This window comes from Pavona decussata, unplaced genomic scaffold (genome assembly GCF_977016875.1).
Source record: "Pavona decussata unplaced genomic scaffold, jaPavDecu1.1 SCAFFOLD_9, whole genome shotgun sequence".
Classification (NCBI taxonomy): domain Eukaryota; kingdom Metazoa; phylum Cnidaria; class Anthozoa; order Scleractinia; family Agariciidae; genus Pavona; species Pavona decussata.
Genome location: NW_028145432.1, coordinates 2,891,023 through 3,179,380, shown reverse-complemented (window position 1 = coordinate 3,179,380; position 288,358 = coordinate 2,891,023). Strand labels below are relative to the sequence as shown.

The window sequence follows — 288,358 nt, the reverse complement described above, 5'->3', positions numbered from 1 at the left end:
CTGAATGTTAACGTCCTAGAATCTGAAGACTTGTATGACGATTTTGAATCTCTAGTAACAAAAGTCAAATCACAACTGGCATAGTTGTATGTTACCGTTTTGTCATTCCTTTCCTTCCTACCCTATTACATGATTTCCTTGTCTTTTCTCCGGTGTTGCCTTTAAAGAAGCTCAAAAAAGTTCTTCATTATTTTAGTCCTCCCATAAACCTTTCCTTATTCTTGTGTCTTTGATATTATAGCTCAGTCTGCCTTCTTAATTAGCAGTTAAAGTCATTCTTTCTTTTTGTCATCCTTGGCCCGCCTATATTAACTTTGCTACCTGCGGCGCCAAGAAATTGTACATGTAAATTTATACAAACACTCATAAAGTTGAAGTCTTGAAGTCATTAATACATTTTATCTACTCCTGATTGTATTCCGTGATAATGTAAACGGGAAAAGCTATTTATATTCACAAAATTTAAAGACAAACGTCTTTGACGTGATTTTTTCAGTCTTGTAGGGGCTAAGACGCCCTTAAACTAAATAGGAATCCGAATACATTCTTATAGGCCCAGTTCAAACAAGCAAATGTCAAATAAAATTGGAAGTTATTAAAACATATAGCGCTATATATGGCAAATCCCTTTTGAAATTTGTACTTCATTTTTTCAGTACTATTCAAACTCATTCACAGTAATGAATTCCTTAACTGTGATCCGTATTTCATTTCTCAACGCTTTGTGAAAGGGATGACAGCTTCTTGCAGCACCGAACGTGGACTCAAACACCTTGCTTTTTGTGTGGAAAACTCTCCAGCCTATCCAATCACAAATTACAGTGGAAATGTGATGACAAGGACACCATCTGGAAGATTAAAGGTAATTGACCTTACATAGGAAAATGACTGCATATTTATTAAATCAGGCGGGGTTTCGCTGTACCTTAAAAATGCTTATTGAGAGCAGGGGACGACTGATCAAACAATTTTTAGTGCAAACTACACCCACTTTCTTTTATAAGTTCAATTAACGCTGTACACCAAATACCTCTGTGATTACTGAGCTTGAAAGCCGCACAGAAACTCGAACATTCTCGTATTGGCTGTTTTGAACCGATCAATTCTTAGTTCTTATTAACCGAGCGGGAGGTCTGTATGGGAGAATCTTGACCGAGGTCACCAGTACAGACCGAACGCAGTGAGGTCTGTACCAGCGACCGAGGTCAAGATTCTCCCATACAGACCGACCTAGCTCGGTTAATAAGATGTTTATTATATGGCCAAACAGGAAATCAAAAGGAAAAAAATACTTGTTCCCCTGCGAGGGCTCAAGCAGTTAGCTGGCTTACTTCTGTCACTAGTCTCCAGTTCAAATGAGACAAAAATAACTGTTCAAAGTACAGCTTTGTACAAACTTCGTCAATGAATGAAGACAAAATAACCGTTTTTTTCCTACAGGCTCAATGAAAATTTTCTAAAAAGCGACCTTTGTAATGATTTACGATCCTGAACACCGAACTGGCCATTTCCAAACAGTGCATCTTCTTCAGCTTCAGTTAGCTCTCTTGTTGAATTTGGACGGTTATCTTTTCCTTGGCGAAGCAGGTTCTTTTGTTTAGTAACAAGAACCTCTCTGGACTTGGAGAACTCGTTATCCTTAAGAATGTTGATCAGGCTTCCTTTTTCATACAGGTGACGTTGAAAACTTCGCTGGAAGCCGCTCAATGTACACGGTTCGTACTCGGTGCCATCTTGTTTACGAACGGAGATAAAAAATTTGGAAGAAGGTCGAGCTCATTCGGGTAGGTATAAGGACTTTTTCAATTGCTCTAGACTCTTTCGGTGACTCACAAAGTTTCTTCCATGCGTTTAAGTCGCTCTCAGTCTTGTATTGAGTGTTTTTGGATTGCTGCGCTTGCAAAAACTTCTCAATTTCGACTTCATCTTTGCTCGTAGCTTGCTCGGCTGGACTCAAATTTGCCAACGTTTGCTCTCATTCGCTTTACCTGCTTCCACGTTTAGCGTTACTGGTTCTTCAATGTAGTATTATTAACAGGAACAAGCCAATTTTTCTTTCTTTTTTCTTTTTTTGTTTGTATCATTTTGAGGACAAAAGATCGGTCTAGATGGGAAAATCTAGACCGCGGTCAATATCGATTTTAGCCAATCAAGTTCTTGAATTTGATCGTTTCCAGTCCTTTTGAGACACGGCCATATAATAACAACCTTTAACAACCCCCGGACTGGGCATACGCCGGGCATTTGACCACGTACCGTGCCCTGGGGTTGAGGAATTTGATCGGGGTGGACAATTTGAATCCGATTTATCAGCTTTTGGTCCAACGGAATTCCCGCGTGCATATCCTCGTTTTCTGGGAGTTGACAAGAGTTTTTCAACTGAGGACATGATTTTGCCTTTTTGATCAAAAGGTTCCAAAGGAGCCTTAACAGTTTTTAAAGGTGTCATCAATACATCTCTGCCTGCATAGCATGAATTAATGGCACCTTACTGTTGTTAGTTTTACTTTGGCTCTGCCAATCATTTTTACAATTTTAATGTTGCGCCTGGCTTCAACCAATAAATCGAAAGCCAAACCAGACGTGGCTCTATGCCTCACTCTCGCGCCGCTTTCTCGAAATTCCAACCAGTTGAATATTCTTGTTTCCTTGTCCTGACTTTTTTTGTATCGCTTGAGATTATTTTATAGTTATTAGTCCTTTTAAAAGAAACACAATCATTTCCTGATCAGTAACAGGATGCTCCATTTCCAAAATGACGCCATCATTTAACTTCTTCCTTCCCAAGAGACATACAGATGGGCACTAAAGGAGAACTATACGCAGGCAAAACCACTTTCTTTACTTGTAGCATTCCTTCAGCTTTGTTTTTAGAGGGGATATATACAACTCCTCGTTGGTTGTAATCAAAAATTTCATCTTCACTGTAACTGGAATAATCATCTTCATCTGTGAGGAACAAAATAGTGTCTGCCTCTGACGGGAGGGTTTCTTCGCCTCCTGATGGTTGGATCATCACAAACAACAAACACGTCAAGACACTGACAAGACCAAAAAGACGAAACGCAACGTTAGTAGAGAAGCCCTGGATTAAAATGCCACCGACTATCCCTCCTATGCTACCACCGACCCCTAAATATAGCCCCTGGAGTAGAAATATTCCCGTGGGGAAGGAAAAGGTCGGAGTGTAGCTGGAGATGTACAACAGGAATGCTGACCAAGCCGTAGAGTGTGAGATACCTTGCAGAAGCTCAACGGGTGGGGTGACCCACGCAGAATCTGGGGTGCTAAGCCACGAGTAAATAAGGAATCGAAGAGCATAAGAGGCGAGGCCAAGATATACCATGCCGATATATCCCATGTACGTCATCAGGATTGGAGCCGAGAAGGACATGATTGTGTCTGAAAGATACTGGCTCACCAAAGTAATCCCCACAACTAGATTCGAGCCTCCAATGTCCACGATGTTCCAGTAAACAAAGTTGAACAAGACCCCTCGTAGAATACCCATGATGAGCACGATGAACAAGAAAGTTAGGTTTCCTAAAGATATCAGCCTCTGCAACGATTCTTTAATTTCGAAGCTGCGACGACGTCTTCTGTAACTGAAATCAAATTTTGTGGAGATTGCCACGGCAACAACCATAAGCAATGAGAAAATTAGGAAGGCGATTTTGTAATTTGCATATTCTTCGTCACAGATTGTTATTTTAGGTGCAAAACGGAGAATTAGACCAGTGGCGAATGCTACAAATCCAATACCAATAGAGCTGTAAATGTTGTTGTTGACCACGTTTTGATACAAAACTCCTAAATGTTCCAGGAATGTTCCATCAAAATGAGTGTTTATATCATCTGTAGGCGACTGAAACACTTCTCCAGCGAAAACAATAAAAAACAGTTCAGTAAATATTACATCAGAATACGGGTTTTTCCTTCTGTTATAGTATGGAGCACCACGGGATTTAAAGTCAAACGGTTGTCGTTGCCCAGGCTCATCTTCGTTGTCAGTCGAGTCCTTTAATTTAATTCCTGAAGTCATGTCAAAACTATTCATGAACGGCTTTTTCAAAGACGCGAATCCATTTGGGCTCGAATGGGCTGTTTTTGTCGTGTATGACTGAGCATTTCTTTTTACACCCACTATTCCTTTCTGCCCTCGGGATTCGCTAGGGGAAAACGAATTCAAAAGATCTTCCTTAAGTGAAATATTCTCAGGGGGACGAAAATCAGTCTGTTCAAGTTCGCTCACAGAGTCTTCACTTGTCCCAAGGCCAAGTTCTGTAGAATTTTCCTTTGTTGAGCACTGTTTGCTTGCAGTCGAATGCGTCACATACGCAAGTGGAATAGTGAAAGCAATCCAGCTCATTAGCGATGCAACAAGTATGATTTTTCTTATTTTATATTTATTGGCCACAAAACTCCACACTGGAGCGCAAAGCAGTGCAATTAGAGGGCGAATTCCTCCGAGAATGCCGATTTGCCACGGATCCATTCCAACCGCTCGATAATACAAGTTTAGGAAGGGAAAAAGAGAACCCAACGCGCCGTAAAAAACGTAATAGTATGAGGTCGGCAGCCATGTTTTAAGCTGTTCCTTGTTTACCTTCCAGTATCCACCTTTTAGGATTTTTCCCATCTTGAAAGTATTTAAGAGAAAAATAATAACAGCAGCGTGAAATATTTTTTCGTTCTAAGTTTTCTTGTGACCCAAAACGTTCGCATCTTCTTGTTTGAAGCTTTTCACTATGACTTGAATATTTTTAGAAAGCCCCCATTCGATTATTCTAATTCCACGGCGTTATCGTTTAGTGCTTTGCCGGGTACGAATCACACCAATGAAGGCTTTAGACCTCACAATAACCAGCGCTGACCAGTGCCACAGATTCTCCCAGTCTTCATGAGAACTAAAATTTAAATGTAATTTCGGGAATTTGAAAGATCTTGCCCCGTGCTAAAACTAAATCGTCCAGGTGTAAAAAGAACGAAAATCATATTTTTCAGGCGCATGTAATTAGTTTTCTCACCGCCAATGACCACAGAAATTTTTCTAGGCTACTTCTGTTGCTACGTTTTTGACATTAGCATAACAATGAGTCGAAATGGGTGATAGGAAGAGTATTCGCATGAACAACAACATTTCTTTAGATTTTCTGAAATTATTCTCATCCTTGAAAACCGTAATACTTAGTATCTTTAGATTACAGGTATAAGAATTTCGTATTTTATAAACTAGACAAATTTCTAACTTTTTAAAATTACTTAAACACACGCGAGACAAATATTAAATCAAAATATGGCTCTCGCAAATATTTCACATCTGAACAAATAACAGGCAGAAAAAAAACAGTCCAATTGTTTTGCATAGGATTTGTTTAATAATAAAACCGTATTTAACGCACGAATAGGGCTTGTTCTTCTAGTCGTATGAAAAACTAAATCAATTTTCAAGCAGAATTCTTTTTTTATTTAAGACAATCGGGCACAAACTGTAAATCTCCTGGCGCCAGAAAATAAACGCTTTTTTTCTTGGGGTGGGGAGGATAGTAATGAGTTAGATGGATAAAAATTACATAAGCTCCCTTCCCTCCCCTGTAATAAATAAATGGTACCTAAACGACCAACAAGCTTCCTTAATACGTTTCCCTACTGTTTTTACACACGAGCAGGCTTTCGTTGACAACCTCCTTGCTGAAAACTGACAGCTGGCACGGCAGTTTTCAACAAATAGAATTGTCAAGAAAAACTTGCCAAAACTGTCAGTTTTCATTTACTTTTAATCTCAACAATTTTCGGCACAATAAACTTTCAACCAAAAAAATACCTGATAATTTTTCCGTCCAAGCGAAAACTCAAACACTCTTCATTTACTGCCCGAACACTTATTTAGGCACTGTACAAATTTATGTGATTTAAAGCATTTTACAAAAAGCAAGATTCAACAAAACGCTAGAAAGACAATTCAAGTGTGGTCCATTAAGCGATCTTGATCCTTCATTGCCAAATTTTATTGAAATTTGTTGGAGCAACAACGACAACTGCAACATCGAAGATTAAGTTTATAGCCCTATCCGGAACAACGTTAGGCCCTGTTTATATGGCTAACCTTTTACTCGTTTCTTCAAACAGTTCTACCAACCGTTTACAAGAGGATCTGAACTCGTTTCGTTTGGGGAGTTGTCTCGCCTCGGAAGGTAGGGTAACCCTCGCAGGCGGGATAACTTTTCCTCACATAAACACTCATATAAAAACAGTGTGACTCACCTACCCCAGACGAGACGAGGCAAAATAAAATTGCGCGTATTTATTTGAATCCAGTTTTGTGGTTTACAAGCGCAGAAGCTTATTTCTGATATTCTCACAGTTATAAATAAAGGAAACTCAAAGATATATGAAGACATAGTGATAGCACAACTCTATTCAGAGTGACACGAATGTTTAACTATTGTTTACTTTTAAATTCCGATCCTGGCCGTCGTTGGTTCTCTAAAAACAGTTACTGAAAAAATGAATCATAGGAGGCAAGTTTCAATAAATTTTGACCGTAGTCAATCGATTTAAACAAATCTATACAAAGAAGAAGGTGAAATGAGGATTTTCATAATCATTATGAATTAATAACCAGGGCCCAGTTGCTCGAAAGCCGATTAACGCTAATCCACGATTAAAAGTTAATCAAGGTTTTCAGCTCACTCGTTTAAAATGGTTTAAAAGGCTAATTTCAAGCTAAAGGTTAAGAAAAGTCTAAGGCAAAACTGACGGAGAACTGACTGACGGAGAATCTTTATGAATTATTAATTGAACTCGCATCAAAGTTCACGTTAATCCGGGGATCAGCTTAGCCGGGCTTTGAACAACTGGGCCCAGGTTCAACTTGGTCTCGGTAACGCAATTTTCATATCAACGCTCGCTAAAGTTGTCTCTAGTGTTCATGTGCCCTTTTCGCTTTGTCTTTTTAGTTTTGCTTAAGTTAAAGTCTATGTCGCTTAGTTTTGTTGCGCAAAAACTGGACCATCTAAAGGAAATTTCAAGCCGAAAAAACGCCCAAAATTTGCCGAAAGTGTTTTCTCCGAAGTTTATTGTCGGAACATTTTCTAAAAGTATTTCGAATATTTTCCCTTCTTTTCATAACACGACAATCGCAGTTATGTACACAATTTAACTGCAAGAAAGGGATTGAAATGGGATTCAAACCAATAAAGCTAACTGATGGCTGGTCATTTTGTGAATTTGTAATATACCCGTAGGAGTGAAGAGATGGAAGTGGACTTCAACACTTCCAGAAAGCCAACCTGTGGTTCAAAATCGAAAAGCCTACTGGCAGATAGGAATACAAACCAAACTGAAACGATTGCTTCAGTTAGAAGAAGCTTTCTCCAAGCATCCGCACTGCATGCAGTGGTATTTTGCCCTGGGTTCTGGCTATTTCTCCTTTGTTTGCAAAAAAGCAGCTCGTGAACACCTTTTCATTTACTCTGGCATCTTTTAATTGATAATTCAAAAAAGCAAGGCTGAGTTAACGATAAGGCTTAACATAGGCTTAACAAAAAACAAAAACGTCACAATTTGAAATTTGAAAATGTAACTTGCAAATAGTCATAGCAAAATAGCTAACTTTATAACGAAGACTGAAAGGAAAACAAAAAACGTTACAATATGAGAAGGCAACAAAGCAATGGAAGATGAAATAAATGTTTATACATTAAGCGGCCAGGTCCAACCAGAAAGTGTTTTGAACTACCATAAAGTTAATTTTAGTTCGTTGTTAAGTCCAACAAGGTTATTTCTTTTGCCAAGCCTTGTGTGTTTTAATTCTAAACTCTATGTGGAGCAACTGAACAACTCTTGGTATTTAATTTGGTTGATTTTTGTTTCTGAGTTTATTTTATCGTTTTTTATTTTATCTTATTTTATTTTATTTTATTAGCTTCGCCTATTACATGATACAGAAATATAAAGAATATGTATACAAATGCTAAATTAGGCAGGGAACCACAACAGCGGTAAGCCAATTTCATTGGTCCCAGAGGTAAAAAAAATATAAAAACAAAAAAACAGTGACGCTTCATATGGCGATTAAAAGCAACAACGAAGATGAACAGACACATTACATGAAACGTTTCATGACGGACAAATAGTTTTCCAGGATCGTGGGTCCTCTGGGTCTTAGTTATCTTCCAAGGCGTCTACATATTACTGATGGATTTAAATTGACTGATCTGAAGGTTGTAGATTCACAGTTAATATTTCTCTGTTACGTCTTCTTTTTACATTCAGACATTGATAAGCTCAGAGCAGTTGATACAACCAAACATTCTTGTGTGCGCTCACCTGATCGAGGCCCCGCTTAGACGTTGCACCTTTCATGCGTCGTACCTATACAATTAGGTTTGACCGCTTTGGTACGGCAAGTTGATTCAGACAGCATACTCAACCGATATTGATTAGTACTGTTTTTTGGTCTCGATGACTGGTGCTCGCGATCGTCCCCGGGCGCTCACGTGCCAAAGAGATTTTGTATTTTACATTTTCTGCGACATCAGCTTATGAACAGATTTACCTCGACAGTAATCTGCCAAGAGAGGCTATTCAAATACTTCACAAAACAACCTTAAAGACCCTTAAAAGAAGTATTCAATGAACAGATATCCATCCAACAAATGCACTTTTAGAAGAAACCATTTCTTTTCCTCGACACAGTTGTGAAACTCTCCTCCCCTAGAGGATGCACTACATGGCGTTAGCAAGCGAGTGAGCTTGACAACAACCCAAGACAGCAGCCGTGGAGTCCAAGTCAGTAAATGAGAAACTTCAGTTTATTGATTGAATAAAATAATTCTGTTCTCTCAAGAAGTCACCCCATGCACACTCTATCACTTATCATCGTGGGATTTTCTTTGTAATTAAGTTGATTAAAATTCAACTCTTACAAGAAGCAGCGTTTCTGCCGTTGTAACCATATTGGGGCGGCTTATTTATCGGTCGTTTGTCTGAACTCTCAAATGCCTAACAGTGTTTTTGTTTATTACAATTAAAAATTTCCAGAAGGATTGCTATTCCCTGGTTTGACATTTCGAGGAAAGGAGGGAAAATAGCAATAGGCTTTAGAAATCACCCCTAACTCAAAATCCTTTTTATTACTCAATTTAACAGCATGATTTGCAAATTGATACTGGTGGATTTGATCAATTGACTTTTAATCCGACCACAGTAAATGCAATCCTGCACAGAGGAAGGAACTCAGACAGTCAAGAAATATGCTGGTGGGCCGAATTCAAAGAATCAAGGCTCACTTATATGAGCATGTACAGTGTTATTTTCAAATCACAAATACTTTTAAACAGTCTTGGTACGCTCTGGATAGCCAGTCACAAAATGCGTTGGCATTTGCCCTTTCGAGAGAGTAAAAAGTCAAAGAAATAATGAACATCACGACGTAAAATGGATGAGATGTCAAAAAACATATGCCTATAGATCTTGATCTTTCCACAAAAGGAAATTGGTTCTTTATTATTACTAGATATTATATTAAATAATAAATAAATTTAAAAATATTACGCTCAGTCTTAAAATCAAAGCACTTTGGCAAGATGCGGATTAGTTTTCTTCAAGTCGTGCTTATTTATAATTCTCCTTTCTATCTGTAGTTGATAATCATTGCACCTGTCCCCTCCCTGGGTCAGTACCAAAGCTCTCTGGCTACCTTGTGCCAGTACAAGGTCGTTTGTCACCAGAGGTAAAAGCTTCTCAGCAGATCTCGTGGCAGACGTGGGATGTGGGATGGGAGACCCACGAGGAGCCCCGGAAGATACACGAGGCGTCCCGGAAGGACCACGAGGCGTTCCGGAAGACCCACGAGGCGTCCTGAGTGGTAGAGAGGAATGTTTCCTTTGCGAAAAGCTACTTTGGTTGGATGTCGTCCTTGTATTGCTATCCTTAGCGAAATTTCCTCGTGAATTTCCAGCTAAAAAACAATTCACTCATATTAACAAAACACAAGCAGTCCATAGTCGTTCTTTGATCATGTTTGTCGTTGGCATATCACCTGTATCACCAGCACAAGGAAAAACTTTCTCTCATCAAATCGGAAAGAATCAATGTAGCCTCGTACAAAGCTGCAGTATGCCCCAAATACCATAAGAACAATAATATTTCTAGACTAACGATCCAAGGGTTTAATTGATTTAACACGGGTTGGTTATAATGGCCGGTGTTCAGTGTGTTCATCGTGCCCAAAATTACGATCAAGGTAACTCATAATGGTCAAGGTAACTCATAATGGTCGAAATGTATTAAGGCTGATTCGGTAATTTTACACTGTAACAGATCTTTTGAATTTAAAAGTGTACTTACCTTCAATAGCTGGTCGCGTTAGTTGTCCCGACACCCACCCCGCGTCTGGAAAATACTCCCACTTGGAGTTAGATGGTGGCCACATCTTCATCGAACACATTGGCGAGGGGACTGGTGATGATCTAACGCTATGCAAACGCACGGATCCTTTTGCTGCTTCTGAGCGCACGATGTGCCTAGCAACGACATTGTCAACAATCTTCTCCCTGTAAGTCCGCCAATCACTCTGCTGAAGGTATGTTTGACAGAGAATGCTGTCTCGTGGATATGTACCAGTCAATTTTCGGAGTTTTTCAAGAGTTGCATCATCAGAATATTTGAAGAAAACTTCTTTTGCCACTTTGATCACCTCGCAACCTCCGCTGACCAAAGTGAATTGTCTTTCTCTGGGTTTTTTGTTTTTCTTGGGCCGCCTGTTAGTGATGTTTATTTTACTTTCCGCTTTGTCTGCACGTGGCAGGGAACTATCTTCCTGCTCCAATAAGGACCACGCACCCTGTTAGAAAGAGAGAGAAAAAACGTAATAACTAAACTTGGCAATGAAAACTTCCACACGTTTTTTCTATTTAATTTTTGCTTAAAAACATAGATATGGACTGGTAAGATACCAAATATTATCGGTGGCAATACAAAATAAAGTCAGTTAGTGATCAGTTTCACAGGATAATATGTAATACTTTATTTAAACTGAAAGGCCAATCAGCATACCGTAACTTAAAAAGATTAACTGGTATAAACCCGTGCTCAGTATAAAAAGTTCCAAAAGCGCGAAGAAAATTAGTTATAAGCTGACTTGAGTGAAAAAATAAAAAGGAAAAGGGAAGCTGCAAGGATAGTGCTAAAAGATATGCTAGAATATCCTAGATTACAATACATAAAAATGATAATACATAATGAATATTTCAGAGGAAGAGTATCCTACTATCCAAACTCCTCTGCATCATTTAACATTGAGCTTCTTAGAGCGGAGGATATCAAGGTGAAGACAGCGACGTCAGGAATTTTAGAAAGTTTAATGTATTAACGTAAGAGCCCATTTTAACGTGTACGCGATCGTACACAAAGCTGACGAAGTTTAAATCCACCTTAGACGATTGCTCATGCAATTGATATCTCATTTCTCGCTGAAACTGCGCTATCAAAAATACTCTCCTAAATCACCCTGGCAACCGGATAATACCAAGATGGGGGAGGAATTACGGCATATGTGAGATCTAACGTAACAGTGATAAGAAGACGCAAGTTTGAACCAGTTAATGCAGAATCACTGTGTTTTGATGTCAAGGGAAATAATGGTGCTTTTTTATGGTCTGTGCATGTTACAGTTGACCTGGTAAATGTAAGCGTGTAAATTTTCTAAACTCACTGGCTACTGCTCTTGAGCTGATGTACAATCCCCCAAGACAGAAGGTAGTTGTGATTGGTGATTTAAATTCTACCTGAAGACGGATAACAACGACGTCGGAAAATTTAAGGAAGTGTGTTTCCAGTTCCAGATGACAAACTCGATTAAAAACCCTACCAGAGTTACCAGGTCTACAACTACATAATCTGACCATATGCTCTCCAGCCATCCTAACCATTATACCATAAGTGGTTCTCTCCATCTGGGCAGAAGTGCTCGATTCACATGCGCCAGTAAAAAGGATTCACGTACGGGGATTATGGATTGTTTAGAGGACATTCGTGTTGTACGATCCTGTTAAAGATTACTGAGGACTGGAGACAAGCACTAGATGACAGAGAAACAGTCTCTGCAGTGTCCATAGACCTGAGTAAAGCGTTCGACGCGCCATGTCACCGTCTCTGATTAGGGAAGTTGAAGGCATATAGGGTCTCGGGATATTCCCTGGATATAATCCACTCGTACCTTATCTATCGCAACCAACGAGTAAAAATAGACGTCTTCTCAATCTGGCGTACAGTCCAGTGCGGTGTTCCCCAAGGTTCTCTTTCGGGATCGCTCTTGTTTAGTACATATATATTAACGACATTACCCGTACTACCAAAACTGCAGAAATGAGGTTGTACGCAAAAGATAGTTAACAATTATTCCAGCCAACGAGGCGCGTAGGGCCAAGTTAGCTATAATCATCTCATATCCAACAAGCACGAGTGGAATAATTGTTTAAGAAATATTGCTAGATCGCGCTGATTTCACTTTGCAAAAACAACCAGAAGACAATGTAATGATCGCTATTTCTCTGGCATGGTATAATGGATCATGGCCGCTTAGCTAATCAAATCCCTGGAATTACATTATACAATGATCCATTTTAATGCCACTAAGACTCAGGCTATGACTGATAGCAAACCATCACATAACTACGAGCTCACATCAGGGTCAAGTAATATACGGAGTTAACATTGACAATAACCTAACATTAATCAAATCCCTGGAATTACATTATACAATGATCCATTATACAATGATCCACTCGGCAATAGAGGTGGGGGTAACACCCATTTTGGATCATCATTACGGTCTATGCAGGAAACTTTTTGATAACATTGTTAGTGATCCAAACCATAAATTGAAAGCGCTCCTTCCTCCAGGTTATGACAATTCACGCTATAACCTAAGACGACAGCGCCATTTTAATATACCGAAGCTTTTTACAAACAGAACCAAAAACACTTTTATATATGCGATGTCGAGGCTGTAGTTTTACCCCATATACCTTATAAGTTAACATATTTTAATATAAATACTTTATATAGAATTTTTAACACTGTAATCAGTTTTTTATTTATTATCAAGGATTCATCTGTAATTTTTTTAAAGTATCACAAAACATTTGTAAATAATTGCGCAATTCAGCCTTTGGCTGCGATGCATTTTTAATAAACTATCTATCTATCTATCTATCTATCTATCCATTCCTCCCTCCCCCCCTACATTAAACTAATTCTCGGTAAAATTCATGCAAAGTTAGCCGCCCTGCACAGAATCACGAACTTAATTACTGACAGTGACACTGCGCTGAAACTACATAGCCCTCACACAGCCCTCTTTTAATGTGGCTTAATAATGCCTTATTCGATAAGTTAGGAAACGCCACTTACTATGTATTCAGAACTCTTTTTAATCTACCTAATTCTATCAGTTATGAACATATCCTGTCACAGTATAATTTAGTTTCTTTTAAGCAAAGGCGTTGTGTGCAAGCTCTCACACTTAACGCTATCCAAACTATGTAGGTGATATGTTTAGTATTGAAAACTGTGCTTGCAATCTTCGTGGAAATGGAAGGACACTCAACCAGCCGGCCCTCAACTCTAGCTTATTGCGCAGATGCCTTAGTGGCCCGGTTCACAACTAAGGAATTTTCTTAAGGGAAACTTGTATTCACTTAGTTTATCATCAACTTAATTGGGCATATACAACCAATGGTATTTTCCAAGTTGATGATAGGTAAGTCAACAACAAGTTTGCAAGATGGAAATTTCTACTGATTATTTAAGAACCAGAAGTGAATATGCCTTTCCTATCTTTTAGCGTAATTAAGAGACCGATATTGCATTGGAATGTTTTATTTCCCGTTATGTTTTGAGTTTGGGCGTTCGGTTGCTTTCTAACTGAGGTAATCTATGGGGGAGGAGACGCTGTGGGGGAAAGAAAATCATACGTAAATTTTTTCAGAATCATTTTGTTTTCACAACGAATGTTGCGTGCGCAAAAACGAAGAAGAAATATAGAAGACATGTAGGTACCTTATTAGGTGATTAATACTTACAAAGCACTGCCCTGGTCTCAGCCTATCCACCATCATGAACACGCCAACACCAACATCGCCACTCACTCGTTCCTCAATCAATCCCTCATCACCGTGCGTCTCCGCGTCTTTGTCAACAATATTGTAAGACCGTAATGGTTCTGAAAGAGAGCGATGCTCTCGCTCGGGACACGAGTTATTTTCTTCTTCAAAGCGGAAACTCACGTGGCCTTTTGTCTTTACCTTGGTATTTTCTGAATGTAAGATTCCTTTAGCTGAAGCGTGCTGAAGCACGGCTGGTGCGGAGTTTTTCTTTTTTTGAGTGACTAACGTTTTTTCCGAATTTGTTGTCTGTTCAGCGGTGGAGCTCTCCATTACTGCCGATGGAAATCCTCTTAACACGATTGAGCTTAAAGGGATCTCTCCGGTATTTAGACGATAAGTGGGTGTTGTATCGTCCTGTATTCTGTCCATTCTGTATCTTGCCGCGTGTTCTACGTAGTTTTTGCAGTTACTCAGGTCTAAAAGTCTCAGGACGTCGCATTGACCCTTCGCAACAAAGCAAAAACCAAACATAAATAAATAAACAAACAATAAGCAATTTCACGTTAAAAATAAATATTAAATGTTATAAACGATGCTACATTTGCGGGTAATAACACTTCACGAAGAAGGGCTGAAATAAAAATTCGGACCCAATCTAGAACAGGTTGTTCATCTCATCCTACTTTTTTCCCAAAAACATTGTTGAAGAGTTACCGTTCGAAGTCAGAATACAGCACATGGATAGATTGACGAAGATTATAGAAGAAGGACTTTGATATCATAATATCCTACTATCTGGTATGAAATAGTCAAAATATTATTGAAATATTTTGTGTGTGAGTGATCCAGAGTTTTGATTTCGCCTTTACTAGTTTAGCTGATTTACCGTAAAGTGGTTTACCAATGGTTGACATTATCTTTTAACAAATCAATTCCAAAACACTTCTATAGGCTAGAAGGACTATAGCATGCTGAACTCGCACAATTCGCATTGCAGACACATTTTTCAGCGAACGCAAACAAAACAAAACAAAACACAATTTGTTTGAATAGACAATGCAACCAAAAGGCGTACCACTACTTTCCACTCAAGATTAATGGTCCGATTTCCAGCAGCAGAAAATTATCGGTTATCAACGATCATCGATCATCAGTTCTAAGACTAAAGTTAAATTTGCATCGCATATCTCGAGAATCCTCTCTTGGAGTACGAAATCATAATGCTCAGTTAATAATTGTAAGATCACAGGTTCAGATTTTTAAAATAACAATAAGTACCCACAGGATATTTTATAGTGCCAAGAGATCAATGGCCCGCCCTTTTGTAATAGGCTCAACTGACACATGTGTTTAGTTCCTAGCACAGAGCATTTGCCTCAGCCAGCGTAGAAGGCGTAATCGGGGAGGGGGATGGGAGCGAGAAAAGGTAAGAGAAGAAAGGGGGGACTGGGGAGAGGAGATAGGGAACCTCTCCCCTCTCCCTAGTTCTCCCTTGGGTCCCTCACTTTTTCTCGCTCGCTCCTCTCCCTCTCCGATTACGCCTGCTAGGCAGGCTATATTTACCTTGGTAATAAATATGATCCAATGCAGGTTAGAGGAATCGCGTACAATAACTTCATCGCTGTTATAGTCCTGCAATCTGCTTTCCTCGGCAATTTTCTTAACCACATTTTCAGGCCATGTGCTAAACAGGTCATGTTTTCTGATACAAGGAAATAAGCCTAGATTATTATACTAAGGAGCGAAAAAGGTTTATATTGTGGATTTATCGGAGTTTAGCAGATAGGTTGGGGTTGTACGCGTAACTGAAGGCATTGTTACTTCAATTTATTTCTAGGGTGAAAAGCAAAAACAAACAAAACAAAAAACAACAACAAACAAACATCACCAGTGGGACACAAGAGCCCAGGTGGGTTACTCAGGTATAAACGTGACGGGGGGGTCCGACGGAGCCTAATATTTTGCACCCAAAAAAATACATGTACCTTATATTGTGCACACCAAAAAATACAAGACTGGACATTTTAGACCCCAAAATTACACGATTGGCTTGAATTGCGTAAGAACTATTAGCCTGGCGGAAATTTGAACCCAAAAAAATACGCGCAGATTTTGCAGACCCAAAAAAAATACAGGAGGTTAAAATTGTAGACCCAAAAAATTACGTCGGACCCCCCGTCACGTTTATACCCGAGTAACCCACCTGGGCACAAGAGCATCCCGAATAGACCATTTTACAGTTGTGTGCTAAGTGACCTAGCCTTGGATTGTAAGCAAGGCTCAGGCTGACCTTGTTTTGATACAAATCTCATTGGTTTCCGTATGTAGATCATGTTGTTCTTATGCTAACTAGTTGCATCTACATATGAAAAGCAGTGAGGTTTGTATCAAAACAAGGTCACCCCAGCCTCGCTTCCAATCTGAGGCCAGGTCACTAAGCACTCAAAAAAGACGTCAAATGACATCACTTTCCCTTGACCTCAAGTTTCAATATCGATGGACCATATATGTCAACTGAAAACAAGTAATTTTTAGGTTGTGGGTCTAGGCTATCCGAAAACACTGGTCTGTCCTTCGTAGCAATTGATCTATTACCTACATGTTCCCTTCACATGTGAGAAGCTGACCGGAAATCTTTTAATTAATATTCAAATCCCTTGTGTCTATTCTTATTGATGAATTAAAAAAATCACTGAATGTTTTCTTACTGAAGAAAGTCCACCCGTCTTTGCATGTCCGCGTTAAAACACAGGTCAATCTTGGCGGAGAAGAAATCCTCTTTCTCCACTGATAGTAACTCAGTTCTTTCTAAGCAAACCACAGTTGCAGATCTTTTCAGACCTCTAATAAAAGCCAGTTCCTGTGAAAGTAAACGGTATAGCGATAAGCATCAATAAGCACGATACAACCAACAGGCAAACAAGGAGAGTATGTATGGATAAACAAAGGATCATGATTTGTACGAAATATCATTTGTTCAACACATAGCTTCCCATGGTCAACGACAATAAAAACATTACATTTTTTCCAAGCACAACAGTTTTAAGCTAACCAAGGAACACTTTTCTTTTTCTCTACACAAGTTCGTATATGCTGTGTCTCAGCATTACTTAGTTTGTTGTTCCAGTTTTAACGTTGCATGGTATTTCCTGGTCTAAGATTGGATTAAGAAGGGAAGACAATTGGAGATATGGAGTGGGGTCGAGTGGAGGGGGGGATGGTTTTCAGTTTCTTTAATTTTCACTCTGTCACTCTGTACATACCCCAAAATGGTCACCCCTCCTGAGCACGGAGTTTTCCGTAGGTTTAGCGAATGCGCTGTGTTCATCATCGTCTGCTGTTACACAAACTGAACCACTGAAAATAAAGTAGAATCGCTGGGCCACGTGACCTTTCCGTATCACCACTCGCCGCCGACCAAAACTGTGCACAGCAAAAACAAAGAAAACGAAAATCAATTTGTGACGCTCGGCAAACTATTTAGATCCATTCCAATGCATTTTTTCCTTGCACCTGTTAGTATGTTAATCAGAAACTTACCAGTCGTATTTTAGCGCTTTACAGACCGCTTCTTGTATTTTGGAACTGTATCTGCGAAAGCCCTTAAGCTGTTTCATGAGTTTCACAATTGAGTGAATTTCTTGCGGTGTCCTGGACTCGGGTTCCTTGTTTGCGATCTCTTTGGCCCAACGTGGCATTAAAAACTGAAAGAGTGACAACGATTTAAGATGGCCATAAGCAGCATAAAGGAAACCGGAAGGAAACCTAGTTCACTTGTCTCTTTTTTCACTGCTGAGATTTACCAGAAAGGATACCACCATAATGTACATTATGAAAGTGAAATATATGAAAAATCATACATATGAACTGCGGATGAAATATTTAACGGAGGAAAGATGATTGCAGTTGTAAATGCAACTTAAATAGCTGCGAAAAGAAAGTCCAATAAAATTCAGACTTTTAGATACGGGATTCGAGCCCAGGAACCCTCTGCACCGGTGTACTGTGTTGGTGCAGTGGTTTGACAACTGACCCAATGAAGCATCTTAAATATTCTGAGTTTTCGTCGGTTCAATAATTTTTTTTTCATCTTGTGAAAATGGTTTTGACTTACAGCTACTAGAGTCATTCGGATGGTTTTGTTTAATATTGTTTGATTGCCAATTTCTTATAGAAAATCTTTGCGACATCAAAGTTTTTCTTTTCTCGTAGTTTTTTCTTTGAAACTGTAAAAAGTTCATTTCGCCTCAAAATAATGTTACTTATTTGTCAGAATTAAAAACGCGCGATGTGACCGGGAATAACTTCCTGCAATAAAATAATGTTTTACCTCGTGATGGCATTTGTAATGCTCTGGATCAAACATTAAATTCTCCATAGTCCCCTTAGCTTCGGCGGACTTCAAACTCAGGGTAGCATCAGAAGTGACCTGTTCATGTTGACCTTTCTCAACCGCGTAATGTACGATGCTTCGAAATGCCGTGTTACATGTCTGGATCTACAGGAAATAATTCGAATGAAGTGAGTCAGCATAACTGAATTTGCACGTCTTGAAATAAATGCTGGAGTCATTGAACGGGAAATCCGGTGGCTTGACTGCTGCAAACAAAATAACATTGTTGCACGAATAGTTCTCTATTTGAGCACAAACGTAGGATCACTACAGAAAGCAGAAATTATAACTTTTAATTATTATACATTAGTACTGTGTAATGTTATGTTCTTTATGTAAATACATACATAAGTTAAGAAGTTACTTCTGCGGAGCAAGTGAATTTTTCAGAAACATTTTGCCTTCCCAACACATGCTGCTTGTATGCGTGAAAAACAGGGGGACATTTTGGAAAGCAATCATTCCGCGCCCTGTAAGAATGACAGAATCCATCGGAGTGGTCGTGAATCAAGGACGTGTGTACGGGAAGATGTTCTGATCTGAACATTTCCCGTCTGTCCAATCACTGCTGTTGCTGTAGACAGTATTCTTGTTAAACTGATTTTGGGCGATTTGAGTAACGAAATAAATTACACAACGAGTCCGTCCTGCTTTCTGAAGAGATTTCAATATTGCGAGACGAACGTACATGGATAGCTATGGATCGCAGATGTAGCCGGCAGTGATAATAGCAGTATTAGGGAGTAGTCATGCTTTGTTACCCGCGACAAAACCTTGAGGAAATTTAAATCAGATCATGAGAAACGTGTACTTACCAGTCTTACAGCGCGCCTGAATCTCTCCAGAGGCTGCAATAAACAAAAACGACAAACTTTGAAAACACGAAAACAAATATAGCAGTCACAGAAGTCTCATCACAGTCCTCTCTCCCTCTGGCTGAAAATTTTATCAAGGTACTAAAAAGCGTTTGTTACTAGTGATTATTTGACGGACCAGTTGCGCTTGCGAACTGATTCAATAAACAACCAGATACAGTAAACAAAATAACTCTCACCACCACAGAATAAATGGGTCTATTCCCAGAATCGTGAGAAAATAATTTACGTGATACCGTAAAGCTTAACAGAGAGAATGAACGAACGAACGAAGGAACGAAGGAACGAAGGAACGAAGGAACGAAGGAACGAAGGAGCAAAGGAGCGAAGGAACGAATGAACGAATGAATGAATGAATGAATGAATGAATGAATGAATGAATGAATGAATGAATGAATGAATGAATGAATGAATGAATGAATGAATGAATGAATGAATGAATGAATGAAAAGGCAAAGAGAGGGAATGTCATCCCGTAACATTTAAGAACTGCTCACAGTCTCTCTGCTTTTGAAAAACAAATTAATAGCCTCGCCGTCATTTAAAAACTGTATATAGTCATTAGTCCATTTTAACTGATGAATAACTCGTATTATTATATAACCGGCTGAACTGTTCTGCACGGAAAAGGAGCATTCCAGGTCTCGCCGTTAGACTCCATACTACGTTACAGTAATCAAAGAGGTGTTTATTAAGCGCGTTCTATATTGTTAGTATAGAGTGTCTTGGATAATATATCGACGAGCCTGTTTTAACGCAGCTAGTCCTGAAGAGACACGTTTGCATAGTCTTTGGACATGCTCGTCCCATATAAGACGTTCGTGATCAAATACAACCTCAACTGACTTAGTGGAGTGAACTCTGGTTATAGGTTGGTCACTAATTTTCAATGGATCTGCCACACAGATTCCAAAATTACATAGGTTATAATCGGAGGCAAAGTACATGTACTTCGTTTTAGCTTATACATATACTTCGTTTTGCATCAGTTTAAGCTAAGCTGATTAGATAGTGGCCAATTTTGTAAGGTATTCAAATGATGATTAACTTCCCGGTGAAGGCGAACCTGAGATTTATGAGAATTTGTCATGTTCGTCTGCAAACATACAAGCTGTCGCATACTTTAACATGCGAGAAGATCATTGATGTAAATAAGAAATAGCAGTGGTCCAAGAATGGATCCTTGTGGAACACTACAACTATAATTATTTGAGGTTGAGACGTGTATCCCTGAACCAAAACATTGAAACCAATCCAAAGCCAGTCCACTTATCCCGTACAGCTCAAGTGTTTTCAAAAGAATCTCATCAGTGCGATAAAGTATCGAAGGCTTTGGCCAAATCAAGAGAAAAACCACCGCGTTTATGTTACCTTGGTCAATGTTGAAACACCAGTCGTTCGTTGCATTTAACAGTACAGTTAGTGTGGAGTGCAAAGAACGAAACCAGACTGACGTTTAGTTAAGAAATTGTTTCTTAAAATACAAGAATACAGTTGTTTTTATATTTTTTTCAAAAACTTTATCATTTATTTACAGCCGGTAAAACAGAAATTGGTCTTCTGTCAGGGAAAACGTTAGCACTTTTCCACTGCGATGGAAGAGTACCAGTTTCCGCAGATTTGTTGAGAATTTTACAGTGAGATTCCGCGGGGACAGACGCTGCAACTTTCAAACATTTTGAAGAAATATGGTCAAGCCCGACCCCGTTCTTTGTTAAGAAAGAAAGAGTTTCAGGTGTTTCAAGAACGGGTTTTACGGAAAACCTTTCCTATAGAAAACATGTCTGTTTTTAACAAATAGTGTTTAAAATCACAGTTGTTCTGCGGTAAAGCAGAGGCGAGTTTCGATCCCACGTCAGTCGCACTTATTGTGTTTTTAGTGGGGCATGCTTACTAGCAACACTTGTAAAAAAATGCTTAGAAACATCCCACTTTTCAAGAGAGAGAGAAAAAGACAGGGGGTGGGGGGTTCAAATCTTAAATCTTTTAAAAAAAATCTTCATACAAACCCAAATAAACTTTCTACAAACCTGAAGTTTCTTTTTTCGTTCCTTACGAAGACCTGCCTGTAAAAACGAGAAAAAAAAATTAAATTAAGGGTTATTCCACCGTTTTGCACTGTACAACTCTACTGTACATGGTGGCAAATATCATCTTACTCGCACTCAGCAAGAAAAAGTCTTACTTTTTAGTCAGCATAGACCCAAGGGTGTCTTACATAAAACTTGCACCAAACTCTTCTCGGAAAAAAACAGTTGTGAAAACCAGTATGGGGACCTGATTTTCTTTTCAGATGTTTTTAAACGTTTGGAAGTCCTAATACAGATGACCAATTTCACGATTTGATACGGGTTAGGAATAGTCTTAAAACAGACTAAACATTCAATATGAGAGCAATAGAAGACTTTTAGCTATTACTGTTAGCTTTTCTATTTGAACTGAATAGTTGATGGTGTTTTCAAATAATATCCGCGCTCAATTTCTTTAGAAATGCTTTAAGAACCAGGTCGACGATCCCGGCACCCCTCTTTTTAGTTTCAATTTTTGAGCACAGAATCCTCCTGCAACTTTTCAGAGGAAACGTTTATTAAAGATTTCCCGACAGGGAAGGCACATTTAAGAATGACACAAAGTTTGCTCTTTCTTTGACGCACCTATTTGGCTTGCACGTGATCTTCGGTGAAATTTTACCACAAGTTACCGCTATTTTGCTTATAACTGTCACCTTTTTAAAACAAGTCCGTTATAATGACATTTGTGGTTATAAGAGGAAATTGATATGTTTTCTGTATTTTCTCATCAAACCAGTTGACAATGAATTTTTATTATGTTTATTACAGGAAAACATCTTTCACCGAATCACCGAATAAAGCAAAGAAAACGCAAAAATTCTTAACGATTGGATTGTTTTTCATGTTTTGGGTAAGCCGGTATTGTTTGAGCTGTCTCATATGACCACAGCAATCAATATCAAACAGTTATTTCAAGAATCTCATTATGGTTGATTTCTTTGTGCTTCTCGTGACCTTTAGTAAATTGTATTGAAAACAACCGAAGCATTGCATTCGGAGACGTGATATAATACTAAAATTCCTTTTCATTCAGTACAGCGCTTCGAAAAGAGCCTGTAAAAATAGATGAATGTTTGTTACTTTGGCAAAAATTGTTACTGGACGGACGAATATTTGCCATGTGAGACTCCTGAGCATAGAACTGAATTATTTACGTTTTAGGCAACTTTAACTACCTTCGACGATAGAAAAACTATTCAGATTTTCTCACTGATTATAAGCTAATCTGTGGAGACTCCCAAATTTTAGATGATGTATTCTCGCTTTTTTCTGTAATCGAACTATAATTGCTACATAAATTATTAATGAACTCAAAGACCTCCCATCACCAATTTGTTGCTGTGCGGTGCTATGTTGTTGTTAGATACTGTGCGTGTTCACGGGCACGCTGAATTTCCGATCATCATGCTTCTAAAATTATCAAATGAATAAAACTCACCTGCTTTTTATCATATTCTTTAAGCCATCTTCTGGGCACAATTGTCTTCATATCCCATGGCACTTGTTTGTGACCCTCAAACTGATACCCATTAGAGCTCCTGGCACCGTGCGACGGGCGACGATCACGACTTTCAAATACAGTCAAAGTTCCCTTTTCTGCGTGTACAGAGCTCCTTCTTGTCGACCCAGAAGCCCATGACTTGTTTCGTAGCCTTTTCATAAGTTTTGTAAGTTCCTCACCGGATGGGGACAGACTTTCTTGACTTTGCATCTCATAATCAAAACTTGATCGTCGATTGAATAAAGAAGTTGCATCAATGCTTTTTCTTCGTAATCTCTGTTGCGCGTCAGTGGTTTTTGGACGTTCCATATCAACCAGTGTTATTCTCGGCTAGTGGACCATAACTCAAATTTGTCGTGTAAGCCTATTATCACGTGTTCCCTCTTGTTCCGGCTTAAAACAAACAAATGGTTTGCACGCGAACTTCGTTCGTGTTTTTTTTCTATTGTTTGCGTAAGCGATTTCAAAACTCGCGTGGTTTCTACGCAACCGTTACACTCGCGCGTGCTATGCGTGTGACGTTCCCCCATTGATAATTAGTGATGACTTGCGCATATTACGACATTTGTGATTCCAAGAGGGAAATAGGCCCTGTCGCACCTGAAGGTTTTTCGTGTAGCTACTCAGCGAAAAGAATTGTTATAAGTTGCAGGCACACATACATTTGTCTTGCAAATAATAATAATAATAATAATAATAATAATAATAATAATAATAATAATAATAATAATAATGATAGCAGGTTTCCGAAATAACCCATCCGTCAGCCTAAAAAAATGTCAGCTGATTGCACGTAAAAATCGTGCGTTAAACTTGCAAGACTAGTTGCGCTAACAATTATTTTCATGTTACAGAGCTTCTTTCGAACGGATGCTCGCAGATTTGTTGAACGTGGAGCGCTGAATACCGTTTTGGTGCAGAATTACTGTTTCATATATATATTTTTTCGTGGAGCTAGAAGGCAGGAAATACTTTTTATGAAGGTTGCAACTTTTTTATAACCAACTTGTTTCGAATGAAATTTCATGTATCTTTAGTACAGAACCGGCCAGTAAGTACAAGAAAGATACAATATATAGCTAATATACAACGTGGCAATAAATATAATGCATATAACTAATTACAAGAGTAAAAATATAGCTAATTACGGCGTAACGATGATAAAGGAACCGAACAGAAATATATACTGAGTAGAAAAACATAACTAAATAGTTAGTGAAAGATTTACATGAAAAATTTGTCTGTTCAGTGTGGGTTTTTCCCAATTAATATGTAACGCTTCCTTGATTTTGAGGGAAACGGGTGGAGGCAGTGTCTAAGACAAAAAGGCAATCTTCAGAACATGAAGCTCGGCAGTTTTCCGAGCTTTTAAGGTGATGTTAAACGCGGGAATTATTCTTGTCAGTGGAAAGATGCTTCCGGATTCGTGTAGTGAGGCGCAAGTTGACATAGACTAGAGACTACATAAAGGCCGATTTAGATGGTACAACTTTTGCTTACGACTGTCGCATGCGATTTCTAGAACGCTCACTTGCTCGCGTCATGCAAACTCTCGTCTCTCAACATTGCCTATACCTACGATTGTTGTACGATTTTAAGGACGGTGCCTACTATTGTTACTGGGCATACGTTCTGCGCATCGCGAGATACTCGGGTTTCCTATACGTGGTGCCTAGTAATACAGGAATATTTTTGCGCGGTTTAAAACTATACGGAGAAAGCAGATGGTATCTCAAAAGAAATTTGGGGCTAACCATGCATTTTTCAGAGATAATTAGGCTTTAATTTAAGAAAAAATCCCATACATTGCTTTATATTTTGGCGTTTTTTAAAGATAATGTTTAATTAACCCTGAAAAATGCGTGATTACCCCCAATTTTCTTTTTGGATTCCAATGGGCCTTGCTATGATCTGCTTTTCCCGCATAGTAATAAACCACACAAAAATACTTCGGTATTAATGGGCACCGTCCTTAAAACATATTTTAAAAGCCTACGACATTTTTTGTGACGTACACGACAGTCGTAAACAAGTTGTAAGGCCTGTCGTAAGGGATGGACCATTTTTTTTTTTGAGGGGGTGGTTGGGCAATTTTGTCCTGTTAAGAATTTTTTTTTCGCCTTTGGGCTGTGCAAGAATTTTTTTTAGCACCTTAAGGTTGTGCACGAATTTTTTTTCCCGTCAATTTTCAGTTTTCCTATTTATTAAAGTATCACCAAAAATGAGCATTTTTTAAATAGTGACAGGCCTGCGCGACTCTGACGTGCGTGTTTTAGCCGTTTTTAGAGTTTTGTTCTCACGAGTATATCCTTGATAGACCTACCTCTTTTGTATGAAATTAGAGGAGGTTCCTTGTAAATTTCTCTGAGCAATGGATGTCGTTCTATTAAATGCCAGTTTTCCATTAGTGTTTGTTTCAAGTTAGTAACTGATAATTGGTATTGCGTGACAAAAGGCAAGATTCTCTTGTTTGTGCAAGGTTTTTGTTGAAGGGCCTGTTTTCTATTCTTAAAAATCACTTCTGAGAGAGTTCTCTGCACTAGATTTTTTGGATAGCCCCTCTCGATAAGTCCTGATTCGAAATGTTTGATTTTTTCTTCAAATGCTGCTTTTGTTGAGTTTGTCCGGAGAAGTCTGAGGGCCTCTCCGTTGATAGCCTGCATGAGTTGCCATGCAGTCTACTCCTTTGATGAAACCTCTTTTTACTCCTGGTGGGTGACACAAGGAGAAATGTGTGCACTGGAATGTCTCAGATTAGTTTTTCATTTGCTCTAACAGGATCCTACAAGTGGAAAGGCTCGCTTAATTTTGAAGATAGTGTTTAATGGGTTTAAGTACAATCGCTCTACCAATAATTGGTAGAGTGGTTGCACTTAAACCCATTAAACGCTAAAGGACAATTTTGAAAGTCCTATAAAGGACATTTATCGTCCTTTATAGTTGTATACAGTTAAAGACTGTGAACACTATTTAACTACAGTTATTGTTTATTTAATTAAAAGATATCAGATATGTTGAAGTTAAATTTTAATACAAGAGATGGAAAGTGATATTTTATGAAATGAATTTTATATTATACCAGATTCAGTGATATGGTTCAAATTTATGTTTTAATACAAGAGATAGATGGAAATGATGTATACATGATATTTATGATATGAAACGCAAAGAGGTGAAAAATAATTAGACTAGTTTGTCTGTTGAAAATAAATTATGACAAAAATTACATATCAATTTTTCATTTGGTCTAACAGGGTCCTACGCGAGTAGAAAGGCTCGCTCGATTTTTTTTTTGCCTTGGCCCACTGTGCATGATTTTTTTTCTCTACTTTTGCTGTGGAAGAATTTTTTTTTTGGTAATTGCCCAACCCTCCCCTCAAAAATAAAATGGTCCATCCCTAAGCTTGTCGCATGTGACAAAGTCGTACCGTGTATCAATGCACAAGCGCGGGAAAACTGGCTCTAGTTCTATGGAATGCACCATATCGAGGCAATAGTTTTAGCGCGTTTTTCAGCCGATGAGATGTTGTGAATTTCGTTCCTGTGAAAATTTTGTCACATTTTGCCCCATTTTATGGTCCTGATGTTGCTTATTTTGCGCTTTATATGGTGATCGGTTGATTTTAGAAGAAGTTAGTCAAATACTTTTGGTAAGTTTGCTTACTTTGTCTTTCAACTTTGCTCGAAACGATACCGAGCAATGCGCGCTGTATCACGATCGATCCCAGTGCTATCTCGCCTATTTCTCATCCAAAGTAAAAGCATTCGCTAATGAACAATATCATGTTTATTATGATGCCATTACGTCGTTTTCAGTGCAGTTCTACATGCTGTTATACCATGTATTTATTCTGCAGGTATGGAAAATCTAAATGATTTAGGCGATTACCTAAACACGGAGATTGTTTGCACCCTTGCTGGTCTCGGGTACTCCGAGGGGAGCGACTACTACAAGAGTCCGGATTGTGTTGGTAAGTTGGATGAGGCAAGAATGTTGTAAAAAGAAAGCTTATATTTAAGCTTAAAAAATAATATGTTTTATATTCTAAGCTTATTTATTTTATTCTTGGTGAATTGATGGGAATTGAAAAGCAGCAAATGTATTTGCCCGGCCAATCGATGAAAATCGATCATCGGAAACCAATCAATAAGCTTAAGCTTATATTAATCAATATAATCGATAAAAATTAAATGATTAATATGGATTGGTTTCACCAATCAATGAAAATTGATACTCACAAGGCAAGTCCTCTTAATTGTATTGATTTTTATTGATTGTTATCAATTTTAATAAATGAACGATTTCTGAATTCTTACAACATTTTGTAAGCCTGGGGTGTGAGCGGATACATTACGCATCCCCTCGCTTGGACTCAAGTCAATCTTGCTGAAGTCTTGAGAGTCTTCAAATGATGGCGGAAATGAACGTTTTATTAATAGAGGCTGTAGTGAAGAGCTACCATGAGTGCCCATTTACAGTAAGGATGGGTGAATCTTTAGAATATTTAGAGGGCATTGTCCATGTATCACGGGTTTCAACTGACCAGACTTTTTGAAGAGAGTTTTCAACACATGTTCTATCAAGTTTTTTGTATTTTTGACACATTTACATCCCACGCATCAGAAGAATTTACTTTGAACGATTGTCACCTCCAGCAAGAAACCCAACTGCTACATTGTTATAATGAGTATGGTGTATTGTTCAGTGAGTGACAGAGGCATACTCGGAAAAAAGAAATCCAAGTGCTCCTTTCAGGAGTCAAACCTATGATCTTCCGATTACTGGTTTAGATGCTCTACCAGTGAGCTACAGGAGACTCATGGGAGCATACTGCAAGGATTTGAATGTCGATGTGTGGCATATGTGCCATGGAATAAACGTGATGGTAGATTTTAAGCCTGGTGAATGAATAAGTCTGGTGTATTATTCAGTGAGTAACACAGGCATACTCAGAAAAAAGTATAAAACTATACATTATTGTGTTACATTTAAGAAACTGATAACACTTTCTATGGTCTGTACTCTTACAGACCATAAAATGACATTGAAATCATGAGCCACAGGCAAGTGGCTCTACTTGAGTTTTGAACATTTTATAGCATCATATTATGGTCTATAATATTATAGACCATAGAAAACTGCTTCAATTTTTTTTTTCAATAACACAGGAAAAGTATGAACCGGATTGGCTCTATTTTCCGTTGAGAAAGCATGAGTGTTACATCTGATTTCATTTTTTATTATCTGTACTCTTGAAGTAATAGACAATAGCTACGAGCCAATCAGCGCGCAGGAATTTTGATGATTATTGTAAAATGATTAATATTTGAATGATGTCTGTAGAGAGCCTCAAGGACTTGGTCAGATTTTTACGCCGTGACGACACCACCTGTGAGATAAGACGCCAGCTAGGATATTCTGAAGTGCTGCAAAATGTAAGCAACATTAAAGTAATGCTCTTTAAAATTTAACACGATTTGCAAAAATTTTTGTACATATTTCAGTCAAAGATCTTCTTGCGACCACTCTCGTAAGCGACCAGCTCCAGTTACAACCACCATTGTGAAACCCTGTTTGAATTATCACTTATTAACTCTATAATTAAAGCTTTGGTAAGCGACCATGACCACTTTTGGGAATAACCAACTGGTCTTTTCCTTTGTTTTTAAGCTCTCGTAAGCGACCACTCATAGATTCTGATAGGTATTACGGCAACTCTTTCATAAAAGCATACACTTTGTGATCACATTTACAGTAATATTGCACTGCCTAATAATCTTCGTAGATTAAGATCTTAAATCTAAAATTCAAGATGATTTACCGCTGGATCAAGAGTGTTACCCTGAGACCGAGGTAGAAAGCTTTTAATTATGCTAAAAGCTCTCACTGGTAATTGACCAGCTTCTATTGTTTCAGCTTTTGTTCGCTTTTTTAGATTGCATTCTCGTAAACGACCAGCTCTAGTTACGACCACTTTTCCCAATCCCTGAGGTCGTTGCTTATGAGAGCTTTGACGGTAATAATATATTGGAGTGTCAGCATCCATGAACTAAAAAGTGGAATGTTAATTTCTGCAATGATAATTTCCATCATTTTTACTCCAAATGCTAAAACTTTTCAGGCAGTTGGAAAATTGAACAACAGCTGCTTTGAACATGTGAACGCACACTACAGTGGTTGTAAACATGTTGGAAGTCATATCTTAAGGTTGGTGGTTTGGGGCCTACTCACTGCTGTTGCATTTTCTTAGACTATAAACTTTTCTCTACATTGTCTCTTTTCACCCAGGTGTATAAATGACCACTGGCAGCATACTGTTGGGGTTAAACCCTGCAATGGGCTAGCATCCCACCCATGGGAGAGTTGCAATACTCCTATTCACTTCATGCTGTAGAAATTGGGTTGAGCTCTGGCTGTGTGGCAACATGTGGTTCATCTGCTACTTTTTAACTCGTGAATGCGCGTAGCGCAATGAACGAGTTATAGCGATAGCTGGCTTTTGACTTGGTTGGTTGGTTCGTCGGTCGGTTGGTCGGTTTTGTCGTTAAGTTTCGGGCGTGCGCAGTGAGTGAGTTTTAAATTCAATTAGTGGGAAAAACATGCGAACATTTATTGTTCACGACGCATCAGGAAATGCTTATTCAATATGTAGAGAATAATTTGACGATCATTTAGTGCAAGAATGGAGATTTTTCGTTCAATCTGAGCAAAGTTACAAGTTTTTTCAGTTTTTCAGAAAGTCCGGGGTCGTAAACTCAATTAGTGAAAAAAAAAACGTGAAAATTTTTTTTTCACGACGCGTCAGAATTCTCTCATTCATTCTGTAGAGAATAATTTGACAATCATTTCAGTGTAAGAATGGAGATTTTTCGTTGAATATGAGCAAAGTTATCTGTTTTTTTCGTTTTTTTCTACAAAGTGCGGTTTCTTTTAAGAATTAAAAATAATTTAATTTAGAAATAATTTAATTAAAAAATAATTTAATTTGCCAGTTTTAATGTGAAAGCGGAACGTGCCATGTCACGCATCATTGACGTCATAAACAAAATTATGCAAATTTCTGGTAAAAGGAACACTTTAAGATCTTGTCAGCTTTCATCGAGGTTTCACAGGGAAAAAATGTTTCATTTTCGAAATTTACAACTGGAAATTTATGGGAAAGCAAAAGGACGTGATCGATAAATAATTCTTATTTAGCAAGAGCTTGTCATAGTTCATTATTTTTACTTGAGGATTGCGTGGACTGAACTCGAAAGGAAAAATTTCACGCATTTATGTGGGGCATGAAATGTAATGCAATACTTTGTTGAACAGATTTCCCTTTGCGAGATCGGCTTGCCCTACAGTAATTTTGTAATTTTAATTCCCAAAAAAACTTCACTTGCCCATCGTGCAAGTGATGGTTAGAATCCACTAGCCCGATCGCAAAATCCAGTAGCCCTGGACTATCGGACACGAATTTGCATGACGTAGCTGCACATGGCGTGCTTCTATGAACTTTGAATAAAAAAACACATGATTGTTTTTAATCGGCGCATCAGAATAATCTTATTCAATCTGTAGAGAATAATTTGACAATCATTTTTATAGTACAAGAATGGTTATTTTTCGTTACATAATCGGGCAAAGATATAATTTCTTTTAGCTTTCAAGGAAGTTTCCGTAGCCGTCTAAATTTCAATTACTATGTGTCATCTGCATTCACGAGTTGGCTCATAGGAGCCTTTGATTTTTTATTCTTTGATTGGCCTATAGCCAAGGGGGCTTACATGTACAACTGGGATTTTACAGGACATGATTTATTTATATTTCCACACTCATACCTCATTTACAGGTAACCCTTTAACCCCTAACATCAAAGAACAAATTCTCCAATCTTTTCCCTATACATTTCTTATAAAAGTACTGGGGAGAAGTTGTTAAAATATCAAGAAAATTCACTTTCAGTGATCATATCCTTAATTTTCATGACATCAGGGGTTGAATAAGCATTGATATTACAGGGAGAAATTTGATGCTGATCACTGTTAGGGCTTAAAGGGTTAAGGAACACGAAAGTCTCTCAAAATAAGAAAGTGTTTTGACTTGTCTTTCAGGATCTTGTGGCAATCCTTAAAAGCTGTTCTTCCAAAGAGAAAGAGATTTTTGATATGGTTATAAGGTACAGTACCGTAATAGAGTCAGATTAGATGGCCATAGTTTGTAGGTTGGCTGCATTATTATGTCATGAGCTTTTAGATTATATTCTAGGCAGGGTATTCAACAAGCTCTGATCTATTGAGCTTTTATGAAGATCCACTATGAAAACATCACAATGATTAATTGTAATAACAGGAAGCATAATTCTGGATAAAATTGATTATTATAAATAAACATCTATTGATACAGTATTGACATAAATTAGTCCACATTTTACAAGGTACATGTATTTTGTTGATTTTTGTTTTGTTTTATTATCAAATGTTTGTTCTTAGGCTTATGGTAAACTTAACTCAGCCAGCAGTGCTATGCTTTGGAAACAGCATTCCAGATGATAGGACAGGTCAGCATTATTACCTGGACCTGGTTACCCAGTTACAGTCATACAAAGAGGTATGAACAACTCTGAGCTAACTTAATTACTGTCTGAAGATTATTTTAAATGTTCCATGTCTTTCCACATATAAGGTACATATTGTGTACCTCTGGTGCAATTGGTTCCAGGTTGGATTTTGTGTTGTGTTTACAGGGAAAAGGATTAATTTTTCTTTTCTAACTTTTGTATGTCTTTACTCATATTGCATGCAAGTTGAAATAAAATTCATTTGAGGAGAAGGGGAGCGGTGGCTGACAAAGTCAGTGCTCGAAATTAACTTTGTGCAGTATTGGCCCTCTGGCCACCTCAATCAGATTTTAACTTGTCAAACTGTAAGTTTCACTGGCCATGTACAGGAGCAACTCAATCTTAATGACAAACATGTCTATTAAAATAACTAGTTAAGTACACTGTCTTCTAAACAGTTCTTGCAAGCCTTATCGTCGCGATAAGTATTCCCTAATATTTCCACACCGTGTTTTGCTGAAGATTGGCATAGGTAGAGAATGGTAGCTTAGATTTAGCTACAAAATAAGCAATCTCAAATAACTTTTTTAGTTTGTTTTGAACCTCTTCTGACACAATCTGCAAGGCTCTTGCCAAAGGGGCAGCTGCTGGCTGTTTTTTGACAAAGCAAGCTTTGAGTACATCGTGATGAGAAGTGGATACATGTATATCATGTGATCGAAGTGCACCAATCTTAAAGTTTGTGCATCCCATGGTAGCAAATAAAGATGAAGAGTTTAACAGCTTCATGTTGTCACTGTCGCTACACCACAAACCAAACATTTTACGGTCTTTATATTCTAACCATGAATACAACTACGTGTACTTCCATTCTGGTCAGAATTTCCGAACTGTGGTCAGAACAGAGGCCTGCTTTCTTTCTCTTCCTCGTATGATTTTAACTTTTCTTTCTTGTTTTCTTCGTCTTTCTGTTGTTCAGATTCTTTGAGCGTTTCTGCTTCATCTACAGTTTTACCTCCTTGATCTCCTTGATTTTATTGGTCTGCGACAGTGCAAAAAAATCTGACATTTGTTCCCTGGCCATGGCAAACAGTTACAAAATGGCGATTCAACAATTGTCACATGTTGGATTCATCTAGTCAAGATGGATTGGGCACAGCTTGATCCAGAACTTGGAAAATGTTTTTGTTGTAAAGCTAAGAAATTAGTATTTGAAGTTTACTTAGTAAGGTACGCAAATCATTTAAAATTAATTGAATCATTTTTTTTTTTTTTTTTTAATTTCTCCTGGCCAAAATGGCCAGTTGTTCCAAATTTCTGCCGGCCAGAGTGTTACTTCTACAGGCCAATGGCCAGCAGACCACCGTTAGTATGGAGCCCTGAAAATGTTGCATGGTAATTGTAGTTAACATGAACAAGTTGGGCACTTTTGTGCTGAGCCAATATACAGTACTCAGAAAAGGTCACTGTTGTGTTGTTCTTTAAAGCCTTCACGTGAGCGCAAACAATGGAATAATTCAACAATTAGTTTTAATCATGAGACTACAAAAAAGCATGTCATACAATGTAGTGAGTGAAACATCAACAGAATGTTTTTGTGTGAGCCTGCTCTCAAATGTGTTGGCGTCACATTGATGAACAAGTGATTATTTTGTGCATACTGTCACAACTGTGTTTAAAATGCTGAGACTACAAATGATAAATATAAATTTAATGTTAACTGTTGTTTTTGTTTCTTAATACAGGCATTCACAGAAAAGGAAGTGATGTCAGTGATTGGAAGAGAATTTGGAAGGTTACTTCAAATGGTACAGATTTTTATTGTTTTCTTGTAACTTCTACGTTTGAGGCATGTTGTACTTACTGCTTTCAAGTTTTGACCAGACTTCACACTATTTTCAAATCTTTGTGATACATGTAGCTTCCATTTCCAAATGCAGGAACCATATGAAGTGGTGTGTGGGTTTTTTTAAAGTAAACATAGTACTTGCACAATCATTCCAGAGCCAGTTGAAACAGAAAAGAAACATAGTTAACTTTTCTAAAGTGACATGTACACATTATGGTACATTGTTCCATAATTATACTAGTCAGATGGATCAGATATTAATTTAGTTTCTTATTATGAGTAGGCAATCATCTACATGTAGCTTGAAAATGCCTTTACCAGTTGTTTGGTAACACATGCTAAATACATTGATGTGCTTGTTGGCCATGGTTGTCCTAGCTGTTTCTTCATCAAGGCATTTTGCTGGAGAGAGGGTTGTCGTGTGAGATTTCCTTTTGATTGTCTAATTTTTTTTAAATTTCATTTTCAGTGAGTATCTGTGTTATTAATATTAATTTTCTCAGGAATGGGATGACAGACTAGAAGAAGACTCACTGTTGATTGAGAGAATTCTGTTGCTCATAAGAAATATTCTTCACGTACCAGCAAACAAACAAGTAGAGAAGGTATAATATATTGTAGTTGTTGTTGTTGCTGTTTTTTTTTTTTTTTCAGTTTCAATATCCATAATTTATTAGTCTTTATAAAAAACATTACAATAAAATTTATTATACTTGAATTGGAGAACCCAAAGGAACTGGTAAAAGAGTAAGTCAATTTGAGGCACAGACTTCCTTGAGGTTAAGCTGTGATATTTTTGTGACCCGGTTAGAGGCTTGTGTTGTTATAGAAACAACAGACAATCAAATCGAGTCAAAAGAAAAGCAATTTATTAAGCCAATGCCATAAATAGAAATACAGGGAGAAAAGGATGAAAGAAACAAATCTACCCTTGGATTCAAAGAGACCCAGTCCCTGTGGGATCTAGTGTGCAACTGAGCAATGTTATACTGATGTCATTTCCTGTAACTGAAGTAAACTATGTAAATAATACCACATCACTATGTACAGTACACGCGAGACTGAATATTTGCATGTCCCTAAAATAAGAGAGTGAGTGAGAATTCACCCATCCTAAGGTAATGTTTACTTAGGTAGAATAGTTCCAAGCCACAGCTTACTAATAAGAGCTGAAACACATGACTTATTACAGCTTTTGGCATAAAAGCATGAATTCTAGGACATACGACGTTGCTTGTTCATGACAAAATGTATGCCAGTAAAACAGGTTGAATACCACAGTATAATGTTGTGAACTTGGCCATATTTTATTTGTCAAAGGTGTATTCTTTTCTGAAGACCATGTGAAAGGTTTTGAACTTTTTTGTGCTGTAAATGGTGTAGCCATAAGTAGGTTAAGTGCCGCTGATGTTCTGGCAATGAAGAAGTATTGTCTGGCTTTAAATTTGATGGTGATGAAGACTCCAATGACTGGAAAAACTTTCATGAAAATGTTTCCACACAGGAGTGTAAAATGTCCCACAGCAAAAAGGGCTTAAGCTAGTGTTAACTATTTTGCAAGTTATCTTTTTTTGATTAACCAGACCACCTCAGTAAGCTTGATTGTAGCTTCACCTAGAGGTGAATGATTTGGTTAGGTAGTTTATTCAAGTGTAGCACCAGATATCTGGATTTACCATGCCAACACATCATTCAAGCCTATAAATCACACTTGTTGGTTCATATCTTAAGATTGTTTACAGCAGTGGGAATGGGGTGGTTTGGGATGTCATGTGTAATAAGTAAGTTTGTGTGAGCAGCATACAAACAACTCTTCATTTGACCACAGGTCAGCCAAATTTGCAGGTGTTTAGCTGGCATGCCTTAAGGGTGAGCTTAGGTTACAGATAGTTTAGTTCATGCTGATCTTGCATATTATGGTCATTCTCATTGTTATCTGTTTTTGTTGTTTATTCAGAGAACGGATGATGATGCCAGCATTCATGACCAGGTCATATGGTAGGTCCAACACGCAATTCTTTGTTGACTTTAGACATTACTGAGTTTATCGTTTATTTGTTTCATTTATTTACTTACCAGAAAAACAATTTGTTCACTCTAACCACTCATTTTTGTTGGTAAATTAAACCAGCTCATAACCTCTATTTTTTGGACTCAAACAGTTGAATTGTATTCTCCGTGATGGTTGTTAATGATTGGGATTGGTTCTGTGCTACCAGTCAACACTTTCGTTGTTTGATCATGGACCTATGCTTAGGGGGCTCAGTTCCACTATCCCTATTGATTGTGTTATATTGTGGGATAGAGTTTTTTGTGAATGGCCTCTTTTTAACTCTGTGGATGCACCATTGTGGGTTGTGACCAATAAACTTAACCTTGTGCCATAACAGATAGTGTCTGGTCTCATTAGCATGTTCTGAAACTGCTGAGGTCTGAGTGCAAGCAAGTCGTACGTCTTTGTGTTCCTTGATCCATTCATGCATCAACCTGACCCTGCAATCTAGATCTGAACTTTATCTGTCCCTGCTACCTGTTCCTGTGTGAGAAAAGATATTAATGATCCTTTTCTTTGCCATGGATGCATAGGAACCTACATGCTAATGGGATAGATGATCTTTTGCTCTTCATAGCAAGCTCTCCAGATGAGGTGAATTAATATTGATTTACAGTTGCTATAGCCAGTGAGGCGCTGAGAATATGACTGTGTCTTCATACATTCTGATAAAAAATCTCCAACAGCATTGTTTGACAGGAGGCGGCAGGAGACATGATTGTACTGATCTTGTTTCAACAAAATGTCCATGATCCTAGGATAAATAAATGCTTGTATGAGGGAAGGTCTTTAAACAGTACAGTGTATAAATACCTGACAAGCTTGGAATAAGCCAATCCTCTCAATGCAGAAAATCTCTTTTAATATGAAGAATATTTCTATATTTATCAAATGTATTTTATATTTTAAGCCTCTTTTTCTTGTAGTCTATTTCTACAAATTACTTGGGCTGCCAGTTAAGGACTGTGTGATCTTTAAGATCTTGGTATTGACTTTTAAAGTATTGAATCACTTGTCATCTACCTATATGAAGGAGCTGACATTAATGGTTGCAATCCAGTCAGATGTTTAAGATCGGTATTGCAAAAGATGCTGACTGGGCCAAGTTACAATCTTGACATTTTGACATTTTTTACGATTTTGAAATTGTAGGCCTTGGAAATGCATTTTCCAGCATTCTGGGGAGCAAACCAAAGGGTTTTCATTACTAAAATTTAAGCGAACTTTTGCGTCAAAAGAAAAAAAAAGTTGATAAAAAGATCAACAGTTGTTGAGGAGTGTTTCAGTTAATATAAACAAATCGATGCATGTCGAGGGAGTTAAATTCATGCTGAGCTTTGCAAACTTGTTTGCAACTGAATGCAAAGAAAAGAATATGACAGGAAATGTGGCTAGACAATATATGTCACTTGTTGCATTGCTGAACAGCGGCAAAAAAGTAAATGTGAATAAACTTGAATCACAAATAACATTTCCAATCAGTAAAATAAATGGAAAAGGCTTTATTGTACTGTTTTACTTAATTAATTATTTTGTAATTTTTACTAAGTTTTTTTAGTAAGTTTGACCGAACCCCTTGAACGTCCCCAGATCCGCCCCAGTTACCTTAGTTTGTACTATTTGAATGCCACCCTCTGAAAGTGGTTACTTACCCACTTACTGATGGACAGACCGACTCACCCACCCATGCACTTACTTACTTACAGGTGCTGTCATTCATGGTTTGAATATCATTAGGGTCATACACCAATTGAAAACAGGTCTGCTATGGCTGAGTAAACTTGGCGGCACCCTGATGTTATAGGTGATCTTGACTGTTTTAGATCAGACACTTTACTCTGTCTCACAAAACAACATTTAAGGTTACGATATACCTTTAGAGGTGTCTCACATCCAAGCGTTGTAGTGCATCTGGTTTAAACTGTAGATACCTAAACTCCTATATCAAATTAAAGCTTATAGAGCTGGCTATCAAACTGTACCAAGAATTTTGAAATAAAATGAATTGTCGACATTTTCACGACCTCTAAATGGGAGTGTCCGAATCACCTTTTGAAAGCTACAAGTCAAAGTGAATTTTGTTTTTTGCTTATTTAATTTGCTCCTCAGTTTCTGGGCCCAAAGCGCCGAAAAATTGTGTCTGCGTTTTGCCATATCCAATGATTGGAGTGAAAAGTTACAGATTAGAACATTTTTTTAAATAGGATTAAAAAAGTGTGGAGTGATTGTACAAAAAAGAAAACATTCGCAGACATAGTTTTGTTGTGTATATGTTAAACTAGCTACTGTCCAAATTTGAAGGCAAACGAACAAATTCCCTTTGAGTGTTAGCTCTTTAAAGTGTCCCCTTCAGGTGAAAAAATTGATTCAAGAAAACAGCACTAAAAATTGACAAATCAATTTATTTCAAAATTATTGGTATAGTTTAATAGCCAGCTTTATAAGCTTTAATTTTATATGTGGGTTTAGGTATGTACAGTTTAAACTGGACGCGCTACATTGCTTGGATGCAAGTCACCTATAAAGGTATATGGTAACCTTAAGTTTATTACAGTTGTGTATCTCAACACAACATGTGGCTCAAAACTTCTTAATGTCATAGCCCTGCCCTTTATAGTCAAGTACATTACTTTAGTGAAATGCATCTTACTATTTCCAGTTTTTCTTTTTGATTGGTGGCAGAGGTGCAGTAATTGAACTTGTTTAATAGGTATGATTAGTTGCATCTGGAATTTGTAAATTGATGGCAAGATCATTGTAACTCATTGCAACTCTTATGGTTTTGTAGAGACGATGGAGTATGCACATACTGGAGATTGTTTCATTGATGCTCAGGGAACAGGTTGGTTCAAAATAACCGTATGAAATGCAGCTGATAAAGCCAGATTTAAACTAAGTTATATCAAGTTAGCTGTGTATGAGTATCTAAGAAACTAAAAGGGATTTTGAGCTACATGTAAAAAAGTGCCATTCTAGAGGCATGTCCCGCTACAAGTATAAAAAAATCATTCTAACAGTTTAAAAGCATCAATGTATCATGTGTTAATAATTAGTTTTACAACATAATTGAATGGCTGGTTGGCTTTATCCAGTACGTGCCAGCCGAGTCGGCTTGTAGCACTGTGGAAAAAGTAGGCTTGAGCTGGTTGGAAAAATGTCAAAACACCTTTGACAGCGCTGAGGAGATAAAGCTTTATGGTGACATTGTGGGAGTTGTCTAGCTGTCATATCAATCGCTGAGCAGTGTTCCCCTCTTTACACCAAAACCTTGTTCTCATTTGGGTCTTTCGAGATCTCTATCTAAGTTAATGGTCATAGGTACTGCAACATTACATGAAATTGTTAATAATAGACAATTTTAACTGTTTTTTTTTTTTTTTAGAATCCTGAAAGTTTAGCTAAAGCAGGTGAAGGGAGATCCAGGAGTGAAAAGAAAGATGACGAAAAGTAAGGAAAAACACCAACAAACATAATAATTCTGTTTCAGCAAGTCTTGATATCCAAGCACAAAGCAATGTGATAATAATATAGGTTCTACAGTTGTAAATAACAACGTGTAAAATCCTTACAGCTCTTGAAAACCTGTCCATTCATTTCCACATTACATTGGGGAGTGGGAGAGTAAGGAGAGAGACCAAGGAACTGTCCCTTATATACTTAATAACTTAACTTAATAACTTGTGATCGCAACTTACTAACTTGCGATTGCAACTTACTAACTTGCGATCGCAACATAATAACTTGTGATCACAAGTTACTAACTTGCGAACTTGCCGAGTTATATGTATGGTAATGTATGGTCACTTCGCGACCGTTGTGCTTCAAACCGGTACACGTATATGCAATGGTCGCGAAGCATTGATTGGCTGAATTAAAATGGACCGCATGTTTAGAATTCCTTTGGTCGCCGACTTTGCTACAGATCATAGTTTGAAACCTAGCTGGAGGACTTGAGCTTCGCTTTTCTTAGAGGAAATTTGACGCATGAAGCCCAAACTCGGCCATGACATGGCAAAAATATGTAGTTAATTGGAGGCTGGTGAAAAAAAGGCTAGAAGTTTTCAAATTTTGCGACAATTCCGGTTTGAAGTAGCACCCCATAGCGGTTGCTGGCGGCGACTTGCCTGCCTTGTCTCCTTCTTTCTAGTACCGGCCTTCGGCCAGTAACAGTAAACTCACCAGAGAAAGGTTTCTACGACTCAGAATGGCAGAAAAACACCAAGCGTGACTCAATCAACATTTCCTTGAAACTTTATTTTAGCATAAAGGTAAAGGCGACTTTAATATCTCCACTAAAATTTCAACCGATTGTGTCGCGTAAATATGTTCACTTAAGAAACTGTCCCTATCAAGTACTTTCAGTTTGTTAATTTGCTGTGGAACATTTGTTTATAAAATCAGAAAGGCCTTAATTCTCTAAGCACTGTCTTCCACTGCCTATACATGCAATTATGATAAGTTTATGGAGCCTGTCATCCACTAGACAGTATAGTTTATAAAACCCCCTTGCAATCAATCAATCTTTATGTTTTACCACTTTTTTAGGCCGACATACCAGGTCGACATCACAAGCTTGTTAGTTCCTAGTCTCTCAACTGCTCTTTTTTGTATTCAATATTGCGGAAATTGGCATATTTTTGGGGATTTTGTCATCTAATAAAACAAAACGAAGTGTGGAATACGATTTATTTCTTCGCAGAGCATCTTCGACATGCATAAATTTTTGAAATTCATTTAAACTGTGTACATAAGGGTGATAGGCACTTTAAATGGTTTCAACATTTGCTTCAACATGTGTTCAACACAGTTGTTGAACCAAATGTCGGGGGCATTTGAACAGGTTGTTCAACGTTGTTTGAAAGCTTAAAAAATGTTGAAAGCTTGTTAAAAATGTGTTGAATAAAATTTAAATTAGTTTAAACTTTCATTTAACAATGATTCAACATTTTCATTGTACTTGGAAATGTTGAATGCTGTTGAAACCGTTTGAACACTCCGTTCATCCAACAGTTGTCCAACATACGTTCAACTTTTGTTGAACGAATGTTGGACAAATGTTGAAACCGTTATGTTGAGACATAAATACACAAGAAGACATGAAGCAGTGCAATACAAGAGATTGAAAGTAATAAATAAAATGTATATATATGTATGCACTAGCAGCCATGAGTATGCAGTAAAACATTTTGATACCCACCACCCCCTTTTCTGTATTAAATGAGCAGCAGTTTGACAAACTGTTCTTGTCTCCTCACTTTTTGTGTATTCTTTTCTCTATCTCATTACCAGGCAACTTGAGATCCTTCGTCAACAAGAGCTTGCAGATAAACTGAATATTGCAAGAAAGTTTTCTGGCAGGTAGGTGATGTTTAGTGTGCAGATCTAGATTGAATTTGTTGTGCATGTCCAGGCTGAGATATCAGTACGTCTGCTCATCTACCGCCTGTTGTGCTCCACCCGTGTGCTCCCCATTTCAAAGGTGACCACTCTGGCAGGTGGAGCTGTCATCCTTACTGGTGATCAAATTTTCGCTTGGGCTAACCAACGATTCTCCACCCAAGTAAGGTTCTTACAACATAAGGATCATTGTCATTTTCAAGGATCACTACTTGTGACCTCAGCGCTCTTTGGACTGTTACGTCCTATTAGAATTCCTACTTCTATGTCAGTCCCATTTTGCAGCTGTCTCAGATGATGGGATTTGATTTCTTCTAGGTGTGAAATCTCTTGATTACACTTTCTGGAGGTTGATGGATGCTGTTTTGTTGAATTTCTGTACCACTAATCCTTCAGTTTCTGCACTGGAATCTTGGTTTTTCCATAAATCGTGTTTAGGATTAACGATATCGAAGGGCTTTGCATGCCTATAAGTGTTCAAGCGTTGAATTCATAATGATTGTGGAGTAACAAACATCATGAAGTAACATTGACTTCCACATCTGGATTGTTCTTGTGTTGTAGAACTGCTGGAACAGTACTATCATAAAAGTTGTCACTCCGTCTGCTTGACCTGTTGAACCTAGTCCCGTTTGGTTTAGCATTCGCCAATTCGTTTCCGCTAGTTTTGTGTGCATAGTTTTTTGGTTTCCTTGCAGATGCATTGATGTTGTGTTAGTTACTTACTATTTTTGTTACTTCTCGGGTTAGCTTGGAATAATGTAGAAGGCTAATTTTGACTGACAGCTTCAGGACAGGTGGCCCTTTCCTAGACAGCCAAATCAGAAGTGAGAAGTGCTGCAAACCAAGCTTAGTTCCTTTTTTTTTCCTTGCAGTGTTATTAATTCCTCGAGTGTCACATTGTTTTCAACATAACACTGTTTTCACTTTCTGCATTGAGAAGGCACTTGAAAACTGGGAAGGAATAGCCTGCGTAGCAGTCGTTTCCGTTTCCTTCAAGCCGAGCGCGAGGGCATTGGGCAAAAAGGAGCAAAAACAGTGGGAGCGGGGGGGAGGGGCGGGGAAGGAAAGGAAACGCCTGCCGCTGAGCCCAGACATTTTACCGAACGCCCCCAAATGGGTTCGCTCCCTTGGGACCTACACTGTCACGTCAAATGTCACATGAGAACCAATCATTTTCACCTTCTGGTAAATCTCAGCGAAAACAGAATCGCGGCGGGCAACTTGTTTACTCCGATCCAAGATGCAGTATTTTTTGAAGATTTTGTCGAACTTTACGTGGCTCGAACAAAGCGTAGATAAAATTAGCCAAGACAAATTTTACTTATGTTTTAGAATATTAATTCATTTGCTTACAGCTGGACTTACAGACAGAATGAGCTTGTCCCACATGGCTAAATACTTCCTCGCGTTTCCAGGATAAAAATGTATTTCGCGTAGCGGGAAATACAAAGTCGTTCTTCCAGCTTTTCGTGTCTTTGAGGCCGCCGACAGCCAGAACAAAAATTTTCTTCAATTTTTAAAAATTCCGGCGGGATTTCGAAAAACAAACTACACCATGTTTGATGAGACGATAATACCTACCAACAAACCAAAGCGCAATGAAAACTATATTTTGAGCGTGACCGAGAATTCTTGATTAAGCAGTCCTTTGCACCGGTTCCAACTGAATTAACGTATCTTCCTACGAAAGTAGTTTAGTCGTTTTCAAACTCCAAAGCAAAATAAACTCGAAATCGAAAGGACACTCGAAAGACTTCTGTTCGGCCTCGGTCATATGTTTACCTTTGATATATAAACGGGAACCGGATGTCGTTTTGGTCTATGAGTTTGATTGACAGAGGATTGACCAATAGCAATACATCATTGCCTCCCGTTCGCTGACGAACGGCGTTCGGTAAAATGTCTGGGCTCAGCGGCAGGCGTTTCCTTTCCTTCCCCGCCCCTCCCCCCCGCTCCTACTTTTTTTGCTCCTTTTTGCCCAATGCCCTAGCGCGCTTGCCCCGCTTGGCTTGAAGGAAACGGAAACGACTGCTACGCAGGCTAGGGAAGGAATGGTGTGGTATAAGAATCCATTTTTATTTTTGATTCCAGGTTGTTACTTTCCAATTTGACTGCTTTTCCTTTATTGAGGATTTCTTTTTCTTTTGATTTCCTTGGTGTTGGCAATCGCAATCATTTCTCGCATCAACTGTGGTTATTTGTCGTTTCACAAACTAAAATTTATCTATACGACAGCCACTTTCATTCCATGTGCCTTTTTTTAATAGCCCATAATAGTCTACATCCAGTCTAGGTCCCACGCGGCCACGATCACCTGGGACTTCACAACAATAACCAGAAAATGTCACAAATCAGATCAGTTCGTCTCTCCATTCTTCCTTGCATGGGAATCTTGACCTCAGCGTCTGCATCATACATTCAGTGGGCACAGCCGGGTAACTGGACGGATGAAGTTGTGACCTTTGACAATTACTCCAACAACGCGCACTTGCCCATCTTTGCCTGGGAACACCTCGGCAACTCGTCCCAGATCCCACTTTGCACACGGTGCATTCTGGTCAGCAACCAGCACTACATCTCCTGTTTCCAGGTTGTCACGTATCTCTCTCCACTTCTTTCATGTGTTCAGCGTCACAAGAAATTCATCCCTCCAGCGCTTCCAGAACAACTTCACAAGACTCTGGATTAGTCTCCATCGGTTTCTAGGGTTGAATGCTACTTCATCAGCGACTCGAGGCGCTAACTGTCCTCCCAACTGCCCAGCAAGGAAATGGCTCAGCGTCAGCACGGGTTCATCATGGGCGTCGGCCCCCTCATACGTCAGTGGTCTCGAGTTCATTAGTGCTTCTACTTCTTTAATGGCAGTTTGGAGTTCATCATCGTTCAGCCCTGCATTTCCAACAATTGACTTCAAGGTTTCATTGGCTACTTTAATCAGGGACTCAAACACTCCTCCAAAGTGCGAACCAAGGGGCGGATTCCAGTTCCACTTGATCCCCTTGTTAGCAGCGTCGTCTGCAATGCCCTTATGATCCATTGACTGAACAAGCTCTCGCAGCTCCCTCTCGGCTCCCACAAAGTTAGTACTGTTGTCACTTGTGACTTCTTCTGGTCTCCCCCTGGTAGCTACCATCCGACTGAATGCATTCAAGAAATCTGCGGTACTCAGAGAAAATGCCATCTCAAGACGCATGGTTCTGGTGGCTGCACATGTAAACAAGCACAAGTACCTCTTGGCGGGAACTCTTCCTGTTATCTTGGTAACAAACGACCCAGCATAATCAACACGAACGAACGCGAACGCCCTCATGGTTGCTCCAAGTCTGGATTCCGGGAGAGGTGCCATTATCTGCACTGCTGGTTCTGCTCGCCGCTTTTCGCACACCTTACAGTCTCTGTCCCAATTCTTCACTTCCTGACGACCATCCACAACCCATTAGTGATGTCGCACTTGTGATAAGACGTGATTTACCCCTGCATGGTGACACCGATTGTGTACATCTGCTACAATTAGGCGAGTAATGTGATGCTTTTTTTGGTAGTATCATTGGGTGAATGGCATCATAAGGGAGAGTTGCTCTAGTTAGTCGTCCGCCAACTCATAACACGCCCACTCCATCCATGGTTGGGGTTAGCGCTTTTAGATGGCTCTGCTTCCTCACTTCCTTCCCTCTGTTCAAGTCTTGCATCTCCTCTGGGAATCGCTCACTCTGTGCTTGTTTCACCTAGAACTTTCTAGCTTCATCTAACTCAGCAGGTGTCAATGACTCTTTCATCTGTGCTTCTGGAAGGTTGTCCCTCTTCTTAACCTTGGTAGACAGCTTGGCAACAAATCTCATCACCCACGCATTGACTCCTATCAGTCTGGTCCAACTGGAGTACTTCAATGGATCCATCAACGGTTCAGAAACATCAGTTGCGAACGTCATCTTCGGCTTGGCTGTTTCCACTTGGCAGTCTTCAGAAGTCTCTTCTTCTCGGATGCGTTTCTTCTGGGGCCAGCATTCTGGGGTGTGGTACAAGAACTCAGGTCCGCGAAACCAGCGGTGGTTCACAGTCAACTGACTTGCATGAAGACCTCGGGTCGCGTCGTCAGCACAGTTAAAGTCAGTGGGAACATGACGCTACTGTTGAGGATTTGACTTCTGATTAATCTCTGAGATTCTGTTTCCGACAAAAGTCTTGTACCTCCTGGACTGTCCCGGAATTCAACAAACAACATCCTCACTGTCCGTCCATACTGTCCATATTGTACAAGCCTCAAATGGGATCTGTAACAGCTCTTCTACCTTCCTCGACAATCTGACTCCCAACACTGCAGCCATCAACTCTAAACGAGGGAGGCTTGTTGCCTTCGTGGGGGCAACCTTAGCTTTCACTGCAACAAATCACACCGTTACTTCTCCACTCTCATATTCATGCCGGACATAACTGACTACTGCATATGCCAACTGTGAAGCGTCGGCCATTGTGTGAATCCAGCTGTCAACAACACGCTTTCCCTCTGCACGATAACACCTCAGAACCTGAACTCCAGTAAGCTCTGGCAACTCATGAAACCACCCTTGACATCTCTTCTTCAAATCAGTTGGGAACTCATCATCCCAACCCAGTCCCAGCAGCCAAGTTTCTTGCATTGCCATCCTTGCACTGATTGTAAATGGTGCTAGCATTCGAAGGGGATCAAACAGAGTTGCAAGTTTCTTCAGGAATCCTCGCTTTGTGTAGTCAATGGGTTCAACTTGAAGGTAAACATGTCCGTTTCAGCGTTCCACTGGACTCCAATGCCTTCATGCATGGCAGTTCTGACTCCTCAATGTTAACATTCGATACGCAATCTACTAGTGGCACATCCTCCAGAACCTTAGGCCGTTTGCTACACCATCGCCATATTTTGAAACCCGCTTAACCAAGCAGCTTCGAGTTGATCACAAGTCTTTATTGCTTCATCGTTGGTCTCAAGCGATGCCATGATGTCGTCCATGTACATCTGAAGAAGGAGGATAGCAACTGCTACTGGGTAGTCATCTTTATGGTCTTCAGCATGTTGTCGTACAATGTATTGCGCCAGGTACGGTGAAGCTCGATCACCAAACAACAGTCTCATCGCTTCATACACTTCAGGGAGTCTGGTGAGATCTAGCCCTCGCCACAGGAAGCCATGATATCGCCTGTCTTGTTTCGCCATAACAACTTGCGAAAACATTTCTGTGAGGTCAGCTACAAGGGTAACAGGGTTCTTACGAAATCGCAGTAACACATCGAAGATGTCTTGTTGCAGCTTGGGACCCGGCAACATGGTGTCATTCAAGCTGATTCCCCCATATCTCGCCGCTGAATCGTAGATAATCCTCATTTTGGTTGTCTGTTTGTCTTCTCTCACCACCGGGAAGTGCGGTAGATACCAACTCACTCCATCATCAACCTCACTTGGCTCGACCTTCCTAACATAACTCTTCACCACATTTGCCTCCATCACTTGGCAATACTTCTCAGCAACATCTGGCCTTCTTTTAAGCTGCTTTTCGAGCGAAAGGAGTCGGCCCTCAGCACCTGCTCAATTAGAATACAATGGTGGTTGATCATCCACCCAGGGAATCCCCACTTCATAACGCCCATCAAGGTACCGTCTTGACCTGCTTGCTTTTTCTGCGGCCAGCATTTCCTTTGCGGTCAGCGGTTCACTCTTGTCATCAGCGAGTCCTACAAGTTCATTATCCCACATCTTCCGCATCAATTCATCAGCTTTCAACTCTGGAGTAGGGATAGCCTGAAACGTGTAAGTGTGATTTGCTGCACGACACTCACTAACTCCACCTGACACCTGTCCAACAACTGTCCATCCCAGCTGTGTCTTAACACCCACAGGGTTCCCTGGTTTGCCTACACGATGCTCAACTGGCAGAAGCAGTTCCTCATAGTAATCACTGCCAATAAGTAGATCGACTTCTCCACGTCCAACCGACTTTGGAATCTCTAAATCCTGAAGATGGTTCGATCTTTTCTGACTCTGGGACCAATCCATTGCTTTCATTTCACATATGCTTGGAGTTGTCCACAAAAGAACTTCCCTCTTGGTTGCACCATCCATACTTTCTAGACGCACAGTCACAGTTTTGCTGTTTGTCACAATAGACTTTGCTCCGAACACTGAAACACGGAGTGGCCGACGTTCCGCTTCTAGGCCTAAAGTATCAGCTACCTGTTCTCTGAGATAAGATGAACCTGAACCTCCATCTAGGAATGCATTTGCTATAATTCTGATACCATTTCTCCCTTCTAGAATAACTGGTACCATCTGAAGAGCCACTTTTCCTGTGCGTCTCACAGTGTCAGGTTGCTCAATCGCTCCGCAGGTTGCATACATTAGGTTGTGGGCATTCCTGTCTGTTGTGCATTCTCTTCAGCAGCTTGTGCAGGGCGTTAGCATTTCCTCTGTTTTGTGCAACTGTGGGTGATGTCTCCGACCGCACCCTTCTACTGTACAGGAATCTTTATGAGCAACGCCATGTTCGATGGTTCCTCTTGAGGCACAGAAAGCATAAATTGTGTTTCTTCGCTAACTCCCATCAGTCTTTCACAGTCGCTCTTTTCCAGGTCTCACACGCGGTAATCTGATGATCTCCTTTGCAGACAGCACATTCCACTTTTCCTCCTGAAGTTGAGAATGTGTTAGCTCGCCCATTTTGCCGTCTTGCCAGCCACCTTGAGCTACTTGCATTTGCTTTGGACTTTCCTCCTTCATGTTTAGGCTTCTCTGGTTCACTGGTGCCTCCATAGGCCATTTCTTTGACTTGCACCTCTGTCTCCAGCCATCTGTCCAGGTCACTGAGATTAACTTTCTTTGGTTCCAACTCTATCTTCCGTCGGCTCCACCTCTCAGCAATTTTAGGTGGCAATCTTTCCATAACTTGTTGCATGTTGGCGGCTACCACGACCATAAGTTTTCAATGTCCTGACAATATTGTTCAGGTTGTCAACAAAATTAATGACCTGAGACTTGAAACATCTTCATCTCTCAGTGTTGGCAAGTCCAAAAGTTTTCTAATTAAAGACTTGGAGATAAGCTCTGGATCTCCAAACCGATGTTTCAACTCTTTGATAGCTTCTTCATACATTGTTCCACCAAAGAACATTCCTGCAATAGCCTTCTCTGCCGACCCTTTTACTGATGCCTTTAAATAAATCATCTTTTGTGTTTTGGAGAGCTTTAAGTCATGAACAAGTGCTTTGAACATTCCATACCAGTTCGGCCAATGACATGGATCTCCATCAAACACAGGCAAATTAATCTTAGGAAGCGAAGATAAGAAAGGTGGCTTACCAAAAGCTGTCCATTCTCCAACCATTCCCTTTTCCTTTGCAGACTCACGAATTTTGTTCCTCGGTTCATCATCGGCTGATTCCTGTTTAGGATTTATCTTCTCCAACCACTCCTTTACTCTGAACTTTGTACCCTGTTCGGGGGCATCTTCTTTGGCATCTTCTTTCTTGATATCTTCCATCTTCGGCTCGGTTTTTGCTTTGTTTTCGGCGCCAGCTGCATTCTTGACAAGTTCTTCAAAATCTTTCAAGCAATCAACAATCTCATCTTCACTTGCTTCATCTTGTAGGAGCAATGCCTCCTTTTCTTTCCAGTCGGCTTCCAGTTGTGCTTCTTTGATTTTCAGTTGCGCGTCAAGTTCAGCTTTTTGAGCAACAATTTCCACTTCCAGGCGAGCTTTTTCTTTGAGCTGTTCAACTTTCAGTTTTGCGAGATTTGCCTCCCTCGCTGCCTGTCTGGCTCGTTCTCTCGACATGGTCGAAGCGTTCTTGCTCGTCTCACTGCCTTGTTTGCTACTGTGTCTACTGCTGGAAGTGACCGAAGTGCTCTCGGTTTTGTCCCTGTTTTGTCCTGGCACTCCCACATAGTCGCTTAAATATTTCGGTAGATTGCGTTTCCGCTTCGTATTTTCCTCATCTCCCATCGCCGTTTCTTTTCATCCGGCTCGAAGGACCACTATGGTTGTTTGTCGTTTCACAAACTAAAATTCATCTATACGATAGCCATTTTCATTCCATGTGCCTTTTTTTAATAGCCCATAATAGTCTGCATCTGGTCTAGGTCCCACGCGGCCACGAATGCTTGGGACTTCACAACAATAACTAGAAAATGTCACAAATCAGATCAGTTCGTCTCTCCAAACTGAATATGTCTGATTTTGTCTTCATGCTCTAAAAGCTGCATTTTTGCCTTTAATCTCGCAGACTTCCCCACGGCATCTATCTTTCTAGGTCGACCCAAGCTGGCCCTTGATACTCTTAAGGTCAAACTGTGTTTAGGCAGATTGGAATGGCTAGATTTTACAGAACTTGCCTTGAATAAATTTCTTTTCAAAGTCTGAATTCATTCGGTAATCTTTATTAAACATTCCAGGCATTCCTTGTCCGGTATACCTTTCTTACATTACACTTGTGCATTCTGATCAAGAAACAGGCTGGATAACTGTTGAAGCTGGGCTTCAGACCTGCACTGGTGTCCATAAGCACACTGTGCTCATTGTTATTACTCAGGTTGAAAAAATTTCATTAAAATGAATTAAACTTGCTTCAGTAGTAAAATAACCAAGTCAGTTCCTCTGCAAAACTGTGCATTTTTCTACTCGTACCATTTCAAAAGTGATAGCAATTTTTATTTACAATCTGTTGATGCAGTTTGCACATGTACATATTTCATTGTCGAGAGTCCTCAGCTAATGCCTCTAACACTGATTTCCTATACCTACTGCAGGCATTCCAGATTTGGAGGAACATTTTATGTACAGAATATGAAATCTATAAATGATAAAAATCAACTCATATATCACAGACCCCTTCCTGGTAAGTAAATTTATGCTGTGTTCATTAGAAACATCCAATAATGTAAGCCAAGACAAACTTAAAGTTAAAGTGTGGAAAAATCCTAATCCAGCGAGGGTGCCTTCTGAAAACATTGAAGAAGCTTTAATTGTTGATAGTCCACACAAAAGTGAGTACAGGAGAGGTCCACAGTCCAGATAATGACTCACTATAAATTAAGTAGAGTATAGAGTACAGGAGAACTCCACTGTCTAGATAATGACTCATTAATCCTCACCTAACAAGACATCTCTGATATTAGAGACATTTCAAATGATGAAATTCAATTGCTAAAGACACACAAACATTGTGTGCACAGGAGTGTGCCAGTCTTGATATCTGTGTTACATGTAGTATAGAAACTTCCATCCGTTGTATCCCATACCTCACATACTTAGTCTTTACCTAATCTACAAGATCGAGGTAGCATAATATTCCACCAGAAGGCTTGCAATCCTATATCTTTGTAAACCTATATAATATAACTCATTACTTTTAAATGCTTAATAAGGTGTGTTAATGATGGTTTCTTTGCTACTCAGAGGCGAAAAACATGTCGTTTGATCATGATAAGACAGCACCAAAGAAAAGAAAAAAACAGTTGCCTGCAAGAGAGATGGTAGAAGAGAGGCGATCCACGCTGAGTATAAGGTTTCCTTTTTTTCATGTAATTCCATTGTGTTCTAGAGAAACATGTCTTGAAGAATAAGATGTCCACAATACAGAAAATTATTGTTCTTTGTTTAGGTTGTTTCTGAAGAATTTTTGTAAGGGATTTTTGCAAAACTGCTACAATCCACTGATGCATGTTGTTAAGGTGAGTAATTATTCAAATATGTTCATAGATACTTGATTGCAAACTAATGGGTTTTTTTACTTGGCAGGAAGTCTTGTTTTGCTAAATTCATTCTGACAATGTTGCATTTTCCCTTAGGATAACCTTAAGCATGGAAGATCTCAAGAGAATGATGAAACCTATTTCCTTTGGGCTATGAGGTATTTTCCCAGCTTTGAAAGGCTACTGTACCTGTAGGCAGCTATGATCTGCACTGTAGTTACTCTTATTTTATGTAATCCACTGGCTGCAGTGTCACCTTGAAAGAAAAATTCCCCGTAGGCCCATATTCCCAAACCACATACAGTGTAAATCACCTCTTCTCTTTCTTCTTTTCTCACTTTTTCTTAAAATCACCAAAAGTTAAGAACTGTGAATTCTCATCAAGTAAGTTTTTTTTTCTCATCAAGTAAGTGATTAACTAGACGAATACCAGACAAAAATCAATTTCTGTAGAAAATGGTTTTATTGTTAAATTATTCATTGAAGAGAGTTATACCAGATTGTCCAACCAGACTTCTGCTGGAAGGCCATCTGTCCCATTGGATTTACCCATTTCCATTGTCTTTAGACTCTCCAAGCATTCCATTTCTGACAGCAGTGCTTCACAGGATATTTTGCAATTGTGTATCAATTTTGAAAGAGTTGTTGTGTAAAGTGGAGGTGTAGAGGGATTAATAATTATTATTTTTTACCTCATGCAAGATCTCTGTATCTGAAGAGATTCTTCAATTATTCTCTGTTTTACTGTGGAAATAAATTATATTGAATTCCTCTTGCCATCATTGTACCATCTCGCTTTTGATCTTGTAATAGTCCCTTTCATTTTATAACTAATTACTTCTTCTAACTGTTGTTTCTGTAATCTCAGTTCAATCTGTAAGATTTCTTTCTATGCCTCTTATAGATTACTTTCATCAAGTTTCTTTTCCATTGTTAGGATTTCTTCCTCTAAAATGCATTCCTTTAATTTGAATCAATTGATTTTTTTTCATAAAAGCCGCTCTGAGTTTGCATCTTGATTATGTCCCACAGCAAGATTTCATCTACTTTGCTCTGACCGTTGTGCTGCTTTGAAAAGTCTTCAATAATATTCTTAATTAAATTTACCTAATCAGTTTCAGTTGATAGGTGTGCATTTAATTTCCAAAAGCATAGTCCCCTGGGATTGGTAGTAGTGCTGCATATTTTAAGTTTTGAATTGGAATTTAAATGACACAACTTTTATTGTTCAGGTTTTTCATGGAATTCAGCAGGCACCATGACTTTAGAGTGGACTACATCAGGTACATACAATGATTATCATGAGTTAACCAATGCCTCCTTCCTACATATCTTGTCATTTGTCTAATGTGTTGCTAACTTTGTTTTCATGCAGTGAGACACTCAGCGTAGTGAGCTTCACTGATCTGTTAAACATCATTGTCAAATTCTACGACAGTTATGAATCAAACAAAGCCGAAGTACTCATCTGGGGTCGCAGGTAAAAATTATATTCAGTAAGCTGTCTTGCCTAAGAAGCATGCCATGTATTGTATATTTGGCTTCTGGTACTTAACAAATGTAACTGTATAAAATATTTTCTTATTCCTCTGAATCCTTTTAATATTAATCCTAAAAATTAATGTAAGCCTTGGTGTCAGCAGTAGCTCCATTTGACGTGCCAAAATAAACACACACAATAAACCTCTCAGCTGGATAAATATTTGGCTAGGAGCGAAGAACCCATAGCTGCTTTAATATTCAAAAATGTTTTATAAAAATCAGGTAGCAATAATAAGTGTTATGCTCATCAAAGGTGAGGGCAGTGAACTGCCAATGAACCATAATAACAATGTAATAATGAAGCATAGAGAGGAAAAAACAAGGGTGGAAGGTGGGTAAAAGACTTGAGCGAATCCTACCACCCCGATACTTGAGGCTACATCAGTGAAAGCACATGGTGAAAAAGCCTAGAGGGGATGCTTGTTACTCCCACTAGCAATTACCCAGGTCTCAGTTATTTTCCTTTCCGCATGTGATAAAAAATATGGCTAAACATTAACAGCGAGGAATAACATAAAATTTTTATTGACAGATCAATAATTCCTCTGATTTAATTACTTGTTTCCTCCCTAGGCTTCACCTTGCAATCCAAGCTTACAAGGAGTTACTTTTGAATGTTATGTGTATGGACAAGTCTGATGAGACAGGTCTGAGAGAGAGTGCCAAGATTATCAAAGGTAAAGTCCTCTCAGTTCACTTGCCGGCTTATGGGTCCCTTCAGGAAAAGATTCACATAAAATGTGCACATATACTGTACAAACACTCATGTGTACTTCAGCCCGGCCCAGGACATCTACCCAAATGCTCTTCTCTCCTTTTCTACCATTTGTCATTTGCCATCTTGAGTGCTCCAATTGTTCAACTGTAGTGACAGTTTCTCACTACCCCTGGTATTGGTCAGCAATTTGGATTTATTCCTTTGTCTGGGAAAAAGCAAACCATTCAATTCCACAACACACTAAATGTGCCAAAATTTTAAGCCAGTGGTTATTTCTGCTTGCTCTCATTGGATGAAACTTTTGACAGGGTACAAAATAGGATGGCGGTTACCAGACAATAAACATCGTCTAATTTGATAGAAAAAGGTAAAATAAATATTGTGGGCAAGTAGGATTTTATGGAATGTCTTTGTAATGGTGTACAGTGATGCGAGCTGCATGCTGTTCTTAACTTTCTCCCTTTGTTAAACTTGGTAAACTAGGCAAAAGTTAATTTGCAAAAATTACCACGATCCAGGTTCTACCAACAATAGTGTTTTATTATGATCAGTAAGTACCTTGATTTGTTTCTGATCCAACAGGCAACATTTTCTACACAGCAGAGTACAGAGATACATTTTTACTGCTGCTCAGGAAGTTTGATATGTCAAAACAAACAATGTATGTATTCTTTTGTAGGAAATATTATTGTCTTATGTGCATTTGCCTTAGAGTTAATCCAGTCCCTAAGACATTATTTTCATGCATTTTGTTAGGAATGATCGGGTTATCATGAGCAAAACTGCTGTTGATAGAGTAATTTTAACTTTAACTTTAACTTTACAGAGAAAGCAATGTTTATTTAAGGTAATGAACGGACAAATTCCAAAGTGTCTGTTTTTCCATTTTGTTCCTTTCTTTTTGACATGAAATGACGCTGACTTGGTATTTTGGCATTGTTTTTCTCAAAAACTAAGCCCAAACCAGTCTGGGGAAAAGCTACAGAGAAATGTTCTTTGATTAAATTGAATGTCTCATGCAAAACTTTAGCCACTTTTGAACAAAACTAAAAATGGCCTAAAACTCAACAGAAGGGGCCAGTTATTTAAACAGATATGAGATGGTGACAAAATTGAAAATGGTTTAGAACATGGTTTTGTTAAACACCGTCTAAACTATCTTTTAATAACAGACCCAAAATGGTTATGCACTCAGCCCTTTATTGTAACCAAGTAGGAGTTTTTGGAATGCCTCTGTAATAGTATGCCAGAAGTTACAAGTAATGCATTAATTTTTTTTAGGGGTTACCTAAGAGACTTGATTGAAGCGTTCCACTTTTTTCTGAAAATGCTAGAAAAGTACTGTTCTGGGACAACACACATTGTAGTACGGGTAAGCTTGGAATTTGACTTGTGCAATAAACAAGGCATTATGTGTGGTTTGGTAGCTCAATCTTTCAAGCCATATTATTATCAGATTATGCTAGGAGTTGTTTAAACTGACGCAGAACCTGAGGCATGATATCTTGTTAGAGAGATACCTGTAAATAAACTATTTCCCATCAGGAGAAATTTCAATGCCAAGGCCAAAGCATCACTTACGTCTGTTTAACAAATCGACGGCAGTTTCGTATGGTCTATACTCTTATAGACCATAAAATGACGTCAAAAATGTTCAAAACTCAAGTGGAACCACGAGCCACAGGCGAGTGGTTTCACTGCCAAGTTTTGGCATTTTATGGCGTCATTTTATGGTCTATAAGAGTATAGACCATAGAAAACTGCCATCAATTTGTTTTTTACAATAACATGGAAAAAGTACGAGCGGAATTGGCTATTTTTTTTCGTTGAGAAAGCGCACGCATTACATCTGACGTCATTTTTATTGTCTGTACCCTTACGGACAATAGCTACGAGCCAATCAGCGCGCGGGAATTTGGACAGTTATTGTAAAATTTGCGTTGGAGCCTTCAATTGGTTGATAGTCATCAGACTATTATCACAGCTACATTCGCACCCCACTTTTCAGCGTACCACAACTGTTCCACCAAAGTAGCCAAAGCAGGAGCCTCTAAGTATTCTTAAAGTCATAAGTTAAAAAAGTTCTATGGGAGGTGGCTTTGAACCCCTCTCATAAATTGTTTTAACTTTGCAAAAAGTTGTATCTGAACATGCTGATTACAGTTCCATAATAAAACATGGGGGTCAGTGAGCTCGTTTTGAGTTATAACGACTAAGAAGTGTTTTTAACAGGCTGTACTATTGCTATGGTAACCTATGATGTTGCAAAAATGACCATAACTTGTTCACCAATACTTACGCATGTTTTTGGTACCATTATTTGTGTCAACTGATAAAGAGTGGTTGTTCTGATCCATCAAAATAAACTTGCTGGAAAGTGAAGGAAACTGGTGCCAGCCACTTTAAATGGTATTAACGATAGTTAATTAAGGTTAAAAAATGAATACACACACTAGGAAAGCTGAAAGTCTTGAGACACTCACATTTTCTCGGTTGTTAAGGGCCAGAAATATTCCCTTTCACTCCCGTTCTCAATGTTAGGTTATTGCCCGCAACTGATGTTTTCTCATTTGGGCAACTTTTTGAGCATAACAAAAAGTTAAAATTCCATGTTTTCCTTCATGCAAGTTTCACTTGAGTTATTCTTGCCCAGTGTGGTAATTCTCACTTGCACATGTTCCTGCATGTAGAAAAAGTAATTGTAATTTTTCCTTGTCACAATATTCTGATAGCAAGGCAACTGTAGATTCCAAATATTTGTTTAGCCAAGGTGGAGTCAATGCAGTGCCCTCCATTCAAAGTAGCATATATTCAAAATCATTCAATTTAATACATTTTTAGAAAAAGAAAAAAGCTTCAAAGAAAAAGAAAGGAACTCCTCGTTCAGGTACGTTCACTTTTGAGACTCTTTTCTTTTTATTATTTCTTTAACAAAGGGATTAGTTTGAGACTAACTGCATGGTGTAAGAAGTGGTTCTTTTTTCTATCTAAAAAAGATCGATCACAAAGTCTTACCAATAGGAAGGGGAAATTTCATGTAAATCGTTGCTTTTCCCTCAAATTGTAAAACAGTTAAACCTCTCACAAGCAACCAGGAGTAGCAGATATCGTGCTTAACGCATGCCAACAAAAATGCCAAAAGGAGTGGTACTTTACGAGCTGCTGTTTCTTATGAAAGGTTTCAAATCATGCGGTCATTTTATTTAAAGAATGGAATTCAACCTGCTTGATAATTTTCCAAATCTTTCTTCTCACTTGTTCAACTGATACTCAAAGAGAAAATGTAATTTTGAAATGTGAATTCCTTTTTATTTTTGTTCCAGCTGCTGCTGCCAACTTGACTGCAGATGAAATTGAGCAGAAATGGCAAGATATGGCATCTGATCTCTCAGCAACACTGCAGGGTCATGGAGGGGAGATTCCTGAATCTGTTGTGCCATTTGATGCTGCATCAGAAATTCCAGTCGATGAACAGAAGTGAGTCTCTTAATACTGGGACACAATTTCTTTGATATCTTTACGTGTTATAGCTCTTGATGACAGTTCTTGATGTTTTTAATTTCATTTTTAATCATTTATTACTTCATTCTTTCTAATTTAGCTGTGGATGGTCAGGATATTGTAGTGAAAGATGTTTTTCAGTTATGAAATATTTATTTATTGTAATGTCTAACCTCTCTCTTTTGTTGCATTACAGCTGTGCTTGTCACGTACAATTTACTTTTTTTTTTCATAAAAAAATTAATGTTGGAACATTGATAACCAAACTAGTACCACTTTCAAAAGGAGTGGCTCTGAAAATGAATGTCAAACTTTTACAACATATAATATTCATCCTGTCTATTGCAGAACAAAGGCTTTGTCTCAGATTCAATTGTTTCTAAGAAACCAGCAGTGTGGTGAGGCTGTGGCATTGCTCAGAGCTTCCAGGTAAGACTTGTACTTAAACTAGGCTCAACTCTTATTAGTTTGAAGGGAAGTGTGTAAAGTCAGAAGGCAATTACCAACTTGGGCTGAGAGAAACTTTGGACAGTGAACAATTTTAACAGGAATTTGTTTTTCCCACTTTAAGCTAAAAGTATTATAAATGACTTACAGTGTATAATCATTGGATTTTGATGCTCTCTGTAGAGATGTATGGTCAGGTGATCTTCAGTTTGGAGCAGTTGGAATTGATATTGAAGATGAATTCATGTGCTTGAATGAGATTTTCAAAATGGATCTACCATCTGGTGAGTGCAATTTTGAGGCGCCATGCAGTGGTACCCTGCTTAAGTCATTTAACCATAATTATTATAATTCTTGGTAATCTTTGCTAAATGAGCTGTGTTTAATTGATTAGTGGTTTATAGTCAGAACTGAAGGCTGCATGATCGTTCAAAACATAGTCACTGCCTTATCTTTTCGTTTGCTTAGGTGAGACACTGTACAATACCCAAATCCCCTTTATTAATGGTACCATGCAAACTAACAGAATGCTCAAAGGTGACATGTATCCCTGGGCTATCATCCCATTCAGGGAGAGTACTTATACTGCTATTTATTGATGTTGCCTGAACTAAGCACTATAAAGAGTAAACCTCTGATGCTACGTCTGGGTAACCAGCATCACTGGAGAAAAAACTTTTTGAGGGAATTTCAGGATCACCATGGTCACTGAAAATCTGCCTGGCAAAATAAATTTTTTTCATCCATTCAGAAATTCTAAACTCTACCTCAAAGTCAGTAAAAAGTGGTGAACTGTAGGGCTTGATTTTTTTACCGTGAATCAATTGTTTTTCGTTTTTTGCGACTTTACCTTCAATGATGTGTCATTTGTGGTCAGCAAAAAGTGCGTTTTTGGTTAGTAAAAAGTCTGGAAGCATTAATTTTTATATCCTGATGAATGGCATCCTTGTGATTGTTGTTTTTGCTGCCTTTTGTTATACTATCAGTGACCATTCCAGATGATAATGATGAAGATGAAAGAGAAGAGGAGGACGCGATTCCAGGTCAGTACAAATAACAACTTCAGCGAAAAGTGAATTTCAAAGAAAAGGGAACTCAAGAAATTGTTATGAAACAGCAACTAGCTTCTTGTGTGGAGGAAATGGATATACCTCAATATTAATGACATTAAAATATGTTAAAATGCCTTGAACCGAGCTCAGGTTGGCCACAAAGATGCTAGTTCAATATTGTCACATGTAGATAGTTGCATGTATGAACGTTGAAAACGTCTTTCAAAGCCTGGGAAAGGCATATTATCTACTTGGAAAAATTACACTTGACCATAGACTGGGTTGGAGTTTTACTCATATACTGGTAAAGCAAAGTAATTTCAAAAAGATACATTTATTAAACTGTAAGAAAAAAAATAACTCCTTCCCAATGTTCTGTTTTCTTATGAACATTATCTTGTCAGTGAGTGATGATATTTTCTCTCACAGAGGAGGAAGAGATGGCTGCTGTACAGACACGTGAAACAGAGTTCAGCATCCAAGATTTTTTGAACAAGTAAGTTCAAGTGATGGTCATTGTCAGGGTTTATTACATAACTTGTTTGTCATGTGCTCATCAAACTGGTCTCAAATATACAACTGTTAGGGAGTTTAAGAAGCTACTACGGCAACGGCAACGAGAACGTCACAAAACGTGCGTTATAAAATTTTGGTACATTTCTCCACCTTGCTCGGCCAAACAATTCAAGAACGTGAATTAACCAAGTTTTATGGGGAACTTGAGCACATGACGGTAATTTTTTTAATCTCTGTCTCAACTTTAACGCCGTTTCCACCTGTTCTGTTACTGGATAGTTCGGCCACATTGTACAAGTTGAACGAATTGGAATAATCGCGAAGTAGTACAAGTAACGCGAACTTATATTTTCAAGCGACGTTTTCGTTGGCGTTGGCGTTGCCGTTGTGGTTTCTTAAAGTCCCTATTTTTTAGATTCAATATGTTGATCAGGCTGGAATGTCAAACCACTTGTATTACCCTCCTCTGGGCTCTGGGTAGACATTGTAACATTGTTGTATGACACAACTAACATTTGCTGTATAACAGTGTTGGACATACAGCTAAATGTCATCGCACCTCACTCCAACAATGTTAAATATTGGCTAAAATATGTGATTGAAAGCAAGCGATTCATCCAACTAATTGTAAATGTTGGTCAAACATCATCTAACATAGGTGCTAAACATTCTAACATTGTTGAACCAACAAATTAATGTTGGATAGTAATTAAAAAATGTTTAGCTGGAGCTTTAGACTGGTGCCCTTCAAGCTAAGCAATTAAAATTCTTGATTTTAAACCCCCCAATCAAATGTTTTCTGTAAACAGAATTCCTCAATTACGGGAATGACGTGACTGAGAATCATGTTGTTTATTGTTTTCTAGACTTGCTACTCCTTCTATTATCCAGCCATACAGCTGGCTGTTGAAGTTTTACAAAGAGAACAAAGAAATCACAAACCATGCCATCATTAAGATGCTTCACCGAGTAGCTGTTGACTTGAAGACTCCATCCATGCTATTCCAGTTGTCACTGTTTGGTACATTCCAGAAGATCTTGTCAGATCCAGCGGCAAATCAATACAAGGTGAACGAGTCTCACCGCAGGCTGCAGCATGCATCACACTGCAGCATCCATCTTAGACTTACCTCTCTCATTTGTGTTCAGATTTGTTTCATTCTGTATTTGTTGAATTCTTCAACACATGCAGCTACAATCTCTTCATTTTGAACAAACTACATCTGCCGCTGTATACTGGAGATTTGTTTCTACTTGAGGGTGGTGGGTTTTATGTGCTTGCTGCTGTGTTGGTGAAATGTTGTCATAATTCTTTGGTCCATCAGGCTTGTAAAAGGTATATGGGATCAAGGGGTTGCCACTGGTCATCAGGAAGACAGCTATGATGTATTTCAGACTTAGATATTAACATTTTATACTTCTGTGATTTTTTAGACCTGATAAATTTTTACCGTGTATAAATAAAGATTACTTACTTACTTACTCACTCACTCACTCACTCACTCACTCATTCACTCACTCACTCACTCACTCACTCACTCACTCACTCACTCACTCACTCACTCACTCACTCACTCACTCACTCACTCACTCACTCACTCACTCACTCACTCACTCACTCACTCACTCACTCACTCACTCACTCACTCACTCACTCACTCACTCACTCACTCACTCACTCACTCACTCACTCACTCACTCACTCACTCACTCACTCACTTACTTACTGTACACATACGTTTTGTAATTTTACTGAATACTTCTGATCATAATTTGGCATGTCATATATGTCCCCCAGTTGTTGATTTCCTATTTTCTTGTCAGTTAATAGTAGCTGTCTAAGTGTCTGTCATGTTGTATTCAAAGCAACACACTTTGTTTTGCGCACAGGAAATGGTGAAGTTTTCTCGATATATTGTTGCCAAGTTCTTTGAAAAGCTGCCCAAGAATCCGATACTTTTGGCTGAACTGGTGATCTGGAAGAATGCGACAGATTGTTATGAGATAGAGGAAGGTTATGGAAGTCTGGCATTTAGGTATTAAAATAAAGTTTAGCTGTTTGTTTTTTGTGTTTTTTTTTTTGTTGTTGTTGTTTTTTTTCCTTCATTTAAACCATGTACAGTGTTAAGTCTGAAATGTAGGGTTTTTTTTTTAAAAAATGAAACGCAGAAAGGTTCACCTACACAGTGATGGCGTGCTTCACTCCATGAAACTTTGTCAAACGTTGAGATATCTTCGAGCTTTTTTGCCATCACTTTAATACTTTTCTCAAAACAGTCCTTCTTACACCTTGACTGTGCACTGCAACACCATAGATAAGTTTTTTTCAGGATATCAATTTTCAACATGTTAGGTTAATGGGGCATAAAAGGCATAAAGGTCAAAGTAGCGTTAGTCATAACTAACAGTCACCATAACTTTCAAAAGCTCTTGATCTCTATCAGGACAGTCTGTGATAAATTATGATTTCTCGTAGATCTGCAAGTAAAAATGCAGCAGCGTGGACGTTTGAAGAGGAAGAGGAGATGAGGAAACTCTACGAGGAGCATAAAGGCTCAGATGGTGCGCAGTGAACCCATTGCGGTTCTCCTGGTCTTACTTTAGTGTGTTTGTGATTCTACCTTGATTCTACACATTTGAGACCATCTAATACTTGCTTTGTTTATTTATCAGATCTGGTGGATACAATAATGGAGAAGATGTCAAATGACACAAAGAGCAGGCGACAGGTACATATAATATGTATATATTCTCTCTTGCAAGTTCTGCTCTGTCAGGTTAGGAACCTTTTTGAGGTCTTGGATGTTTGCTTCGTTGGCAGTTTGTGATGAAGGTATATCAAAGTATACCTTGAAAAAAAAAAAACCCGTTATTTAAACTAAATGAATGAATAAACTTTATTTATGTGTCAGTGGGTCTAGGTTTCTACCCATTAGGGACACTAAAATGCCATAAAGCATAATTTTGTAGACATGTGTGATTTTAAAATTTTGTTTTAAATTACAGATCATGAACAAGCTGGTCCTAATGAAACTGGTTACAAACAGAAAGGAACTACACAAGTATGTCTGAAATAAGACCTCATTCAGTGATTTGGAGTGATTTGGTACAATTCTGGAATAGTGTCATTTGAGGAGAGTGTTGGAATAAGTATCTGAAATACGTTTATCGCATGGTCTACATTTTTAGAAAACCAGCAAAGAAAGGAGTATGGTCTGAAGGGGAAGTTGAACAGCTGAGAGCTTTGTATGAGGAATACAAGAATTCAGAGGAAGGTCTGTTCCTAAAATATAACGTTTTAACTAAGGATTTGTGTCCTAGGTACACTTAGAAGTCAAGATCAATAATTATTTGCACACATCTACTTCCTTGCAAAGTGTCAGTTACCATACGGAACACGACTAGTTTGCAATCTGTTACACTGTACAGACTGTCAGTTTTTGACACAGACTATTTTAAATGCTTAGCTCCAAACATTCCTACACAAGGATTAATGGACCCCGTTAATAATGGTCCTCAGTCAAGGTGTTGAGCATTTTCATTGATAACATACATCTCAAATTTCACCAAAATGGTATCTGACTATTTTATCACAGATATTGTCGAGACGATCATGGAGCATATGCTCAATGCCTCAAGGACAAGACGCCAGGTGGTGAACCAACTTGTGAATATGGGAGTTGTTGAGGACCGGAAGATGCTTCGAAAGAAAAGGAAGAAGGAACAGAGAAAAAGGAAAAACGATGATGGATTTGTTGTAGTAAGTTGGTGGTCATTGATGGTGCCGTCTCTTCTAACTAAATTGGCGACTTCTTCTATGTGTTGCAAAATGAGGCCAATTCATTACGGGTCGAATACTATATTGATCCCCCTTATCCCAGAGCTTTTGCTCCAGAATGTTTTTTGTTGTTGTTGTTTTTGTTTTTGTTTTCTGTTTCCATTTTAACGATGATTTGGTGTTATTTAAGCTGTCTAATTGCACAATGAAATTGTATCATAAAAACAAAATAGTGTAATTTTTACCTTGATTTTGTGACCATGGCAACCCATTTGGAACTACATGATGCGCCCATGCAATTTAATCTGCATGTTTATGGTGCACATGACTGTAACCTTGACTGTGATTTGTATCCTGCAGGATGATGATAATGAAGATGAGGAGAGTGAAGGTAACAAATACTCAACAGATCATCAAGACCGACCAGTGCATGTACTGATACAGTGGTCCATGTTCAAACATTGCTGGAAAGACGTTTGATGAACAATTTTGGAAGATGCTGTAACAAGCTGCAAAAAAAACTGATCATTTTCAAAAATTTGGCCTGCGATTTTATTTCTTCTGAAATACCTGGGCAGATATCCCAGCAATATGAAGATTCAATAATTTGGCAATATCTTCCAACATTGTTGGGCCTTATTGCAACAAGTTGGTTTGGAGAACATCAAACTTTTGAATTAAGCGAAACACCAAATAAATGTTGTACGTTGTTACTTTACAAAAAATGAATTCATTCAATCTCCCAGTGGCAGTCGTTTGACTTCAATCAAGATGTTGTTTCATTTTCCTGCTCTGGAATCATGAATTAAAATAATAAAACAATTTCCTGCACTCAATGTGCAAATAAAAGTTTTAAAAAAAAGTGGAATATTTCGTTCGGCTCAACCGATCTTCATCAGCCACAATAAAAGATGTGAAAGTAGTACATGTTACAAACAAAGCAGAAAATCGTAAAAAGGGTGGAACAGTATACCACATCCATTGTGAACAATGGGACAAAGAATATGTTGGGCAAACGTCTCGTTTATTGGGAACTAGAGTGAAGGAACATAGAGTAAAGGAATTCGTCAGCTATCCATGAACATTGCAAGCTCACGGGACACTCACTGGATTCCAACAAAACAAAAGTTCTTGACACGGAAAGCAACGCATTCAAACGTCGCATGAGGGAGGCAATTGAGATCCGGCAACGAAAGCCCTCTTTGAATAGGGACAGTGGTTTCAATTAGCCAACATCTACGACACCATTTTAGCTCCTTTGATACGCTAATGAACATGACAGTGTAACACTTCTTAACGTTCACATTTTTTATTGTGGCTGATGAAGTTCGGTTGAGCGAAATATTCCACTTTTTTAAACTTTTGTTGAGCTCGGAGTATAGGAAATTTTTTTATAACATTAAGTCATTTGACTGTTAAACAACTTTGAATGGTAGGTTGTTTGAAAGCCATCTTGAATACAACGTGTTAAGTCATCCAATTGGCTGTTATTCCTGTGTACTCACATACTCGTAAAGGGATAGCCGAACATAATTAATCATGATGATTTCATTGTTTCTTTTTTACTATAGATGGAGACAGTAATAAGGAGGAAGGCTTTGATCATCCACCAAGCTCGTCTTGTGACGAATCTGAGGATAATGAAGATTCAGATGTCAGTGGTGACACCCTTAGTGACATCATTAGCAAGCTCGAGAGTGCAGGTAACGGAGCACCTCCCTCCTGCCATCTCAGAACAAAATGGCTGTAAGGAAGAAATAGGCTTTTCTCGTCTTTAAAATGGCATTTGTACATATCGGCACTCCAAAATGTATCCATGTTAGGTAAAATTTTCTCTAGTGGCAATACACAGTAGTATGCGTATCTGTAAAGCAACGCGATGTTTATTGTAGACGTGGGAAACACAGTTATACCATACAATACAATCTCGTTCCAATGTGAACGTGGAACAAAGAAGAACAAAGAAAAATTAACAAATAAAATTGAATGAATAAGAATGATTAATTTATATATTAACTACATCCCAGTTATAAAATACCCATAAAAAATTTATACCCAAGTTACTTGAAGCGAGGTCGCTTTAAACTCTGACACATTGGCTTTTCCACAGCCTCGTAGTTATCTATACGAAAAGGAACAGTGCCTCCACTGTGGATTAAAATTAGGTTGAGTCCACAAAGTTTCGATAGCCCTGAAGCCCGTAAGTTGATAAACGTGCCTTTAAAAGGTTACTTGTGTACTGAGGTGTTTGTTCAATACGAAATTTATAAAGAAAAACTAAGGTCTGAGGACACCTTGGTGTAAATTTGGAGGAACAAGCCTACATGACTTGTGGCTGCTAAGGCCTCAGCCTCGTTGCCAGGGTTTTTCTCTAGTAAATTGGGGAAAGCTCTGGGAACGAGGTTGGTAAGGCCTACTAAACTTGCTATCCAAGGATGGTTCTTCGGCTAGTCTCTTTGGTCCACAGAAGTCAGACAGACACTTGGTGGGTTTTCTTTTTTAACTCGTGAATGCGCGTAGCGCAATGAACGAGTTATAGCGATAGTTGACTGTGTACTTGGTTGGTTAGTTGGTCGGTCGGTCGGTCGGTCGGTCGGTTTTGTCGTTAACTTTCGGGCGTGCGCAGTGAATGAGTTTTAAATTCAATTAGTGGAAAAAAAACACGCGAACATTTGTTGTTCACGGCGCATCAGGAAATTCTTATTCAATATGTAGAGAATAATTTGACGATCATTTAGTGCAAGAATGGAGATTTTTCGTTCAATCTGAGCAAAGTTACAAGTTTTTTCAGTTTTTCAGAAAGTCCGGGGTCGTAAACTCAATTAGTGAAAAAAAAAAAACGTGGAAATTTTTTTCACGACGCGTCAGAATTCTCTCATTCATTCTGTAGAGAATAATTTGACAATCATTTTAGTGTAAGAATGGAGATTTTTCGTTGAATCTGAGCAAAGTTATAGGTTTTTTTCGTTTTTTCTACGGAGTGCGGTTTCTTTTAAGAATTAAAAATAATTTCATATAGAAATAATTTAATTAAAAAATAATTTAATTTGTCAGTTTTCACGCGAAAGCGGAACGTGCCATGTCACGCATCATTGACGTCGTAAACAAAATTATGCAAATTTCTGGTGAAATGAACACTTTAAGATCTTGTCAGCTTTCATGGAGGTTTCAAAGGGAAAAATATTTCATTTTCGAAATTTACAACTGGTAATTTATGGGGAAGCAAAAGGCCGCGGTCGATAAATAATTCTTATTTAGCAAGAGCTTGTCATAGTTCATTATTTTTACTTGAGGATTACGTGGACTGAACTCCAAAGGAAAAATTTCGCGCATTTATGTCGGGCATGAAATGTAATGCGATACTTTGTTGAACAGATTTCCCTTTGTGAGATCGGCTTGCCCTACAGTAATTTTGTAATTTTAATTCCCAAAAAAACTTCACTTGCCCATCGGGCAAGTGATGGCTAGAATCCACTAGCCCGATCGCAAAATCCAGTAGCCCCGGACTATCGGGGACACGAATTTGCATGACGTAGCTGCACATGGCGTGCTTCTATGAACTTTGAATAAAAAAAACACGTGATTTTTTTTTAATCGGCGCATCAGGATACAAGAGTACAAGAATGGTTATTTTTCGTTACATAATCGGGCAAAGATATAGTTTCTTTTAGCTTTCAAGGAAGTTTCCGTAGCCGTCTAAATTTCAATTGCTATGTGTCATCTGCATTCACGAGTTGGCTCACAGGAGCCTTTGATCTTGTAAGGAAGCGGTTTTTTAGGACATTTGTTCGATAACTCGTGCATCTAACATTTCTTGACTTCTGTAGGCCTAACTGAACAGTTGGAGTGGATTCAGTCCAAACTTGAAAGGACAGCAAATGACAGGGAAAATACAGGTACACTGTCTTTGTATAGATACACAAACTAAATCAAAAAGAAGGTTAGCATAAATTTTCGTTACAACTTGATTGTCGCTGGTACAATTTAATCATAAAGCACTGCAGCGTCTGTCTAGTTAGATTAGTGCTGTTAACGTGATTGTTGATGTCACTGACTGACGTTTCCACAAACTAAGCGGAGGTTTTGTTACTCAAGTCAGGGTTTTCCAAAGCACCCGACCCCCGACGCAAGTCAGCGGCTACTTTTAGCGTTTGCGCCGGGTACTTTTTGTCTCCAAAGTATGAACTTATGTCAATAACGTAGCTGATTACGGACGTGGATATTTTTGCCCAGATTTTAATTCCAATTGTTATAATTAATAGTTATATACATCTTCTTCATGTTCATTAACTACTATCCAGCGTTCTCTTTGGGTTGTTTCAACGACATTTAACATGAACCGGAAACTATCGTTGCCTCATTTATCTGAGTGATATTTTGAAGGAAACTCTTGTTTATAATTCAGTTTACAATGACCTCCAAACAAACTTTTTTTTGCCCTGAAAATGTACCAGAATGCATCTCTGGGTATGCAAAATTTAAAAATTTGCCGTCACCCCCCCCCCCCCAGCAGGGGGGGCTCTTCCGCACCCTCCCCCCGTGCGGCTTTCGCCGCACAGCACCGCTAACGCGGTGCAATTATCCTCCAGCTACTGTCACATTTCCTCCTGGTACTTTTTTTCATTTTGAAAACCCTGTCAGGTAAATAGTGTATCGTAAGTAGGTGACATTTTTGCCGTGTTATGTAACAACTAAGTAATTTTGTAGTATGAATGAAGTCACGCTGAAAACGGTCACCGTTCAGTTTCGGTGAGTACTGCGTCAGACTTGCTAGACGTTTGAAGCGACAAAAATTTATAGAGGTGTCTCGCAGAATGTCACTGGAAAACGTGATACATAAATTTGTTAGTTTGGGGTATAACATTTAAGTTTTATTTTTTAAGACAAAGAAAAATGGCAGCCTCTTCCACTGGTTACCATAACTGAGGAGAATGAAGAAGCAATGAGTAACAAGCTATTCCGAAGAGCGTTACTGAAAGTTGGACTGAAACCGCCAGCTAATGAACAGGTTGGTTGTTTACCTGAGGATATTCACTGACTCATTCAATAACAATAAGGATCGAGCAGAGAACGCAGAAATTGTAAATATTTTAGAACACTCATCTTTAGTTATTCTTTCGACGCTTAGGAATAGGCTACAAAGTTGTAGTATTTTGTTTCAAACGTGCTATTGCAAAACTTGTTTGTTTGTTCTATTCTTATATTGCTCGTACTGTTTTGTTTAGTCGTTTGTTTGTTTGTCTGTTTGTTTTTGTTTTTTTTTCGGCGAGAGCCCATCTTCCCTACTAACTCGGTTGACTGGTCAAGAAATAAGAAATCTTAACAAACGTAACCGTCTGTTGATAAGAAAGCACTTGCAGAGAGTAGGAATGCAAAACTTTTTAACACAGTAAACATCGTTGACTATCGTAATCACTTCTCAATTCCGGTCTCTCTTTTTAGGAAACATTTTGGAGAATTCCAGTTGCTCTTAATCCAGAAAAGCTGCGAAGGGAAGCAAAGGCCTTGGGTAGAAATGGTGCTGTTGAGAATGGAGAAGGTACTGCTACTCTCAAACATGGGATAAAACTAGGATTCATTTGCTTCTGTGATGCCCTTAAAGTAAAGCCTGTTAGTTGCTTGCCTTGTGTCAGAAGCAAAATCAGTTCCATTTAGATAGCATGCCAGTCTAACGTGAGGTATCCCTTAGTCTGATTTTGTGAGGGTGTCCTAGAGTAAGCAAATAAACTAACTCAACTCACCGGACTGTGAAACAGTCTGGGTTCAAACCTTACACTTTTATCTGGCTTATAAGATCATAGAGTAATCCACAAAGGAAAAGGTTAATGTCCGGGCTAAGCTTACAGGAACCATTGAATAAAATTTAACGATATCTGACTCCCCTTGAATTTTTTAAGACTTCTCAAAGGAATTCAGTTTTCACTAAACACCTCGGGCGTTTGGTCGGTATGTACAAAGAAGTAACGTTCAATTTGGTGAGTAAAAACGATAATGTATTTGGAGCGTACGTACAAATTGAGGTTGTGAGCACAATAGAGATTGAGTGTTGTGTTTTCAGGTGACGAAGCAGAGCCGTCTACTCCTTCAGTTGCCAGAAAAAGCAAGTCACGGAAAGATACCTTAGCTGCGCTTGCTGCTGCACGGAAGAAAAGCGGATCAACTTCAAGCCAAAAGAGAAAGGACAGACGAACAAAGAGAAGTGGCGGGAAGGAATGGAGAAAAATCGTGAATGAAATCTCACCTGAAGGCAACGATGAAAGCGACAGGTTTGTTACCGCAAAAAAAAAAAACTACAACTACAACAGCTCAGTGAAGTTTTAATGGTACAATAAACCGGTAACCTAGTTTTCCTTATAGGCAGATCATTCTAAGCGGAAGCTTGTTGCTTTTTTTATAAACCGCTTGTGAATTGCGCATGCGTAATGAACGTTTGCACGATGGGCTGTAAACTTTATATCAATTTAATCGGAATTAATCAAAATCATCCATTAGTCTACGTATTATGTATTCACCATCAGCTGCCGTAACGGGAGAAAAAACAAAGACGAAAAATCAACGCAACGAATAAATTTTTCTAGAAAGAGCAAAGGTGTTGTTTGTTAAATCCTTCCATTTAGCGAAACTACGGCACAACTTTCCTTTTCAGGACAGATATTTTCTAAAGTTCGAATTCGACACGCGGAACTGCGCGTTCAACGTTCAAACATGCGAGCGCTATGCGAGGCATTTTAAGTTTTTTTAATATTTTACAAACAAGATTGAAGGACAGACGTAAGTCAATAAACTTTCTCTAGCTCATTGAAAAAATTCGCGAGGAAGTCCACATGGTTCTTACAGAGCAGGGCACATAAACACGTAAAAGCGACGAAGCGGATCTATTGAACCGCTGATTAGGACGGCCACAGCGGTGTTTCTTTGCTACATTAACGAATAACTGCTGCTCATACTCCGAAATATCCTTCATTCACCTGTTCAATTAACGAGTTCGCTGACAGAGCGCTTTGATTAATAGTCTGTGTTGTAATTAATGAGAGACCGTCGCAGTGATGACTAAAATGGATTGTGTCGTGCACTTTCTGAAGGGTTACAGATTACGGTAAAACAATCGGGTTGATCAGTTTACTCGTTTAATGTCTTTTACCCTTAGGTTCCTGCTGAACTTTCATTTATTGTCTGGTTAGAATCCATTTTACACGCTCCTTGTCCATTCAAAACAACGTTTACCATGTAATGTTCCATTCTTTTCTCTCTTATTTTCTTAACTACAGCGACGTGGAGTCACATGACACAGGAGGGAACAATGACCGAAATGAAACACCCTCACCTCCTGGGGAACAAAATGGAAACACTAGCAAGAAGTCTTCGAAAAGGGGCAAACGACGAGTTAAAGCACTCAATGACAGCGACGAGGATGAAGAAGAAATGGAGAGCGTAACACAACAACAGGAGAACGTACTTCAGAATGGAGATGTGGTGTCCCATGACAGCCAGGAGGGAACAAAGAAGGCGAGGCCACGGTCAGACAGTGATGAGGACAACTTAGAATACAACAGAAATACATCTGACAACGAAGACAACAGTAACACCGTAGATACCGGGAGGAAAAGGCCGAGAACTGATAATGATGATGATAATGATGAAGAGTTTAACTTGCCACTAAGTTACCACAAGAAAGCCAGGCGTGTTCTTGTTGATGACGATGATGAGGATGATTAAGGATAAACTGAATATTAACCAGGATAAACAGACATTTAACCTGCCTTCTTTTGTGGGTTGCGAAATTTGCCGCTACCTTTCCTGAGTAGTAGTATATTGATCCAACGAAGGTACACCCTAAGGGCGTTTTTTGAGGGTTTTTGAGTAATGTTAGAAATAATTGATGAGTTAAAAGAAAAGGTTTGGTATTTGTACAACAGTTTGAGTGATTTCATTTGTGCATACATAATACCTTTTGTAGTTTCTTCTTATTTCCTATAGTTGGTGGTAATCGTGAAGTGTAACCATAATAAGAGATCTTTTCTTACTGATTCTCGCTCCCACGACAGTCAATACACCACGACTCGTTACAAACACCCAGAGAAAAAGTTTTTTATTTCCTAACCTAACCTAAGGGTACTAAAGTACAAGTTTTACACGTGTTTCCCGGCGCTCGTCACCGATAGCAAGTTGCTACCTCACGATATGGCTGGTTCATTATCATAATGCATAATTTATGCACCAGTCATTTGAAATCTCGGTCCACCCGGGACATAGCTGGGATTTAACGCGGCCATAGCCGGGATTTAACGCTCATTTTACAATTCGTTGGCTCCAAGGGGAGCGACGGACGATCATTTGAACAGTACGAAGCGAAACTCAAAGACATTAAGCAACATTATGAGGAGGAAATTGCTAGTTTGAAAGAGAAGAATCAATCAATAAGTGAAAACAGAGGGGTTGGTGAGAAATACTTGTTAGAGGAAATGGAAAAATGCCGCAAACAAGTCGACGAGCTGGGAGCTAGACTGGAGACAGAACGAGAGCAGTTTTAAGACATTTACGGCGGTATGAAAGTTTCCCATGAAGATGAACTTTTGTCCTTAAGGGGCGAACTGGAGATTAAACACGAAAAAGACATAAAAGAGCTTTTCGCTGAGAACGTTGAAGCTCTGAACGAAGAACTTCTTGTTGCATGAGACGAAGCGGAAATGCAGCTTTTTACGGAAGGCTGGGCTATACGACTTAGAAGAATTTGTTCCACGGACGAGTTCTTTAACACACATTCCGACGCACTCCCGACACATTTAATCGAGAGGATATACACACCGTATAAATTACCTGCAGCAAAGCCCTCGAAACATCTATGAAAAGTGAGTCTAACAGGATTCCATTTGAAGTAACATTTAATTCAGGCCTTCCTCACATACGTCGAATCATTTTCAACAATTTAAACATTCTTCGTTCTTCACAGCGATGCAAAGCAGCATTCCCTTCTCCTCCTCTCATATCGTATCGCCGCGAGCTTTCCGTTGTAACAGAAATAGGTGCAAAACGTGCACGTGCGTGGGAGGGAATCACGTTTTACACCTTTTCTGTACAACCATACGACATCACACCGCGTGCGAATCTTCAAATCTCACATGCATGATACAGTGTTCCAGGTGCAAGGTACAATACATAGGAGAGACTAAACGACATCCCAGCGGTGAATTTGAACAGACGCGCAATCGAAAAAGCCTTTAAGGTGATTCGACCCAGTTATTTTTTGGCGGTACCACCCTACTTTGAAGCTCTCTGGTATCCCCATCTTTACTTTTAAATGCGTGCAATGTCCAATGAGTGCATTCGGAAGTCAGGCAAGCGTGGTCATTGCACGCGTGCTGAACAAGAATGCTGTATTATTACAAACTCGAAACAATAGAAAACTCCCAAAGCACAAACTCAGCCAAAACGCTAAAAATCTTCAATGTTTACTCAAGTTTGGGCTTATAGGAGATAATGTCACAGTTTTTCAATGACCATAAAATTTAGAATCCGAGTAGTACGTTAATCAGTTGTGGCCCTAAAAAAATTTTTGAAGGAAAAAAAACTACGAAATTTTAAGAAAATGCTTTTTTTGCGAGAAGGACTCTGAAACGCTGACAAGCGTCAACAAATAGCTAAAACTATCATTTCTATATGTTTGCATTGCTCGAAATCGCGCGCATTTACAAGGCCCTAAAGCTTTTTGCTGACTTGCAAGGACCCATCTGTAATAAAGATCCCCAAAATAAAGGAATAAATCTCATAGTTTATTAGATATAATCGTTTAAAGTTTGCTTATCATTTTTACATAAATTATGACCTAAATTTGGAAAGCGCTAAATTTCTCGAATTGGGTCTTTGCGATTTTGTTGAAACTCTGTTCAGCGCAAGGCACTAATGCGCACTATGTGTAGCCGAGAGATTTTTACGAAAAAAAGCCGGCAACAGCAGAATTTCGACTCAGACCTCAAAGGGGCGTGGCATTATAACCACGTGACATTTACTCCGATCGCCAAATTTTTTTTGCTATATTGTAGATTGATCTATATGTTATCCATTCTATGTGTTACACTTACGATAAAAGTAAAGATGGGGATACCAGGGAGCTTCAAAGTAGGGTGGTACCGCCAAAAAATAACTGGGTCGAGTCACCTTAAACAACGTCACATTCATTCCTACCGCCGTTTCAGATCACTTCACTCTTCCTGGCCATTTTCATTCCCCTAGGACTCATCAACTCCAACAGAGACGGCATTCGGAAAGCGAGAGAAGCATTTTTAAGTTTCAAGGGCAAGACTCTTGAACCCTATGGGACGAACAGACGCGATAAAACTTAATCTGTCCACATTCGGCTCTACTACAGAAGCCATAAAATAATGGCTTCTGTACACGTTTGTGCTTCCTGTGTTAATCAACCAATCATTAGTATCATCTTTAAACATTGTAACCGTTTATTTCCAATTTTTACTCAGTTTTTTTGCAGCCCCTGAGGAAGGTTAGTTTTGTCTCACCGAAATATTGGGCAATAAAACCATTTTAGCTGTCCGATCAGCCTTACATTTGATTTTACGTTTCACTCAAGATGGTCTATTCCGCGTCCAACGGTTTCGTGTCGTTATCCAAGACTGGATACGCAGGTCGAGCAACCCCAAGACAAGACTTCAACTCGAATCACAGAGGTAAGAAGTGAGCTCGTTTTATGTGCTGAACCACCTTTGCCGGTTTGATACTAAATCAAAATCTACAATGTGCTGATCATTTTAAAAAATTAATGAAAAATCTCATGATACCACGCCAAACGTTACGTCCGTTACAAACCCAAACTGATTTACATTTTGTTTGGTTCTGAAGTACGGTACTGATGCCCTTCTATGCGGGGTTTTGAACAGTCTAAATGACCCTGGGTGCGGAGAAATTAGCGGTTTTAACACTCACCGGACCAATGTTAGGGGCGATTTACACGGTACGACTTTGTCGCACGCGACAGGCCTACAACACGAATTGTTTCGTGCGAATCAAACCTACAAATCGCTTACGACTGTAGTGTACGTCACAAAAAATGTCGTAGGATTTTAAAACATGTTTTATAACCCTACGACAATCATAGGTATAGCAATGCTGAATGACGAGAGTTGTGAGCGATTTTTCGCATGACGCGAGCAGCGCGCGTTCTAGAAATCGCATGCGACAGTCGAAAGCAAAAGTTGTACCGTCTAAATCGGCATTTAAATTCCCCGCTATGTCCCGGGGGCCGGGGTTTCAATTGACTGATACATCACATGAACGTTTATGGTCTTTAAAGTAAATCATGGTTGTGTGTCCACCAAAATTTCATACAAAACAGCGCAAACAGTCGTGCTAATTGTCATTTACTGACAGATGAGTAAATTCCTTTAGCAACTCTTCGGCAGCTTTCCTTGTTTTTAATGTGTTCGCCTTGCCTTGGTATCTTCTTTTTTTCCCTCCTCCTTTGCCCTCAAGGACAGACGCAATCCTGTCAATCGAAACAAGCACCAAAATACATTAAAGCGTCAAACTGTTGCCATCAGTGCCAAACGACAAAACAATTACATGTGCTTTGGATACCGCCGGGCCTCAAAAACTATGTGACCCACTATGAACGAGTTTTTTGCGCGGCCGAAAAAGTAGCCGTCATAACAAGGCGGAGGCGTCGTCAGGCAGGTTTTGTTCGGGATTTTGCTTGAACTGTTTCGAAGAAACTTACCAAAACACTGCGCACAGATGTTGTGCCTGCAAACGAAACTCAACAGTACTTTGGCCAGTTGTGAGTTAGGTCAGCAGCTTCCCAACCCCCCCCCCCCCCCCCCCCAAACCCCTGAGGCTGCTGACTGGATGGGTTTGGACAAAAAAAAAAAGGCTGGTTGATTGGCGTACAATACTTACTTTGGTCCTATGTGAGACACTTGCTTTTCTTCTCCAAACAGAAGGAATTGGCCAGGTCCTTTGTCTGGTCCAACTGTTACTAATACAGGCAGAGGCTTGGGAAACAATCAAATAACAGCTTTCACAAAACTTGTAACACGCGGAATAACATCAACAAGAACATTTCTGAAAAGATTTATCTTGATTTCACAGGTACTCCACAAAAAAGGATCATAGCAAACAAAGTGCGCATGAGTTCATGTGCCGTCACACTTCGGACTAGTACGATACTTTTGCCTCACTGCTGTTCCTGTAGGCTATTTCTTTTATCAGCAATCGTGATTTAAAAACATGTTTTATTATACAGGCTATCCCTGGATTGGGAGAAAGTTAATTCACTGACTAGGAGAAACTTCTGTTAAAGAAGAAATTTTGATCGCTTAGTTGGACAACTTCTCTGCCATAAACACGGTAAAACCATCAGTTACAAAATATCATGTTTGCGGTGATCAGACAAACACATATTATGCGATTGTTAACAAATTTATCTCGTCTTTAAACTTCTTAAGACTTTGCGGAGGTTGTTGTATCGGGTGATAATGCCCGTGGCTGAAAGATTGTAAGAAAAATGAACTGTTAAATTCTTACTTGGTCAGATAGCTCATTAACCACAGCATTCATGTACTCCATGTCTCCATTTTCTCTGCAACAAATTGCATAAGTGTCAAGTATTAAGTTAAGTATTCAGCGTAGAGCACTAATTGGCGACACTTTCCACAAGCTTCTGAAAAATTTCAGTCGCAACGGTTCACTTAACAAAACCTGTTCAATCCATTTCACTAACCTGTGTATGTATAAGTACGTTTTTGTCTCGCTGGTGGCCTTCAGTTGATAAGCCTCCAACTGGGCAAGTTCTTTCAGCTGAGACTTTGTAATCTGTGAAAATGCACAAGAGATCAGATAATATGAAGGTATTTTCCACTCGATATAATGAGTTCATGTACTTATCACATCATACCTTGCTTACTGTCTTGAGTGAATTCTGGATGCGATCAACAGCTGCGGGGTGGTCATCTGGACCAACACTAAAACAAACAACATTTATTGGTTATAACATTAAAGGCGGTAAATATGTAGTTTGGCAGCGACCGGTCCTCGAAACCCTGACCCTATTTTAGGCCAAATAAAGTAAAAATATAACTATTTAAAAATTTATTTCCCTAACCGTGAAATCAGCCTTACTATTTCTTTGCATTATTTGTTCTACAATTTTTTTGCTGATTAGATCCTTTCCTACAGGATCCGGTCCTTTTATTTTGTGGCAGTGGTCCTTCCAAACACAGTTACTGTTTTTACCAAACAAAGTATGTAATTTTTGATACCCCTGGTTTCAGACCTTGCCGCGTCTTCGGATCACTTCAGACTTATATCAAATATCAAAAATCTATACCACTTTCAGACCAAAACGACTCAAAAACCAAACCCTTTGGGGTGGCATATATCTAAATAGCTCATATAAGGTCATTCAGATGTTACTTAAAGCCGTTTAACAAACCAGTGATTGGTCATGCAAAATAAACTGACAATAGCTTTCCAAGCGTTCTCTTCAGTTCAGGTTAGTTCTAGTTTCATTTCCACCAAACCTTCATTTCTTGTACTGTAGTTCTCAAACTCATTTTAATGAGTTCATCAAGAGAAAACAAAGAAAATCATTACTGTGACCGTGGTTTGGATATGTGTTCCTAATTAACATAAAATTTTGCCAACTTTAGCCTTGAATTTTTCCAAGAATTACTGATCATTTGAGAAGCCATATCAAACACTCGAAAGTGTGCTTTATCAGGACCATCCCCCTAGAAGTCGTTTAAAAAAACTCGGCTGCGCCTCGCTTTTTCAACCTTCTTCTCACAGTTTGGATATCCGACAAAACACACCTTCTCGTGTTTGATATATTACTCTGCTTGACATTTAGCTGGAAAAGCTGATTATGTGCTGAACCCTACTAGATGTGTCCATTGATATGTAAGTTGACAATATAAGAAAACTTGGCTCAACACCTACCTTAACAATTTTGTCAATGATCTTTCAGTATCTAAAGCTCGCCCAAGGTACTTCAAAACTCTGTCGCCAGCAAGAAAGAACAATCTAGTTCCTCCTCGCATTGATTCTGTCTCTGGGAACAACTTGATCACCTAAGAGAGAACACTATTCAAATGTTGTTAATGGCCAAGTGATGGCAGTAACTAGTTCACTCAAACTATTCACTCCCAATCTGCTCTGTCACTGGATTATATAGACTGAGGGATTTATGGAAACTATTAAGACTTTTAAACATACTACCTGTATGACTACTTTTTCAAATATTTCTTACAAAATGGATTTTTTTCTCACACTTCTACGAAGCCAATGTCACATTAAAGTGACACTTTTCAACCCATGCACAATATTTCAATTACTGGTCACCTAATGATCAATCCAGCCTACCAACCTCAACCCACACATAAATGATTAACACAATTACAAAGTAAAAATCAGCTAACCTGCACTTGACTGAGATTATTAACGTGAGTGCCACAACACATATTCCTGTCAATACCTGATTATAAACAAAAAACAAACCACAACTAAAATGCTGGGCAGACAAGTTAGTCATGTATAACATTCACAACTTCCTCAACATTAAATTAATTAAATTAAAGGTAACAAAGACATTTCTAAGTTAACTGCATGCACAATTCCAGGCCCACGGAATGTTCTAGAAGCCATTAAAGAGTTCCACTTTGTGAGGATTTAATAAGACGTGATTTAATATACCCATTCTTAGATCTTACTGAGAAGACAACACTGCAAAGTGTGCTCATCTTCCAAGGTACTGCCCCCGTGAAGTTTTGTCTAATTAAGATGCAATACAAAGGTACAGGTGTACCTAGGTGTTCTAAGCTCGCTGTACACTGAGCAAACCAAGTAACCAGCAGGACCAACCTGGTATTTCAATAACTCTCACAGGACCCTCATGGTCATCAGGGAGACCTCTGGTTGTTGCCTGATGAGAAACAGTTTAACAAGTGAGCCAACACTGACAATTAATTACTGTCAAAACTAGTTATTGCAATAATCAGGCACACATAACACAAACTGAGTTTAAAATAAGTCCTGTTAAGTGGAACAGAGCTTGATTGTTGGGTTTCGGTCTCTGTTCAATATTGATCTGTATGTTGGATTTAGAATCATTCAACAGCTTTCAAAGGAATTTACAGATAAATTATATGGCATGTGTCTGTGATCATCTGGGATAAATTGATCACAGCATCACCAATGATTGCAAGCGATCACAGACTGAAGTTTCTTTCCATTATGTGACCACAGAATTAATGGCAATCATCTGTGATTGTTTGCCACCATATGGAAATAAGAAGACTTACGTTTAAAATTTTTCCTGGGGAAGCAATTACCCCCCGGAGCTGTCTGACATGCCAACACATTCACTTTAGCCCCCCCAACCCCACTACTCCAAAACCAGCTCCGTGGCCCCTGCACAATAGACTATTAAGTACAGATAAAACACTATCTGTGGTAGAAATACCATTAACTCACATTTTTCAGTTCAGGACAGAGTGCACTTGGATGCACATGTACTTTGACTGGTGTGCTGTTCCTAATGATTTCATTCGCTGTCCTCTCTATCCACTCCATTTCTTCTACAGTCAGCTTTTTGCAGCTAAGTTCTATGTGTGAATGCAACTTTCCCAGCTCCCTAGTGAGATAATAAAAGTACTGACACAAACATTACAAGCCTCATTATACCAGCATCATTATTTTCATGTAGTCTTACTCACCATGAGGTTGTTTCATAACCAAAATTGTTTTCAATGAGTGCTGATATTAGATGCTGTCCTGTAACAGATCAGATTTAAAAAATAAAGTTACAACTCACAACTGAGCCTGTTCCACTTAACACAGAGTAATTATGATATCATTAAAATGAAAGAGGAGCATAATATTTTTGTAATTAATATCCTGAAAACCCTGACTTCAAAGCCACTAAGTGCTTCAACTTCTTTAAATGAAAGTAACAATGACTTTGGTGCCTGAAAATGATAAGGAGGTTGGCTGCTTAATTTTCTTTAAAACCCTTGCACTGAAGAGCCTTGATTGGTCTAGTGGGCAACTGCCACAGGACTCCCCAAATCCCAGCTAGTCAGCTTATTTCCTGGAATCCAACTCGGATGATCAAAGAAAGAGATGTACATGACCCCAAATATACAGGAGTGGGAAGCATAACCCCTGTTGAACATCCCATGATCTGCAATGGATTTGAAAGTGCATGGTACCTACCCTCCCTACAAAATGGTGATAGCAGTGGGGGGGGGGGGGGGGGGTAATGGAAGCTTTTCAATTTTTAAATTGCACGTGGTGGATGTTGAATATGAACTCCTTTACTTGCTGACATTCAGTAGTCAAGAATCATTTGCTAACTCTGTTGCATGTGTGCTGTATGTCATAGACATACCACTACCTACAGCTTGCAGTGGCTTGTGACCAGCAAGGGACAGTAACGGAGCTAGTCATGTGCAGAACACTGTTGTGACTTTGTTTTTGTTACCTTTTGTTACAATGCTTGACATGAAGTTAGCTAGGGTGCTGGCTTGACTGAGCTATGCCTGGATCTCTAGCATAGGTAACCGACACAAAAAAGCAATGAAAAAATTATGGGTATGAACTAGAAGTGGCATCACCATAGTGATGGACACTCCAAGACAAAGTGTAGTGCCAGCTGGCTATGGCTAAACAGTACTACATGTGGGTTGCAGTAACGAAGATTGCATGATATTTTTTACATTTTCACACCTGAATGTTGCTGCATGTGATCAAACCTCCTTGACCAATCAACAACAAGATCCACCTCAGTGCCTTCTGGAATTGCATCAGAAATGTAATGGATGGCACTCCCTCCTCTTCTTATGACCCTCATTACTTCAATACCATTGATCTGCACAACAGAAATGATTCATTTTAAATACATTTGAAAATTCATTGCATCCTATCTTGAGGTATCAGCCACACCACCAAACAGAGGGGGGCCGCAAGCGCCACTCTAGTGCTTGCAGTTTTAACAAAACCCAGTAAATGCCACATTTTTTGAAGGCTTTTAAAATAATGCTAGACTATGGCTAATTCCCTGAAAGATGCTCAGATTTGAATGCATTCGGTTGCTCACACAATTGCCTCAAAAACCATGTCTCAGATTTTTGACAGGTGCGTTTATCGTTTTACAAGAGGATAAAGTTGTGAACATTAAAAACAATTGGCGCTGTCTGTGAAAAATCAGCCATAACTTGAAAACAAGGCAAAATATTCTAATTCGCATTCGCTATTCTAATTCGGGGGGGGGGGGGGGGGGGGGTATCCCTCACTTTATTGTGTGTGTGTGTTTGTTAGGAGAAGACCACTTTATGCACAAGGGAATTTTTAAATAGCAAACAATTGACCTATTGTAAGTTAGTAATCACCGATTTGATCGTTTTTTGGATTAACCCATTTATTTTGCTTACATCTACTAATAAACTACTTGGCTGCTGCTACTTCAAATTCTAACCAGGAAAAGGCAAACTTCGTGACAACAGCGCTTGTCAGCAGTACACTAATTATTATAATAAACATGAAAACTCTTGAGCTCCAATAACTTTGTGCACAAATAAAACATTTTGCTAGAGTTTTTTGCAAAACAAAGCTTTGAACAAAAAAGACCTATGCAAGACCTAAACTTAACATCTCAAATTTGGCAAAATGGGCAATATTCCTGGGTTATGTTATTTAGGCAAAAGAAATTTCAATATCAATTGACAGTCTCTATTTCCTGAAATTATATAATTCAAGAAATGTGTCTGTAATATAATGCACTAAATCTTAATTCCTAGAATCTTGGATAGAACGTGTCGGGAATGCCCCCACATAAAGAATTCTCCCAACAAACTCATAACTTTTGTCCAACACGTTTATAATTTTCACCAATCGTGTCTCACATGTTCATATCTCAACACCCTGTTACATGGTCTAACTGGAGCAATACCTGTGCCCCATCTCCCACACCCTCCACCCCTCCTGTTTGCCAATGATTATCATTTATGTGAGCTGTCTTCCTTGAAACAAACAACCCAAACAAACCCTGCACATAATCTGGGTTTGTCTGCATTTTACCTCTGTCAACTGCAACAAATTCATTTTGCACATGCTCAGGTTGTTTAAGGGCCTGTTTACACACTGTACAAGAAGGAAGGGTAACCCAAGTGCTACACTGTAGATTTACCCAAGCAAGAGGGTTAAAAGAGAGCCTGGGTTAACAAGCAAAATTTTGTGGGTAGGGTTACCCTATCACTCGGTTCAATTGTAAGTTACGAAGCATGAAGCGGGAGAAAGTATGGGAAATTGAAGAAAATCATAAAATTGGATTGTAGACCATTCACCAGAAACATTTTCAGTTTCTGTGAGTAAATGAAGGTGAAAATGGCCACACTGAAAGCTGGATCGTACTCTTTCCTCCATTTTCAACTTTTCAAAGGGTATGGATTGGAAACAAGTAAAATGTTGTCCCGGGTAGGGGAGTTTTACTAACAGAGCTTTTACAAGGCAAGTAGGGTTACCCAGGAGCTAGGGTAACCCTAGCACTTAACCTTATCTGCCTTGTAAACATGTCGCCCAAAAAGAGGAAATGTGCTAGTGCTAGGGTAACCCTGGCACTACAGAGGGTTACCCTCCTTCCTTGTAAGCAGACCCTTAGAAAATGAACAAATTTTTCCATAAGCGGGACTTTCATGACACCACAGGAAAGTTAATAGTGAAATGAAGATAGAGCCTGACCAGAGGTTAAATATTAAGCTTAAATCTAATTAACTAAAACAGAGTAAAGATTTTCAAACAACATTTGAGAAAGATCAGCAGAGATAATATTATTGTTCCTAACAAGAAACTTATTGTCTTGTTTACAAACGTAAGGGTTAGCTTAAGTTTTTTCCACCATGAAATTTTAAAAATGGTAGGTTTTATGAGACCAACTTTTGCTTACCCAGATACCATGACACAGATCCACGATTTTTTTTTTTTTTAATTCTTTAATTCACACACTTTGGAAATTCACCCTGAAAAAATTATTTTACCTGCTACTCAATGCGGTTTATCAATAATATCAGCAGCAAACTTAAACCCCATTCACACCAACAAATCGTGTTTAGTTAACTAGGTTTAACAAAATGGAAATTGGTAAAAGAAAGTTGAGCCATTTGGCTTTGACATAGCATTCAGTAAACTTTAACATATGCTTTCATTTGTGCTAAATCTGTCGTTGACAAAAATCTGAAAGCAGCTTTAAGGAAGGACACAATTTTAAATTGTTCTTAACTAAACAGCTTTTAAACGTATTTAAGCCTTGCTGCTATGGCAGTTTATGCTTCACCCAACTTCTGATGTCTTGCATGTTGAAAATGAAAAATCAAGTGCATGTGGTTCCCATTCAGATTTCGTGGAAAAGAAATTGCATGCTGAATGCGCAATGTTTGGATGTTGAAAATGGAAAGTACAACGTTACAATTGTAAAGTTGAATGTGGAACTGTATAATGTGGCCTAAAATACAAGAAGTAGAATGAAAAATATAAACATCAAATATTAAGGGGATAGAATTCCATTTCAGGATGCCCTATCTACATGGTATAACTGACTTAAAATTAAGTACCAATGAGATCATTTTCCACACATTCCGGGAAAAATTACATGGCCAATGAAAAACCACATGGCCATGATTACCCATGGTAACACCCTTTCGGATATTCAAAGGAGAGCAGGTGGTGCCCAGAATACTTGTCTCCATGTTTTTGGTATGCTTCTTTTTTTCCCCAGGCAGTTCATTTCACCCCTGTTGAAGCCTTGAAACAGAACATTAAAACTCACCGTCCCACGATCATCAGGCTGTTGGAGACACCAATAATATTATTTGCATGGCCATCCAAATGAAACACAAAAATAAGAAAGAGAGAAATAAGTTAAACATCTAAATACACATGTAAACACAATGTTTTAATGTCTCTGTGGGTGTGATGCCATCATTATAATTTGGCCAAGGGCAATTTCGCTAACTAACTGAAATGAGTCTTAACTACAAGTATGACATTACAGACTGATGATAGGGATGTCTTTGATTTAGTGTCTCATAAGTTGACAAAATCTGGGATGGTCAGGAAACAGCAAAAATCTTCAATTGTCTGGATTTTCCCGATAAACAAAAATGGCTTAAGCCAGATGTAAATACTTGATGAATCAATAACAATTAATTTGTTTACTGATAAAAATCAAAAGAAATTGAAGATTAATAATTTCAGTCATCAGCAATAAATTTATTGATAGGAATCAATAAAGGTAAAACGTTTTGAGTTTGACTGTTATCAACTGCCAATTGAAATTAAAAAAGACCAATTCATTAATTGCCATCAATTGCTAGTATTTGTTATCAGAAATGAACTATCCCTTTACAAGATCAACCTGAAATTTATTGACACAATTAATCTGTGTAGTTGCAGAAATGTCATCCCAACTTGGTCAGGTAAGAGTCTATTGATACAATAATCCACTAAACATGAACAAAAATGGTCTAAAAAATAAGGAAGCCCCCACCCCCAAGGCCTCTCCCTTAGATCCACTACTGATAAGAAAAGGAAAATGTAGTTGATCAATGTATCCTGCTCATGCTTGGCAGTCAGGGCATTGTCAGAATCAACTTAGAATGACTGTCATCATGACATACTCAAGATAATTTATATGTCATAAACATACAAGGGTTTTCCTTGGCAGATCAAAACTACAGCTGTGTGCTGTTTTTTTCCTACAGTGGAGCATAACAACAATTTACAGTTTACAAAGAACTAATTTCCCCACAGTTCTACTTCTAACCGAGCATTGGAAGGCTACAGCAGGGACGAGGACAATACAATAACCCAAAATAAAGGTCAAAACAAAATGTGAAAACATTGGCTTCTCCTAAGAAGCAAATTATTTTGCTGAATTGTTTTTTGTTTGTCAGTAAGTCTCAGCTCACCACCCCACTTACACTGACTCCCATAAACACCATTCCCAAAAGTTCTGTTTGACCAAATATTCTCATTGCTCCTGTTTGGTCTCCGATTACAGCTGCAATGTGACCAGACCAAGAACATTCTGGAGCTTTAATCAAACTGTGGAATAGTAGTTAACATCAAGTGCCCTAACAGATCACACACACTTTCCAAAACTTACTAGAAACTTTTGAGAAAATGTTGTGTTGGAAAAATTTAATCGCAATTTAAAACCAAAGCAACAGGAGAGTGGAATACGATTAGCAAGGCATATGCATTATACAGACATCTCTTCTTTCTGTGTGAAGCAAAAGGAATGCATACAGCCTGCATACGGGCTATTGGACACGCTGGAATGGTTGAGCATGTGAAGATCAATGCGTCATTTGAAGATATTTAACAATTATAATTTTCGCCGAAGGCGAAGTAAATATTGGTGAATATTCCCAGAGACTAAGTCGAGAGGAATATTCACCAATATTTACTGAGCCAGGTGGTTATCAGAGAAAAACACGAACCGTCTGAAAAATGTTGATTTTGAATGTTTGTTTGTTTCAAATTGTCACGCATCAATGAACAGAGACGTGCAGTCTGCCGATCACATGCTCAATCAAAATCACATGCGCAATCGATAAACTGCACATGCCTCAAGCAGTATTCTTTTAATAACTGCTGCTTCATTGAGACGAAGCATTGACTTCTGTGAATGAATGTTGGGTTTTTCCGACCCGTTTACCAAAATAGATAGAGATGAACCAGGCTGTTTGGTGTAGAACTTGAGCTGGGATCACAAATGTTAGTGTTACTTTATTGCACAATTTCTTGTTTCACCGGTAAACGGACATTAAATTGCCCTCGGAGATAAGCTGCTTCAGGTAGGAATTTTAAAAGTCTTTCATTGGCTTCACTAAACAAGTACATGGTTGTCGCAGATGTTATTGTCAGGCGGTGACTTTAGATGGCGGTTGAGATCGAGCCGCTTGAACTGACAACAAACTAGTTTTCAGATTATAAAAACTGTCGTCTTTTCTCCTCACCGAAACATAGAGACATTTAGTCATCCTGTTTACTTCCATGCTTTCAAATTATGTCTTAAATTTGTTTTGTTTGTGAAATCATTCTGTTAAATAAAGAAAATCTTGTGCGAATTTAACCTAATTTGTTGTCTTCATTTTAGTCTAAGCCATCGACATCGGACAACATGCAAGTTACAAGGGTTTTTTTATTACAACAAAAGATCTCCAAAAGATGCCGCTAGGAAAACTGAGGTTTTTTGCATACGTTTTTTCTCGAAAACGAAGAGCAAACCAACGAAAAAAAATACAGGGCAATGTTTGTTGACTAAAACGAAGCCCACATGCAAAAATTGAGACAAATCCGCAAAAAAAAAAAAAAAGCCCAACATTCGACATAAGGCGGTTATGCCCCCAGCCCTTCAATTAGTAAAACTTTCATATCTTGCCTTCGAAAACTGTCACCTTGGACTTAGCTACATCTTTAGTGTCTTTTGGAATTGCATTTTCTTTCATCCTGTTTACTTCTTCCTCAGAAACATCAACAAATCGCTAAGCAACCATGATGCAATCCTCAACCAATCAGATCAACAGAATCTCTATAATCACCTGAGTAATTATACTAAATCAGTATAGCCTTCTATTCCATACATGGGGGAGTATCGATATTTCCTGGAACCACACAAATTATGCACTTAAAATTTTGATTTCTTTTTGTTCTTGACTTCCAGTTGCTCAAGCGGTTCCTTAAGAGAAGACCTTTTTTTTTTTAGCCAATGTATATGAGTGTAGAGAAAACAGGACTTGTAACCAAGAGCTAACTTAATAAAACTTTTACACTTGAAGTTTATAAGCTGGGCCTTTGTTTTTACCTGCGCATACACACACAAAAAAAAACTCAATAAAGAGTTCAATAATTCTAACAATTTTAACTGAATTTGTTTTCAAAATGAGTTTGTATACGTGACTGTGTAATTTACGGGCCCAGATGGCTAGCTACAAGTGTAAAAGTTTTATTGAACTGGTCCCAGCAACTTTACTTTATCCTTAGTAAACAGACATCATTTCGTACTGCCACCACTGGTCTCCCATCAAAAGCAATATGTGAGTAATATTTGCAGAAATACTGGTGATGTAATTACTACCCAGATCTGGGTAGTACATATATCGTACTAACGGAGTTTGAGGGGTAGCACTAATCTGCGGAACTGCAGACCGCGCGACCTGCGGAACCTAGAGAAATAACTATTTTTTTTTCTTTTGCAACTTACATACCAGGTATAAGGTTACAGCTGATTTCATTGCTGTGTATAAACCTGGATTTTATTTATTTTTTTAACATGATTCGACCAAGAGAAAATGAGATTTTCTCCTGATTCGACGGTCATGATTCGACCGAGAGGTTACCAAGCTCATCGATGAACTCGCAAAATCACGAAGGTTCTGCACAAAGACTTGAGGTGGCGGGTGATTTATCACCAATATTTGTACGGGAGCTCGATAAAGGAAACAGCGAATGTTCTTTTTACGAGTACCGCATTTGTTTCAAAAATCCATAGATTGTATAGGCAACGTGGCGAGGTGAACCGAAAGAGAAGAAAAGGACGGCAAAGAATCTTGTCTTGTAAGCTCGTGTTTGTTTTGTTTATGTTTGGTTTCTTGAACAATATCTTGAACAATATATGCTAGCATAAACGTTTCTTTGCCTGGTATTGGAACAGATAGAGAAAACAAAGTTTTAGAGGCGATGATAAGGAGCAAGCTGGAACTCTATATCGATGAATTCCAAGACTGGTTTTACGCCGTTACAGGGACCCGGCTTAGCATTGCAACAATGTGTCGATCGATTCTGCACCTTGGTTTTACGTACAAAACTCATTATTTTTCCTTTGTTTGAAGTCGAACAAAGTTTGCAGTTACACCAGAGTATACATAAATTATTCCCTCAAAATTCCATCTCTTCTCTAGTATATGCTGGTATATGAAATGGCTGGTTGCCAAACGTCCCAAGCTTATTGTTTTGCTTTTCTGAACTTCAGCTGAGGGTGATTACCAAACAGAGAAATGAATTCTTGAGGGCAACATACTGTCGTTTTATGGCTGATATACCACACAAGTGTTATTGCCGTCCTTTTCTTCTCTTTCGGTTCACCTCGCCACGTTGCCGATACAATCTATGGATTTTTGAAACAAATGCGGTACTCGTAAAAAGAACATTCATTTGGCTGTTTTATTTATCGAGCTCCCGTACAAATATTGGTGATAAATCACCCACCACCTCAAGTCTTCGTGCAGAACCTTCGTGATTTCGCGAGTTTGGTAACCTCTCGGTCGAATCATGACCATCGAATCAGGAGAAAATCTCATTTTCTCTTGGTCAAATCATGTTAAAAAATAAATAAAATCCAGGTTTATACACAGCAATGAAATCAGCTGTAACCTTATACCTGGTATGTAAGTTGCAAAAGAAAAAAAACTAGTTATTTCTCTAGGTTCCACAGGTTCCGCGGTTCCGCGGTCTGCAGTTCCGCAGATTAGTGCTACCCGAGTTTGAGTACCGTACAGTAATTAAGTTATGGACCAAGTTTTTTCCCGTTGATTTTTGGCCCAAGCCTGAAGTGCGTGGGCCAAAAATCAATGGGAAAAAACAAGGATCTGTAACTTACAGTAGCGACCGAGAAAATGAGGTTAGTAAGATATTTATTTTATCTCTGAGGATGACTGGGCACCCGGGAAAGGAAGTTTAGCCAGCCGTACAGTGAAATATGGCCCGCAAAATTGACCAATCACACGGCACGTATTAACTGAGATCTACAATTAAGTGTATAAGGACACCCACTTTAATTCTAATACAGACAATTGTGTTGGTCCTGATGAAGAGCTCAAATATTTCCTTACATTAGACCGCTTAAATACGGATTGAAACAGTGTTGAGACAAACACATAACTTGATTATCGATTGCTGTGGAGTTTTCCCAATCGATAACAATCGATAAAAATGTTTTGTGTGAGTTCGATTATATTGATTTTTATCGATTAAGCTTATTGTCACAAAATTCATATTATTCATGTTTTTGTTGTTTTCATTTCATGTTTGCATTTTCATGTTTCGTGTTTGCATGTAGAAATTTAGTCGTTTCTTTTTCATTATCTAAATTCGTTAGGTTTATTGTTAATTATTTGTAGTCTTAATTCGTCGTATTTTTATCAGTCAAAAAATGTCACTAGTATATTGGTAGTTATTGTCTTAGAAAATGGTGTGCAGTATTGTAAATTTCAATGTAATCTAACTAACTATTATTATTCCCGTTACCGTATATTTGGTATCTTATTGTGTAATCAGCATTTATTGTACATCTTGTAGTTAGCGTTTTCTGGAATCTTCTTTGTAATGTCATAATTGTGTACAGTATTTAAATAGAGGTCAAGGTTGTTGTTGTGTAGTTGGTTGTTATTCTTGGAAGGAGACAAAGGGACAGAGAAGTAAGAAGAAGTAAGGAGAAGCAAAAAAGTTTGTATTGCAAGGTCGAAGGCGAAATTGTTCAAGTCACTGTCAAGAGCCATTGGCAGGAGCCGGCCGTGTTTTCCTTGACATAAACCCTTTTGTCACCGGCGGCGAGTGAACAAGATTTCAAGGCGTGTGCATAGAAATTAAAACTGAGTGGGGCGGAGTCAAACAAGACGGGAACAAAGAAGAGAAAAGGCGCCAGAAGAGAAGAAGCAGAGGTTTGCGTGAACGGTTGTTGGTGCGGTTTGTTTATGCGAGTGGTTGAAGTAGCAATTTGTTTGTGCCTGGAGAAGACTTCAAGAACAAGGAAGGACTGAACTGAACTGAAATAAGTAATTTAGTTTAAGATAATTAATTAGGTTAAGAAAGTTTTTCTTTTTTACGTTACCGTTTATTGTGTTTACTAAGCGTTTATGTATACTAAATTAATTAAATTTGTTGTATTACTTAGTCTTGTATTACTAAGTGGGTTTGCGGGAAGGGTTTTGTACAGTCCCCTTTTAAATCGTGCCTCACAAGGGAGAGATCCACGTCACACTTATTAGGTAAAAAGCGAGTAAGCTTATATCGAGTCGACTGTCTATCGACTCCGTGCCATCGAGTATTCACGTCTGGGTTCCAAACGTCTGCATGTAAGCTTACTATGTAGATATAGATGAAGCTCTCGCTTGTGCCCCAATTGTGCTAAATTTGAAGCTCAAAGACATCAGCCCTACCTGTCCACCTCCTTCAGGAAATAACACAGTGTCCTCAAGTGTGATTTCAAAAGCTTCGTGGCCGGCGAGTTTCCCTGCTTTACAAGACACAACTTTTGTCTTTAAAGTCCTTAGGAAAGAGTCCCTTTGGCAGGCAAAGACCATGTTTATTTGTCGATGTATTGCTGAACAATTGCTTAACAACCCGGAAGAAATACGCGCAGAAAACAGAACAAACAGTGATAACATTTAGAATTTCTGCGGAAAAGTAATCAGCGGCCTTCCCCTGTAATAGACACTCCTGACAGCCGAATTATTCAAAGGGTTTTATTTTCAAATTTACCCTTCCTTAACAGCTGTGGTCCCATGGTGTAATGGTTAGCACTCTGGACTTTGAATCCAGCGATCCGAGTTCAAATCTCGGTGGGACCTACTTTTTCGTTTTTTTTTTCCTTCTTCTAACAAACTCAAATTTGAAATTCTACATATCAGCCTCTCATTTTCAGTCATGAGAGTGAAAAAGGTCCGAGAAAATTGAAAGCCGATGCGAGCAGTGAGCACTGTAAAGGTCTGTAAATATCAAACCGAAAAAATTAAAAAATCGCTGTCACGGTCGAAATAGGTTTGAGCCCCATTTTAATACACTAAAGAGAATGTTTTGCACGGCTCGGATATAAATGGTTCGCGTACAAAAAATATAGCACTGATGTCCTGTTTACAAGTTTTTTTTTTTCTGCCGTGCTAAGCGGCGGTCGACGCGGTCTTGTCCCGGGGTCGAACCCCGGGGTCTTGTACAGGTAAAAGGCTCAACATCTTGGGCAGCGTACGCAATTATTACATTAGGGCGCATGCGACCAATGGCTTATTTCATTCAAACATGGCGGATGAGAAGTATTTGGAGTGTCTACTTCTAAAATACCCTACGAGCAGAGGCCCTACGATCTTCCTGATCTTCCTAGATAAGTCTAGGAAGATCGAAGGGCCTCTCTTATTTGCCTATAATTTTTAGTGTTTGCTGTTAAACTGGCGAGCGGGAGTGGGTGTTAGTATAGTCACCCAACTCCGCTCCCCTCCCCTCGGTAGTTTAGACACTCTCCCCAGATCGCGCTCGATTTTACAAACCAAGATGGTGGCAGCTCCATCGAACCGTACCGGTCTAGAGAATCCCACGGAAAAATAGGGGGACTGTGAACAGTCTATCTTGTACCAAGAGCCCGCTATGGAGGGGAATATTGGACAAAAATGTGATTGGATCGTACCGTACTGCTTTGTATTCGGTGATGCTATGAATCTACCAGTACGGTACTATGTTGTACCCGGTAGGATGTTATATCGAAACAGCGATGGTATTATATCGTACTCAGTAACACAATCAGTCCTTCGACATGCTATTATATCGTACCCGATGATGATATGTCGTACCCAGTGATGCTATATCGTACCCTTATGTCGTACCCGGTGATGCAATGTCGTACCCGGTTATGCTATATCGTACCCTTATGTCGTACGGTGTGATGCAATGTCGTACCCGGTGATGCAATGTCGTACTCGGTGATGCAATGTCGTACCCGGTGATGCCATATCGTAAAAAGTCTGGATGCCGGCGAACAGCATTGTCAGCGGGGTTTTTTACGAGAAAAGGCGGGAAGTTGACATCACGTGATATGACTTGCTCTTCGCGTCGTCTGCTCCTCCATAGCTAGCTTTGTCAGAGCTTTTGAAAAATGTCGGAGCAAACTTCTGAGGAAAATGTTCTCTCCAGAACGATGGAAATTTTGCGAAATGCCAGGAATGCATTACAGGAACTAGAAAACTCGGTGACTGGATCCACCAGCGGCGAACATGAACAATATTTTATAAATAGTGATAGGACTGCGCGACTCTCACGTGCGTGTTTTAGCCGTTTTTAGAGTTTTCAGTGAGTTTTGCTCTCACTAGTATATCCTTGAGAGACCTACCTCTTTTGTATGAAATTAGAGGAGGTTCCTTGTAAATTTCTCTGAGCAATGGTTGTCGTTCTATTAAATGCCAGTTTTCCATTAGTACTTGTTTCAAGTTAGTAACTGATGGGTGGTATTGCGTGACAAAAGGCAAGATTCTCTTGTTTGTGCGAGGTTTTTGTTGAAGGGCCTGTTATCTATTCCCAAAAATCACTTCCGAGAGAGTTCTCTGCACTAGATTTTTTGGATAGCCCCTCTCGATAAGTCGTGATTCGAAATGTTTGATTTTTTCTTCAAATGTTTCTTTTGTTGAGCTTGTTCGGAGAAGTCTGAGGGCCTCTCCTATGACCCCTCTTTTTACTCCTGGTGGGTGATACAAGGAGAAATGTGTGTACTGTAATGTCTCAGTAGCTTGGTAGTGAGTGCGTACATCGAGCACTGATTCAGTAATGAATCTGTTGCCGTCAAGCAAATTCCTAAGAACTGAGTCTTCTAAAGTTCCCCCTAACCTCAACAGCAGAGCACAAACCCAGTCAATCTTGTATCTTGCAAAGTCGATGTTAACGTTGTTGCTATACAGTGGAACCTCGATTTAACGAACCTCTATTTAACGAAGTCCTCAATGTAACGAACGATATTCTATGTCCCGGCCAAAGTTAGAGTAAAATGTATGGAATAGAACCTCGATATAACGAATTACTATGTCAACACGCGACAGAACTTGCGATAAACGCTGAACAGATCAACACTCTGAAAGTGTCGTTTTTTTGTAAACAAAAGCTGCGCGTCTGCTCAAAAGTGAAAATAATTGCTACTGAAAGCCACCATGCTTTTAAATGAATTGCATCTCAAAACGCGACACTTCTGGGTGACGAAAATTGCATTGAATTGCGTGACAGAAGTCACCTGTGTTGAAAATCAATCATTAACTATGACCTCGATATAACGAACATTTTGGTGGTTTCCCCTCAAGTTCGTTATGTCGAGGTTTTCGATGTAACGAACCCTCAATTTAACGAACAAATTTGGCCGGTCCCCAGCGACTTCGTTAAATCGAGGTTCCACGGTACTCTGTACTTTCTAACTTATTTATAACATCACTCAACACTGCTCTGATGTTTACGCTAACCAGCTGAAAGGGTGACTGATGTTGACCTTCCATATTTTGGTGATAAATCAAAATTTGGTTGTTCTATACCGACTTCTCGCCAAAGTTAAAAAACAAAACAAAATGGCCGCCTACGAAAATATCATGCGATCTTTCTAAGCAAAATAAACCCGTAATGTTTGCCGGCATCTACGATGGGGCATCACTATTGAATCACCGGGTACGACATTGCATCATCGGGTACGACATTGCATCACCCCGTACGACATAAGGGTACGATATAGCATCACTGGGTACGACATATCATCATCGGGTACGATGTAATAGCCTGTCGAAGGATTAATTGTGTTACTGGGTACGATATAATACCATCGCTGTTTCGATATAACATCCTACCGGGTACGACATAGTACCGTACTGGTAGATTCATAGCATCACCGATTACAAAGCAATACGGTACGATCCAATCACATTTTTGTCCAATATTCCCCTCCATAGCCCGCAATCTTTTGGTGAGCATACAAGGGCGAAAGATTTTTTAAAAAATAATCTCTTCTTGACGTGCGCACGCACTTCAAACCGACAGAAACTTTCTAGGACAGGCTTTATCAAAGGCGAAGCCTTTCCAGAACAAACTCTTTAACAACAACTGGTCTATTCAAACAGAGATTACGCTTCAGAGGTTACCTCAATAACCGTTTACGAGATAAAACTCTCTCAGAAGTCAATTTCAGCGAAAGAATGTCACTCAGCCCTACAAAACAAACAAAAAACGCGAAAACATTTTGGATCATTTTGCTGTTTGTTACGGAATATCGCCCTTCTTTGCCTAACGTAAAAACATTCTAAGGTCTTCTAATGGGTAAATAGAAAATCAGCCTCTGCCAAGAGAGATCTGCAAAGACCCTCCCCTACTTTCGTACAGAAAAGGGAGATCTCGTACTCGTAAGAGCAAAGCTTTGAAGGACATATTCTTCCTATCTCGACCAATAGGAGTCGTGTTTGGTCTGTCATCATTATTTTACCACCATGAGCTTTTGACAAGGAAGGAATGACATTAATCTGTCATTTTTGTTGAGCATTGTATCCTATTTCCTCGCGAAGCGAGGTTAATAAATTTGTCGGGCCGAGCCGGCCCGAGCGGAGCTAAGCCGCGCGAATTCGAGCGGAAAATATATTTATATATTTCGTTGAAGGTGTCCGCACTGTTGCCTAGCAACAGTGAAAAACAAAGTATGAATGACGTCAGACTCTGGAACAAAATTTGCATACATCGGGAAAGCTTGCGTGCCGGGTCAAATTTCAACTGCAATGTTCATCAATTCACTGGATACAGAACTATCTCTCCACAATCTTTTCCCTTTCTTTCAGAAATCTTTTTTTGTGAAAGATAACATTGAAGAAATAACACGTTTTGTAGCCGCGGTAAAATAATTTTCCGTGGGAAATAAATTCATCGAACACGACAGCGCTTCACGTACGTTGTTCATTTCGTAGCGTCAGGAATAGCCTGTGGAACCTCGAAAAGACCATGCTCATAAAAATAGTTGCTATGTTCAGAAACCTTTTAATCTCCTCATTTGATGCTACAATACGAGTAAAGAGGGCTTTCCACCCAGCCCAAGCTTCGCGAGGTTTTGCGAGTCACGTATTTCTAGTTTAATGATAAATAATATCCTGTTATTACACAAATTAGAGTGAATTACAAGGATTTCTCTCACTGAAAAAAATCTTATCTTTACACTGTAAAAGTATATCTTTCATATGTAAATATAAGGACGAAATATTTCTCCTGGGAAATATTCGGTAGTCTAGTCTTGGGACATCTTCGGCAGTCTTCGGGAATCTTCAGTTGTCTTCGGAAATCTTCCAAAATGATCGGGAATCGTCGGGAAATGGCTGAAAACTCCTTGGTATACCAAACAAAATAATATTGGCCTTTTTTGAGCCATTTTTGTTTCTTTCTAGTTAAAATTTATTGTTACAATGAATTTTTTTTGTTAGTGTTAAAATGCCAAAATTTTAACAGTTTCATGTTACAGAGGTAAAAAATTAAGTGTTTAGTGTTATAGAGGTGCCCCCATTCAGACCCTCATCTAACCCTCGAAGGTCGCTATCTTCAACATGTGAATTAGCGACTTCATTTTTACGCCTAACGAGAGATAATAGAAAGATTTGCTTGTGGCCGAGATAGAAAAACGGGAGTAGTTCTCGTTGCTGTGTACGAGCTTGCTAAAGATGCACAATTTTCCCGTTTTTCTGGGGAGCTAAATCGGGCGTGCAACCATAAGTTTAACGTTTCTAATTTTTAGAAAAACCGAAAGAGCAGTGGAACTTTTAATTGTGGTTTTTGAAAATAGTTCACCAAAGGGAACATTTTAGGTGAAATAAAATGAAATCTGAAATTTCTTATCTGACGTGGGATTTTTGATATTTACAGGCAGTAGCTCTTAATTATCTCTAAAAGATGCGTGGTTACCAAAATTTTCTTTGCGGATTTTAATAGCCCTTGCTAAGATCTACTTTTCCTGCATAGTCAAAAACTGCGCAAAAAATACCTCTGTATTAGTAGGCATCGTCCCTAATTCCTGTACTAACATTGCACAAATCTCAACAAGAAAGGCAGTTAAAACTATCACACTTAAGCGAGCCAAACCAAACCCAGCTGAAATCCCGGGGCTGAAATTCCCTAAACACCGTCATTGAACCGTCGAACACACCGTACCGAACACACCGATCAGCGGTACTAGGTCGTAGCTCGTGTTTTCGGCGTATCTCATCTCGGGCGGCCGCCATATTGTAACTGTTACTCGGCTGTGCGCTTGCACAAGTTGGTCGTGCCTTGGTTCTTGCCTTATCTTCTTAACTGGCGTGGTGGCGGCGGTCAGTTCAATCACCCCAAGCCTCTTTTTTCACCATAGAAAGTCACTTTTATTATAAGAGCCTCGACCACAGGAACCAAAACAGTGTATCCTTGTGTGAAGGCCCCGCCGGCTAAGAGGGACAGGGAGGCTCTGGAGATGAGAATGATCCTTCGCTGTGAAACACTTCCCGGAGTTTTGCGTCGTGTGTGATGGCGTCTTCTCACCGCGCACCAAAACAGTGGTGCTTGTGCAAGGTGGAAACTATCAATAGCTTCGAGAATTGGAAGCAAAACCTGCGGTACATATTATCATTGGACAGCAACTTCACCCCCTTCCTTGCCGATGGCGTTCAATGGTTAAAGAAGACCAAAACCCAACCTCTTCGAGGTCTTGCAAATGATGGGGAGTCCGTAACTATACCTCTTTAAGTCTATTACTCGATGCCTCACCGCTCGACAAAAAGTAAACTTTCTCGGGTTGATGCTAGGTCAGATTGCAAATTATTGTCCTATCATTTCGCAAAGCACTTTAGTGAAGAATTCAACCTCACCCGAATACATCTGGCAAACTATTCGCCAAGACTTTGGTTTCCAGGCCACCGGCGCACAATTTATCGATTTCGTTGACATACACCTTGCAGCTGATGAGTGCCCTGAGGATCTGTACCAACGCCTTATGGCTTTTGTGGAAGATTCCACATGTTGGCGGTTTAACACACCATGGCGAACATGTGCCAGAGGATGAGGAACTAACCCCCACCCTAGAGAACTTTGTAGCCCTAACGTGGTTGAGACTCATTCACGTTAGTCTTCCTCGTTTAGTCAAGCAGCGCTACGGCACGGGGTTGAGATCTCGCACCCTCGCCTCAATTAAACCCGAGATTTCTCAGGCTCTTAATTCTCTCCTCGAGGAAATTCGCGCTTCAGATGACGCCAGGATTCTATATGCCACAGTAACTGATGATTTTCGTTGCTCCCATCCGGGTGGCAGGCCTCATCCTAAGTCTCGCACCAGACAACCCCATCAGGACAAGGTCTGTCCCTTGTGCAAGCAAGCCGGTCGCCCTAACACCAACCACTTCCTCAGTCAGTGTACCTTCCTCCCTGACAATGACAGGCGCTTCATGGTGAAAGCGAGACAGATCTTCGGCATCCTAGACGACGAACAAGTCACCGACTGCGATCTTGATCCTGACCCACTCTGTTCTGAAGCAAATTGCCAACCCCGACGTTGTTGCCTATCGTGTCAAGATCCGTCAATCCCCATATATGGATGTCTTTCATGGTCACCGTGTCGTCCGCATCACCACTTCAGGTGGTCGGAGAGATAGGAACAACTTTCACCAGCGACAACACAGACCTTGCATTCAAGGGTCTTGTCGTAGAGGATCTTGATGTTGAAGTGCTAGCTGGAACCCCTTTTATGAAGGCAAGCGACGTTGCTGTGCGCCCCGCCAAGAGAGAGGTGCTTCTTGGCAATGGCTCTACCTACACCTACGGATCCAAGGCCCCACCTAGTCCCCTCCCAACCATTCGCAGAGCGTTTGTACTTCGTGCCCCTACTCCTTCCAAGACTGCTACCAGAGGATGCTCCTCCTGATTCAGAGTTCTCACTTGAGCCCCGTACTGACGCACCTAACTTACGTAATCTCAAGCCATCCCAGCTTTGGCTGCAGCCCAGCGTCGTTTCCAGTGTTGTGCGGGCAATAGGCATAACACACCTGTCATCTGAGCTTCGAACGCTTAAGCGGCTTAAGCAGGTAGACCCAGACAGCATTCTCCCTGCGACTGCCAGAGCCAACTTCCAATCTCTACTCAGAGAGTACGACTCTGATTTGACCCTCAGTTTCCACGTTGCAATGTATCCGCAGGTCCTTACCAACCAACGGTCGACATGGGCCCCGTCGATCCCCCTTCAGCGGAAAGGCCGCCTCCCCCAATATGCCCACGACAAACTCTTAGAACTCCAAGAGAAGTTTGACCACCTGGAGCAGCTTGGTGTCTTCCAACACCCTGAAGATGTTGTTATCACTGTAAAATACCTGAACCCTTCTTTCCTTGTAAAAAAAGCCCAGCAGCGGTCCCTGTCTTGTCACTGCTTTTGTTGACGTAGGCAGGTACAGTAAACCCCAGCCATCTTTGCTGTCGGACATTGATTCCACTCTGCGTCGCATCGCCCAGTGGTCACATATCATTGTCACAGACCTGACAAGTGCCTTTTACCAAATACCTTTGGCTAAAGAGTCCATGAAGTATTGCGGCATTGCCTCTCCGTTTAAAGGGTATGCATCTACGTTCATTCCCCTATGGGTATGCCCAAGTCAAAAACTACCCTTGAACAGGTTATGTGCCGCGTACTAGGCCCACTACTGCAAAAAGGATCCATGGTCAAAATCGCTGATGATCTGTACTGTAGCGGCAACACACCGCAAGAGCTACTTCACAACATGCAGAGGGTCCTACAAGCCCTACACCTGCGCAACTTGCGTTTGTCTTCCACAAGACTACCATCTGTCCTCAGACAACCACTATTCTCGGCTGGATCTGGACTGCTGGCTCCCTTTCCGCCAGTCCCCACCGTCTTAACACCCTTGCCACGTACCCTGAGCCAGCTACTGTCGCTCGATTGAGATCTTTCATTGGCGCTTACAAAGTCCGTTCCCATGTCATCCCAGGTGCTCATGTGCTCCACTAGATGCTGTAACAGCCGGTCGTCCCTCTCACGAATCCATTAACTGTACCAATGATCTCAGGGCTGCATTCTGCAGTGCTCAGAATGCTCTTTCTGCTGCACTCACTATTACATTACCCAGACCTGAGGACCAGCTATGCATTGTGATTGATGGAGCAGTCAGGGACCCTGGAATAGGTGCCACTCTCTATGTGATGCACGGAGACAAGTTACATGTCTCTGGCTTCTTCAGCGCCAAGTTACGGGGCTCCCAAACAACATGGCCTCCATGCGAGGTAGAAGCCAGGGTACGAGACCTTCCAAAAGCTTACCCACATAAAGGACGTTAAGTGTTATTTACAAGTTTCGATGGCCTCCTCGTCGTGCGAAGTCATTAGCCCTTTCCACCGTCCAGAGAGTACATTATTGGATGGCTTTTTGACTGTTCTTCACATACAACTGAGCCACCCGTCCTGTCACCAGTTGAAGTTGGTCGTCAAGGGCTATCTTTACGCTCTCGATCTGGACAAGGCCATCTCTCGAGTCTCTGATGGATGCCACTCCTGCGCGGCAATCCGAAGCTCTCCAGTTGCACGTATTGACCAGTCCACTTCCCCACCACCTGACGGTATTGATCGGTCCTTTGCCCCAGATGTCATTAAACGCTCCTGCCAACTTATCTTTGTCCTCTGCTAGACTGTGACCTGTACCTCTTGAGCCTCATCAAACGTTACGCGATGCCATTGTAAAGTTCTGCTTGGAAATGCGCCCCATGGATGGTCCACCTGCCGTGATTCATACTGACCCCGCACCTGTCTTTATGGCCCTAGTCAACGACCCACTCTTAAAAAAGTATAGAATTACTATTGAGCTTGGCCAGGCCAAAAACCCCTGAGAGAGAGAGAGAGCAGAGTGAGAGCAGTCCAGGAGTTGGAAACGGAACTTCTCCGTCAGGAGCTGTTAGGCGGAGTCGTTTTCCCTCACTCTTGCCATAGCCACTTCCGCCTTGAACTCTCGTATCACTTCACGTGGCGTTTCCTCGCGTGAAATGTGGACACAGCAGGAACAGTTTTCAAACCAGCAGTTACCCCTTGCCGACCATTTAATTGTTCTCCAGCACGAGCAGCGTCTATCCAACCACCACCACAGTGAGCGTACCAAAGCTCCCTTCCAGCAAAGGCGACCTAATCCTTTAATTAATGTTGGTGATCTAGTGTACCTTCATTCCTATCAAAACAAGTCTCGAGGCCACGACTGATACCTTGTTGTATCCATAGACCCACCGTTCTGTGACATCAAAAAGTTCATAGGCTCCCAGTTACGCAGCTCATGATATCATGTCAAACTATCTGAGTGCTTCAAGGTCCCGTTGGACTTGGCAGCCACCTTACATGTTCCCTGCACATGTCGCAGAAGCGACATCGGATGACGGAGACGATCCTGATACCACACTTCACCCTCCACCCTCCCTACCTGACATCCCTGATGCTATCTCTGTTTCAGCCCAGCATCTAACTAACACTTCTCGCCAGCTCCGGTCTGCCCTGAGGACCCCTCTTAGGGGGAAAAAGCAGTCGTTTCAGTAGTCCCTCAACCTCCTGGCCTACGGAGATCATCGTGCATCAGACATCCGCCTGTGCGTTTCTTAGATTATGACACCCCAGACACTGAACTGTAACTTTTGTTCCCGAGCTGTAGAGTTTAAGTTAGTTTTAGTGTTTGCGTAGTGCATTTAAGTACTTCCTGCTATGTTTTTGGTTCCAGTTTTCTTGCTTACAAGAAGAAGAAATTGTATAGTATAGAAGAAATTGAAAGTAAGAAGTCACGCCAATACCGGTCAGCGGTACTAGGTCGTAGCTCAAGTGTTTTCGGCGTATCCATCGCATCTCGGGCGTCCGCCATATCGTTACGGTTACTCGGCTGCTCGTTGTATCGCTGTTTGATTTAAGCCTTGCACAAGTTGATCGTGCCTTGATTCTTGCCCTATCGTCTTAACTGGAGCAGAATAAGAGGTCATATTCAAAATGAAGAGAATTCAAAATAGGAAAAATCAAAACTCATCCGGCACAAATGACCTGTGATGTTGAACATACGATGGTTCAATCCAAAGCTCTATCAAATCCTCCAAACCCGCTAAAAAGACTTAGGAGTAGCGCAGGCCTTTGAAAACCAATTTAGCTCTGAAAAAACATTCTCATGTAAGCTAGATTTATATAGTTTTAAAAGATGTGCCAGGGGGTCGTGTAGGCTTAGCACTCTTTATTTGGAGCACGAATGGTTTGACGGTAGAACTAAGTGTGTTTTGTAACTGGCATTTTGTCAATCTGAACATAGCCTTCAGCGGAGTGGTCGGCAATCCTAACAGGACCTTTCACGTGTATTCCAATGTCTGCACCAGCGCTATGGTGGGGAACAACGTCAAGGATCTTCTATGCAAAATATGATATAAAAGGGAGGGTGGAGGTTCAGTTTACTTCGAACCGCTTCACATTCAGTACATCTTTATCAGGAACGATATCGTGGAAACGATCGAAACAGAGGTCGCCGAATCAGAAACGGGGAGCTTGGTGAACGTTGGCAAAGGAGACGGTATTTTGACACTGCACTTCAAAAAGGATTCAGTATGAAAGGTGGTAGCTTGAACCAATTCATCTCCGAATGCAAGAAACAAGATGGTGGCAATCTGAAACGAATGCTACGAGAAGTATTGAAAAGTTGTGTGCAAGGTGGATTGACTGGCTTGAAAAGTAGTAGGAGTTTCTCGGATCTCAAAAACAAGGCTATGAGAGGATTCCAACAGGGTCTCAAACGTAAAGCCAAACAAGTTTTCGGACAAGAAATCACCAAAAGAGCCAGACATTTTTGGAGTATGAACCGACCCATTCGCTCCATTTCTAGACGATTGAGATCTGAGAAAGGCATGGTTCAGAGAGGTGGATTGATACACTCTGTTTTTTTTATAAGAACGTCTAATTTTGGATCTGAGGCTGAACGTTGTTATTAATTTTTGCAATTTGAGGCTGAAAACGTTCTTAAGATGTTCTTAAATTACATAGTATACACTACATGTGCTACATGTATTTTAGTAAATCACCAGACGCGACCAGGAAACCTATCAAAGTGCATTGCCTGCTGAGATATGGTATCAAGAACTTCTGATTATGACAAACCGAGATGTGTGTCACCATTGTTAATGTTATACAAAACATGCCCTTAAGTATTTTGGTTAATTTACATTTGTTACCTTGATTTTATATACAGATTAGCAAAATGAAAACGTTCTTAATCGACTCTCATCCTGAGGAATGTTCTTAATACGTTCTTAAAATTTTGGTTAATTTCAGCCTCGACGTTCTTATAAAAAAGGTTCTTATAAAAAAAAAGAGTGTAATTGGAAGACCACAATGGTTCTTGAGGAAGAGGATAGAAAGGTTGAAGAAGGGGAAAGAGAGACTGAAACAACGAGGTTTGGATTTCGACGTCGGTGGCCAAACCACCTGGTTATGACATGCTACGCTATCTCGAGCAAACGCTCTTGAATCATCGTCATCATGGGAGACGCTGATGTGGCTCATGTACACTCCGATTTGGAGATCAATCCAGCCATGATTTGTTCAAAGTCCCCAAGACGGACATTTCCTTCTATGGCTATCGTATGGTCACCATTAATCCCACCATCACGGGCATCACTCCGATGGAATTCATGGTGTCTGCTTTGGATGACCACATGGATTTCAACCGAAGTTATTTTGAAATGAAACTGAGACTCAAGTACACGGATGGAAGCAATGTGATAACAGAAGGCAATCACATCGTCAACAAAGCCTTTTTTGATACCCTACTCAATTACAACAGAGATGAAGGAGAAACCCTCTCGGAGCCTCAAGGTTGGTTTAACGTCTTTGGCCTACCAGCCAAATTGGAGTCTACCACCGGTGCCTGACACTCTCAAGGAAACCGGTCACACCGATGCCCAGAAAACCAATTGAGCTGCATTGGAAACAGCCACGGGAGATTATGTCAACAAAGAGAAGTGGTTGATGTTCATACCTCATCTGGAAGTGTTTTGCACGGGTAAAGTTTTGGTACCGCAAACGGAAATCAAGATTCAATTCTACTTCAGCGATCCTGATTTCTGGACCTATGGGAGAACTCAACTTGCCACTGCTGCCAACAACAAAAGCATTAGGTTGCTGTCGGAGGACATCGTAATCCGATTCATGTTGTGTCAGCTGCGATTGAATTCTAACCTGTACAAGACTCTCGCTCTGAAAAGACAGGAAGAACCTTATGCTGAGTATCCCGTGGTCAGAGGAGAAATCAGAACCTACACTTTTCAAGGCACCACAGACAGTTGGGAAGAAAACAACATCTTTCAAGGCAGGATTCCCGATCGCATGATTGTGGGATTGCTGGATGCTAAAACCTTCAATGGGAACAGAAACTATTACCCCTTTGCCTTCCAAAAGTTTGGACTGGAAACCATCAAGTAAATTGTGAGAGGAGAATACCCCACGAAACACTGGAATTGAATGGTGGCAATGCTAGCAGAGATCCATTGGGCCTCTTCCGATTTGTGCTAGCCAGTGGGGCCAGAAAAAAGAGTGTGCCTACCATGCTAAATTATTCTGATTGGGGACACCGCAAGAACTGTATCTTCTTCATGTTTGACTATGTGGCTAGTGGAGATGCAGACTCCAAGAACCTGAACCCCAGACAGAGCGGAGACCTACAGCTTAAAATAAAGTTCTGTGCACCGCCAGGCAAAGTCATTACCGTGATGATTTACGGCGAGTTTGAAAACCTGCGGGAGATAGACAAGTTTGGTGCTGCGATGTACAACATCTACAAGAGAAGCTAAAAAAGATGGAATCAGTCGCCTTGAGTAACGTACAGTTGGATTACTTGGCCCGAGAAGATCTCCTCTTGAAACTGTATTATCGAGGAGCCTTACCGTGCGATGGTTGACCGGCCAAACCCAGTCACGAGAGAGAGAGAGAGAGAGAGAGAGAGAGAGAGAGAGAGAGAGAGAGAGAGAGAGAGAGAGAGAGAGAGAGAGAGTTAGATGTATTGGCACTTTTGTAACATGAAAGTGGCACTCTTGTAACGTGAAGTGGCAGTTTTGAAACTTTGTGGCACTTTCGTAACTTTTACAGGTGGCACTTTTGCCACTTGTGGCACTTTTGTAACTTTTAAAGGTGGCACTTTTGGCATTAGTGGCACTTTTCACACTAATGGCACTTTTGTCACCTGTTTTCAGGTGGTACTTTTGTAACTAAGAAGCAATTTTGTAGCTTGTTGCCGTTCTTGTAACATTCGTAATCACGTTTAATTAATGATTTGTATACAGGTGCAGTCTTAAGGCTACCAGAAGAAAACGATATGAACCAAGCATTCCACTCATGATATGTCATACCAGCGTCAAAAGTTTATTACAGGCCTCGCTTCCTATCAATTAAGTGATAAACAATCATCCCGAAAGCAATGGTTCAATCAATGTCGGTTTTTGGTCGCATTCTTAATAACAAATATGACTAAATTGTTGGTCTGGCAATTTCAATTTCAAACTACCTTGCGAAATGCAAGAAATAACTAACATTTAAATGGACGTCTAAGGGTACTTTTACTCCAAAGTAGGACAACGACAGAGTGATTAGCTATGCACATCAACAAGAAAAAACACATTCTCAATGAACAAGTAAACTACGTCAATCTAACACCTACACTTTAATCTTTGTTTCCATCTACGTTCTTTTTTTATTTATTTGTTAACTTTGTTATAAATTCAAATATTTTTTCAAATTATTTTGTAACTGACAAAGATGTAAGACACATCGAAACATGTGTTACGAGTTAAAAAGTTTCGTGATCTTTTTGAAAATAAGGGGCATATTATATGGATGCTCTATATAAATTAGAAGAAAAGTCTTCAAGTGTTACTGATGACGACTTTAAACAATATTCCCCTTTTAGATAGCATTCTGGTGGAGGGAAATTGTATTCTTGAGTACTACTTTAAGAACTACAATTGTTGTTAAACGAGGCAATTCTTGTTGCCACATGCAACGCAAAACCATTTTGGAACAAGCTGATGACGAAAATGCACGTATATTACTGGAAACTAAATGAAAATCACATATATTTACAGAAAAATCAAACTACCTTAGTTCCGATATACATTTAACATGGCATTTTCTCGGGAAATTGTTTTGTTGCCCGTTGTAGAATATTGTAGAGAGAAAGAGAGAGCCACTAAACACTAGCAATTTTTGAACAGCAACGTTTAATGAAATGTAGAAGACATTAAACTGTAAACTAGAACTCTTTTACGCGAAATATTTGAATACAACAGTGCTTCCGTGACAAATTTTAAATGCAGTATGTTTTTGTAACAATGGAACCAGAACCTGTATATTATGTACCCTGTCCTGTTACGCGGGGCCGGGTTTCTCTTTCAATATCCTGTATGAAGAGTAATACAGTGTATATTTGACACATGCTATCAAATGGTCGCCCCTCGGCGTTTTTCCTACAGGCCGTGATGTTCTCCCTTTTTCTGATATGTAGGGAATTTCGGAATAAAATGATTTGAATGTGGAAATGTTGAGTATCATATATAATATCAATAACAACAAGGCTAAACAAGGAAACACTGTTCATGAAACATGACTCCCAAAAGGTTTTTCTCGATAGCTAACAGACAAATGACCTTTTGAAAGCAAGAACGTTTTTGGCTCTATGGAAAAAATCCTAACATTTACGATTTACGAAGCACGATTTGTATCGGAAACGAATGTCTCTCACAAAGCTAGCTGGCAAACATTTCCGACCTAACAGTGTTTCCTATTTTAAAAGCCATGGCCATTAAGGGACTGGTCAAAAAGTATAGGATGGGGTGGGCCGGGGCAGAGAGGAGGTGGGTCGTCAGTTTTTGAGTCCTTGGTAAGGGGTGGGTCATGCAATTTTCAGCTACCCATGGGGTGGGCCATCCTATCTTTTAGAGGAAGAGGCACACATTTATCAACCAACCTACAGATAAAATTTCACTAGAAAGAAAGCAACATTCAAGCTTTCTATGAGAAGTATAGACTCAAGTAGACCTTGTAGTAAAAAACGTCCATCACCTTGCTTGTCTTAACATGATGAAACAAAAAAAAAAAAATAGAAAGAAGGGAGAAAGCAGAAAAGAAGAGTAACTTGACCTATGAGGATGTGGAGTGTGAGAAACTCCTCTGTAATTAATTAAGGATTTGCTGAGAAAGCAAAGCGTTTCTGTTCTTAATCTATATATCGAACGTCACAAGCTGACAACCGAAAAGAAAAAAAGGAAGCAAAACAAGCTTGCCTTAGTGTCAGCTCGCATTCGGTTGTCAGCAGCCATAGGCAGTGTATCCACTGGCAAAGGCAGAAGTGGCTCTGAATTGAGTTTCAGCAGCTCAGAAGCAAGCAAAGACTGCGTTCCGCAGGAAACTGGGAGTGATACCGCCGATGATGACAATATCCCTCTCGCAAAACTGGCTTGCAACGGTTGGAGTAACAGTGATAGCGATGTATCGTTAAGCGTACTTCGCTAAACTTAATTCCTCGCGAAGCGAGGCAGGAGGTTTATAATTTCCTTGGATTGCATTGCAACAAAAATAATCCATGCTTAATAGAGGGTGGGTCATGTAATTTTCAACCTTCATTTAGGGGTGGGTCAGTCAGTTTTGTGCCAAAAGGAGGGAGGGGGTAGGTGATGTGTTTTTTTGATACACTACATTTTCAAATGCTCCGGCCTACCCCACCCTATACTTTTTAACCAGTCCCTAAACAACAGCGAAAAGAGAATCCTGGCACTAAGCACAGCAACCCTGGAGTGTTTAACGAGCGGATGCCTTTGCAGCATTAAAACTGTTGACGATTAATTCTTTTTATGCCTATTTTGGTACCTTGCGTGAACTAGGACGAAGCATTCCTTGGCAATCTGGGCTTAAAATGTACCCAACCGGTTCTCATTGTTAAATTCAATCAGTGAACCGGAAAATTAGGTTTGGTTGGACCGCACACAGCTGAACAATCAAAGGCTCCTGTGAGCCACCTCGTGAATGCAGATGACACATCAGTAATTGAAATTAAGACACTACACTACCTTGAAAGCTAAAAGAAATTATATCTTTGCCCGATCATGTAACGAGAAATAACCATTCTTGTCCTAAAATGATTGTAAACCTATTCCCTACACATTGAATAAGGTTATTCTGATGCACCGATTAAAAGTTCATGCCGACACTTCACTAATTACTAATAAAGTATTGTAGTTGAATTTAAGGCACTTTGTGCAAAAACAAAAAAACTTATAACTTTGCTCAGATTTAACGAAAAATCTCCATCCTTGCACTAAATGATCGTCATATTATTCTCTACAGATTGAGATTAATAACAACTAAGATTATTCTGATGCGCCGCGAAAAAAATTTCTCTTTTTTTCCACTAATTGAATTTAAAACACTGCAGTTCTTTCAAAAACTAAATAAAAACCACAAATCGAACAAAAATTTCTTCGCCGTTAATGCGGGATTTCCGCTGTTTAAACTATCAAGCATCCCTTAGAAGTTTCTCTTTCGATTCACCGTTTCCAAGAGGGGTCCCTTCCGAAAACGCAAAATTCGCCAATTTCGACCAGCGCCAGAGTGAAATTCCGCTACATTACGATCACTCATTCACTGTGCATGCCTGAAAGTTAACAACCCACCCACCAACAACCAACCAAGTGAAAACCCCACCATCGCTATCACTCGTTTATTGCACATGCGCGCATTCACGAGTTAAAAACACCTCAGGAGGCTATTGTTCCATGGTAGATCTCCTCTCACTTTTGTACCGGAAGTAAAGTATCCGCATTTTTCTCCTACGTTTCGTTTGTGTTGGTCTAAACGTTACATTGCCGAGAACTCTCTTCTTAATAAGTAATCCATTATTAATAATATCTTCTTTCCCCGCATAGTTGGCATAAGCCACGGAAAAATACTCTTGAACTAATAAGAAGCGTCCTCAAAAAAAAATCGACAAATTTTCTTTGGAGTCCTATAATACGCTGAATGCACGCACAGTGACAAAAGGCGGGAACCGCCCTTAATTATTTATTTATTTTTCAATTTTAGTTATTGCACACTGTTTACAGAAAAGCTAAATATTAGACCCTATATAATTTTTCTAAATAAAAGTACAGACAAACATTAACTAGAATAAACAGTAATTATAGTGTACAGTTTCCAAAGTAGCCTATGAGCTTTCGAGTTGGTCACTGTCATGTGGATATAAGTTGGCGTTGGCCATATGTCCAGGATTGGCAATTCTCTTATGTAAAATGGCGATTGCACGTGAGGTTTTGAGCTGTTGTAGGATTGCTGCGTACAATGTTATTTTTTTCACCGCGAGCCGAAGACTCTCGGCAAATCCTTAAGCATCAACGGAGTGTGCAATGCAATATTCGGTTAAAATGCTAAATGACCGTTTGTTGTATTCTCAAAGGGAAACTTGAACAAACTTTTCATCCGTCTTTTAACAGAGTATTACGAAGACAGGGTTATCTAAGATAAGATAAGATTATACACAATGAAAATTAAAGCGGTGCCCCTTGTGGGGTCGTGTAAAAGTAAAATACTCAAAAGCTAAAAATAACAGCTGCTTTTTGCGGAGATAAAACCATTAAAATATGCTTACTATAGTTACTTTTTGAAAATATAAAAACATTACAAATATGCCACTAATGGGATTAGGAGCTAGTGATATAGACGGTCTGTGTGGTTTGTATAGTTCAATGACGTTGCTTGTGACGATGTTATGTTGGAATGCAGAATTTGGAGTGCACTCAATTTTTTCGCAACGATAAAATGTTTCACAAAATTTTTTCGATTTGATAAAATGTTTCACAAAATGTCCGCTCTACGGGCAATAATATTCTTCATATAGTTACGGTATTGAATTGTGGCTTGTTCATCTCTTTGAGTGTCTTCATTGCATGATGTCTGTTCTCTTTGTTTCTCTGGGTTTCCTTAGGCCTACTATCCGGCGTTTGGTTATTATATATATATTCGTTATATTAAAGTTGCCGTTCGAGCCCCGAATGGAACCCACCTACTAATGTACAAGACCTTGGTCTTAGGCATGTTCCAAGGAAGATTGATTCTGGCTGCGCCGCAGTGCATAGCTTCTGATACATTGAATCCATCCTTATTGGTACAGGCCAACCCACAACATCACCCGCGAGTACATTACGGATGGCAAAAGTACTTCAACACAAGTCTAAAAGTATGCTTTGTGGTCGACGTCGTGCTTTTCACTTCGTCTGTGTGCGCTTGCTTGCGCCATGTCAACGTATCATCTATCGTTACAATCCCAGCGGTGTTGCACTTGACACCCATTTCAAAGGGTGATGACAAAGCATCAGTGTACTTAGTGGACCTACGAAACATTTTCTGAGCAGGATCATAGCTTTGTTCTTTTTAGATAGGGGAACTATGCTGTTAATTTGATTCAAATCACTTCATAATTTGGCCTAGAGCTTTATTCAGTTGTTCTGTAAATGTGAAACATTACTGAAACTTGCAATGTACTTTGAGCTGCGGTTGTAGTGAGTGTGTTGTGTAAAACGAAGTGACTACTAATTTGTGTTATGTTATAAAATCAATTGCAAGGAAAAACACCTGATTTAAACTCCCCCTTTGAAGACAGTGTGCATTGAAACACCCAAAGCCTGTTTGTTGTTAACTACTCATGGAAGGCTAGCGCATATTTCCTTAATTATAATCAGTACTTTTAGAGCCACAACCTTGACTTTAAGAAGAGAAGAAGACCTATAATCAGACAGTATCTGGATCAAGGGGTATGAAATTTGGAGCAATACAAGTTGAATTCTCCTTTAGTCGCGATTTCTAGCTGCGTTTTACTAATTGTGGCACTTTTGAAACGCGGCTTCGAGGCAAAAGATGCTTGTAAAAAAATAGTTATAACAGCAAAACGGTTCAAGCTACAAAGGTCTAACTTGGTGACGATAATTCTAGATAGGAGGGTTGTAACATAACTCTGTTTCAGATTTTTTCGTTAATTAACAAAGACACTATCTTTCTTTGAAATAATAAATGTAAACTTTTGGCCTTTTCCCGAACTGGAAACTTGAACACCGGTTAAAATTCTTACCATCATAAGTCAACTTCTGGTCAAGTCTACAAAACCTTTTGTAAAATTATTGGGGTGGGCGGGGGAATATACCAGCATTTACTGGCCTTTGATCTATCTATTCATTCCAGGTAAAATTGGGTTTTACCACTCTTTTGTGTTCATTACCCTTCACTGTGGCACTTTCATACCCTTTTTGATGTAAAATGCACCCTAAAAGGACGCCAAATAATGCTGTGAATTGGAAACTTTAATGAGAGATGCGAGGTGCCTTGCTGTAGTTGTAGTGAAGGTGTCGTGAGAAACGAGGATAATTTCTTAAAGTTTTGACAAAGGAGAGAAAATGTTAAAAAAGTGCCACACTTTTCATCTACAGAGAGAGAGAGAGAGAGAGAGAGAGAGAGAGAGCCAGAGGTATCGGCACTTTTGTAACGAAAAAAGGGAACTTTCGTAACGAAAAAAGGGAACTTTGGTAACATGGGGAACTTTGGTAACGCACATAGGGAACTTTTCACACGTTACATGGGGAACATTTGTAACAATGGGGCACCTTCGTAACCAAACAAGGGGAACTTTTGTAACGTGACTTTTAACGTCAAATATGTAGTGTAGCCAGTGTTGTACAGAGTTTTTGCCATTCACAGGTGTTTTACCACATGTATATTATTTTCTTTTCATGACAAAGATCTGTACTGTTTCATAGTAAAATTTCTCCTGTGCCGGATACAGCCAACACAGCTCGGCATTTTTCGGCACCTTAATACTTTTCTTTGATTAAAAAACACAACGAAAAGTTTACTGCATTCCAGGTGTTAAATGTCTTGTTATTTTTGGCGTCTGCTAAGTTGTTGAACAGAATTGCGCGATGCAAACACAAACAACAGGTCACCAATCACTGTCTTCCGATCACGTGTTTTCCCCTCACATTGATAGCGTGTGAACACTGGTGAATAGTAATCAGCACTTCCTCGCAATTTCATCGATAAAAAGTTACGAATGAACTTTGAATACCATTGATCAAATTTTAACCGAGTTTTCAGTTAATTCGGAATTTCGGTCACCCGAATTGTTGCGGATTTAACTATGCTTTGTCCCTGGTTTAAAAATCTAGTACGTCATCCACTTAACCAATTAGATGTAAATTCACAGCCAATCGCGGCTTGGTCGGATAAAAACAACCTCCAACGGGCCAGTTTCCGAAACATGTGATCGAATTATTGGTCTTCGCCAAAACTACGGTATGATTGAAATTTAATAAATTTAACTTTACACAGGAAGCAGGAACAACACGAACAGATCTTGGATTTAGAAGTTAAGAAGGCTAAAAAATACCGTAACTGAATATAAACTGATACTTAAAAGGTTATTATTGATGTTCCTGAGGGTAAATATGTTTTTGGCCTTCTTAGAACTCATTTTAGCGCTCGCTTTTGGCCAAAAACATATTTACGCCCGCGAATATTAACTCTATTGTCATAACCTAATACGGCGCGGAAGCCTCTCTATTCCATCAAACTATTTCTTAAGGTTGACGCACATCAGTGGCTACATGCCCAACATTTCAACAACACCCGAAAACTGAACCCAAGGCACACTTCCTGAGTGTAAATGTTTTTGGCCTTCTTAGAACTCATTTTCGCGCTCGCGTTTAGCCAGAAACATATTTACGCCCGCGAATATCAACTCTATTGTTACTACATAAGGTGCGGAAACCCTTCTATTCCATCAAACTATTGCTTTAGTTGATTAGTTGATGCACATCAGCGCCTACACGCGTAAAGGTTTCAAAAACACAGAAAACTGAAACTAAAATATCAACGGAGCCCACAAATATCAACTCTATTGTTATAACATAAGGCGCGGAAGCCTTTCAGTTCCATTAAACTATTTCTTAAGTTGACGCACATCAGCGCCTACACGCGCAACATTTCAACAACACCCGAAAACTGAGCCCAAGGCACACTTCCTGAGCGTAAATATGTTTTTGGCCTTAGTAGAACTCATTTTAGCGCTTGCGTGTGGCCAAAAACATATTTACGCCCGCGAATATCCACTCTATTGTTACAACATAAGGCGCGGAAGCCTTTCAATTCCATTAAACTATTTCTTAAGTTGACGCACATCAGCGCCTACACGCGCAACATTTTAACAACACCCGAAAACTGAACCTAAGGCACACTTCTTGAGCGTAAATCTGTTTTTGGCCTTCCTAGGACTCATTTTAGCGCTTGCGTGTGGCCAAAAACACATTTACGCCCGCGAATATCCACTCTATTGTTACAACATAAGGCGCGGAAGCCTTTCAATTCCATTAAACTATTTCTTAAGTTGACGCACATCAGCGCCTACACGCGCAACATTTTAACAACACCCGAAAACTGAACCTAAGGCACACTTCTTGAGCGTAAATCTGTTTTTGGCCTTCCTAGGACTCATTTTAGCGCTTGCGTTTGGCCAAAAACATATTTACGACCGCGAATATCAACTCTATTGTTACAACATAAGGCGCGCCGGGGGAAGCCCTTCTCGCGCATCAAACTATTTCTTTAGTCGATGCACATCAGCGCCTACACGCAGAAAGGTTTCAAAAACACAGAAAACTGAACCTAAAGTTGTCCTGATCTTCCTGAGCGTAAATATGTTTTTGGCCTTTCTAGAACTCATTTTAGCGCTCGCTTCTGGCCAAAAACATATTTACGCCCGCGAATATCAACTCTAATGTCACAACATAAGGCGCGGAAGCCTTTCTATTCCATCAAACTATTTTAAAGTTGACGCACATCAGCGCCTACACGCGCAACATTTCAACAACACCCGAAAACTGAACCCAAGGCACACTTCCTGAGCGTATATTCACGCCCGCGAATATCAACTCTATTGTTACAACATGAGGCGCGCAGGGGGAAGCCCTTCTCGTGCATCAAACTATTTCTTTAGTCGATGCACATCAGCGCCTACACGCAGAAAGGTTTCAAAAACACAGAAAACTGAACCTAAAGTTGTCCTGATCTTCCTGAGCGTAAATATGTTTTTGGCCTTTCTAGAACTCATTTTAGCGCTCGCTTTTGGCCAAAAACATATTTACGCACGCGAATATCAACTCTATTGTCGTAACATACGGCGCGGAAGCCTTTCTATTTCATCAAACTATTTCTTAAGTTGACGCACATCAGCGCCTACACGCGCAACATTTCAACAACACCCGAAAACTGAAGCTAAGGTACACTAGAATTCAACGTCATTAAATTATATGGAGGCTTAAGGAATGTACACTTTGATAATGTTAATCCATCTTGAGACGTGTTTCTTCAGGTTTCAACCAGCTTTCCTTACTGCGATGCCCTGTGCACACGCCTCTCATATTTGATGCGATTGACAATGGTGTCCAAGGACACTTTCTTAAGTAAATCCTCTCCCCAAGCTTCCTTTACGAGGGCTTCTTTGACGTTTTGTTTTCCAATTGCAAATGAATGCTTTATCATTTCGGCAAACTGCTTTCGAATGTTTTCTAGGTCGTGGTCTGAGAACACACCCCTTATGCTTCCAGAAGTTGGTGGGATAATGTCACTGGAATTCTCACTCTCATTGGCCAACGATCTCTCCACACGCTGTTGCAGGGTTTCAACTTCGGATGGGGGACTTACAGGTTGTTCTGTGGAGATCAAGGGAGGCTTCCTAAAACGCCACTGCGCCCTGATTTTATCTAATACTCTCTTGGGATCTTCTTTCTTTAGCTGTGGATGGTTAGCAATTTTGCCTTTGACTGTTTCGAGCGAAACAGCTTTAGTGTCAATCTCATCTTTGAAAACAGTACCTATTAAAGCTTCCATTTCCACGGTCCACGAAGATCTCGAAGGTTTGGACACACTTTCTTCGGAGGCTGATAGGCTGCAGCTGGTTGGAGAGATCTTTTTCTGGACAGGGGTTTCTTGGACTTCACCACGCATAACGCTACGTAACTGCCTTGAGGCTTTAACTGATGATTTAGACTTCTCCTGTAAACGGTAAAATTTACGCGCTGTCTCGATATTGTGGGCCATTAAATCGGCGAGATTTTCTTGTGCTTCATTGGAGTGGCTGGTTGTGTGCACTTTCGACACAGCTGACTTTCTAAAGAGAGTAGAGCTAGGACTTCCGTTCATACCCGCTTTCTTCCAAACAGATTTAATGGCCTTGTTTATCTGACTGGATACCATGGCCTCTGCATTCCACGTTAAAAACACATTCTCGCGCGGATTATCAGTCACGCCAGGAACTTTGGAGCGTACTTCTCTTACGAAAATGCTCATCCAGCTGTGCAATTTCGAGCTGAGAACAATTCTTGCCGATCCTTGTGTATCGAGTGTCTTATGATCCTTCACAAGGACAACATTTTCTTCATCATGTTTGGATACTCTGTTAAACTCACCCAATTTCATATTGGCAAGAGCGCCAGCCCTGTTCGCATTGTCAATTGATATCTCAACCAACAAAAAATCTCGGATGAGAGTGTATCGGCTTTGAGAGATTTGCATTGAATTTTCACCTGATAATTGACCCAAGAGGCATATGGTGTCTCTGGCAGCTTTACTTCTTTCAAATTCTTCAATTTGCTCAGGAGAGATTAAAGCATGGAAGTCTTCCTCCATTTTCTCCCAGTGTCGTTTCGAACACACTTTGCGCAAAGATGTAGACCATCTTGCGACCTTCTCTTTCAAAGACAGGATTTTCTCTTTAGAAATGTCCATGCCAAGGTTTTCAGTCAGGCAAAAGGAATAAAAATGGCGGAGACTCATCAGATACGACTTGGTAGTTTTGGGATGGTATTCTTTCTTTGCAAAACCTTCCAGGAAGTTTTCATTGACGATTTTTTCATTGAACAGAGAAGCCAAATCTTCCTTACTGTCAATCACTTTCAATAGCTTTGAAATTTGAGCTCGATGCTGTTTGCTTGTTTTGTCGTCGAGGTTTCCTCCATCTGCTGACTTAAGCCAGGTTTCAAATTTAACAATAACTGTTGGCGCGGTTGTGTATGAAGATTGAACTGAACTAACATCGTCGTCTTGTTTGTCCTCCTGGTCTTCTTCTTCTTCGCCGCTGAGGATCACCACTTCCTGGATGGTGGGACTTGATTCTATAACTCCAGGCGCCCGAGGTCTTTTGTGATACGGTCTCCTATGAGATTCTTTTACAGGACCTCGCACTTTTGTTAAGACATATTTATACTCTTCTGAACCTGGTTGCAGCCTGTGGACTTTTCTTAAGTGGGGGGGAATTCTTTTTACCAAGGACGTGCATCCACTGATAGGGCAATAGCGATAATGGTGATAATCTTTTCTCTTTTTACCACTACCCTGGTGATCGTCATCTGCGGTTTTCTTTTTCTTTTTAGGGACTTTTCCTGGGTCTGTGAATGCGTACTTTTTCCTCATACCAAAGCGTGTCAAGGCCGTTCTGGCGTGTTCCTTGGACCAGCCATGTACATCTTGTAGATGCCGTGGGAGGTGGACTACTTCTGACCCACATAATGGTAAAGGGCAAGCTCTTCGTGTGCGAGTTGTTTCGGAATCCAACCTGCCCTTTTTTTCTTTACAGTTGTTTCTCTTATTGTCCTCCCTTACTTCACTTACCAGGTCCTAGACAGGAAAAAAAAAATAATAAAAAAAAAACAGAGTTGGCTCAGTGCCAAGATCACTTCTCTCACTGTAAGCGTTTTAATCAGTTTTTGAAAATGAGAGCCATTATTAAGCCAATATTGAACCCTGAAATAATATTTGCTCATTGAAAGCGAAAGAAGGGGTTGGGGGTGGGGAGGGGGTAATCAGGAGGAAAGACCTATTTTATGGAAGCCTGTTTTCATAATAATTATGAAAACAGGCTTCCATTCCAATTATTTAATGACAGTATTAAGTGATGACATGTATGACTGCCAATTTAATTGTTACATGACTGCTTTAAAAAAAAGTGCTCTAGGATTTTTACAATTAGACTTCAATTGATCATATCAAGAATCATCAAGGGCAAGATTTGTGTCATCTGCTGAAGATAATGGCTGAGGTGGAAAAACCTAAATCCTATAATAATTATGATTAATTATACACTAGAAAGGGTCTCCCAATACGAAGGGCGGAGGGGGTACTCAAAGCCTTGCTTAAGGGTGTAAATCACAGATATCGGTCTCAATTAGTGTGTTCAGAATGAGGCAAATTTTTAGGTGTCAAGGTATCTTTTCAGGTTGCAGGTGAAGAAATAATTTTAAAAATGCCATCATACTGTGTTGGTGTTCTAATTCTATTAGAAAGAAAATTAGTTTACATATATATTGTAGGAGGAGGTATTTTGTGACAACAGCTTTACCATTATTAAAATCATGTGGTGTCTTTTACGGGGTCAAATAAAGCTTAATCCCCACCTAACTGCTCTCCTGTAGGGTTTTAATTAAAAATTTCTGAAGAGCATCCATGCCTGAGAGAGTCCCCCCCCCTTCTCCCCCAAGGAAAATACTCCATGCAAATCATACCTTGCTTTCCAAAGTTTCATCATCTGTGATCCTCTTTTTCCTTTTAGCACCTTTTTCTGGGTGATCATTTATTGAAGCAGTACTGGACCGTTTCCTGGAGAAGCCACGCACGCCTGGCAGATGCTGTGAAACGTGAACCACTTTTAACACACTGGTTTTCTGAGATCTGTAATTTGTCTTCTTATATTTCTTCACTTTATCTTTTGGGCCCTGGACAGCGAAATTAACAACAAGAAAAAAATATTGTTGCCACACCTTATTTAACAATATTTTCCTATTGCAACTGTGGCAAATGTTGGGAAATTAGTGGAAACTGTTTTCTGGCAGTACAATATAATTTTCCAATTTGTCAAATACTGCATGAAAATTGTACCTTTATAGCAGTGGATTCCTCTACATTGCCTTCTGCAGTTCCACTTGATGTTGAACTATCACTACATTCATCACTAGGTTTATAGCTCTCGTCGGAATCATCACCAGATAAGTCAGAATCACTTCTATCCTGAAAATGTTCACAGTTGCACCAATATTAAGCAACAAATTGTATGTGTAACTAAAATATTGACCAGTGCACTGTCTAAAAATACAGTATGTTGTTGTTTGTTGTTTTTGTATAGAGATAAATAAATTAAAATGAAAGAAATAAACACAAAACTTGGCTGATGCTTATTGTGTTTTATGATGGCGTTGACTTCTTTACTTGTTAAAGCACATGCTGTAGGCCACATTACAGATCAAGCCTTGGTAATTATTAAGTTAAGATAACAATCAAAAATAGGCAAGTTGGTAATAATCAGAAAAATGATCTACTGAACTTAAACTGACAGAAACACATTGTAATTAAATAGTCTATTATAAATATACCTTTGTTTCGTCTATTGTATCACTAGGCTTGAATTCCTCAACTGAACCACTGCCAAGATCACTTTCCTCCTAAAACATAATTCACAATTTATACACTGTGAGTGTTTTCATCAGTTTTTGAAAATGAGAGCTGTTGTTAAGCCAAATATAGTAAGCCCTTATATTAAATTTGGTCAATAGAGGAAAAAGTGAGGGGGGACGAGGGGTAGTTAGCATTGGGCAATCTAGATCAAGACCCGTTTGAAGGAACCTTCAACTGATTGCAACATATGTAAAAACAAGCATTAGGAATCTCAAGCATTCATGCACTTTGCTAAAAAATTATTGTTAAATGTTTAACACATCACCAAAAATAAAAATTAACAGATATAAAAACAAGTCCACAAGCACTGTTTTTACTGACTGTAAATATAAAACCAAGTGAAACTGAAAATTCAACTTACTTTTGTGTCACACTCACTGTCATGAATTTTAGCTATAAAATCACCTGCCTAATGGGAGAACAGAAAAATAATAAAAAATAGTTTCCCAGTAAAAAGATTGTCAATGAGTGAAATAATATTGAACCCAGTCTAAAAAAAATGCTGCGGTCACATATGTTACCATTTAGTACATGCACAATGAACATGCATGCAAACAACTGTTTACAACTTCTTTTTAGCTTTCTTATTTTTTGCTCTAGGTCAAAAGGAGAATTCATATATATGTAGAGGAAATGAAATCTCCAAAGAGTAAACAACAATAGCTATATTTATAAAATTACCACATATACTTGTACAGCGGTAAGATCGACTTTTAACATATTTCATGAGTCTATTAAGCGACCTTTTTAATCAATTTAAGCTTAAATAATCACCTGTAATGGCTCCATGTTCACATTGAACCACGAAACTGACATTTGTCCAGGCAACACACATTTGCCACTACTGCTCTGACTGAAATAAATAATTGGGAATGAAATCATCATAAACGGTCAATAGACGCCAATCTACACTGCTTTTTCCTCCCTTGATCTCTTCGCCCCTTAAAATACAAATATAGATCGAGGAGGGGTTGGAAAAGGCAGCCGGTTGGGGTTGATATAATAAACTCTGATCATGAACTAAAGACAAATTATCCGTTTTAAAATTTTTGATGTACAGTACTGTGTTAAAAAACGTCCAAAAAATATGGTCACCTCAGCCAGCTAAATGAAATTTAACGATGACCTTAGGGATCTACCAAAGCAATAAGAGGTTTATACTTGCAAAATGTTGGATTTTCCGTTCAGCTATGGCGTCGGGAAAACATAAACAACACCAGGAGGACTCTTCATATTACTACGCCAAGCTATCAGTGTATTCGTGTTCGTATTTTCTGGTTCATATATGACTACAACAATAAAATGGAGAACAGCTTACCTTCTGATAATCAAAAATTTAAGTCTTCAGCCCCAGAAAATTATTAAAAGGCAGAAAAACATAAACCCACGTGGTGATCGTGCTCGACTACAATCCCATAGATCTGGTCGGCCTCTTTAGTTACCTTGATCGCCCCAGTCCATTCCACGTGGATCGGTTGCCCGCCGCAGTAAAGATCCAGAGGTTTGTCTTTATTAAAATTAAAACTGAAGGTGTCAAATTAAAAACTATACCAATGCCTGTTTAACATGGAAAGTGCAAACGAACATTTTGCGTAAAAGCAAAACTTGCGGATGAAACGTCCAGGTGTGAGGAAATTACCATCGCAGCGATGCGTGTCTAGTAGATAAGCGTTCATCTATTTCTTTACGTAGAACCCTTTAAAAGGTAAATTGATTGATAAAAATGGCTTTCTGCCCCAAATAATCCTGTTGTTACTAAAACGAAAACATTGTCTATTTACAGATCTACAAGAACTGTACAGGGAAAATAGACACAGACTTCGTTTTCCGCGCGCTCCTCGGTCGACCTCGCACTCCGCGCGCGCTTTTTTTTTTTTTTTTGCGCACTTGCTCTACTCGTTCACCTATAAAATAACGAAAAGAAGAAAGAGAAAAGAAAAACAAAGCAAAACAAAAAAAGAAGAAGAAGAAGAAAGAAAAATACTGAAACGAAGAAATGGCTGTGGAGAGACTAACCAAAATCCGCAACCATTACCCCTGACAACACGGCGAGCATCCACGCCCCTTTTGTTTCGGTCCAGCAGTGCCCCAAATGCGGTGATGGCTATAAGCTTTTATTGCATTCATATGTTTGTTTTCATATCAAGTCTAGAAGAATATTCTGACTATCTATACCTCGAAATTCATTAAATACCAACAGCAAATTCAAAACAACTGCAATATCCGCTAATGGCAAAAAAAGCGTCTTAAATGGTTTTCTTACCACTTGCTAGTCATACGGTACAAGAGTTTCATTGTCAAGTTTCTTTGACATATTACTAGATACCAAATTCTAATTAAGAATCCTTACCTGTAATTATCTCCACTCCCAGCAAATTCGAGACCTACAAAACTTGTGGGAGCAGTCTTCGATCCGGGCAAAGTAGCATTGAGCAACTAAGCTCTAAGGTGAAAATTCATCAGAAATGAGCACGTCGCTTTGAAGTTATTCACGTTGCTTTAATGTTACACGGTCAATTTTTATTCATCACATTATTTTTTGCACTAATCATGTCATTTAATACTACAATGAGTCACAAAAGAAAACTATTGTATACGTATGCCTTAAAAGCGCTTAAGACAAAAAGCGCCAAAGCCATCATAAAGGGGTCTTTTAGCTTTAACTCCCTACCCTTTTGGAGGACAAGAATGAATTTTGGGTGACTTCTTACTATTGTGCGAATGCACAATTTGGTGGGTATTAAGTTTCTTATCTCTCGCAACAACATACTGAAAACACCTTTTGGAACGTATGGCAAATAGGGAGCTTCCGTAACGTTGCCGTTATTTAGACATCGGTAACTAAAAAAATTCATAAAAAATTAAAAATTCTTACAATTCTCTTCGGCTTTCTTTTGTTAGCATACCTAATAGTTGTTCTAATTGCTGTCAAAATTTCAGAGACATTGGTGATCTTGAAGCGATAAAATAATTTATTCAAAGTCGCGGAGCAAAAAATGGGCTTTTTTCGAATCTTGAAACCTTTCATCGACTTGAAAAGTCAAATACATACACGGCAGATTTTTTGGGGCCGTGATATCATCGATTTAAAGTGTCGTGGTAATCGAGAGAATGGTATGGGACACAAATGGAAAGCCAATAGCTGCAATTCACCACAAAAAATAATTTAAAAGCTTTAAATTAAAGGCTTACCACGAGATAGGGCCCTTTTGTAACCTCTCGGGCACTAATCATGACCTATACCAGTCATGTTTGAGTGGTATTGGCTGTGAACCTACATGCAGTAAGTTTACATGCTTATGCATAGTTACACAGCGAATTAAAATTTACCACGCAATTTAGGCAAAGATATATCAATAAGAGAATAATGTTACCAAAGTGCCTGTTCATACCTCTGGAGAGAGAGAGAGAGAGAGAGAGAGAGAGAGAGAGAGAGAGAGAGAGAGACAGAGGGAGAGAGAGAGAGATTGCCTACATTGTGACTACGGACAAGAAAAGACAACTAGCAATGCTCTTGTCTGTTATCCCATAGCAGCTGCTCACATGCAATTCTTGAAGGTTAGAACATCGCTCACTCAAGGCTATTATGCCTGCATCAGAAATCTGAAGTTAAAATAGCAATGCATGTAGTGGAAGTATAACCAAAAGCTCTTTCAAGTACCAAGGATCACCTAAACAGTCAATTAACAGTGTTTTTTTTTATCAAAAATGTTGCATGTTATGATGTGATTATGAATTCTGGAGAAAGAAGTGAGAGTACAAATTTAGGAATCAGATTTACGTATATGGATAAGAGAGGAAAATTCTACTTACATGATTACTGTAAACTGAAACAAAAGTCACTGATAATTGATTGCTTTAAATTTCATTATGCTGAAAAAAAAAATGTCTCTTCTACATGTGTTTCTCGCTAACACTCCATAAGCACCCTGTGAAATGGCTTTCTAATTGGGTGGACATGCCTTTTCCCATCATATAGTTCCAGAAAATATCGATAACCCCACTCCCTCTAGGGTATGCCTTAGGTTGAAGGTTCAAATTGATTGACACATAACATGGCAACTAGATTTCAAACTACAGTCAAACCTGTATTAAGTGGACACCCTCAGCTCGGGACCCTGGCTAGTGTCCGCTTAATACAGGGTGTCCGCTGAAAACAGGTTCCCTTAGAATTTTGTATTAAAAGGGTCACATGAATACTCCTCAGTATTAAAGGCCTGGAAAGGGTCAAATACCATTCCTGTGAATGGAAAGGTGTTCGGCAGACCTGCTTAATACAGGAGTCCATTGAATTTTTTACAGTAAATTTTGGGGGGAAAGATGGGACTTGTCCTGCTGTCCGTTTAATAGAGGGTGTCCGCTTAATATGGGGTCCACTTAATACAGGTTTGACTGCAGAATCTGTAGTTTTTGCAATGATCATTGAATGATCATTTGTCTAGCTGCTAAGATCCACCTCAGCTAAATATCTACAGTGCTGCGCTACTGTTTCCAGTGCAGCAACAGTGACCCCTTTACACTTGCTTGCTGTGAGTACAGTCAGCTTACTGCAGTTCTGAGCAATCACAGACAGGTTCTCTTCAAACTAGTCACACTCGGTCAACATGCATCTAGCTGAAGAACTTGCAAATTACTGACATATCTTAGCACGTTATTTAACCCATCCTCTGTCAGGATAGACTCGTAAGGGACAAAATCCAAACGACCCACGCTCTTCAGGCATTGATTCACCCGTACTTTCCATGTTTTAGATACACGTCGACACAAACAAAGACATGGCAAATCTAGCCAATGAAGAATCTTGGAAATAGTCTCTGTTGGGAAAATTTGAAGCAGATCACGTATCGTTTCATTGCAAAGACGAGTATCCACCATACTTAAGAACATAGTGAGGAGCAAATTCTTATACCAGCTACCTGTTTTTGGTTGCTTTTGGTGCATAGTCTCCCGAGAGTCTTCATTAAAGAACGGAGACGTATTTAGTTGTAGCCTCCACATTTTTGCAACAATAGCGGACCACAAAATGCCGTCAGGTTAAAAACATTTCCCTTCTAAAATAGAGCAAAGACTTAGAGTGCGTTTGTGACAGGCGGCATCATACAGAGGAAAAAGACTGGGCGTAGAACTAGCACCTAGTACTGTGCAGCCACTTTCTTGCTTCCTTGAAGTAACGCCGTAATTGTTTTCTATCGATACTCAAAGTGTTTCTTAATGTTACAAAGTTTTCAACGTGTTAGCATTCAAAATTATTTTAGTGCACGTAATTAGTGTTCGGGCCCGCCCGCACCCAAAATGTTTTCGGGAGTTTTGAGCACCGGAAACCTGGGATTTCTAGCTCTGAGAAGCTGTTTTTGACGTTATAGACGTGTTAATGTTTGTACAGTATCAAAAGTGAAAATTTTAAGTGGTTTTCGAACTTTCAAACCGAAAAAACCAAATACAAGCATATTTTTGCCTATTTTCTCCTAAATACGAGCGCCTTTTGCCCAAATAATAATAATAATAATAATAATAATAATAATAATAATAATAATAATAATAATAATAATAACAATAATAATAATAATAATAACAGTAATAATAGAAAAAAATAAATAAAAATAAGCAACTTTCGGGGAACTTTTGGCGTTTTCGGGGGGGAGGGGCTTCTTTTGAGGAAATTTGGAGCAAGTTGTGGCTTTTCGTAACAGGAACTCACAAATTTCACATTTTAAAAATGTTGAGAGGTGATTTATCTCGAAGAAACAGACGCCATGTAATTATATTGAATAATAATGATAATAATAATAATAATAATAATAATAATAATAATACGTAGAAGAAATTTGTTAAACAATTTAACTATAAAACATTGCGATAAAATTGGTTAATCTTGGTTAAAAGTTTAAAATGCGACGACGTTCGCTTAACGTACGTCATTATCTGATAACATCAAATTAAACCTGTCTTTCAGACTAAGAAGATTGGCCAAGTTCTCGCTCTAAAAGAGAAGAAGCAATGCGTGGTATACAAATTTGAATGTAGTCTGTGCGACGCAGATTATGTCGGGTACACCACCCGACATTTACACCAGCGCATCAACGAACACAAACTGATTCTGCAATCGGGAGGCATCTTGAGGAACATGGTCTATCCAAGACTGATTTGGATAACAAACACTTCTCTGTTCTAAAGAAATGCAGATCAAAGTTTGATGGCCTAATTTTTGAAATCCTGAATTGAACCCTGGGTGAGTTAAATACTCAGAAAGACTCTATTCACGCCAAACTCTTTACGTGACTCTGCGTGTGAATACCTTATTGCAATATCATCACATATTTTTGCTTTTTTATAGTCGTTTCTATTTGTGGCGTAAACGCGATCCTGGTAATTCTATCTTTTTAAGAACATAGATCGTATCTTCGGCCGTCTAGACGGCTGCAAATACAAGGGCTAAGGTGTCTGAATAATGGGCATTTGGGAACAAAATGTGCATGGCACGCTTCTGTACCATTTTAAAACTAGCTTCTTAGGTATTCCGGGCGGCTGCTACTCCAAGCGACACAGCCGTACTCGAGCACTGACCTAATGAGTGAAAAGTATATCTGAGCTGATTTTTCAAAAGGTGGCTACACAGAGCCAAGAACTTCGACGCCTTGCGCTGGGTTAAACTTGAAGGGGGGTGGGTCAAGGACTGGCCTTTATGACCGATGGCATTAGAGGGGTCTGGAGTCTAAAGTGGGAGGGGTGGGGATGAAATGGCTGGTCATGTTGTCCCGACTGAATTTTTTCACCCTTTCTCCAGTCAAAGAGACCTCTTTTTTGAGGTCTCTAATGAACATGTCGGTTTCTTTTAGGGTGAAAGATTAATCTCAGGCTACCCCATAATACACTGGACTGTGAGAGGCTGCTGAACCAGCAGTCCAGCCAGCGTTGGATTTTAAGGGAGGGGTAACTTTAAGATGTAGGTCCTTTCACTTTGTGGCCACCTTTTGGAAAATCACCTCAGACACATGATCATTTCCTTACATTTCTTTGGGTTGAGATTCATGTTATTATTCGCAGCCCAGCTCGATATGGTGTTAAGTCGGTCAGCTTGCAGGGTATAGGGTGCATCAAAGGGGACACCTTCGGAGATAGAAGAAAGACCCTTGCAGTTATTTACGCAACTTGAGCAGTTGCGAAAAGAAAGCCTGAACAAAAAAATCAGGCTAGAACGGGATTCGAACCCATGACCTCTGCGATGCCGGTGCAGTGCTCTACCAACTGGGCTTGATAGCTCAATTGTTAGAGCACTGCGGCTCAGTTTGTAGTGTTGGTATGCACTGCAGATTTTGTGGGTTAAATGTAGATCTGAATTTTGAAGGATTTCTTTACATTTAACTGTCACTATATTAAAGCAGAGGTAAAATTCTTTCTTAATTAGACTAGTATAGCCTGTGATCATGTTTACTTTTTTAAAAAAAATAGCCTTATCAACAATAGCTTCTCGAGTTAAAATATAACTATACAAGAACAAACAAATTGTGTATCCACTTCTTTTAGTTGAATAGGTGTACGAATCATATACAAGGTAGTTAGTTTGTACTGTTTCTCGATTACATTCATGTATGCATCTCCGAGTTTTAAAAGTTTGCTTTAAAATAAACTCTTTAGATCCCGCAAGTCAAGGTTGTTCTCATTGTTGCACTGAGATCGTGGTTTGATCCTGTACCTCGAGAGAGCAACCGCTCTTTGCTGCGTTCGAGTTGCCCATTTGAGTTATAATTCCCCGCGTTGTCAGTTGTTCCAAGAGCCAGAGAATCATTAAGTCCATAGTTATCCAAAAAGGGGAAAAACTTTCCGTCACAGTTGGATGGCGACTCATCCACAGAAAAGAATTACCCGCTTCTTGATTAACCGGGTCCTGCAGGTGTATTGCACCTAACAAATCATCCATAGGACAAACATACATCTAGCAAACACTGTTTGTTTGCCTTTACCCGAGATTTCACAGTTTCATTCACTTCTCTATTTCGGTGCGTCTTGTCGTCTTACTAGCCTGCGACAGGGTGAACTGAATACGGTCACAGGCTACATAACAAAGGCTCTTTCACACAGCTTGCTTTGAAGTACCAGGTTTAACTGGCCAATCAAAGAGCATGTGATATTATTACTATCTACTGAGTTGCACGAAGTTGCCAAGAACTTCGTGAGCTCTCAGAGAGTTCGAAGGGCACTCGACAGCTCTTACTAAGTACGGGCTTTATGTAACAACTAAGTCAACGATTTATTTTTCAATGTTTTTAATCTGGCATTTTGCTCTTGTTCTGAAGAGTTCTTGGCGCTGTGCAGTAAATAACATGACAATCTAAGCTTCTTGGGATATGGAGATAAATTAACTAAATATTCCTTTGGATAATAAATAAATCGTATGTTTTTTTTTCATAGTATCACGACCAACAGTTGGTCGACAAAAACAATTCTCTTCATCTTTCTTTCATATTTTTTTTCTTGAAAACTTGTCGGAAGTTTCAACAAATTACAATACGTTTAAATATTCTATTATACACATCTTCCGAAAATATTGACTTCCTGTAAAAATACTTAGTACAAAATTAACGAGACAAATAGTATACAAAGCCGCATTTTACGATAAGGTCGCCCATGAAATGCGAGCAACACACCCTAATACATAGTCTGAAAGCCACGTTAAACAAACCCCCGATTACTTTTCGAAACGAACAATCAAGGATTCCCTCCCTCCCCACCCACCCCGCAATACTTTTGACTTCCCGTCATATACAGTGGCTAACGCGCAAATATGGCTAAGTTGATACTAGCTGATGCATTGAAATATTCTCTTTTTGTTTACTTGAGGCTGTACAAAATAAGCTTGACTTCAAATAATAAATAATTCACTTGGCTATAACAATTGAGAAAACTTTAACCTAAATAAACAAATAATGAAGACACAGAGGAGCTTCTATTGATCGCATGAACAAAACAAATGACCATAAAAAAATGACCATAAACATGACCGATCACAAAACGAAACCGCGACTAGAGTGGAAATACCGTAGAGACGGTGAAAGTTGCACAGAAATATCAATCTTGGAGAGAAGACGAATGGCGTGCATGTACGTTTACTGGACGAGAAAACCGAGCAGTAGAAGTATTATTCAATGATTTAGTTTGCTAACTAACTAATCTAGCGTGACTACTTCGATCCTCCGTCCGTATTCTGAGAACGGATCGCTGCCAAAAAAGTTCATGAGATTCCTATCTTCGTAGTCGCTCACATAAACACAGTCTTCCTTCATCACATCTTGCTGAATAGAGTCTCTCAGCTGCCTTGACTTGCGTACAAGATTCTGCAGCTGAACTGTGCCCATTTCCGACAGCTTCATGCGGATCTTGTTGAAGTCTGAGCGGCATCCAGTCTCCAAAAACCTAAAAGAGAACGAGGCATTTACAATCAGAAGAAAGAAGACACAAAGGCTCACAATATGACAACGATCTAAGTTTACAAAAGCTACTAACAATGCTAGGAGGCAACGTACAAATGTTAACACCGACAGTGTGGTCTGCACCTGATCTGAGAAGGAAACCACAATCTTAGTTACGGCACGTAGACAGAACCCGCAAGAAACCACCCACACTATTTATATAGTTTAGCTCCACACAGCCAAAGTGCATGTGGAATTGAGAGAAAAGGCGATGGAAGAAATGTAACAAAAACGAACACAGAAAGAGCAAATAATGTATAACGGAATAGTACTGCAAAATTAATCCTTAACCAGCCGCCGTTCAAGGGTCGGGCCATTTGTGACATTTTGTGTCGACAAGACTTGCAACCAATTTTACACGAAAAAGAGCTTTCTTTTGCGGTCTCTACAGTGAAAAGAATAATTAAACTAGATGTTTAACCAAACTAGCTTTTGTTAAAACTGCGTAATAGTTTAGCGGGAAGCTTGGAAGAGTGAAGTTGTTGTGTAGGCCGACACTTAACGCAAGAGGAAAAACAAGTATCGGCATATTCATTTGTGTGGGATGCCATATCCGAGTCTCGGAAATGGTGTACCCAAAACAACAGTGACGATGTGGATCTAAGCTCAAAACAAAACCAGCGAGCGGAACGCGGCTGTCTTGCATTTGAGTTGATGTGTACTTGAGCCCTGCAGTCCACCGCTAATGTTACAATACTATGACAAATGAACTAACCGAATTATTTTGAGAGAGATCACGACTACAGCAGGTGTAGACATCACCTGTACTCAATTTTCTCTTGAAACAAGCCCTAAATCCTTACCTCTGAACCAAGCTTGACACGCAGTCCGCAGAAAAATGAGAGGAGGAAAGTTCTGAAGATAAACACGCTGGTCTGAGTGGCCTCATAACGTAATCTCCAAGGAGCGTATGCAACCAACTGTTGTCCTTGAACCAAGCCACCACGATCTCTTTCCTTTCAAAGTACATTTTCAATCGAGAAAAGTCTTCCAAATTTCCTTTCTCAAGAAATTCCCTGTCCAAAAAACGAAACAAAGATAAGGGTGAGCGAATTTCTCTGCATGTTCAACTTCTTTTGCGCCATTTTCTTCAATCTGAGAACACTAAACGAGCTTAGTATGGAACGAAAAGAGGTGACAAGATATTTGAAACAACAAGTGGCAAGAAAAAACCAAAGGGAAGTTCGTTCCTTAAAGACAAATAAAAACGCCCAAGTGATTCCCTTGACAACATAGAATTGAAACCTCTCGTGCCAATATCTACCCCTATGCATTCCATTAACATACTTGAACGTTAAGAACGCTCAAAAAAGAGCATGAAAACCCTAATATCAGAAATTTAAAGCTTCGGGAACGATACTGAAACATGCCAGTCATAATTGTCGATACGATAACCAGTGTTGTTAAATATTATAATGTAAAACAAGTAATTTTTAGAGACTATTCTGTTGCGACTCATTCCAAAAATGGTCAATATAAAGTGCCCTCAGGGAAGGTAGCATCTTTTTAAGTCTGATTGGCAACAGTATAAGAATCCTTATAAATTCTTCCAACTTCGCTCAATCCACGTCAGATCAAAAACATATCGGCAGACTATTGACTGGGTTTGATACAGTCAGTAAATCACTCGATAAACACAACTTGGTAACCAAAAACAAACATTCGGATCACAGAGAAGACTGGAATTGTAGAATCCTCTCGAGCATAAGGACAAAAATGCTACTCGCCAAATATTCCAAGCGTCACAGCTTACGTAGACGAGGACGTGACGAGGAAAACAAAATGGTTTAATCGTTCTTTCACTAATATAACGCTACTACAGTCAAGCACTTGAATAGCTGTCAAGTTTGGATATTAAGGAATCGGACTTGACAAAGGACGTTCTACCTGAATGGCAAAAGTGAATAGTTTTCTATCGACTTCATGTCGCAAATACACTGCTTATCACAACAACACTCATCTCAATCCCCCAGAGCGATTCATAAAACACTAGACTTGCATGTCCAAGAACCAAAGAATGTTATGACTACGACTTCCTAGCAATGTTGTGCTTGCGGGTTTCAAATATCACTAATTACATCTCAATTATTTGCCAGAAGCTCGATATCGCGGATGATTAAAATACATATAAGAGATACACACTCAACGAGGTGTTTGAAAGGGTTTTGTGATACTCCTTGTTAAGCACACGACCGAAAGCAAATACGTTTAAGTGACGAACTAACGAGCTGGAAATGCAATATAAGTGTTTGTTGATTATGTGCTAATGTGCGATACCAAAGTCTTGCCGCCGCCTACATAAAAAAAAAAAAACCACGGACTTGTTTGAGTGATTCTAAAGGTTCAAACGCCCGGTTTCGGAGATTATAACATTTCGCGACAAAATGAGCAATTGTTGTGAACATTGTGAAAAACAAAGACACAGCATTGTTCATTTCTCTTGTACTTGCCACCTTTTTATGTCCTTAAACTACTCGAAAGCACATGTAGCGTGGTGCTCGTAATGAAAGCCATTGAATTGAAACACTTATATGCTTATGCAAGTAAATACAAAGGCTCCCTTCACCTTGTCTCAAGTGGTTCATTAATTAAAATAGAAACGACACAATCTCAATACCATCAGCTGCTTTAGTTTAGAAACACTGCCTGATTTGTGGTCTAATTTGAAATTTGCGGTTGAAATAGCTATTCAACATTTACAACACCCGGTTGGGCATGCTTCCTTCTCCCTCCCGCATTTTCTAAGCAGGCAGTATAGTGAACAAGAATTGTATTTGTCTTGTTCACTAGCTTTGCCAATGAACTATAAGGGGCTGTTGCTGTGGTAACTGAGTTAGCCGATCTCACCAAAATCCAAGTTACCTTCCAAAGCCAATGCTGTTCCGATTATAATAAAAAAGTCATCAAATTGTTTTGTTCGAGGCGAGGTAATCAATCACAGCGATTGGCCATTGAATACGCATTCTAAAACAACCAATAGTGTTGCTAACCATGAACAGGCGGTGTTTGACAAAGCTTTTCAGAAAACCAAACAATTGCGACATCAAATGGAAGAAACAAATACATTTCCTATTTAAAGGAACTTAATTTCTCCACTTACATGTATGTTGAATCTACAGCAGCTACAAAACTCAATTTTCTACTGATCATATTCCTCATTTTTGTCTTGTGATGTAATTCTAAATACAGCTCCCAATATCCCCTGAGGCAACTCAGACAAATATATTTTTCAATTTACCGACACATACCAGGAGGTGCAGGTAGGGATAAGCTGTGACTTTTGCATGTACCAAATATTGGTTTCACCAACCCACAGTGAGCCATATTGTATCTCTGATATAAATAAGCAGGAGGGAATATGAATGGGATGTGACTAAGGAGCCTGTCCGCTGCTCTTCTCACGTAGGACAGCAACCAGCTTCCAGCCCTAATTACTGAAAATCTTACCTGTCTCTGAAGCTACCAACCAGATACTCACTATATAGCTATTATAGGTTGAATGAAACAGGCTCCTTACCTATAGCACTTATGCCGTCTCACAACTGATGAAGGCCTGTGTTCCTTTCTGTACGCGGTGCCTTTTCGGTTTTGCCATACCCATACTTCATGAAGTCTTTCAACATATGGCTTTGCTTTACTCATAAAATCATTCACTGTTAACTCGATCTCTTCTGCATGTCTTGATAGCTGTAGAGCAATTGTTTATAGAATATTGTCACTAAAGAATAAGACAGGTTCATGTCATAGCACCTAGTCCGATTCTATCTAGTGATGGATCAAGGAGAGAGAATTTGATCACCAAAATTACACCAGCTGATAACTCAACAGCTGCTTATTTAACTAGAGGGGTGCAGTAAGGCCTCTCTGGTTGTTAGCAGCACACATTTTGGTGCTGGGCAAATAACTGTTTGGGTCCACTTCACAATGGGGAAGCCATCTGTAGGGCCCGATTGTTCAAAGACTGATAAAGTTAATCCTGGGTTAACACAAACTTTGATTTGAGGTTCTTTAAACAGACTTTTGTCCCTCAGTGTTGACCGAGACTTCTCTTTACCATTGATTACTGGTAGCTTGAATACAGCATTGAAAATCACATATAATGAGCAAGATGAAACTTCAGTTAAATTCTAATAATTTATGAATTAGCAGTAATTGCTTTTGAACAGCCAGGCCCTGTTAACTAAAACTGAAAACAAAACTAGGGCCGTCAATAAGGGCCAGGGCTGGAGATTGTGAGGGGATTATTATTAGTGGCTAGTATGAGTGGGAACCGTGGCTACTTTGACAGAAAAACAAAGCATTGACACCACTAAGAGAAAAGAATCCCTGGCTACTTTTTTCACTTCGAAACTCACTTCAAAACTTAGCAACAGCTTTGGAAAACTATTCAAAAAAATTACTCAAGAAAGTACGACTCGAGAGCTTCTTGAGCAGATTGCGGAGCAGCTGAAATGTCCTTCCTAGCGTTTTCTTCAAACACTGGGGATGGCCACTTTTCTTAGACAAAAGTAATATTTTGTATTTACAGGGAGGCATACACTAATCACAAACTTGTTACTTTTGTAAGTTAGCTGAGCCTCCAAGATTTCAGATTACAAAATAACAATATTACTTGACAAATTAAAGCATGTCCACGTGTAACAGGTTCACATATTATAACCCACAATTACAGCAAAAAGTGTGGGGATGAATATACATTTAACTCTTGAACTCCACCAAAAAACAAGAAAGACAACAGAAATGTTGCTGCAGTGCCTCCTCACCTCTCCATTGACGTACTCAAGACATGCTCTGTAATCCTCAGCAACCATTTCACCTTGCCGTGGTACCCATAGTTTGATGCTCTTGGCATCTAACCAGTTCTTGAAGTAACCACAGAAATCTGCATACGCTTTGACAGTCTGAAAACCACCTTTCAGATGCCCATCTATGTACATTGCTGTGATCTGATATACAAAAACCAAGAAGTCCTGTTAAAAGCTGATAGCAGCTGGTCCGTAAAGAAATTGTGAGTTTATCATTCATGCCTGCTTGCGGCAACTAATTAGCATGAAAAAAAGTGAGAAGAGACAATGTGCAAGTGAACACCCAGAGCCCTAGGAAAAGACAGTGTGCACAGTCACAATGACAAATTATAGTATAATATATACACAAGCAAACATGACCAGGATTAAAGTGTGGCTGACAAGACAACATTATTTTATTAACTAGGAAATCCTGCTTTAAATGTTGATCACCCAAGCTACCACTGTCTGTAAGCTCAAGGTTTTACATCATTACTACAGATTACTATTACACTGTATTACACACTACTGAACCATGAATGAATTCAAATATGTCAAATGGTTTGACACTGAAAAAAAATGCTAGAAGCAAACATTTTGTAAAAACACTGAAAGACCTTTCAACTTACAAGTTTGTAATTTAGAGCTTTTAATTATAGGTCTTCATCATTATGATGGAGTGACAAAGCACAGCAGTGAATTATAAAAGTCCAAAACTATGGAAATGTACCAGGCATTCAAGAAAACAGTAAAGGGAAGCATAATTGACAGGATTGTCTACATGGTCCTTCCCTATGTTGGGGTCTCTGTGGGAATACCACCCTTCCAGAAATAGTCTTTTATGATAATTTCTTGCTCTGCCAACTATGTTAACATTTTCAAAATCCACGTTATGATGGTGTTGATGTATGCGCATGCTGCCTAATCTTTGAATTGGAGTCAAAAGTACAAACTGCTCTTTGGTGTTCTGAAATTCGAGTGATTAGTTGCAGTCTAACATCATCTTAAATGTTGATGTACCTGGTGTAGCATGTAGCTGTGGGTCACTCTCGGCATGTGCTCTGTCAGTGCTTTGAGTGCCTTGCGATTTCCTGCATCCCTGTCCTCTAAAAATTGATACCATTTCTGTTGCCGAGAAGAGTGTAAAGAAAGTTGAAAGTGTTCCTCAAGAGCTTGCCGATTTCTCAGACATCGCTTGAGAACATAAGTCTGCATTTGCCTGATTCCTCCATGTTTCCTAACAAAAAGTTTATATAAACTAGTCCATTCATAGTAATTAGATGGGTAGTCTTCCTGAATGTCTCTTTCTGCAAAGTACAACAAAAGTAGTATATCATCAACAAAAAAAATTACAACTTTTAAGATAGTGCACTAACTTAATGACTACAAGGAATAAGATGCCAAAACTGCCTAAGTTTACCAAGACATCACAAGACACAACAGGATTTAAAACAGCATTTACAAAACTTTTAACTGGAATTCGTAGGTCATCCTTAAATATTGATTCTTGTAGCACTGTGCCTAAGGGATATGCTATATTGAAAGCTGGTACTAGTGTGTATGCCATACCAATTTACAGCTACATAAAGGCCAGAGATCCTCATTTAACAAGCCCTTATGGCTTTGACGAGGATTGCTTGCCTCTATTCAGCCAAAGTTCTGTATTAATGTGATAACATTGTATTAATTTTGTTAAATGGCAAACTTTATTAAATAAATATATAAACAAATAAATTAAAGTTTTTGAGTAAAGGAATTACAGTGTATATGAAGAGCAGTACCCATAATTACACTTTGGAAAAAGAGAGCTTGAATAACAAACAGCAAGGTTTCTATCCAGGCTGACAGTGTCTAAAACATCATGTAAGGGAGGTAGATGTCCCTTAAATCTAATGTACAGTAAAGAGTTTTGTCACTACTATCAGAGCAATAAACAACCCCACAGCTGGTTCAAGTCTATTTTTAACACAGACAAAGAAGCTTGATAATTCTGTGAGATTGTTTGGCACCAATGGATACCACAACCTTTTCTGGTTACCCCCTCCCCCAAGAAATTCCTATGTCTACCATTGGTGTGGTCATATTAATGGCTCCATTGTACCAGGACACCATTAACTAAGCTGTTTTTGTGTTTGAAATAGACATGCTGTCTAATGCCCAGTTCAAAGACAAATTTCAGGAGTAATGGCATCATTGTATCAGGAGAATTGAAACCTAGGTCACAAAGCTTCCATAAGACAGGACATTAAACTGACCTCTATCTGATTCATGGTAATTGGACTCTAGTTCTTCGTCTGTCAATCCCCAAATTGATTTTGCTTGGCTCGCAGTTAAATGACTAACACTCTGAGAAGGTGGTACAGGGTTCAGCAAATACCAAACTATGACAGAAGTTTTGAGTTGACTAACTGGTCTGAAAAAATTGTGATCATTCTTAAGAACTTCAGCTTTGTAGAACATTTCATAGAGGTAAATAAAAGTATACTCGGGCCATCTTGTTCTGAGACCAAAATCCACCTGGAAGAAAAAAAAAACATTGAAAAATAATAATTCAAGACAAAACAAGATTATAAGTTCTTAGTAAGCATTTGCAGCCTTTTTAAAAGCAGACCTCCAACAACAACCAGGCTAACAAGATCAAAACACTGACAGCTGTTCTGTAAAATTGTAAACATTTATAGCAACATCATTTCCAGATTTCTCAGCAAGCTTAGCACTCACTGTGATGGATTTCAACAGTATCTGCTGGCCATGATTGGATGCTTTCACTAACATTGACAGAACTAATACAAAGTTGTCTAGTACATACAATAGGATCTATTAGGCTCTATATAGATATTTTGGCTGTTTAATTTAATAATAACAAGATTTGAAAGAATTTGCTAAAACAAAACAGTAAACAAACACTAATGACAGATGGAAGCTGAACAGTTGTGCATCCTGCACTTATTTCAAAACTCCACATGTGAACAGCAAAAATAGCAACAGCATCATTCAAATACTTGCAGCTTAAAAACAGGACAGTATTTCAGAAGCATCAAGATTGGAGCAAGGGGGAAAGCACATCTGACATTAACAATTTGCCACAGCCACAAGTAAACAACAGGGAAATAAACCTAATTCATGTGATTTTGTGCAGAGTATAATAAAAATAAAAAGTAGAGTGACAAGAAAGTCTAAAGTGTCTCATGGAAATTAAAGTCAGTTCTAGTTCTTTCATGTGGATAATCAGCTAAGAACATGCTGTAGAAAAATGTATTTTGTGCAGGTATACATGAAAACTGATTCAATTCCAAACTCTCCTCACTTCATGCTCAGAAAAAATAACTTTAAAATAAAAAAAAAGCCTGGAACAATGTTATGACCATAAAATGTCATTGCATGTAAGAATTAATATTCCCAATGACTCGGTATGATGGCCAGAAAAGAATGTGGAATACAAATTCTCACACAGGTTATGTTACTGTACAGCTTGGGCAAGTGCAGATAAGTTCTTAATCTACTTATTAGCTTAAATTTTTTGTTGTCGGAATGAAAAGTTCCTCGCGGGTTTCGTTTCCCCTTCGGGATTAAAATGCTTTTTTTTTTTACTATACTGTGGAGAAAAACGAAAATTTTGAGCGGTGAAAGCACAGCGAATCAATAATAGCCTTTGGGAAAACCCCTAATGAGCTGAAAACGGCTGCACGAAGACCGAGGAAACCTTTTCTCGCATTGTACTGACAAAATCACATGAACAAGGAAATGGCCGTAAGATAAACAACAAAATTGTCTTCCTTGCTTTGGAAGAAAAAAAATTATCTGCAATTAGCGAGTAGCAGGGAATTAAACAGAGAAAGAGTGAATGTATTTGGCTGGCAAAACGTGATACAGCAGCTGCCGTGGAACTGGCCAATGCAACACAAAACAATCGATTCCGGTTCCGATAATATCGCGTAAATTTCCTTTCAAAAAGCCTCAATTTATTTATTCATGTCCGCTTGTTCAAAAAAGCTGTGCATATTTCTCCACTTGGACAAGCTCTTGTACCATGGAAAATCAACATTGTGTTTACAAAAGCCACTGAAAGCTCTGTCTACTGTCTCGGGAACGAAAGCGAACTGGAGTCGAAATGGGAAATGGCGGGACCCAGTTTTGAGCTAGAAAATGACAGAGAGCTCACGCGACAAAGTATTACAAGAAGGCAGGACTACTCCTTCGCAGTAATTCAACACAAGCCGTCTATTCAACTCCAACCACTTGGATTCACTGAAATCGATCTGTTCATTACCATTTCAATAACCCACCAACATTACATGAAACAAGGCACGCCGACACCCTCGCTCCTTCCTCCCAACCCGGATACGCCGGGCGGCGTGTGAATACAACTCACGGCTTTGATCGTTACTCTTCTACTCGAAAGATTCTATCGTCCTATTTGCCCTACACCTTGAAAGGAACATATCCAAAAGAAATAAAAGCTCGAATTTCTTGACAGCTTTCATATCTTGAATAATATATTAGACCTTAATGAAAGCATTTGCCCTCTTCGTCACTCGAATGTTTATAACGCACGAATTCTGCAACATATCAAAACCTATAGACTGCCCAAGCAATCTGTAATCAGTGGTACTCTCAATGTCGAATTCGGTGACATCTGGGCGAAGAAAGGCCGAAATTGTGCCCAAACGGGTACTACTACCACATGGCATTTGAGAATCGGAAATGAAAAATGTGAAACGTTTCGGTACTTCTGGAGCGAATGAAAGCACAAAGAAAAGAGAACGCCATTACAACATTATAACATGGTAATTTCCGTGTGATTTTTCGACCGAAAAATAGTAAGAGTCCCGAAATTTACCCTTCCAAACAAAGATCTTCCGACGAGTACCGGTTGCAGTGAATGGACTATTCTCATCTATACGGTAAAAGTAGGGGTGGCGTTCTCTTTATGTCGACTCGAAAGGACCAAACGAAACGCGCAGAATTACAGGTAAACTCATAACGAAACGACTTAAATCCAGAAACAAGGATTTGGTCGGTTAAAACTAACAAAACAATTCAAAAATACAACTCACCCTACATCGATGACGCCATATGAGATCCGAGAGGCAGAGTCGATGAAATAGTCGGCAAGTTTTGCCCAACATAACAAGACTCCTGAAGTCCAAATACTCCAAAATAAGTACAAGAACTTCCTCGCTCAAATGAGTCAATAAGGATGGCGGCAAAATAATACGAGACTCCATCTCCTCGGGTTGAAATATCCTTGTGTTGGTTGATAATCTATGTAAAGGCGGTACGCAGTAAGTCAACCTCCCAGAGCTGGCGTTTCGGCAACTATGGGCGAATTTTTTCGCTTTGGGTGGACAAAGATTTGAGTCCAACATGGTTGATGGCATTCTATTCTCAACGGACCACAGTTACGAAGGGACCCAAATGACTGCGGTCGACATAAAAGCTCTAGATAAATAGAAAAACATAAAGGATACCTCCCTGCTAATGACACAATATCTCTAAGACTAAGAAGGAAGCTTTGTTGTTTTTATATTCTTTTGACACGTGCATTTCCCGTTGCATTACGCATGCTCATATCGGACCTGCCATGTTGCGAGCCAATCACGTTTGCCGGCGCGTGTTTAGAATTCTTGCTACGTTGGGCTGGTGCTCCTAATAAAACATAATTATCACAGCTATCTTCACGAAATAGAAAATAGAATACACATGCACTAGCAAGCGGAACAAGGGACTAAAGCTAGCGGAACAACGCATCACAGCGTATAGAAGCACTGACCCTTGGGCTCTGCTGATTCGTGTCTATGCACCCGGTTCGGTGAATCTAGAAAGAACTAGAGAGTTGGACGAGTGGACAAGGCATCTCATATGCCTCGAAACATAATCCCTGAGTTTATAATTTATTTAACTTTGCTCTTGTTTCTCAAATGCGGTGCATTACAGGCCTAAGCTAGATTCTTTAGAGGACTGGTTAGCAGAGATAGAATTCGTTTCGTTGTCTTTCTAAACGGGTAACTTGGTGCGGTCGCTTCGGGGTAACGCTTTCCGTCGGTTGCGACGCAACCAAGCAGTGAGTCAGGGCTTTCAGAGGGCAAGAAGAGAGAAACCGCCACAATCACTTTCCTTCAGAGCAAATCTCTGTAATTCAAGGTACAGTTTAATGCGCCTTGAAATAAACGCGCTGAAATGCTCAACTTTCCCTTTAGTTTTTCTTCGCAAGGAATAATACAAAGTAAAATGTGTCAAAACACCAGAGCGAACCGCTCCAAGTAAACTGCAGAAAACATCGATGACGTCAAACGTACACAAGTCCACGCAAATCTTTATTCAAGGAACCAACGTAAGTTGGGGAGGTTAGTCAGCCCGACAGAGAAAAGGAGTTTGGCAACACCGAAAGAAATGTATATTGCATCAATTCCAGAATGTAAATGACAATATAGCCACCTTTTAGCCTAAAGGCCTCTTTGAATTGAAAAATTCTTTCCAATATTCTTCACAGAAATATAACCGCCCTTCGGCGGATACAAGTTTTCACAATTCCTGGCGCTTAAGCGAGTCCAAACGCGTTTAGGTCGACAGCTATTCCAAGAGGAGAAGCAAAATTTCTTGGCAAACAGAAAACGAGATGGCCTTTGATGATTCGTTGAAAAACACCTGAACCAATCACACAGCTGACGGGCCTTCCATTGTGGTTTTATTCTTTGTTCAGCTAATAAATGAAAAGTGAAATTTTAATTACTTCCCTCGACGCTGTCACTCGTTATATTGGAACAGTGTTCGTGCAAATTTATCTTGAGCTAGCAGGCCAGCCAGTGACACATTGCATCAATTAGCTAAACCGACTCACTCGCCACCATAACCGCGGATACAGAAGCGCTTGTTCCCCGGCCAATGAAGTGCTCACGTGGTTTTATTTCCACCACAGGGGCAGCTGTGCTTGTAGCCTTGCGCTTCAGCTTTTGTCACGAAAACAGGTAGATAGGCCGCCATTGAAAGGAAAAAATAGAAGAAATAATTTGTAAAATTAAACATAGTATTGAGCCGTGGGCTTGGCTACTAACAAAGGCATTATCATTAAAATTCGAGGGCTGGAGCCTTAATGCCCAAACTTCTTCAGTAAGATGGGCTGGGTGGCTAAGCCAAACATGCAAATCAACCTTTGGACTGATAAACTGCTGAGTCTACTACCAAAACGGACGGTGTAAAAGCAAGTCCTAAAAAATCGCATAACGTTACGCGGTGTTGGCGGACTCAAAGTGGTCGAAAATTTGCATCTCCAAAGGTCGTTAGTATTGTAAACACGGGTATAATTGTGTTAGACATCACTCGGTCCGGCCTTGAGAAATAAGCGCAAACGCGGCACGTTCTATTAATATTTAACGCATCTACGTGACGTCATTCCATTTGATAAATGCGTAATGATTGTGGCCATTGAGATGACTAATGGCCAACCATAGGGAGTCGGGTATTAGCAATACGAGCACCAACTTATTGCGACTTTTATAGGTGATATTGGTCCGCACAGCTGGTAAGTGGCCTTACCAGTCTCGCTTAGCACTTGGCCATTGGCTTACACTACGCACCATATGATCTTTCAAGTATGAAGTTTCAAGGACTTTGTTTTGAGGTTGTTTCCCGAAAAGGCTGGTTAAACTGTACAACTACAGGAAAAGAAAAGTGTTCTAGATTGGACACACAAAGACACTTAAACGGGTAGATGGCACCGTTGAACAAAACAGAAACAAGATCAAAGCCGGAGTGACATGACAAGTTTCGCAAGCCTGTTTGAATATGAATACAACAGGTCTTTCATAACCGCTACTTAGCAAAATGATTATTTCTGCTAAGTTGAAAGTAAAAATAAATAAAGCACCGGAGAGATTCGAATTCATCCGCACTCAAAGCATGATTAGAATATCAAGACAAAGCTCCGCCAATCAGCGTTCTTCTGGGCTGGTATAAAACTCATCAAAACAAATTATTCTTTTCTTAGCTTGGCTTATATTTTGTTCTTCGTTTAATCATCAGTTGAAAAAAGAAACAAAAAGATGGATTGATTGCACTCTTTGGCTCTTCCAAACACTCTCAGAAATCCATGGAAACCACAATTAACTGAGAAAGAATGATTAAAATTAATCAGCAGCCTGGGGCGATATTACAAGACCTGGCTCACGAAACAGCTAACATCCATAATTCGCCATGAACAGAGCAGATTCGCTCATGACAAGCCATGGCTTCAACAACAAATTTTTAGACTTTCGGTTTGCTTTTCACGTTTTTCCATTTTAATCCACTTTCGTCACTTGGGACTTCCGTTGATAATCAAAGCTTTAGCGCAGCGCTTAATCTTGAGATTCTAAAACGGAAAACATCCGAGACACACCCCTGCGACAACTTCCTTACCAACAGTTCTTCGGAGCTAAAAAGAATATTCAATGTATTCAGTGTAAACAAATAGATTGCAATTATATGCCGAGAAAAGCAGAAACAGTCCGAACAAAGAGCAGGAGAGGCTAGCATATTTCCTCAATGAGGCCATGAAAGGATGGCACGTGCTTGGGCACCAATCAGTGGTATTCGCCTGTCTTTATTTTAGGAACTGATTTACTGAATATACGTCGATTCATGTCCGATCTCATTAAATATATACTCATTAGAGAGGTTGTCTTTCAAAACAAAATATAAAATATGTTGAAACCAAGTATTAATGGTAAGGTTAAACCAGCGCAAACCACATGAATGTTAACGACATTTTTGCTGAATGTCGTTTTTCCCTTTCTCTTCGCATTTTCATGCGGCGGTTTCCAAATGACAGGGTCTTTTTTACCACAAAAATGTTTCACTAAGTCATCTGGCAAAGGGTTTGATCTCTGAACAAACCGACAACTTGCGTCGATACTGAAATGTTATACTTTCTCCGCCAAACATCTTGGAATATGTCGTCCTCCTCCTACCCCGAGGGGGTACTCCTCGGAATTTTTGGTCGGGGGGGGGAGGGTGCGGCTCGGTTCCCCAAACCCTGACCATATTTCAGATCAAACTAAATATGTAGTTGCTCTAAGAGTGGATAACTCTACCCAGTGGATAAAACTGCACTCCAACCAAAACATTTTATCCATTGGATAGGGATTTAGCCACTGGATAGACTTGTCTGCTCTTTGAACAACCAGGACCGGGCCAGGGGACCGTTTCTCGAAAGAACCGATAACTTACCGGGCCCGATAAGTATATTTTTAAATATTTTTTCGCCGATTACACAATGATTACAGACATGGTACTTGGCCCAAAATTTAGTATTCAAAGCTAACAAAAATTGACTTCTGTTAAGAAACATTTATCACCAAAGACACTTATCGGGCCCGGTAAGTTACCGGGACTTTCGAGAAACGGGCCCCAGGCCTGTAAAATTCATACCCGTTTCTGTAAAATCTATAACCGTTTTCAGACTTTCAGACCAAAATGGTTAAAATTTATACCCATTGGTATTTCAGACCAAAAAAGGCGCGAAACCGTTACTACCTCTACCTACAGAGGATATAAAGGGGAGTACACCTCCCCCGCCCCGGCCAGGAGCCCATGATTTGCCACAACCTAACATGACCAAACTGAGGGTGATCACGTTGAAACCCGACTGGGAAAAGAAACTTTCTGATTCAACTGCAATGCACTCACACATGCGCCAAAAACATGACGAAAGGAACCTGGTAAAATGAACTAGTCTTGGTTGCCGGCACTAACGGAATCCAAGTGCGCACGTTTAATAAACTAGACAAGTAATCTGGTGATCACCGTAATTGGTGAGGAATCTTGACCGACCTGATCGGCTTGTCCTTTTATGCATTAAAAATAAGTAACTTTGTTTGGAAGGACCACCGCGACAAAATAGACGCATCGGATCCTGTAGTATCTAATCCGAATTGTAGAACAAATTATGGAAGAAATAGCAAATTCGACAGTTAATGGGGAGATATATGAATTATTCCAAAATTTCGAAAGGGACGGCCTCTCTTCTTCAGAGCATAACAGAGACCTGAAAAACAAAGGAACCTGCCTTTTCATGGTGCCGGGGAGATTGTGGGCAAGTTGCTTGTTTACACCTGGGGGCCCCAGTAGTCAGTCATAGAGCGGATAACTTTATCCACTGGATAAGTCGCTATCCAGCGGAGCAAATGTACTCCAACCAATGCTTTTGGCAAGTTTTCCACACAATCCCATTCTTAAATTGACATATCCTTCTACTCTATTCACAAATAATAGGGCTATCGTGAAAATCTTGCACACATTTTAACTGCCGGATGGCGAACTATCCAGTGGATAAAATTATCCGCCCTTTGAACAACTGGATGTATAATTTCTTGCCGTCAACCTGGCTTGTGTTGAATTTTCAAGATGTCGGTAGGTCTGTTGAAAAACTAAGGCCTGTTTCTTACCGCCATGACTCAATAACAAAAAAACATAATGATCTTAATTTTACTCTCGGTATCTCAGAAGTGAAGTATCAGGGAACTCAGATACATTCCGTGGATATATTTTACGCTTTTACAAATTTTCTCATTTTTGTTTCTTGGCGTTCTTCTTTTCTCCTTTACATTGTCGTGTATTCCTGGCCACACATGTATAGGCTCTCGACGGTAGAAGTGTAACTTCACGTGTCTTGTACAGCAACAAGATTGAAATGATTTATGGCAGTTTTTGAAAGGCGAAAATGGCGGTCATATATTTTTAAAAAGGTAAAGAATTAGAACAACGCTCAGTCACTTGGCTAGTCACGTCCCTATGTGGTCAACATCTGGGAAATGAAATCTCTCCTGTACAGTTTCGCGACGCGTCGGATATAGCTTTTAATCTAATAACTGACGCTAATACAAGGAATTAGTTTTTAATAATCTTTTCATATTTCCACTTGCGCCGAGTCTCCTCCGTTCGTGGGAGCCCCGGCTTGAGGAACTGACACGCACGTGTACTAAACAGAGTCGGGCGTAGAATTGACCAGCAAGTCCTGAACCACAGGCACCGAAAAGTTTACTGCACGCAAGTTAAAATTAATGTAGCCGTCCAGGCAATGTAGGCGGTGAAGCTGAAACTCAAGGACGTAAAGCGGATTAAATGCTCCTACTCTTGACACCGTCAACTCTCGACGAAAGACGCGCGTAGGTAGACAGCGGTGTGGCTATTTACAGTAAACGTGCCTTCTTTTTGTTGATTCTCGCAACCTAAGACCTCTGCAAGCTAATATGCCTTCTCATCTCGAGAATTCGAGTATTCTGAAAAGCTCGTGTTTTGAAATATCTTAGACGATATATTTGTGCTAGATAAACATATTAACCCTCGTGCTTCGCATTCTCCCCGTTTTGGTGCTTTATACCAAGAATACTGACAGCGTACTTTTAAGGTTTTCCTGTTTTATACTGTGAAATCTTTCATGTTCTTAACATATTTGACATTTTACCATCAATACTAAGACCGCACTTAATATATTTTTGTCAATGATAAAATCCTTGTGTTTATATTAATGACTTTAATGAGCGGCAAAAGCGAAGCATTGTCCTAAAAATGCTTCACATGCCTGTAATCCTTCTCGAGTAAGTATTTGTTTCTCATTTGTTTGTGATAAAATGCAACAAATAGTCATCGTGACTGCGTGCGTTGTTCAAAACATTCTCGAAAACACAGTTGGCAGAGAAAACGTGACGCTATGTGTGTTACACAGGATCGCTCACCCGACCTTAACCCCCACTTCCTGCGTCATTCACACTTCCGGTGCTGGATACAATGGTACTGCACAGCGGCACAACCATGACGTGACGTCATTCCAACATGGCTGACGAACGTGGGCTTGATGTAAACAAAGCTCACTTCTGCGAAGTGGAAAGACTATCACTGCTTTGTGACCCTGAAAAACTACGAATTCATCTTTTCAACCGCACAGAACCAGCAATATTTAATGGTGCAGCGTCGCAATGGGCGTGTTCTGGATGGACGCCTGAATTTTTGGCTTCTGAACTTGGTGAACTGCGAACAACGTTCAGATTTTTTTCTCTCGAAAAATCGTCGGAAAATAATGAAACTTTTGACAAAAGAGCATTCATGGAAACAGAGTGTGAGTTCGAAAAGGCGAACTTTACAGAGTTTATTCAATGGTTGAATGGCTGCATGGAAAAATCAGGACGTTTGTCGCGTTTCCAAAGGTATTAATCTGTTAATTGTGATAAAATTGAGCTTCAACAATGTCCTGTGGCTAGGGTGTGTCGAGCCAGTATAACAACAATAGTAAATTTCAAGCCCAATCTCAGCTGATCTTGACCTTAAACATGAACGCAAACAAACAAATTATCCTATACCTCTCAGGTGCCCTGACAATGAACGTGTCAACCAAGGCACCTTTTAGGGTGTAAACATAAGCTTATATTGATTCCTTTCTGGTTAATTATTTTAATTATCGTTGAAATATTGTCCGAGTGTAGTACACCATCAACAACACTACCAGAGAAGGGAAAATGCCTTTCAGCGAATGAAAATCGACAAGTCTCCTAGAAAAATGTGCGTTATATTGCCCGGGTTTTCACAGGAGTTGACAAGAAGACAGTGTGCCGCCACTATGGTTAAATTTGCATAAATCAATCCAGGCTGCGTGTTTCCTTTCATAAAATTTGTACCCAAAATAGTTATCAATTTTGGTGAAAGAAAACCATATATATAGTAGTTATACTCAGTTGACATTGTAAAAGTAAGCAACAGGAACTTTTGTTCTAATGGACCTACTCGTAAAATGCTATATTTATAACTGTCCTGCTAGACTACTGCCCATACCTCTTTTCTCTAAAGGTCTGTTGAGTGTTCTCCCTGTGAGTAAGGGTCTCCAAGAATTTTAATTTCAGACCTAACAAGGTTGTTATTCAAATACTGTTTTAATAATTGTTAAGTCTGATGGGAATCTTGCACATTGTGACAGGTTTCCTGTCTTTAGAGAATAATCAACACTCAAGCCAGTGTTCAGTCACAATTCTCTTCATGGAACAAAAGCCAAGGAGGAAACTTCAGACTTCAGACTTTGTACTCTGGATGTCCTTGAATGGGGTGATTTCGTAGCTAAACACAACTCTGGCTGGTCATTGAATGTACCTTTGTGGCAAAAGATTTTTCCACTGTTGCCAGGGAGGGAAACTGTAACTTCTACGTTATAAGAGCAGGAAAATTAACTCACTAAACTCAGGGAAACTTGTCTTGGCTTGGCAACTTGCTCAGCCTGCGGGAACAGAATCTCATCACAAATGCCTGGTACCTTCAGATCTGCTATAACTGGACTTCGAAGGACAGCAATGGTCAATCCAGAACTTGATCTTCACAAGTCTAGAATCAACACAATTTATAAGCAGGATATTTATAACTAGCAGAGCTATTCAAAACAGTTTCTCAACAAAAGGAATAATTGAATCACGGTGAATTTTTATATTGTTGCAAAAATTAACCAAACTGGAAACACTCTTATTCTATTGTAAAACTAGTCCTATTCAAAAAGACTGAAATAGAAGCAAGAAACACAGTTACAAAATTTATGGAATGTCTGTTCCATTATGTGACTGGTTCTTGAACGAAACTCTTTAAAAAGCTGAAAATTCTAGCACCACTAGGTTCACACTAAAACAATGAGAATCCTCATTCCTTTGTTCAAGGATAATCACTATAGGAAAACTGCTCCATTTAAACAAAGTCTTGGTATCAAGGAATACAGAATGCTAGTTAAACGAACAGGATTCAGGAATATTTCAAATCAAAGAAAAGGTCAAAACAAGAAAATATGCAAATGAAAAGAACTGAAAGCAAACACAAGTGACAACCTATTGAACTTACAATAAAATACTTACGCAAACAGTTGGAGGAATGTTTGAATTGGATCCAGTTTATATTATTTTGCTACATACAATCAAGTTTTTAGTTAAATTCTGCTCAACATATAATTTTTCTTAGTCGTCAGAACATAGCTCTCTGGAGTAAATTTCTGAGAGTTTTTTTGCCTTTGATCAGTTTTGATTATTGAGCAGAGCAGCCTCATCACATTTGTGCTCAATGGTGTTGATGAATTCTTGTATTAGTAGTGTGGATAATAAACATTTCAAAACAATGACAACATCTGCATTGGGAAGACATGTTTTGGATACTTCAGCATCCATGGTCAGTTGAAGGATGTACACTAGTTTTACCTGTATCTGTTAAGTTAAGACATAGGATCTGTAGATTTCTATACTCCTGATTTCATGTTTATACTATAAATCTGCAGAAAGATTACAATGTTTGTTTACCACGGATATGAATGTCTAATAACTCTGTGTCTTTGCAAAGCTGTTCATTGGTTTCTCTCAACATCAAGAGCTATGGCTTCTTGCAGTTGTTTTCAGCTCTCTTGCTGTGTGGCTTTAATAGATATGGTGTTCTTGCAGCTGAAATGTGTGGTCTTAAGCTTGCATGCAGCAGATAGTTTAAGTTGGAAATCACAAGTCTGAAGTTGGAAGTTGGAAGGCCCTCCTCAGCTTTCATAACATGGTGTTTTCTAAGTAATTAAATACCATTGTTCAGCATTCACTTATGGAAAGAAAGGAAGAAAGAAAAGAAGAGTGACTGTTTCCTGACAATGATTAAACAGTATAACTTTGCTACATGTAAATATCATTGTGGTTCAATTTTATCCTTGGTTAAATTTTATTTAGTTTTCCAGCTTTATTGGTCAATTAACAAATAACAACAAACTAACTTCCTTTGCTAGAAACTAGTTACTATACATTACCATACCCAAAAGCAAAGGAAAATAGAATTTGAACCAATGATAAATTGGAACCACAACTCTTTTAAAATTAGGGTTAATGGTTGTGAAAATAGAGAACAGAAACAAATAAAAATAATATTGTAGTACATGTAGAGAACAGAATACTGACAGAGGATTTTTACAGCTGATTCCAGCTCCCAGTTTAAATTAAACAATATATTTATTAAACCTTGATTGGCATGTTACTGAATAGTTATAACGTTCCTTCCTTTTAAGGAAGTTTTTATAGTTAGAAAACTAATAAAATATTTTTTTTACAATAATAAGACAAGACATAGTTACAAAATAATATATTTTTATAGACATTACAAACAAATAAAGAGTAGCCAAAACAGCTGTGCAGTTGCTGTTGGCAATTAATCACTTGGCTGAAAATTATAATAATTATTATTATAACACTCAAAATAGCAATAAAATAAAAGGTCGGAGAGGAAAATTGTTTGCCCATTTTTTGTAAAGGATGTCAGATTATTATACATATTTGTTGTTGCTCTTAAAATCTTCAATATTTTGGAAGTATATGCTTTCTTCTAAAATCCCACAAATATAATTTTCCAGTAAGTATTATATAGTTAATTCAGTAAAAGGTGTGAATATGTCTTGTAAACTGAGGACTTTACGTTTTTTCACTGTTGTGTGGTCTGCTAGAATTTTTTCCAAAAAAACATAGATTTGAGAAACTACAATAACAGTAAAAAAAGCAGGTGGTATAGGATTTTTGATTCATTGTTACAAAAAGTACATTTATCAATTATTAGTCATTGTATTCAATTTAAAAATTATAATTTATTGAGAATACTAAAAAGTTAATAATTTACTCATTAAAAGTTTTGTTTGATTTTCAGAAATAAGTATTGGTGCTATGCAGATTACAAATACATGGCTGAGCTATTCAAAGATTTTCCACACTTACGACAATCTGTTGACTGGGACTGTTTTGGTTTTCCTCAAAGAACTGGTGATGAATCAACAATATGGATTGGTAGTGACAAAGCATCTACACCTTGCCATATTGACACATATGGCTGTAATTTAGTAGCACAGATCTATGGCAGGAAAAAATGGACGCTTTTTCCTCCAGATGAAATGCCAAACTTGTATCCAACAAGAATTCCTTATGAAGAATCCAGTGTTTTCAGTCAAGTAAATATTACTAATCCAGACCTGTCAAAATTTCCTGCCTTTGCAAGTGTTGTTCGATACGAGGTATTTTCCTATTTTACACTTAGAATGTTCCAAATTTAGCACATTGTTCACCTTTATTTGGTAGTGTTTTGTCCTATTAAATAAGACGATATGTCAAGTATTTGTCATCAAAGTTCATTTTTCATTGTCAAACAAAATGTTTGGAGATTGTCTGGTATGAAAAAATGTTGGATGATCAGTATTTTTTATTCTAGCCACTCTCTGCAATAGAGTGTAATTTCTAACTTAAACGGGGCTGTTATCTATTTTTACTTACAATTTCAATAGCAAACATCACATGTACACCAATGGAAACAACAAAAAAAAATGACAATCCAGTTTTGACATAAGCTGCTATAACGGTGTCTCCGGCTACAGATGGCCAGGATGGAAGTGCATTTTAGTTGAAAAAACTGGCCAACTTTTTTTTGGACAAATTTTCTTAGGCAATTAACTTACAACTGATTATGCTCTGTTCTCTATTTGCCAAAGTACAGCTGCATTACTCTAAAAGCAACTTACATTAGACAGTAGCTCTATTTGTATTTGTTTTTATCAGATTAAGATCCATTGAAAGGAAGAGTTACTAAAATATTATTAAAGCAGGAAAGCAAACATCCTCAAAGGCACCGTTTACACAAATACAGGTGGAGTCAGGGATGGGGGCCTGACAGACGTCCTAACATTATTTTGGGACAGGCTCATTATGTTACAGATCACATGACTTCACCTAATTGCTACGTTATTTTACAAGGCTCCAGTTGGATTCCAAAGATCAATCAAATGAATGTAATTTTTTGTATAAACACCTAATAATTCAACTTCAGTTTTAAACAAATATTAATTTTATTCCTGCACAATAATTGATTTGGTTTTGGTAACTCATAGGCTGAGAAGTATGAAAATTAGATAATTTAAGAAAAAAAGGCTGGTCATCAGCTAGCCTCCTATGCAGATGATCCCTCCCACAGAGGATAGTCATCAGCTTTCAGGGTGAGGTTTATCACTTTCTGATATTCATTATATCTACATCCCTTATGGTTCTACTATTATAAATGGAACAAACAAGCAAGTATTAACAGAGTAAGGCATTCATGAGTACATGTACTTGCCTTAATTAGATGTTACTGTGTTGTAGGTGACTCTTAGTCCTGGTGATGTTCTGTTTGTTCCTAAGAAATGGTGGCATTACGTGGAGTCATTAGAAACATCAATCAGTGTCAACACTTGGATTGAACTGGTATCTGTTTTCACTCTTAAAAATTTTACACCTTATAAGTAGCATCTGTGCTGGTTTTCCTTCATAACGTAAATTTCAGCTAATTTTGATAGAAAAAAACTCATTTAAATTGAAGAACAACTCCCTTAGATATCTGTTGACTGGCTGTCTGTGAACTATCGGCCAACAGTCTGCCAGACTGATTACCAACAGATTCATGTAGCTGGCAGGGTAAAAAGAAGAAATAAAATCATTCAAACAATCAAAGTACTATTGGATGTATCTGAAATGTATCAACAATGTTATTTAAGAGCTTGCAAAGTAATAACAGAGAAATGTTTGTCCTGCCTTGTTTTGATTTTATTCACCCAGCTTACACTACTTGAATAACTTACTTTTTCATCCTTACTTATTCCTTATTTTATGTACTCTCTGATTACCAAGTGATCAGTCATTACACACCATACCAGAGTAAGTCAACTATTGCCATGTACTGTAATGTTCCATGGGTATACAATTACACCTTAATTTATTTATGCCAGTGTGAGGGTGAGATCTGTTATGAAAAGGAGGTCTGCTTCCATAATTTATTTATGATTTGATTTGTGGTCATGTATTAATTCTGGTTATTTTATGTGCATATTTGCAAAGAATATTAGTTTTTAATATCTGCAGTAAGCATTTTATCATGCCAATATAACACATCAATAGTAATAATGGCAGTTATAGAGTCATCCTAGCAGAGGTTGTGTTAATCTACATGCATACTACTAGATAAATTAAGGTCTGAATCCAGTGTACTAACAAATTGGAGAAGATAAGCTGAAAAGAAGCTACAGACAGTCCATTTGTTGCAGAATGAAGTTAGAAATTAGGCAGCATAAGATTGTTCCCATTTGGAGGCCTTATGAGTCCTTTGTCGTGAATAAGAACCGACTGACTGACAAAATTTTACTATTACGAGCTCAACACGCTTTGGTTTCTTGTATTATTTACAACAGGAAAGCGACCATGTTGAGAGAGTTCGAGAAGCAACAATCAGAACACTGGTATGCAAAGAATTCCAATTCACCGTTTTCTTACTTGCATAAAGCCTATATTGCAGGAATGTTCATCAGTTGCACCAGCCTCTCTAATTCTTATAACACTATCGCCTAATGTTATGGGATGCTGTTATGAACACTTAACTTTTATATGAAATATTGGTTTTGTTAATTAGGAAATATCACTCAGTATATTTTGAGAGCTCTGTGTATAATGATCTGGCCCATTTACAAGATGAAATATATATTTATGCAGTCATCAGTTAATTATGCACAGAAGGCATAACATCTGAAAAAAATGCTGTATCAGTAAAAACAAACTTACTTATAACTGGTACGGTTCAAATAAGGAAAACGTTTTTGATGGATTGCAGTCAAGTTGTGTCCTTGAATTCTCAGGACACTGCCTTGTTTGTAATTGCAGCTAAAATGTCATAATGTGGTATTTTAATAACATTTAATAATCATTTCTTTTATAATCTGAGGCTTAGAATTTCAGGACATTGTCTTCAGCCTAATGATAGCAGCCATGACAGCATGGCTGACCTTTCTGTTAATCAATTTAATTCGTATATATCTGTTTTGTGAGGTGTGTGCATTGAAGAAACAAGAAGGAGCTGATGAGTTAGCATGGGTCAACCCCTCAGAGGTAAGATACATGAACAAAATTTAATCAATAAATGACAAACCAATTTGCAGTTAAAGGTGTTTCGATACAGTTTTTGGATTGAAGTTTGTTAGGATTTATTTTTTGGAATAGTCAATGCTGTGATGATGATAAACAAAAACAATCAAAATCAGTGTATCATCAATTTTGCACCTCATGGATTTGAATTAGAAAAACTAATACCAAAATCATGAACTATGGCAGTGACATAGCAAACAAAAGTACAGACTGCAATGAAAAAATTATGTTAACTTTTTAAATAATTTGCAAACACATTTCAAGCCAGAGTAGTGTTTGTATAGTGTATGGTAAATACATATTAAACAACGAAAATTACATGTAAACAATACTTTCAAAAAATGACTTGAAAATATTGCCTAAATGTGTCCTCAATTCATTGTTCGATGTCACAGCAGGAAGTCTTGTTGATTTTGCCTGTTGCGAGCTTGAAAGTGCAAATTCGGGGTTTTTTCTCTGGCATTGCTTGCCTAAGAATTTTCTTGCTATTTTTCAATTTTTTTCATTTTGGAAATACCGGTAATCTCAGGAATGACTTGATAGATTTTTTAAAGATATTCACCATGCCTGTTTCATGAAAGATGTGAACAATTTTATCCAATTTAGTTTTTGAAAATTGATTTCCTGAACACTTTTAAATTTAACAATCAAGGGGACATATAAACCATAGGTAAAGTTTGTGTTACTGGACATTTTACTTGTAAAATAGAGTTTACTTAATTAATTAGAGCGTACTTCAGCCATTGTTTCTTCTTTATGATTTACTTGGCCTTGGGTGGCAAATATGTTGCTATCGCACATAAAGAACATTGCATGACTCAGCTCTGGTTCAAGAGCTCCTGGTTTATCTTAGATTACATCAATAACTGACCTTGTGTTGATTATACAAGCTTCTGTTACATCAAGTCTTCATTGTTAGTAGCTGTAATCAATACTAACTTATGCTTATATCTATCAATGCTAGCCAAGTGCTCCTTTGTTTTGTTCACTTTGCATGCATGCATATTTTCCAATAGTTGTGTACAACGCATTAGTTTGCTATTTTTTCTCCCCGCCACAACCTCCCTATATTCAATAAAGCTGGACTACTGGCTTGGGTGCACACCTGCTACTTTACCTCCGCGTAGCAAGCCGGGTGGGGCCCCCACTCCACCTTAGTTTAGTCACTCCTGGATGGGGATGTGCTTCACTCGTTGCCTCGTCCGTTACCGTGCAGGGTGTGTCGCTAGGGTGTGTTGCTGCCACCCTCATTCCATTACCTATATTGCTAGGCTGTGTTTCTGCCACCCTTATTGCACTACTCAGTTTAGGGTGTGTCACTGCCACTCTTATTGCATGCACATTATGGGGTGTGTTGCTGCCACCCTTTTATTTTAGCCCAGGGTGCACCCAACAACCTTTAGTCCCATTTACTGCCAAAGACTGTGTGTTTTATCTTGGACTACATAGTTAAGCGATTAAGTTGTTAAAATAAGTTAACGTTCAACTTGGTTTGCTTAAATACGGATAAATTAATGTGTGCAAAATTCTTCTATGACTTTTATAGCGTAAATACCCGAATATAGTAGAATAGCATGGTATTGTGAAATAAAATATATCAGTCCCGGCAGAATATTATACACACTGATTTAAATATATTTATAGGCAACCACAACTCGTCAAAAGTGAGTTTATAACAAAAACATTTCTATCCGCTTAAGCGTCCTCTTTAATGTTAAATAGATGTTCCTAAAAATCAATCTATTTTGGTGAAAATTTGGAAAGCAGTTGTTTATATCATCAAAAATAAGTGGTGAATATCTCATAAATTATTTTTAGGCCATTTCTGAGATTTTTTAAGAAAGTGCGTAAATTAAAAAATTATGAGTGAATTTAATGCAAATAATCCCAAAGAAAAAAACTTGTTCTCATGATCGCAACAGAGAAAATTAGCAAAACTTCGGTAGCCTCAAACAGCAACTTCAAGTTATAAAATTGACAATATTTTCAAGTCACTTCATCAAAGTATGGTTTATTCTAAATTCACTATTGCGACATATATATTTTTTGAATTGTTTTAGGGATTTATTTGAAATTGAACATACAGAATTATTTTGTTCTTGGTGTTTGGTGGTGGCTTTAATTTTCAAATTCAGAGCTCTTATCTGGGATGCGTAAAATTATTTTACAATAAATTTTTTATTTATAAGTCAGATAATCTTGAGCTCTTTTGTTTGCTGTCATCATGGCAACATCAATTTTGCCAAAATATCAATCTGGAAAGATAAACTTCAATCAATAACTGCAGTTGTAAAGTTCACACCAATTGGCATTAGAAGACTATCTAATCACTGGTTGAAAAAGTGAGGTATGGTCCCCATAAACTTTATTAAAACTACTTAAAGATAATTTAGATATCATGTTTAATTGGACGTACGTAACGAGAATTTGGACCCCTGCCAAGGTAACCTGTGACCAGGCCCAATTTTAGCTGCTCTTTTATTTCCTGTTATTTGGTTATAAGCTAAAATTAATTTGTTTCCCACGGGAATGGTTTACCAAGCAAAATGGAAATGTAAGGGATTATCAATAGTTATTATATATTTAGGCCAGTTTCAAGAGTTGTGTCAGTGTGCTTGGCAGACAAAGCTGTTGAACAAAACCCTTAATATTTGTTTCATTTATTTTGGTCTTTTGACCAGTTTAGCTTCCTGTGATTTGCTGTTCTAAACTATGGCTTGAGCCCTGTGTTAACCATTGCATATTTCACAGTTAGATCTCAAAGATCATTTCCATTCTGAAGCATTTGCCTGTTAAGGATGGTGCCTACTAATATAATGCGAGGTATTTTTGCACAGTTTATTACTATGCCGGAAAAGCAGATCTTAGCCCGGGCTATTGGAATCCAAAAAGAAAATTAGGGGTAAACCACGCATTTTTTAAAGATAAGTAGTAAACAATAATTTTAAACAGTGCTAAAATACAAAGCAATATATGACATTTTTTTTATCAAATATTATCTGAAGCTTTTATTATTATCTCTGAAAAATGAATGGTGACCCCAAATTTTCTTTTCAAATACCAAGAGCACTTGGTAGGTTCTGCTTTCCCCACATATCCCTGTATTCGTAGGCACCACCCATAGGAAAACTGATTCTGAGGCGTAGAACGTATAAACAGTAACAAAAGTTGGCACCGTCCTTAATCTCTTGATTTTGAATGTGTAAGTTGTCTTGTTCCCCTGGCCTGTTTAGCAACATTTTGTTTATGTGCTGTTTATGTCATTATAGCCATGTTTGATTTTGTAAGACAGTGTAATTACCATGTAACCTTACAATGTACAGTTAAAATACTACCACCAAATTCTCCTTTCATAATAAAATAATTTAAGCGGGATTTTGAACTTAGAATTTTTAATTGTAGGACATTGGAACACACAAACAGAACATGGAGTACTTACATAAAGCACTGAGTGCTGTTAAACAGAAGATACACAGAAAGGACTTGTTTCGTCATGACACACACAGCTCTGAAGAGGAAAGAGAACTGCCTCTTATCCTAGATGAAAGACAACATATAGACAACGATGAACAGAAAGGTGCAATGTCTACAGATGATCTTATAAACTGCTTAACAACACCAGAAGTTATTGATCTACTGACTGTTCAGATGCTCACGAAGTTTGGAATTTCTCACACCAGGAACCCACCTTTGGAATCCTTAGGTGTTAAACAATGCTCACAACACAAAAGAACATCGCCATTATCTACAGAGTCTGACCAAGGCAGTGGTCAACTATGTGAACCCTCTGATGAATGGAAAATCAAGAACCATCCTCCATGCAAAAGAAGGCATGATGACGATGAGAATAAATTATAATCATGTTAATTTACTCTGATATTAAGTTGGAAAATATTTGTTTTCATACTTTAAATATCAGTATATTAAATTCAGTTGTTTGGATATCAAATTCCATCTCACACACATAGTCATGCCTGTTCTGTAACATCCCGTGCAAACTGTCAGACATTCCTTAACAAGGAAAATTCCAAAACTAATTTTAATTAGTGAATTCCCATGAAATTCAATAGTTTCATTGTTGAAAGTGGATTGTTACACTTCTTTATTTGTTTTAATTACAATGTAAAAGTTGCTGTTCATTAGGTGCACAGAATCAAGTGTGCAATGCATGATTGAAAGTTTCAACCCAGGCCACCGAAACTCAGCTACTTTGAAACAATGACCTGTAATGGTGTGGTTCCAGAAAATATCCACGCCCAGCTCAAAGAAGGACCACTGAAAATCAAGAGGGTAGGGGTCTTAAAAGCTAAAATGTTAAAAGGAAAGTTCAAAGCTGAACTGGAAATCCAAGGGGAGTGGTGGGTCTGTGGGTCCAGTATGGATATTTTCTGGAACAACATATTCTTAGTTTGTGGGTAATAGTTTAGTTTGGTTTTGGTACACAACGTTAACTAGTAAACAGAGCTCCTTGACTTGAGACCAGATATTTGTACATAAAACCTACAACAGGTCTTTTCTGGCATTGGCAAAGTCATGTTGAAATGCAAATTGCAATAAAGGCCGGTTTAAAACCACACTTGATCATGCAAATCATCTATCCATATGTTTGTCCTACTGAAAAATGTGATTGCCTCACTGAGGGGCAGCATTGTTCTCTTGGCTGAAATATCCACCTCAGTTAATCAATACCACCATCAGGCTTTTGGTTGCATCTGATCAGCAACTGTTGCCTGCCCCTCTGGTTTGAATAGTCTTGCCATTCAAAGATTAGGATTCTGCTGACATTTTGTGGAAAGAACTCACAGACCTAAGCCTGAAGACCCCCACACACAACGTTCCATCCTGTACATGCGAGGAAGAAGATTAAGAAAGTGCTGGGAACAAAGCTGCGTATTGTTTACCAGCAATGTGTAGTTTATAAATTTCAAAATATGAATGTAAGCTGTGTGGTCAATGCAAGGTTAAAGATTAAAGGTACATGTATGTTTGTTACCCATACTGGCTTTTGGACCAATAAATCAATGAACACAAGCACTACTCAATATTCCCCATTCTGTTGGAAAGCACTTCCAAGACACTTATTGTATTATCCAAAAGATCTTGACAAAGAGCTTGTTAATTATTCTTAACCTAAGGCGAAACGACATTTTGTCCAGATCCAAGACTACTAACTCAATGTCCATGTATGATATACCATTTTAAAGCTACTCATGAGTGTATTTCATAACTGATATAGTAAATGAGAAAAGTTATGGCTTTGAGATAAATGTGCTTGAAATGCAAAAATTTAAAAGTTCAAAAAATTTCAAGTTGAGCTGCTCCAGTTCAGTTAAAAAAGGAGATTGACAGGGCAGTGACAAATGGCTACTCATTTTGCTGTTGATTTGCATTGCGTGTACATGTGCATTCCAACAAACAAAGGAAGGACAACTGATGGCAGTCTATCATTGATTCAGATTCAATTTGTACTAAGATGTTCACTTCATGATTTCTTCAATGGTTTTATTTACACATTACACTTGGTAATGGTGTCATGATGAAACTGTAATGCCATTCAGTTTTATCAGAGGTTACTCTTTGCTTGTCTCTTTTTTTTATTTTTTTATTTTTTTTTTAAGTATCGTTATTATTAAACTATTGTACAAAACAATCCAGTAACAACCTGGCATTGTGTAGCTTATACTGATGCTTACTGGTAACTGACATTATCACAAAACAACATTCACAAGTGTGGTGTACTTGAACAAACATTGTTCAATTCCAATCATACATAATTTATCCTGTAATTAAATCACTGCCTTGAACTCAACCCTGTCCCTAAAATGCAGAATATAAACGGGAGGGCTGAGGGTCCACAACACACTGGTGGTTGAGTTATTTAGTCGAACTTCTGTCTCGCTAGGATCAAGAAAACTGTCCATAATCAGAGACTGTGACCATTATGAGAGGTTCAAAATAGACAACAAAAAACAACAAAGTGAGTTAAAGTAGACACAATTAATTTTATTCAAATGGTACAGAACTACAGGAGACCGTGAGTAATGAAGACAATTTAAGGGAAATCATCATCATCTTCAGCCATCTCTTTGGCAAGTTCAAGGTCTTGTTTCTCTCTTTCTCGTTGTTCCTGTAATGAATGTAAAGTGGTGCAGCAGTTTTAACTTTAACAGGTGCCCCAGTTCAGTTGAAAAAGGAGATTGACCAAGCAGTAAGAAATGGCTACTTGTTTTGCTGTTGATTTGCATTGCGTGTACATGTACATTCCAATAAACAGAGGAAGGACAACTGATGGCAGTCTATCATTGATTCATTCATGATTGACTTTTGTCGAATCAAAGGTCAGATGGGTTATTTTGAGTTGCTTGCCACATGCCACTTGAGCTTAAGAACAGTCATAACAATTCAATTTACACCTCAGCATACAGCGGTTTTCAATCAAGCATCTATTGCTTTAGTTACATGACTGACCACTTTCTCAGCCAATCAAAATTGAATCCAAAACCGATATTGTGACTTGTTTGCATGCATTTCCTGTGCTTGTTGCTATTTAGAATACTTGCATTTGCTTCAACATTTATGATTGGTTCCTTCATAGGTTGACGTGTTTGTTGATAACTCTATCCCAGTACTAATTAATGCACCAAATAAACTGTGACGGCTTAAGTCCAATGTGCCTTCACAATAGCATCACGTTTTCACAGAGTACACTTCTCATAAACATAACGGTCTCTACCCTTACTCTGAATTTAAGCATTATTAGATGATAAATACTGCTCACAGTGGATGTGAAAGGACAAGTTTTGGTTTAGTTACAAAACATTGTACAAGAAAAATAGACATAATTTGAACATAAATTATTTTATGTAAGTACCTCAAGTGATTCCAAATTCTTGCTATAGGACTTGGGTGGGAAACGCATGGCCTGGATTAAAATAAAATAATATTAAAATAAAATAAATGTCATTTATTGGCAATTAAGTCAGAATATAAATATAATTATTATGTTTTCAAGCAAACATGTAATGGTAATAGGAATGGGGGGAGTGGACCCTGGGAAGGGGAGAAGGGGTACTTGTTGCATTTTTTTGGTGTGTGTGAGTACCACCTGGTTTCTGACCATTTTTCAGGACAAAATCTGAAAGTTTTCAATAGCCATTTTCAGACCTGGGGCTCACTTCTTGAAAGTCCCGGTAATTTACCAGACCTGATAATTATATTTTATGTTTTTTTGCCGATTACACAGTGATTACAGACATGGTTCTTGGCCAATGTTATCATAGAATTATAAGATTTTAAAATTTCGTATTGACTTCTGTTAAGACTTCTGTTAAGATTTCGTATTGACTTCTGTTAAGATTGACTTCTGTTAAAATTGACTTCTGTTAAGAAACATTTATCACCAAAGACTCTTATTGGGCCCGCTAAGTTACCGGGACTTTTGAGAAAGAGGTCCGTCCTCTAAACCTCATACTTGTTTTTAGATTTTAGACCAAAATTGTTTATTATAATTAATATATTCCTTTTGAGACCAAAATGGATCAAAATAGCTTACCCCATGAGGTGACACATGCCTGATATTATTATGTGTCTCATCACAATGTTACAAGGGAGCGCAAGTAATCAAGTTAAAACAAGTATGATTTAGGGTATGATAAGTAATAATGTATGCTGCAAAACAAAATTTAAAGATGAGTATTGTACAGAATATAATTATGTGAAAGTTTTAATGCTGTGGGAAGTGTGCCATGTACCTAATGCATCATCAAGTGTATGTAACAATTCTCTTACCTACAACTGAATGGAAAATAATATCTTTATTTTGAAAGTCACATTTGTGATAACCATAACTTATTTTACATACCCTGACTGATTGATTATACAGATCTAAACAGAAGCTAACTCGCTGATGGAAAGCTCCTTGAGGCTCATTAGTGGAGTAAATGTCCACATTTTCCTGCAACAATATTAAAATAAAATGAAACAATAAAATTATTTTTTTACTTAAAAAAATCTGCACAGTATGTTCCTACCAAATCCCACATGTGCCTGTTGTGAGTAATTTCTACATACGTCGGTAATTTTTTCCAGTGGTCTTTGGAAACCTTTTATTGAGACATAAAATGGACATTTAAAAATGGGATTAAATACTTTCTTACCAAGGTATATCTCTCAAATTTGAACAGAAAAAAAATCTTTGACCCAGTACTATCTCAAGGTCAAAGTTTGACAGATATCATTTTGTTGTAGAAATTATTTCACACCAAGTTCCTGTTTTTTCCCATATAAACACAGAATTCATGCACTATCTTCCTCATTTTCAAAATGATAGTGGATATTACCATGAAATTGGGCCTCTTGAATTATGGAATGGTTCCGTGCTCCCAGATAGAACAAGGGTGGACAAAGGAAGTGAGAAAAAGCTATGCATTTTTCAAGTTACGTGTAAGTAAAGTAAAATACTCCAACTATACCTTGGACTGTAGATGACCCTTTTCATGGTCTATTGTAGCATCAATGACACCATCACGAATTGCCTAAAAGTAAAACAGTTTTAATAGTAAAATAAACTACTGGTCTTTAGGTAAAATTGTTTGTTAGACTGTTAAAATGGAATGTCATTTGCTAATAATTTGTTTATTTAAAAATCTTTTAAACAATTGCTAATAAAAAAATTGAAACAACAACCATAAAGGAAATAGGACAGACATGTATTAATCCAGAGTGTTGGAAAAAATTTCCCTCTTTGCCATGCTCCCTACCTTGGCAACAATGAACTCAGCATCTTCAGGGCTGTCTAACTGGAGTTTCTGTGCGATATCAGACAGTGAAATACGTGAGTAGGATAAGTTAATCATCCGCACACCCGCCTTGATGACATTGTGTCGCAGTCTGGAAATCAAAATTAAGAATGTTAGTTTGTGTTCAGTGTTCCCTAGTTAAGAATCGATCCTGAAAACCTATACTTGTTCATTATGGGCACAAATGTCAAAACATTAACCTGATTATCAATGTGTATGTTTTCTCTGAAAGGAACTTCTCCTTAAACTTGTCAATCACTTGGTTAAATTGCTTCAGATCTCCATTTAACACAGCTGTTGACAGAAAGGAAGTAATAACATACATTATGGTAAACTTCATTGACATCATCATGTCATGATAACATAATTATGAAGGAGTTTCAGTTGATTGCCAAAAGAAATTAAAGTACTAGTTAATGCTTTGGTTTTTCCTTTTCACACTATGATCTCTTTTCATTTACAAAAAATGGATAAGGGGATTAGTTTCCAAAGAAACTGTGGTGCTGCATTAATATTTATATTGGTGGGAGGTAGAAATGAATGTATGGTTGATCAGCAGAGTAATGTTGCTAAGTAAAGGTAAATAGGCCACAGTAAAAGGATTCAAGATGTTTAACCAACTAAAAGTATGATATGTGTTGTAGAATTTGCCAATAACTCTGCTTTTCAATCTTTGTGTCTCATGTTTCCTTGGGTTCATACCAATTCCAAACAGACATGAGTAGCCAGTCTTTTAACTCAACTCATTCACGGATGCCTATCTTCTTTGAGCCATTTTAAAAGTCTGATCAGCTGGTCACCTTCCTTCTAGTTATAGACATTATTACAATCGTGGACAAAACTTGTTACGAAAACTGCGAATTTTGCGCACATATTTCAATCTACCTTAAAGAAAACACTGCCTGGAGAGTACCAAACCTTCACTCCTCCCTCCCCCTAACTGTAACTCAATGTTGCTTCGAAGGCCGGGCAATGACCCAACCTTTTTTTCAGTGGCAGAGTATGAGGGGGAGGAGGGCTGTGTTGTTCACGTATCATTGTAGCTGTATAATTTGGAGATCAACTAAAAGCTTCTTAACCATTTTGTTCACGACTGTAGTTGGTAGCTGGCTGCTATTAATAGCCCTGGGTTTACTGCACTGCTGCCACTGTGACTGGCAAAAGTGATTACACCTGTACTTTCAACTGGTAAAATCAGTTTGGCAACTCTTGACTGAAGCCTGCTTTACAATCCAGGCTAGACCTACCTACCTACTAATAGTAACCCCTATTTTTATGGAGGAATACAAAAAAATATAATCAAGAAACTAATAAATATTTCAATTATGTAATTAAAAGAAACTCAAGTTTTCATTGGCTGTAATTGTCTGAGCAATGCATTTGTATTTGCAAAGGCACCACCCAATTCCCATTCAAAACAGTTTTCCATTTTACACATGTATGCTATCGACAACTTTCTTGTCATGTCTTTGTGTTTTTTTTATTACTTGCATAGTCAGTCACAATGCAAGGCATAAGAAAGTGAAACACCTGAATACTTGCAGACAGTTAGGTTTCCATGAATCAACTGGGAGGCAAATTAAACCAACTCAAAACCAACATCAAAGTCAAACATGCTGAAAACTAATCAAGAGCTAGTAAGTGTGACAATGGCAAGGTGTGTTTAACAGCATTAAACAGTGCTGTAATTAGCTGTGTGGATCAATGAACAAGGCAGACAAAGAAAACACTGTCCTGCCTTAACTTCATATGACACAACATTTTCTGTCTCTTCCCACCCAAAGTGCACATCATGAGCTCAACACTTCATGCACTCTGACAAGGGAAGAAATGACCTTTGATGCCATGACACAAACCTCTGCTTGACTGGCTTTGATAGCTGCAGTAAGTGTGGAAATGTTAAATTTAGATGCACTAGGTAAACTATACTTACATGTGAACTTGAGATAAAACTCAGTTGCTTAATCTGGTTTGTTTAAAATGCTACCCTTTACTGTATATATCATATTCTATAAGCAGTTAGTAATAGTTATGATTAGCAATTAGTATTTAACAACTGGTGTAATTAGTGTGATTGAGCACCTAGTGTCATATATAACGTGTGATAAGCCATGGGTAGAAGTTTTGCTCTTCACCTGCTTAGAGTATAGTTGGCATCCACATTTGTCAAGGTTGTAAGTTCAAAAAATGATAACAATATTATAATTATTATTGCAGAGGCCTCAATCTTTCCTGCAAGATCACTGTAAATGAATTGTGCAGTCCACTGCTGATAACTCAAACCATCGCCAACCTGAACCTCGCACTTACATGTACTCGAACCAAAATCAATTTCCCCTGGATTTCCATCATACATTAATTTACTGTAATTTTACCCTAGCTAGGTAACTTAAACCCTCAATAACTTGAACTTCCCACTAACTCAAAGCAATTTTCGTTTCCTTTCAGGTCATTTTCTATATAATTCTACCCTTGATTACTCAAACTATGTTTGTCAAGACGTGACAGGTCAAAACAAACAGTATTGTAGTCCAAAACATTGAATTTATTTTGAAGTAACCGTGTGTCAGTCCCGTTCAGGTTTAGCTGGTTTAGGGTACAGTCACGGCCTGACATTGTTATCTTTGAAACCTGCAAGGCTTGTGGTGCCTAGTTTTCTCCTGCTGTTACGTTAAGTTCTAATTTATAATTTAGAAATATTGTTCCATTTTCACTCAACTCCTCTACGATTAATTTTCTTAAAATGTACACTGTATGAATAGAAATACACAGTAAACTCCATTTTTCCTTATTTCCGGGACCTCATTTGTTCTCAAATCCCAGAACTCTAACCTTTTATCACTCTTATTTAGGTATATAACTGAATATCACATTTTGTAGAAAACAGAATACTACAAATCCACACTTCTAGTAGCTAAATTGTAAAGCAAAACATTTGCAACCTTCAAACATACACAGCTGTTATAACAAAGTGTACACCAACCTTGTGTAAGCTGGAAGTAAGGTACCAGTGTTTTTCTTAGGAATGGTTCTCTGAAAGTTGCTCTGTCTGGTATTTCACCAAGAAGCAGTTGGACAACAATGGCAAACTTTTGTGCCTGTACCATTAAATGAAGAAGATTACAAATGGCTCAATTTTATCAACTCAGCATATACCTGATCTGCAATTTCCATTTAGGGCACAATATGATGCAGTGAAGAGTTTTCTATATTTTTTTTTAGGGGGAAACCAATGTTTTAGTATGTTGAATACACAAGCCAACTCAGTTATAGCTTTCCCAAGGTTCAGACAGCAGTATTACCAAAATTAATGAATGTAAACTTACCATTTTTTCATGCACAATATAACTTTATTTTCTTTGCTTTTTAAGTAGAGTAGCTTTGTCAATTTTCATTATCTATAATTGGTGAAACCGAAAGTGAGAAGTGATCATCGCAGTGAATTTTCCAGTGAAACCACTGATAAATGGATGTTATTTCTTTGAAGTGAACAGAACATGACCTTTGGCAGATCATACTGTCTGTAAAAAGTTATTAGCTTTCATTTCACACAACTGATCTTCATTTGTTTATATGTCTCTTGTATTGTTTTCTTGACAAAAAATGCAAAACAATCCTTCCAAACTGAGCTTGTTTAGTCATCATTACCAGTTTGGGGTTGACTATTGAAGGGGGCAATTCACCTAAACGCCATTCTTCTGCCACTTGACATGGCTTTAATGGCAATTTCTCATTCACGTTTCAAGCAATCCAAAAACCCTATCATTATCCCGTGAATCTATGTTGTGGGGTATTTTGTAAATTTTTGGGTGATTTTTGGATATACTTGGAGTAGTTTTTTTTTAAAAGGATTGGTTAAATTAAGAGAAATAAGAAATGTTGAAGATTTAGTGAAGTTTTAAAATTAGAATTTGTATTAAATAATTAATAGACGGATACCAAGTTAGTCCACTAACAACCCGGAGTGCTCTTGCGTGGGTATCAACTGTCTGTTGGTGTTCCAAAAATCATTTTCTTTCTTCTATCCCTTCTTAAAACCTCTTTAAATTTCATTCAAATTTAGGTTAATTGCCCCCTTAAAGGGGGACAAGAACATAGCTTTCTAAACATTTACATCAAATTTACAGTGCCAGATACATCCATGTGAAGTGGATGCGAGTTAAAACGCGCCTTTTAACATGTTAATATAACAATAAAAAAAATGAAAAATAATTTGAGCAAAATGCTCCCCCGTCTCTGCTCCCCCCTACCCCCCTCATTGGGGTAGAGTTACTGGGCGCAGAGTCTCTGCAGAGTCCCATCCTCACCGGTCCACTCGTCGAGGGAGCTCCGAAAACCTGATGATGCTGAAAACATTATTAATATAAGACGCGACAGCGTCTTTTGCTCCCATGTGGGACACATTTCCTTAGATGTGCACGAGGCGCAGCCTCATTTTGGTGCGAAGCTTGTTTTCGTCCTATAATGTCCTAAAATTACTGTTTTCATTCACAACTCTGGCAGAAGTCTTGAACTCGTGGATTTCTTTACATCTTTTAGGTTGATGTCGATTACATCAACGATTTTCTTTAAAATGTTCGTCTTAAGGGGGCAATTCACCTAAACACCATTTTTCTGCCACTTGACATGGCTTTAATGGCAATTTCTCATTCACGTTTTAAGCAATCCAAAAACCCTATCATTATTCCGTGAATCTGTGTTATGGGGTATTTTGTAAATTTTTGGGTGATTTTTGGATATATTTGGGAGGAGTAGTTTTTTTTTAGAAGGATTGGTCACATTAAGAGAAATAAGAAATGTTGAAGATTTAGTGAAGTTTTAAAATTAGAATTTGTATTTAATAATTAATAGACGGATACCAAGTTAGTCCACTAACAACCCGGAGTGCTCTTGTGTGGGTATCAACTGTCTGTTGGTGTTCCAAAAATCATTTTCTTTCTTCTATCCCTTCTTTAAACCTCTTTAAATTTCATTCAAATTTAGGTAAATTGCCCCCTTAATGTTGGTATAACACTATACCAGCAAAATAATAATTTATTATTTCCACTATACTATTATCATGAAGAAGGCTTTAATTCATCAAATGAGCATTAGACTCAGACACCTAGAAAACCACACAAGACAAGTAAAAGATTCTCTAATTTTTGAGCCTACTAAGACATTTTCCTTGCCTTGTGTGTATGTCATGTTTGTTCTTCACTTACAGTTTGCTTGAATCCATATGCAGCTTGTTGTGGAGCCTTTCTTATTGCCTGCAGAAGATTCTTATGAGCCTCTGAGTAGTCCAGTTGAATGGCCTTGATAATACCTGATATGGACAGGGAAGCAACCCCTATTTAGACTTCAGTAAGCAACAAGTAAGCGATTGGGTGGTCACACAAGACTTAAAAAAGCATACACTGTAGCTGAACTTGTAGAAATACAAAAAAAAAAAAAACCCTGCACATAAGAACCTAGTGGATTAAGAACCTGTAGGCTAAAATTTTCACATTAAACCCCCATTATACAAGAACCTGTTGAGCCTAGAACTTTAAGGTTCTTATTATTTTGGAAAATTAGTTAAAAGCGGTTGAGTTTTGTTCAAGAGTATTGGATATAAAGAACCTAAAATAAATCAGAGGAAAGAGAAGAGGGTCTGTCCTTTCTCAAAATGTAGTCTCTTTAAACATAGGGAAGAGACCACACCCAAATTGAAATAGTTGTTGGACTAGCCTGCGAGCAAGCTCTCGGGGAAGAGAAAGGGCAGGAGGGGGAGAAGGAGAGAGAGCTTGCAACGATGTCTCAGGGATTTGAATGCTGCCCCCAATAGGCAAATCTTTGTTTACACTTTTTGCCTCATTAACATATGCTTATCACTATCTGATGACGCTAATAAAATAAAAACTCTGAATATTGAAAGGGCGTAACAGTTTCAGTTTTCTCTGAAAATTTGAGCCCAATACATCGAATGGTTTCAGAGAAATTCTTTTCTAAAAACTTGAAATTTTACAGAGAATTAACTTTTTAAAGTTAACTTTTTTGCCACCCAGCAATTTCGCAGTTTTTGATGGCGGATATTTCCTTCAATATTGCTTGCAAAGAGCTGAAAATTGCACAAATTGCTCAACTTAATCAGCTCTTTTAACTTTTGCATTTAGTTCATATATACGGCCACGGCTTCTATGAGTTAAGTCGTATGGTAATTAATTTAAAATGTAAACAATGATGTCAGCAAAGATTCGCCTTTACTCCCTGTGGCTCCCCGCTATCCTAGCTGTCAGAATTTGGCCAATCAGTAAGTTCGTTATGGGGATTTGTGGAAGTCCATTTCGCCAGAAAATCTGTTCCTCAAAGGACTCAAAGGTACAATGTTATGAGGTCGCTTCAAAAGACAACAATCCTTGCTAACAAAAACTCTAATCTCTCTAATTGAGTTTGCCTACCATGTGCCACAAAAATCAGAAAAATTAGTGAAGGATTTAACTTTATTGTAAGCACACTAAAAGCCAATTGACCAAGAAGTTGAAGTCACAGATGTCATCCCAAGGATCAAGCTAATCTTGCCAACGTGTTAATGCCACAAAAAGTATTGGACAGAACAAAAACTGTCAAAAACAGGACACAGTCTGGCCGGGGATCGAGAAAAGAAGGGGTGCAAGGAAATCGTTAGGATCTCAATTTTACAGCCGGTCTTCGAGAACAAGGACGCAATTCTCAATATCGACAATATGGTTTCATTGGAACAGTCAACCCGTATGAAAGCTGTGATGTTGTGGCTGAGTAGCAAACCAGACATCAAAGTGCCGGATCAAAAGGAAAACATTGCTCTTCTAAAACAATGCCCCAAAAAAACTGGCAGATCATTGCTTATGCCGTACTGAAGCACTCGGAATTGAGGCAATATATCTTGAAAGCTTTAATTTGTGGCGTAAGCTTCATGAACTATGTCCATGTATTTCTTTTTTTTTTGTGGGGGGGGGGGGGGTGGTTGAGCCAAAAAAAAGGTAAAATTTGGCCGACCTTGCCGCTCCAACGGAAATATCAGCAACAAAGCGGCAGACATCCCCATCGAGAATACTTTGCAATGGACAAACAACCAAAAATTGTTTAATGTTGATTCCTTTCAATTGCTGTGGAATTAATTCCGGAAAAAACTTAAGTTATTTCGAGAAATTCTTGCAAGCTTCAGGAATGGAAACTCCACTTTCCACTATTTTTGATTTGTCAACACCATGCACAAGAAGAGTAATGTTGGAACACCAAATCCAATATCTACCAATCAGCGCCCCCCCCCCCCCCCCCCCCAAGCACCTTCTCCTCTTCGAGAAAATAAATCTACATGTAGGTTCTTAAATGCAGGTTTTTACTTTTTACAGGGTGAGGCATAACCCATACATCTCATTTACATTTACATGTAATTAGGCAGAAAAAGCAGAGACTGCTGTAAACTGACCTGTATAATAAAGAAATCTTGCCCATTCATTTGTACTTGCTGCCTCTGGAAATGAAGACTTGGACACCAGTTTCTCTGCCTAATCAAGATTATTGTAGAAAAGTTTTGAGAATAACCTCATATACGTGCATGGAGAACTTACACACACTTACATGCAGCAACTTTAGGAGAGCAAACTTGCCAAGCACTCAATATATGCATGACTGACAACAGCATCAAACCCTCTTAATAATCCTCCTTGAAGAAATGATCACGCTTTTCCATATTTTAAGTAAGCGTTTTGCCACAGCATGTGGTTTTACAACCAAGCATTTCTATACTCCAAAATCATGTTCGAGCTGGGAGAAGTTCAATTTTTTTCTTTTTCACACAACCAAAACTCTGATAGTCTATAGAAATTTGAGTGTTAGTCAATTCATGTCACGTGTGACCAGTATTTCCGAGAATGAATAAAATGTTGAACATTTCTCGGGAAATCTTTCCAAAAAAGATGCATTAACAAAAAAAACAAAAACAGAAAAACAAGATTCAAAATACTTGGAAATAATTAATGCTGAAATACTTACTTGAAATACTTAATGCTGTAATTAATGTAAAGAAAAATTCATAACTTTATACCGTCAATAAACTAGGGAAATTTCTATCAATGGTAACTCTGAAATCTCGTTGGCAATGTTCAAAACTGACATGTAAATTTCAAAACTGTTCAAATTTCAAAAATACTGGTCACATGTGACGTGGATTGACTGTAAAAACATTCATGAAGATGGAGCGCAAACTGTCACCAGCTGTAATTATGCTTTAAGGGAGCTTGAAATGGAACAAAATGGCTAAGAACAACAGTAAATCAAACTTATAAGCAGTCATCAAATGCTGAATCATATCACAGGCTTCTGTTCACCCTAGCATCTGGTTAATCCAAGCACTAGATGGAGCACAATGGCAAAATTGCTAACTAAAGACTGCTATCTTGCTATCTCCAGATAGGAGCTTCCGCTTTTCAAAATACATTAAACATGAATTGTTTAGAATTCAATTCATAGGCCACCACAATTGAACAATTCATGCACACCTTTTATGCCTGTGTTTATTGACTTGACGTCTTACCTGGTCATACAGATTAAAATGAAGGTAGTTTCTCAGGAGAAGATTCAACAGAATGGCCTACAAGAAATAAATGCAAACATTGGGCCAGTTATTTAAACAGAGTCTAACTTAATCTCTGGCTTAAGACAATCACTGGGCCTCAAATCGGTTCATAAGTGGTTTCTTTTAAGTAGATAAATAGTTTTCTAGTCTGGCATGCAAGTCTTCTTATAACCATCAGCAGCAGACAATGTTTAGATATGACTGTTGGAAAAATTGAAAATGGCTTAGAACGTGGTTTTTTTAAACACCATGTAAACCGTCTTTAATAAATGACCCATTAAGTCTAGGCATTGTTAATAACAGTATTATTTTAGTAGACAGTTGTCCATAATCACAGCAACAATTTTTTAAATAACTGTTTCCATTATGTAGTTATCCTCCAGTAAGAGATTATTTGTAGGTTGTCATCATTGCTGTTAGTATATTAAGTTAATATAATTATGATATTTCCAGTCTGTCTTCAATAAACTAGTCAAATGTAATATTTTTAATTAGTGTATACCACACAAGTGAATAGTACTTTTTGCGCGCGCTGATATTCACCTCCTAGCAGCCGAAGAGAAACAAGATGGCTTCCCGTGTCGCCACACTTACTTAAGAGGAAATTATTTCAATAAACCAGGCGGGTGTTAAAAAAAATACATAAATGGGCACAAAGTTTGGTTTGACAGCATTAAATGGTAAGTTATTTAATCTTTTCAACCTCACATTTTAAGGCAAAAAATGAAAATACAATCCCTTGTCTACGAAAACTGCCGAGCACCAAAATTAAAATGAAAACAATAAAAAATCTAATATTTTTCAGCATGGTTTCAACAACAAGACGAATTTCACAGAAAAATTGAAGAAATGGCACTGTAGGAGCTAAACAAGTGTCTCCAAAAGTTTTATTTGTCTGCAAGAAAGCGAGACGGAACTTTCTTAAATAAGAAATCACTTACAGAGTGGCGCACAAGATTTTAAATTTCATACCATTTGTCGGTATATTGTTAGAAATAAAATAATTTTTTGGTCCGCTAGTAATTCACTTGGTATATACTAAAACAATTATTCACCTCCACTTCGGTGAATAATTGTTAATTAATAGTATAATAGTTTTATCTTATAGGACTTGCCTGTCCTTCATCATCATGTCGAAGGGTAGCTGTTCTGAGTCTGGCAAGTAGAAAACTGCAAAATAAACAAATTCAAAAAGTTTCAATCTATTAATTAAATAAATATATTATTACGACTGATACATTACAGGGGCACTGTCACGGAGATTTTGCTGTATGTGGATTAAACTACTTGAATATTTGATAAAGATATGTGGATAAATAAAATACCATACCATACAATACCAAGAACCTCTTCTCTAACTTGAAATTGCCCTAATACAGTAGAGCACGGAGAGGAAAATATGGAATGATTTCTCCAAATATAAGTTTTTAGCAATATTAAAAACTACACAGTAGGAACTTGAAAAAATTAGCCAATGTTTTAAATTTGAAATCCAGTTCTATTCTAGCCATCTGCAGCCAAAGATGAATAATACTAGTTTTTCTGCACTAGTAGGGGTTCTTGTTAACATAACTAAACCACTATTTTAATGTTTAGATCCATGCAATATGTTTTTTCTCTATTCAAAGTGACACTAAAAAATAGGTGAAACTGACTAAAGAAAAGTTTCTCTAAAATTATGCCTGAAAACAACTTCTTAAAGACCAGCATCAAACTCAAGTGTGAACAATGCAAACCCTATATTGGTTAGCTACATGCATTGTGTCTGATTCCTGTTATACTAAAAGAGCACAGATAATTTGTCTGCCACAAAGCCAATCTGCTTTGTTTGACAGCAACACCAGGTAACAGTGTTTTTTTTTTTTTGTAACATTCAATTTTAACTTTACACATACCATACACAAGTTTTATGTACAATGAACTCTAGAACTGAAAGCTATGATTCTTACATGTAATAAACGGTAAGTAGAGGGACCATCATAACTTTGTTTCTGGCTGTTTTGTAATAAGTATGAAATGAATCTTTCTAACATAAAGCTCAGTACATGTAACCTGCAGTGCGGTATCTACAAACAAACATCTGTCATGTGAGTGAACATACTATGGACTAAACACAACATAGAAACACAAAAATGCATAAATAACTGCAAGGTTCTTTCTTCTATTTAATCTTTTACCCACAGTTTAAAAATATGTTTCATGTATTCATATTAATTTATTCATCCTCCACCAGTATAATTATTTTAACCTCACAATATGACAAGCTCCCAGTTGGCTTGAAAGCTCAGTTGGTAAAGCACCACACCAGCATCACAGAGGTCATGCAAATATGGGTTCGAATCTCGTTTGAAACAAGCCTGAATTTTTTTCATAGTGCTTATATTGCATGTTTTACATGCCACTTGGCTTCCTTTCAGTTCAATTCTGTGTGCTTACCTTCTGATTTCTTTCAATCTGCCAACCAATTCATTTGCACGGGAGTGGTAGAAGTAACACTTTGCCAACAGAGGATCTAATGTTCTTCTGTTGTGGCTTAATGAACGCTGCATCAGCAATTCTGAACACTGAACTGCCTGGAAAAATGAAATAACAGCACACAAGTGAGGTACCTGTATTACCATGATTTGTAATTTCTTTCCTTCTCTAGTCAACCTTGATTCAGCTAACCAAATGTAGTTCTAACATTTGAATCTGTTGACAAACTTGATAAATGTGACCATACAGTGAAAGCTAATGAGTGGTGGTTTTCCTACAATACTGTGCATTCTTTAATACTTGGGAATGATCTTTTCAATAATTTCAGTAACATTAATTAACACAGGGGTTCCAGAATGCCAATTCGTGACACAAATGAAGTCTTAGATGATTTCAGATTTTTTTTGCAAAGAACAAACCATATAATAAGTTTTCAGCAATTTATCTACTACACAGTCGAAGAACTTGAAGAAATTGGCCAATATTGTTGCAATGTATTTCAATCCATTATAAGAGAGTTTGCTTACCTCATTATAACACTCTGTATCAATGAGGTGAATCAAAACTAACAAATGGAAATAAAATTCAACTTCTGGTAAAGTGGCAGCAGCTGCCAGTCGAGCACTGCGTGGTCTGAACGGTGTTGTAGGTTCTGATTCCATTGGCTAGAAAACAATAATAAGCAGAAATAACTTCATTTCCACAGGTTCATAGAGTACTGACTTAAGTATTGACTCATTAGAATGAGGCATTCTTTAACCCTATCAAGACCAGACGTTTTTGTCTTCTTAAGCTGGATCCCACCCCCTACATACAGCTGTAACTTCACAAGTAAAAAAGCTATGATAGTGAGACCTGGACGATCAAAAACAGGTCTAAAGATGTTTGCAATGTGAAGTGCAATGGGAAGTGATGACGTCATATATGACATGGTAATTACTTCATGATTGCCAAATGGTGGCCATCTTTGATTTCTGGACTTCTCCAAAACTTCAAGAAAGTGCAGAAATTGAACATAAAGTAATCAAAATCAATAAAGGAACACTCTAATCAGCAGCTAAAAACATAATAGTTATGGTAAGAAAAGTAATTTTTCATTATTTTGAAAAGGGATTTTCCATTTTCTGGGATGCTGGCTGTCAAAAAATTGGTTGCCTTGGTAACATCAAAGTCAATAAACAGGGACTGACATCATCATATGTTTCCCAGATAAATTTCTGAAAAAGTGCTGACAGAAGTTTCAGGGAGTTTGCTCAAATATCAAAAAAGCTATTCAGGTTCAAAGTCACCATAGGCAGAACCCCCCTCCCCAACCCCCTGTCTAGATAGGGTTTTATGAGATTAATTTCATGTACCAGTCACAAACTGGGGAGTCACGTGAGATAAGTGTGAATAGCCAGAGTAATCAGTCTTTAAAGGCAGGTGGTTGCAAAGGCAACAATAATTGGTAGGAATAAATATATAATGAACTAAAAGTCCCAAAGAAAAGAGGGTGGGCAAGTGACTCCCTAGTTCATGACTGGTATCTCACAGAATAACAGTGGAACTTAATAATAAATATTTGAATGTGCTTTACATTAACCAAGGTGGGTAAAGGCTTGATAAACTTGAACTTATAAGGTAAGCCTTGTTTACCTTTTAATACTATTTCAACACCAGTTCTACTCACTAGTGAGTCATGTGAGACTTTCAAGCAGTATAATCATGAGCAGAAATAAAATAAACACAACCGTATTATTCTCAAACAAGTCACAATTTGCTTCAAGAAACAACAATGAAGTGTCTATGGTGCAGAGACTGCACACCAAGCAATATTTGGGTTGAAGTCCATATTGTATAAACTCATATAATAACAAGACACCCTCAGAAACATATACTGGGCACTGATTACGGTGCAATAATGAATCAATAAAGTCTTCCCCAGAGAGTTACAAGAAAAAGTTTCAAGAACAAAGGCCTCTTGGAGTAATGCAAGGCACACATCTGGAGGTTTTCCAACAACAACTGGCCATAACTTTTGCTGACTGAAACAATGAGTTCCCTGTAAACTTTCCCAAAGGTTGTGGCACTAGTCCAGCCTGCATTACCCGCGAAATTATAGATAAAGGGGCCTTGCAATTTTCAGCCACTAATGTAGAAGCTTCCCCAGTGCTACAGGTGTCCCTAAAAGACAGAGGTCTATTCCTGACTTTTCAAGAATTGTTTTCAACCAGCAGGAAATGGTGTCAGTTGATACTGGTCAGTGATGCAGTTGGTCACCCACAGTTCTAATCTCACTTGTCCTCTCTACAAACAGCAGGACATAAACAGCTGAGGTGAATAGGCTGTGAAAACGAACTCAGACATGAGCAACCCTGGCCATGAGGTCTTCAAGAGTTTGTGAATATTGAACGAACATTTGTCAGGTTTTCACACAATAAGTTAAAAGACAGCAAATGCAGCGTCTGGCATCTCAGCCCTGATAACAAGAGCAAGACTATTGTTGTCGTAAGGATGAATTCATTCAGAGTGAAATCCTGGGGTAAGTGGAGATTTGAAAAAATTAATAACGAAAGTACGGACATCCCAAAAGTTCTTGCGCTTCAGTAGGGAGGGTTACAATTCAAACACACCCTTGAGAATGCAGCACGCCATGGTGTGGGCGCCAAAAGAAAAATGATTGGACAACAGCAAAATGGAAGAAATGGCACTCCTTACAGTATTGATAGCACTGTTTCCTACACCACTGTTACAAAGTTCAGCCAGAACATTATTATCCCATCTTCTACAGAGGGACAAATAGGATTAATGCCCTGTGTGCCATAGTGACCCCTACATTTCTGAAGGTACAATGTAACTAGCATATTGCTTTTTGGTAGCTATCTTTGATAGGCCTAATAAAAGTTGCCTTCAAGGTATCCCGGGACAAGTGGCATAGAATCAGGCACAGTTTCTTGTGCAATTGATGGAGTTCCTGTGGGTTGCTGGGAACGAACAGAGTTTCTCTGTCTGTTCAGAGTTGTATTGATGGCTGGATCAACATCTGCATTAACTTTGGCCACCAAGGGTGAGGTGGCTATTTCGGACATCCATGTTATGTGAAAAACGTTGACAGCAAAAGCTTTGGGATCTGCCCTGTAGGATACATAGGATGTAATTTGGCAATTGATCCAAGATGCAAACACATTTATGTTGGGAGTAACCCTGAGCTTGTTACAAGCAGTTGCAAATTTAAGAGTTTTGCTTTGGCACCACTCAGTGTACCTTCTGAATGTGTGTGACTCTTTGTCTTCCTCCATATTGTCACACCTGGGTAAACATGCCATAGCAAGCCACATATCTCGCTCAATGCACCAATTAATAACAGGTAAGGACTTCTGGGTCAGAAGTGATTTCTGTTCATTAATCAATGAAGTAAGCCAGTTGGCCGCCATTAAAAACTTGTCAATTTTTGTGCAAAGTAATGTTTGATATAGCCCTGAGACAATTCAAGATTGTTTGTAAACCTGTAAGTTGTCAAGAAAGTCAGTGGAAATCACTGCTGTTTTTCACCAGTTCCTGCTGTCGGAACTGGGATTTCTGAGGTAGCTTCCACTGACAGCCCTTGGATAAAAAAGCCTTGCAGCTCCAATCAGACTTTTGGTAGTGTCTACAGGGTTGTCCCTTCATGCTGTTATAGCAGTACCCAACAGCACTAATGCTTATTTTGTTCAAGGCCCAAATATTGTTCACTTGCATTTGCAGGTCATTTCCAAACATCAAAGATGTGCCTGGAACATGTGAGCCAGAGAGACCCACATAATCTTTGTCCAGATGTGGCTTAATCAAGTTGCTATGACGGTAGGTTGACAGATCAATCAGAACATGCCCTTGCAGTCTGAACAACCAGATCAGTGTCCAATTCCATGAGCTGGTGAATGTCAGAGTCTGACATTGGCTGCTTGGATTGTTTCATCTTTAGCAGGATTTCATTGAATTTGATCAGTACTGCGCCAATGGTGCCAGAGTTTCTGTGGCAAGCTTGACCTAATTATCCACAGCAGGACCCAATTTGTCAGCTCTGAGGAAATCCTCCACGATTTCTGTCAATAAGTCATTGATGGCTCCAGCTTGCTTGAGTTGAGCATGAGGTTTTGTAGGAGCCTAGTTGCTCCTGGGTTTTTTTTGGAACTATGTTTTTCTCTTTTTAAGGTCAGGGCCATTGTCATGTCCTGTTTGGCTTGAGTGAAGACGCTTAAGCAACTGGTTCATCACAATGAGTCTTGCATCACTCCAAGGGATTTGTTCCCGTTCTGCATCATTGTAAACATCAGGTCCTGACGGGGTATTGTTGAAATTGTCTCTTTGGATGTATGATTGTCCCTGAGGAGCTCATTTTTGGCGCCCACAGGAAACAGATCGCTTACATAACCTATCACGAAAAAACTATTCTTGGTTTTCACTCGACATCACTAAATTCTAGAATTCAAAACCAGGTGGCCTACAAAATTTTTACCTTCATTCAAGGAAAGATTACCTAAAAATGTGTCTTTTCACAATTTCTTAGCTCAATGTTGTACTTCCTTTTGAAAACAGAGCAGTTTCAATTTCTGTGTTTTCATCACGCCTGATATCAGGAGAACGGCCGGGACACATGACAGCTGTTCCGTATCTTAATCAAAGGCTCCTGTGAGCCAACTCGTGAATGCAGATGACACATAGTAATTGAAATTTAGACGGCTACGGAAACTTCCTTGAAAGCTAAAAGAAACTATATCTTTGCCCGATTATGTAACGAAAAATAACCATTCTTGTATTCTGAGGCGCCGATTAAAAAAATCACGTGTTTTTTTTATTCAAAGTTCATAGAAGCACGCCATGTGCAGCTACGTCATGCAAATTCGTGTCCCCGATGGTCCGGGGCTACTGGATTTTGCGATCGGGCTAGTGGATTCTAACCATCACTTGCCCGATGGGCAAGTGAAGTTTTTTTGGGAATTAAAATTACAAAATTACTGTAGGGCAAGCCGATCTCCCAAAGGGAAATCTGTTCAACAAAGTATCGCATTACATTTCATGCCCGACATAAATGCGTGAAATTTTTCCTTTGGAGTTCAGTCCACGTAATCCTCAAGTAAAAATAATGAACTATGACAAGCTCTTGCTAAATAAGAATTATTTATCGACCGCGTCCTTTTGCTTTCCCATAAATTACCAGTTGTAAATTTCGAAAATGAAACATTTTTCCTTTTGAAACCTCTATGAAAGCTGACAAGATCTTTAAGTGTTCATTTCACCAGAAATTTGCATAATTTTGTTTACGACGTCAATGATGCGTGACATGGCACGTTCCGCTTTCGCGTGAAAACTGACAAATTAAATTATTTTTTAATTAAATTATTTCTAAATTAAATTATTTTTAATTCTTAAAAGAAACCGCACTCTGTAGAAAAAAACGAAAAAAACCTATAACTTTGCTCAGATTCAACGAAAAATCTCCATTCTTACACTAAAATGATTGTCAAATTGTTCTCTACAGAATGAATGAGAGAATTCTGACGCGTCGTGAACAATAAATGTTCGCGTGTTTTTTCCACTAATTGAATTTAAAACTCATTCACTGCGCACGCCCGAAAGTTAACGACAGAACCGAACGACCGAACGACCAAGCGCACACCCAGCTATCGCTATAACTCGTTCATTGCGCATGCGCGCATTCACGAGTTAAAAATGACTCTTCGGGTGATTTTCAGCATTCTAAACAATTTAAGTTTGAGGAAAAATATTTATCTAAACATTCGAAAATTCACAAGGGAAAACAAACCTCTTTTCTGGCAAAAGTGAACTCCAGATGTTTTTCCTATTTCCGGCTGCCATGTTAGTGCCCCTAAGAGGGACACCAACATGGCTTCTCCATACTAAGCTCTATAAATTTGTACAGAACATTTTGTCAAATAACTTGACTACGGAATACCGCACAGACCTGACACTTGGACAGATTCCTTATTTATTTATCATCTATAACATGTCAATTTCTTGACTTCATTCATGGAATATTTTTTTTTTTCAATGGCGTGAAAGTGAACAGTGAGTGAAAACTGCCAATAGAGGAATGCTCTGGGTTTACGCATGCAACTGATCGCTCTGGCTACTTGCACATATCACGTGACTCACTAGTGAATAGATTGGTGACAAAATAAAATTATGTTAGATTTGAAGACACTTGCATTTGTATCACTGACACAAAGCTTTGATTTTACCAGACTGTCATCTGCTGAAATATACCCACCTCATCTAAGAATGCTAACAAGCCATCTCTTGCAACAGAGGCTATAAAGAACATACTAAGAGTGAGTCATGTGCTCAATGTTCATCAAGGCAGAATGTATATTTTCAGAGATATCAGAAATGAAAATAAGCCAGTGTATGGAGTGCACTGATCAGAATTGAAGCATGTAACAAGAAACAAATGAAAAGAGGACCAGATTCATTTTGTCATGATTGTTCAAATTAATAACATAATTTTTGAAAAAGAGACTAATTCTCATTATATACAAAATATTAAAAGGCAACTTACTCAAGTTTGTTCAAGAATTCCAAAACAGAATATTTAACAAATGAGCATACGCAATAAAAAGGCACTAAAAAAGTATCAAAGGAAACTCTGGTAGCCATAACAAATATAACATGTACAGTATGTAACAAATAAAATATTACAAGAAAAAATCAATGTTGAATATCAAAATGTTTGCCAGGGTTTGCTTATAAATTTTGATGTTTCACTTACAATTAGGAAAGAAACCACAGATGATCTTCCTCAGGATTGGATGAGTCAGCTTTTTCCTTGTGGCTGGAATGGATCTCAGCACACGAGTTAGGAAGCGTGGTTCTTTTGATGATACTGATTTCTCGATATATTTCACTTGATCTTTTAGGTCTAATATATAAATAAAAGATAAGATGGCCTCAAGGTCAGCATGACATAAAATAGATTACATTACCTACATGTAGATAGCTCTGTAAATACTTTTATTGTAAAACTACTAAGAAAATCTTTATATAATGGTCATACATATTTAGTGCTAGTGGGCCAGAAGAAGCTGCATGGCCCTGCTCCAAATGCATATAGCCCAAACAGGTGTATTTTCCTGGTCACATTCAACAGGTCACAAGTACAGGTCAACGTTAATATCGCCCGAACAATCATATTCAATAGTATCTCCTCTGGCCAACACAGCCTAGTGCACCTGCTCCCTCAGAAACATCGAGGTTGGTATAACATAAAAAACAAGAGGATATATGAAATGCCACAATTTTACACAGAACGCTTCAAACAATCTTTTATTCCAGCCATGTGTGGCTGAGCCAATAGCAATTTATGTAAATAGGGATCAGTCTTATACTCATTTTTATAGATTTTTCGATTCTTCCATTCTCCCAATTTTAAACATTTTTAAAAATTTTAAGGACCAATCTCACCAACAGCCAACTGCAAAATTGACTCAGTTCAACTATTTGACCGCTGAAATGCCTAAATCGACAACAGCATTAATATACTAGAGCTTTTTTTCCGGCATCTTTTACTATTACATGTTTTTTTTTTTGTCTTTCTGTTTTGTTTCCATTAACGGGACTCTAATAACAAATTTATGAGAGAAATATGGAAATCTAAAATTGAAGGAAATTATGAACTACAGGCAGTGGCCTTTTTTCTCTGATCCTAGAGAGAATTAGAAATGAATAGCTAAAATGTAACATGCCTAAATCACCAATTACAAATGAGTGGAGAAGACAGGACAGTTTCTTCCCTGCCCTCATGGTCAGAACCCAGTTTCTTTCCTATCAGTGCACCACAAAAGAAAAAAAGGAAAAAAGTAGGGAGACGCTTTACTTGATATATTCAGTAAAGTGCCCTTGCGCCCAATTTTTCGAAAGCCAGTGTGGCAAGTTCATGAATTACACTGAAAAGAAATCTAGACTTATGTTTAGAGTTACAGTGCGCCTCGTGGTTTTAAATCCCGATGAAACACTGTTTCAAGATCCCAAATTAATACAACAGCATTTACACCCTATCCTTCAATCCCTACCCCATGACGCCTTACCCCTCACACCCTACCCCTCACCCCCAGAATAGACCTGCCATACTAGTAGTTGGCACCTGCTTGGCATAGAACTTCGAAATTTGCAGAGTATCTTTGATGTATGTACATGTAGGATGTACACAGAATGCACCCGTCCCTGGATATCCCTTTGTCCAGCAAAGGGGAAATGAAAATTCTTCAGTCATCATTGCAAGCTCTCCTTCTCCTGCCCCCGTTGTGGCTCATGCCGTCGTGTAAAAGCAAGATTGGAGAGCTTACCTGCTGGTTATTGAAAAATTAGCTAAAGGATTTAAATATAATTTGTGGAATGTTGGACAAAATGTTTATAATGTTGAACAAACATCATCTAACGAGGGTGCTCAACTTTTAATTGTTGAATCAACAAATGCTGTATAACAATGTTAAAACTTTTAGCTGGGGCTTATGTCTAAGTCATTTCTTCAGGATGTAACACATCAATAATTCCGATACTCGATCAAAATCGATTCAAATCAATATAAATCGATGTGAATTAATCAATTAATATCGGATATTGATAAAAATTGATTGCCAGATTATTTGTGATTATCAATTTTGATCAATTTGATTTATCAAGGTTCGATTAGTGTTGATTTTGTTTGATAATATCAGAGAATGAAAGCTACTGTTTTTTTATTTGTGTAAGTGTTGGGAAGATAAGATAGACTCCGAAGACACAATAAGTTGTATCAAACCTGAACTATACTTTGTTTGAAAAATAGTTTAAATTTGCTTTATTTGTCTCTCCTGAACTTTTTTGATGCTGTAAAATTAAACAGTGGTAAGCATGCTTATCACTGTCCAAGCGAAGCAGTTATTCAACTTAAAAACTTTAATTACTGAGTTAATCACTGCAGATTACTATTGATTTCATCATAACAACAGTAACTTCATATAAAACTGATAAAAAACGCACTGATATGATCGTTGCGAAGAGAATGCACTGAAAACGACAAACAGTCTCTCACACTTTATGAGCGATTGTTTTCTTGCGGTATCCTAGAACAGTTTCTCAAAATCGATAGAAATTGGAGTGTTGTCCAATACACACCAACAGAATCCAATGGAATGGATTGGCAGTCAGTTAGGAGACCATAGGTGAATTGCATCTCATTAAGGGAACTTAGACTATTTTCGCTAAAGTTCGGTTTGAATACAGCTGGATTCCGGTCGTAAATTCGTACCAATGGTAAGATTGGTACCAATAGAGTGACTTAGCATTCCATTCGAACACCATCGGTGAACTGCATCTCATTAAGGGGACTTAGACTATTTTCGCTACAGTTCGGTTTGAGTACAGCTGGATTCCAGTCGTAAATTCGTACCAATGGTACGATTGGTACTAATAGAGTGACTTGGCATTCCATTGGTACACCATTGGTGAAATGCATCTCATTAAGGGGACTTAGACTATTTTCGCTACAGTTCGGTTTGAGTACAGCTGGATTCCGGTCCTAAATTGGTAACAATGGCACGATTGGTACCAATAGAGTGACTTAGCATTCCATTGGAACACCATTGGTGAAATGCATCTCATTAAGGGGACTTAGACTATTTTCGCTACGGTTGGGTTCGAGCACAGTTGGATTCCGTTCGTGCATTAGTACCAATGGTATGATTGGTACCAATAGAGTGACTTGGCATTCCATTAGTACACCATTGGTGAAATGCATCTCATTAAGGAAACTTAGACTATTTTTGCTACGGTTCGGTTTGAGTACAGTGGGATTCCGTTCGTCCATTGGTACCAATGGTACGATTGGTACCAATAGAGTGACTTGTCATTCCATTGGTACACCATTGCTGAAATGCATCTCATTAAAGAACTTAGACTATTTTCGTTACGGTTCGGTTTGAGTCCTGCTGGATTCCGTTCGTCCATTGGTACCAATGGTAAGATTGGTACCAATAGAGTGACTTAGCATTCCATACGAACACCATTGGTGAACTGCATCTCATAAGGGGACTTAGATTATCTTCGCTACAGTTCGGTTTGAGTACAGTGGGATTCTGATCATCCATTGGTACCAATGGTGCGATTGGTAAACCATTGGTGAAATGCATCTCATTAAGGGGCCTTACACTATTTTCGCTACAGTTGGATTCCTGTACCTGGTCAATTGTATGATACTGCCCCTGCCATCCCTAGTTTTTTTTAGCGTCTTTTGGTTGATGGTGTTTTAATAATTATTTGTATCATGGGAGGTGCCTCACATGGGTCCTAGCGTCCCGTTCGCACCTGTCCTTTTGACCCTATCACATTTTCTTTTTTTCATATCTTTCTGGCTGTTTATTTTGCTGTATGTAATATGTGTAATGGTCAATAAAGCTGTTAAAAAAAAAAAAATCAAAGGTTCCTGTGAGCCAACCCGTGAATGCAGATGACACATCAGTAATTGAAATTAAGATGGCTACGGACACTTCCTCGAAAGCTAAAAGAAATTATATCTTTGCCCGGTTATGTAACGAGAAATAACCATTCTTGTACTAAAAAAATCGTTTTGGCCCTCCTGCCCGGCTTTCCGGTGAGCCCACCCATAAAAATCGCCAGCTACGCAGGCTACTTTGCTCGAGCTGATCTCACGAAGGGAAATCTGTTGAACAAAGTGTCGCATTACATTTCATGCCCGACATAAATGCGTGAAATTTTTCCTTTGGAGTTCAGTCCACGCAATCTTCAAGTAAAAATAATTTGAAATATGACTAACTCTTGCTAAATAAGCATTATTTCAATGAAAGCTAGTTGTCTGTATTTTGCTTCATTATTCAATGAGCGTACCAAAAAGGTTTTGTTCCTGTACACATGCATTTTACTAAATCCTGCATGGTAAAAAAATCGGTGAGGCCTACAACAAATAAGGCCACTAGTGCTAAACATACATGTACATTAACGCATGTCACGTAAATAATCTATAAAAAATCGTCTTGTTTATTCAAAGATCTTGCCGAAACTTCAGTAATTGAATGTTTAAATTTAATTATTTTTAAATTCAATTATTGTTAAATTATATTATTTTTAAATTCTTAAAAGACACCGCACTTTGTGGGAAAAAAAAAAAACGAAAAAATCTATAACTTTGCTCAGATTCAACGAAAGATCTCCATTCTTACAATAAAATGATTGTCAAATTATTCTCTACAGATTGAGTAAGAATATCCTGATGCGCCGTGAACAGAAAACTTTTGCATCTTTTTTCCCACTAATTGAAATTAAAACTCATTCACTGCGCATGCCCAAAAGTTAACGACAGAACCAACCAACCAACCAAGTCAAAAAGTCCACCATCACTATAACTCGTTCATTACGCATGCGTGCATTCACGAGTTAAAAATTGGTAACAATGGTACGATTGGTACCAATAGAGTGACTTGGCATTCCATTGGTACACCATTGGTGAAATGCATCTCATTAAGGGACTCAGACTATTTTCGCTACGGTTCGGTTTGAGTACAGTTGGATTCCGTTTGTGCATTGGTACCAATGGTACGATTGGTACCAATAGAGTGACTTGGCTTTCCACTGGTACACCATTGGTGAAATGCATCTCATTGACACATGTAAGCCATTTGTACCTTGAACGAATGGTTGACTGGTACCATTGGTACCAATTGTACAAATGGAAAAGTAGTCAGTCGATTGGTTAACCATTGAAATCTGCATTCCATTGGTACACCATTGGTGAAATGCATCTCATTAAGAAGTCTTAGACTATTTTCGCTACGGTTCGGTTTGAGTACAGTGGGATTCCGTTTGTCCATTAGTACCAATGGTACGATTAATACCAATAGAGTGACTTGGCATTCCATTGGTACACCATTGGTGAAATGCATCTCATTAAGGGAACTTAGACTATTTTCGCTACGGTTCAGTTTGAGTAAAGCTGGATTCCGTTCGTCCACTGGTACCAATGGTACGATTGGTATCACTAGAGTGACTTTGCATTCCATTGTACACCATTGGTGAAATGCATCTCATTAAGGAAACTTAGACTATTTTCGCTACGGTTCGGTTTGAGTACAGTTGGATTCCGTTTGTCCATTGGTACCAATGGTACGATTGGTACCAATAGAATAGGCATTCCGCCATTGGTAAAATGTATCTCATTAACACATGTAAGCCGTTTGAAACTTGAACGAATGGTCGATTAATACCATTGGTACCAATTGTACAAATGGAAAAGTAGTAAGTTGATCGGTCAACCATTGGAATCTGCATCTGAAAACAAACGTCATGACTTGAATATGTGTCGATCTATAAGCAAAATACCCTGATTCTTTAATGCCATGAGCTGAAACAAGCGCGCTACACATGAATATACCTCGTTCTTTAATCCGTGAACCTGAGCAAGCACGCTACACATGAATATAACTCGTTCTTTAATCCATGAACCGAAACAAGCGTACTACGCGTAATATAACTCGTTCTTTAATCCATGAACCGAAACAAGTGCACTACGCATGAATATAACTTGTTCTTTAATCCATGAACTGAAACAAGCGTGCTACGCATGAATATTACCGGTACTCCTTCTTTAATCCATGAACTGACACATGCGCGCTACACGTGAATATACCTCGTTCTTTAATCCATGAAGTGAAACAAGCGCGCTAAACATGAATATACCTCGTTCTTTAATCCATGAGCCGAAACAAGTGCCTACCCATGAATACAACTTGTTAAGTTTAATCCATGAACCTGAACAAGCGCGCTACGTATGAATATAACTCGTTCTTTAATCCATGAACCGAAACAAGCGTGCTATGCTTGAATATAACTCGTTCTTTAATCCATAAACCGAAACAAGCGCGATACGCATGAATATTACCGGTACTTGATCTTTAAACCATGAACCGAAGCAAGTGCGCTACACATAAATAAAACTTGTTCTTTAATTCATGAGCTGAAACAAGCACGCTACACTTGTACATAACTCGTTCTTTAATCGATGAACCGAAACAAGCGCGCTACATATGAATATACCTCGTTTTTTAATCGCAGAGCCGAAACAAACGAGCAACACATGAATATAATTTGCTCTTTAATCCATGAACCCAATTAAGCATGCTACGCATGAATATAACTCATTCTTTAATGTATGAATCGAAACAATTAGCACGCTACACGTGAATATAACTCGTATATTCATGTGTAGCGCTCTTGTTTCGGTTGTTCGTGGATTAAAGAAAGAGATACATATTTATATGTGGCGCGCTTGTTTCAGTTCATGGATTAAAAAAGGGTATATACACGTGTAGCGTGCCTGTTTCGGTTCACGGATTGAAGAACGAGTTTTATTTATGCGTAGCGCACTTGTTTCAGTTCATGGATTAAAGAACAAGTTATATTCATGCGTAGCCTGTTTGTTTCGGTTCGTGGATTAAAGAACGAGTTATATACACGTGTAGCGCGGTTGTTTCGGTTCATGGATTGAAGAACGAGATATATTCATGTGTAGCGTGCTTGTTTCGGTTCATGGATTAAAGAACGAGATATGTTCATGTGTAGTGCACTTGTTTCAGCTCATGGATTAAAGTGCCCATAATGGAATTTTTTTTATTTTCTTATCTGAATCTAAACATCACCTGAAGAACTTCCGCGAAAAAAATTTTCGATTTGCATAAGACGCGAATTTTTTATGAATTTTACAAATCTTTGAAATCCTATTTTATTGCGGTCAATCCGCCCTGCTGATAAGAATGCCGACGGGCTCACAATAGGGCCCTGTGACGTACATTCATGAACTCTTGTGTCCATGCACTCACTTGACCTTCAGTAAAGTCTGTTCGCGGCAGAAAGAAAATCGTCAGATTCACCGGTAGGAAGGAAAAAATTAGCTCCAAATAAGTATATTCCATGGCAGAAAACTTATCTGACACGGAAAGTGAGCAAACCGCTAAAGAGAGCAGCTACATGTAGGACGAATTTGAAAGCGTCGAAGTCGAGATGAGGTGATAGATGGCGTCCACGAAACAAGTAATACGCGTGAAGATGATGATACACTTGAACCGTACACGGACGAGCCGATAGCAGACGAAGAATGGCTAAAAAGATATCGCAAGGAACAAGAGGAGAAGCGACGACTTGAGGAAGATTTAATGAAACGCTTGGAGAATAGAGTGCGTGTTAGTGGATGGTAAAGTTCTCACCTTGCATTTTGCATACGCACTCTTCATTATCATCTGTCAAAACTGTGGCCAAGTACTCACATACATTCGAACGAATTATTTTTCATGTAGGTGTACTTGTGGTAACTGTAGCCGTGATCTGCTAGCAAATATCAGCGAGTGCTACTGCTGCAAGAAACTCGAAGGCAATTGGGAAGCGCTGACTAGCGACATTGTTCTCGCAGAACTACAGGAAGGACATGTGTTGAACTGTGATAATAATAATATTTGTATACAACCTTATTCCATCCATTGATACTAAGATAGTATCTTGAGAGACCTTGGTCTTTCCTATAAAGTTTACGAAATCCATTGTATCTTTTAGGCGCATACGTCTTGTGAAATGTTCGAAGTCTAACAAGAGTTGGCGTCTAATGTAATTTGCGTCTGTCACCGGTGTCTGGACAAATTTGAGACCTTTAGAAATAACACTAACAGGCTGTCGCTAAGTTGTTGGTTTGAAAAATTCTTTATAAATTTCTCGTGTTTTTCTCTTTGTGTCTCAATCCATTTTTTAGCCAATTTTTTTCTGCACTCTTTGTGCTTGTTATTTGTTTTGTGCCCTTTTTTTATTTTGAACCCCCGTTGTGGTGGTTAGGTTTTCAGAGATAACACTGTTATACTTCTCAACATTTTTATTGTTTGTAGAATTCTGCAACACATGTGCGTACAATATTTGTTTGAGCTCCTTGAATTCTTGCTGCAGTTTATCTACCTTATCTACATCATGGTTTACAATGTTTTCTGTGTTGGCCGAGTGCGACTGTTCTCGCATCGATCTATTAACATCAGTGCTAGCATTTGTGCTAGTATTTTTTGAGAGCTTGGTCTCAATGAAACTCGACGGATCTCACGATCTATGAGAATATATACCAAAACAATTACGCCATATTTTATAAAACTTGCAACGCTTAGAATGTCACAAGCGGGTGGGAATATTTATCGAAAGCTTACCATTCGCTTTTCCCTGCTCCTCTTCGAAGGTGGCTCTTGGTCTTCGTCTTCCTTTCGCTTAGCATGTTTTGAAGGATAAACACAAACGCCGATGTCATCCTACTTCAGTTCATGTTTTAAATTTAAACCTGAATTCATCAGCTTTGTGAAATCCTCGTCATTGAAGTGCATCGAGCACAAGGACGAGGTCTTTCCAGGCGTCCACATCTTCCTCCTCTCCAGCACAAAATCGATCCATTTCTCTCGCCTCCTCAGTCTTTGCTGGCATGTGGTGCCAAAGAAAGGAATCCTGTGCATGCTCGTTCCATTCGCTTCGTCTTTGATGTTTCCACATCTCGCTGCAACACATCTTTCCAGCATTTTCGAGAAACATGCAGAAATACCGCGACTTGTTTTCAGTGAGATTCAGAGAAAGGCTGAAGTCACGTGTTCCTGAATCTACATCACAGCTCTTGCTAAACCGAGAAGAGACTAATGCGAATGGTGGGCCAAAATGGCGGCAAATTTGAACGTCTTATAAAATTCATTAAAAATTGGTGTTGAATGCAAATCGAAAATTTTTTTCACTGAAGTTCTTAGGGTGTTGTTTAGATTCAGATGAGAAAATAAAAAAAATTCCATTATGGGCACTTTAAAGAACAAGATATATTCATGTGTAGTGCATTTGTTTCGGTTCATGGATTAAACAACGGGGTATTTTCATGTGTAGCATGCTTGTTTCGGTTCATAGTTTAGAGAACGAGATATATTCATGTGTAGCGTGCTTGTTTCGGTTCATGTATTAAAGAACGAGATATATTCATGTGAAGTGCGCTTGTTTCGGTTCATGGATTAAAGAATGAGATATATTCATGTGTAGTGCACTTGTTTCGGCTCATGGTTAAAGAACGAGGTATTTTCATGTAAAGCGTTCTTTTTTCAGTTCATGGATTAAAGAACGAGATATATTCATGGGCGGCCTGCTTGTTTTGGTTCATGGATTAAAGAACGAGATATATCATGTGTAGTGCGCTTGTTTCAGCTCATGGATTAATTAAAGAACGAGATATTTTCATGTGTTGCGTGCTCGTTTCGGTTCATGGATTAAAGAACAAGAGATATTCATGTGTAGCCCGCTTATTTCGGTTCAAGCATGAAAGAACGGGGTGTTACGCTTATAGATCAAGGAATATTCAAGTCATGGCATTTGTTTTGAGATGCAGATTCCAGTGGTTAACCAATCGACTGACTACTTTTCCATTTGTACCAATGGTACCAATGGTACCAATCGACCATTCGTTTTCGCATTAATGAGATGCAGTTTACAAAATTTAATGGTATACCAATCGACTAAGGAGCTTACCATTCGTTCCAATGGTACAAATCGTAATCTTTTACCAATGGTACGATTGGTGAGTGTGTTTTGACGAATCGTAACCGTTTTTGTATTCGACATGAGTGACTCCAATGGTTAACCAATCGACTGACTACTTTTCCATTGGTACCAATGGTACCAATCGACCATTCGTTTTCGCACGGCTCACAAGTGTTAATGAGATGCATTTCACCAACGGAATTCCGATCGACTGGGGAGCTTAATACCATTCGTTCCAATGGTATGAATCGTAAGCCGTCTTTGACAAATCGTAATCTTTTACCAATGGTACGATTGGTGAGCGTGTTTTGACGATTCGTATCCGTTTGTGTATAGAAATTGGTGTCCGATGCCCAAACGTCTGTGATTATCGATTTTGATTGATTACTTTGCTTTATCGATTGATTATTATCGAGTAAAAGCGAGTATAAATACCGATGAATCGATTAGGTTTCCTATAATCGATTTCGATCGATGTGTTACGTCCTGATTTCTATTTTAAAAGTCACTTAAATGCAGTTCACCTTCTAAAGCAAGTCTCTCTTTTTCTTCTTTGGAAACTTCAGCTTGTGGCTCTTCTGAATCTGGATCGTTCTTTAGGGATTCTTCCTTCATTTCTACGTCTGACTTTGTCATTTTCGACTATTTTTTAGAACAAATTCAAACACGCTTTCACGCTAGAAAATCGGCTAGCAATGAAATGACACTGCAGATGAATTTGCGCATACTCCAGGAGAGCCGCTGACAACCACCAACGGCTCAACCAAAAAGCTCTGTCGGCTCCTGTCAGCTGGCTAGTCACGTAGAAGTCGAAGTCACGTAATCAAAGCGATCAATGAAAAATGTGACTTCTATGGTCATTTTTATGTAGTTTCAAAGCTCAGTTTTAACGCCATGCATTCCGATTTAGCAGAAGTCCTACCAGGTAAGGGTAAGATGTTTTCACTACGGTCTTGGCCTCCTCCAGGGCGCAGAAAAGAATTTCTGAATTTAACAATGCGCAGATTTTCTTGACTCGTCCAGCGGGGCAGCTAAATTTGTCGGTTAAAATGCATAAAAGTTGAAGTCTTACAGTGTGCAAACCGGAGAAAAAGAATGTAAACTGTAGTGTAGACTAAGTATAATTTTATATCGAGTAGGTCCAAACTATTTTAGCCCGCTGTCTGTATTTACTAATTTTTACCAATTCGAATAATTCGCTTAATTTTTACTAATCGATTAAAATTAATACTAATTAATTGAACAACATCGGAAATCGATCTAAATCGACTACTGTAGTCATGTTCTTGTGATTATTATTGATTTTGGTAATATTAATAATAATAACTGTAGCAAAATTCTTGAATCTGGCTATCATGATCAGCAGCCATGGTTTGAGCATTAATAGGACAGCGCACCCATCGTGCCTAAGTAATTGGACAACACATGCTATTGCGCATGCTTTAATAGCACAGTTCCACTTGTTTCACTAGAACTTTGTTTATTTGTGACAGCCATTAATTTGTTTTCAGAAATTGTAATGGTTAATTGATTAATCGCTAACTGGACTGGATTTCATCCAATTCAGGAAATTAAACAGTAGCAGAAACAACGCTAAACATTTCAAATTTTCTTGTCAGAAAGTCGAGTCTATGACAAATAGCAAACTTTGTCAATTATCCGGGAGATTACAGACATAAATCTGGAGACCGGGAGATACCGTTCAAAATCTGGAGACTCCCGAATTATCCACGAGAGTTGACAGCTCTGGAAATGTATATGTTTGTTAACAGAGTTGTGTATTGGATGGAATGTAATGCCTCCAGAAAAAGGCATTCTTGCTTATTATCTACGTTTCTTTCTAAAATAACAATGTATTCTGGATGATTGAATGTCATGATCTGTTGTTTCAGCGTGGTGTCTTATTGTGCCGTTCCAGAAAAAATCCATACCCATCCCATGGAAGGTCATCGGAAATTCCTAGGGGGAGGGGGGTCTTAAAAGTCAAAATTTTAAAAGCAAAGTATGAAGCTAAACTGGAATTTCCTGGGGGGATGAGGGGTGAAAAACGAATAACCTTCCGTGGGGGGATTATGGATATTTTTGGAACTGCAAATTGCACTTTCACTGTTCGATCTTACATCTGGTTTGTGTCCTGCACTTCATGGATTCCAGCATCCCTTACTTTCTTTGACATACATGTAGGTGAAGTTACATATCTTACGATTCCCTTGACCTGAGTTACTGCAGGGCGCCCTTTCAGTTTCTTGAAAGTGTTGCCTAGTGTTTTACATAATGAGTTTAAACATGGTCCTTATATTTTCTTTGCTGAGGACATGTCAAACTCTCTCAGAAACACCCTTCACGTAGAGATTGAAGTGTATAGCCCTTCGGATTCTCTTGATTTTCTGGCTGTACATATGAGTCTAAGCAGGGGGGTATCTGTTGATTTTTATATCACTGATGACCTGCATGTTGTTGTTCTTCCTTTTTATTTTTGCTCAGAGGTCTGACAAAGACATCAAAAGGTTGCTGGAAATTTATATCTAAAAGTTTTTTTTGTAAGATCCAATTTTTACTGTTTTTTAAAATAATTTTCATTGAAACATGTTTAACACTGATCACCCAAATAACATCTAATAAAAGCAGTTACTTAAATTATAATTAATTAAATTAAATTACACAGAGGCAGAGCATTCCACATTTTAGGGAAAACCACAGAAAATGACCTAAAGCACTAATTACACATATATTTCACATCAAGCCACTGAGACAACAGCTATTGGCAGACCTTAAGTTGTATCATTGTATCAGTATATTAAAGAAAATTGATATTGATAATTTTCTTTTGGTTTAAAAATTTTCAAGCCAGGTTTGATTTTTATTTCCCTTTGTTTCAAAGGAAAATAAAAATTTAACTGGTTTGAAAATTTTTAAGCCAGAAAATAATTTAAATCACTGTAACATCTACACTGTAACGGTGGTATCTAAACAGCACTGCTAACTTACATGTAAGAAATATATATATTTTTTTATCAAAGGCCTTGGAACCCAACTTAAAGGTTCAGAAGATGTTAAAAAAGGCGTGTTTCAAGATGAAGACCCTTTGCTGGAAGAAAAAGCAACGCTGCCTGTAAGTGTGCAATATTGTCAATTTAAGTCACCAATATTTCTCTGGCAGATGCTGTACACTGTTCAAGAAACTAACATCATCTATATATGTGGATGCAGTTCAGAGTTGCTAAGAATGCTAAAATGTCCAATGTAAATTGCCTTTCATTTTTTTTAACCTTCTATATTTGTGTTGCTCACAAAATTCACCTGCAGTTTGAACTCTTATTTATGTGCAACATGCTGTTTACTTATTTTAGTTTTCTCACCAACACCTTTCAGGTAACAGTGGTGTACCTTTGCCAGCATTCAACTGGATTTCTTTGTTTCTTGCAGACTGGTGTGTTTGCTGTGCATGTCTTTGGAGCTCAAAACCTGTATTTGGATGCCAATTTTCCTCCAGAACATTATGGGATTTATGTTCAAATAACAGTTGGGTCTACCACAAAGTGTACATCACTACAGTCACCACTCAAGAAAGGACGTGTTGTCTGGGATGAGATTAGGAACTTCCCTGTTGCTGTAAGTCTTATTAGAATTCTGGAACTCGACAAATGGACTATGGTCAAGCCTATCTTTCTATTATAAGTAGCCAGTTCTTACATAGTCTCTTTTCTAGAATAATATTTCTCTTATTTTTATGCTTTTGTTTAATTTTTTATTTTCAATCTACTTCATAGCAACAGAAACAACTGGGCTCTTTGAATTTGCTCATAATTAACTGGCAAATGTTAGTTGATGGCCTTGAAAACTAATTAAACTGCAATAATCTTAGATAATGCTGGGTCATTTTGTATTTACTGGCACATTTTGCGTTGAGCATCCTTTTAGTGATACGCAAAGAGGAATGTGACTGGAAGTGGCTTTATCAGTATCTTCCTTAGGCATAGCTTTAAAGTGAAAAGGGCTTAACCTTAGTATTTTTCTCTTGATTGTCACATAGTTAGGGCTACACTTTACGACTTTGTTGAAATTTTGTTACTCCAAAAGTGGGCATCAAAGATAGTTGGGCTTAAAGTTGAGCTATTTCTGGTTTGTCGTTATATGCCAATAAGAGCCACAACTTTAGATTACTGACATGTACAACAGAAATATTCCTGTGGGCCATGAGTTTTGCTAATTAAAAGAAAGTTCAAGAGTTAAGCTAACAAATAATGGCTCTTGATTTGACTGAATAACTTTCTAGCATTCTAAGCAAAGAAATGAAATGTGATCAAAATTAAGCTAAAAATCAGCCTCAGAGGACCCCCAGAAGTCTGTTATCTAGAACTCAGCCCAAATAAGGTCAATGAAGCTGAAACGTTGGTATATTACATAAGTCCTCACAGTAACTATGTGTGCCAATTTTGAGCAAAATTGGCTGACCCTCATTTCCAAGCCTGCCCCACTCTTTCTTTTACAAACTTTCTTTAATTGAACTAATATTAATGTTACTAACAGTGATAATAAATGTCAGCATTTTGTTGCAGATTTCTCCCAAAGTGACTAATCCAGTGAACAAAGTTATTATAGCTGTCCTGGGTTATGACAAACTTCAGCCAATCCCAAAACACAAATTGCTTGGTAAAACTGAGTTTCACTTGCACAAGTTAGCTAAGGTATGTGATGGCTGAATATTTCTTGTCCCCCATTCTTCTCCATTATAAGCTGTTCATTACGTTGATGTATCTAAAATTTTGCCTTTTAATTAACTTGTAGAAGCAATGGTCTATGGAGATATTTGAGTTGCAAAACAGAAAGAAGCAGGTAGAGTGCAGTGCATAGATGACTTGGTTCATAATAATTACAGCACCCAAACCATGCGTGTTATCTTGTTATTTTTTCTTTCACGACAGTATGCTGGTGATTTACAACTTGAGCTTGCCTTTGCATATGGTTCATATGGCTATGGCTTGTGTGATCAGGTACCTGACACTATTACTCTCTTCTTAGGAGGAGATCACTTTATCTGGTGCAATGTATTATATTATACCTATTATCACTGGCAGTGCAATATGTGACCAATAAGCCTGGGTGTGTTAAATGATTACCAGTATTAAAAAAAAGAGAAAGTTATTTTTAAAATGCATGTAAGTATTAGGCAAGTACTTATTGATTGGATTTTAATGTTGAAGTCCTTACAATTGTGTTTGCTTTGGACCTACACTTATAAGATGGATAGAAACTTTTTAGAAAAATATATCAAGCTGTGTATTTAACAATGGTTTCCGCAGTCATCGTGCTATAAATTGCGAACGGCTGTCAGACAAGGCAATCTGCTGTCATAGTATTTATTTATTATTGTAGCTGAGATTCTAGCAATCTCTAGCTGCAGATATTGAAGGTCTTGAGATAGAATCAGAAGAGTTCAAAATAGTATTAGTAGAAGTCTTTATTAACAATGAATGAAACAAAAACACTGATTACCCACAACAAATGTGCAAGGTTTACAAAAGTGTAAATAAATAAAAATCAAAACTGTAGTGATCAGTAAAATCCAAGTAAGCACCTATTTATAAAAGTTCTCTTAAAATGTTCAGTTTTTATTTTATTTTTATTTTTTTCATAAGGAAGAATGAAATGTTGGCCGTGATCACGTAATATCCTTTTTCTCTGTAGAGTAAGAAATTCATAAAGACAGTGATTGGGGTCTTTGGTGATCTTTTCCCACTTACAGTGGTTTATCTCTATAAGGCACTCGAAATGTCTTTCATAGGTGTAAAGTTACTTATTTAAATAACCATATTTTAGAGCACACTTACAGAAATTGTCAATTTGTCTGAGATATTTACATTCAAAATATGCACATCCCCATACTTCCGTAGCATATAAAAATCAACTGAAGACATTTATTAAGCTATTAATAAAGCATTCAGCTCATTCAGTGAATAACCAAAACATTTACAGACTCTTATGTATAACCTGGAGCTAGCTTTGCATAACAACGTATCAACATGAGTGGACATCCCAGTTAAAAGGATCTTGACTGAAGGTGACAACTAATAACTAAAGTTTGGGCTTTCTTCTGATAGAAGGTAGTGGATCGGGCATCTGCTTGGTTGTCTTCCCTGATAGTACCATTTCCCAGGTCTTACTGAGATTCAATTCCATTCTATTCTCACTAGCCCAGTGTTGGATGTTCTGGACCTCTTGTATTGCAGAAGAGTTTGGAACTGTTGCTTTGATTGGGATACTGAGAGTTAAGTCATCTGCATATTTAGTTTAGGCCCCAAATTAGTGCCTTGAGGGACTGTGACCCCTGTACAGTATGCTGTGACCTGACACTGGGTGCTGTGCCAAATCTTGAATCTGTACAACTTGTTTTTCAACTCCTTGATAATTTCAGAACTTGCTGTGGTCTAAAAGTTAACTAAAATTAACAGAACTGGAGCTATGTGGATTGGTTCATACAGACATTATACATGTACGGCATCACCTTTGGGGTTAAAGTGGGTTAAAAGTGTGGATGGTAAAACTATATACAGTCGAACCTCTCCTTACTAACACCTCTCTATTACGGACAGTTCACTTGGTCCCGGGAAAATGCCCATACATTCTTTGTAAAAATAACCTCTATAATACAGACAACGGACACAAAATCTCGGCCCCAGGGAGAAAATTCATACAAACTTAACCTCTTTATTATGGACACTCCAGTAATAACAGTTGTTATTCAACACGATTTCCTGTTTGTCGTTACATATCAAAGTGTAATCAATTGTCTCATCGTTCATACGATAACAGTATCATTTGTTTTCAATCAGTAAAAATTATATATCGACATGTCATTGTCATTTGTCATCATGCAGGATTTCTTATTCGTTGAAGACTCTCCAGTTGTTGCTTTCCTTTCTTCTTCTTTTCTTCTCAACATTTTCACTTGAAAGACTATCTTTACGGACAGCTGGGTTTTCTGTAAGATCCAAGCACTTCTCTAAACGCTCAATGAGTTTGTGCGGTCCAGTGAAAATACATGCATATTCACATGGGATCTCCATGCCGTATCCTCTGCCCCCGACTAACTGCCTTCCCATATACGTTGACAACTCCATTGGTCCCTGGCTTTGCAAGAAAATGTCTCATAAGTCCCAAACCCTCTTTAAACAATAATTTTAAATGCACCTCAAAGACTTCTTTGGGCCAGTTTTGACTTAAAGAACATTTAATACCATCAATGGAGCCTTTAAAATGACGTAATATTTATGACCTCTATAAAACGGACATCTCTCTAATACGGACACTTTGCTCTGTCCCTTCGGTGGCAGTATTAGAGAGGTTTGACTGTACTATTCAAATTATGTGAAGAAGAACAATGTAGAAATTATCTTATAAGATTGGATAAACTGAGGAAATGAAACAAATAAATTTCCAGACATGAATTTGAAGTGCTATTCCTGCTCACTTAATAATTGAAAGCTTCAGATTTTAATGAAAATGAATTACAAATTAAATACTTAGGTTCACTGAAATTTCAATGTGAGGAAAGGATCTTTGATCCTGTCAAAAGTAAACTACAAGTAATCAGTTTTATAAATGGGTGTCTAGAGATCTAAGGCCTAAGTGAAATATTGATTTGAATTTCAAGGCCAAAAGATTTGCAATAGTCTTGTAGAAAACCCAAGCCCATTCCTTGAATTCAAAACACTGGGATAGTTGGTACACTGTGTAATATACCTTAAAGTAATATTAACTAATTGTATGAACAGTAAGCACTGCTTGATTAGCAACCTATATAAATAAAAAAATTATTTGGGTTTGTATGTGCAGTATATGTGAAGGTTTGCATTTCACTTTATGTCAGGTAGTCTGCTTGTCTTTTAGCTTGAGAGCCATCATCCTCCGAGGTATTACCTGCAGCAAAGTGCATTTCCACACTTGGAACTTCCCTCGAGCTCATCAGGGAACAGTTCAGGGTAGTGTACATAGTGTAGTTACTATAGGCAGACATTTTATAACAACAGAACCCCTGATGTCAGTAGTTTATTAAGTAGTGAGTACAAATGAGGAGAAAAAAAGTAGATTACTTAGATTTGATGTGTGTTTTATCCCTGACTGTTTACCAGCTCCAGCATGTACCAAAAACATTCCATAATGCAGGTTATTACTATATAGCTGAACTAATCTGCGCTGAAAAGAAGCAATCTGATTGGCTCCCTGAACGGTCAGGTCTTGAGTTATAACGAACATACGTTTGAAGGGAGCAAAGTGTTTCAATAAAATATTTTGACAAAAACAAAGCAATTAAACTGTTTTAAATGAAGCTATAGGAACTGTTGAAACCATCATGTTGGAGTTTTACTACAAGAGCAACTAATTTTATTATACAGACTGAGAACATAAACAAGTTTCATGCAGACTCATGAGTAGGCAACAATGGGAAAGGCTATATAATCAAAACATAATTGAATTAGCTTGTTTGGTCCGTATTGGAGACATCCCATCCTTTTTTGCAAGTTAATGGACCTTGCCTTCGGCTCAGTCCATAAACTTCCAAAAGCTTTTTTTCCAATATTTTTCCAATAGGGACCTCACTGTAGTTCAATAACATAAATTTAGTCACCTTAAATTGCCACACGGTGGCCGGTTTGAAAGAGAACTTATTTCCCTGGAGTGAACATGTTTTAAAAGTACACAGAACAAAGCTACCGGTGCGAAGTCCAGGTGAACAGAAAATTTTAATACAGTTAAATGCAATTTAACATTAGATAGCTAAGTACGAGGAGCAAACTTGTTGGCAGTCTCTCATGTCCTTGTTGTGGGGTCCAGAACTCTTGCCTAGGTGGCATTTAGTGATGGTTTGCGTGTTAGCATCTTGAGTGTTTTAGTTTGTTTTCGTTGGTGTTAAGTGGTTAGCGTCTTTTGGCAGTTGGGTTATCCAGGCATTTTCACAGTGAATGCCATGGTTGTTTTCAGCCCTTTAGGATCCACTTCTCTACTGTAAGTGGTCAGCTGCTTAGGTTCCTGGGTTCCCAGTCTTAGCAATGGTCAGTGGCCTTCTCTGCAGCTCAGGGTGGCATTGCATTGAGCTCCTTTGTGCGTAATGTTGTATTAGTTAGGCATTTATTCATTGCTTGCATTTTATAAACTAGCTTGGGTACCTAAGTGCTCTTCCACTATAAATGAAACAACACAATTACATTTTTTACTACTGTAAATATATGAGTACTACTTGTATACAATTAACCATGGCACAGCTGTAGCTGAAGAAAGGGAAATAGAGAAGAGGAGATGGAAAGAGCATAGGAGAAAAAGTTTAAAATATAACAAAAAGTCTTAAGAAGAAAGTCGGCATACAAAGTATTATGGAATTGTTATTAAACCCTTGGAAATGCAGCCTTAGCTTGTGAGCATTATACAAAGACCAGAAATTGTGTGCCAAAATTGTGGGAGACACCAAATTGATGTCATGATGTTTCTTATGTAACCTGAGTCACTAGAGTTATGTCACAGTGAGATCATGTTGGATGACAAAATGTTGCTGATAAAAAATCCCCAAAACAAAATTATAAAGGAGGGTGTCTCTGTTCATTAGTCAGGCTCCTCCAAAGATGAAAGTGACAATGGCTAAGATGAGTATGATGTTGAAGTGTCAGACTTTAATATCTCATTCAAGTTTGTCATTGCCACTGAATCTATGCCAGGAGAAAGGTCTTCCCCCCCCCCCCCCCACACACACACACACACACACACCTAACATAAAGTCAAAAAATTTCAGCCCTCCCCCTAACAATCTTCAAAACACCCCACCCCCTCTTTCTGTATGAAATGAACTTTCTTTAACCACAGCTTAAGATTAATACATGCTAAAGACACTTTCTTTCCAAAGAGATTTATTACCCTTGACAACAACTTGTTATTTTCTTTATTTGCAGAGTTGTTTTTGCTCCCAAGAAGGTGCCACATCCAAATATCATTACTTTTAAAGAGAAGGTCACTAACTTAGAGCCAGAAATCAGTCCCTATTATAGTAAGTTAATCAGCGACACACTTCAACCTGCTGTCCACTGAAAAAAATTGTCCCTAGTGGCTTACCGCTTGAAAAATTATGCCAGAACAAAATGTGAATGCAGAGGGATTGGACGTTTTTTGAAGCTAACATGCACCCTAGGCCTCAAATCCATTCTCAAAATTAATGTAAACTATATTACAATGCTTTATATAATGCTTACTGTAGATTGTCACTTAAAACGAATCACAACCTAACAGCCCCTCATCATCTTGTTGCAAGTCTCTCACGACCCTTCTGGTGCAGATATGAGTACTTGTATCTTGTAAAGAAATGAACTTAATGCTTTATGGCTAGGGAAGTTGGGGGGGGGGGGGGGGGACATGAGGTAAAATATACAATGTATATTAAATCATATCAAGTTAATGTTACTTGTGACCTCTACCTCCTGGAATTTTCTTACAATTTTTTAAATATTTTTTTCCAGCCAAGACTTATTTTACACCATCTGACACCGAGTCAAGACCTCACCTTCAGCCAAAACTTACAAGGTACATGAACACTTAGTGGCAGTGAGGTTAAAAGCTAGACATTTACTGTGACCACATAAACAGGCAGACAGTATATGGACACCTATAGCTGAAGGAAACACTTGTAATATTGTGCTCCTCACCAGTAGACACAGGTGATACATTTTTAATTTATCCATCTACATTTCCAGTATAATTTACAGTTCCTAATTGAATCTCAGTAATATTACAGCCAAATTACATTTTTCTAGTTGCATGTTCAACTGTTTTTAATTTCTATTGTTAATCAAAACTTCAAGTCAAATTTGCATGGTGATGTCACATATTTTTACTCGGGCATTAAAAGCTAAATTAAAAGAGGCCAATGTGGCTAGAGCTTTATCTATTTATTCGAGTGGTATCATGTCGTTTTTTTTTTTTATTTTGTGTGTCTCCACGTGCAACCCTAAATGATGGCCAAAAATATTTGCGCTTCATCCTTTTTAAGTAAGACCAAATTCCGTGATTTTACATCCGTAAGCGAGACAACGAGCGTCCCCTTCCCTTTCACATGGAACCATCCCCCCTTCTTCCACGGGGTGGTATCAGTGAGGCCCCCTAACCCCCTCCCACCCCCCCCCCCCCCCCCACCAACAGAGGTAACTTGTTGGTAATTTAATTCTTGCATAGGTTCAATAATTTCCGTCAGTTATCCAAGTGAGCGCAGGCCTTATTCCCGAACAGCCTGTGGTAGTAATTCCAAACTGGCAAATCCTAATTTTTACTAGCGACGCAAGCTGATCTACAGCTTTGTCTTGAAAGAAAACGAACGCCAACGCACAAGAACAGTAACAAGGACGGAAAGCATGCTTGCACGCGTTGCACGTGTACCGAACTGAAAAAGCGAAAATTACGTTATCAGAGATTGATTTTAGCAAAAATGCTTCTAACAACTCGGTCCAAAACTCCAACTCGAAAGTTCTTCAACTCGAAGATCGAACTCAAGTCCAAACTCAATGATTCCTTACTCCCACTTAAATGTTTAATTGTTTTGATGATGAAGAGGTTTGTTTTCTTATTATAGTAGGAATCTGTGAAAACAATGAATCAAAAAATGCAAAAAACGACTAATACTAAATCTGCACTAACAGGTATATGCTAAGTCAAATTACAAGAGACAGAGAGAGTTACAATAATTCTGTTCATTTATCTTATTGCACCGATCACTGTAAAAGCTAAATGGATTAAAGACATTCCACATAACCACCGTTTGGTCTGGTCACAAGTTCAAGGTTTAAATCTGACAACCCTACTATACAGAAAACCATGTCGGATACGTTTTTAACTCGTGAAAGCCCGCATGCGCAGTGAACGAGTTATAGCGATGGAAAGCGATGGTTTGGATTGTGAGGTATTCACTTGGTTGGGATTGGTTGGTTGGTTTGGTTGGTGGGTTGTTAACTTTCAGACATGTGCAGTGAATTGCGCTGGTCGAAATTAGCCAATTTTGCGTTTTCCGAAGGGAAACACACCTCTTGGAAACGGTGAATCGAAAGTGGAAACTTCTAAGGGATGCTCGACAGTTTCCACATTGGAAATTAAGCGAATAAATTTTTGTTTGATTTGTGGTTTTATTCACTTTTGAAAGAACTGCAGTGTTTTAAATTCAATTAGTGGGAAAAAAAACACGAGAATTTTTTTACGGCGCATCAGAATGATCTTATTCAATCTGTAGAGAATAATTTGACGACATTTAGTGCAAGAATAGAGATTTTTCGTTAAATCTGAGCAAAGTTATAAGTTTTTTCCTTTTTTCCACAAAGTGCGGTGTCTTAAATTCAATTAGTGAAGTGTCGGCATAAACTTTGAATAAAAAAGAACGTGGAGATTTTTTAATCGGCGCATCAGAATAACCTTTTTCAATGTGTAGGGAATAAGTTTACAATCATTTTAGTACAAGAATAGTTATTTTTCGTTAAAGTCGGGCAAAGATATCATATCTTTTAGCTTTCAAGGTAGTGGAGTGTCTTAATTTCAATTACTGAGGTGTCATCCGCATTCACGAGTTGGTTCGCAGGATCCTTTGATCTGTAAAAAAATCTTGATTTTTGTATTGGTAGTAATGAAACTGAGTTACACCAGCTCTATATCTGTTGTTTTTGTAGATTAAGTCAGCTGCATTCTGATTATTCTCAACTCACTGTAAGAAGTAGGAGGATCCATTATTTAAAAAGGCTGCTACAAGAGAAGGTTTGTTGGTGTTTTATTAAGAAATTTGGGTCCTCATTGCCTTATGAACCTCTCGTGGTCCAGTCAGCATCCATATCAGGCCCCCATTAAAGAAATTACCCTCTTTCAGTCCATAAGAACCTTTTTTTACCAAAACGTTGAGGCTAAGATAAACCAATATTTTTAAGAACATTCTCCAGGCTCTGAGTGCCCCAGGCTGAAGTCATTTAAGAACGTTCTATTTTAACCATTCGTTTTGTGTTTGGGGCACGCATAGCGTGAGCAAACAGTAACTATCTGGACTATGCAATGATTGGATAACACACAAGAGGCTATTACTTCACACTAACAGAAGTGAAAACGCATAGCTGACAACTGCAAAGATCAAGTAGTAAAGCCACAAAGAACAAGTTGATCATTTCTTTTTGCGTGTTTTATCACATGTAGCTCTAATTAATGGTGGAAAACAATTAATGAAAGCGCTAGGATGCCTAGAAAGGGTTATCAAGTCCTTCCTTGCATTTAAATGAAACTACCGAGAACTGTGCGAAGCTCCATCGTCGATAGGAAAGATATGCATGGTCGGGTTTCTACAAACTGTATGGCTATGGAAAGAGCCTAATATGCCAGCTTCTTCTGAAACACCTGTCCCAGTATTGTTCTGATAAAAGTAGCAAAAGTTAGACCTATAGTGTTTATTGTGCATTTTGGTCCGTTGAAATTCGCAAACGGTCTAACAACAAGTTGAGCCTGCGAACCAAATGTATAGGCGGTGACAAAAAATATGCTTGTTAGGATTTCGCAGCAAGGTTCCACTTCTTTTCACGGACAAGTTTTTCCGCTAACTCAGCGACAACCAAAGCTACGTTTTTCATTGGCCAGACTCAGAACTGGTTACCTCGCTAGGATTTTTAAGAAAAAGAGGAAAACTAGAAGATAACATGAATCGACCACCACCGTTAGTCGAAATGTCACTTAAGGTGGCCGAACACAGTTTGCGCGTGCTTTACAGATTCTGTTAGTGATACTATAAGCGCCTGCTAGGGTTGTGATAAGCAAATACTATCGATCCCTCGATTTTGTACCAAATGGACCACAAAGGTAAGTTTTGCTCTTAAAATAACTCAGTTTCTCGTTTGTGAATCCTTCTTCATTTATCGCCGAACAAAGAAAGTGAGTTCGCAATGAGCTAAGCCTTTTTGTACGCTTTTCATCTCTGCTGAGAAAACCCAAATTAAAAGCCACGCATGCAAAATGAACTGTTTTCTAAGGAACCGCTCGTTAGAATTTCGTGAAATTTGACAAAACAGTAGTTTTCTAAAAGCGTAACACGCCTACAAACCAAAAGCAAAAACCAAAAGAGGGTTACTTCAAAAAACATTAAACTGCAAAACCAACATTTACAGGAGATCTCTCTGTTGAAATTACATGAAAGCAGCGTCACTATGTCAGTATTTTGTGAGTTTTTCTGGACACAAAAATGGAAAAAATCTAACGAGTGCATTTTCTTAAAAAATTAAGGAAAAACATTATTTGTGGACGGTTAATAGCTTGCTGCGTTGCCATGGCAACGGCACCTTGCTCAACAAGAAGTATCAAAATTTATTCCTTCTTAGTTAATCTTGCACCATGCTAATTTCGGGTTCTCAGAAGTACGTAGTTTTCAAATAATGTTTACTAACACCTGTATACTGGAAAAATGTGTTCGGCCATCTTAACCATTGCTCGCCAATGTGGTCCATGCAACGACACTACCAAACCAAACTTGTGAAGTGTGATTCTTGTAAAGGTTTTTGCATCTCCCATAATCACGCCAGCTGTCAAAAGCACAATCGGAGCCAATGAAGTTCTACCACAGCATAGTCATCTCTTTTTAAACAAATTATGACATTCTGGGACTTACACCTGCTGTTAGCCCGACTGCTGTTTCTGCTAGCCGCAAACACGTGGACCCATTAAAGGGGAAGTATCAGGAAAATTTGCTGTCATTTCAAAACCCAAAAATGTTTGACTGTCAGCAGAAACAACGAAATAATTGTCAAGTTTGTTAAAAATTATCACCCCAGTGCAATAAAACTGTCGATCAGTGCCTCTGGCTAGAGACAGTAGGCCGGTTTGGATTGAAACTTGAAAATGACTAGGCTAATGTTTTTCAAGTTCTCGCATATTTGTTTCCAAAATGTGCTAGAACAGATCAAAAGTTGTTTCTTTCAAGAATTGAGTTGATTTCGTTCTTCTCGTCATTCTAGAATTATTTGGCAGGTGATTGAAGGTCTTATTTCATCATTTTTAACAAAAGATATCAAAAACCCCATGATTCTTCCCCTTTAAGGCCCTATTTAAAAAAGAGCACTGTATGGATACGGGCTTACTAAAATGTAGGTCTTTAATCGATGTAAGTCCATTTAACTCAAATGCTAAGAGTTGGTTGGCAAGATATCTTGTACGCAGCAGAACAGTAAGCCGCACAATGCTCTTTGACAGGTGCGCAATGATTTATGGAAATACCATAGCAGATAGCTAAGAACATCTAAGAACAGTTTAGCCTCAGCCGCAAAATTTGCAGGGACCTAAATACGTAAATTATCCCGACCTGCTCCCATGTAGCTGGCGTGTGGGTTAGGGCGACAGTGATCCGATGCGGAGGTCGAGGGAGGTGCAATAGGCCATTTCCGAGTTGCTGTGAACCTCATTATGAAAGCGAGGCTAAGTGCAAAAGCTTTTCATATGAAAATTAGTTTTGTTTGCATATGAATGAAAACTAATTTTCATAATAAAAACTTAGCCTCGCTTTCATAATGAGGTTTAAAGCAACTCGGGAATGGCCTATTTCTTTTTTTGGTTTCACTCAGATTACCTTTCCAGAGTTTGTAGTCTTTCAAAGGTGCTACTGCTTCCGTTAGCACTCCGAATTTCACTTAAAGTTGCCTGCTACTCGCATGTATGCAGAAGCAAATGGGCCACTCGGCTGAGCAGTATTTATTTCCATGTAGGATGTGCATGGTTCAATGCCTGAGATTGACTCAGAAGGCTCATCAGTGGAAAATCTTGGTGACGTCACTCAGTTTGGATTGACAGGTGCCCTGGCGCAGATGGCTAACATGACATTTATGGCTGCAGCTCCTGGTAATTATTAATAAACTGTGTGTTGTATTCCAAGAAACACTGGAACATTACCAAGGAACTCCGCGGATTAAAAGTTGATTTGAGATCCGCCCGCTCATCGGGCTAATAAAACCACAAATCGAACAAAAATTTCTTCGCCGTTAATGCTTGATTTCCGCTGTTGAAACTGTCGAGCATTTCTTAGAAGTTCCTCTTTCGATTGACTGTTTCCAAGAAGTGTGTTTTCCTTCCGAAAACGCAAATTGGCTAATTTCGACCAGCGCCAGAGTGAAATTCCTCTACATTTTGATCACTCATTCACTACGCATACCAGTTAACAACCCGCCAACTGAAAACCCCACCATCGCTTTAAACCATCGCTATAACTCGTTCATTGCGCATGCGCGCATTCACGAGTAAAAATGGCATTTTTCTTCTGTTTTCGGCTAGGACGTCAGTATGACGTGAGATTTTTCAAGGCTTTCCGTTTAATCTCATCCACATTAGACAAAGGAAACAGCACTTTCCAAAACCAATTTTGAATATCCCCGTTTCTGTGAACCGAAAACAATGTTTTAATACTGCTGAGAATGAAATCCTCAAAGAGGAAGCAAATTTGGAACACTGGGGCTTGTAGCTTTTCAACAGTCTTAGTAATTATTGGTGACATATTCCCTTTTGTTTAGAGCTCATTCAAGATACTGACAGGCAGGCTGCTGACGGCGCTTCAACTTCAGCCATCACTGGAACAACAGAGGTAAGGAATTACTTCGTACCTAAACATTTGATTGACGATGGCGGTATTCAAAGTTTTATCACATTTTCAACCGGCTATTGGCTAGTCTCCTCTGATGCTGATCGATGTGAAATTCAGTCATGGTAGTCATTGGCTATGGATTGAAGTTTGTCTCAAATGACCTTTTGGGAAAATCGATATGGGTATGACGACGATAAACAAAATAGCCGTTTGAAAAGAGGTATGATCCCTCAAAATCTGTATCGAAACACCAGGAGTTTCGCCACAGTTTTCCTAGACTCCGAGTGGACCTTTTTAAATCAAAATTTTGTATGCAATCATTGCTTCTATTTCCCTCGCACTTCAACACCTTTTCAAGCTATGATCAAAATTTCTTTTTCTGTTGGTTTCCAAGCGCTAGCTGTTACCATAGCGACGGTAAGGAAAAGCCCTTCATTTTAAATAATGTCGATTATCTCGAAATCTAGTCAGACACTTTAGAACGAAACTTTTTAGGATTTGAACGACTCGACCTAGTAAACTTGTTGGCAGACCGTCCTATTGATTAAGAAGAAAAAAAATCTGAAAGGGATTTTTTGAAATATCTCGATTTACGTAAGTTGCAACCTTTTCGACTTATTCGTGCTTTTATTTTAGGTGTTTTAAAACACAAATGTTTTAAAATCGTAGCCACCTTTGAAGCTCAATGTACATTTTGAATATTCGGCTATGATAAAACACCGGCGGTTGGACAGAAATAAGAAAGTGGCATGTGTTATTCTTCTTCAAATTTTAACGGAAATGCGGAAATAACTGAAATCGGCCTGTACAAATTGATTTTTTTTTTAATTTACTGGAACATGCTCTTGCAATTTTGTTTTCTAAGTTCGCCGACGAGTTGTCTGGGTGGAGTAGTTCAAAACCTGTAATTTTTGCAGCTTGCTGATGTGTCACCGTGTCTGAAGTAACTCTATGCTATTGTACTTTCTTTTTAGAATGACGAAGAGACAAGTACAGGTGAGAGAGTTGTGTTAGTGCAGTGGTTCCGTGTTTTTTCTTTTTTTTTTTTTTCTTTCAATGTGAGTTTTGTTTCTCCAAGGTGAAGTAATTGAGGTTCCAGGATTACGTGGTCTGCAACAACAAGTTAAACCTGTTCACAGTTTATCAAATGACGGGAGAACATCCAGAGAAACCTCACATGCGCCACAAATGAGCATCCAGGTAAGAAACATCAAACTACATTAAAATGCCTATTTTTACTGTCTGGTGCATCTCCACCAGGTCCCAGTTGTTCAAAAAGCGGATAAGTAGCTATTTAGGGGGCAAAATGTATTGGTTGGAGTGCATTTATCCTTTGAATAACGATTTATCTACTTGATAGAGTTATCTGCTCTTTTAACAAGCGGGGCCAGGAATACAAGAAATTGAACATGACGAGAAAAAGAACATTACGGATAGCAGTTACAGGGGAGCAGGCCAGCTCCATAAAAAAATCAGGTTTTAAAAATTATTTCAAAAACTAAGGTTGGACCAGCGGTCTTTACAGACTGCTCATTTTCTCCTCAGATACACCTTATTTTATTTTGGATAAAAATGTACACTATGATTTAAAGACGTACTCAAACAGGAAAATCCGCTATTGTAAAAGTTTTTTGGAAAAAAAATATGCAACGAAAATGGTTAAAACTGGAAACTAAAATCTGGAATCTGGCCATTTTCCAACCGGAATCCAGACAATGGAATCCCGAATCCACTGCATAGAATCCGGAATTCAAGACATTCTTGGATTACCTTACACGCACTTTGTAATTTGAAATGGTCTTTAGGAAATAGAAAATTATCGAATGCAATGTCATAAACTCTCCAAGAACTTATACCGAATACGTTTGGCTCTTGGAATTAAAGTAATGATCTTTCATCTTGTAGGGGAGTGATGATGATCCAGAATCTGAAGATGAAGCCGACATCATAGCTGCAGCATTGTCACGTGGCCGACGAACTGCTGTTATAGCGCCCAACCCTTCTCACAAAAGGAAGACTGCTGACAAACGATCAATTCCTTAGCTGGTTTTGTTCCAATGGAATGGGACGGAAACTTTGTACCACCTGTTTATCTTTAGGCAAACAAAAAACTAAATTTTAGTCTTGGTTCACTTTTGCTGTTGACGCTGATTGATTGACATAGTTTGTATGCCATTGACAGTTGCGACTATCTGGAAATATTATTGAATAAATGAAATATTTGCCTGTTGGCAAGGTTTGTTTGATATTGTCTAAATTTCTTGTTGTTGTTGCTGTTTTGTTGCTTTGTTGTTATTATTACAAATGAACTGGCTAAAAGCAAAATATAATTTAGTTTTTATAATGCAAAGAATCAATGTATTGGTTGTCAGAATGACTCCTGGTTATTGACTATTGTCATCATTCTGTTGATCTGTCTGGTTGATAATGTACATGTGCTTATGTTGTAACAGTCAATACGTACATGTACATGTAAGGTATTGTAAGGACAAGTTCAATGTTAAACACTAAAATAAATTCAGCTGTCATTTAGTGATCTTTAATACAGCAAGACTGATGTCAGTAAAAGCCTGAAATGGGAGTGCTTTACTGAAATGAAGCGAGTACATGTATAAGGAGCTCAGCTGAAATATAGTTTAGTTTGAAATAATTACGAGGGCAGACCGCGTCAAGGTTTCGGTGGCGTATCTATTTCGTCGTCGGGTTTTTTTTTTTTTTTTTTTTTTTTTTTTTTTTTTTTTTTTCGCTTCATCATAGTCACGAACTGCAATGAATAAATTAATTAAACCTGGATTAAAGCCTGTTCTCTCCTAGAAGGGAGTTTTTGTCCTCTTTTGTCCTTCAATTGTCTTTAACAAAAACGGCCCAATCAGAATGCATTTTCTGAGCGTATGTCAGGACCGACTTATCCCTACCTGTGTGACGTCACAGCCACAATCTGGGGCTCCTACATGCCGTTTTCAGAAAGAAAAGAAGCCTTTTTGAAGAGGTAAATCGAAAGAATAACTTCTAACAAGTACTCCACAGTTAAAACGGTTGAAATTGGAGAGTTCACGGCGAAGAAATTACGCTTTGACGGACAGATTGAATAATTCAATGCGAAGAGGAAACTAGAGGTAACTGGCGCGCGACGCTGCAGACTTCGTCGAACCTTTGCCTGGAAATCTACCTCACAAAAAAAATTAAAGGTTTGATTGTCAATTTTTACCAAACAGGTTTCATTAAGGAAAGCTTTTAGTCTGTTTGCCTTTCTGTTTTCTTGATGAACCGACTGAGAACACTTTGTAATCTTACACTTACCGGCATTACATAACCAGAACATAAATAGCGCTGACGATAAGGTTTGTAATTGATACTCGTACGCTTCGCGATGTTCCGCTGTTTTAAATTTATAAATAAAATACAGGAGCAACATTTGTTAAGAATACCTCGTGCTTCACGGACGTGTTAATTCCCTCGTTATCACCTTTGATTTGGAGACGGGAATCATTTGTAATACTATGCTGATTGTTTTCATTACCGGCCTGCTACTAGCAGAGTTTTCTTTCTGGCAATCTTTTCGTTCGCGTCTCTTGTATTTCGCGTAGTCGGCTTGTATCACCGGCTGCGTGAAATACAAGAGAAGCGAACGACTTCGTACATGCTACAAGATTTTAAAGAAACCCCTGCTGGCAGGGTATGTTTATATTTCCATTTCCATTTATTTGTACGTTTAAACATTCGGACTGTGGATACTCAGGTATACCAGTGACAGGTATTTGTGAGAATGACATGAAATGGTTAGAACAAAAAAAAATTGTTTTAGGCTACACCCTGACCAAAAACGGTCCAATGGGCTAGAAAACAACCCCCAAAAGTCCTCAAAACTGATACCATTGTTTGACATAAAAATGACAACCCTGGCTTGCGTTTGTTGTAATCCCCCCAACAAAGTCCGCATAACAAAAATATCTTACCCAACCCAAGAGATGCTGAGTAAAGTTGTACTACCTCCTGTTGATTTTTTTCTTTTTTTACATTTTGATTGGTCGGCCATTACAAGGAAAAACACAAATTTGAGAGTCCCTTCTGTTTTGACATTGCTATGCATTTCCTGGGTATTTACGTAAATTAATTCTTCTGGATTTGTTAGCACAAGTGTTTGGCTCTTTTCTTAATTGTGGCGGAAAGCTTGAACGTGCTTGAAGCTTTTAGCTATGAAACGAAACAAAAAAAAAACAAAGAAAAGGAGACGTGCCACAGGACAACGGTGTCGACAACATTATGACGTATAAAATAACGCGTCATGTTTTCAGTCAACAAGTCGGAAGTGAAGGATGACTGTCTACAACAGCCTTTTTGTTTCACAGATCGCCAATTGCCCCGATCTGAGTGTAAAATATTTGTTTTCCAACATAAGGCGTGACACGTTTGTTCCATACGTGACAATTGTGTTGAATGAAGGATAGGACGTGCTCCATTCATTGTACATCCTTTGTTGAACAAACCACAGGCAGCGCAAGCTCACGTCACTAGAGAGCGTGTAATAATTAATTATAGTGGGACGATGACCTTTGAGAGCAAGCGGTATTGGGTTGCAATTTAGACTTTGTATGGGAAATAAAATACTGTCGATTCTGAAGCTTAAATAACGCTAAATCTAACTTTCATCCAATAAAATGAATAAAACTGAGTCACCTCCGGTGTATTCTTGCGCGTTTGGGGATTATTTTACCGTTTCGGGCATTCTATAAAATCACTGTTCACAGTGATTTTAGAGAATGCCCGAAACGGTAAAATAATCCCCAAACGCGCAAGAATACACCGGAGGTGACTCAGTTTTATTCATTTTATTGAATGAAAGTTAAATTTAGCGTTATTTAAGCTTCAGAATCTCAATCGACAGTATTTTATTTTATACCGAGTTTAAATTCTCAACAGCTGCCTGTAACCCAATACCGCTTGCTCTAAAAGGTCAATTATTACACGATCTCTAGTGACGCAAGCTTGGACTGCCTGTAAACAAACGGTCCTGAAGGTTCCGCTTCCCTTTTCTCAGTCGTATTGTTGTCATATCCCGCGGATTATCAATTAACGTTCGAGAAGTATTACTTCACTGAGCTGATTAACCAGGGATCATAGAAGGATGTAAACTACTTCGTTTTCTTTCATTTCCTCCTGATATACAGAGGAGAGGTTGGCACGGATCACAGCAGTTATGTAAGTAAGTTTATTCCTCTACTATAAAGAAGTTATCGCGTGTTTAGAATTCGCCATATATCTGAAGCAGTTTGGTTGCTTCAGAGGAGCACATGGTCTTACTCGGTCTCTGCTCCCCTTCTCAATCAAAAGAGTGTTTTGAGGGAAACTGACGGCCAACCTTAACTTGGGAGGGATCGCTTTCTTTTGGTAAAGTAATCGTATGTCCAAGGGTGACTCTGTTGTTTCCGTTTTAGCTATAAGGTTATGCATCTCATGTTTGTTACATACAGTAATTAAAATCTCGGCTGCGCTGAGCTGTCCCTCTTCTTGGTTAATATGGAAAATTATGTTCGGGATGAGTTTGAAAAAGAGACTCACTATAAGTACAGCATCAGCCTTATCCGCCAACAATTACCCTTCCCATTTTCATCAATCCAAAACAGAACGTGAAACAAATGCCCATACCGCGGACTATCAGGTCCATTTATTCTACCGTACGCCACAGATTTCAAGTCGCACATAAACCCATTCGAACCATCCTCACGCTGAAGAAGGTTGTAGCATCAACTGAAACGTCCATTTTATATTTTAAAGTCAGTGTGAACATTTTATACGTAATACAGGATTTTTACATCATGTTAACACATTTTAGTTGGAGTCCATGTTAATTCCAACCAGTTATAAGTCCCTAAACGGTCTGGTCATGCGAGTTAATCGGATTTTTTTTTAATTGTTTTTTTTTTTTTTGGTTTTTGTTGTTGTTGTTGTTGTTGTTTTTTTTTAACTAACTTGCAATAAGCCTAAAGCGTTAACAAGTGAAGAATTTAAAATGTGACTCCTCGCGACATGTTTGTTGCAGAATGTAAAAAAAGAAACTAAAAAAAGTTAAACAGCATTTCAAAATAAGTATAAATTTATCATCCGCACAGAGCAGCCATATAAATTCGGCCAAAAGGATGTAATGCAATCAAGTATATCAGATGGGAGTGGACGCGTGTTTGTGTTGGCGTCTCAAGGAAGAGGAACTACAAGAAGACCTTGGAAGGTTTCCAGCTCTGCTATGATGCTTGACCTGAAGATAGATCCTAACAAGTCAATCGCTGTCAGTCACACCTTCCATTTCATTTCAGTTTCTCTCCATTGTTTTCTGACTAAAAGGGGAAGTTGCTGTCATTTCAAACCCAAAATGTTTGTCTGTCGGCAGAAACAAGTTTGTTATAAATTATCACTCAGTGCAATAAAACTGTCGATGCATCTAGCCAGACACAGAGTAAGCCGGTATGGATTGAAACTTGAAAAATGCTAGGCTATAATGTTTTTCAAGTTCTCGCATATTTGTTTCCAAAATGTGCTAGAACAGACCCAACAGATCACGAGTTGTTCCTTTCAAGAACTGAGTTGAGTTCTTTCCTCTCGTCATTCTAGAATTATTTGGCAGCTGATTGAAGGTCTTATTTCATCATTTTAACAAAAGATATCAAAAACCCCATGATACTTCCCCTTTAAATTGGTCATAGAACACTGAACGCTTTTGGAAAGTGGCAATTATAGCCTTACGGTATTAAAGAAAACAGGATGTTACCAGGCCTTCAATCGTGGCAGCTCGTTTGACAGAGACCAGAGAGCGATTTGGAGGGCAAAATCACGAAATAGTTTATGCACGTGACTGATCATTACCAGGCACGTGACTACTCGCAAGGAAACAGCACGTCACTAGAATACTCGGATATACTTTATTTTAAAAAAAACATAGCAATTTTTTCAGTTAGTTAACGGAGTCAAAACAGTTATTGCATTTCAGTGCTTTTCACAGTTCTCGAACCTCTTGTGAACCGTACGATGCAGATCTAAATCAACAACTCCATTTGAATGCGCACTTTCTACGTAGGTCAGGTGCGGGGGTCATCCATGAAGAGCCTGCGGTTTGGCACTTGTGTAAACTGGTTTATTTCTGTGCTACTTCTGGAGGCCAGGATATCCTTTAACAAATGCTACTTTTCTGGACGAAATTGGTTGTACACTGCTTTTCTTTCGTTCGGGGCTCAAGTGATCCCCTCTGAATGAATGGAATTTTCAAACAAGTACCACAGTGGCTGTCATGGTAAACAGTTTATTACAAACTGGAATTGACAGTACGGTGCGAATGCTTATTTTGTCGTCCCTTAATCTCCAAAATTTCCAATAAAAAGATCAGAGGTTTGCATAGTCCTTTTTCCCCTCTCCTCTTTTCTTCTCTCTGCTCTCTTTTGTACCATTATAATCCTTCTCGGGGCAATAAAACTCGTGATTTGGTGTCGTTTCACTAAAAAGGCTTAACTTTTCATCCGCCACCTTTTAAAAAAATTTGGACAGATCATATGATGATGAACACTTTAAAAGCACTTTTCGTAAAATGACACCATTCGCAGCTTGCTGTATATATATCCCACGCTACGTGCAAACAAGCGTTAGTTCAGACAGGATGTTTCTCAAAGTGAAGCGGACGTAATATCCGGGGATTCATTCGTGGTTGAGATGTTCGGCGTGTGGCACGTACACTCGAGTATGTAAACATTAGAGTGCAATTTCCCTTTTCCCTTATGAAGGAATAACAATACTTGTTCAAGAGGACTGCTGTAAGCAAATTACCAGTTTATATCAGTTGCTGTGCCATCTAAGGTCATCTTAATACAATACAAAGCTAAGTTCGAGGAAGAGAGGAAAGCGTCATGGACTCTGTTGTAACTTTTCCTCTTTTTTCTCAACTTACAGAACTGCCGGCTACCTTAAAAGACAGTTGATTGAGCGACCGAGGTAAGTTATTTTGTCTTTTTAAATCCATCCATCTCCCGAGAGCTACCAGATGTAACTACTTATTAAGTTGATTATATCAGATAACAGCAATGAGTTAACACAGCCGATACGTCAGTTCAATGAGATACTGAAAGTCTTTCCCAAAACTTTGACATGATACTTTCACACGTTTTGACCAAGCCCTTTCACGCAGAACGTAAAATCCACAAAAGCAAGGCAACAGATTGTTGACATTGTGATACACGATTCTAGATAATAAACGTCACAATTCAGTCTGTGATGCTCTCTGTTCCCCCACGGGTTGAAGCTACTTGTAGTTAATGAAATAGCAAAGATAGGGTTATAAAAGCAAAAGGCTAGCCAAGCGAAACGTTGAGACACGATCGAATAAGATTGCATTCAACGGAAACCGCACTTTTTGGGTCGTGTGTACGTACACCTCTTCCCCAGAGCAAGCCTGCGTCTAAGGCCAGCCGATCGCCCTTGCTTCCTTGGTGCCGACCAAAACGAACGCAGCCTATGGGAACACATAAGGGGCGAGGGCGTACACGAATTTTTTTTTCTTTTTTTGAAGGAAAGTTTTCATTTCTTCGCTTGCATTCGTGTGACCGCTGTTCAGGACTTTACTGTTGGTTCTATCTTGCATCGCGTGTCAAACGACGTATGGTGGCGAACTTGTGATTTAAAATTGAGAAGAACACTCGGGGGGGGGGGGGGGTACTCCCTTATATGGGCTATATAGGTATGTGCGGCGCCAAAGGGTATGGTTTTTCAGCCGTTTTGGTCATAAATATGGTATCGATTTTAGCCATTTTGGTAATAAATAGGGTATCGATTTTTGCACTCTAGTCTTGAATTCGTTTTTTAGAAGCTACTTCTTCATCATGATGTTTACGGCAACTGTGTACGTGCCGCAACGGCTTGTCACGCCTTTAACATTGGCCTGGACTAGGAAAATAATTATAAGGCAGGTCTGAAACAGGGTATTGATTTAAAGGTCAGGTCATAAATAGGGTAGGGAAAATCGCAGATTTTAGTCATAAATAGGGTACGGGTTTTGGGAAGCGGGCCGCACACCCCTATCCAATTTTTTTGGTAGTATCCCCCCCCCCCCCCGGGGGAAGAACAAAACGCATGCAGCTGAGTCGGAATATTAATTCCACCCCTGTTTTCTTGTTTTGACTGACTTTCAGTTGATGTTGTTACAGCTTCATCAACCAGATAAGAAGGCATATTTCCGACACTTCCACTTATTTAAAGCAATTTTAACCAGAACATGTTGCTTGTTCTTTTAGGTCTGTGTTCAAAGAATTAGAGTCTAGACAATAATACCATTGCTCCTTAGACCGCTATTTGGATAAAGATATCGCTTAGCTTTTTCATGTAATGTACATTTACGAAACCTTTCAACGGAGTGTGGTAAAACAGCGGAGTTCTGGAAGCGACGGCGAGTTTTTAGAGTTTTATCTCTAGCATTACTTTTTCAAGGTCCGGTAGTTTGCTTCTGACGAACCTTGCCTAGCATTCGCGGTGCCTGAAATTTTACACAAAATAGAATCTGTAGCCTGAGTTTAAAGTACCGTTAGTACCACCACATTACTCAACTATGATTTGCAAAAAAACGGAATTAGGGGTTTCGCCGTTTCAACATTTTTTTTCAATATAGGCATTGTGTTTAAAATCCTGTAAACTATCTGCCCTAAATGTAACCTTGTCTGACTCGATAAGTAGTGATAGTGATAAATAACAATTTGGTGAACTCTCAAATTTTGAAGTTTATTCGGAATTTTGAAGTTTATTCAGTCGTGTTGTTAGACGTCGAGTTTGGATGTTTGAAGTTGATTGTCACAGTTTATAGATTTATATGGGTTATTGACCAAGCTTGTGCGGTCACAATGGTCGGTAACTGGCTAAGTTCTAAGTTTAACGTTTTTATGGATCGGAGAAGAAATAGAAAATTTATTGTATAGCTTAACTGTTTAGGTCAAACTACGAAACGGAGAGGTAAAACTGTTCCGCTCCGACAGAAAATCAGGCTGTAGTACTTTGAATACTATAGTTCACGAAAAACCAAAATCCAGATTTTTGTACAAGAAGCAAAGATTCACCATTCCAAGGAAATGAAATCTTGTTTGCTAAACTCGGCTTGTGTCAAACCGCAGTTGTATGTAATTAAGAAGGGTGCTATGAGAGGAGTTTCCGGCTACAAGTGCGAACTTATCAGCGGAGAACTTTCAAAGGTCAAGTTGCTGTTGAAAAGTTTGCCATAATCAATCTTTCCGAAAGCTTTGAGTCAGGTTTCATCTTGTTCTGCTCCCGTGTATATTCCATTTCGTTGGTCTTGAAGATGAAAGGTTTTCTTTCAATTAAACATTCCTAAGTTTCACCTGTATTTTGGGACCAGGATTTAAAAAAAATTGAAATTAATGTTTCTACTCGGTGAAATTTGATCAACTGGTAAGGAAAGATGGCAATTTTCGGACGTTTGGCTGCTTGTCGTTTTAAAATGAAAAGAAAAGAAAGAAAAGAAAAGCAAATAAAGATAAAAATAAAGGGAGACAAAACAAACAAAAGGGAAGGAGAGGAAAACAGAATAACTTATTATTTTAACACTCAATAGTCAATTCTCGAGGTCATTCAAGCAAATAGCACCTTTTCAGGCTTCCGGATTTGACATGTAAATCGAGATGAGTTTTATTTCCTGTCTTTGTTTCATTGAACAAAGTATTTAAAGTCACCCTGGACAGCTTCCAGTTCATTAATATTGCATTTACTAACCTGTGAATGTTGAAATGCGTCACATTTGAGGAACTGTTGTAAGTAATAACTGTGTATGAATACTAATACTGCCAAAGGAACACACTAACAAACAAACAGTAGGCGGCGTGGCAAGCTCTGTGAGTCAGTTGCTGGCAGGTATCAAAACGTAAGTATTTTTTTCTCTCTAAAGGCGAACGTTCACAGAGTTGAAATCGCAGCAGTAGATGGACACATTATACTCTCCCCATTTGACCTTGACACTGGTTTAAACAATTCATCAAGTTACCTCGGCACTGATAAGACTAGCCTGTGAAGTAGGCGATAGGGCTCGGTCTGCCAGAGGCGAGAAACACCAGGGTCGGCTCGTTCCCCATGCCGATTTTTTCTCTTCGCCCTATGCTGGGGAAAGGCCGATTGACTGGTGTGAAGGCCAAGTGGAAAGAGCATATTTCTTATCAGCCGTTATTGTTTACTTTTTTTAGTGCTGATCAATGAGTAATCGTTATCCTTTGGTAGGACCGGCTAACTAATCATGCCTGACTACTGACAGGTACCACTTCTAAGTACATACAATATACAACATCAACGATACACATGTTATATCTTCAAAAAGGGAAAAGCATAAATCTGTACAAGTTGTCTATTTTTGTTTACTGACCTTACGTACGTGAGTAGGAACCGGCCCGGAAAAATGTTATATGACACCTATTTCAAATCTGCGGTCATTTATTTTCAATTAAATTTAATACAGTTCATTCCAATTAACTAACGTAACTCGGCGGCAGGATAAATGGCTTTTCCAAACATCTAACTATTATAAAGCGGGAGTACAGTGGGATCCAGATACAACGAAGTGCCAAGGGCGTTATGCATCACCCCCCTCCTCCCCCCCTCCCCCGGCCGAACCCCTGGGATCTTTTTTTTTTTTTTAAATAAACTGGCAAATACTCCACGGCCGGGACAGACTATTTGTTCAAATGTCCTGGGGCTGTGGTTCAAAAGTGTTTTACTTTCTTCGTTTCTCATCTTACTTACAAAAACATCTGAGCTAATTCAGACCAAATTTAGTCTAGCTAATTGTAGGTATTATTTCCCGTTTATGTCCTATCTAGGCGTATTCAATAAGAAACCTCCTGTATTTGCCGGTTAATTGGTCATTAAAATAAGCGACAATTCTGTAAGGCGAAAAAAAGTGCGAGGGTCAAATACCCCGGGGGAATTGGGTGGAAGGCTAATGCCCAACCCCGGGGATGGACAGCGCGGGAAAATGCCCCACTACAGCCCGGAGGGGGGGGGGGTGGGCACAGTTGAAATTGACTGATACATTACTGAACGGGGATTCGCAAGATTACTTGAACTCTGCCTATTCACCTGCGGTACATTTTTTAATTCAATTCAAACATTTGAAAAATCTGGACAGTCTCCAATGAAGAAAGATAAAATGCACTTGACTTTTCATGTGCAAGGTCAAATAACAACCTCTCCGGTTCCCTTGTGCCAAAAGCAACAAACGGAACAGCAAGAGCAGATTAACTCACACAATGATGGACCCAAAACCGACCTGAGTAGACTTGGACATGGCATGCTCGTGCACTCACTTAGGCAGCCAAATCGATCTTAGTAAAAGCAAACCAGTGGAGTAGAGAAAGGCAAATGGCAATTAAAATAGGGTGTTGAAAATATTTGCAAGCGGTATAAACCGATCTATTGTTATAGCGCCACGCCGCTGGGTCACACTGAGACTTTTTTTAGTCCACGTGTTTAATTTAGCTTGCCCTCTCACTGTTATATTGTCAAAATAAATAAATAAATAAATAAATAAATAAATACCAGAATATTTAACAAATACAAGAATAAACTAAAGCCTTCAAATTTTCAGAAATTTCCAAATTAGTATGGGTTTTTCCCAGCGTATAAGGCAATGGCATGTTAATAAAGTTTCTATTCTTTTCTATTCTATAAACATCAAACATGTTCTAACGTGGTTCTTAAGTAAAAACGACAATCTTTTAAGCGAGAGATTAGCCTGGATTACCAAGATTCAGTGGAACACATTAATTAGTTCAGTGAGCTTTAGCCGAAGCATATTCATGAGCACAATGCCACGGAGATCTATATTTAGTACCTTTCAGGATAGATTAATTTGGCTCACAGTCTTCTTTTTGTTTTCTTTGTGAAAGAAAAGCTTAAACACCGGGATGTAATAGTGTGGTTCCTCCATGATCCAGCGGAACAAAATGGCCGCGATGATCAATGGTTACCACACATACAAACTCTGTACTCACTACCTGTCGATCTCCTTTTCCACCTTGTGCAAGAAATTCAACTGGGCACGTCAGTAGAGTGGAAAAAAACTCCAGCTGTTAAAAAAAACAACCCAGGGAGAGGAGGTACTCCCAAATATGCCAAAGGGTATTGTTTTTGAAATTTGAGCGGTTTTAGTCTCCCATAGATAAACATTTTCACTATTTTGGTCTGAAAGTCTGAAAATTGGTATGGATTTTACAGCAATAGATGTGGATTCAAGAAACCAAGTTTAAAAATGGGTAGGAATTTTAGAGGTTAGGTCTGAAATAGGGTCAGGGTTTACGAACCGAGCCGCATACCCCCACCAAAAGTTCTGAGGAGTACCCCTCCCCCCACCCCGGGCAAACGACAAACACTACGATAAGCATCAGTGGAGGCCTGGCGGCATTGAGCCCAGGTCACCGGAAGCTCTGCAACAAGCTGATCGCCGAGTGTCGGGTTTTACATATCTTAGCCTGGACACCAACACAAACCCGCTTTTCCTCTACAAGTCTGTTAGGTGGAAAGAGTACCTGGGAACTGATTTGAATATCACACTTACAAGGTTAGTAAATGTTGGAGTTTTCTCTGGTGTTCCTCTTGGACAACCAACCTTCATTTTTTGCGTTGGCCGGTTGAAGTGGTTTTGGTTGCATGTTTCCACAGTCGATCGGTAGTGATGGAACAAATCTGTTTGTTATGTCGATGCCAAATACTCCATATGTTCTACCGGTACTGTGTCAGTACTTTTAGAAGTCGTTGATAAAATAATTATTAACAATATCTCTTACGGTTCCTTGCGGTCACTGGGAACAACCTGTTTCCATTGCTACCGTATTTCATACTTAGTAGCTCATGATCATATTATAAATTGGCAAGTTAAATCGTGTCAACTTATTTTTAAATTAAGCTATTTATCAGTGTTTCTTAAATTAGTCTTGGAATCGGGTGCAGTGGTTTCCGGTATCAGGGATTCTGATGTTGTTCCCAACATACGTAAACAATTCCCACAAGGTCGTGGGTAGTGTAATGACAATGGCAACCACATGCCAAGAGGCTTTGAACACAACCTGTTGTAGCACTTAAAATCAACACAGATCATTTAGCAGAAGAACAGGAAAGGGTTCAATAGGGAGCTGATGAAGCGCATTATCGGGATAGGAAGTGGTTATTTAGCGGAAATCTCGCCCTCAAGGGCTACAGTCAAGCCCTGTTTGACGGCATTTGGAAAACTTCCAGTTTTGTTATGGAAACTGGATTAACATACTTCAAATTATGCTGCTGATGGCTGCTTCAAAAAGATTTCTCCATGCAGTGAAGGTGATGGTCCATTCTTTAAATAATCGATTATTTTTTCCTTTTTCCCGTTGTCCTGAACCAGAAAATTCCAAATAGCCCCAGGGCAAACGAAGTTATTCAGCAGTGACTGATTCGAGGTGGGAGGGAGGGAGACTTTTATTATCCTCACGTTTGTTTTTGTTCTAACCAACTTGAGGCGTTGTACTAAGCTGTGCTGAGGAAAATAAGTGGAGCGCTTAAAAAGATGTTCGCCGAAGGCATGCTAATGTGTGATAACTATGGCCATAAAAGCACATGCTGGTTTGTTCCTCACGATATTAATCCGTTACGTAATAGCGGATTGTAAGGTTTTGTATGGGGAGAAAACATTCGCTATCTGAAGGCAAAAAAGGAGTGATGTTTGAATAAAACTGTTTTGAGTGCTTTTTTTTGTTTTGTTTTTGTCGTTTTGGCGTCGATTCAAAGCGATTCCAGAGAGTCACGAAGATTGCGTGACGAACGTCTATTCATATTTTGTGTTGATTCGAAGTGATCACTGTTTTACAAAACATTCCCGGGAGGAGTGGGTAGGGGGAGGAGGTGTTTTTCTGTATAGCCCTGTATAGGTATGTCACGACAGAAAAGATATGCCCAGTTTGAGATTTTGAGATTACAAGACAGCTCAATGACTCTAAGTATCACCAAAAACAATCTTCGGTCCTTACAAGCAAAATACACGAGCGCGTCAAAGAATACACTACATGAGGAGAGGAGGAGAGGAACACCTTAAAAATTTCATCAGCTTCTTGAACTTATACGCAACAAACGAGACTCAGTTAGAAAGGCTCGTGAAGCTTATTTAATCAACAAAGCTAAAACATTGCATGCTCTTGGTATAAATAGAGTAAGACGTGACGACATTTTTCACACTTGTAACTTGGTCCTAAACAACCAACATTGTCACGCATTTTTATTTTTAAACCTTTATTTGCAATGATCCTTTTACGTTTCTCACCTTAATTTTCCGTTCAGCCCCCGAGGAAGGTTTGTGTTACAAACCGAATTATCGGGCAAATTTGTCATTGATATATTTCAGTTCAGTTCTAGCCATTTTGTTTGTATTTCACCTCCTTCGCCATTTATAGGATCAGTCAGCCGTCTATACATGTATTATGGATTTTAGAGGTCAGGTCTGAGAACTAGCCTCTGAAATCCATACCCATATTCAGACTTCAGACTTGAAATCTCAAAAGGCATGCTCTTTATGTCGGCACATAATTATATAAAATCAACAATTCTGCATATTTCCAATGATTTTTGTTGAAAGTTAATAACACAAAGTTAATCGAATTAGTTCCGAATAGAATTTAAAAGCGTTTTCCAACATGTCTTTGTCACGTTTTGAGTTACTAAATAAGCAATATCCAGTTTTAATTGATTGGAGGGTTGGTAGGGTATGTTGAAAATTCTTTGGAGTCGGACATGTTAACGCTTACTTGTCAGCAAATAGGTTTACACAAAATCGGTTTCAGGCAAACACTCCGACTCTCAAGCTCAACACACACGGAATTAGGGTTGGTATCACAAGGTATGATAAATGCTTCATTTGTAGGGTTGGTAAACACCTTGCCTAGTTTGATTACGTAAAAGTTGTCAATAGAGTAAGACGTGACGACATTTCTCACACTTGTACTTGTAACTTGGTCCTAAACAACCAATCATTGTCACGCATTTTTATTTTTAAACCTTTATTTGCAATGATCCTTTTATGTTTCTCACCTTAATTTTCCGTTCAGCTCCCGAGGAAAGTTTGTGTTACAAACCGAATTATTGGGCAAATTTGTCATTAATATATTTCAGTTATTCTAGCCATTTTGTTTGTATTTCACCTCCTTCGCCATTTATAGGATCAGTCAGCCGTCTATACATGTATTATGGATTTTAGAGGTCAGGTCTGAGAACTAGCCTCTGAAATTCAGACTTCAGACTTGAAATCTCAAAAGGCATGCCCTTAGTATGTCGGCACATAATTATATAAAATCAACAATTCTGCATATTTCCAATGATTTTTGTTGAAAGTTAATAACACAAAGTTAATCGAATTAGTTCCGAATAGAATTTAAAAGCGTTTTCCAACATGTCTTTGTCACGTTTTGAGTTACTAAATAAGCAATATCCAGTTTTAATTGATTGGAGGGTTGGTAGGGTATGTTGAAAATTCTTTGGAGTCGGACATGTTGACGCTTACTTGTCAGCAAATAGATTTACACAAAATCGGTTTCAGGCAAACACTCCGACTCTCAAGCTCAACACACACGGAATCAGGGTTGGTATCACAAGGTATGATAAACGCTTCATTTGTAGGGTTGCTAAACACCTTGCCTAGTTTGATTACGTAAAAGTTGTCAATTGGGTGCCCTAAACAATCTCAGGCAAAACTCCGGGGCTTAACGTCCATTTTAGATGGTAGAACATGACATTCAGGAACGGCGGGTATTCAGCGAGTTAATGTCACGGTCGCAAGCACTATGGACACAAATGATAGATCAGAGAATTAACCCTACAGTTAAAGCGAACCCATGAATTTCCCACTGAGCGTTAGCCCTAGTAAGGAAATGGGAGATTGCAAGAGGCAAAGAAAAAAATCTTTGACCTTGGCGGGAATCGAAACCACGACCTTCGAATTTGATCGTCTGTTGCTCTAGCGACGGGAGAAAGTCGTGAGTGATCGATCATGGTAGTAATTACGGCATTGTGAATGTGAGGGGTATAATCGATCCTTTGCCGCTAGCACTGAGGACATCGATGACAGATCAATTAGAGGATTAACCATGCAGAGTTAATTCTCTGGTCTATTATTCAGCCAGTTGTAAGGTATACGAAAACATTTATTTATCACTGAAAAATCACTAAGCTGTACAAATCACAAGCTTTCAATTAAAGTTGCAGCGAGGAAGGCCAAAAAGAGAGAGCAAAGTATCTTTACCTTTTGAGAATCCAAGCAATTTATTTGTTTGCAACAATACCAGCCTAAAGATAACATAGTACTTTGTGAATAATATATATAGTGCTATGTTATCTACGGGGGATAAGTAAAAAGGCGTAGCCTGCTATTGCCTGCATGTTGAAATTGTGTGTGTTACTCTTCAATTTTTTAGCTGGTCTCTGTAGGTTCGAGGTGACGACAATGTGAATGGCAAGTAATTGGCACATGTTTTTCCAAAATATGGACAGTCACGAAAGTGATCAGCGATCGAAGTCTGTTTTGATTAGTTATCTCATTCTGTTTTGAGTAATTACCGAACGTCAATCATGCCACGATAATACAGTTTTGGTTTTACGAAAAGTCGATTCAGTTCAGGGTGTGTTTTCAGCTGGCCTACAAGTGGAAAGCTAAGATCTGATGAAAAAGGAATAAAGTTGATTTAGTTGGCATATACTAAGCAGACTACATTTTTTAACAACACTTTAATTTATTGTGCCAAAACAATGCAGAAGTAGAATACTTGTCTCCTTTCCAACATGATAGATTTCTTGAGGTTTTCAAAAGGGTCAGGAATTTCATCTTCGACTTCTAGTCCGGGTACCACCATTGAAGCTACAACAGGTGTGAAAATATCCACTCAAGTTTGGAACGAGGAATCTCTAAAATGGGGCCGGAATCTTGAAAAGCGGGAATCTTTCGGAGCTGGAAATAATATCTCTAAAAGGGAAATCTCCTAAGGCCCGATTTTTTAAAAGGGAATCTTTTCAGGCCGGAATCTCTAAAGGGGGAATCCCTTAAGGCCAGAATCTCTAGAGGGGGAATCTATTTAGGCCGGAATCTCTAAAGGGGGAATCTCCTAAGGCCGAAATCTCTAAAGGGGAATCTTTTAAGGCCGGAATGTCTATAAGGGGGAATCTGTTAAGGCCGGAATGTCTATAAGGGGGAATCTGTTAAGGCCGGAATGTCTATAAGGGGGAATCTGTTAAGGCCGGAATCTCTAAAGGGGAATCTCTTAAGGCCGGAATCTCTAAAAGGAGAATCCCTTAAAGCCGGACTCTCTAAAGGGAGAATTTCTTAGGGCCAGCATCTTTAAAAGGGAGAATCTGTTAAGGCCAGAATCTCTAAAAGAGAGAATCTCTAAATTTCCAGTGAGGATAACTGAAGCGAGAACGAGTGTGTTTGCAGTTTTTGTTATATTGCCCTCGTGCTGCTGTCGTTGCTAGCTTGTATTTTTGCTTTATGCCCATGTTGCTATCCCCCCTCCCCCATACCTGTGACTCTTTCGCCAGCACCAAGTGTTGATAGATCATAAGACAACGCAACAAAAACATGAAAACATCAAAGGGATATCTGCTTTAATTCTAAACCATAAAGCGTTACAACTACAACAATTTATTCTTATGTTATATATCTAGTGATAATAACAACAACCGTCAAAATTAATTATTATTGTTGGCAAACGCTGTAAATGCGAAAGGTCTCATAGCAAAAACTCTACTTATGAATAGCCCATTACACAGTATAAAGATTTAGAAAACCAGTAGAATGAGAGAAGAAACTGCCGGCTGTGATACATACAGACACTTGTGGCGCAGGCAAATTTTTAAATCACTTTTCTAGAGATGGAGCCGGCTTTTAGAGATTTGTCGTTTTAGAGATTTCCCGTTCCCATTCCTCCGTTCCCAGTTTCATAATTTAGAGATAGCCAAACGTTTAATGTTAACATAAAGATCTCATAAGATTCTTATCAAACATTTTAGCATTGAATTTCAAGAGAGGATCAGTTTGCCCTCGGATTACCTTTTGTGGAATTTAATCATTACATTTTCAACGCCCAGAATTTTCTCACTAAAACGTGCTACCAGATTTCAAATTAATCAGATGGAGCACGTTCAATGAATGTTTTTCATTTGAAAAGTTGTCCAGTACGCTGTAGACAAATTTGGAAGCTATTTTACACCTCAGTTACAACAATGATATAAATGAGGGCAGATATAATTTAGTAAAACCGAAATTACTTCACAGGAAAATGTAGTGGTATCCTAAGTCATGTAATTGCACTAATTATTCAATATGAACTACATGTATAAATATGGTTGCCATTATTTCGCAAGTTAGAAAACGAAAGTTCAGCTTATATAAGAGCGTGACTATTGAAAGCGGAGCAATTGCTAGCAAAAATGGTTAAATAAATGGCTCTTTGGTGTAGGTTGCATGGGGGAGGGGGAACGGAGAGAGAGACTTACGGGCTACTGAACCAGATAGATAGCGCATTTTGTTTGCATTTCTATGTACAAAACAAGCCCATGTGACTCTCGGTCATATAATAACAACGATGGCCGTTTGTAAGTGGGTCAATCCCTTAAACAACACTTATCAGCACTGAGACACACGTACCATCCCCGTGGTATGGCCAATACCGTACGCATGCGCACAACCATATCACCCGGGCAGTGGCAGCCATGGACACCTGTTTCGCCCTTATTGGGGCTCATCAGCATGGCATAGCCGTCGGGTCAAGAAGCGGGCGTAAACCCGCGCATCGAGACCCTTTACTGCCGAGGCGAGTGCATAGCACTCCTTTAAGCGCCAGCTCCACCGTAGGCAAGTGGTAGCTGTTGGTTGAGAATCCTTTAAGACACCCGTGATTTGATACATGTATTGTGGACAAGTCGAAACCTGAGGTTCACAAATTTGACACCTCATTAAAGACCAGAAAGGTTTTCTTCCTCTTTCCATCAAATAAAAATTGCGATATACGTAGTCTAAAGAGATTTGAATAATTGCTGTAATATAAAGAGAGGAAATGCTCCTTCTTGGGCGTGGGAAGTTTCAAGAAATTATTCAGACATTTTTTAGAGTTGATTTTAAGATTGAACATCATTTCATTCACGCTGCCCGGCATTGTACTCCTTTGCAGTTGCCAGCAAACAAAGAATTTGTGCAAGTATTTTCGCCGAGACAAAGAGAAACCAATAAGCCTACAACAATACTTAAAATCTTTTATCTCAGTTTCAGAAATCTGATGACAGCTAACAGCATGGATGAAAAGATTTTCAAGCTCGTTTTGTTGATAGCGTATTCTTCAAGTAGTTTGGCAGTTGGCGCTGACGACCGTGCAGGTATTTTGCTCTTCGATTTTTCCTTTTTTACTCGGTTTTGGGTAGATCGAAACAGCGTGCAAGCGGACCTGCTTTAGGCTACATCCAATCCAGTGTCCGTCAGTGTAAGATTTGTGTTTAAAAACCTGACACTGGCAACTTATAGTTGGTTCACATATGACACAAGCATAAGCATCAGTACAGGTATAAGCACAAGGATGTTTACACGTACAATCATAACACACATGAGTAACACGTTGAACGGAAAGTTCGTTAAGGCTGGTTCTCATATAATCGTTACGATCGTTACGATCGCTATGATCGCTGCAAAATGCGACCAGCGATCTCAGCGATGATAACGATCGTAACGATTGCTTTGATTCGCATATGATCGCCACGATCGCTAACATGTTTCTGAAGTTATATTTTTGTGTTGAATTGTGGGATACAAAGTCCAATGTTGTAATGACTTATGGGATATTTCCAGTCGCTACGATTGGTACGTTTTGATCGCTATGATCGCTACGATCGCGCAACACCGATCACTACGATCGTCGAGATAGAAATTTTTCTTTGTCAGCGATCGTGATCGCTGTGAGCGCTACGATCATTGAGATCGCTATGATCACCGAACAGAGCGATTCTCATATGATCGCTGGTCGCATTTTGCAGCGATCATAGCGATCGTAGCTATTATATGAGAACAGGAGCCCATTTAAATGCTCCTGATGAGAACCAGCCTTTAGAGATACGTGGCACTTGTAATTGTATAAGTGGTAGGATATAGGATAGATATTAATGTACAATAAATGTCAAGAGCTACCAGAAATGTTTTAAAACAAAACGCAGACGTTTAGGATATATAACCCTTCTTCAGTGTGGAAGAAAACCGTTACAATACGTATTTCAAATGGAGGTGAAATCTCTATTTCAACACGAGATCTCATGTTGTAACCCGAGATCTCCATTATACGGCACGAGATCTCGACGATTTGGCTGCGGAGAAACGCCGAAACGAGCGGCGAAGCCGCGAGAGGAGCAATAAGGAGGAGGCGGTTGAAAGAGTCGCACAACATTGGAACCTCCATGGTATTCGTCCCTCTGCAAATGAAGACGCTTGCTGGACGACCCGATGTCTAATATTTTTTACCTTAGGCTAGTCACACAACGTCATATCTTAATCAAGTTCCTGCAAATGAAGTGGAAGTTGCAGTGGACGTTTGTTGCGAAGAACAGGAAGACGATGTTTCAGACATCTAAGATACATTTGCGGGCATTTTAATGATTGAAAATGCTCTTAGAATGCCAGCAAACACGCATGAAGCATACAATATTACGTTTACAGCAAACGACAGAAAGGCAGAAATGACCACGTGACCATGTTTATCATACATTCGCCGCTCGCTGTTTTCAGTTTTCCAATATAATTGAGTTGTTTTGCGTTACCATCAAAAGCCAGAAAATTCAGGGCCATAAAGGAATCGCACAAACTGTGCGAAGTTCATCTGCCGAATCTTAAAGACCTTAACCTTTTACCAGAAGAATAGTCAAGTGGCTAAGGATAGCCTTTTCGCGACCGAATAATGCTATGTCTTGCGATAAGTTGTGTCCGCATATTTTTGGGGTTTCATTCGGCAACCATTTTAGATTTGCTGCTTTGATAATGCAAGTAATGATAAAGTGGTTTCCTATCTACCTTTTTACTATCAAATGCGTCCAGTACTTCATGGTCAGCATCTCTACTTTTCAGAAATCTGAGCACCTGAATCAAAGAAACCTATCTTTAGAATTATTTTCTAAGTACTCACTTCATTGCTTAAACGAATTATTTGCCATTGAAGGCCCTTGTTAACACTACATCTCAAATCGAATCATTATTTCTTAAGGTGGTTCTTTAACATTTCTACAGTTTTTGCTGGTAGTGATGTATATTTTTGTACATAGTTCTGGTTATTTCAGCCCCGTGAAAATATCTGTGTTCAAACATAGCTTCGAGTACCTAAGTCCTTATGCTTTTCTAAAAACACCATTACAACTGGAAAATCCCGTTTCCATGGCAACCAGCAGCTGATACATCTGTTGATTCCTTCACTCCTAGCTAGTTTCAAAACGGGTATGTCCGAAATTCGCGCGGTAAAATTTCGTTATTTTGTGTAAAGAAGAGAGAAACTCCGAAGTATCTCCTCGTAAAGTCACAAAAATTCTGTACATACGTTTGGTCAATTTCTGCGATTTTCCTTTTTGCCATTTATTGCAGTTGTCCATGTATAATTTTCGAGTACAAATATCAGCTAAATCCTAGCAATGAGCCAATTTTCAGAAAATTCACCGTGGAAAACTCGTTATGATAGCCTTACTTTTTAGGCTTACTGATTGGCCTTGTTTAATTTCGCGCGCCAGCATAATGAAAATTCACGTATCAGTTAGTAAACTGCGCGCACTCGCGCCATTTTAGTACCCAGTCGCCGCGCGCCAAATGACTGATATTGCATGATGCTGCGAAATCTTATTGCTTTACTGTAAGTTGTGTTCCTAAAAGTATGTTTCATTATCTTTAGTAGTTTCACAGTGATTTCATCATTTTGACATGCTCCGAGTTAAATATAATAGCCAAACTCTCGCATATAAACAAAAACAAAGGTGTGGCTGGGAGAACTGCGAATCTCCAATCTAATAAATGAAAATTGTGCTGGGCCGAAATTATCCATTTCCCCAACAAATCTGTTGATAATTAAAAGGCATTCTTCTCCCAAGAAGAAGTCATTCGAAAAGGCTTTATCAATGTTACTTTCCAGCTACAATCTCTAGTCGATGTTTGTGTCGTTATGCAAAAGAGCTTTACAATTAAAAACCTTAAACACTTATAGCAGACAATTCGCACCCAGCGACTTCCTTTCCTTTCCTTTCTTTATAACAAAACCTAAGCTCGTAAGCTTACTGGTAACGTATTTCTCCGCAGAATGTGATTCACCCCTGGCCTTGTCAATTCCAGATGATAGATGGAGCGCCTCTTCTACAGCAGACCCCGATAAGTTCGGTCCTCATCTGGCGCGCCTCAGCAACACTGCTGACACTGTAGGATGGTGCTCTTCACCAAAAAGAAAGAACAAAAGAGCATTCATACAGGTCAGTCTGGTCCAATATTTGCTTATATAAAACTGGAATTCTGGCTATAAGTAACCTTTTCGAACAGTTTCTTACATAAACAGAAGAAACGGCAATGCCAGCTGAGTCCTCGTCGCTGCGCCTTGAGCCAATTTTTAATCCCACATAAAAAGGTCTTAAATGCAATGTCATCTTAGGAGTCTGTGTGAAAGGGGAAAAGTCTTGAGTCGTTAATGATATGACATATTTTCGTCTCACCAAGAAGTAAGAGGATGAACTTACGATTCATGGTCAATACTATCCCTGAACTGTACGTAAAAATCAAAGTTTTCTTTTCGTTTGAATTACACAGCTCGACCTAGGACAGAACATGCGTGTTACCGCTTTATCCACGGACAGAGTTCGGGTAAAAAACGAGTCCACTGGAAACTACAGCATTATGTACGTGTCGCAATATTTCCTGGCCTACAAGCGCGAACGAGACATGAAGTGGAGGCGTTACCATAGGAACGACGTCTCCGTTACGGTAAGATTCCAACTGTATTATGCCGTTTCTTTTCTCTTCTTCTGCTTCTTCCATTACTTCTTCTTACATATTTTTTACTGCGAGAATCCGAAAGTATTAACACCCTTTTTTCCACATCCCGTCACGCACACACCACGTAACAAAAACGTTAGGATCGTACATATAGTAAGCCAGTAAGAGCCCATACAAAACCATAAACATAAAATGATACTTGATCAACCCATAGTTGTAGTTAGGTCTGATTTTAATATTGTTTCCCCAGCTGCAGGCTGCTTTCTTTTTTTCTCAAGAGTCTTAAAGGTCTTCTGCACATACATCCATTCATACATACACGTATCGAGGTACAAAATAATATTAATTAAACCAGCTAAAAGAAAAAGTAATTGCTGTATTTACATAATTATTGTAAAATAGGACTAATGAAGTACTATGTGATTTGTATTAAGATAAATTATAAAATGATCTTAAAAACTAAATCAGCTATAAGTTTTTTTTTAAGTATTTTCAGGTCCGTAAGAATTTTAACCACTACATAGGTGGTAGTTACAGCTGTCAAATTAAACACTACTAATTTTTGACACAAATTTTCTGACGGTTGCAGCGGTTCTTAGTTCATTGTGCAAGGAGTTTCTGGTTTTGGTCCGTAACATCTAAACGTATCAAAATATGAAAATGTACCAAAATAAACAATGATCTGAAAATGAATTATTTCCTAAAACTAAACCTCGAGGACAGCGGTGTCACAGTGAAAAATCAAAAATTGCAGCCTACAACGTAGCCTGGGTGCAAACGTCTTCTATTTCCTTTGTTGCACTCGGAAAAAGGAAGTGCAAATATGAGACGTCTGCACGCCGGCTACCAACAACGCTATGTATGTTTTTAATCTTTCATAGAGAGTAAAAGGTGCCGATAAACATCAACTCTTTTTTTAGCATTTTTGCAAAATATTAGGGTAAAGGTTAGAAATCAAATTTACTTCACAAATCACAAATGTGATACCACCTTATTTTGCAGACGATTTGGCAATACGTCTTGCAAGAATACATAAGTTACCGCTTGCTGTACGTATTCTTTTCGGTTTCGTAGCAAAGAAGCCGTGAGTCTATCCAAGGTATCCAGTTTTGAATGTGATTCCTTCTCCGGCGTGGATAATATGGACTCATAATCCCCTGTTGGATTTTTAGAACAAAAATCTGTTTGGCTTTGGATTTAAACTAAAAACATCCGATTTGGATTTTTAAAAAGAAACGCACTCCTTTTTGGATCTGCCACGGTTCTACCTTGGGTGTCCATTCTTTTGTCCTGCCCGCTATGGAGTGTCTTGTGTCTTTCTCTATAGGAAATGAAGTACCCGCGAATCATTGGGCAATAAAATAATAAAATGACACTGGAGGAGTGGAGAGAAGGGCTATGTGCAACGGCCTAGTAAATACTTACACAGGTAATTTTTGTTACCATAGGTAATAAAGTCCAACAGCTCTAGACTTTACAAGCATCGCTTACTGACTCCTCGCATCGCTCGCTACATTCGACTTGTGATTGATGATGGAGTTGGAGACAGATGGTGTCTGAAGATGGAAGTGCATGGTTGCCCTTGGACTAAGCACGGTAAGCAATGGGCAATTAGCTAAAATTGTGAAAAATAGAGGGGAAATCAGCAACGAAATACTGTCAGAACTTCATTATTGCTGTTGTTTTTTCTTTGTTTTGTTTTGGGTTATTGATAATTAGGGAAGCAAGCGCGTAGACCAAGCAGGGGCATTGCACATTGAACTCGAGGACCAGTGGTGTGAATTGTGACCCCGGAAATAGTTATTTTAGTCCCTAGTTTGTTATCAAAACGATGTTGTGCTCCAGCAGTGCTTGGGTTATATCTCTGCCTACTTTGTATACGATTTAACCTTCCGTTTTTTTAACGAATTACTTTTTAGATGGTTTAATCTCGTACCGAATATCCCAAGGAAATCTCCGAGCGAACAAACCTGGGTGGTCGTCATTGCGAGATAAAGGCTACGACGGCACAAGACTCGCCTTCGGAGCGAAGGTTGGTGTGCTTTACGATGGACTGGGTCAACTAGCGGATGGAGTAATAGGCCACTTTGCTGACTGGAATGACACGGGTAATCCAGACTGGATTGACTGGATTGGCTGGCAGGACACCGTGACCACTGAACCAACTGTTACCTTTGAATTTTCCTCGCTTCGTCGGTTTTCCAGTGTACGTTTCCATATCCTGAACTTGCCAGGTCTGCATGAGAAGATGCTGTTTAGTAAGGTTGTGCTTTCTTTTTCGAAAGACGGCGAGTATTTTGCTTGGAAGACTATTTATGAACCCAGCATGGCCAAGAGGACGGCCATGTGTAACAGGGCATTTTGGATTGTGGTTAACCTTGAAGGACACGTCGGTAAGGATGTGACGTGCGATTTTCAATACTATGGCTGGTGGGTGCTGATCAGTGAAGTGGAATTTGAATCAGGTGCGTGATTCTAGTCGCTCAGCGGGCCAATCTGTTAGTCTGTCAGTCAGTCTGTCTGTCAGTCAGTCAGTCAGTTAGTCAATCAGGCAGCCAGTCGGCAGATTGGTCAGATGGTCAATCGGCAAGCAGTCGGTCGGTCGATCACGCTGTCAATCATTCGGTGAAACGGCTGGTCAGTGAGTCAGTAGATAACTCAGTTGGCAGTCCTGTGTGTCGGTGTCATTTGGTCGGTTGGTAAGTATGTTATCCAGTCACTCCGTCAGTCAGTCAGTCAGTCAGTCAGTCAGTCAGTTACAGCCCGTCGTGTGGTCAAACTGTATTTCTGTCGGTAGATCTTGTCAGTGAGCCTGATGACCGATTTTTTTCCTTATTCTTTGCTCGATAGTGGAGACATCTCCTGGAGATGAATCAGATACAGGAACAAACGTTTCTCCCACCACGGCCAACGGTAGCGTGACTGTCATTGAAACAACAAACGAGATAAATGTGGATGGTGAGTGCAGACAGCTTCTTTTTTCGAGGTCCATGTTTTTGTCCTTTGCACACAGTGGTTAAAGTAATCGGTAATCATGTTTCTCACCCACCAACAAAGGAAAACTTTTTTTTTCTTTTTTCTCACGATAATGCAGCAAGAATCTGAAGAAGTGAAGCCCCGGCTAAGCAAAAACGAAACATTCGTCACGACCCAACCCTAACTTTTTCCAGATGTTATTTCTTGATTTGAAGAGTTGCGATGCAGAGGGTAATGGCAACACCTTGTCATGTACATTTTACGGCTCCCACGGCAAGTCTTATGCGTCATTGATATTGTTTACTAATAACGTAACGATCTCTGTGCCGGTCAACATGTCTTGCATACTTATTCAGAGAATTTTTAAATTTCTTTCTTCACAGAATCTAGTAAAGACATTGGCTTGGAGGAGGGCTGGAATATATTCTTAATAGCTGGTCTCGCCGCAGGAGTGGTAGGTGCGTTACTGTTGTGCCTCCTGGCCTTGTTAATCTGGCGTCGCCAACGGCGACGTACGCGCGCCGAAAATCCGTTAAGCCACCTACCAGTCAGAGTCATAAACCCCAGCAAGAAAAATTCACTGAACCGCCGGAATGATCCTGGTCCTGCGATGCGTTTTGAAAAGCTGAAGATGTTGGAAAAGGATGAAGAGGACGAAGAAGAGGACGATATGGATTTGATGTTTCAGAAAAGCAACTTGAATAACGCCAGAAACATGGGACTAAGAGATGAACTACTAAAAGGTGAGCCACGCTTGTCGTTTAACCAAAGGTCTATAATTTTAAGAAACACTATTTTCTGCTCGCTGTCTGTTAATTTTGTCCCATGTCTAATGAGATTGTACTTTTAAAAAAAATTGTTCCCGAGAAAGCTACTAAACAGTAATTTTATTTGTACTTTAACAGTCTAAAAGTCAGCCCTCTCTGCTGAATTAAATCGCTGATGAAAACGCAATACATAAGAAACAATCATTCTCTTTTTTTTTTTCAGCTGATGAAAACGCTGCCAGAAACCTCCGCCCTCAATCTAGGGAGATGTCCCTGGAAGAAGAAAAAGCCGCAGTCCTCGCAGAAATGAGAAAAGTCAGCGAGAGCAGTGAAGATTAAAAAAATTCCTCTCCACGACGCTTTCTACATAACATTAGGTTTCACTCGTCCTACTGACATAATGCCTGCCAGTGAAAAAAGACTTCTGCTATTTTTGTAACGACACTAAAATTCGGTAGAATTGGCTGTTTTGGCAATTTTCTGCGAGTTTTTCCGCGCGGAAAAGTTTTGTTCGAACTGCTCCAAAATGTCAGGTTTGACTCGTCTGGTGTTCTAGACTTGTCAAAAAGCTGGCAAAACATGAAAATACTTTCGCAGATATAACATTTAATTGTAGCCGCGTTAGTTTAACATATGTAGTTAGCTATGGTTAACGATGAATGGGGCGTTTCTGCGAACTATACCATAAAAGTTTCAAAATTGGTTGTGTTTGATAATAGAAACAGTTGAAACCAAGCTAACAGCTTAAAACAACTAACCTTAAAAATCTTGATAGGCTTACTACGAAGGGAGCTTATTATCAGAAGAAACGTTTGAGATTATGGGGTCCTATATTAGGAACTGTTACGTTTTTTTTTGGAAATGTCTACTTCACTAGAAACCAGTAAAATTTTCAGAAATTTTTAAATGTGTTGAAGGCTATTTATGTCAAGTAAAGCGGTTGATGAAATATATGTAGGTTAAGTTGGAGTTCTCCCTTAGCACGACAGTTTCCACGGAATTACCCGTATTTAGAGTCGCTTTGCATGAGTCCGTAAATAGATCTTGTAGTTTATCCCGTTTTCATTAATGTAAATTACTTAAAAAAGGGGGATAAGGTTGTTGTTTACTAAAGCATGGTTTATTGCTTCAATTAAGGAACATCGGAAAATATAGATCAAGGAGTTTTTCTGGTACTTAATGTGTATCAGTGATTATTAAATTCTCAGCCTCGGTTATTGCATTTCTAGCGTTCTGAATGGTTCACTAAATCAAGGTTATCAGCTCATATACCGTAGTTTGACCTTATATGGAAAACGAATGCCCCAGGTGTCGCTAAGCTAATTTTTTTTTTCGGTATACAGACGCATTTCCTTAACAATGTCAACAATCCATTAAAGGAGCTATCGTTTTCGGGAAAACGGCAATAAAAATTGTAAGAATGAAATAAGGTACCTCCAAGACCACAGGTCGTTTGACCACGGGTCATCGTTCTGTCATTATACCGTTGTAACACGTGCGCATGCTTAACGTCAAAACGTACCACAGACCGTACCACACGGAAGAAAAAATGAATAAATGTTCATATATATACATGGCTGAATCTCAGTTTAAGTAGAGGTACCACTACGACAGGGTTCTGTCTCATATGGTCTAGGGGGTATGTCAAATACCTTCTTGAGATTAAAGTGCCCAAAAGAGCGTCTATGTTCGTTGAAGCTGTCTTTTAATCCAAATAATTTTTTTTCAAAAATGAAAAGTCTACATTTACAGCAAACCTTAAGGTCAGATCTTGGTATCTGACTGGCCGTTTTCCTCTCAACGCTTTCCGAGGGCTATACTTCAGCCATTTTATCAGAGCCAGTCTTGCGTATCTCACGTTGCCTCGTTCACACCCGAACAGATTTCTGGGAAATTCAGCCATAGCGTCAGTGTAGAACTCCTGCCCTTTCCATTTCATAGTTTTTGAGCACAAATGATGACAGATCAAAGTCAGAATAAACACCATGCTCATTAGCCTGAGAAGAGCAGCCAAATTCCGACTGCTCATGAATTCCTGAAAGGTTAAGAAAGATTTTACGGCGTTTTACACATTTTACCCACAATAGAACTGCCATTCCTTTCTCATCTTTACATTATTGTCAACTGCTACATGAAGGTAAAGCCACTATAAGCGTGTAGCCCTTAACCTTCTTAAGCCAGCTCTGTATAGCGGCAAAGGGGCTTCCTTCTGCAGCGTTTGTTCTTTGAGCAATATTGTAAGCTGTTTCGTTTCGTTTATTTATTTATTTTTTTTTCAATTAGTCATTTTTTTCTTTTTTGGATTCCTAAAAGAGACCATTCTCAAACACAGACAAATAAAAAATACAGTGACTTTTCGTGTGCATTCCTAAACGAGACCTTCATGACGGCTAATATACTGGCGTTTTGGCCAGAACACCTCAAGTGCCTAAGTGAGACCAAAATCCGAAATTTACACGCACGACCCTGAACGCAAAATTATTTGCAGTCAAGTATTCATTTTGTTTTATGTTAAAATCAAGACGCCAGTTAAAGATGTAATCAGGCTTTAAAAATAATATACCATCAGCTTTAACATCGTTGCGCGATTTCAGCACAAAAATAGGCAAAAACGAAAGCCTCAATCTTTTAATTTAAGGATATCTAATCCTTTTTTGCCAAGACAAACACTGTGTCCTAAATCGTTCGTCACTGGTTGTAGCCTAACTGTATAACAAATATAAATGTCTTGAAACCTTAAGTATAAACGGGAAAATATCTACAAAGACTGAATAATTTTAACCATTGTATACAGACGCATTTCCTTAACAATGTCAACAATCCATTAAAGGAGCTATCGTTTTCGGGAAAACCGGCAATAAAAATTGTAAGAATGAAATAAGGTTAAAGGAGTCCCTTCACGGTACCTCCAATACTACAGGTCGTTTGACCACGGGTCATCCTTCTATCATTATACCGTTGTAGCACGTGTGCATGCTTAACGTCAAAACGTACCACAGACCGTACCACATGGAAGACAAAATGAATACATTTTCATATAGTATTACATATACATGGCTGAATCTCAGTTTACGTAGAGGTGCTAGTACGACAGGGTTCTTTCTCATATGGTCTAGGAGCCGACTTTTCCCTCCCTCACCCAGTGGTCTTGTCGGGGACAAGCTATCGGAAACCACCAGCTGACATGAGGTACCATTGTCAGTTGTGATGTTTGTTTTTTGTTTTCTCCTTGGCGGCCATTTTGTCTTAAACATGCCCGCCAAGGGGAAGATACAGTGACTACATTTTACTAACAGCATGATCACATTGATATTAAGGCTGGCAAGTCTCCCGAAGACATCCTAAACAAAGAAGCGTTTCATTCATGTCCCTTGTCAAATTGTCGACGGGTATTGGCTAGAGTGTATGTATGTATGTATAACTTTATTTACTAACGGAGAATCATCAGTTGAGCTAAAAGTTAAAGCTAAAATCTCATTAAAACTGCTCTACCTGATTGCTGTGTGCGAATCCGATACGTCAAATACCTTCTTGAGATTAAAGTGCCCAAAAGAGCCAACGCCTTTTAAGTCTTGGGGTAAGTTATTCTAGACGGATGACCCCGCAAAAGCAAAAGCTTTGTCTCAGGTTATCGGTATTTAGTTTGGGCAAAGAGACTTTCCCTTCAAGACTTCTCAAGTTGTAATCAGCAGCGTAGCATGGAGTGAAAACACATTGAAGTTATTACCGGTAAGTTCATTCATTGTTCAGTTGTACATAATAAGAACTTTCTGTTTTTTAAGGCGAAGGGACAGCTTCTCCCGCTTAAGCTTCGACAGAAAGAGGTTGGAGCTCGTGTCAAACTTAAGGATGAATTAGTAGCAACTCTGGTTGCACCATTTTGTAATGTTTATAGCTTTTCGCTCAAATAGCCACTCAGACAGTTCCAAACCGGACTGCAGTAATCAAAATATGGTAATATTAAAGCGTCATAAACTCGACGAATCGCAGTATCCATCGAAATGAAGGGTCGCATGCGTTTTGTGACGGAAGGTTTTTCCATTTCTGGATAACTATGGACTTAACGGTTCTCTGGCGTTTGGAAATAACTGACAACGGGGAAAATTAGGCTCAAATGGGCAACTCGCTTGCGGGAAAGAGCCGTCACTCTCTTTGAGGTACGGGATCAAACCACGAACTGGTACACAGCGATGAGAGAAACTTGACTTGGGTCCAATGGCGTTTATTCTTAGAACTCGCATAACTTTTCGGAGATGTAGACGCACAGGTTGTTGTAGATGTAATTGCGGATGTAATCATGGATGTAATCGAAAAACAGTACAAACTGACTACGTTATATATGATTCGTACAGCTATTCAACTAAAAGAAATGCAAAGAAGGGCATATACACAACTTGTTTGATCCTAGCGAAAGTAAACCATAAAATATATTTTTAACTCTGGCAGCTCTTGTTGCTAAGGCTATTTTCAAAAGTAACCTAAATTGAAATCTCCTTAAAACAATAAATTACAAGAGCAGCAGAGTCAGCAAAAGCTCTTGGAGCACGTACTGGCGAAGTATGAATAGACTGATTGCAAGGTCAGCGAGTGGCCGTTAAGCACGTACCATCGCCGTTTAATTACAGAGTTTACCACCTTTAACAAAAACTGCATATTTGAAATTCTACGAATCAGCAAAACCATTCATACTTTAATCTGGATCTGGCTATTCCGCTGAAGAGAGCAAACGCCGAAAAGCAAATTAACAGCTATTGATGTGCGAAGGTTCGACTAAAAATAACTCGGAATGTATTGAATTCAAGCGGAAAGTTTCAAATTGAATAGACACCGTGCAGTTTTAAAGGAAACTAATTAAGGCCGATAGATTAACGTAAGTTAAGTAATTGTTTGGCGAAATAGTATTTTTAGAAACGAACGCAAGGAACAGTTGTGTGGTAACTCAATGTTCCGGAAAGCGCTTAAAATAGTTAGTTCGTTGTGCCACGAGAACAAGTACTGTTGGCTTTTAGGATTATTGTTTAGCAAATAGCGCAAAGCATGAAAACAAAGCAATCTAACAAGATCCCTTTACGGATGACTGCGGCTAAATGTAAATATAGTGAAGCGGTGAATTCCCTTAGAAACTAATGCTACGCTAAGCAACAATAAAAAGCTAAATCAGTCCTTATGCAAAGCTTAATACAAACAACAGAAATTCTTTAACCTTATTTACCACTTAACCTCCTCGATCACACAAAACACTAGAAACTTGTTATCAGTGCTAAGCTCTCCTAACACTCCTTCGACGTCAAATTTGAGCCGTCCGCGACGAACAGAAAAAAAAAAAATACATGTAAAGGCTTATATGTTGTACACTAGTGCTTCACTTTGTAAGTGGCTTCTTCATGGTTGTTAAGTAAGTGCTGTTTTCTACTTTAAAGTCTTTTACTTGTTGTGTTTTGCTTTGTTGTACGAAAGAAGGACACAAAGCTCGGGGTGAAAGATCACTTTGTTAATGAGTTATGATTGTTTTGAATTCTCATAGGAAGCTGAAAACTGAAAATTGTCATTTGGCTGACCGTGGCATAGAAATCTTATATCAATTCCCATTTTCTGCTAAATATACCAGGATACTAGATTACTAAAACGGGCACTTAAATTTATCCCTGACTTAAGGAGGCTCGAGGCAGTTTTTTTGGATTTAGGGTGGAAGTTTTGAAATTACAATCTCGCATACAAGATAAACTTCGATCTCCTTCATACTACATCATCATTTCAACATATGATCAAAGTTAATTTTCTCATCGGTTTCCAAGCAACAGCTATTACCATAGCAACGGAAGCGCATAGCCTCTCATTTTAAACATTGTCGATTATCTCGAAATCTAGCAACCTCGTTCCCAGGGTCTCTCCGTTGGAAATCTAGTCAGACACTTTATGACGAAAATTTAGGGATTTAAACTACTCAATCTAGACAACTTGTAGGCGAAATTAGAAAAAAATCTGTAAGAGCGTTTTCAAGTAAATAATGAATCAATTTTTACGGGTTGATTATGTTTATTCCAGCATTTTTCACCAATATCTCTGGCAAAATAAAACTTGACACTTTGTCTTTTCTGTTAAAAGGTCACTGCTAATAGCAAAACATTCTAAATGTACATTGAGCTTTCTAACCAGGAAAAAAAATACGCTAAAAATTGTAAACTTACCTTCTCACATTCGTAAACCGCAGCTGGTTTCTTGGCTAAAAACCGGAAAGCCTATTATACAGATGCCGGGATATATTAAAACAGTGGAGGATGCATTTGAGACTGTGACCGACACCGAGTTGAAACATTTGGACTGGTTTCTAGGTTTAGTCAAGATACGTGCTTCAAAATAAGGTAAAAAATTTCTTCCCGTCATTTTATCTTAACATTTGTTTTCACACCCGCGGACATGCATGAAAACTTGTCGTTTGTCTGCTAGTAGTTTTGTTCAGTTTTGTTTCACATCTTCTGCGGGAGGCATTTTGCGAATTATTAGTTTATTTTGATGTTAAAATTGCTAGTTTGATGTTGAGGACATTTATAATGCGAACTTGGAAAAAGGAAAGAGTTTGAAAACAGATAAGAACGTGTTTACAGCTTTCTTGTCCCTTGGATGACCATAGAAATCAACAACTAATAAACGAATGAACATTATACCAAGTCTTACGTGTATTAAATACTTCTTAAATGCATTAAGACAACAGCCGACATAAGAAGCAGTAAGCTTTTTGGCAAAAAGAAGTAATCGAGAAATTCTTTTCTGACCGATGTTGAAAAATTTGGCACTGATCTGTGAACGAAATCTGCACAATTCGGTACAGCTTTTAGCTGAACTAATTTCTGCCGATAAACTAAATTATTTTTAACCTTTCGCTCGGTAATCCCTAACTTGTTTAACCATTACCTATTTCACAGGCACTCCACATTGAAAGTTTTTTATGCTAAACGTTGGCCGGCTTATTACGTAAAACCAAACACTCGTTAAATGACAGTTTACAAAATTTGGTGGAAGCGCCGAATATTTACGCCAGTGAGCGCGTAGAATACGTTTGAGACGTCTCCTCAAGGATTTACATAAATGGTTAAAACTGACTTCTCGAATAAAATTTAATTTTATATATATCAGCATAGCGAAGAATACTTTATTTTTGTACTATTTAAGGCTTAATACATACATACATACATACATACATACATACATACATACATACATACATACATACATACATACATACATACATACATACATACATACATACATACATACATACATACATACATACATACATACACATACATCTTTATTTAACAATGCAGGTTAAAAGTGAATTGGCAACACCGAAGTCCCGATGTGGACCTGCCCAACTACAGCTAATTAATCACATTTAATATACAAATTAAAATTAGGAAAACAAAGAGAAAAATCTTCTTAATTGCAATAAAATCAGATAATTTAAATACAAACAAAAACATTAATTTCGTATCTAAAAGTATAGAAAATATTTACAAGTGCTTTACATTGACATATTTTATATTTGTTTTGCGGGCATCTTTATATAAGCGAGCAAATAAGGGGAAAATACCGCCTCTCTCAAGTTCCCCTCACGACTCGTTCACTCCGTCTCCAGTCCTGCCAAATCTCGATGCCTACTGACTGAAAAAGGGACCGCTCGCAGTCTATCCTCTCTTCCAGGAACTAACATCAGGTATAGTTCTCAAAATAGCTATTTGTGAAGCTGACTAAAAATATATTTTGCTTTGCCGGAATCGCTAAAAAATACTAGAATTTATTTCTTTGTTTTGCTATTGTTGCTGTGCTTTGTTTGGTTTATATAGCTGCTAAGTTCAAGTTTATCCCTGGTCCAGTTTTAGTTTTCTTTCTCTGAGATATGCGAATGCATTGTAATAAGAAGAATACAAGTGACTAAATCTCAGCATAACATGTAACTCTTTTCGCATAACGTTTGTAAGTCATTTTCATGACATTGTTAACCTGGTAATGTTTTGAGTAAAATTCAATTTAAACAACACTAATCAGTCCGGAAATTTTTTGTTGTACAATTGTCCTACGCAAGAGAGGGTATCCCTTGATCCTCTCTTTCCTAGGATCAGTTCATAACGTTTAAACTGCTTCCTGTTTCTACTACAATATCTTTTGACATTTTATTCTTTCAAGGATTTTTCAGTTACCCGTGATAGCGGCACGAAAGCGTTGTGCCATAAAAGAAGCAACAAAAGGTGAAGTATAATTGAATGTCTCGTGTCTTAGGTATTTTAGGTTCCTATTCAGGTTTCTCATTTTCATATTTCTTTGTCACACACCTATTTGTGATTTGCCCCAATGCTCAGCTGTTTTGGACACATAAATGTTTCAATTTGGTGGCGCGAAAAAAACAACATTCAGATTTCGCTTTCTGAAGCACAAGCACTTTATGGCATCACAGACACCGTGCTTCGGTGTCTTGGTTTAAACCTCTGCTTGATAATTGCAAAATGCTATATTTACACCGCGTCTAAAAATGAGGACGATTATTTTTTCAATGCTTTTTTGTCTATCCTTAAAAATAAAATACAAATTGAAGCTAGCAAAGCTAATGTGCAAGTCAAGCTTAAAAATAATTTTCTTGATTTTGGCTAATCTCCTTGTTTTTTGGCTTTTTTGTTTTTTTTTGTCGGTTATTTATTTATTTATTTATTTATTTATTTATTTTGTCGTTTTCACGGCGTATTTACTCTTTGTTAGATAGTAATTTAGTAATTAGTTGTATTAGAATTCTTTTTTCATTACTTTGTAACAGGCTCTAACTCATCGGCTCCTGTTTTGTAACTCATTATCTTGTAAGTTAATATCATGTAAGTAAGTAGTATTTAACTAAGCAAGTTATATGTAAGTAGATATTAAAGCTTTATGTGACTAAGTAAGTACTATGTAAGTAAGTCAGCATTATGTTTGTAAAAACAATAAAAACAATAAGAAAAAAAAAAAGAAAAAAAAAGTTCTCTATTTTTTACACGTGTTCTGAGCCTTTTGTTCTTAGAGATTTTGCGCTGTTCGGGGTATTCTTGGTGGGTGTTCCGTGATGTTCCGGGATGCTCCGGTGTTCCGGTGTTCCTGAAAATACTACAACAGTTCGATGTTACTTCCACATCCCGAGCGTACAATCATTGAAATGTTTAGAGGCCGACAAACGAAAATAGCAAGAATTCTATATTCTACCAAAAAGAAACCTAGCAAATATACCGAAGTTTATAATATTTCAACGATATCATCCTCCATTTATAGTCTAATTATACTAAGAATTATTCCGATGACGTCACCTCCTAAGGCCGATGTGCCGTCATAATATGAATTTGGAACATGATCACGTGATCGACGTCTTGCAAATTTCGTGAAATAGTGGAAATTTAAGTTAGTAAGAGAGAAAAACGGATACTCTTCTCAGAAAATGAATAGGTTATTTGGACGAGGAAAACCAAAAGAACCGCCACCGAATCTCACGGATGCTATTTCAAACGTAAGCGAAGTTCAGTTGAGTTGTGGTGGATCGCATTCACAACAACTTAGCTTTCCTCAAATTATAGTACCCTTGTCAATTTGTCCGTCCTTTTAATAATCTTAAGCTTATGTATATTACTTGTTCAATAGGTGGACAGTCGAGGTGAGTCTATAGAGAAAAAAATCAGCAAACTCGATAGTGATCTTATGAAGTACAAGGATCAAATGAAGAAAATGAGAGATGGGCCCTCAAAGGTAAGAGCTTACATAGTACAGCTTATATGATGGTTTTATGACAATATTTCTCGCGTTCCATTTCTAGTGCTTGACCTTACCTTTACAACTCACTGACGGCTTCATTAAGACAGATAGCTATTCTAAACCTACAGATAGTCATTTATACCTTCCACCCTGTAGTGCCCATGTTGTTGTTGTTTACGTGCGGAGTCACTGTTGTAATAATTATTACAAGTGTATCAACCCAAATGCAAAGAACGGGTTGAAATTCTCGTCTGCGTGATTAATCATGTCCAGAGCATTCCCTATTTTATTGAAGAACAGTAGCATTACAAAATATAGCGTAAAATCTTAGTAATCAGCGCATCTATGTGTATTGTTTTAATCACAGGCAGCCCAAGCTCAATATCAGAGAACCGTTGAATTATAAGGATTTGTACGGGAATACGAATGGATTTGTGTAAAATAGTAGAAAATAACAGTGTATGGACAAAAAAGTCAACTTACCCTGTTTCTTCTTGTATTCTTTGTCATTTACCAGCTTTTCAAGCCAATTCGAAGCGATTTCGGCGAGTTAGCGTCCATCGGGTTTCCACTGTTTAGTGTAACGAAAGGCCGAACTCTATTTCAGCCATGCCCGAAGCATGAAACGAAATAAATCCGTTGAAATCATCCCTGGTAACCCAAATCCTTCATAGAATCAAAGTAGAGATGAATACCTATCCTTCCAGCGCATTTTCGACTCAATTGAAGCCGTATCACGCTTACTCTAGAAAGATTTTCTTCAAGTCAGCTCGCTTCTGAAATTTCGAAAGACCCGCGGCCAGAACGCCATGGACACATTGAACATTCGAACGGCACGCTGGGTAACAAAAGTTCCCTGGCACTGGGGGAACAGCGGCCGCAGTTGCCCACAGGCAAACAGATTTGTTCACGGGGCCTCCTCGTGTCCTTTTTGTCAAGACCGTCAAGGGACCATTGTTTCCATCGACCAATCAAAATTAAAAGGTCGTGATCTATTCAACCTAAATTTCCGGTACAGTGTCAAATATATGGACAACCTGTTGTCCTTTTTCCCAGAAATTTGGAAATTCCGGGAATTTTCTGTTCCATTGGTCATACCATTTCGCCAGATGCTCGGCCCAAGTTTCTTACGGGATTTAAAAATTTCACTAGAGTTTTCTGAATAAATTTGCGATAGTTTATACTCATTAAGTTTGTGTAATGTGTCAGAACTATTTAGGAGCTAACGTCGTAGGAGCGGCATTTTTATTTCTGCTAGTCTGCCGTTTCTGTAGAAGTTGAACGAGTTGAAATAGTCGTGAGGTAGCATAAATAAAATAAAGTTATATTTTCAGGTGACTTTTTTGTTATAGTTGAGACCTGCAGAGACGACAATGACCACAACAAGAACGTCAGAAAACAGATTTAATTAGCAAAACGCTGGCTCTGCACGTGCGTTATAAACTTTGGTACATTTCTTTGTCGTCCTCTACAAAACGACGACGTGTAATCACCATTCGAGGTTTTATGGAGAACGTGAAACGCTTGATGATTTATTCTCCTTCTCCTTCTGAACTTCAAAGCAGCCCCTGCGACGTTAGCTCCTGGATAGTTCGACCACATTACGCAAACTAAGTGAGTAGAAATTATTGCAAAATTATTCAGAAAACACCGTAAGCCATTTAAATCCCGTAAGAAACTGGGTGCTGGGCCCAGTTGTTCAAAGCCCGATTAAGGTAATTCTGAATTAACAACAACTTTGGTTGGAGTTTAATTAGTTAGTTAGTTAGTTCTCTCCGCGCCATGAGGCGCATAAGGCTGCAACTTTCTTTTTCCAACCAGTCCTGTCTTTTGCTGCAGTCCTGGCTTCAGCCCAGCTGGTCCACCTTTCTTGTCTGCACTCTCTTTCCACTGTCCTCCTCCACGTGATTTTAGGTCGCCCCACTTTCCTCTTTCCCTCGGGTTGCCACCCCATTGCTACCATACAATCATCGTTCCTGTCCTTTCTAAGCACATGGCCAATCCAGTTCCATCTTCTCCTTCGTATTTCGTCACTTATCTTTCTCACGCCTGTTATTTCTGAAATTGTGTCGTTTCTCATGCGTTGCGGCCACCATACTCTCAATATCCGTCTTAGACATGTGAACTGAAATCTATCCAATTTCTTCTCTTCGGCAGCTGTTAATTTCCATGCTTCACATCCATACAATAACACTGGTCGTACCAGAGTCTTAAACAGTTTGATTTTTGTATTCCGACCAATGCTCCGTGTATTCCAGATCTTCTTGAGGTTGTAGAAAGCTCCCTGTGCCTTGCTTAGACGTTTCTTGATGTCTTCCGTGCCACCACCCTCTTTTGTCACAGTCGCGCCCAGATATACAAACTCTTCGACGTCTTCAACTTCCTTTCTTCCAATCATTACTTTGTCTTCTCTTCGTGCATTCATTCTCATCACTTTGCATTTTTGCGCATTCAATTTCAGCCCCACTCTCCCTGCATTATCTACTAGTCGGTTGGTCTTGTCCTGTATTTGTTGGTGTTTTGATGAGAGAAGGACTATATCATCTTGGAGTTTAATTACACAACAATAAAGATTTTTGTCCCGAGTTTTGACGTTGACTTTTCTTTACCACTAGCTTAAAATTAGAGTTTAAAACAATTCTAATGAGCGAGCAGAAAACCTCGGTTAACTTTTAATCATGGATTAATGTGAATCGGCTTTCGAACAACCAGACCTGAGAATCTGGCGAAATGGAATGACCAATGAAACAGAAAATTCGCGGAATTTCCAAAAATTTCCGGGAAACAGACAACAGGTTGTCCATCCATTTTTTCTGTACCGGAAATTTAGGTTGAATAGATCGCACCTTTTAAATTTGGAAAACACGTCCGGTAGTAATTTTGATTGGTCGATGGAAACAATGGTCCCTTGACGGTCTTGACAAAAAGGACACGAGGAGGCCCGGTGAACAAATCTGTTTGCCTGTGGACAACTGGCCGCTGTTCCCCCAGTGCCAGGGAACTTTGGTTACCCAGCGTGCTGTTCGAACGTTCAATGTGTCCATGGCATTCTGGCCGCGGGTCTTTCGAAATTTCAGAAGCGAGCTGACTTGAATAAAATCTTTCAAGAGCAAGCGTGATACGGCTTCAATTGAGTCTAAAATGCGCTGGAAGGATAGGTATTCATCTCCACTTTGTTTCTATGAAGGAATTCGGACACTAGGGGTGTTTCAACGGATTTATACCGTTTCATGCTTCGGGCATGGCTGAAATAGAGTTCGGCCTTTTGTTACACTTAACAGTGGAAACCGGAATGACGCTAACTCGCCGAAATCACTTCGAATCGGCCTGAAAAGCTGGTAAATGACAAGGAATACGAGATGAAACAGGGTAAGTTGACTTTATTGTCAAAACACTGTTATTTTCTACTATTTTACACAAATCCATTCAATATAATTATAATTCAACGGTTCTCTGATATTGAGCTTGGGCTGCCTGTGTTTTAATGGTTCTCATACTTTCAACAAACTTGATGAAAAGGTGATGAAAATTGTCATACAGAATCAGACTATTCATTGATAAAATATGCAATAAAATTCATTACTCAACTCATGTTGGTGTGTTTCCTGGATTTTTCTTCAGAATATGATCAAGCAAAGGGCTCTCAGAGTACTCAAACAAAAACGACAGTGAGTTAATCTTCTCTCATAAAAGTGTGTGTTTTAATAGTATTGTTGAAAGCTAAGTGCGGTTGATGGCCATAATTATATTAATAACAATAACAATGATAACATAGATTTTATCATTATTTAGTTTATACCACACTTGTAGTGAAAAGTGCTTTTCGCGTGCGCTGATTGACTAACTCGAAGGTGATTAGCCAAGTACTATTCACCTTTGAGCAGCCGAAGAGAACGGAAATTATTTCGATAAAAGAGGCGGCTATTACCAAAAATATGAAAATGGCAACAAAGTTTGGTTTAACAACATTAAATGGTAAGTTATTTAATCCATCCAACCTCATATTCTACTTACAGCGGTTACCAATAACATTGCGACCTATCGCCTTCAAAAGACTCCAATAAAGTTGCGTTTTGGTGGATGTCAATCAAAGAAAAGCCATTGAAATTGTCTTGAATTCTGAGAACATTTAAAGGCAACAGAACGAAGAAATTGACAGTTTTATCTGCTGACAGATGGTAAACTTTATGAAAGTTGATTTCCAAGACAGGTTATCCAAAAAATGTGCATTGTTAAGCCAAAGCCATATTTTGTTTTGAAACATTTGAAATCGCTACACCTGACAATTCAATCAGCGATGCGTGCAAGTGAGCAAATTATCACGAGCACTGAAAATCGAAATTTTTAATTCAAAAATACCTTTTATTTGCGCTTGATCTGGTTGGGAATCAATTTAAATAAAGTTTACCTTCTCTTAGCGAGGCAAAATTCTTAGTTTCTTGCAGGGTTAATTACCTTGGAATCTTGTCAGAATTCAACTGAATAATTTCAACGGCTTTTCTTTGATTGATGTTTACCAAAACGCAACTTTATCCGACTCTTTTGAATGCTGTGGGTCGTGTGTTATTGGTAACCGCTGTGAGGTGAAAAATGAAAATCTATGCATTGTTTATGAAACCTGCCAAGCACTACAACTACAATCATGTATATGAATGAAACATCTAATATTTTGCAGCATTGTTTCCTAGCAACCTGGAAACAAGTGCCTCTCAAAGTTTTATTTGTCCGCAACAAAGCGAGACGGAACTTCTGTAATAAGAGATCACTTACCACGCGGCGCGCGAGTTTTTAAAATTTCCAACCATTTGTCGGTGTATTGTCAAAAATATAAGTAATGTTTTGTTATGCTAGTTATTAAGCTTGTGTGGTATAATTTATACTAAAACAATTGTTCTTCTCAGTGTTGGTGAAAGTGATGGATATTCACCGTCCTACACTTTGGTGAATAATTGTTAAATATTATGTCCAGTATTTTAGACAAGTGGAAAACACATCTTTTCCCCCCAGATTTTTAGATGAATTGCACCATAGGGGATACAAGTTTTTTACTTCTGCCACAATTACAATACTAATACAAGGCCAACATGCGAATCATTAGGTGCTGCTACACCCCAGGCTACTGGGCTCCCATTAGGCAGCATCCTTGTGATATCCTAATTGTAAAGACACATTTTTCTTGTCTCAGTTAAGATTAACCCATAATCACATAGCATTTAGCCCCTACACTGTACCTCCTCTACTTCTTCTCATTGCCCCCAGGAAAGATAAATCAATCAGGTTAAACCAACAGTGTATATAAATGACTGTATTTCAAGATTTCAATTTGGCAAAGTAGCTGCTACATGTCCGTCATGCATGAATTTTCAAGACAGAAATTTCATGTTTTTGGAAGGAAAACACCTTAAAGCTGTGAATTGAATGAAGTAGTTCTAAAGTATGCTAAGGTAACAGTTTATAGTAAATAATCTCTCTAAGAAGACGGAAATGGTTTTCTCACCAGAGCTGCAGACCTAATTCTGGGAATCCACCTTACAGAATAATTAATTACAGTTTTTGATTGTGAATTTATTGTACTGAAGTACTTTAATTTTTTTAATTCACCGATCCTTTTGCTTTCTGTGAAATTTTGGAAAAACGTTGTAGAAGCTGGTGACTAGTTACATTGTGTACAATTTTTCTTATAGTAAGGTTATAGTTACATGCGGTATTAATTTATTATTGTGGAGCTAAAATGGACTTCATATCTGTGGTGATTAATGGAAATTTTAAGACCTTTTTCTTGATGTTCTAGCAGATAAGCCACTCCCTGAGTTTGAGCAAACTTCAGGGGTAAAACAAGTGCTGCTTATCTGCAGTTATTTTTTGGTATGTTTATTTGTTCATCTCCAGGCTGAAGTACCTACAAGTCTAGCAGTGGACGGCTGTTTCATCCTTCTTAGGAGTTGTCATCACTGCTCAAGGCATGGTGGATTCCTCAGTGATCCAACATATGTCATACACTGTACATATGGTGGATAAATCTGTAGTTGAGCACAACAGTAGTCTTAGATGACTCTTAGAGTGGCTCCTACAGTGTATATTCCAGCTGGTCAGTTTAACTGCAGGACCTGCCGGATATAGCTGTCAATCAAACATAAAACTTGACAACTTAATTTGTCTCTAAAAGTTTTAATGTATTTTGATTTTCTAATATGAGATAGATGGAAGCCATCAGAAAGAAGTTCAATCTGACCTAAACCGTTGTTAACTAGTAATAATTACTAGTTAGTACTGTAAATCACTTATCTCATTAAGACAGTCACCTTTCGTCAAACAATTTGTGTAGATTAATTTTAGTATGCTGTTCAACTGTTGCATGCTGCTTTCTGTTGGAATTTAACATTCAGTGGTCTTTTCAGGTATCAGACATTCATGCCACATTTACGGGTTAAGATGTTGTTAATTATTCATTTCAGATATGAAAATCAACTAGAAAATCTGCGGCAGCAGTCATTTAACATGGAGCAGACAAATTATGCAACACAAACACTTAAAGATACCAAAACTACAGTGAGTATAATATTTGAACCTGCCACAAGCTAACATCCATGAGCTTTAACATGATTACAGCTGAATTAAGTACAACCCAAATTACATGCACGTTTTTCAACATTGACTGATGCATGGGTGTTTTTGGGTCATCATACAGCCTGTCATATTTTCACATTATGTTGTTTATGTCCACCATAAGTCGTTGTTGAGGTGATAATTATTTGAAGTAAAATTCTGGGTCCTCAATACTTTTTCCTTGAAACATACATGTACGTTATTGAAGCTGTTTATTTGTCACAAACTGTGACTCAAGCATTTGTTTTTTCTTACCACAAGAAAAGGATACAGTAAGGCTTGTAAACTCACATTTAATTGTATTGGTGCATGCATGGTTGAAATAGTTTACCTACCTACCTGCTACCTAGACACAATGTACCTTTGCATGGATGTTGTTTATTGCTATACTCGTTGAACAGTAAGTCAAGTGTTTGGGGAATTTTCAAGGCAACTGATGCAATTTTCACGCTTGTCAACAAAAGCTAGTACCCAGGCTTCTAGCTGAAATATTGGACTGGACTCAGGAAATTGGAGGTTAATTTCAAAGTAAAAGGAGTGGCTTTTCTGCCTCTTTTTACAGTGTTCAAAGAAATTCAGTGAACAAGATGGAGCTAATAGTCACCTCTTGAGCTGGTGGTGTATTATAATTATTGGTTAGTTTACATGAAATACCACTTGCAATCCATGTGGACCTAAGGTTTATAATTATTGGAAAAATTTACAGCATTTCTTTATATCGATTTGTATTAAATGTATTATACAGACTGTAACTTGGTAATGACCATCTTTGAGTTTCACAGATGGTTCCGTGATTGTAAGCACTTTCTTATCCTTCACTGACATGCACGCGTTAGAGTCAGGAGTCAATCCAGAGTTTCAGGGCGTTTGCGCAAATATGTAAAAAAGTCGTCCAGGTTCAAAGTCACCACGGGCGCAATCCCCCTCCCCCTGGTCCAGATAGGGTTTATTTCAACTTTGTGCCCAGTACCATCAAGTAGCTGTTAGGCTGATTTCATGACCTACTCTTGGGCTATCTATAATGATGATGATCTTTCATGGTGATGCGGGGGGAAAGGTTACAAAATATCTGGGATGTAGAGTGGGGCAGAAATGTGACCACTTAATAAGTCTTTGTATATGATTTCTTTCACCTCATTACAAACTGAATAGTTATTTTGTTTTATGTTATTATTATTATTATTATTATTATTATTATTATTATTATTATTATTATTATTACTACTATTATTATGAGAAAATAGAGGTGACTTCAAGAATTTGAAACGTTATTTTAAAAGTAAAGAAGGAACTCACTGTCAACCAGTGCATATTTTCCTATACATTAATTTTTTGTTAAAATGTTTTATTTATCTGGTGTCAGAAAAATGCCGCCAAATTTTGCTTTGACATTCAAACTTAAGATTCAAACTTCTGTGCTTGAAACCCCAAATAAGCAAATTAATAAAAACATCACACAATATTACATTTTCTTCACCCCATGTCTCACCTGACAAGATCAAAGTTCAGTGCATATACAAACTTGCTTAAAAATGGTTTCAGTAAAACAAAAAAATTAAAATACTTTCAAATAATTCTGTTTAATACAATAAAACAAGGAAAACGATATTTATGAATTGAGCCTTGAACATCATTTACATGTATGCAACAACCACAAGATTTTGGTGCTCTGCTGCACTTATTATGTAACAGAATTGTAATGTGCATGAAAATTCAAACACTCATAGTTTTGTTTTTTTTTGTTTTTTTTTTTGAAGCTATGGCCTCGGTTAATAGTGCACGCAGCTCACATTTCTTGTTATGAGAGGGTGTCTGGAATACAATCAGAGTTCTGTTGCTTGCTCTTACTTGTCAGGTTGATGCTATGAAGCTGGGACTTAAAGAAATGAAAAAGGAATACAAGAAAGTCAACATTGATGAAATTGAGGTTCTGTATGTTCACTACATGTTTCCCCTTATCTCAACTAGAACGCCTGCTTGGGATAGTAATGAGGTCCTGATGCATGTGGCAGGCCAAGAATACAGCCCCATCCATATTCACGAAATGTGTTTATCGCCAAAAGTTTATTTCCATGATCAAGAGCATGTACCAGACCAAAGGATCCCAAGCTAGGATCCTGTAAAAAATGTAATGTAATGTAATAATAATGTTGATGTATCGTATTGCCTTTGGCAAGTACATGTACCACACTGTTTTCACTCAAAAGCAGTCAATATTGTTCAATCGAATGTCTTCTCTCTTTGTAATTTTATATCATAACAATGGGAACAGGACCTCCAAGATGACATGGCAGATATGCTTGAAATTGCTAATGAAGTTCAAGACACTTTGGGCAGGTCGTATGGAATGCCAGATGACATAGATGAGGCTGACTTGGATGCAGGTTGGTTAGATAAAAATACAACAGTTCTTAAAAGTAAAATTTTTGCTATTTTTATCCTTCTGTGTTTCTGTGATTTTCAAGCAGTAGGAAGCTCAACAGCGCAGGTAAACAATTTAACAATTAATGCCTAACATTAAGCTTTATCATTGTTAGTTTGCTTCTGAATTAAAATTTTTTTCTCTCTTAATTACATGTGTGTAATGGTAACTCTTCTCGTCAGTTTTGTTTGTTTGAAAGAATTGAATAATTTGTTTGTATGCTTGATTACTGTTTGACTGTTTAACGAAGTTCCTTGATGGTTTTAAGAAAATTTTGCCCTCTGTGTTCTAAAAGCACAATGATTCCTCGAAGATTGAGGATTAATTTTCACTTGTATTTTCAATTGTCACGCAATTAGGGAAACTTGTAAAATGCACTTGAAAATTAATCCTTTATTCTACTTGACCTCATGCGATATATTTACATAAACAATAGCCTCCATTTGGCGCGAAAATATGGTCAGATATTTGTCCGTGGACATTACGGTACCTGTTCCGAGAAGTGAACAGTTTTCCGAGAGCGAAACTCGCCTGGATATTCTTCAGTTTTAGCTGGGGTATATTCGGTTCGGTCACGTGACGCGTTAAGACAATTCGCGCGCGAGAGAAAATATTTGATGGATTATAATTAACAAATATACCATGGCTGCCAAGCCAATCAAATTCTTGGAATTGCATTATACTATGATCCAGTTTTAATAATACCTGTTACGCATTGTGACACTGCCCAAATATAGTCATGATGGACTCAACATACGTCGCCCGCTTACAAAGTTTTTGTGCGTTGGGGAGAAAAATCAAATAGTAGAGCGCTTTCAAAAAGTAACGACCTCGCAAGAACACCAAACTATTAATAACGCTGTTTTATACTGAACACAAAGAAGAGAACCAAGTTTGCTGTTAAGAATTGTAATGGTTAGTGCAAAAACTTTTACTGCTTACCTTTCTGTTTATGAACCGGCAAATTACAGTTTAGCAAAAACGTTTGATATACATGTATTTTTCGCTAGACTTTTGGATTGTCCCGTATTCTAGGGCTCAGAAATTACAAACAGTATATGTATTTCCTTAGATTAGTTCTCGCAACCGTTAAAAAGAGATCTCAACTCGCCTTGAAGAGATGAAGAAAACCACCTGAGAAAGTCCGAGCTCACACTGAATTTTATCTTTCTCGGAGACAAAAAGATAGACGGAGTACAACGCAATTATTCTCAGAAGCATCAGAGCCTCAAACAATTTTTATCTGCGGGAACTGTGTACCTGTTTAGTGAAGCCAATAAAGGACTTTTAAAATTCCTACCTAAAGCAGCTTATGCTCCGAGGGCAATTTATAGAAGTCCGTTAATCGGCGAAGCCATCAAGAAGAAATTGTGCCGTAAAGTGCTATTGGTAACACTAACTTGTGATCCTCGAGTTTTACACCTAATGGCCTACTTCATCTCCCTCTGTTTTGGTAAACGGGGGAATATTCACCAATATTTACCTTCACCTTCGGCGAATAATTGTTAATTAGCTTGGGGGCTCCAAAGATGCGGGCGGAACTTCGCTAAAATTCCTTGTAACGGAGAGTTCTTACATGAGGCCTTTCTAAAAATATGAATGTCCCCTTTTCAAGTGGTTTGCTGATATCAGCTTTCGTTGGAAAATACTTGCGTTTATGGACTTTATAGCAGCGATCTAAACAACGTTGAATACTATTCAAAGTGGCAAGGTAGATGCTCTGTATACCGTATAATTAATTATTATAATCTTGTTATTTGCGCATGAATGGCAGCTTTTTTCTAGTAATAAAGAATGTTAAATCATTATTAATTATTAATAAATTGTTAACGAGTTGTACACAAAATTTGTACAAGGTAAATTTAAGGAGATAAGTTTTTACATGACTTGGGTGTTCTCACTAGTCCGTAATTGTTTAGGTGTAATTTACATGCATGTGTATGTATGGGTCCATTTGGTGTCTCATCAGAATTGGAAGCCCTTGGAGATGACCTTGCCCTTGATGAAGACACCTCTTACTTAGATGAAGTTCCTGCTCCATCAGACACCATACCAGGAGAAAAAGATACAGGAGGAGCAAGAACGCAGGTACATAACAGTTAATAGCTAGGTTACCATTGCACAAATGACTGAGGAAGGGAAAAGAAGATAAAATGAATCACAAGGTACTTGTCGCTAGCAAGTCACAAAAATGCTTTCCTTGAAAAAAAAAATTTGCAAGTCCCAGAACTTTACGAAAGACACAAACGTTAGTCCAAATAGGCTGGAAAAAGCCATGTGATCTTGATAAAAATGTGTAAGGGCCCTGGGATGGTAGTTAAAACAATTTCAATTTTGTTTTGCATGAACTCTAAATTTAAAAAAATGTGCATTTCATATACGAACAACACCAGTTTTATCTTAAAAGAATTGACTTAGAAATACATTTGACCAAAAAAAAAAAAAAATGCGAAAGACATCACTTAAAATCATTTTAAGATTTAAAAATGGCTAAAAAACGATTACGTTTGGATGCCAGCTTCACGTCATAATCAAGTCAAAAGTGTGTATAATTATGTTGAAAAATACAAAAACAGTAAGGACAATAGGTCATCAAAAAACTGTAACATGAGAAAAAGTCTCAAGTTAAACAAAATGTTTAGCACGTATCGAGTCCACCAGGACAATTAAATAAGGGAGTCTTAATGAAAAGCATTTCAAAAACTAAACAATTAAATTTACTCTGCCACTTTCTCAACTTTCTTTCAAAGGATTGTTACTACCGTGAGCCTTAAAGAAATGTCTACTTGTTACCGAATAGTTGTGCTCACCAATGCATTAATGAAGATGTCAGGCTCCGCTGTGTATCCAACATAATCTGCATAGCACAGATCACATGAAAAAGGTAGACAACGCACTGCGGATTCACAATTGACGGCTTGATTGCTCTGAGTTTGAGATCTTGTAATTTCTTGCTCACGAAAACTGGCTGTAATAAAGGGCCAATCTTATGACTAAGATCACGAAATTGCCTCCGAACCACATTAGCAGCCTTCTGATCTTTAAGAGGGTCTGTCCTTAAGAACCTCATATTTTTCGTTAGTCGGCAATAGACTGCAAGCAGTCCCTTTCTGGATAGTTGACAGGTCGTGCGAAATAGCCGAGCACGAAAAAACTGGAGCAAACGAGCAGAGGGGGGCTTGGGTTCTGTTCTCGTTTATTTCTCCTCGCTCCAGTCCCGCTGCGCTGTGAGCGCACTCTCTTGACTAACCTGAAAGGGACTGCTTGCAGTCTAGTCAGTAACAGCAGCTAACTTGACTAATAGGACCTGGGACACTAAGTTGAAGAGCGGGTAGGGGTGGATGCCTTTGGGGATGGGCTCCAGTATAACCGAGTACAAATGATTGGAGTCCAGGGGTACCCATAAGTCGCCTGTAGCAAGCGAAATTCCTTGTTGTATTTAAGGACTAAGGACCTGGTAGACAATTTCATAATTTTGACGGTATAGGCTGGGTAGTTCTGTATATTCTTTAGCGAATTTAACTTAGTTCAATTTTCTTTTAATTTAACTTGTAATTGTCACCCACTGCAACAGCGTGATTGGCTCTAGCTTAGGTTTCATTGGGCCGTAAGAAACAATTGCGTTAGTATTTCCTTCGTCGGAAATTGTATTTTCATCCTCGCGTGGGTATAATATTGTCAACAAAGTCAACAATTCGAAGAACTTTCGCACCCTTAGGCAGTTGGGCTGGGCGAAAGACCACTTCCGACGCTCTGGATTTAATTACGGCGTTGGAGAGTGTCCGGGGAAGAAGGTGAATAAATTGGGTGCGTTGTACAAATGGTTAGCCATTCTTCATGTGTTTGAGCCTCGTCATGCTGCTGTTATTGGAAAGGGTCTAGGATGCCTTCAAGTGGAATTTTTAAATCCTGGAGGACAATATGGCGTAGGTCTTTCACTGTAGCTGGTTGCCGTTCCAGTCCCATTGAGTCAGCGCCCGTGGCCACGGCAATTGTGGCTCTCTTTCCCTTAATTTGGTTTTGCAGGGCCACCTTCCTTCTTTAATTAGCCAATCGTTTCTCTTCCAATCACAAGATTGCCAGTTCGTTTTGTTGATTTCTGCATCTTCTGTTTCTAGCGGTTCTTCGTTGGCGTCCAATGCTGGTTTGCTCGGCGAATACTGGCAACTCCCCACTGGTGTTCACTCAGTTGTTCGCTGTTTACACTTTGGGATTCGCTTCGAGGTTTCACCCCCTTTCAACGGGGTAAAAGGCATGTGGCTACATTTGCTTAGTGCGCAGTTTATATAACTTGCGGCTGTCCTTGCGGTAAGCTATGCCCTTCCTTCCACCAGGTTGCAGTTACCATCTTCCAACGTGGGCCGTCCATTCAGAGGGTCTAGATTTATATTAATCTGGATTAATATCCACAGTTTTGACATTCGACTAACGTGGCCATATTTCCATCGAACATGTCATACAACGAATGTTAGCAAAAAACCGGAAAATGAGGTAACTATCACTTTGAAATTACCACACGAAGCAAAGTTGAACATTTCTTACTAATTTGATCGTAATAGAAACCAGAGTCCACAGGCTCTTTGGCTAGCGGTTGGTCGCCAGGAGAGACTCTGGACCGCAGAGTTACCGAGAGTTACCCTTGAGTTACCCCGGATCAGGAGGAAGGGGTCAACTTCGGCTTTTCGCAATCGGATTGCTTGTCCGGATGATGCGGGCCATCATTACGTCACTTCCTGTAAAACCCGGGAAGTTTGAATGATTGATAAACTATAACCACGCCAAATTTTTTTTTCTTGGATGATCAGTCATATAATTCTACGCCAGGCCATCAAAGAGTCATAGCTATGTATTAACCTATTACCATAATATATATATTTAGGCTAGCCTAAAAGCGGAGCTCCACAATTATTACATCATTGCATTCTATTATGCGCGGTTGAGCATTTCTGTGTGAAACCCATGCACTACAAATATTATTATTATTATTATTATTATTATTATTATTATTATTATTATTATGAATGACATTTATTATATGGCTGCAATAGTACGCGCGCTCTGATTGGCTGCTGAGCGGGCAAGATTTTCTTGTAATGACCGGGCATTATGGAAATTTTTCTCGGCGCGACGGCTCTTTTGAGTTGTGAGTAGAAGCTACTAGCGCGTGGGCGAAAACAACCAAAAAATATCGACAAAGTACAGCTATATTTTCAATAACTGAAACAAAAACTAGCATACAGAAACTTCTTTAGTATGAGCGACGAAGAGAGCCATAGCGAGAGCTAGTTTTATTATTAAAGGACGAAGAACAGGCCAAAAGTGAGCAAAACAACATGAGCAAAGTTATCACTCACGAAGACGACAATTTCGGTAACAGTCAAGAGGAATTACAAAAGTTTGTTCAAGAACGGAAAAGTGAAAACACTGTGAAAAAAAAACGTCAAGTGATATGAAGTGTTTTTACCGTTTTCTTGGTGAGATAAACAAGACAAATGTTCAGATTTTGGACTTACCACCGAAAGAACTTGACCACCTCCTGGGAAAGTTCTTTAAAGACGTAAGGAAAACCAATGGCGAGGAATACGAGCCAAGTTCTTTGACGGGAGTGCAGAGAAGTATCCAGAGATTTCTGTCTGATTCCGTTATGTTATTGGGAGCGACGACGAAGATATTCATAGCCGCGAGTGTCACTGAAATCACTGCAAGTTCTCCCACGTGTTAAAAATTCAATCACAAACTGGGCCCATCTTTGCTATAGCTTCTAAAATTTTTAAGGGTCAAACACTTGTAAACACAGGTCAGTGTGTTTTTTTGGAATTTAAGTGGTAAAATTAGCCCTAGATCTTGACATAATAAAGACAAAAATTGTCTCATTGTCAACGAAACTGTGTCTTGTGGTTTCGATCGCATCGCCAGGTTCGTTTCGGTTCAGTGAACATGACCTCGAATGACCTCTTTCGCGCGCAAGCGGATGTGGAAAATTACTTCCGGTGTTTTTTTAGTGTATCTTTTTTAAGAATAGCGCTAAAAAGGCCATATAATAAATAACTTATTAACCTCGTCCGTTCGGTCATTACAGGGAAATCTCAGACCTCGACCTTGATGTATCAACCTCGCTATCGCTCGGTCAATACAGCAAGGCCTCAGTCTGAGATTTCCCTGAAATGACCTTACTCTCGGTTAATAAGTGGTATATAATTTTTTTTATAATTTCATTTAAGTCGGTTTAACGTACCACCTGTCCGAGCCTGCTCAATCAATACTATAGGAAATAGTATGGAAAACTGACGTGATCCAGTTCAGAAAAAGCTCTTCGGGCCCTGTTCGACAACTTTCTTCATGATAGTCAGTTTACCTTTAGTTAATTAATGAAAAATTATAAATAATTGAAATTATGAATAGTTGAGGTATCGCAGGATATGCCATCCAACAGGGTAAATTTACTCGCAATTTCTTCTGCTGCTAGTTCAGTTTCGGAGGTGGTACAAAGTAAGCTTACTGAAACCGAATTGTGCAACCTAGTTGAATGCAGTTTCCGTTTTGTTCCAGTTATCAAGAGTGAAACATTTCTAAGGATTTTTTATGTTGAAATAATGCGTTAAAATGCTTTAAAGTAAATAAATTTACCAAAGTTAATGCATTTCTACACACTCCTCATTTTCCATACTCCGCATATTCCACACTCTGCACTCCGCATTCCTCGTTTTCCACCCAACCGCAAACAATGTGCTGGACGGCGCACTGTCGCGCAGCAATCAATCTATGATTGACAGCTTATTGTTGGCGTAATGCCATTGGACAAGAAAGGAGGTGTGCGAGGAGGTGTAACAAAAAGGCCTGGTCACTGAGCGATGGGAAATGTCCTAATGTGGCACAAAAGTTTTGTGATGACTTTTTTTGTTTGATGAGCTCGCCAAATTACAGTGCTGTGGGTATTGGAGTGGAGGCTTATCTTCAACAGTCCAGCGTTTTGGAGTTTTGAATACTACCAAGGTAAACAAATTTACCAATGGGAGAGATTTGTTACCTGACTAAGGGCTATTAGCATACCTCAGTGACCGACTATCGCGTAACGCGCAATCTGATTGGCTACACAGGTGCCGTCTATCGATCGATAGACGGCAGTTTGTCAGAGCGCGCGCGATTTAGCATGCATCATTGTACAAATATATCAAAATTTATGAAATATAAAGATTTTTTTGCTTCATAGATCGATCCCTGAGGTATACTAAAACAATTAGACGGCTCGCTCTCGGTTTCTATCGCCTTTGATAGTTGGCTCGGGGCTTCGCCCCTCGCTAACTATCAGCCGATAGAAACCTCGAGCTCGCCGTCTAATTGTTAATTAGGCTCGAAGTGTCAAGTTGCTCGCAAACTGTTTTACCGAAGGCGAATTTACCGTTTTTTATCAAGTCTGTTGATAAACTAAACATTCCTTTCTGCTCCCTACCCACCCAGTACCATAGTTTCTTTAGCAATTAACCATTATCCATATGTCGGGTAATGTTTCGTAACTTTCTTGCGTGGAATAGGCTAGAGAAACAAAATACTGAAATATTTCCGCACAAACCAAAAAACGATAATTAAATGTACGTACACACTGGTATACACTCGTTTCTTTTTATAAGCCTTTAGCTTAGGCTGAATATTCTTATTTTCTGCAGATGTTAGGCTGAAAATGTTCCTGTGAATATTCGCAGATTTTAGTCTATGACCAGATGAGATTTCCGTTTTAAGGAAATGCTTACCTTACAACAATTTTTGAAATAATGAAAAGCTTGTAAATTTGTAACAATCCTTTAATTTCCATCAGCTAGCGAATCCTTTTTGCTTCACTTGTTTGTTTACTACTTATTTAACTTTTATTTTAGTCAATTTGTAAACACCAAAATAATTTATTTGTATTAGTTTAGTATAGACATACCTACCCGCCTCGACTAGCTTCAGCTATTTGCGGGTAGGTATATAACCAGCTTGTAACAGTCTGCTTCAATAAAGTGTTCTTGTTGATGTTTTAGAATGTATTTGGGTATCAACTGGGCCATTCCGTTTAATATTCGCGCACCGCCCCCCCCCCCCCCCCCATTGAAGTCTTTTGTGTCTAACCCGGTCAGAAATAACTTTTGAAGACCCCCCTGACACATTCCCCTGAGGAAGAAATAATGGTTCAAAGATACCGACGTAAGTGCCCCCTCAGAAATTACTCTTTAAGACCCCCTCCCTCCCTCTCAGATTTTCCAGTTCCTCTATGGGGTAGGGGGAGAGGGAAGTTTGCAGATGGCCCGTTATTACTAGTGTTTTGGTACCTGTTGAAAGATCAAACTGTCATTAGCATCAAACATTTGGCTAGTGCAGGTTTTTATGTTTTTATTGGCTAGTTTTGCCGTTTAGAGAAGGAAAGAGTTTTATACAGTTACTGCTTAGTTAAAAACATAAAATTGTATTGTATTTTCTTATTTTCGTATTTGATAATTGTATTGTATTTTCTTTTTTTATTATTCAGTATTGTATGGTGTAATGAAATTTATTTGCTGTAATTCAGTAAAGCGCGATTGGACATCGCTGGAAATCTCGCTATATAAAACAGTATTACTATTATTATTTACAAATTTCAACACAAAATTATATCTCAGCCTCAGGTTTATTTTTAAAACGTTCTTAAATTTTCGCAAATCTCAGCCTCAGCACTCATGAAATAGATTGTAAAAAGAAAAAGAGTGTATTTGCACCACTATCACACTTGCCCTCTTCCTCAAATGGCAAGAAGGCAATATTATTATTATTATTATTATTATTATTATTATTATTATTATTATTATTATTATTATTATTATTATAATTATAATAATAATATATAATCACTCAGGTTTTAATAGAATCAAACTGTATCTAGTAGATTTTCTTCTTCCTCTTCTTCTTCTTCTTCTTCTTCTTCTTCTTCTTCTTATTATTATTATTATTATTAATATTGAGACATGCAAAAATTAACGATAAAAACCGACGTTTCGGTGTCTTCATGACGCCATCGTCATTATTGTTATTATTATTATTATTATTATTATTATTATTATTATTATTATTATTATTATTATTATTATCATTATCATAATTCACAGCAATACTTACACTAAAAAGTGAAAAGTGATCATTGCAGTGAATTTTCCAATCTTATGCAATCGGAAATTAGAAGCCTGAAAAAAATTTCAGGCTTGAACGGGATTCGAACCCGTGACCTCCGCGTTACCGGTGCGATGCTCTACCAACTGAGCTATGAAGCCTGTTCATTTCATCTGACTCTTCCATAATGGCTCTATTCTCCTATACACCTTCTCAAAGCTAGCTTGAATTTAAATCGGTGAAACTCTTAAGGGTAACTTTAATTCTCTGCAAATAATAAGCTTTCGTAGAAAGTAAGGCGATGTGAAGACATAATTTATGAACTTGTTGACATCAAACTTCTTTGAGATCACGCGTTTTTTGTGCTTTTCATCAAGAATCTTATTCCTAATTTAAATATCCAGGTGGACTCGATACGTGCAACTTGTTTTGTTTAAGGTTGTATGCTTCTTTTTTCTGCTTAGCTAGTACTAAGCTATACTTCATTGCAAGAACACAATAAATTAACTACACATGTCATCTACGGGTCAGAGTGCGCACCTCAAGCTGTGAGTCGTGGTGATCATCTTGCGTAATAACCGTCACGGCGCAAATTTAAGAGTTTGTATGGAAATATTTACGATCGGGTTTAGGAGGTAAAAATTCCGAAAATTTCTCAATAAAAATTACATACCTTGTTTATACGGTGTACTTTTTGTTGTTTCTCTGTCTCCTTTTGCTGATTTGAGGTCATTTTAGCGAGTTATCGTTTCCTGGGTTTCACACTCCTAAGAGAAGGGCAAGGCATCACAGTCCGTTTCGGGGCGCCCCTTCCACATTCACCACGACACACGACCGTTGAAAACACAATTTTTGTTTTGAACCCCGGGTGCCCTCGGGTCGTGGTGAATGTGCACACAGGCATTTACACTATTGCGATCTGAGATTATTGGAACTAAACTGCCGCTTGGCGTCGGCTACAGGGCCTGGATTGCGTTGCTATTTATCTCAAATGAAACTGGGACATTTGTGCTGGGATTCTGCGTTAGATTTGTGGCTGCTCGATCATTTTGAGGTGGGATTTTTCGCTTCTCGGAAGGGGCGCCCCGAAACGGACTGTGATGCCTTGCCCTTCTCTTAGGAGTGTGAAACCCAGGAAACGATAACTCGCTAAAATGACCTCAAATCAGCAAAAGGAGACAGAGAAACAACAAAGAGTACACCGTATAAACAAGGTATGTAATTTTTATTGAGAAATTTTCGGAATTTTTACCTCCTAAACCCGATCGTAAATATTCCCATACAAACTCTTAAATTTGCGCCGTGACGGTTATTACGCAAGATGATCACCACAACTTACAGCTGGAGCTTGGGCCGCCCGTGGAGTGCGGTGCCTTTATTCTCAACATTCTTAATATCTTGTATTCTTTCTTTCAGGATGGGGTACAGGTAGATGAATTTGGTCTTCCAGTCCTTGCAAGAAATTAAACATTGCACTTAGATTTGTTATTTAGTTCTGTCCGACGTCTTTTTCTTAACCTCTGTCTTTATTTCTTTAAGAGTCAGTATAACAATATTAATAAGTTGCAAATCTTGTCTTCATGCGAATATTCATTATGCCAGAAAGTTGTGATGTAAGGGCTACGATAGACTTCAGCCAGAAAGCTTCGTGTACTCCCTCGTTGGGTGTTCCCAGTCATGCAAAATCGAAGGGGTACTGCTTGTACCTTTTTCTGTCTCCATCGTGGTACCTTTGTTATAGTAGAAATCTGAAAGGGTTTAACACTACTCTGTAATATTTGGAGTCGGTAAGGTGAGGTTCAACTGTGAATGTTATTGTAATATGATGCATTGATTTGCTCGCTGGTGAGAATACGGAAATCTTCCTTGAAAGTAGGACAGGCGAGTTGAAAGCTTGGGACAAAAAATTTCCATAACGGTGGGTTGGATGACGAGTGAAACAAGATAGGTCCTGTAATTCTTAAGATGGAAGTCATCATTTAGGTCATCACAGGGTGTGTAATCACATCCAATCATAGCAGCATCACTCTAAAGGAGTCAAAGACTGACCTACAAACCGAAAACGTTGATTTTCTCAACATTATGTTAAGGCCAAGGTTTTTAATTCGCGCTTCAGTTGCGTCGAGTGTAATTCAAACCCAAGAAAAAATGTAAAACATCTCTGTAAATCAGCCCAATAACCACACAAACAGCAGGTGATACACATTACTTTAAGAGCTTCAAGGTAGAATAGAGATTGGATTCTTATCTGCAACTTGAATTCGAAATGCCATCTATAAGTTAAGCAGTAAAACCTAGTTTACATGTTTGACGCAAATGCAAACGCAAGTGGAAGTGCAAGTACGTGTGAACATCGAAAACAAAGATGCAAGCGTAAGGAAAAGGAAAAAAGTTCTTTTTCTTGCGCTTTCATTACGTGAAATGCACGAACGCAAGCGCAAGCAATAAGAGCGTGACGAATCATGATGGGAGAAAACTTTGTCCCACTCCCTCCTGGCAATCGAGAAGGCGGCCAGCGGTGGAGCCGACAAGCTAGCCAAAGCCGTAAGAATGTTTCCGGCGCTCTATGACTACGAAATAGCAAGTTGCGCCAATACAAAACATGCGGACAAGAAACATAGCAGTTTAAACTTCAACCTCGTCCATTTACCGTTGGACGCGGGTTCTGAGGTGCGAGAGTCTTGTGTTCTGTTATGTTTGCATTTGCGTTACCCGTGAACTTCGCCCGCACTTGCACTTGCGCTGGCACTTGCATTCACGTGTGGCTTAGGTGAACCAGACCAGAAAAAAATTGTTTTGAATACAAAAGAGGGAGACAGCTTTAGTTTACAGAGATTCCAGATTCAAAAGATTGAAGTCCTTTCTTCTAGTTTTTACATGGAAATGTAATTTATAGGCTTGACAAATAAATGTGCATTTTACAGTGAGTTTTGGTTGACTGTGAAAGGGAGCAGATGCACGTGTATAAAAGTGAATCTCGGACAAACTAAGAAAATTCCTAGTAGAGGGGTATGGGGGCTTCTGGCTCCAAGGATATTATCACAACGTTTGCTAATTATTATTTCCGATAATTAATCAGAGAATAATCGGAATTTTCTGGCTCACAGAAAAAAATCCTGGTTAAATCCATCACCGTTAATTCCAGTTAAGTCTTATTCAAACCTCAAATCCCCATCAATTCCTGATTAATTTTGGTTAAACTCCCTAGAAATTCTGGCCTCGGCCAAGATTTGTCCATGACTTCTAAGTTATTTGACGACGTTTGACCAAGACTTGACTGAAATTTCCGATAATTAATCAGAGAATAATCCGAATTTTCTAGCTCACAGAAGGAAAGAAACTGAAGCGTTCTAACGTTTTGCGTGCCTGTTTTGCACCCAGAAAAAGTCATCCGTGTATGCCTATTGTCCTTCTTTGTCCCTCAGATCTTCTGCCTTGTTAACTCCGTCAATGAACTGTATTGTCATATCATTCAATCCATTGTGTCCGTCACTCCTGAGATGCCTATACAACAGATCACCTTGTTCTCGCTGAACCCGATCTTAATTTCTTTGGCGCCTCATTCTAGATTTGTGATTATTAAATCTTGTTATAGGTGCACAGATGAATTTTACGATGTCTTTAATACACAGATACGAAACGCGTACAAATCGGTATAACTTTCGTTGCGTTGAATGGACGTTCGATGTACGGTATATGATACGGTATACGGTTTCAAAAACTACAAAATAAAAGGAAACTAAAACTGTAAACACGGTGTAACTACAGAACGACAATAACTGATGACTAAGACAACTTACTTCTGTGTTTGTCCGGTGATAAAAACGCTGTCTTGCTCCGATGAAGCCGATTCTGTTCTAAAAAGCTAGACTTGAGCACTTAAAGACCGGGTTTTAGGTGAGATTTAAGATGCGTTGGCGCCGTTAATAATTGCCAAATGTCACATTTGTTTAGTCGGATCACAGGTCACGTTTCATTTCACTAAGATGTCAATGTCACGTATAATTCCAAAGAAAAGCCCCTCTTCTCCCTTGCATAGTATCTCCTGACCTTACTTTCTTGTGATGAACCGTAACTGGAGTATTGTTAATGACTAGCATATTCCTTCAGCTTCGAAAGTCTCAAAGGCGCTCAATTTCTGTAGCCACCTTTTTGAAAATCAGCTCAAATAGCTCAATGGTATAAGTCAAGTAAGTCCAATGAGCTTGAACAAATGAAAATATGGTGCATATGTTATAACCCTGCTTGTCTAAATCACATTTTGTTTTGTCAAGCAATGTAACTGATGTTAACAGACGGCCTTGAAGCCAGAACTTGGCCTGTCTTTTCAGAAAATGTATCTAAGAAACCTGTTAGCCTTTGTTTTATGGCACTCATTAAGGACATGATTTCTAGCCCAAAAATACAACACTTGAAAGCACCGTTTCTTGTTCATTTGATTGCTACAGATCATTCTGAAGTGATTTATGATGCAAAGCAGAATATCAATCCTTTCTGGGAAATTCGAGCCTATACCCCAGAGGGTGGCTACAGAAATTGACGTTTTAGTTAACTTTTCTTAAGATATTTATTTTTTTTGCCTATTTTTGTACTGAAATCGCGCAACGATGTTAAAGCTGATGGTATATTATTTTTTAAAGCCTGATTACATCTTTAACTGGCGTCTTGGTTTTAACATAAAAATGATGAATACTTGACTGCAAACAATTTTGTGTTCAGGGTCGTGCGTGTAAATTTCGGATTTAGGCACTTAGGCTGCTCTGGCCAAAACGCCAGAATATTAAGCCGTCATAAAGGTCTCGTTTAGGAATGCACACGAAAAGTCACTGTATTTTTTATTTGTCTGTGTTTTAAAATGGTCTCTTTTAGGAGTCCAAAAAAAATGAATAAATGAAAAAAATAAATAAATGAAACGAAACAGCTCACAATATATTGCACAAAGAACAAACACTGCAGAAGGAAGCCCCTTTGCGGCTATACAGAGCTGGCTTAAGGGGGTTACGGACGACACGCTTATAGTGGCTAGCAGTTGACAATAATGTAAAGATAAGAAAGGAATGGCAGTTGTATTATGGGTGAAATGTATAAGACGCCGTAAAATCTTTCTTAACCTTTTAGGAATTTATAAGCAGTGGGAATTTGTCTCAGTGCTCTTCTCAGGCTAATGGGCATGGTGTTTATTCTGACTTTGATCTGTCATCATTTGTGCTCAAAAACTACCAAATGGAAAGGGCAGGAGTTCTACGCTGACGCTATGGCTGAATTACCCAGAAATCTTTTCGGGTGTGAACGAGGCAACGTGAGATACACAAGACTGGCTCTGATAAAATGGCTGAAGTATAGCCCTCGGAAAGCGTTGAGAGGAAAACTTCCAGTCAGATACTAAGGTCTGACCTTGAGGTTTGCTGTAAATGTAGGCTTTTCATTTTTGAAAAGATTATTTGGATTAAAAATTGATGATAAATGAGTGTAATTTTTGGTGCTGTTATTTGGCCGAAAAATTGGCACTTTGGGCTTTGTTGCTTAACGAACGGTGATATGCAGCGGAAATCGGGAGGCGTAGTCGGTTTGCTGGGTTTGATGATGGAAATATACATCAGCTGGTGCCATTCACACATTATCATGACGTTGTAGCTTAAGTTAAACAAGAAGAAATTCATAGAAGCAACAACGGTGTTTTCGACGCATATATACGTTTTTGGTATGCTAAGCCCGTTAAAACGCATGCGACCCTTTATTTCGATGGATACTGCGATTCGCCGAGTTTATTACTTTCTTATATTACCACATTTTGATTACTGCAGTCCGGTTTGGGACTGTCAGAGTGGCTATTTGAGCGAAAAGCTACAAACATTACAAAATCGTGCAACCAAAAGTTGCTACTAATTCGCCCTTAAGTTTGACACGAGAAATCTCGCACTAGAGGCTTGAATAAATTGGGGACCCTTTTCAAGTTCAACCATTTCCATCCTAGCCATCTGCACACAAAAATGATTGATTCCAGTTTCTGGGCACAAGTTTTGTTATTTTTAAATAAAACAAACCATTATGTTAATGTGCCAACCAATAAAAATATGTTTTTTTCTCTATTTCAACAACTCACTACAAATAGGCTATAGTGCCCCTTTATTAAAAAGAACACAGTCACGGAGATTTTGCTGTATATTGGCTTGAACATCTTAAACATTTTACAAGAAACCTGCTGTTTTAAGTGAAATCACTCTTGTTAGAGCACGGCGATTAAAAAATGAAATGATTTTTCCGCGGAATATTAAACTATAATCAGTTTTTAGCAGCTGCTCAAATTCTTGCACCAAACGCTTGAATAAATTGGCGACCCTTTTCAAGTTGCAATCCATTCCATCCTAGCAATCTCTACACAAAAATGATTCATTCCAGTTTCTGGGAACAAGTTGTCTTATTCTTAAATTCTTATTCTTGAAAAACCTTTATTTTAATGTGCCAACCAATAAAAATATGTTTTTTCTCTATTTTAACGACTCACTACAAATAAGCTATAGTGCCCCTATATTAAAGGGAACACGGTCACGAAGATTTTGCTGTATATTGGCTTAAGGAGCTTAAACGTTTAACAAGAAACCTGCTGTTTTCAGTGAAATCACTCTTGTTAGCTCAAACTTTTGACCAAAAACCTGCTCTTTAACGTTAAATCACTCTTGTTAGAGCACTTCGATTAAAATATGAAATGATTTGTCCGCGGAATATTAATTTATAATCAGTTTTAAGGAGATGCTCAAAATCTGGAACTACACACTTAAAAAAGTTGGCGCCCTTTTCAAGTTGCAATCCATTTCCATCCTAGCCATCTGCACCCCAAAAATGATTGTTCCCAGTTTCTGGGCACTAGTTGTGTTATTTTTAAATAAAACAAACCATTATTTTAATGTGCCGACCAATAAAAATATGTTTTTTTATTTATTCAACGTCTCACTACAAATACGCTATAGTGCCCTTATATTAAAGGAAACACAGTCACGGAGATTTTGCTGTATAAACTAAAACAGCTCAAACATTTCACCCAAAACCTGCTCTTTACCGTGAAACCGCTCTTCTTAGAGCACTTCGATTAAAATATGAAATGATTTCTCCGCGGAATGTTAATAAAAATAAGTTTTTAGCAAATGCTCAAAATCTCGCACTACACGCTCAAAACAATTCGCGCCCGTTTCAAGTTGCAATCCATTTCCATCCTAGCCCTCTGCACCCAAAAATGATTGATCCCAGTTTCTGGGCACTAGTTGTCTTATTCTTAAATAAAACAAACCATTATTTTAATGTGCCAACAAATACGAATATGTTTTTTTTTATTTAACGTCTCACTACAAAGACGCTATAATACCCTTATATCAAAGAGAACACAGTCACGAAGATTTTCCTGTATATTGGCTAAAACAGCTCAAACATTTGACCAAACACCTGCTCTTTAGCGTGACATGTTTCTTGTTACAGCACTTCGATTAAAAAATGAAATGATTTCTCCGCGGAATTTTAATTTATAATCAGTTTTTAGCAGTTGCTCAAAATCTCGCACTATACACTTGAAAAAGTTTGCGCCCTTTTCAAGGTGCAATCCATTTTCATCCTAGCCATCTGCACCCAAAAATGATTGATCCCAGCTTCTGGGCACGACTTGTCTTATTCTTCTATAAAACAAACCGGTATTTTAATGTACCAACCAATAAAAATAGGTTTTCTCTTTATTCAACGTCTCACTACAGATACGCTATAGTGCCCCTATATTAAGGGGGACACGGTCACAGAGATTTTGCTGTATCTTGGCTAAAACAGCTCACACATTTGACCAAAAACCTCCTCTTTAACGTGAAATCACTCTTGTTAAAGCACTTTGATTAAAATATGAAATGATTTGTCCGCGGAATATTAATTTATAATCAGTTTTTTGGAGATGCTCAAAATCTAGCACTACACACTTGAAAAAGTTGGCTCCCTTCTCAACTTTTAATCCATTTTTAGCCTAGCCATGTGCACCCAAAAATTGTTGTTCCACGTTTCTGGGCACTAAATGTGTTATTCGTAAATAAAACAAACCATAATTTTAATTAGCAAACCAATAAAATTATGTTTTTTTTAATTTATTTAACGTCTAACTACAAGTACGTTATAGTGCCCTTTTATTAAAGGGAACACAGTCACGGAGATTTTGCTGTATATTTGCTAAACCAGCTCAAACATTACACAAAAAATCTGCACTTTTACGTGAAATCACTCCATTTAGAGCACTTCGATTAAAATATGAAATGATTTCTCCGCGGAATATTAATTTATAATCAGTTTTTAGCATATGCTCAAAATCTTGCACTACACGCCCAAAAAAATTCGCGCCCTTTTCAAGTTGCAGTCCATTTCCATCCTAGCCATCTGCACCCCAAAAATGATTGATCCCAGTTTCTGGGCACTTGTTGTGTTATTTTTAAATAAAACGAACCATTATTTTAATGCGCCAACCAATAAAAATATGTTTTTTCTTCATTCAACATCTCACTACAAATACGCTATAGTACCCCAATACTAGGGGAAACACGGTCACCGATATTTTGCTGTATATTGGCTAAAACAAATTAACCATTTGACCAAAAACCAGCTCTTTAACGTGCAATCACTCTTGTTAGAGCACTTCAATTAAAATATGAAATAATTTCTCCGCAGAATATTAAGTTATAATCAGTTTTTAGAAGATGCTCAAAATCTGGCACTACACACTTGAAAAAGTTGGCGCCCTTTTCAAGTTGTAATTTATTTCCATCCTAGCCATCTGCACCAAAAAATTATTGATCCCAGTTTCTGGCCACTAGTTGTGTTATTCTTAAATAAAACAAATCATTATTTTAATGTGTCAACGAATAAAAATATGGTTTTTCTTTATTCAACGAAACACGGTCACAGACATTTTGCTGTATATTTGCTAAAACAGCTCAAACATTTGACCAAAAACCTGCTCTTTAACGTGAAATCACTCTTCTTAAAGCACTTCGATTAAAATATGAAATGATATGTAAGCGGAATATTAATTTACAATCAGTTTTTAGCAGATGCTCAAAATCTCGCACTACACACTTGAAATAGTTGGCGCCCTTTTCAAGTTGCATTCCATTTCCATCCTAGCCATCTGCACCCAAAAATGATTGATCCCAGCTTCTGGGCACTAGTTGTGTTCTTCTTTGATAATACCAACCATTATTTTAATTTACAAATCAATAAAAATATATTTTTTCCTTTATTCAACGTCTCACTACAAATACGCTATAGTGCCCCTATATTAAAGGGAACATAGTTAAAGAGATTTTGCTGTGTATTGGCTAAAACAGCACAAATAATTGACCAAAAACCTTCTCTTTAAAGTAAAATCCGAGAACAAAGGAAATGTTGTACAGATGTTGAATGAAAGTTTAAACAGATTTAAATTTGATTCAACACACTTTCAACAAGCTTGAAGGATATTTTACGCTTTCAACAATGTTGAACGACCTGTTCAAACGCCCCCACCAATGGGGCCTTTATGGGGCCAAACGTGACTGACAAAGCCATGGAGTCGTGAGGAGAGAAGTTGTTTTCCGCCTGACTACATGGACTCCAGACTTGGAGAAAGTCTAGTTTCCAAACCATAAGTGTGAACATGGTACACTGTATGTGTCTTACATGACAGATTTGGTTGCCACTGTAGTTTTACCTGAGGTCTTTCACTGGTGTGTCTTCCAAGCTTTCAACAGCCAACTGAAGTTCATGAAACTCATTAACAAGTGCTGGTGGTTCGTACTTTAGTTTAACGTCTATTCTGGGCTTCCTTGGTTCTAAATATAGAAAAAATTAATTACACAATGAATTCAAAATAATGCAAGCCAAATCCCTTCCTAGTTTTCCAACTGAATCACAAAGCATGGAGAACATACAACAATGAGCATAGATTCAACATACATTTTCCTTGAATCATTTTCTAAAACAAGAAACCCAAAAGAAATCCAGTATTCCTTCTGACTACCATTTTTCCTCTTTTGGGAATCAAACTAAGAATATAAATACACATATTGGTTCCTGGGAAGTGTTCTTGACAGCAATACATGTAAAGCGCAACCATTGCTAGAGATTACTGCTATAATATCGTAAGGAAAGATACAAGCAAGAAGCATTATTGCTTGTGCTAGGCTTACTTGACTTTAGGGAAAATTTGTAAGTCGTCCCAATCAAACTGATCCTCTTTGGCAGCTGATTTCAAGCCATATGATACAAAGGACGTCTTAAAAGTGGCAGCCTCCCCTCCCCCACCACTCCACACTAACACAGTACATTGAGACTCTCGGGAACCCAGCTCCAAAGCAATGGAGGTGACCTGGGAACAACAAAACCAAAATGGCGATCAGTAAAGGAAGCAAAACCATGCGTGACTGGTATATTTCAGAGTTTTCAGTAAGATTTGAAGTGGCTACCATTGTACAGTACCTATCTGTAGGTATAGCCAAAACTTCTACCCCTGAGAAAGAGAATTCTGACCTCTGACTGGTGTCATTGAAATAATTGACATTGAATTGTGACGTGAGCTAAGACGAATAAAAACAAATTCAAAGTTTTCTTTACTATTTCACTGTTAGTTTGTAACAGCTCCTCTACTTTGTTGCATTCAGTCATAGCGTTTTACCTGAAGTTGTTTTCCAACATCTTTGGGTTGTGAAGCGAGGTGGAATGGAATAACTTTTGTCTTGGCTGTTAAGGGATACAGTCCACCCTCTCCTTGAGTCAGCGCTGTCTCCACTACACACTGCTGGTTATAAAACTACAAAAAAACAAAACAAAACAACTCAGTCCAGAATTATCTACTTGAAAACCAAAAACCAAATAATAATAGTAATAATAACAATTTTTAAAAACAATTTTTTTTAACAAGGTACTAGTGAGCAGCACACAGCAACATGATATGCAGGATATGACTAGAATCCTGCGTAGAAGGTGTGATGTTTAAACAATCATTACATAGATGTGCTAACGTGTTAGTAGATTCAAAACTAACAATACAGTTGAGATTGGGCAAATGCTTAAGGATAACCTTTTTGATCCCTAAATGACTGCAATTAACATACGTTTTGAATATCACCCCTCTTTGTCGTGAATACTTATTATACTTAGAGAAGCATTTCTTTCTGTTGCTATAGCTTATGTCCTTGAATATGGGAAGCAAAATCTTAGCAGGATATCCCCTAAGGCGTAAACGTTTCCAGAATAGCTGACTTGTCTCACTGAATGAACTATAAGCCGAACTATTTCTGGCGTAACGCATAAGTTCGCCTTTGATAAAAGCTCTTTTGTTGCTACCAGGGTGAAATGACTCGAATGGTATACAGAGATACTTATTAAGGTGGCCGAACACAGTTTTCCAGTATACAGGTGTTAGTAAACATTATTTGAAAACTACGTACTTTTGAGTACCCGAAATTAGCATGGTGCAAGATTAACTAAGAGGGAATAAATTTTGATACCTCTCGTTGAGCAAAGTGCCGTTGCCATGGCAACACAGCAAGCTATTAACCGTCCACAAGTAATGGTTTTCCTTAGTTTTTAGAAAATGCACTCGTTAGATTTTTTCATTTTTGTATACAGAAAAACTCACAAATGATGTAATTTTGGATGTAATTTTAACAGAGAGATCTCCTGTAAATGTTGGTTTTGCACTTTAAGGTGGGGGTACACCTGAAAGCCGTTTTCACGCCGCTTAAAATCAGTCAAATGGGAATATCTTATTTGCATTTCAAGCAACACAAAAACCTTCCATTCATAACACAAATCAATGATTCGGGGTGTTTTAGGAATTTTTGGGTGATTTTTAGGTATATTTGGAAGGAAATAATTTTTCTTGAAGGATTGGTAAAATTAAAAGAAATAAGAAATGTTGAAGATTTAGTGAAGTTTTAAAATTAGAATTTGTAGTTAATAATTAATAGACGGATACCAAGTTAGTCCACTAGCAACCTGGGGTGCTCTTGCGTGGTTATCGACTGTCTGTTAGTGTTCCAAAAATCATTTTCTTTCTTCTATCCGTTCTTAAAACCTCTTCAAATTTCACTCAAATTCAGGTAAAGCCCCACCTTAATGTTTTTTGAAGATACCCTCTGTTAGAATTTGGTTTTTGTTTGTAGGCGAGCTACGCTTTTAGAGAACTACTCTTTTGTCAAATTTCACAAAATTCTAATGAGCGGTTCCTTAGAAAACAGTTCATTTCAATTAAAAGAACCAGTCTTAATTTTTTCGTCAAATGCGCATGCGCGGCTTTTAATTAGGTTTTCTCAGCAAAGATAAAAAGCGTGGGAAAAGGCTTAGCGCTTCATGAACTCACTTTCTTTGTTCGGTGATAAATGAAGAAGGATTCAAAAACGAAAAACTGAGTTATTTAAAGAACGAAACTCACCTTTGCGATCCATTTGGTATAAAATCGAGGGATCGATAGTATTTGCTTACCACAACCCTAGCGCGTGCTTAATAGCGTCACTAACAGAATCTGTAAAGCGCGCGCAAACTGTCTAGGTGGCCGAATACAGTTTTTTAGTGTACAGGTGTTAGAAGACGTTATATGGAAACTATGTATTTCTGGACGCCCAAAATTGGTATGGTGTAAGACCAACTAAGAAAAAATGTATTTTGGCAACGCAGCGAACTATTAAACGTCCATAAATAGTAGGTTTCCTTAATTTTTAGAAAATATACTCATTAGATTTTTCCCATTTTTTGTATCCAGAACAACTCACAAAACACTGACACAGTTGCACTATTTTCATGTAATTTTGACAGAGAGATCTCCTGCAAATATTGATTTTGCATTTTAATGTTTTGTGAAGATACCCTCTATTAGATTTAGGTTTCTCTTTGTAGGCGAGTTACCCTTTTAGGGAACTATTTTCATGCCTAATTTCAGGGAATTCTAATGAACGGTTTCTTAGAAAACAGTTCATTTCCACGAAAACAACCAGTCGCAATTTTTTGGTCAATGCGCATGCGTGGTTTTATTTGGGTTTCATGGCAAAGATGAAAAGCATGCGAAAGGTCTTGGTGAATGTTTTTTTTTTTTTTCTGCTCGGAAGGAACAGAAAAAGAGTCCAGAAACGAGAAACTTAGTTATTTAGGATCAAAACTTAACTTTATTATCCATTTCATGTGAAATTGAGGGATCACTTTATCGACCGCCGTATTTACCACAACCCTAGCGCGAGCTTAATAGTATCACTTACGGAATTTGTAAAGCGCGCGCAAACTGTGTTCAGCCACCTTAAGTGGTTTCTGAAATATAGAATACTGCAGTGTGTTAAAGCTAGGGTCCTTAAAAAGTAACAATTCTAGAAAAGAAACCAGACTCGCTAATTTCGTAACTTATCTTAATATGGTTCATCCTTGGAGTGAAAAGCACAAAGAAATTCTACGAGTTTCTCCTTTGGGCGATCCCAGATGATAAATACTTCATCGATAAAACGCTTGTAGAGAAATAAATATCGACAGAAGTGCTCGATAATGTCTCTCTTGTGACAGTACATAAAAGCGTTTGAGGCTGTGACTGTAAACAGAGTTCCCATGGCAATACCAAACGTTTGATGGTGTATATCATCGCTAAATTCTGATTTAAGAAAATTATTTTCAACGACAAGTCTAGTGAGTTGAACCAAGAGAGCGGTCTGAGCCACCTTGCCCTCTCAAAGCAAGAGGTCAAGTGCAACAATAGCCTTCTTAGTGTCAATGTTCGGATAAAGTGATGACACATCCGCCGTAACAAGAAGGCAATTAGCGGGTATCTCAAGTTGCTCTAAACATCTAATCAATTCACCGGGGTCACGCAATACTGTGGGCATAGTAATGACGGGTTTAACTAGCTCATCAACAAACACTAATAGGTCTAGAAGTATAAGAGCGAGACACTGCAATAGGCCTGCCAGCCATAGGTGACTTATGGATCTTAGGAATAATATAGAACTTAGCGGATCAAAACTCTTAGTATTATTGTGTAAGCTACAAAGAAACTTGAGCGTGTTAGGGGGGAGAAAATGTGAGTAACTATGAGTGAGTTTCTCTCTAGACTCAATTATGACGTCTAGAAGTCCAGTCATCTTGTGCTACTTTTGTTTAAGAATTAGTGACATTAAGGTGCTTAAGAGTCTCATTTTCAATCCACTCCGTGGAAACGAGAGCAGGTCCAAGGTTTTTGTCCGTTGACAGGACGCGAACCGTAACTCACCCTGAAAACCTCGTCCCCAAGGTCTCTGGCCAAAGAAATCCAAACTTCCAGCATTCTCTAAAGGGTTCATGGATAATGGAGTTGTTGTCTCCAGATAAAAAAGTTATACCGCACCAGTTCAACATCATTGGTGCCATAAGAAATTATGCAAATTTTACAGGCCAATCAACTGAGCGCTAACTAACTCCTATTTTATTTCCGTTTTATGGCTATTTTAATCCTATCACACCTATTTTTATACTATTTTATTCACACTTAATTATATTTTATTTCTATTTTAGCTGATAAGGAAAATAGACCATCTATTTTATTTGAGTTTTACTTCTATTTTAAACCTATTTTAAAGCAAGATTGAACCAGGTGGTGTATTTTATTTCTATTTTTTTATAGCAAGCTGAAAAATAGCTTGTTCAACAGGCTATTTTAATCCTATTTTAATTTGAAACATCACTGTTGCTCAGTAAAATAGTAATAAATTAGACTGTTTTATTTCTATTTTTCTGCACATAGGATTGACTATGGCCAGTTCCTTTGGAAAATAAGAAAAAATAGGCTATCATAATCCTATTTTATCCATGACAACCTTGAACAAATGGCAAAATAGATTTAAAATACTATTTTATTCCTATTTTTGGAGGTAGATTCTATTCCATTGCAAAATACGTATAAAATAGTCTATTTTAATTCTGTTTTTTTCCTATGCATGGTTGACCTATCATATTTTATTCCTATTTTGTGAAGCAATTCAAACTTGGCTTACAATGTATGTAAAAATGTAATTTTGAGGCAGCTGTTTTGTACTCACACAAAGCAGAACTTCCACTATACACTGGAATTCATAATTCACAGCTTCTTTCTTGTAAGTTTTCTGAACCATGCATACATAAATGAGCAATTAGTACTAATTAAAACACTGAAATGCATTTGTGAAAACCACTATTACCTTCAATAATCTCGAGGTCATTTAATGCCAAAAAGATCAGCAAGTTTTGAATCGTAAATCGTTCAAGTACAATGCTAGCTAGCTTTTTATAACGGGCAAAAGAACGGTGGAGTCACTGCCCGGGGCGGTACTCCAAAAAAAATTGGGTAGGGGTGTGCGGCCCGCTTCCCAAAACCCTTACCCTATTTATGACTAAAATCTGTGATTTTCCCTACCCTTTTTATGACTAAAATCTGCGATTTTCCCTACCCTATTTATGACCTGAAGTAGCTTCTTGTAAAAAAAATCGAACCCAGGACTAGAGTGCAAAAATCTATACCCTATTTATTACCAAAATGGCGGCAAAATGGCTAAAAGCGATACCCTATTTATGACCAAAACAGCCGAAAAACCATACCCTTTGGCGCCGCACATACCTATATAGCCCATATAAGGGAGTACCCCCCCCCCCTCTCCCGGGAGTCACTGCACAGCAACAATGGCAGCCATCTTGGATTTCAGTCAGACTGGGAAGACTGGGCATGAACCAGGAGGGAGGGGTCAACTTCGGCTTTTCGCAATCGGATTGCTTGTCCGGATGATGCGGGCCATCGTGACGTCACTTCCTGTAAGACCCGGGAAGTTTGAATGACTGATAAACTACAACCTCACCAATTTTTTTTCTTGGATGATCAGTCGAATGATTCCACGCCAGGCCATCAAAGAATCATAGCTATGTATTAACCTATTACCATAATACATGAAAACAGCATCATCACTCATGAAGTTAATATTTCAAGTATGAAAACACGCAAAAGTTTGACACTGGTTGATAGCAAATGCGACAAAACAGTGACGGCCTGCGCCTCTTTGAAGAAGGACAACTTAAGAATCCAAAAGAATTTAACAAGGAGGGAAAAGTGGGATCTTACTGTGGTTTAGAGCTTTCGATTGGCCATTAAAAACAATTATCTTACAACTTAATAAAAATGATCAGTGGGTTTAAACGCATTTCTCCGGTACTGTCTTGTCGAGCGCTCGCGAAAAGAAAGGCGAAAAACATTTTTTCTAAAGCTATGGGAAAAGTTACGTTGCAAAGAAGCCTTCAGTACAAAGTCATTTGCCAGTTGGTAATTGTTAATGGGCAACGGGACTTGACAAAAACAGGAAAACATGACAAGACTTCTTTTTGCGAGGCCGAGCGGCTAACGCCAGCTTCAAAGCAAAATAGTCGAAACATTCTGTATCTAAACATCAAAATTCTAGGGGCAATGCACAAGTTTTGTTCTCACACGTTTAGAATTCATAAGGAGGGTTCAATTATTCACTAGACTAGTACTAAGTTTACTCAACTTCTACTCTTACATAATTTTACTAATGAAAATCAACTGAAACACAGCATTTATCGTCTCCTTGCTCATTCGTTTTGTTGATCATTTCAGGTGATATGGTTATTTTCGTGACAAGATTTCTCCGTATCAGAGATATAGAGAAAGCTGGAGATATTATGAATATGTGTGGCCAGAAAACTGAGCTCAGGAGTACGCGATTTGGTGTGAAATTTCGAGAAATTTCTCGGTTTCCTCGGGCGTCCGCTTGTTTTGCAAGCTTTTTTAAAATTCTAGGTTGCTCAACAAAAATCTTCTTTACAAAGGTTAAATGGCATGGGTAAATTAAAATAAGCTCATTTGAATCATCATTTTGTATCTATCAATAATTTTAATAATGTTGGAGGCAAATTCTGTAACTTCAGGTCAAGTTTCAGCAATAAACACAAACTTTTAATTTTCACTGTTTTTTCACTCTGCGAAACAAACGCACTGATCATTTTTACAGTTGAATATAACTTTCTAATCTCAACTGGAACGTTTGCAATAAGATTTGACCTCGTCCCGAGCCAAATGTCAGTTTCACCAGTACTTTGTATAACTAATAAGATGTAATTTTTCTGGCGCGGACAATCTCAGCTTTTTCGATCAGCGGAAGTACACGTAACTCTTCACTGCAATATTTTCAGCATAATTCATGGTTGAAAATAAATGAACACTTACCTATATCGAGAAAAGAAGATTAAAAGTCTACTCAGCAAGAAAACAAACCCCATCTGGAGCCTTGCTGGAAAAAAAGTCGTTTGATGCAACAAAATCACCAGCGCCATTTTCGAAACTGGACAAAATCCCGCGCTTTACAGGAAGTGACGTCACGATGGCCCGTATCATGCGGACAGCAGAGCCCACGTGTTGACCTCTCCCTCCTGATCTCCTGGATCCTTGCTTCCGGTTTCTGATTAGAGCTCGTATGAGAGCTCGTGGACGTGTGGCCACCGCTGGCCTAAAACGCGCGCGGGCTCTGGGGACGAGATTGCATTTGACGCGTACGAAGAAATCCTATTTTTTAACTTTAAATAGCATGCTAATTACAATGTTAAAATTTACGTACCCATAGTAACTAAGCCAGTCACTGTGCGTTCGCGTATCCTTAGTTGTTGGGGGGGGGGGGGGGGGGTGAGGTTTTCACTAGGTTGGTTGGTTGGTTGGTTGGATCGTGTTGTTAACTTTCAGGCGTGCACAGTGAATGAGTAATCGTAATGTAGCGGAACTTCACTCTGGCGCTGGTGAAATTAGCGAATTTTGCGTTTTCGGAAGGGAAACACACCTCTTGGAAACGGTGAATCGAAAGAGGAAACTTCTAAGGGATGCTCGATGGTTTCAACAGCGGAAATTTAGCGTTAACGGCGAAAAATGTTTTGTTCGATTTGTGGTTTTATTTAGTTTTTGAAAGAGCTGCGGTGTTTTAAATTCAATTAGTGGAAAAAACACGAGAACTTTTTCAAGGCGCATCAGAAAAATCTTATTCAATCTGAAGAGCATAATTTTTCGTAAAATCTGAGCCGTTTCTTCGTTTTTTCACAAAGTGCGGTGGCTTTTAAGAATTTAAAAATAAAAATTCAATTAGTCAAGCGTCGGCATGAACTTTGAATAAAAAACACGTAAAATTTTTTAATCGGTGCATCAGAATAACCTCATTCAATGTGCAGGGGATAGGTTTACAATCATTTTATAGGACAAGAATGGTTGCTTTTCGTTACATGATCGGGGAAAAGATATCATTTCTTTTAGCTTCCAAGGTAGTGTAGTGTCTTAATTTCAATTACTGATGTGTCATCTGCATTCACGAGTTGGCTTACAGGAGCCTTTGATTTAGAGTAGAATTATGTAATTAAGGCGTCTTCAAGGGTTAAAGGGAGGGTTAAAGTGGTTACTTATAATGACACAACGCATAGCAAAGACTTTTTCTACAAGTAAAACGTCACCATCAACTCAACAAGAAGAAAACGACATTGTCAATGCACCATTGAAAATTAGAACGGGAGGCATTAGAAAAGAAGCCAAAACGATCCAAAATCAAGAAACGGTGGCTTACTTTGTAGTCTACTCAGAAGGTTTACACATTAATAGAGCAACATCCGCTTTTCTGAAACTGAGCTACCGAAAATGGCCCGAATGAACCTTATCCGAAGCGGAACCATCAACTCTATTCTGTGGCTTTGACCAAAGCAAGTCTTTCACGCTATGACGATAAGCGTTACATCTTGGCAAACGGTTGTGATACACTCGCCTATGGACATTATAAGATAAACGCTTGAACATTGAAAATAGAATTGAACCGGCTTTTGCAGTTGATATCATAACTGCAGCGCTGTTTCCACATAGCAAATTTGTAAGTTTGGTGGATTTTGTCATTAAAGTGACTGGTGAAAAAGATAACCTGGTTGGTTTTCCTCGGTTCCTCTAAAACTTTTACCTTAAACCTTTGAATCGTAGGGGTAATGGAAAAGTAGTAGCGTGACAAATTTGTATGTAAACTCAACATTAGCCTCCCACGCAGTCGTTTTTAGGAGGTAATACAAGTCCCCTAAAAACGACTGCGTGGAGAGCAAACTCAACATTTGCCAATTTTCATTTTCTTTTCCAAAGCAATGGGAGAAACGTGCGACCACTGTCCCATGGGTGTTTACCAGCAAAGACAAACAGACCTGTTGAGTGATAATTAACGCCAACTTCTGAGATCACCGACTAGCGCTATAGTGGTCAAAGGAGCCTGAGCCGTATGAAGATTGTTTTGAACCTATTTTCTACCAAAGCCAACTTTAACAAACGAGTGCAAAAATACTGTCCTATACATGCCACAGGAGGGGTACTCCGGATTTAAAGTGACGGGATGATCGAATGGGGGCAAAAATCAAAACCCCCCCAAAAAAATCCCCAGGGCTTCCAACAAAACCCAAAAAAATCCCTGGACCAAAAATAAACCCCCAAAAAGTCCCATGCTGAATTTCCGAGCTTTAAAAATTTTCAGAAAGTATTAAATAATGATATAACACGGAAAATAAAAACATTAAAAAGAGAAATCGGCGTTGTGAAAAAAAAAAATACATAAAATGAAAAAATTTTAAAAAAAGAAAGCAAAAATATTTTAAAAATAGAGACCCCAGCCCCGACCCCTAGTCCGCGTTTTACTGACACCCATATGTGTGCGCATATGCCCTATCAACCTGGGCAAGCTTGGGCAAAACTTCCAGAACCATTGTTTCCTTCGAGACGTCACTATTCTGGTTCCACTGACCTATTCATACCTATGACGTCACCTTGAGGGTTGATCGTTGATCCACCCGACGCAGAACGCTCATTCCATATACAGTCAACTCTCTCGTTTGCGACCACCCTTGAGGAACGACCCAGTTGGTCGTTACGGGAGGTGATCGCTTGCGGGAAAGATCAACAAAATAAACCTAATTCTAGATTGATTAATTAATTACAAAGAAAAAAGAAATATTTACTTGAGAATGATGTATTATTCTAGAAAGCAACAGGCATACCCGGAAAAAAGAAATCCGAGTGGCATTCCAAAGTCTTCCACGCTCAACGCTCTAATCTCGATGATACATCATTGGTCTCAAGCCACAGATGGGTCTGGAGCTGCAGTTAGAATTATCTTGGTTGATTACAGAAAGGCTTTCGACCTGATTGATCACAACGATTTGATACAGAAAGTCCTCGCTTACGGGAAGTGGTCGCTGTGAGAGAGTTGACTGTGCCACTGTTCGATTTTTGCCCGATTACGAAGCAAACTCCTTTGCTCCATTACTACCTTGAGTAGAAAAGTAGCCCCAGCGCCCCCAACTAACTGCCTTGCTTCAACATTTTTAAAAAGTTAAACGCAGGAGACATAGACAGAAAATTTTGTTACTTTATTCCCACAAGCAAATTCGAGCTTTTTACATTTGAGTGTTCTATTTTAATGAACATATAAGACTTCAATGTTGTCCTCTCATCCAGGCGGTAGGTTTTGTAAGATATTAGAAAGAACATATTCCTCTGACATTGAATTAGTGTACCAATACTGACCACTTAAACCAGTACTTTGACAATATTGAGTTGTTCTCGGTTAACGATTCTTTTTTTACTATACTGAGCTTTAATACTTAATTGACGTTACTCCCCCCAAAACAAAAATAAATTGAAAATTGCCGGCAAAGCAACGATTGCCACTAGTAATTTACACATTTTTCCTGTTTGTTGTTTGAATAGTTCCATGACGTATAATACAACAATCGAAAAATTTAATAGAAAGGAATACATTTTGTAATATTTGCTTTGTGAAGACCAGTATGACAGAAGCGATGTCCAATATAGTAATCATGGAGACAAATATTACCTCTGGCACGCTAATGACGCGCTACCGAAGTCATAAGATATTTACATTTACAGTTTATCTTTTTCGACAATGGAAAACTTGAACTGAGCTAAACGAAACCTTCAAAGAGCGCTTATCCAATTTCTTGATAAACTTAAACGTGTCACCAGATATTCAAGTCTACCTTTGTTTTATGTAATGTTCAAGTAGAGGATTTTCACGAGAAATAACTTCGTATTGTTAGGTTTCTTGTTTTTCCTTTATTTAAAACAGTTTAATTTTAGCACATTTTCGGGACGGCAAACACATTTTTTCTTCAGAAAAAAACTGAATAAAAAAGTGGAAACGTTTTCTTCCAGATTCAGATTTTCCCCTCATCAAAAACAATTTTACTCCTCGTTGAAACGTTAAAACATAAATGAGATCATTTACTGTTACCTACATCGAATAAATTTGAATTTGAAAGAGGAGATAATGGAATTGTTCAGCCTTTTGACCGCCAATCTGATTAATTGAAACAAAAATAAACACCTTTTTTTTATGAAATTTTAATAAAACAGAAAACACTTTTTAAGGCTAAGGAAATAAATTAAAAGGAATTTGAACGTTTGCTTCTTTTCTTCGGAGAACAGTTAAATAAATTCTTCGCCGTGATGTATGTACGTTCTATATCGAAGTTAAAATAAATTTTCCTTTCTCCTATGTTCTGGGATATTTCCTTGATATCAACAAAATTTAATTTTTTACAACCCATGCTTCTTTAATTTTAGGGGGTAGATTGGAGTGAAAATTAAAGTCTTTCTCAAACAAAAACCAGAATAACTTATTTTTCTTCTTTGGTAGATTCTGTAGTTGCTGATAAGCTGGGCAATTTGTAGATTCTCGGACAGCAATCTGTGTGGTTGGTTTTCAGCGGCGTATAGCCAGAGAGAGACATCCAGATTGTAGCGTGCGAACTCAAATATGGACACAGCAAAGCGACCACAATCATTACCAAGAAATCAGCAAGGGCAAAAAAGCGAAAATAGGGATATGTACCATAACTGTGGATCAAGATGCCGCCCATGAGCTGTCCGAGGCCTCTACCTAGACCGTAGTACAGTGCGTGTAGGATACCTTGTAGGGTAGCGCCAACCCGGGGCGGCGTGCCAACGTATGACGCTAGCGCGCACCAAACGGACGCAGAGCAAACCCCACGAAGGAATTCAATGGGCAGCACCAGCCAGGGATTTTTAATGGCGGAGAAGTAGTAAAACCTCAAGGCGTAAATCAGCAGACCGGCTATGAGCATCTTTATATGGCCAGCCACCGCCAGGAAATACACGGAGCCGTAATAAAGAGCAACATTGGATATGCAGTGAACTGCAACTAGCGCACTGAATAGGGACGGGGAGGCGCCTAGCTCTACCAAGTGAACGAATAAAAATGTCTCGGCGGATCCTAGCGCAAAACCCAGGAAAAGCGCAATCGAGCCGAATAGCGCGTACTCAAATTTCATGAAAACTTGAAGACTCTTGATCAATGAACATCTCTCGCTGACATATTTGTCCGCATCTTGGAAGTTGAAGCGAGTTGATACGAACAGCGCAATTGCCATTAGGACCGCATTCACGTAGAAGAACGGCCGATAAATGTCGAAGACATCTTCGGGGCAAATATCGGTCTGTTTACGGTACTGCCCTTGGACTATAGAACCAGTGATAAACGCGCTTATCCCCCAGCCTATTTCTCCCCACAAACGCTGCTCTCCATAATAGTGCGGACAGTTTTCCAGGTTTTTAAATGTGGCGACATCTGCCAGAGTGTTAGATGTGGCTCCTATTAGTTCGCCAACTATTGTGATCACCAAAATAATCACAAACACCACTTTGGCATTTTTGTAAATCGTCGGATCACTTTTAGTATAAAGGTCGAACAACCAAGCTTCCTGCCACATTTCGGTATTCCCAACCGTATCTGTTGGGCTTTTGTGTTCTTTGTTGACGTTGTCAAAGCGATGGACCAAATTCGTTTGATTGTGGTTGTGTGTAATGTTCAGTTTGTCGTGTACATCACTTAGACAGTGTACGCTTACGGGTGGTACAACAGCGATCAGCAAATTCATCACAATGTAACTGAAGAGGGCCAACAGTAGGACAGTCCTGACCTTGTTGTATTTGTCTGCAATGGTTCCTAGAATAGGCGCACTAACAAACAGGCACAGCGGCTTTACAGCTACTAGCACGCCAACAAAAGAAGGAGGCAGTAGCAAAGAATGTTTGAAATACAGCGATAGGTACGGTAAGAGGCTCCCGGGCGCTGCGAAATAAAAGAAATAAAACACCTTGTACAGCAGAAGGTTTTGGTTGATAGCAACACTCGAGCGGATCTTGTCGAACCAAGCGGATTTCTTGTTTGGATGTTCGCTTAACAGCGGTTCGGTCACAATGCCTTCTTCAGGATTAAATAAATCTCTATTATTTGGCCCGGTTTCTCCGCCAGGGGATTCTAGAGTCTCTTTCTCAGACATCAGTCGTTCTTCACTCTAGATTTTTTCTCTACAACTTCACACAACCACCGAGCACCCAGACAGTTCCTGAACGAAAGCAGTTTAGGCGATTAAATTTTGGCCAGTATAGTTTCGGAAATTTCCGCTTGGGTAGCTATGCCGAACAGATGTTTTTCGACTTTAACTCCAAAAAATTTGCATGCACTAGAAAACCGTCCAACCACCTTCCGCAGCCAATGATGTTTTGATGAAAATTCAATGCCATATTTCCCAATTTATATCCGCTCGTACTTGAATTTGATTGACGGGCAATAAATTAGAGGGACGAAAAACTGATTATGCGATCGGTGAACTGTGTCAGCCACGAAATATCCACTTATTTCCTTTTCTCACACCGCTGGCAAGCCATGATAAACGATCAGAATAATCTTTTTTCTTTTTCGTCAGTGCTCTTAGTAAGTCCTTAATTTTGTTGAAAATGTCTGTATTAAATTCACAGCAAGACACTAAAAACTGTTAAAGACCCTGATTTGAAATTCTAAATACTTTTTTTTTGTTTTGTCCGCTAGGGAAAAGCTAAATTCAACGGAAAGTTAGTATGAATATTTATATTTTGAGTAGGATATCATGAAGTTAATTAGTATTATACAAGTTTTAACGCTGTAAATATTAAAAAAGAAAAATTATTTTGGGGGGAACGACAAATTTCAATATAGAGTCTCAATTTTCGGGGGAAAATTCTTGATAATACTCTGAGAAGCACCAATGAAGATCGGCAAAAAGCCGAAACAAAACAAAACAAACAGTAACGCTAAAAGCATTGTAAAAGGAAGCAGAAGGAAGGCGGTAAAGATGGAAACAGGTACACTATTTCACAACAACGAAACTGACGCCACCAATTAAAATGTAGAACGATACATTTCGGTAAATCCGAGGAAAGCTGACAAACCAAGAAGGTAATTTTGTCTACATCTATCGGGAAATATGTTCTAATGCTTCATTTTTCGATCGTGTAATTAACATTCTAGCTTACAGCTGTATGTTGAGTATTTTTAAATATTAAAATTTATGCACCATGGGCATGAACACATGGAACAGCTGGCAAAGAAAAAAGACAGCCTCATTCTCGGACACCCAAGGGCAGATAATTGGGTCAGGTCGAAATCAAAACGAGTAAGTTTACGAGAACTGTAAACTGGAATCTGCTTGAAATTCAAATATATTTGCTTGCTTTATATCATAAAACGGAACTGATGTTATACATGTTTACAGCTAAGCATCATCCGTTCCAGTTAAAGCCGGTCTCAAATTTGATTTGTCAGGTTTTCCCAGATATTGCGTTTATCCTCAGAAATGAATACACTTCAGAAAGTAACCACGTAGTACTGGCAGTAATCTGATTTATTCCTGTAACAGTTTGGTTACAGTAAGTAAATGCCTAAGAAATAAAAATATTAAAGAAATAGCATGAGATTATTTTTACCGAACAGCAAAATACTTTCTTTTCTTCTAAGGGCCATAAAATAAACAAAGCAATCGTTTTTATGTGGTTTTACAAGGTCTGAAGAAGGGATAATTGTAGCAAATATTTTGGACCAATTAAAATAATTGCGGCAGTTTTTTTATGATCCTAATAACGGCATGTTTTATGGAAACATTCGGGGAAAATTCGTTAAAATCGAAAAAGTTATAAACAATGTTTTTAGTTTTGACTGTTTCACGGCTATATTAATGCTATTATTAACTCGTGAATGCGCAATGAACGAGTTATCGCAATGCATGTGGGGCAATCTTGTTCCCAGAGGCTGTGTTTCTTTTCAAAGAAATGTCACTCGCTCGTTGGGCTGTAAACTTTATATTAATTTAATCGGAACTTAATCAAAATCATTAGTCTACGGAAAGCGTATTCACCATCGGCCGCCATTACGGGACAAAAAACAAGGACGTAAAATCAACGCGACGAATTAACTTATTCTAAAAAAAAACAGCTAGTGCTTGTGCTTTCTGCTTAATCCTTCCATTTACCAAAAATAAGAGACAACTTTCCTTTCAGACGGACAGTTGGTTTTTTTTGAGGAGGGGGGTGGGGGGGGGGGGGGTGGAGGGGGAAATTGCCGTGTTGATCAGCCGATCAGAAGCAGATCGAGATTGTCGTCCAAGTCATCAGTCATCATCTTCGCGCGAAATGGAGGAAAGTACGATTGAGAAGCGTCCGAGGGTGTTCTGTGCTCATTTGCGTATTTCTTTGGCAGTTCAAAGTTATAATCGTTGCGTCAATGGTGCCAGATAGCTAGACACCCTGAACAAGTAATTGATACAATCTTTCCATTGCAAGTCATGCAAATGTGGCGCAGTGACGTAGTTCGTTGTCTTTTGGGGAGGAGAGGGCCAGTTCAAGCCTCCCTAGGTATAAACGAAGGTGAAACTGTTTTTTCGTTTTCTTTTTCGCCTTTAAAAGCTAAACACTCCAAGGGCTTCCAAAAAATTTGAAAACTTAAAGTTTCTTAAAAAATACAAAACTTTTAAAGGATCTCAATCTTGCTGAGGGGAATTCGAACGACTGAAAATCTACGCGGTGTAGAGTGCGGAACAAACGAGGGCCCTTATTAAGCCTTTCTTGTTGAAGCAAACAATAAGCAAGGAACCGCACAACGAAAATGCTGCAGGTATACGCAGGAGCTGTAAAGGATCTAATCAGCCAAAATATAAATGACTCAAATTTCTGCAAAGCTGATCGGACTGCGTAGAAAACTTAACACGACAGCGACATAATAGAGACCAAACCGAGAATCAACAGAATACGGCAACCGTGGACAGCTGTTTCGAGCTGGTTGGCTCTCGTCAGCACGGTGAATACGATTTATGTTTCGAGTCCTGGGCCAACCAAAAACAATGCGAACAATGTTTTATATCTTTCGCAAACAAGTCAATCTCAGAACCTTAACAAAAGAAGACAAACAACTTGTTCATTTTAGACCAAATTTTAGGACGATAGTTAATTCAATGCGTTTTAACGGCTATGAGTGTTGGCAAGCAATATTAAATGCTTATTCGGAGGATTACCCTTTTTTGCTAAAATGTAACTATGACTAAGAATCTAGATAAAAAAGGGGCCTCTTTTCTATTGTGGCATGCTGTATTTGTCAAGGAACTGCGCACCTTTACACTGTACTGAGAAAACTGAACAAAGCGCTCATGGGGACAGCATCGCTTTATTTGTCATGCGGTAGATGACTGGAACGCTCTCCCAGACGGCATTAGGAACATTTCCAATTTCTTAGTTTTTAGACGTCTTATTAGAAACATGTAGACTCTTTTATCGATTTTATCCTTTTTACTTTTTATTTTTTTAGATAGCTATATTTGTAATTTTTTTGTATTCTTACGTTAGATTTATGCAGGGCCTCACTGAAAACCACATTTTGTGACATGGGCTCCCTGTTAAAATATCTTATTTATTATTATAGTGACAAGAATAGATAACAAGTCTATCTATACTAGACTTTGCATTATAAACTTTGCGCATGACTTGCTTGATATTATTCATTGGGAAAAAAAACTTCCGTTACAACTGTAATGCACACTCAAACTTCCCTTATTACTTTCAACATTATCGCAGTAATTCCTAGCCATTTAAAAATGGGGTGGGGGGGGGGGGGCAATCCAACTGACAAGGATATCTTTGAAAAATATATTTTTCATCTCTCCTTATATGTATAGAAGTTACAAAAACACTGTTTGGCAATTGCATATATTCCGTGTTTGAATTCTACTTTTTTAAATACAGGTATGCTTTACAGCAAGCGAGTCAAATACGACAGCCTAGGTTTAAGATAAGTCCAAACAAATTCAGGTCAGTTAGTAACTGCTTTAATACATTAATGCAGGATGGATAACGAAATTTTATCAATTAACTTCAAAATTGTTTCGCTAAACGTAAGAAGTTTAAATAATTCTATCAAACGTAGAAAAGTGTTTAAGTGGCTTCATAGGCAGACCGCACACTGCTATTTTCTCCAAGAAACCTTAAGTACCGAACAATCTATAAACATCTGGCGATCGGAATGGGATGGAAATATCTTCTACAGCCATGGATCAAATCATAGCAAAGGTGTGACGATTCTTGTTAACCCCAGATACCAATTAGAGGTGATAAGAAGTATCAAAGACAAAAACGGAAGATCAATAATTTTGGAAATCAAGCTTGACAATCAAAACCTTGTCCTTGCCAATGTATACGCTCCGAATGACATTTCACAACAAATCAAGTTTTATCAAAGAGTCTCTGTCAACTAGTGCGCTTTGCGGGCGTTGAGTCGCGTGGCGGCCATTTTCGCTTATATCGAAATTTCCGTTCTCAGAGTCCTCGCTTTTTCTGAGGATCTTCTGCGCTATGTGAACGATTTACGGTCCGGTGTGTTACGACATCATTACATCATAGAATTTCTATATATATTTGGTATTTTTTTATTGAATTAAGTTTGTGGCAAAAAAACCCGATGTTGTTGTGGTCGGGCCAACTGTCGCGATCTCCGCCAAAACGTGGTAGGCCGCCAAAGAATGAAAAAAAAAACCGACGATTTTGTTGCGAGAGAGCACTTTCAACATCTGGAACCAGAAGACGATTGATCTTGGTTTTCAGCGAAACACCAGTAGCGAATTTGCGGAGGTTTCTTGTCTCCACGCTTGCAAGTAAAGTGGCATCGCAAACCTTCATCTCGACACGGACAGCCGCGGTATTTCCCAGATTTCTTTGAACGCATTGTTGAACAGCTGCGAGTCTAAGAGGCAATTGCAAAATAAACAAGCTTACATATTTAGGGATATTTTCGTTCAAGATGTCGTAAATAAATTTATCTAGTTCTCTACCCACCACGCAGTTTAGTGGGACCGAAATTGGCTGACTTGTCGCTGAATAAGTTAGCCTCCCACGCAGACGTTCTTAGGGGTTCGTCACGCGTTCCTGCCCCACGAACCCCTAAGATCAAGAACGTCTGCGTGGGAGGCTATGAATAAGTCGAAGCAGCTCGTAATCTTCGAGTTGCAATTGCAACCAGAGAGCCATAATAATTTTCCACCATCTCTTCCTCTGCCGAATCCTCCATTTCTACTTCACGACTTAGGTCCACCATCTCTGAAAGTGTACTCAACTGATCCTTTGACAAGAAGAACTTCGAGAGCTTTCAAACATGGATGCCTCGCCGAGGAAGCCCCGGCGTAAACAATAACACACGTGCGCAAAGGCCTGTGGTTGAAAGAGACTCTTTAATTTAAATCAAACTCTAAGTGGATTTTCAGATTGCAACTTGATAATTGGAGGGGACTTCAACAGCGCGCTAACGCCAAAAGACAGAAAAAGTGTGAAACAACGTTCGAACAAACATACTGTCAGAAACGAAATTGAAAATCTGAGGCTCTAACTTCGCTCTCACAGATATTTGGCGTGAATTAAATCCCCAAACTCTGTCGTTTACGTGGCATGACCAAGCATTTAAGTCTCAAAGGCGACTAGATTTTTTCCTAATCACAGCTGATTTAGTTTACCTAACAAAAGAGAGTAATATTATGCATAATCCTTTCTCAGATCACTCTGCTATTATGTTGAATGTACAATCGGTCGACCAACGCAAAAAATCAGGCCCTGGTTTCTGGAAATTTAACGCAAGCTTTTTAGAAGATAAAGAATATGTAGAAAAAATGTGTGTAAACATTCTGGCTCTCATAGAAAAGTACAAGGATGTCACAGATCTTGGCCTGAAATGGGATGTCATGAAGATGGAAATCAGAGGCTTCACAGTGCAGTACACCAAGAGAAGAGCTAGATCAGAAAAAGACCAAGAAAAACAACTACTTAAAAAAGTAAATGATCTGCAAGTAAAACTATGTTCCTCGAGAAATGACCCTAATGTGCTGAACGAGTATTATTCACTAAAAGCAAAATTAGAAAAACTGTCAAACAGAAAAATTAAAGGTACAATATTGCGCAGTAAAGCGCGATGGTATGAGCACGGAGAAAAAAAATTCTAAGTACTTTCTCAATCTAGAAATGAGAAACTTCTTAAGGAAAAAGATCTCAAAGCTGAAACTATCTAATGGTGAAGAAACTGACGACGTAAAAACAATGCTTGAAGAAGAGAAAACATTTTATAAAAATCTATATTCTACTAGAAATGTTAATCCCAATAACTCCGAGTTTGATGCATTCTTTAACAACAACCTGTTAACACCCCTTAATGAAGATCAATCTAAGAAATGTGAAGGCTTTCTAACCGAACAAGAATGCTACCAAGTTAAACCACATGGACAATGGAAAGAGCCCAGGCTCAGACGGCTTCACAAGCGAATTTTACAAATTCTTCTGGGATTACGTTAAACAAAATGTTATTGCAAGTATAAATTATGGCTTCGAAAAACGCCAATTATCAATATGTTAAAGAAGAGGTATCATAACACTAGTACCGAAAAAAGACAAACCGACCAATCTCCTTGGCAATCTAAGGCCTATCTCACTTTTAAACACAGACTACAAAAATTGCCACGAAAGCGGCAATCGCAAAAAGACTGGAAGCCGTCCTGCCGCTTTTGAAAAACGCTGATCAAACTGGCTATATCAAAGGACGTTATATCGGTGAAAACGTCAGACTCATTAGTGACCTTATAAGCTACACCGCAGCAAAAAACCTCCCCGGTCTTGCTGTCTTCCTCGACTTTGAAAAGGCATTTGATTCTATAGAATGGAATTTCCTTTTTAAGGTTCTTGACAAACTTAATTTTGGTCATGACTTCAAAAACTGGATACAAACTTTCTATTGCGACACAACTAGCTGTGTCGCAAACAATGGTTATGCCTCTGATTTCTTCAAGCTGGAGCGAGGCGTCAGGCAGGGTTGCCCACTATCAGGCACACTCTTCGTCCTTGGTATTGAAATTCCTGCACTTGCGATTAAGAAAAACCCGAAAATTGAAGGCATTAGAGTTGGCGCACGCGAGATAAAAATCACACAGTATGTGGATGACACAACAGTTTTTCTAAAAAACCCTGAATCAATGAGTCACTTGCGTGACCTCCTAGAAAAGTTTGAAAGATGCTCGGGATTAAAAATTAACCACACGAAGTCAGAAGCAATGTGGCTGGGAAAATGGAAAAACAGAGAAGATACCCCGTTCAATGTTAAGTGACCGAAAGACTCTGTTTATGCTTTAGGTATATACTTCTCAAACTCGGAAAAGGTTAGTAATAAACTTAATTTCTATGAAAAATTAGATGTTTTGGAAAAGACCTTAAACAATTGGAAGAGACGGAACCTCTGTTAGGCAAGATCAACATTGTTAAAATAAAATCTGTGGGCCTCTCAAAGCTTATTTACAATTCATCCGTACTGCCAGTCCCTTAAAATTTCTGTGAGCAGGTAAACAAAATCACCTTTAATTTCATCTGGGACAACAAAATAGCCAAAATTAAAAAAAAAAAAACACAATTATTAGCAAACGCAAAAATGGGGGTCTGAATATGATTGATTTTACCTTAATGAACAAAGCCCGTAAAGTCCATTTGGATAAAGCGACTTCACCTGAGTGAGAATTCAGCATGGACGGTTATTCCAAATGAAGCCACATTACACCTGGGAGGCTTAACCTTCCTCTCAACCTGTA

The 288,358-nt window shown here is 38.6% G+C and overlaps 14 protein-coding genes, 2 long non-coding RNA genes, 1 other non-coding gene and 2 pseudogenes across 30 annotated transcripts; 8 read left to right on the top strand and 11 right to left on the bottom strand.

Annotated features, from left to right (window-relative positions):
* Nucleotides 1–385: 385 nt before the first annotated feature.
* On the bottom strand, nucleotides 386–4,995 carry LOC146488578 (major facilitator superfamily domain-containing protein 6-like). Its single transcript, XM_085118550.1, has one exon. The coding sequence runs from the start codon at nucleotides 4,637–4,639 to the stop codon at nucleotides 2,765–2,767; it is 1,875 nt and encodes a 624-aa protein (XP_084974676.1). The 5' UTR covers nucleotides 4,640–4,995; the 3' UTR covers nucleotides 386–2,764.
* Nucleotides 4,996–8,794: 3,799 nt separating this feature from the next.
* Nucleotides 8,795–23,411, bottom strand: LOC146488577 (uncharacterized). The gene is made up of 11 exons (XM_085118539.1): nucleotides 22,893–23,411; nucleotides 21,413–21,448; nucleotides 19,323–19,355; nucleotides 18,445–18,612; nucleotides 17,655–17,818; nucleotides 17,378–17,537; nucleotides 16,823–16,974; nucleotides 15,678–15,816; nucleotides 14,091–14,618; nucleotides 10,354–10,849; nucleotides 8,795–9,964 (listed from the first exon to the last, which is right to left on the bottom strand). Exons 1-11 carry the CDS (start codon nucleotides 23,262–23,264, stop codon nucleotides 9,573–9,575), a joined length of 2,640 nt encoding a protein of 879 aa, XP_084974665.1. The 5' UTR covers nucleotides 23,265–23,411; the 3' UTR covers nucleotides 8,795–9,572.
* A 3,039-nt stretch (nucleotides 23,412–26,450) lies between these two features.
* LOC146488575 (protein timeless homolog) lies at nucleotides 26,451–69,984 on the top strand. Its single transcript, XM_085118449.1, has 41 exons — nucleotides 26,451–26,605; nucleotides 26,813–26,926; nucleotides 28,300–28,391; nucleotides 31,053–31,117; nucleotides 31,431–31,548; nucleotides 33,244–33,306; nucleotides 33,851–33,952; nucleotides 35,305–35,345; nucleotides 35,934–35,994; nucleotides 38,189–38,242; nucleotides 38,783–38,847; nucleotides 40,690–40,758; nucleotides 49,571–49,659; nucleotides 50,220–50,328; nucleotides 50,425–50,494; nucleotides 50,612–50,673; nucleotides 51,748–51,798; nucleotides 51,891–51,995; nucleotides 52,631–52,734; nucleotides 53,358–53,436; nucleotides 54,057–54,147; nucleotides 55,617–55,662; nucleotides 56,099–56,252; nucleotides 56,625–56,705; nucleotides 56,907–57,007; nucleotides 57,710–57,766; nucleotides 58,205–58,271; nucleotides 59,158–59,359; nucleotides 60,182–60,327; nucleotides 60,768–60,853; nucleotides 60,965–61,020; nucleotides 61,298–61,353; nucleotides 61,481–61,566; nucleotides 61,888–62,051; nucleotides 62,430–62,460; nucleotides 63,641–63,772; nucleotides 65,897–65,965; nucleotides 66,953–67,077; nucleotides 67,512–67,608; nucleotides 68,128–68,335; nucleotides 69,338–69,984. Exons 2-41 carry the CDS (start codon nucleotides 26,815–26,817, stop codon nucleotides 69,783–69,785), a joined length of 4,014 nt encoding a protein of 1,337 aa, XP_084974575.1. The 5' UTR covers nucleotides 26,451–26,605; nucleotides 26,813–26,814; the 3' UTR covers nucleotides 69,786–69,984.
* Nucleotides 45,677–47,098, bottom strand: LOC146488576 (uncharacterized; annotated as a pseudogene).
* A 2,942-nt stretch (nucleotides 69,985–72,926) lies between the features above and the next one.
* Nucleotides 72,927–88,532, bottom strand: LOC146488573 (alanyl-tRNA editing protein Aarsd1-like). The gene is made up of 13 exons (XM_085118519.1): nucleotides 88,292–88,532; nucleotides 81,898–81,915; nucleotides 78,804–78,945; nucleotides 77,792–77,849; nucleotides 77,550–77,709; nucleotides 76,938–76,998; nucleotides 76,496–76,551; nucleotides 76,017–76,147; nucleotides 74,974–75,040; nucleotides 74,800–74,891; nucleotides 74,604–74,658; nucleotides 73,977–74,071; nucleotides 72,927–73,566 (listed from the first exon to the last, which is right to left on the bottom strand). The coding sequence occupies exons 1-13, from the start codon at nucleotides 88,517–88,519 to the stop codon at nucleotides 73,431–73,433; spliced, it is 1,299 nt and encodes a 432-aa protein (XP_084974645.1). The 5' UTR covers nucleotides 88,520–88,532; the 3' UTR covers nucleotides 72,927–73,430.
* Nucleotides 84,491–88,285, bottom strand: LOC146488574 (uncharacterized). The gene is made up of 2 exons (XR_014866423.1): nucleotides 85,901–88,285; nucleotides 84,491–85,688 (listed from the first exon to the last, which is right to left on the bottom strand). It is a non-coding gene; the product is annotated as an uncharacterized LOC146488574 (long non-coding RNA).
* Nucleotides 88,533–88,630: 98 nt separating the features above from the next.
* Trnaq-uug (transfer RNA glutamine (anticodon UUG)) lies at nucleotides 88,631–88,702 on the top strand. Its single transcript has one exon. It is a non-coding gene; the product is annotated as a tRNA-Gln (tRNA).
* A 5,670-nt stretch (nucleotides 88,703–94,372) lies between these two features.
* On the top strand, nucleotides 94,373–95,512 carry LOC146488571 (uncharacterized; annotated as a pseudogene).
* Nucleotides 95,513–110,240: 14,728 nt separating this feature from the next.
* LOC146488570 (uncharacterized) lies at nucleotides 110,241–114,617 on the bottom strand. Its single transcript, XM_085116629.1, has 2 exons — nucleotides 114,509–114,617; nucleotides 110,241–113,624 (listed from the first exon to the last, which is right to left on the bottom strand). Exon 2 carries the CDS (start codon nucleotides 113,418–113,420, stop codon nucleotides 111,339–111,341), a length of 2,082 nt encoding a protein of 693 aa, XP_084972755.1. The 5' UTR covers nucleotides 113,421–113,624; nucleotides 114,509–114,617; the 3' UTR covers nucleotides 110,241–111,338.
* Nucleotides 113,380–115,162, top strand: LOC146488569 (uncharacterized). Its single transcript, XR_014866085.1, has 2 exons — nucleotides 113,380–113,518; nucleotides 114,556–115,162. It is a non-coding gene; the product is annotated as an uncharacterized LOC146488569 (long non-coding RNA).
* A 198-nt stretch (nucleotides 115,163–115,360) lies between these two features.
* Nucleotides 115,361–120,329, bottom strand: LOC146488568 (uncharacterized). The gene is given in 7 exon segments (XM_085116022.1): nucleotides 115,361–115,441; nucleotides 115,816–115,863; nucleotides 116,229–116,307; nucleotides 118,930–119,057; nucleotides 119,533–119,540; nucleotides 119,895–120,039; nucleotides 120,042–120,329. Coding segments are annotated over 7 exon segments (777 nt in total).
* Nucleotides 120,330–123,701: 3,372 nt separating this feature from the next.
* On the bottom strand, nucleotides 123,702–135,465 carry LOC146488567 (uncharacterized). The gene is made up of 7 exons (XM_085118437.1): nucleotides 134,763–135,465; nucleotides 131,961–132,222; nucleotides 130,726–131,012; nucleotides 129,685–129,867; nucleotides 128,439–128,608; nucleotides 125,725–125,937; nucleotides 123,702–124,865 (listed from the first exon to the last, which is right to left on the bottom strand). Exons 1-7 carry the CDS (start codon nucleotides 135,084–135,086, stop codon nucleotides 124,619–124,621), a joined length of 1,686 nt encoding a protein of 561 aa, XP_084974563.1. The 5' UTR covers nucleotides 135,087–135,465; the 3' UTR covers nucleotides 123,702–124,618.
* A 6,022-nt stretch (nucleotides 135,466–141,487) lies between these two features.
* Nucleotides 141,488–153,904, top strand: LOC146488566 (HSPB1-associated protein 1-like). Of its 3 annotated transcripts, none has more exons than XM_085118480.1 (6): nucleotides 141,488–141,887; nucleotides 145,474–145,726; nucleotides 146,844–146,945; nucleotides 147,926–147,973; nucleotides 148,557–148,616; nucleotides 152,055–153,904. In XM_085118480.1, exons 1-6 carry the CDS (start codon nucleotides 141,517–141,519, stop codon nucleotides 152,508–152,510), a joined length of 1,290 nt encoding a protein of 429 aa, XP_084974606.1. In that variant the 5' UTR covers nucleotides 141,488–141,516; the 3' UTR covers nucleotides 152,511–153,904. The 3 variants fall into 3 exon arrangements, with proteins under 3 accessions (XP_084974606.1, XP_084974597.1, XP_084974604.1); XM_085118471.1 differs by having other exon boundaries at nucleotides 145,366–145,726; XM_085118478.1 differs by lacking the exon at nucleotides 147,926–147,973 and having other exon boundaries at nucleotides 145,366–145,726.
* Nucleotides 153,905–154,634: 730 nt separating this feature from the next.
* Nucleotides 154,635–185,766, bottom strand: LOC146488565 (26S proteasome non-ATPase regulatory subunit 3-like). Its single transcript, XM_085118460.1, has 16 exons — nucleotides 185,582–185,766; nucleotides 175,252–175,401; nucleotides 174,754–174,794; nucleotides 169,034–169,171; nucleotides 168,468–168,604; nucleotides 167,147–167,201; nucleotides 165,990–166,046; nucleotides 164,883–164,961; nucleotides 162,655–162,758; nucleotides 160,434–160,548; nucleotides 157,651–157,744; nucleotides 157,412–157,541; nucleotides 157,124–157,186; nucleotides 156,514–156,606; nucleotides 155,524–155,574; nucleotides 154,635–154,779 (listed from the first exon to the last, which is right to left on the bottom strand). Exons 1-16 carry the CDS (start codon nucleotides 185,691–185,693, stop codon nucleotides 154,705–154,707), a joined length of 1,494 nt encoding a protein of 497 aa, XP_084974586.1. The 5' UTR covers nucleotides 185,694–185,766; the 3' UTR covers nucleotides 154,635–154,704.
* Nucleotides 185,767–185,857: 91 nt separating this feature from the next.
* On the top strand, nucleotides 185,858–203,918 carry LOC146488564 (cation channel sperm-associated targeting subunit tau-like). Of its 3 annotated transcripts, XM_085118493.1 has the most exons (15): nucleotides 185,858–185,982; nucleotides 188,078–188,169; nucleotides 188,484–188,669; nucleotides 189,617–189,745; nucleotides 189,846–189,893; nucleotides 189,983–190,051; nucleotides 192,948–193,039; nucleotides 194,999–195,093; nucleotides 195,560–195,623; nucleotides 197,747–197,831; nucleotides 200,804–200,936; nucleotides 201,602–201,672; nucleotides 202,647–202,668; nucleotides 202,751–202,872; nucleotides 203,578–203,918. In XM_085118493.1, the coding sequence occupies exons 1-15, from the start codon at nucleotides 185,952–185,954 to the stop codon at nucleotides 203,713–203,715; spliced, it is 1,377 nt and encodes a 458-aa protein (XP_084974619.1). In that variant the 5' UTR covers nucleotides 185,858–185,951; the 3' UTR covers nucleotides 203,716–203,918. The 3 variants fall into 3 exon arrangements, with proteins under 3 accessions (XP_084974619.1, XP_084974627.1, XP_084974634.1); XM_085118501.1 differs by lacking the exon at nucleotides 189,846–189,893; XM_085118508.1 differs by lacking the exon at nucleotides 189,983–190,051.
* Nucleotides 203,919–206,690: 2,772 nt separating this feature from the next.
* Nucleotides 206,691–231,013, top strand: LOC146488563 (discoidin domain-containing receptor 2-like). 10 transcript variants are annotated; one of them, XM_085118365.1, is made up of 10 exons: nucleotides 206,691–206,871; nucleotides 209,605–209,646; nucleotides 221,969–222,078; nucleotides 225,017–225,183; nucleotides 225,515–225,688; nucleotides 227,149–227,296; nucleotides 227,620–228,165; nucleotides 228,551–228,658; nucleotides 229,060–229,419; nucleotides 229,667–231,013. In XM_085118365.1, the coding sequence occupies exons 3-10, from the start codon at nucleotides 221,982–221,984 to the stop codon at nucleotides 229,780–229,782; spliced, it is 1,716 nt and encodes a 571-aa protein (XP_084974491.1). In that variant the 5' UTR covers nucleotides 206,691–206,871; nucleotides 209,605–209,646; nucleotides 221,969–221,981; the 3' UTR covers nucleotides 229,783–231,013. The 10 variants fall into 10 exon arrangements, with proteins under 10 accessions (XP_084974491.1, XP_084974506.1, XP_084974498.1 ...); XM_085118380.1 differs by having other exon boundaries at nucleotides 206,691–206,875; XM_085118372.1 differs by lacking the exon at nucleotides 206,691–206,871 and adding an exon at nucleotides 208,720–208,737.
* A 7,793-nt stretch (nucleotides 231,014–238,806) lies between these two features.
* On the top strand, nucleotides 238,807–260,281 carry LOC146488562 (charged multivesicular body protein 5-like). The gene is made up of 8 exons (XM_085118339.1): nucleotides 238,807–238,966; nucleotides 239,098–239,202; nucleotides 242,830–242,876; nucleotides 245,664–245,757; nucleotides 247,670–247,741; nucleotides 248,087–248,198; nucleotides 250,206–250,324; nucleotides 258,770–260,281. The coding sequence occupies exons 1-8, from the start codon at nucleotides 238,898–238,900 to the stop codon at nucleotides 258,818–258,820; spliced, it is 669 nt and encodes a 222-aa protein (XP_084974465.1). The 5' UTR covers nucleotides 238,807–238,897; the 3' UTR covers nucleotides 258,821–260,281.
* Nucleotides 260,282–266,588: 6,307 nt separating this feature from the next.
* On the bottom strand, nucleotides 266,589–272,654 carry LOC146488561 (trafficking protein particle complex subunit 11-like). The gene is made up of 5 exons (XM_085116614.1): nucleotides 272,404–272,654; nucleotides 271,599–271,686; nucleotides 268,026–268,160; nucleotides 267,541–267,719; nucleotides 266,589–267,183 (listed from the first exon to the last, which is right to left on the bottom strand). The coding sequence occupies exons 2-5, from the start codon at nucleotides 271,650–271,652 to the stop codon at nucleotides 267,156–267,158; spliced, it is 396 nt and encodes a 131-aa protein (XP_084972740.1). The 5' UTR covers nucleotides 271,653–271,686; nucleotides 272,404–272,654; the 3' UTR covers nucleotides 266,589–267,155.
* A 5,096-nt stretch (nucleotides 272,655–277,750) lies between these two features.
* Nucleotides 277,751–281,019, bottom strand: LOC146488560 (major facilitator superfamily domain-containing protein 6-like). Its single transcript, XM_085116604.1, has one exon. The coding sequence runs from the start codon at nucleotides 280,724–280,726 to the stop codon at nucleotides 279,041–279,043; it is 1,686 nt and encodes a 561-aa protein (XP_084972730.1). The 5' UTR covers nucleotides 280,727–281,019; the 3' UTR covers nucleotides 277,751–279,040.
* Nucleotides 281,020–288,358: the final 7,339 nt, after the last annotated feature.

Coding starts and splice junctions, on each gene's coding strand:
- LOC146488570 (XM_085116629.1), bottom strand. CDS start 113,420: ATGAGGAAAAAGTACGCATTCACAGACCCAGGAAAAGTCCCTAAAAAG.
- LOC146488564 (XM_085118493.1), top strand. CDS start 185,952: ATGCATTCCGATTTAGCAGAAGTCCTACCAG. Junction 188,670..189,616: donor TTAGGAACTTCCCTGTTGCT/GTAAGTCTTATT, acceptor ATTTTGTTGCAG/ATTTCTCCCAAAGTGACTAA. Junction 201,673..202,646: donor CCATCACTGGAACAACAGAG/GTAAGGAATTAC, acceptor CTTTCTTTTTAG/AATGACGAAGAGACAAGTAC.
- LOC146488567 (XM_085118437.1), bottom strand. CDS start 135,086: ATGCCATCAACCATGTTGGACTCAAATCTTTGTCCACCCAAAGCGAAA. Junction 129,868..130,725: donor ACAGCTACATGCTACACCAG/GTACATCAACAT, acceptor TTTGTATATCAG/ATCACAGCAATGTACATAGA. Junction 128,609..129,684: donor TTGAGTACGTCAATGGAGAG/GTGAGGAGGCAC, acceptor ATTGCTCTACAG/CTATCAAGACATGCAGAAGA.
- LOC146488575 (XM_085118449.1), top strand. CDS start 26,815: ATGGAAAATCTAAATGATTTAGGCGATTACCTAAACACGGAGATTGTT. Junction 35,346..35,933: donor ATTCATGACCAGGTCATATG/GTAGGTCCAACA, acceptor ATGGATGCATAG/GAACCTACATGCTAATGGGA. Junction 54,148..55,616: donor CAACACACATTGTAGTACGG/GTAAGCTTGGAA, acceptor ATACATTTTTAG/AAAAAGAAAAAAGCTTCAAA.
- LOC146488560 (XM_085116604.1), bottom strand. CDS start 280,726: ATGTCTGAGAAAGAGACTCTAGAATCCCCTGGCGGAGAAACCGGGCCA.
- LOC146488578 (XM_085118550.1), bottom strand. CDS start 4,639: ATGGGAAAAATCCTAAAAGGTGGATACTGGAAGGTAAACAAGGAACAG.
- LOC146488577 (XM_085118539.1), bottom strand. CDS start 23,264: ATGGAACGTCCAAAAACCACTGACGCGCAACAGAGATTACGAAGAAAA. Junction 17,538..17,654: donor AAAGCGCTAAAATACGACTG/GTAAGTTTCTGA, acceptor TGCTGTGCACAG/TTTTGGTCGGCGGCGAGTGG. Junction 14,619..15,677: donor GGATCATATTTATTACCAAG/GTAAATATAGCC, acceptor TTTGTTGCGAAG/GGTCAATGCGACGTCCTGAG.
- LOC146488573 (XM_085118519.1), bottom strand. CDS start 88,519: ATGTTATCACTGTTTGTTCTGTTTTCTGCGCGTATTTCTTCCGGGTTG. Junction 77,710..77,791: donor GGTTATGAAACAACCTCATG/GTGAGTAAGACT, acceptor TTATCTCACTAG/GGAGCTGGGAAAGTTGCATT. Junction 73,567..73,976: donor GTGTCTCACATAGGACCAAA/GTAAGTATTGTA, acceptor TTCGATTGACAG/GATTGCGTCTGTCCTTGAGG.
- LOC146488561 (XM_085116614.1), bottom strand. CDS start 271,652: ATGCTGGAAGTTTGGATTTCTTTGGCCAGAGACCTTGGGGACGAGGTT. Junction 268,161..271,598: donor TTGGGGACGAGGTTTTCAGG/GTGAGTTACGGT, acceptor GTTTTTTTGTAG/TTTTATAACCAGCAGTGTGT. Junction 267,184..267,540: donor CAAATTTTCCCTAAAGTCAA/GTAAGCCTAGCA, acceptor TTCTATATTTAG/AACCAAGGAAGCCCAGAATA.
- LOC146488563 (XM_085118365.1), top strand. CDS start 221,982: ATGACAGCTAACAGCATGGATGAAAAGATTTTCAAGCTCGTTTTGTTG. Junction 225,184..225,514: donor ACAAAAGAGCATTCATACAG/GTCAGTCTGGTC, acceptor TGAATTACACAG/CTCGACCTAGGACAGAACAT. Junction 225,689..227,148: donor GGAACGACGTCTCCGTTACG/GTAAGATTCCAA, acceptor TTGTTACCATAG/GTAATAAAGTCCAACAGCTC.
- LOC146488565 (XM_085118460.1), bottom strand. CDS start 185,693: ATGACAAAGTCAGACGTAGAAATGAAGGAAGAATCCCTAAAGAACGAT. Junction 169,172..174,753: donor TGTTAGCATTCTTAGATGAG/GTGGGTATATTT, acceptor ATTGTTTTCTAG/CCAATGGAATCAGAACCTAC. Junction 156,607..157,123: donor AGGGTCATCTACAGTCCAAG/GTATAGTTGGAG, acceptor ATATTGTTGCAG/GAAAATGTGGACATTTACTC.
- LOC146488566 (XM_085118471.1), top strand. CDS start 141,517: ATGGCTGACGAACGTGGGCTTGATGTAAACAAAGCTCACTTCTGCGAA. Junction 145,727..146,843: donor CAAGTGTTGTTCGATACGAG/GTATTTTCCTAT, acceptor ACTGTGTTGTAG/GTGACTCTTAGTCCTGGTGA. Junction 146,946..147,925: donor TCAACACTTGGATTGAACTG/GTATCTGTTTTC, acceptor TATTTACAACAG/GAAAGCGACCATGTTGAGAG.
- LOC146488562 (XM_085118339.1), top strand. CDS start 238,898: ATGAATAGGTTATTTGGACGAGGAAAACCAAAAGAACCGCCACCGAAT. Junction 238,967..239,097: donor TCACGGATGCTATTTCAAAC/GTAAGCGAAGTT, acceptor CTTGTTCAATAG/GTGGACAGTCGAGGTGAGTC. Junction 247,742..248,086: donor TCAACATTGATGAAATTGAG/GTTCTGTATGTT, acceptor CAATGGGAACAG/GACCTCCAAGATGACATGGC.